This window comes from Esox lucius, chromosome 9 (genome assembly GCF_011004845.1).
Source record: "Esox lucius isolate fEsoLuc1 chromosome 9, fEsoLuc1.pri, whole genome shotgun sequence".
Lineage (NCBI taxonomy): Eukaryota > Metazoa > Chordata > Actinopteri > Esociformes > Esocidae > Esox > Esox lucius.
Window position 1 is genome coordinate 24,512,009 of NC_047577.1, and position 242,275 is coordinate 24,754,283.

Sequence of the window (242,275 nt, forward strand, 5' to 3'; positions counted from 1 at the left end):
AAACAAATAATATTGTTAGTCAATTTGAAATACATTTTATGGAAACCTTTATTTTAGCCATGGGATTGATCTGAAATCTAACAGGACAAATAAAAGTTATACACTGCGGGCCAAAACTTTTAAATAATTTACAAATGTTGCTGTTTTGAAAGGACATTATTACTTTCATTCACCAACGTGGTATTCAACTAATCAAAGTATAGTCAGGACATTAATGATGCAAAAAACATTACTATTTTAGTATTTTTGATTAAATCTACACAGGCCTCATTTCCAACAAACATTACTCCAACACCTTATCCTTGAGTGATCATGCCAAATTGTTAATGTGGTATTAGAACTTAATTATATCACTTAATTATATTAAACAGCTAAAAGCTATTTTTTTTGATAAATTAAGCTTTATATGGTCTTTGAGTTTGTGTTGCCACAGTCTGCAGTAGACTGGTATGTGTTGAGGTCAATATTAGGTCAAAAAGTGCAAAAAAGAAACAGCTCACTGTAGAAACCAGCCAGTCAGTCAATCAATGTTTTGAGGAATGAAAGATGTGGAAGGAGTAAATGTACAACTAAACAAGAATAAGTACATCAGAATGTCCTATTACCTACCTTAACACATGCCAGTGCATTACACACTGTGACATCTCAATAACAAACAACGTTTAATTTAAATTAACCAAATAGTTCAGTTGGGTTTAATATAATGAAAAATAATTTTCTAATACCAAACAAGCATTTTAGAATTATTTAAGGATGAATAACGTCCCTTAGTGTCTTTCAGAATTCACCTAGCAAATGTACACACTGAAAAAGGACCCTATTGCAAAGGAAAACCCTATTGCAAAGATCATGTTAAAAATTATTTTAAAACTAGCCAAGCAACTTTGACATTTAAGTTAGTAAAATAACAGGATTGGAACTTTAGTTATTTTAAGTGAGGGTGATTTTTTTTTTGTTAATTCTCCTGAATTCTAATATTGTACACAACTGAACGTCCTGCTGAGACATGGTGCACCAAGTCATGTAGGCTGAATTACCATGACAGTGAAACATGTAAAACATCATTACAGCGTGACAGAATGTTTTAATATTAAAGAAATTGGTAGATAGCTGACAGACCCTCTGATAACTCCCCTAATATCGGTCGTCAATCTCTTAGATTATTTAATCTTTTACTGATGCTACATGAGTGATCTATAGCCGGTTTTAAAACAGCTTTGTTAGCGGTCTGTAGCTCTCCAGCACAGCACTAATCCAGCTAGCGAACTTCATGTAGCTCAATTTGTAAATTAGCTATCTACAATAACGCATACAAAATAGTTGTAAGATCAACCTTGTTTGAAACAAGAACTAGCTCGCTATATCAATGAGAGAGCGGGCAATGTATGCTATACCTGCTTATGCACAACATTGGGAGATATTAGGTTGCTAACTAGCACAATCAAATTCACCTTACTATGCGATATAATGCTTCGCTTCAGGAAAACCCACGCGCAAGCAGCTTCTGTTGCAAAGAAGTCTAGCTGCACATACCAGTACCAGAAACGATTATTAAACATAGAGGCGAGATGTCAGAGAGTTTGATACCGTCTGGCTCTTAATACCGTATTTTTTTGTTGCTTTGGCCTGCCTGCCACTCTGAAATAACTGCAGGTGCTGAAGCACGTCATCCCAATTTGGAAGAGGCGGACAATAATGCAAGTTCAAAATATGGAGGGGACAAATGGTGAAATGTCCGCCTTTGAAAGATTCCATTTTCAAAAATGCGGCTTTCCAATAGCTTGTTTAACAGTTTCCATTTCCAGTGTACAGGCTACATTAGATCACTTTTGACAGGAAATATTGCAACAATTAAGCCTATTATATCTATAAACATGTTCAAAATATACAACAATAATTTACCAAATAGGCTAATATCCCCATTACAATACCCCAGATAGCAAAAAATATCCTCACGGCTTCTTTTTGCCGCTGGCCCAAAGCTGTCGGCTATATATAGGTGCGTCCTGCTGGCAGGGATGAAACGTTTGCCGCCGAATACGTCACTCCCATTTCTTGCGAGATGCCGCCGGCAATTAGCCGGCAGTCCGACTGCTTTACGAGCTATAGTAGGTAACAAAAGCTTTACATCTAGAAAGACTAAGTTTAACTTTTAGTGTTTTCTTACTAAAATAACAATGTATATATGTTGTTTAAATTATTTTGTTTGCCTGAACAAGTATGCTGCCAGTCCAGTAGCTAGAGTGGCTAGTAAGTGTTAGCTAGCACATGCTGTTTTGCCTTTGTTACACACTGGGGCTAACATGTTTTGTGCTGTGTTGCTACTGTACTGGATTTAAGGCGATTGTGCTTTCTAATTCTCTGAACTGCTGTACTTTTTATGTTTGAGGAAAATTCTGTGTTCACTTGAATTGGCTGATAATGTTTCCCCCCTCAGCATAGCTACTGTATATTCCTAACGTTAACAATTGGGCAGCATTTTAAAAAGCGGAATAAAAGATGATGATATGATGTGTAGTACCATTCATTCACATTAATAATTGCATGACAATTTGTAATATTCGTCTTATTTTATGATATTTATTATTAATGACATTTATTGTTATTTAGAAGAAGAATGTCGTTATTAATATTATTTCTATTATTATTATTTAAAAGAAGAAGAATGTCATGTCTTAATTATATTTTGGTCATTAAAAGCCTTTTATTACTGAACCCAGTCCGTGCGCAGCTGCCGAGCCTAACCCTGAAACGTCATGTAAAGCGCACAAGCTCGCATCTGAAGGAATACATATAAATCAAATGCTTTGGTAAAGTCACACAAATTAAACATTGAAGTCCATGTTGCACAAAAATAAACACTGAAGTTTGTAATTATTATCTTGTTTTTTTTTACAGTGGGCCATAATATATCATCTTTTAGTGTGTCAGTGCGTTAGGATTTTTTTTTCTGCGCATTTCCGCACTAACTCAAAACGTGCGTACACCACCTCCTGAGCTGGCGAAGGATTTGAGAGTGCCGTACGCCAACGTCCATATTGATAAATCTCAAAGTCACTGTGGTTTTGGGTGTACGCCAGGTGTATGCTGGAAATTTGGTGTATGCACTTTTGATAAATGAGGGCCATTGTGACTAACAATGCATTTAGCTTTAAAGCCAAAACGATTGTCCAACAGTAGGTCTCTTGGGTGAAGATAACCAGTTATGCTCTGGCCAAGGTATGTGCAAGAGTAGGTGAACAAAACCGGATTTTTAACCCATCTATCCATCTTCCGCTTATCCGGGGCTGGGTCGCGGGGGCAGCAGTTTAAGCAGAGATGCCCAGACTTCCCTCTCCCCAGACACTTCCTCCAGCTCTACCGGGGGGACACTGAGGCGTTCCCATGCCAGCCGGGAGACATAGTCCCTCCAGCGTGTCCTAGGTCTTCCCCGGTGGGAAGGGACTGGAACACCTTCGTTCACAATCAAGTATGGATGTGAGGAGGCTTATTCATTCATAGGGATGATTTGCTGCTGTGACACCAGTGCTACTGTCCGGTGACTGTAGGGCCAGGTCCACCATGTATAATAAATGTTTCAACCATATGCCACCAAAAGAAATAACATCCTTTATTTACTAAATCATTTAAACGAGATACAAAATCGTTCAAATGAGATATCAAGTAATTTGAACGACTTAGAAAAAATAATAATGTAATAATTATTAATTACTAAGTCGTTCAAACAAGATACTAAGTTCCTGCTTAGGCTTCAGGGTTTCCGTACCTATCTGCACATTATGTGAATAGGAAGTATTTCCACAGCATTTTATGCATTTACTGAAGGAGCTGTGATAGGAGTATGAGTGTCATCTATGCAACCAATCATCCCTGGGAACCCTAAAATATTAACTGATTTGTGCTTCAAGTCTCAAATGAATAGATTACTGCTTGGACTGATATCTGCAATTCTGTGGACTTATTTTTAGATGAGTCTTGTGGGTCTGTGACTTAGGAACTCTATTAAAGTGTACTGAACATGTTTCAGTGCAAGAGTCACATCTCTGACAGCCCGACATACAGTGGATATAAAAAGTCTACACACCCCTGTTAAAATGCCAGGTTCTTGTGATGTAAAAGAATGAGACAAAGATAAATCATGTCAGCAGTATTCCTAATGGGAATTGTGTCTTCCTTTTTGCAAGCCAGTGCTTTGTGGGTAGCTTTGCAGTATTCTGGTGAAGTTCCCAGGTTATCCAGCAATCTCAGCTGAAGCCGTGATTTCTTTTGCTGGACCACATAAGAGGAGCCGGCTAAGGAGAGCGAATGTCTCTTACTGAGTGAGGGAGTGAGTTACCGACCAAACAATCTTGTTAAATAGCGTAATGGTTCGAGAAGCTATAGGTCCCAAGTTCGTATCTCCTCACAGGCGAAGCGATGTACGTGTTATGAATTATTCCGTATAGATGAAAACTTTGCTGGCTAAAACTGTTAGTATTGTAGATGTAGTGATTGTATAAGTTAGTGAACTGTTATAAGCTGTTGTAACCAATGTAGATGTATTGATTATATAAGTTAGTGAACTGTTATAAGCTGTTGTAACCAATGAAACAAAATATTAAATGTCTGTAATATGAGCCGAAACTGAAGGAGCAAGTAGGAGAATAGGAAACCCTGTTTAAGCAGTTGCCGGGGAGAGAAAGATTTAGTATGTCTGTTTTGTGAGAAACAGGTCACAGGTCAGAGACACACACACATAGTCGGACAGACAAGACAGAAACCAGAAAGGGGGGCAAGGGGATACTTGCAGTTATCCTATAAGGAATAAAACTGGGATTGGGCCAATGGCACACACTTTGTAAGTTAACGCCTCTATCTTTTTGGGCGTAGTAGAAGTATAAAAATGATGTTTTGAATGTTGATCCTTAGACATTGTGCGGCGACACGTGTCTCCAGAAGCTTCTGTAATAAATGGACGTATAACTACGGTAATTGCCCTGACTCCCTGTGTTTTATTCTCCTTTCCAACAAACCAACTCGGGGAAGTGTTATACTTCAACAGTATCTACATTATAATATGCCTGAAATATGGCAACATGACACATCGTTCTACAGCAGTGTTGCTCAACCCTGCTCCTGCGCGCCCCCCTGCCCTGAATGTTTTAGATCTCTCCCTGCTCTGTCACACCTGATTCAAATGATCAGATCATTATCAAGTCCTTCATGAGCTACATCAGGTATGGTTGGGCAGAGTTTTAAAACATGCAGGGCAGGGAGGTGTCCAGGAGCAGGGTTGAGAAACACTCTTCTACAGTACTGCTATGATGAATTCACTGACAGAGACCCCTCCCCTATCAGCCAATCACTGTGGACATAGCTTGTTCATGGGAAACAACATCTCCCTTAGCAATGGGGTCAACCATGCCCTTTTTCTTAGTTTAAGATTTCTCCCCATTCTTTATTAAAAGTTGTTCTTAGCAGATTTGTGAATATGTTTTTAGAGGAAACTCCTAGGAGGAAAAACACAACGTCATCTTCACCAAGTGAATAGGGTATGAGAATGGTACGTCATTGTGGATCTGTCCCAGGAGTCCTGGCATTAAAATTGGTTAATTTAATTGCCAGTTCATAGTACCAGACTGGAAGGTTCTGTGTTGTTTGTGGCCCTCCTGTGTTGCGACATTACTGCATCCTGCTACTCATCTGCACCTTGTTCACCTCTGAAACGCACCCTAGGCCGACGTCACATCATCCACTCACCGTCATTGTTTGCACCTGTGTAGAGTTTATGGGGGTATTTAGTTGGTGTTCTTGTTAGTTGTCTCTTGTGAGGTATTGTTTAGCTGTAGCCTATGTACTGAGCCCTCTGTTCTGTGTTTTTGGTACCCTTCCTTGCTATTGATTGTGTGCTTCTGGTAGGACAAGGGCGCAGAGTCAAGGAAAAGGGTATAATCCATGTTTTAATTGAAAAGACTCAAACAAAACAAAAAAAAGCAACCAGTGACATGAGGTATTCCATACAAAGGCAAAACCAAAATAAACCACACGGGTGTGGCTAAACATGGAACATAAATAGGGTCCCCGATTGGAGGCAATGATCAACACCTGCCTCCAATTGGGGAGACCAAAAGGATCGGAGGTGGCTAGAGGTGCCACCTCCTGTCTTGTCCTGACTATGCCCCCAGCCCAGCGCAGAGATGGCTAGGGGCATAGCCAGGACGTGACAGTAATGCTTAAAAACTTAACCTGGTGGAATATCACAACTAATTAGGTCAATTGCCAACAGGTCAGTAACATGACTGGGTATTAAAAGATAATTCCAGTGATGATGGGGAAGGGTTCACCACTCTGTTAAAGACTGCAAAGGCAGTCTGCAACAATTGAAGAATGATGTTTCTCAACGTAAAATTGCAAAGAGTTTTGGGATCTCATCATCTACGGTACATGATATCATTAAAAGAATCAGAGAATCTGAATAAAACTCTGTATACAAGGGACAAGCCCGAAAGCCAATATTGAATGGACGTGATTTTACCAAGATGGAGCAACATCAGTTAGCTGGTCGCAATTTAAATGATCCCCCCCAATAATGTTGTTTTGTAATATTTTTATTTTGAAACAAGAAGCCAAGCAAGCCTAGTTCAGCAGGCCCACAATAGAACGTGTTGCCATCTCAAGATTTGAACCCAAGTCACCCACGTGAAAGGCTGTGTTGTAAACCACAACACCATAGAGCTGTATGTTTGCTGATTGTCAGTATAGCCTCTTGTCTTTACTGACACCCGGAATCTGTATATCCTGAAAAAATCCTCTTTTGCCACTGGCCGTTTCAATAGTTAATTGGCCATTCGTGAATGACATTACCTCCACCACAAATAGCGTCTATGTATGCCGTTTGCCACTGACAGTTTTAACAGCGTATTAGCCAATAATAAGCTTTACCGGTATCTACTAACTTACTTGAATAGTCATAAGAAATGAGCAATTGCTAGCGAGTCTGCCAAAGCTATTTCATTTCATGGCATAAGAACATATTTTTTTCTTTCAATCGTGAATTACATTTATACAGTAACTATCAATTCAGGCAACGATAACTAACTTTTTCATCAAGTGAAAAGACGAGAAAATCATGGAATCTACCAGGAATAATTAATACATTTCGTTGCTCTCAATAGATTTGAACTTAGGTTTTCCCCATGTCTTTAACCACTATGCCACAGCATTACACGTTTCTGTAGTTGGTAGACTCTATTGAGGCTTGTGTTAAACAGACTAACGTTTCTTATTAAACAATCCAACTGGTCAATTAGTGCCACGCCAAGATAGACTGTTGATCTATCATCATGTAAATCAATCAGAGTCATTGAATATATATATGCCAAATAAATAGATGAATAGCATACTCCATCCATCCATCATCTTCCGCTTATCCGGGGCCGGGTCGCGGGGGCAGCAGTCTAAGCAGGAATGCCCAGACTTCCCTCTCCCCAGACACTTCCTCTAGCTCTTCCAGGGGGACACCGAGGCGTTCCCAGGCCAGCCGGGAGACATAGTCCCTCCAGCGTGTCCTAGGTCTTCCCCGGGGTCTCCTCCCGGTGGGACGGGACCGGAACACCTTCCCAGGAAGGCGTTCCGGAGGCATCCGAAACAGATGCCCAAGCCACCTCAGCTGACCCCTCTCGATGTGGAGGAGCAGCGGCTCTACTCTGAGCTCCTCCCGGGTGACCGAGCTTCTCACCCTATCTCTAAGGGATCGCCCAGCCACCCTGCGGAGAAAGCTCATTTCGGCCGCCTGTATCCGGGATCTTGTCCTTTCGGTCATGACCCAAAGCTCATGACCATAGGTGAGAGTAGGAACGTAGATTGACTGGTAAATCGAGAGCTTCGCCTTGCGGCTCAGCTCTTTCTTCACCATGACAGACCGATACATTGACTGCATTACTGCAGAAGCTGCACCGATCCGTCTGTCAATCTCCCGTTCCATCCTTCCCTTTCTCGTGAACAAGACCCCTAGATACTTAAACTCCTCCACTTGAGGCAGGCACTCTCCACCAACCTGAAGTGGGCAAGCCACCCTTTTCCGACTGAGGACCATGGCCTCGGATTTGGAGGTACTGATTTTCATCCCCACCGCTTCACACTCGGCTGCAAACTGTCCCAGTGCATGCTGAAGGTCCTGGTTAGAAGGGGCCAACACGACAACATCATCTGCAAAGAGCAGAGACGAAATTGTGTGGTCCCCAAACCTGACACCCTCCTGCCCCTGGCTGCGTCTAGAAATTCTGTCCATAAAAATTACGAACAGAACCAGCGACAAAGGGCAGCCCTGCCGGAGTCCAACATGCACTGGGAGCAAGTCTGACTTACTGCCGGCAATGCGGACCAAGCTCCTGCTTCAGTTGTACAGGGACCTGACAGCCCTTAGCAAAGGACCCAGGACCCCATATTCCCAAAGCACCCTCCACAAGATGCCGCGAGGGACACAGTCGAATGCCTTCTCCAAATCCACAAAACACATGTGGATTGGTTGGACAAACTCCCATGAATCCTCCAACACCCCGTAGAGGGTATAGAGCTGGTCCAGTGTTCCACGGCCCGGACGAAAACCACACTGTTCCTCCTGAATCCGAGGTTCTACTATCGGCCGTATTCTCCTCTCCAGAACCCTGGCATAGACTTTACTGGGGAGGCTGAGAAGTGTGATCCCCCTATAGTTGGAAAACACCCTCCGGTCCCCCTTCTTAAAAAGAGGGACCACCACCACGGTCTGCCATCCCAGAGGCACTGTCCCCGACCGCCACGCAATGTTGCACAGGCGTGTCAACCAAGACAGCCCCACAACATCCAGAGACTTGAGGTACTCAGGGCGGATCTCATCCTCGAAGTACTCCTTCCACCGCCCGATGACATCCTCAGTTGAGGTCAACAGCTGCCCACCTCTACTGTAAACAGCGTTGGTAGGGCACTGTTTCCCTCTCCTGAGGCGCCGGATGGTTTGCCAGAATCTCTTCGAGGCCAGCCGATAGTCCTTCTCCATGGCCTCACCGAACTCCTCCCAAGCCCGAGTTTTTGCCTCCACAACCACCCGGGCTGCAGCCCGCTTGGCCTGTCGGTACCCGTCAGCTGCCTCAGGAGTCCCACAAGCCAACCAGGCCTGATAGGACTCCTTCTTCAGCTTGACGGCATCCCTTACTTCCGGTGTCCACCACCGGGTTCGGGGATTGCCGCCTCAACAGGCACCGGAGACCTTACGGCCACAGCTCAGAGCGGCCGCTTCGACAATGGCGGTGGAGAACATGGTCCACTCGGACTCAATATCTCCAGCCTCCCTCGGGATCCAGTCGAAGCTCTGCCGGAGGTGGGAGTTAAAGATCTCTCTGACAGGAGACTCGGCCAAACGTTCCCAGCAGACCCTTACAGTACGCTTGGGCCTGCCGAGTCTGTCCAGCTTCCTCCCCCGCCATCGGATCCAACTCACCACCAGGTGGTGATCAGTTGACAGCTCCACCCCTCTCTTCAACCGAGTGTCCAAGACATACGGCCGCAGGTCAGATGAGACGACAACAAAGTCGATCATCGACCTGCTGCCTAGGGTGTCCTGGTGCCACGTGCACTGATGGACACCCTTATGCATGAACATGGTGTTCGTTATGGACAAACTGTGACTAGCACAGAAGTCCAATAACTGAACACCGCTCGGGTTCATATCAGGGGGGCCGTTCCTCCCAATCACGCCCCTCCAGGTGTCACTGTCGTTGCCCACGTGGGCGTTGAAGTCCCCCAGTAGAACAATAGAGTCCCCAGTCGGAGCACTTTCCAGCACCCCTCCCAGAGACTCCAAGAAGGTCGGGTATTCTGCACTGCCGTTCGGCCCGTAGGCACAAACAACAGTGAGAGACCTATCCCCGACCCGTAGGCGCAGGGAAACGACCCTCTCGTTCACCGGGGTAGACTCCAACACATGGCGGCAGAGCTGGGGAGCTATAAGCAAACCCACACCAGCCCACCGCCTCTCACCATGGGCAACTCCAGAGTGGTGAAGAGTCCATCGTCTCTCAAGGAGTGTGGTTCCAGAGCCCAAGCCGTGCGTAGAGGTGATCCCGACTACCCCTAATCGGAACCTCTGAATAGCATACTAAATAGCCAAATATTGTGTGACCTACAGTGAGGGATTTTTTTTTTTTTTATCCCCTGCTGATTTTGTACGTTTGCCCACTGACAAATACATTTTAATGGTACGTTAAAACCGTGAGAGACAGAATAACAACCAAAAAATCCAGATAAACACATGTCAAAAATGTTATTGAGTTAAATAAGTATTTGATCCCCTCTCAATCCTGTCTTTTATACAGATAACAAGCTGAGATTAGGACCACACTCTTAAATTATTTGCAAATGGAAGAAACACAAAATAACTCTCAGCCTCCATCGGTCTGGGGCTCCATGCAAGATCTCACCTTGTGGAGTTGCAATGATTATGAGAACAATGAGGAATCAGTCCAGAACTACACGGGAGGATCTTGTCAATGATTTCAAGGCAGCTAGGACCATAGTCACCAAGAAAATTATTGGTAACACACTACGAAGGACTGAAATCCTGCAGCGCCCGCAAGGTCCCCCTGCTCAAGAAAGCACTTCCGTCTGAAGTTTGCCAATGAACATCTGAATGATTCAGAGGAGAACTAGGTGAAAGTGTTGTGGTCAGATGAGACCAAAATCGAGCTCTTTGGCATCAACTCAACTTGCTGTGTTTGGAGGAGGAGTAATGCTGCCTATGACCCAAAGAACAGCATCCCCACCGTCAAACGTGGAGGTGGAAACATTATGCTTTGGGGGTGTTTTTCTGCTAAGGGGACAGGACAACTTCACAGCATCAAAGGGACGATGGACAGGGATGGCGTGTACTGTCAAATCTTGGGTGGGGCATTGAAAATGGGTCGTGGATGGGTATTTTTTCCCTCACTGTATATGATCTGTTGCCAAGAAAACAGTGAGCCTCCGCGTTTCCACCAAAAAGTACCCGGAACTTTAAGTACCAGGAACTGCTATTCAAGGAACCGAAGGGTTCCTTCAGCCCATTGTTGTGTGCATTTCCACTGCAGTCTGAAGACCCATGAAGATTAGGCTAATTAGTCCACTGACATATGAACCATATGCCCTTTCAAAGCAACGGACAGGCATCTTTATTATTTATGCAACACTGCAACACCACAGCAACCATGGAGGAGATTGAAGTTGTGTTGATGCTGATAAAAATGTATTGGTTTGCAAATGTGGTCATTGAGTCAACGGTGGAAAAGAGACAATCAGTATCAATCAACACAATTTATTTATGAAGCCCTTTCTACATCAGGAGTTGCTTTTACAAAACACCCGGCCTTAAAACCCAAGGAGCAAACAACAGTAGTGCTGAATTTCAGTGGCCGAAATATAGGAAGAAACCTAGAGAGGAACCAGGCTCAGAGGGGTGACCAGTCCTCTTCTGGCTATGCCGGGTGAACATTTTAAGAGTACAAATTGTAATAAGTAATAAATGCATGTGGTCTATTTAACGTAGTCCAGGTCGGAAGCATAATCAGATGGACAGGGACAACACGGGTAGGCAGACTTGTTCAAAAGTCTGCCTACCCTTAGTTCTAAATACCAGAGATGGGGACAAGTCACACATGGTCAAGTCCAAGCAAGTCTCAAGTCTTAACCATCAAGTCTCGAGTCAAGTCTCAAGTCACAGTTCAGATAAATCAAGCAAGTCAAGTCAAGTCAAGGGTTCACCCTAAGCAAGTCAAGTCGAGTCAAGTCCTTATAAGTTTCAAGTCAAGTCACAGTACTAAAGAGATGAACACACACACACTGTCCTCTGTTTCTGACGTGCGCTTGGTGCGAAGCTCGATTTCAAAATCAAATATTTTTCTCCTCCGCGGTACAATTTTTTGGGAGGACGAAGCGGAGGGATCTTGAATCAGCCTGAAGGGGTTGTATTCGCTATAACAACCGCCTCGCTGTACCTTATCCCGCTTATTACATGGCTACCTACCAAATAAATCTATAATTTGACACAAAATATTGATTTCAAAAGGAATTTATTGATTTAAAAACGATTGTATTGCTTCCTCTAAAGAAAATAGTCTGTTCCGTCTCTGGTTAGAATCCTGCTGCGTCCATAGCAACGCGCTGTTTTTCATGGCAACGGTCTGTTATCAAGAAATAACACGCATTCTGCACTGGAATTCAGCCAATCCATGTAATAAGGGCTAATAATAACAACCTTATAAACTAATTATTGTGACTGAAAAACTGCCTAATATAATTACGCTGTAATTATTCTTGTCTGTATGAGTAAAAAAAAAAAAAAACTCTTCGAAATGTTTAGGTGCTATTAATCACATCGGTGCCTCCATGTTAGCCTTTCATGCAGTAAAGTTAACTGTTATGGTGTTAGCACAATGCTTTTTAGTTTCCACACGCAATCCACAAACACTTGAAAATGCGCACATTTAATACAGACATTATAGCCTACGTCTAATAATATACATGCCTGCTCATTTTAAAATTTTAAAATTTTTTTTAAAAAAAAATGCTCATTTTAAAATTCAGGCTATGCCACTGTTATAGTCAAATTCCCTTACATCTATTTACCAGACGTATTCAGTAATGATAATGGTCACATTTCTAACAAGAAAAAAACAAAAAACATAATATGCAACCGCAAGGCCAAATTCTGACAAACAAAAGATTAATTAATTACATTAGTAACTTAATCGTTATAGATCTTAGTGAAACTGAATATAAAGAGATTACTTTCTTACCTTTCCTTGTGGTTCTTAAAATAACAAATTAAATTTGACGTTGTTGCTTATTTTGCATCTGGCAAATCTTTTTTTATTCACATGGTGTCACACCCTGATGTGTTTCACCTGTTGTTTTGTCCCCGCCCCTCACCAGGTGTTCCCGGTTCCCTATTAGCCCCGTGTATTTAAACCCTGTTCTCTGTTTGGCAGTTGCCAGATCGTCTTGTCCTGTACAGTCGTTTCCAGCGTTCTATGTGTTCATCAGCCAGTCTACCCGTCCTTCTATTCCCCGGTTACGACCCTTGCCTGTTTTCCGGATTACGAGCCTGCCTGCCCACTCCTGTACCTTCGACCATCCGAACGCCCGAGAACGAACACTGCCTGTCCCCCACCACGAGCCTGCCTGCCCTATCCTGTACCTTCGACCATCTGACCGCCCAACAACAAACCCTGCCTGTCCCCTACCACGAGCCTGCCTGCCCACTCCTGTACCTTCGACCATCTGAACGCCCGATAACGAACCCTGCCTGTCCACCACTACGAGCCTGCCCACTGCCTGGTTGTTCAATAAATACTTTGGACCGCCCTCCTCTGCCTCTGTGTCCGCATTTGGGTCCCCACCCGTTCATCGGTGTGATAGAACGATCTGGCCATGTCGGACCCAGCGGAGTTGGAACATCTACACAACGCAGTGGCCTGCCAAGGGGTCGTCGTGGGTCGACACGAGGAGGCACTCCACGGCATCGCTGAGGAACTCCGTGAGCAGAGAGTGCGCCAACAGGAGGCCAACGAATGCCTGCTGCGAAGGCTAGAGAGAATAACCCTGGCCCTGCCCGCACAGGTAGCTCCCCACCTGCCTCCGGCAGGGAAGCGGCACGCCGGCTCCTACGACTCCGGCAGGGCAACAGTAGCGTGCCGGATTACGCCATCAGATTCCGTACCCTGGCAGCGGAGTGTTCGTGGGGTTCTGAGGCGCTACTCGACACATTCTACAGCGGCTTGTGTGACCCCATCAAGGACGAGCTTGCTGCCCGAGATGTGCCCACGTGTTTGGATGGTCTCGTGTCCATGGCCACTCGAATAGGTAGCCGACTGCGGGAACGGGACCGGGAGAGAGGACACCGTCAACCAGCCCAGGCACTTCCGCATCCCGGCGGGCTGGACGGTGGAGCGTCACTGGGTCTGACGACACCACCCGAGTCCTTCCGAGACTCACCGAGGTTAACCGAAGCCCCTACACCTGAGCCCATGCAGTTGGGCAGGGCGCGTCTGACTCCGGAGGAGCGTCAACACCGAATGCTCAGTCACAGCTGTCTCTACTGCGGAGGGCAAGGACATTATGCCGCCAGCTGTCCGTTAAAAGGGACGGGCTCACCCGTAACAGCAGGGATACGGGTGAGTCAGACCAAGACACGGTGGGCACCCACTGCGCGCTTTCCTTTTCCTGCCACTGTTATCTGGGGTTCCCAAACCCTGAGTGTCAATGTTCTTGTTGATTCAGGGGCTGATGACTGTTTTATTGACACCTCCCTTCTTGCGCAGTTTGGCATCCCCTCAAGCCCCTTACCCCCACACATAGAGGCCACAGCCCTATTGGGCGGGTGTCTGAGATATCAGTTCCTGTTACCCTGACCCTATCTGGTAACCACAGTGAGGAGATCCAGTTCCTGCCCTTACGTTCCCCTAATGTTCCCATAGTGTTAGGCCACTCATGGCTCGTGAAACACAACCCCCACATTGACTGGACTACTGGCTCTGTTACAGGTTGGAGCCCCTTTTGTCTGGCACACTGTCTGAAGGCCGCTCCACAGGCTCTGACCAGGGCCGCCCCCCTGTCCACGGACATCGATCTGTCATCTGTCCCTGCTGACTACTGGGACTTAAAGGAGGTTTTTGACAAAGCCCGGGCCACCTCCCTACCACCACACCGGCCATATGACTGCGCCATAAACCTCCACCCAGGCACGTCGCCCCCCCGTGGACGCCTGTACTCCCTGTCCGGACCTGAAACAAAGGCCATGGAGGAGTATGTGGGGACTTCTCTCAGGGCCGGGATCATCCGACCATCTTCCTCTTCTGCTGGTGCTGGGTTTTTCTTTGTGGCCAAGAAGGATAAGACCCTGCGTCCCTGCATAGATTATCGGGGCCTGAATGACATCACGGTGAAGAACCGTTATCCACTCCCTCTGCTTGCCTCCGCGTTCGAGATGCTCCAGGGCGCCACCATCTTCTCGACGCTTGACCTCCGCAATGCCTACCACCTGGTACGGATCAGAGAGGGAGATGAGTGGAAGACGGCGTTCAACACCACTAGTGGCCACTATGAATACCTGGTAATGCCGTTTGGGCTGACCAACGCTCCGGCTGTCTTTCAGGCCCTGGTGAACGACGTGCTCCGGGACATGATTAACCGCTTTGTTTTCGTGTATCTGGATGACATTTTGATTTACTCCCGCTCTGCCCAGGAACACACCTCCCACGTCCGACAGGTCCTTCAGCGGTTATTGGAAAACCGCCTCTTCGTAAAAGCTGAGAAGTGCAAGTTCCACCGCTCCGTCATTCCTTTCCTGGGCTACATAGTGGCTGCGGGTAGCATCCGGATGGACCCCGGCAAGGTCCAAGCCGTCACCGATTGGCCACAGCCCTCTTCACGCCTGGACCTACAGCGCTTCCTTGGCTTTGCCAATTTCTATCGGAGGTTCATCCGGGGTTACAGTGAGTTGGCTGCCCCGCTCACCGCCTTGACCTCCACTAAAGTGGCCTTCCAATGGTCTCCCGCGGCATCCCGTGCCTTCGCGGCCCTCAAGCAGCGCTTCACCTCGGCCCCCATCCTGATTCACCCGGACCCGGCCCGGCAGTTTGTAGTGGAGGTGGACGCCTCCAGCGTCGGTGTAGGGGCCGTCCTGTCACAGAGATCGGACCAGGACCAGAAACTGCACCCCTGTGCTTACCTCTCCCGCCGCCTGACACCTGCTGAGGCCAACTACGACGTGGACAACAGGGAATTGCTTGCGGTCAAGGCTGCATTGGAGGAGTGGAGACATTGGCTGGAGGGGGCGGAACAGCCCTTTCTCGTTTGGACTGACCACAAGAACCTTGAGTATCTGCGCTCGGCCCGGAGGCTCAATTCCCGCCAAGCCAGATGGGCCCTGTTCTTTGCTCGCTTCCAATTCAACCTCTCCTATCGGCCTGGCTCAAAGAACACCAAACCGGACGCGCTCTCCCGCATGTTCGGACCTGCTGCGGACCACCAAGAGCCTGAGCGTATCCTTCCTGCCTCCTGTCTGGCTACGTCGTTGGTTTGGGGGGTGGAAGAGGCAGTACGGAACGCGCAACGGCTTAATCCGGATCCTGGGGGGGGGCCGCCGGGCCGCTTGTTTGTGCCTGACCATGTCCGGTCCAAAGTCCTGGAATGGGGCCACTCCTCGACACTTACCTGCCACCCCGGCGCCCGACGGACCTTGGCCTTCCTCCGTCAACGGTTCTGGTGGCCCACCATGGGGGTGGACGTCCCCGCTTTCGTATCCGCCTGCACGGTGTGTGCCCAAAACAAGACGTCACGCCAAGCCCCAGCCGGTCTCTTGCAACCGCTTCCGGTCCCTCGTCGCCCATGGTCACACATCTCCCTGGACTTCGTCACGGGCCTGCCTCTTTCCGACGGCAACACCGCTATCCTCACGGTGGTGGACCGGTTCACCAAAACGGCACACTTCATCCCCCTGCCCAAGCTGCCATCGGCCAAGGAGACGGCCCAACTGATGGTGCAACACGTCTTCCGAATCCACGGTCTGCCGGTTGACGTCGTCTCCGATCGGGGTCCTCAGTTCACTTCCCAGTTCTGGAGGGCTTTCTGCACCCTCATTGGTTCTTCCCTCAGTCTGTCCTCCGGTTTTCACCCCGAGTCAAACGGCCAATCGGAAAGGGCCAATCAGGACCTGGAGACGGTGCTGCGGTGTCTGGTTTCACACAACCCCGCCACATGGAGCCGGCAACTGGTATGGGTTGAGTATGCCCACAACACCCTACCCTCCTCCGCTACTGGGCTCTCCCCCTTCGAGTGCTCTCTGGGCTACCAGCCTCCGTTGTTCCCAGAGCAGGAGGAGGAGGTCGGGGTTCCATCCGCCCAGTTCTTCGTTCGGCGCTGTCGCCGGACATGGAAGCGGGCCCGTGCGGCCCTTCTGCGCACCAACGCCAGGTACCGTCGACAGGCCGACCGCCGCAGGACCCCAGCACCCCGCTACCGTGTTGGCCAGAGGGTGTGGTTGTCCGCCCGGGACCTGCCCCTTCGTGTGGAGAGCCGCAAGCTGTCTCCCCGCTTCATCGGGCCCTTTCAGATCTCTCGGGTCATCAGCCGTTCGGCTGTTCGCTTAGTGTTGCCCCGCTCCCTCCGTGTCCACCCGACCTTTCACGTGTCTCGTATCAAACCCGTCACTGACTGTCCTTTGTCTCCTCTCCCTAGGCCTGCTCCTCTCCCCCGTCTCGTGGACGGCCACCCAACCTTTTCTGTTCGGCGTCTCCTGGGGGTTCGGGCCCGGGGCCGGGGCTTCCAATACCTGGTTGACTGGGACGGCTACGGGCCGGAGGAGCGCTCCTGGGTGCCGGCTAGGGACATCCTCGACCCGGGCCTCATCGCTGACTTCCGTCGTCGGTGTCCCGGTCAGCCGGGTGTGCGCCCGGGTCGGCCGCCAGGTGGCGTCCGTAGGGGGGGGGGTTCTGTCACACCCTGATGTGTTTCACCTGTTGTTTTGTCCCCGCCCCTCACCAGGTGTTCCCGGTTCCCTATTAGCCCCGTGTATTTAAACCCTGTTCTCTGTTTGGCAGTTGCCAGATCGTCTTGTCCTGTACAGTCGTTTCCAGCATTCTATGTGTTCATCAGCCAGTCTACCCGTCCTTCTATTCCCCGGTTACGACCCTTGCCTGTTTTCCGGATTACGAGCCTGCCTGCCCACTCCTGTACCTTCGACCATCCGAACGCCCGAGAACGAACACTGCCTGTCCCCCACCACGAGCCTGCCTGCCCTATCCTGTACCTTCGACCATCTGACCGCCCGACAACAAACCCTGCCTGTCCCCTACCACGAGCCTGCCTGCCCACTCCTGTACCTTCGACCATCTGAACGCCCGATAACGAACCCTGCCTGTCCACCACTACGAGCCTGCCCACTGCCTGGTTGTTCAATAAATACTTTGGACCGCCCTCCTCTGCCTCTGTGTCCGCATTTGGGTCCCCACCCGTTCATCGGTGTGATACACGGTCCAGTTCAAAGTCCTTGTATCCAAACGATACTTTTTGTGGAGCTCGACTAACGTTACTGTCTGCCATGTTTGGCGCGGTTTGAAATGTGCAGCGTTAAAGGCGCATACGCTGATTAGTGCTGCTGATGTCACAACATATAAAATAACTTTATTGCTGTTTGTTTATTATAAGTTCAAGTCATTGTAGAGTCTTCCACTTCAAGTCAGGTCAAGTCTCAAGTAACTTGTTCTCAAGTCAAAGTCAAGTCAAGTCATTTTCATACTTTAATCAAGCAAGTCACAAGTCCTGAAAATTGTGACTTGAGTAAGACTGGAGTCAAGTCATGTGACTCGAGTCCCCCACCTCTGCTAAATACTGTGTATTGCCCCCTTCAGCATTAATGACAGTATGCAGTATTTTGTAAAAGTTGTCTGTGAAGCTGCCCATTCGACTTGGCAAAATTCCTCCAGTACATGCATAGTCTTTGGTCGTCTTGCATGAACCATACGTTTGAGATCTCCCCAGACTGGCTCGTTGATATTAAGGTCAGGAGACTTTGATGGCCACTCCAAGAACCTTCACTTTTTTCTGCTGTAACCACTGGAGGGTCAACTTGGCCTTGTGCTTAGGGTCATTGTTGTGCTGGAAAGTTCAAGAGCGTCCCATGCGCAGCTTTCCTGCAGAAGTATACAAATTGTCTGCCAGAAATTTCTGATAACATGCTGCATTCATCTTGCCATCAATTTTCTCAATATTCTCCATGCCTTTAGATGTCATACACAACCAAAACATATGTAAGCCACCACCATGCTTCACACCATGAAAAGGCACAGGTGTGGGAAATTAACTTTTAATTGCCATTTTCAATTGTGTGTCATCTTGTGTGTCTGTAACAATGCCAAACATTCAAGGGTATGTAAACTTTTGCTCAGGGCCATTTGGGTGATTTCTGTTTATTTAAAAGGAGCCAAACATCTGTGTGATAATACAGTTTTTTTCAATCGCTAACAAGCGCTTGCCCATACTTTAGATAATTTTTCTAAACTCTTAACACAGACTCACACCTACAAAACACAATTGGCCAAATTGTTCATTTTCTTCTCAAAAACACATTTTGTTAAATATATACTAACTCTTAATTTCAAAACAGAACATGTTTTTCTCTACACACACTAACTTTACCAAAACACTGGAAATCTGACTCAAAATGAAATAATTCTGTCAAAGAGTAACATTTGTTTTCACTTCACAAGGTACATGCAGTCAAACGAAGTACACCAGGTTTCAAAATTCTGGCTATTGTTAAAATTATAAAAACTGCATAGATTTTTATGTTTCAGGTAACATGCAATCCACCGTTTACACTAAATTTATTGGTTTGGAACTGTATGTGCACATGTACAGTAATGTTCACATTCAAACGCATTCCAGTAAAAAGCAAATCAGTTATTTCTTACAGTAACTGTTTACCAAAGAAGGTACAGTAGAACAGACAAGGTTTATTTTATTTTCAAGGTTTATTTACAAAATATCCATGAAACACAAGAGCATTCTGACCAAAAAAAAACAGCAAAAAGCCCAAATAAAAAGGGGGGGAACTAAAAATGGCACAAAATGTATGTATCTAATCCCTGCGATCTTCAGGGTTAGGCCACATGTTTTCGTCAACATCACATCTGATATCATCTAAGGCGATGCACCTGGGATAAAACCGCTTGGTATGTCGGATCCACCCTTGGCAATCTTGAACTGTGATATCCCTGCATCCAGCATCCATGGCTTCAAGTAGGGACATCTGGTCATGTGGCTGATGGTCATAAACCTTCCACCTCCATGCAGAAAAGAACTCCTCTATGGGGTTGAGGAAAGGTGAATAGGGTGGAAGGAAGAGACTCACCAGTACTGGGTGGACTTCAAACCATGCTGTTATTGCTTGTGAATGATGGAAAGCAACATTGTCCCAGGTAATTACAAAGGTCCTCATGTTTTCACCCTCCTGACCCTGCTCTGGTACCAGGCGCTGGTGGAGATCATTACAGTTTTTTACAATCGCTATGACAGTTTTTTCAATACATTTAACAAGTTTCCTAAACTCTTAACGCACCAACACACCTAAAACACACAATTGGCAAAACGGTTAATTTCATGCTCAAAATCACACATTGTAAACTAAACTCCAAAACTAATTTACAAAATACAATAATACACTAACACAATACACTATGTCTAACAAAACAGTTCAAACATGTTTCAAAATCAAATAATTATTCAAAACACTAACACATGTTCTCTTCCAACAGGAACATTTAGTCAATCATAACACAATGACAAAAAAAACACTATCATCAGCTGAAATTACAGAAACTGCATTATTTTATTTATCAGGTCTGCCCTTATACAATAGACAGTATATTGTATTGATCATAGATTGTGTTTTGCACTGCAGTTTCTTTTGATGCCTCTCTACATTTTTGTTTTGTTGGGTTTAGTAAATGCATGCATTTTGTTTCTTTTGCTGCAGAAATTCAATACAAAAAATGAATGACCATCTTAGGGTAGCTTTATAGAATGTACAGTTTATGAAAAAAAAAAGACAGAGACAGAATTGCTGCAGTAAAGACTTTATTTGTAAAAGGACATTGCTGCAAGATATACAAACAGAAAAAGCACTGGAATAATAATAACAAAAACAAAGTAATCTTCTAATCTGCATTTGGCCACATGTTCTCATCCTCTACCTTGCCCCACTCCTCTCCCTTGTCCTTGCCCCACTCCTCTCCCTTGTCCTTGCCCCACTCCTCTCCCTTGTCCTTGCCCCACTCCTCTCCCTTGTCCTTGCCCCACTCCTCTCCCTTGTCCTTGCCCCACTCCTCTCCCTTGTCCTTGCCCCACTCCTCTCCCTTGTCCTTGCCCCACTCCTCTCCCTTGTCCTTGCCCCACTCCTCTCCCTTGTCCTTGTCCCACTCCTCTCCCTTGTCCTTGTCCCACTCCTCTCCCTTGTCCTTGTCCCACTCCTCTCCCTTGTCCTTGTCCTTGTCCCACTCCTCTCCCTTGTCCTGGTACTTGTCTTCCTCTCCGTCGTGCAGGCATTTTTTTCTTTCTTTCTTTCTTTCTTTCTTTCTTTGTGTTGATCCATATTGTTCCTTTTCCACACAATATCAGCCCAAAGAGTACTCTTTTAGAACATATGATCATGCGATTGAAAGAACCTCAACACCTGAGTGTGCTTCCTAGATGGGAATCAGCTGTGATTTATATATTTGCATAACTTCAATAAGCTGTTTCTCATTAGCAATGGAATAAGATACAGGGAATATATTTGTGTTTCAATTCACAATATAAACAGCTGTTTACCTTGACTTTAGCCTGTAAGGTTAGGTTTAGAACATGGTGTTATCTGTTCTGACATACAGTGTGAAAGCATTTGTAGATTTGACTGTAAAATTACATTGTTTTGGTCTTGGTTGAGCTTGTGTGTAAAAGAAGTTCAAGCATTTTAAATTTGTGTTAACTGTATGCATTTTGTGTCAAAGCAACAAGAAATGTGTTAATTGTATAGCCTACAAAGATGGATGTTGTGCTAGCCGTGTTAAGAGTTTAGGAAACTTGTTAAATGTATTGAAAAAACTGTCATGGCGATTGTAAAAAACTGTAAGAAACGCAAGGAGGCGCTCAGTATTATAAGGTCCAACCTGGCATCCTGTGTTTGCCCCTCTCTGTCCTGGCACATCAACTGTGGCCCTTTTTCCAATTATATTTCGTCCACGGCGACGCCTTTTGGACAGATTGAATCCTGCCTCATCGATGTAAATGAATTCATGAGGGGCCTGGTTGGCTTCCAATTCCATAACTCTCTGAAACAAAGTTTAAGTCATGTCATTACTGTGTCTACCATAGTGTATTGTAACCTATTACTGTGTAGGTAACCTACTTGCAAAGTGCAAAGGTTATATAACTGGACATTGAATTGAATATACACTATACCTGGACATATTGTCGTCGTAGCTCCTTGACTCTCTCACTGTTCCTTTCAAAGGGAACAGTGTAGAGCTGCTTCATCCGCACTCGGTGTTTGGACAATGTCCGCGTAATGGTTGTGAGACTGATGCTTTCTATATTGGCAAATATCTCATGGTCCTCCACAATTCTAGTTTTGATTTCATGCAGTTTAATTGCATTATTTGCAACAACCATTTCTACAATGGCAAGCTCTTGATCATTATTGAGGAGCTTTCCTCTTCCCCCAGAGGGTGGAAGACGTTGCATTCTGTAGAGAAAAATAAAAATATCAACATATGCATTACTGTATGACCTTATTGACATGTCAAATGAGAATAGAAACAAACCATGTAAAATGCAATACTTACCTGTTGGTTTGTTGAAAGATGCGAATAATGGAGGCAACCGTTGACCGACTCAAATTGGGTTGGACTCTTTTACCAGCCTCTCTTAGTGAGAGACCGTGGTTGATTACATGGTCAATGATAGTGGCACGAATTTCATCACTGACTACTGTTCTTGCAGCCCTTGGAATGCCACCACCACGCATTCTTACACCTCTACCTTGCCCTCTCCTTGGGCCTGCACCTGCACCTCTCACTGCTCCTCTCACTGCTCCTCTCACTGCACCTCCACCTCTCACTGCACCTCTTACTGCCCCTCTCACTGCACCTCTTACTGCTCCTCTCACTGCACCTCTTACTGCTCCTCTCACTGCACCTCTTACTGCACCTCCACCTCTCACTGCACCTCCTTCTGCATCTCTCACTGGACCTGGTCTTCTCCCTGGGCCCCTTGCTCTTCCTCTTCCTCGTCCAGACATTACAATGTTTGTCTTTTTCTGTTACTGTTTCCAAAAACATCACTCCTTAAAGTCCTCCTTTTATAGTAATAGAAAAAATAAGCCCCTGCCACTGAGTCTAAGCCAGACTGGAATCAGCTGTGGTTGGCCCAATTCACCAAACATAAATCAGCTGTGTCAATTATTCAATTGTTTGTTTATTATCAGCTGAGATATATTTTTGATATATTTTGTTTTTGAACTGATATCATTTCAGAAGCAGAGGTTTTTATACTGTATTTAAGGTTTGGAATATTGTTTTTGCTATTGTGGGATGTTGTGTGTTAACATTTGTAAATACTACAAAAACAATCCATAATTTTGTTGGGAGGTATAGCTTGTCTGTTAAGAAAATGTAAGCATTGTGGAAATGTGTTCACTGACTGCATATTGTGTGAAAACGACATTAAATGTGTGAATGGTATGGCCACAAAAGACCGATGCTGTGCTAATTGTGTTTAGAGTTTTGAAAATGTGACTACTGTTTGGACAAACGCTTGTTAGCGACTGAAAAAAACTGTAAATATCCTTAAATAAAAGACAGGTTTTTTGCATGATCATTTATATTTTCAAAATCAATGCCATAATTTCACAATTTCCAGGGTATGAAAACTTATGAGCACAACTGTATTAGCTCTAAATCAATGTATACTTTGGTCACTGACCTTCCTTATATATTTGCTATTTTTCCTTCTTCTTTATTTTCTCATTTTAAACTGCAGTTTTCCAATAGCTCAAAAACTATATGGGCTAGAGATGTACAGAAAAGTTTGCTATGTTCCTTTACCTGTCCTTACAAAAGTACACCTCTCATCCCATTATTTATCTTATTTTTTGTAAAAATTATTAAACGTTATTACAATTCTTAACATAGAGATGCGTTTTACAATAAGTTCCTATCCAGCTGACATGTACCTCTAAAAGCAGTTGTATATCCATCTATGCAATACTTTATTAAAATCTCTTAATCCATATGGGATGGAGATCTACAAACAAGTGCGGTGTGTTCCTGTACTTATGCTCTCAAAGGTACACATATTTTTTTAAAGACAATTCTCTGTATTTTATATAAAAGATATATGTATCATCCATCCATCCATCTTCTTCCGCTTATCCGGGGTCGGGTCGCGGGGGCAGCAGTCTAAGCAGGGATGCCCAGACTTCCCTCTCCCCAGACACTTCCTCTAGCTCTTCCGGGGGGACACCGAGGCGTTCCCAGGCCAGCCGGGAGACATATATATATATATATCCATATAGATATATGTATCAATACAAATCTATTACCAAACATGACTTACCAGCATTTTTACTTTTTTAATAACTTCCTATATGAAGAAGTACCTCTGAAACCACATTTATTTTGGTCACTGACCTTCCTTCTCCAGAGTACAATCCGTGGATTTGCCTTTTTTTATTTTGGTTATTTTCACAGCTTTTGTCCTTCTTTACAGCTATTTTTTAATAGCTATCTATCCATATGAGCTTGAGATCTACAAACAAGTGTTGGGTCTTCCGGTAACTCTCTTCTGAAAGATACACCTATTCTTACTTCTTACTTGTATATGATTTTTTAAATAATAGCATTATTATATCTCTATTACCTAATTAACATAAACTTTTTTTAATAGTGTCCTGTCCGGATAACATGTACCTCTAAAACCAGTTGCATTTTGGTCATTGACTTTCCTTTTCACGAGTACACTGATTTTTTTCAATGTTGGTGAATTAACAAGAATCTATCTTTCTATACAGCTCTTTTTTAATAGCTCACGACCCATATGAGCTAGAGATCTACGAATAAGTGTGGGAAGTTCCTTTATATCTGTTCTGAAATGTCCACCTCTTAATGTTTCAAAATGTATTATCATGATTTTTTTATTTCATGTATTATTACTCCATTATTACTCCATTACCTTATTTACAAACTTTTTTAATAGCTTCTAATCCAGATCACCTGTACCTCTAAAACCACTTGCATTTTGTTGACTGACCATCCTTGTCAAGAGTACACCTTTTAGATTTTCCATTTTCAATCTCAGTGAATTTACTGAAATGTTTCTTTCTAAACAACTCTTTTTTTAATAGCTCACTCTCCATATGAGCTGGAGATCTACAAACAAGTGTGGCGTGTTCTTTTCCCTCTACTCTCAAAGGTACATCTTTTAATTTTTATACTTATGTTTGTGCATTGTTTACATAACACATCTATATTTTTTATTTTGAACTGTGGCCATTTTTACATGTAATGAACACTCGGACCAAGGAATGAGGTTCCAATCGCGGAACGCAACCGTCGTTTTATTATACGGCACAAAAGGACTGAGGCAAAAATCACACAGAGAAGGACGGACAGGAGTTCGGTAACAGGTTGACAATCCGAGAGGGCGACGGTACAGGTACGGGCAGGCTTGACAGAATAATCCACGAGGCAGGCAGGTCAGAAGGCAGGCTACTAGACACGGAAAACAGACGGGAGCAGGGCAAGGGGAAAGGATAACAACAGGTAGGAACAAACTTAGTTGGCTAGTCACTATGCAAAGGCTTGGCACATCCACAACAAACAATACCCCACAACCGAGTAGCGCTGGAGGACTGGCTTATGTAGGAGGAGATAATGAGAAGCAGGTGTCAGTATTCAGGTGTGACCTTGACTGGGAGCTGCGTTCAGGTCCACTATGCCGTGAGGGCGCAGTGGTGCTGGGGCGTTGCGGGGACCTAACATACAATAGCAATAAATGATTGACTTAACTGTAATGTTGTTATTTATGTTTAAATGTTCTTGTTCTATTTTACATAAAAAGAAGAAGATTTGGATGATGAGTGAGGCATTTGACAGGTCCTGGCTGGGGGCCTCTGGGCATCTCTATGTGCCTAGCGACTACAGCCAGGGCCTTTAGGCACCCACGTTGAATCTAATTGGGGACCCCATTTAAGTTTCCCTTTTTGCTCTTCGTGTTGTGGATCATTGTTTGTGCTAGTTGTGTTGTGCCTCAGTTCGCGGTTTGCCTCTCCTTTTATTGTTTTGTTGTTACAATTAAAAGGATGTTACCCTACTATGCCTCTGTTCCTCGTGTCCTGCCTTCCTTCAACGGTGACAGCATGTTCCCATTCCCATTAAAAAAAAAAAATTATGTTATTGTGTAGACAACATAATAATAGAATCCACCAAAGGTAGCTGTAGTGTCAACATTTATTGAATAGAAAAGCAATTGGAGAATTAGGTATGTATCCCTACTGCAGTCAGAATAACTTGGAATTAAACATAGACAAAATAGTGGAGGTGGATATTGACATCAGAAAATTTCACAAATCCCCCTCTTCAGATTGATGGGTCATTTCTTACAGCTAAATTAGATAAAGTTCCTGTGAGAGGACAACATTGCAAGAGATGTGGCATCTGAAAACAAAATTGGAATGTTAGCTATTAAAAATGTCAGTCAATACCGACTTGACTCTATACATCAATCACAGAGTCCATTCTCATTTTCCTCCATAAACATCTGGATTGGGTCTGTATCTGCCCACTGCAGAGGTAAACTGCAACACTTTGTAGTGTCCACAGTAAGGGTCCTCAGATTCCACCTGCCTTCCATCAAGGCCTCTTGATAAAATCAACAAAATTGCAAATGGAATAATATCATCATCAATAAAATGATTTAGGCTTAGCCTATTTGTGTTTTATATTTTTTTAGTATAGACAATTTTAGATATTTTTTTTGTTGTAAATGTGGAGAAATAAAATGAAATTTGACACGAAGAAAATGTCTAAACAATGATTTCTGCCGAATGCACTTTTTAGACGGTCCCTTAGCCTCATCTACGTAATATTCCTACATGAAAGTAACTTAAAATCGTTTTTTTAAAACGGAACGAACTCGACAAAACTGCACCGTCCAAAATTCATTGTAATATAAACGTGGGACATTTCCTTCGTGGTAACATTTCCTTCATGAAAGCTAAAGGAGTCTCTATTCTCGAAAGCTATTACGTGGAGAAGAGGATCCTGCGTAACTACGTCACAGAGTCGTTTATTCCAAGGATATCCACCGACAATAAACGATTCCGTGCGTGCCATTCCTCGTCTTCATTTGTGGGTTTTCTCTAAATGGACCGTTTGTTCATTTGCCTCAAGTGTTGCTCACCGAGTGCTGACCACCTTTTGGGATGTAAATACAGAACAGGACGCCCGGATAGCATTGGAGCTGTAACAATTATTCTAAATTACATGGGAAGCGACGGCATGTAAATCGGCGTTGTAATACATTGCATTCAGCTGGAATAAGCACTTTTGGGCAAATGCTTTACGATCTCAAGGTTTGCCATGGTTTTATGATTGATAAAAACAAATACTATTTTGCCATACCTGATAATTCAGTCGACCTTTCAGGGCAGTGCTGTGTTGACATATCCAAATATTGAGCTGTTAGGGAAATCAGGTGACATGATTTGTGTATGCTATCTTAAATGCCATGAATTCGAAAAAAGGTATTTTTTGTAACCCTAACCCTATATCCTTTATATATTTAATGTTCAGTACAGTTTTATGAATATCAGAAGGCATTTGAATAAGGCAACACAATTTCATTGATAGTGCTGAATCATATGAGTCCATCTGAATGTAGCAAATATAAATCCATCATACTGGAATGTAGAGTTAACGCAAAATTGCGCCATAAATGCTGCTTGTCAAAGGCGATTGGCAACAAAAAAGAAATATCTATTGTGGCATTATATGGTTGATCTGTCTGTGGAACCTTTATTCCACAGTGGCCATACTCACTTGACCATCCTCTGTAGGATTTTACTCAGCGTTCATGTTGCAAATTCTTTGGAATAGAGGAGATCTGAGTTTGAGGTTCAGTTACAGTTCAGTCAAACACAACTGTCTAGCAGTCTGACAAAGAATGGCTGACAAGACTGCTCCACGTTGTCAACTGAGGTTGGAATGGATTCATGGATACCGGGGTCATCAGTGCCGTAACAACTTGTATTACACTGCCGGGAAGGAAATTGTTTATTTTGTTGCTGGAGTTGGTGTGGTTTACAACACCAGAGAACACACTCAGAAATTCTTTTTGGGACACAATGATGACATTATCAGGTAAGTCGTCAATCCCAACCCTGATGTGAACCATAACATCTGCACAGTAAAGTTTAACACGTGATTCAACTTGAACAGTTGTCTTGTTGAATCATCTGTGCCAGTTCATGCTAAAACAAATATGTGAAACGTTTGGGGGATATTAATTAACATAACATTTTATTTGTGAAATGCTTTGTCCAACCGAGTTCAGGTAGGTTTGCTGAACAGATTAAATGAGATAAGAAAATGCTTAGCCTCTCTCAGGGGCACCACTTTTGGAGGGGAGAGCAATAAGATGGACAAATAAGAAAAACAATGTCTTGGTTACTACTTTTTCATTTCTGACACTACTTCCCTGTAAATTTCATAACATGGCATACGTTATCGTGTTTTTTAATTCTTGGGACATGCCATTGTGTCCATTTTGCTAATTGTCAATTACATTTCTCTACTATGACTGAATGTTTGCATACCAGGAGTGTGTAGATAGAGTGTAAAACAAAGTTTGGTAATTTTCTGCCACTTATAATACCTTGGCTGGATGTACTAATGTTCAACCTGTAGCTAGTCTCACCCAATTAACTACTTCAAAATGGTGAAAGCCATGTCCATGCTATTTTTCTCAACGCCAGATTTCATTTATGTTCACCAAGTCCATGCATTTGAAAATATCATTCAGCAAGTTATTTTATTTTTTGCATTGTACATCTTTTCCCCATACCATTGCATATGCATACAATATTTTCAACTTTTGCATTGCGTTTGTCATGTATTGACTATACAGAAGTAATTGTTATATACACAAATGTGTTCATTATGACTTATGAAATAAAACAACTCTAGACAGAGGAAGATTGGAAAAAAGGGTTATGGACAGACAAATTTAAGGATGAGGTGTTTGTATGACAAAGAAGAAACTTTGTGAGATGCAGACCAAATGAAAAGATGCTGGGAGTGCTTGATGCCATCTGTCAAGCATGGTGGAGGCCAATGTCATGGTTTGGGGGTTATTTGGTGGTTGTAAAGTGGAAGATTTATACAGGGTAAAAGAGATCTTGAAGTGGGCTATCACTCGATTTTGCAAAGCCACTGTATTGGAGCCCATTTCCTCCTATAACAATGACCCAAAGCACAGCTCCAAACGGCAGAACTATTTAGGGAAGCAGTCAGCACAGTGGCCAGCACAGTTACCTTATCTCAACCCTATGGAGCTGTTCTGGGAGCAGCTTGACTGTATGGTATGTAAGAGGTGCCCATTAAGCCAATCCAACTTGTGGGAGGTGCTTGAGGAAGCATGGGGTGGACTCTTTTCAGATTAACTCAACCACTAGAATGCCAAAGATCTGCAAGGCTCTAATTACTGCAAATGGAGGATTTTTTGATGAAAGCAAAGTTTGAAGGATACAGTTATTTCAATGAATTCATTTTGCTGTATTTCCTATTCCAACTAATTTCATGTATGTTTTCCTGGAAAACGAGGACATTTCTAAGTGACTCCAAACGTTTGAACGGTTGTGTAGGTCAAATGCTATGATATTGATGGCAAGGCATGTGTAGTACAGTTGTGCTCAAAAGTTTGAATACCCTTGGAGAATTGGTAATATATGTACCATTTGTGAAGAAAACATGAGTGAGCAGGTGAAACATGTCTTTTATTTCTTATGGGATTCACATTCAACTGTACATCATAACAGAATGGCACAATAATAAAACAAAATATGGCAACAATGAATTTTTTTTACTGACCCCTGTTCAAATGTCTGCATACCCTTAGTTTTTAATACTGTGTATTGCCCCCTTTAGCATCAATGACAGTGTGCAGTCTTTTGTAATAGTTGTCTATGAGGTAACGAATTCTTGCAGGTGGTATAGTTGCCCATTCGTCTTGGCAAAATGCCTCCAGGTCATGCAAAGTCTTTGGTCGTCTTGCATGAACCGCACGTTTGAGATCTCCCCAGAGTGGCTTGATGATATTAAGGTCAGGAGACTTTTCTGCTGTAACCACTAGAGTGTCAACTTGGCCTTGTGCTTAGGGTCATTGTCGTACTGGAAAGTCCAAGAGTGTCCCATGCGCACCTTTTGTGCAGAAGAATGCAAATTGTCTGCCAGTATTTTCTGATGACATGCTGCATTCATCTTGCCATCAATTTTCACCAGATTCACCATGCCTTTAGAGCTCACACACCCGCAAAACATCAGTGAGCCAACACCATGCTTCACATTGGGGATGGTATTCTGTTCACTATAGGCCTTGTTGACCCCTCTCCAAACATAGCGCTTATTTTACCTGTTGGTCTTTCTTTATATCCCGAACAATTCTTCTGGCAGTTTTGGCTGAAATCTTTCTTGGCTTGGTATCAAGAGATCCCCAAATATTCCACTTCTTAATAAGTGATTGAACAGTATTGACTGGCATTTGCAAGGCTTTGGATAACTTTTTATATCCTTTAGCATATTTTTTAGGTCTTTTGACAGTTATTTTCTGCTCCCCATGGCTCAGTATCTAGCCTGCCCAGTGCATCCACGCGAGAGCTAACAAACTCATTGACTATTTATACACAGACATTAATTGCATTTAAAAAGCCACAGGTGTGGGAAATTCACCTTTAATTGCCATTTTCACCTGTGTGTGTCACTATGTGTCTGTAACGAGGCCAAACAATCAAGGGTATGTAAACTTTTGATAATGGCCATTTGGGTGATTTCTGTTATCATTATGATTTCAAAGGAGCCAAACAACTATGTGACAATAAATGGCTTCATATGATCACGATCCTTAAATAAAAGACCGTTTTTTTTGCATGATCAGTTGTATTTTCAAAATCAATGCCAACATGTCATAATTTCTGCCTGGGTATGCAAACGTTTGAGCACAACTGTATATCTGAAGTGCCAACCAATCATCTCCCACAAAACATTTCTTGACCTTTTAATTGACTAAATAGATAAATTATCCAATCTATAGATGGAACAGCTTAAAAAATTGCCAATTAGTAAAAGAGCAACACATATGCACCAGAACTCATCCAGTTCTCATTAGGTTGCCATTTTCAGTGGCTTAGATAGTGGCGGTAGCCTTAACACTATGCTGATCATGCCTTTGTTGCCTCTGTTTATGGCGCCACCCATAGCAGATGTTTGATTAGCTAAAATATTATTAATGATAAATAGTTTACTCAGTAACATCGTCCTCACTTCAAAGGATTATTCTTACTAAAGCCAATATATAATGGTAGAGATCACAGGTTCAGAAGCACTGTGTGTAGTACCCTGGAGACTAGTTTAGTTGGAGCTAATCAGGTGGTATCTTTCTGGGCCAGAATCATAGGCCATTTCAATAACTTTTGATTTTCCTTTAATGGTTACACACTTTAAAACAATTTCATACAGTGTCTTGGGTGTAATAGAAGGATTGCTGCACACTCAAGATCAATGCAATTTAAATGTATTGTAAACATTAGGTCATCCAACCTTTATCATAGTTTACGAACGCAAAATAGTATAGACCATGTATATACTTCATAGCCGACATGTTGATGCAGTCAGACATGACTGACACCAGTAAGAACGTACCACAGAAAATGCATGAATCATCAAACAGCCCTCTATCAAACAGGGTATTTGAATGAATCAGTTTGTCAGTTTTAAATATTTTTGGGTGTTTTAAAAAATATTTTTCAGTGCATCCATTTTTAAATGTGAAACTAAAGATAATTAGACATTACAAAGAAAAATGTTTTAGTTAAGAATACACCTCCCCTACTTTATATGTGGTAGACTAGTTTTCAGTTGCATTCTAGGACACTTGCTTTCTTGTTTTTAAACAAATCCAGTATAGCCTTAGCTGTGTGTTTAGGAAGATTGCCTTGCTTGCATTCACGCCCTGCGGTACATTTTGGACTCAGATGACCAGAAAACATATTACCACATCGTTGCTGTTTCTTACCTATACTTCATTTAAAAAATCAAAATGTGATCGAATGTGGCAGATTTTTAACATTGGCTTTCTCATGCCAGTCTTTCATATAGCCCAGGTTTATGGAGCACCCTCATAATAGTTAACATTTTCCACTGCTGGCCACAAATACTTACAAGTAAAATTAATCGGCCTAAGCATGGGGCTGGTTGCAAAATGTTCCTTTAAGCAGAGTGATGATTGTTTTACTAAAAGTTCTTTGTCATATAGAAATAGGTCTTATCCCTCTAGAACTCACCTACTGTAGGGAGTTCAACACTGAATAACAGAATATTTCCTCTGCTCTTCTAAAATGCAGTCTATTCAGACTGATCCAAAAATCTACATTAATAACAAAATTGACAATAGATTTTAGTAGCTTAGCGATAATTTAATACATACAATTTTTATTGTAACCTTACACCTGCAACAAACTATAATATAAATATTCCAGTGTGTAAGCATTACCAAAAGTAAATGTTATTTTTCAATCTTCAAATGGTCTCTATCTGCTGGTGATTTGCTGGATATGTAACGATGTAGAAAGAGAGGGCTGTGAGTGGATAAGTTGCCCTTCCATGCCAATTCGTGATTATAAATTGGGACATTTCTTTTATAACTAACCAAGATACTATTCAGCGATGTTAACATGCCTTTGGAGTAAATGTCCCAATTTATAATCACGAATTGGCATGTTAATCAATACTTTTTTTTTTTTTTTTAAATGTGTAAGATCTTTTGATAAAAAAGCAATGGGCCAGATTCCAACCCATGCTGAAAGACGATAAAGAAGTACAAAATAGGTTTTGACTGAGATATGTAGGGAATACGGGTTAATAAAAAAATTATAATGAGATGATGTTCAAAGCAGTGAAATGGTGGTGAGGATGACATATAGCCTCAGGACTTGCTGTAGGGAGTATAATTGGAAGAAGCATGTGCCAATCAGAAAGGCAGATGTGTGAGTCATTACAATGTGCTACTTCAGCGCTATCGAGGATGTAGATGTGGAGATTGCTGATAATGTTAACATTGTGTAAAAAAGTGCTAGTTTTTCATTTGGTTTGCAGAGACTTCATTTGGTTTGCAACATTATCTGCAGTTCCAATTATTTCCAAATATCCTTAGAAATGGATGATATTTGTGTGTGAGTGTGTGAGAGTGTTTGTGTGTCAGCTACCACATTGGCAGTTTACTCATGCGTTCCTAGGCACAGTGCTTGACCAATGTGAGTCACTGATTTGCCTCAGGGATCAGCCCACTCCCCACCATCCTTCAGCTGTACACCAGCCTGCGGTAAAGGGGATTTAGAAGGGCACTGTAATACACATTAGTTCTGTTTCTTTGTACAGGAGCTAACACATGAAACAGGGAACATTAATGTACAGTACACTGATAATGATGCAACCTCCAAAATTTCACAAGGTGTCTTAACAACAAATGTGGTTTGCTGGGATGCTGCATATAATGGTGATTTATTTCTTGTTCACACAGTCTTGCTATGCATCCTGACAAGGTTCAAGTGGCCACAGGACAAGTTGGGAAGGATCCTTACATCTGTGTTTGGGACACTTACGCCTTGCAGACTGTGTCCATCTTGAGAGACATACATACACATGGGGTGGCTTGTCTTGCATTTGATTCAGATGGACAGGTGAGGAACATCTTTGTGCTGGTCTCCTTGGATTTTATTTACTTTTTATTTTTCCGTTTTAAAAAGAAATGACAAACTATTGCAGATATGCACTGTTTACAAAAAACAATTCAGTACAACAACATGAAAAGAAAAACAGTGAAACTAATTGAAAAAAATCTGATACAAATGCAACTTATTTCTAAAACCAGGTTCCAAAAACCTCTCTAGCAACCCAAGAGAATCAACTTCAAGACTGACCAAAATTGTGGTGCATTAAAATTGAAAAAAGATTCAACCAGATAGGCTAGCCTGATGTCAAGTGCATTCAATACCTGTGAATGTGTTTGGGGCCTTCTTCTCCTTCTTTCTTATTTTGCAGTATGAGGAAAGGAAACCATGGTTTTAGAGACAACTACCAGCATGTAGATTCCCTAGTGTAATTTATAATTTTTTGGACAGGGACATGTTTAGTTGCTTTTGATCTCTATTACCACACATTGGATTTGAAATTAAACAATGACTAAGTGCAAACTGTTAGCTTACATTTTAAGTATTTACACACGTAACCTGTAAACCATACAGGAATTACAGCCCTGTTTACACAAAAATCTTAAATTATCATCATATTTAGAATTTGGTTGTAAATCGTTTTTATTTGATGACTGCCTGAAGTCTGCAACCTATAGACATCACCAGACACTGGGTTTCTTCCTGGTGATACTTTGAAAAGCCTCTGCTGCAGCCATCTTCAGTCCCTATTTGTTTCTGTGCATTTTTGCCTTTTAGAACTGTTTTTCTATTTCCCCTTGGTAGCGATTAGCTTCGGTTGGGCTGGATGCAAAAAACACAGTGTGTGTCTGGGACTGGAGAAAGGGCAGGGTCCTGGCTACAGCAACTGGACATTCAGACAGGGTATGTTTTTTTGGTTTTTACAATTGTAAAATTTCAAAGAGAAGGGGTGGTATGGGTGTGGAATAGTGTGGTATTTCATTGCAATACAGAGAGTTGCAGGTGAATGCCACTTGTTGGATATCCAAAATGTGCACATCACTTTGCAAGGGAGCAAAATGTAACCTTTAAGCCAATCAATCAATCAAATGTATTTATAAAGCCCTTTTTACAATAGCAGATATCATAAAGTGTTTTTACAGAGACACCCGGCCTTAAACCCCAAGGAGCAAACAAGATTAGTATTAAGCCTGGTGGACTGTAAATGAAGAGTACTAATATTGCTCTATTAGAATATAAAGAGGCCCTCAGTGAAGGCATTATGATATGGTATTGTCAAAATATTGTAATTTTAAATAAGACTTCTTGGTAAAACTCCTAATTGAACTATGGTTCCCCTATGGGGGCCAACAGAAGAACCCAATATGGTTCAGATATTTCCAAAATTATAATGTCACTGGTCATGAAAATAGTTTGTTCCTCCTTTTCAGATCTTTGATATTGTCTGGGATCCGTTCCAACTTCACAGGCTGGTAAGCTGTGGGGTAAAACACATCAAGGTAAGGGCCTATCATAGTGCTTTAATTTTATGCTTTATTTTACAGCAATTTGCTACTTATCTAGCATTTACAAGCCTTACCTTTTATGAACGTTACATACTACTGATACGATTTGCCCTGCTGATAAATTTTTTAATAAAGTGTCTATGTTACAAACAGGTCATTGCCCGGAAGAAAAAATAATAAAACTCAAAATCACGCATATCTGAATAAAATTGAAAATTAAAATAGTTTTTATATCACTTTAAATACACGCAAAATACAGCACATCACACAGAGGTGAGCCCAACCCTCCTATCAGGCATCACTCCAACTATATACACACCAGTCTCTAAAAAAAGTGTATGCTAAAATCATTAAATGGATTTTCGTGTCCGATCAGAACACGTTAAACTTCTTCAATATCTGTATCTGTGACCATGGCAACAGTGACGTCGATGCAACCTGTGAATAACATTTTATTATTCTGTTTAAATGTACACATTTAGTCTACTTTATACAATTCTTAAACTTCTCTCCACACATTGCATTGGAAAGCAGTGCATGCAAAGGCTATGATTTTCACCTTATAATGGTGTGATTCATTGCTAATCGGGTGCGAGAATTCAATGCCCAGATAAAGCCTCACCACCACACCAATAGAGGCTCCAACCTTTGAGAAAACATGATTCAAATGAAGGTGGGAAGAAATTGTAATCGTAAGAAGCGAACATGGACAAAACTTGTTTGAACGAAAAGAGTTTATAATCGGATGCGAAAATCTATTTAATGATTTTAGCATACTTCTGCAATCTCTCAATTCCCCACTTCATTGCTAGGCACTCCTTCTCAATGACTGAGTACCGAGACTCATGAGGCTTTAGCTTGCGGCTAAATAAACTGGAACCAAACGGTAGTACCACCTGACAAGACATAGGTCTGTCTGATGGCCCAATGACCCCCATTAGATGCATTATTCCAATCTCCCCTTTTAACTTAATCAGAAGCCACTCTGGGATGTGATACATTTGCTGCGAATTGGAATGGTTTTCTCTGTTTGATATATGGTGCGTTCTGCCATCAATGTACGGTCAGGCATCTTTGTGAATAGCCCTGGTCTGTCTACCACCTTTCCCACCTGTGCATTCCTCTCCTTGGACAGATGGCTGATCTCCGGCATTGTCTTTGTGCTGTCCTCACAGGGAAAACAACCCTCAACAACCTCCTTATCTTCCACTTGCCTTATCAAGGCTACGGTCCACTTCTTTCCATTCCTTTTGCAGATTAACATGGAACCTCTTTCATGTCAATCTCATAAGTGACGGGACCCGTCCTTTGGACAATGTCAAACTGTCCCTGCCACTTGTGCAATAGCACCTAATGGCCTGGTACATACTCCCTTTGTCAGCTATGGCGGTCAAACCAGCACTTTCGCGCCTTCTGAGCCTCTACCATCCATTCCTTCACTAGGAGGGTGTACTGGTCGGTACAGCTGCTGCTGGCTCCTCCCATGTTTCCTTCAACACATCTAAGGGGCCCCATACAGTTCTGCCATATAAAAGCTCAATGGTGTGAAACCTGTAGTGGGTTGTGGCACCTCCTGGTATGCAAACAGCAGGTAGGGGAACCAGGCATCCCAGTCCTTCCCAGTCTTATCGACAAATCTTCGGAGCATTATTTTTAACGTCTGTTTAAAACGTTCCACCAAACCATCGGTTTTAGGATGATAAGGAGTACTGTGGATGGACTTGATTCCAAGGAACTTGTACATGTGCTTCAGTATGGTTGGCATAATATTTGTGCCCTGATCTGTGAGTTTTTCTTTGGGTAAACCCACACGTGTTATAAGATGACACAGAGCTTTGCCTACCCCCTTAGCTGTAATATTCCTCAGGGGAGAAGCCTCTGGGTACCGTGTGGCATAGTCACATATGAATAATATGTACATATTACTGGAGCTACTTGGTACTAAAGGCCCCACAATATCCATGGCAATACAGGAGAATGGCTCCTCAATCGCTTAGGGCTCCCGACCGCCAAGGGGCCCCGGACTGCTAGTGAGCCCCGGACCACTAGGGGAGAATTTTGCTTAGGGCCCCCGAAGGCTAGGGCTGGCACTGCAAATAATACAAATGCACATTCGCTCTACGCCCCATACACTGAGTTGATTTATGTCTTGTTTTGCCACATGAAAAACACCTACGATCCCTTTGTTCAGCAAAGAAAGTGTGCCTGTTATTTTTCACTAGGTCTCCCAAAATATATTTTGGCTGTACTTCTGACCCACTGGATTTAGCAGCTTGAAAGGACTCTTATTTCCGGTGCAATCATTTCAGGCACCATAATATCCAGTACGGTTACCATGGATCATGCGTCCTATCTTGAAGTTCAACCGTAGCCCTCCCCACTTGCCTCTCCTCCCACTGTTCACTCATTTAAGTAATTCTGTAAGTTCCAACATTGCACATACAGTGGGGAGAAAAAGTATTTGATACACTGCCGATTATGCAGGTTGTCCCACTTACAAAGCAGGTAGAAGTAAAAAATCCAGAAAATCACATTGTATGATTTTTTTGTAATTTTTGCATTTTATTGCATGACATGAGTATTTGATACTACCTTCCCCCATGGGGCCCGGCCGGGCTCAGCCCGAACGGGCGACGTGGGGCCGCCCTCCCGTGGGCTCACCACCCACAGGAGGGACCATAAGGGGCCGGTGCGAAGAGGATCGGGCGGCAGTCGAAGGCAGGGGCCTAGACAACCCGATCTCTGGACACGGAAACTAGCTCTAGGGACGTGGAATGTCACCTCGCTGGCGGGGAAGGAGCCTGAGTTAGTGCGTGAGGTTGAGAGGTTCCGATTAGAGGTAGTCGGGATCACCTCTACGCACGGCTTGGGCTCTGGAACCACACTCCTTGAGAGAGGATGGACTCTTCACCACTCTGGAGTTGCCCATGGTGAGAGGCGGCGAGCTGGTGTGGGTTTGCTTATAGCTCCCCAGCTCTGCCGCCATGTGTTGGAGTTTACCCCTGTGAATGAGAGGGTCGTTTCCCTGCGCCTACGGGTCGGGGATAGGTCTCTCACTGTTGTTTGTGCCTACGGGCCGAACGGCAGTGCAGAGTACCCGACCTTCTTGGAGTCTCTGGGAGGGGTGGTGGAAAGTGCTCCGACTGGGGACTCTATTGTTCTACTGGGGGACTTCAACGCCCACGTGGGCAACGACAGTGACACCTGGAGGGGCGTGATTGGGAGGAACGGCCCCCCTGATCTGAACCCGAGTGGTGTTCAGTTATTGGACTTCTGTGCTAGTCACCATGTTCAAGCATAAGGGTGTCCATCAGTGAACGTGGCACCAGGACACCCTAGGCCGCAGGTCGATGATCGACTTTGTTGTCGTCTCATCTGACCTGCGGTCGTATGTCTTGGACACTCGGGTGAAGAGAGGGGCGGAGCTGTCAACTGATCACCACCTGGTGGTGAGTTGGATCCGATGGCGGGGGAGGAAGCTGGACAGACTCGGCAGGCCCAAGCGTACTGTAAGGGTCTGCTGGGAACGTCTGGCCGAGTCTCCTGTCAGAGAGATCTTTAACTCCCACCTCCGGCAGAGCTTCGACTGGATCCCGAGGGAGGCTGGAGATATTGAGTCCGAGTGGACCATGTTCTCCACCGCCATTGTCGAAGCGGCCGCTCGGAGCTGTGGCCGTAAGGTCTCCGGTGCCTGTCGAGGCGGCAATCCCCGAACCCAGTGGTGGACGCCGGAAGTAAGGGATGCCGTCAAGCTGAAGAAGGAGTCCTATCAGGCCTGGTTGGCTTGTGGGACTCCTGACGCAGCTGACGGGTACCGACAGGCCAAGCGGGCTGCAGCCCGGGTGGTTGTGGAAGCAAAAACTCGGGCCTGGGAGGAGTTCGGTGAGGCCATGGAGAAGGACTATCGGCTGGCCTCGAAGAGATTCTGGCAAACCATCCGGCGCCTCAGGAGAGGGAAACAGTGCCCTACCAACGCTGTTTACAGTAGAGGTGGGAAGCTGTTAACCTCAACTGAGGATGTCGTCGGGCGGTGGAAGGAGTACTTCGAGGATCTCCTCAATCCCGCTGTCACTTCTTCCATTGAGGAAGCAGAGGATGAGGGCTCAGAGGTGGACTCGTCCATCACCCGGGCTGAAGTCACTGAGGTGGTCAAGAAACTCCTCGGTGGCAAGGCACCGGGGGTGGATGAGATCCGCCCTGAGTACCTCAAGTCTCTGGATGTTGTGGGGCTGTCTTGGCTGACACGCCTGTGCAACATCGCGTGGCGGTCGGGGACAGTGCCTCTGGGATGGCAGACCGGGGTGGTGGTCCCTCTTTTTAAGAAGGGGGACCGGAGGGTGTGTTCCAACTATAGGGGGATCACACTTCTCAGCCTCCCCGGGAAAGTCTATGCCAGGGTTCTGGAGAGGAGAATACGGCCGATAGTAGAACCTCGGATTCAGGAGGAACAGTGTGGTTTTCGTCCGGGCCGTGGAACACTGGACCAGCTCTATACCCTCTACAGGGTGTTGGAGGGTTCATGGGAGTTTGCCCAACCAATCCACATGTGTTTTGTGGATTTGGAGAAGGCATTCGACTGTGTCCCTCGCGGCATCTTGTGGAGGGTGCTTGGGGAATATGGGGTCCTGGGTCCTTTGCTAAGGGCTGTCAGGTCCCTGTACAACCGAAGCAGGAGCTTGGTCCGCATTGCCGGCAGTAAGTCAGACTTGCTCCCAGTGCATGTTGGACTCCGGCAGGGCTGCCCTTTGTCACCGGTTCTGTTCGTTATTTTTATGGACAGAATTTCTAGGCGCAGCCAGGGGCCGGAGGGTGTCAGGTTTGGGGACCACACAATTTCGTCTTTGCTCTTTGCAGATGATGTTGTCGTGTTGGCCCCTTCTAACCAGGACCTTCAGCATGCGCTGGGACGGTTTGCAGCCGAGTGTGAAGCGGTGGGGATGAGAATCAGTACCTCCAAATCCGAGGCCATGGTCCTCAGTCGGAAAAGGGTGGCTTGCCCACTTCAGGTTGGTGGAGAGTGCCTGCCTCAAGTGGAGGAGTTTAAGTATCTAGGGGTCTTGTTCACGAGTGAGGGAAGGATGGAACGGGAGATTGACAGACGGATCGGTGCAGCTTCTGCAGTAATGCAGTCAATGTATCGGTCTGTCGTGGTGAAGAAAGAGCTGAGCCGCAAGGCGAAGCTCTCGATTTACCAGTCAATCTACGTTCCTACTCTCACCTATGGTCATGAGCTTTGGGTCATGACCGAAAGGACAAGATCCCAGATACAGGTGGCCGAAATGAGCTTTCTCCGCAGGGTGGCCGGGCGATCCCTTAGAGATAGAGTGAGAAGCTCAGAGTAGAGCCGCTGCTCCTCCACATCGAGAGGGGTCAGCTGAGGTGGCTTGGGCATCTTTTTCGGATGCCTCCGGAACGCCTTCCTGGGAAGGTGTTCCGGTCCCGTCCCACCGGGAGGAGACCCCGGGTAAGGCCTAGGACACGCTGGAGGGACTATGTCTCCCGGCTGGCCTGGGAACGCCTCGGTGTCCCCCCGGAAGAGCTAGAGGAAGTGTCTGGGGAGAGGGAAGACTGGGCATCCCTGCTTAGACTGCCGCCCCTGCGACCTGGCCCCGGATAAGCGGAAGAAGATGGTATGGTATGGTACGGAGTATTTGATACATCAGAAAAGCAGAACTTAATATTTGGTAGAAAAACCTTTGTTTGCAATTACAGAGATCATATATTTCCTGTAGTTCTAGACCAGTTTTGCACACACTGAAGCAGGGATTTTGGCCCACTCCTCCATACAGAACTTCTCCAGATCCTTCAGGTTTCGGGGCTGTTGCTGGGCAATAGAGACTTTCAGCTCCCTCCAAAGATATTCTATTGGGTTCAGGTCTGGAGACCGGCTAGGCCACTCCAGGACCTTGAGATGCTTCTTACTGAGCCAGTCCTTAGTTGCCATAGTTGTGTGTTTCGAGTCGTTGTCATGCTGGAAGACCCAGACACGACCCATCTTCAATGCTCTTACTGAGGGAAGGAGGTTGTTGGCCAAGATCTCCCCATACATGGCCCAATCCATCCTCCCCTCAATATGGTGCAGTCGTCTTGTCCCCTTTGCAGAAAAGCATCCCCAAAGAATGTTTCCACCTCCATGCTTCATGGTTGGGATGATGTTCTTGGGGTCGTACTCATCGTTCTTCTTCCTCCAAACACGGTGAGTGGAGTTTAGACCAAAAAGCTTTATTTTTGTCAAATCAGACCACATGACCTTTTCCCATTCTTCCTCTGGATCATCCAGATGGTCATTGGCAAACTTCAGACGGGCCTGGACATGCACTAGCTTGATCAGGGGTACCTTGCGTGCGCTGCAGGATTTTAATCCATGACGGCATAATGTGTTACTAATGGTTTTCTTTGAGACTGTGGTCCCAGCGCTCTTCAGGTCATTGACCAGGTCCTGCCGTGTAGTTCTGGGCTGATCCCTCACCTTCCTCATGATCATTGATGCCCCACGAGGTGAGATCTTGCATGGAGCCCCAGACCCAGGGAGATTGACCATCATCTTGAACTTCTTCCATTTTCTAATAATTGAGCCAACAGTTGTTGCCTTCTCACCAAGCTGCTTGCCTATTGTCCTGTAGCCCATCCCAGCCTTGTGCAGGTCTACAATTTTATCCCTGATGTCCTTACACAGCTCTCTGGTCTTGGCCATTGTGGAGAGGTTGGAGTCTGTTTGATTCAGTGTGTGGACAGGTGTCTTTTATACAGTTATTTGAGTTCAAACAGGTGCAGTTAATACAGGTAATGAGTGGAGAACAGGAGGGCTTCTTAAAGAAAAACTAACAGGTCTGAGAGAGCCGGAATTCTTACTGGTTGGTAATGATCAAATATTTATATCATGCAATAAAATGCAACATAATTATTTAAAAATCATGCAATGTGATTTTCTGGATTTTTGTTTTACATTCCGTGATGGGGTGGATTGCTGTGACAGAGGAAGAATGGATATTTTTTTACACTGTACAAGCTTGCTTTTACCTTTCAACTAACATTTGAAACCTTAGTTAATTATTTAAATTAATTAATGAATCATAAAACATAATTACAAATGTATATCCTAATATGTTTTTATTAATCCTATATCAGTTATTAGGAGTGGAAAGGTGAAACACAAAATGTGACTTAAACATTTCAATAGTGGTATTTAATAATCCATGTGGCTAAAGAACTATTGGCTTTTTTAACTGACTTGGTGTATTAACTGATTGGCTTATTAACTGGTTGTTTAATTTACTGGTTGTGTGTAGTCGGTTCCCCACATCATTTTGTATTCCCGCATTGTTATGTCACAGTTTTTGTGCTTAATAAATCATTTGAAGCACATAATCATAGAGGTACCACAAGACATCCTCTCGTGTGGGCCAGAATAATTTATTTTCTCCCACGCAATGCAAACACTTCACCTGGACATGCATTTCATCCATGTTCAGGATGATCCCTGGATAAAGTCTGCCATCGTATATTAGCGCACACCACTTCCCAATAAAATTATTATTCCAGGGATTGATTCTGTCTGCGTCTTTTGTTGTGAATTGGTAAAGGTGATGTGTTGCGTTTTGATAGCTCAGTTGGTTTGTGTGGAACACATGCAGCTCACTTCCCTATACTGTATCTCTCCTGAGGAAAATTAGCTGATGTCTTCATTGTGGATGGCACTGGCGGTATTTGGCCTGGCATCCTCTCTACTGCCTTTTTCAATTCTTCACTTCCTATTTAAAACAAATTCAGTTGTAGAGGTTTCTGTCAGGGCATTGTATAACTCATGGGCATCTGGTCTGTCACAGCCACTGCTCACCAGTTTGTCAGCTGTTCTCTTCAAGGTCCCCCCAATGCCATCCAGGGCCCCCTTACCATGACTTGCTTCAGATAAGTTCCAGATGCCACCTTTGAGAGCATTTTTGGCCAACTCTGTGCTGAAAAGGTAGAAGTTGCCCTTCTGTTTGTATTGTGTACAGGGGCTGTCACTGAAGAAGTGTAGAGTTGACACTTGTGTGGATTGAAGATAATCCTGTACGTGTTTCAAGTGTCCCCATATCGCTGGGGGGCTTTTGTGTTTAGATGACACTTTGCTAAAGCAAACATGCTCTTTTGTCCCACCTATATACAGAACGCTGGCGAGCAAAATTGCCTGTTTGTGAGATGAGCCAAAATGGATGGATCGGATCACAGAGTTATACAGCTCTGGAAGAAATTAAGAGACCACTGCAAAATTATCAGTTTCTCTGGTTTTACTATTCATAGATATGTTTGAGTAAAATGAACGGTAACACTTTATTTGAAGGGGTGTACATAAGAGTGACATGACATTTTCATTATATTGTCATAGCCATAACATGAAGCGTAAGAATCATTATGAGCGTTTATGAATATGTCATTTTTTATGCAAAGTTGACATTGTTTGGGATGTCTTTGTTATGACAGCTTGACATTAACTAAGACAAAATATCCTGTCAATGTCTTTATGACAACTTGACATAAACCACAATAACATTAGATTAGATTCAACTTTATTGTAATTGAACAAGTACAGTGCAATGAAACTGAAGAAGTAGGATAGCATGAGCAACTCAAATGCAGGGATAGCAGCAATGAGGTTCCCCGAAGTAGACGTACCTGTAACAACTGAAAACTTCAGACTTTGCAAGGCAGTGTCAGAGTCCAGTAGAACAAAGGGTGGATATGATTTCTGATGGGTCACAGCAGATGGAAAGAAAGTGTTCCTTAGCCTGCTGGTGCAAAAATTAAGAGGACTGTACCACCTGTACGATGGAAGGAGGGCAGTTTGTGGCATGGATGTGAAGGGTCCCTGATGATGCCACACACCCTGTGCAGACATCACTTGGGCTGGAGGTCTACGATGGCCAGGAGCTGGGTACCAGTGATGTGCTGGGCGGTTTCCACCACCCGTTGCAGGGCCTTCCAGTCGGCTATGGAGCAAATGACAAACCATGCTGTGGCACAGTTAGTCATAAACATTACCTGTCATAAACATGTTATAGCAGGCCTGATTATCAAATTTGAAGAAACTATTTAGCTTTATGTGTTAGCATTAAATACAACTGTCATATGTGGTTGGTTTTGACACTGGTTGTCATGAGACTATTATAATTGTGTCATGAATATTTGTATTGACCTCAAGTACAGTGGTACAATTTGTTCATAAAGATGTCATTACGTTTGTCAAATACTGTCAAAAAGATGTAATCAAGTCTGTCAAATGCTGTCAAATTGTTTTTGCACAACACATGTTTCCTAAAAATAATAATAATAATTCAACAATCCTACCTTGGTAACACATTCTGATAAGGGTACACGAACAACCATTAAAAATGCAGTAGTTATCTTGAATGAACATTGATGAACAAGAAATGAACAAACGGTTAACAATGATAAACCTTACTTTATTAATGGTTTACAAATGCATTCACAAACAGAGTGTAGTGTCAATTGTTCATGTTGACACAGGTCGTTTTTTGCAAGAACACAGTACTGTAATTTGTTAAGATTGATACAGGACATCCATTCATGTACAGTACCTCGTTCTTTGCATGAACAATAGCCTAAGTAATATAAACTATTCATAATATAACCACATTGAAAACATTATTCATAAAGTAGGGTAGACAGTGATAGTTTAACAAATGACCTTCATGTTAACACAAATAGAACATGGCTGAGTAAGTTAGCAAAGTGCTACCCGGAACTGACAAACACTTGACTGGAGATAGCATACAGCTAACTGGAGTCTGCTAATAACCAACCGAAGCCATCTGACAGCAAGGAACAATGAACTAGCTAATCGCTAACACTTACAGTGCAACGATTTCAAAGTTCCTCAACAATACAGTTACTAAATGTAATTATATTAATCGTAGGGATATTGTCAGGAGTGTTGTTTTGTAAGAAATCAGTTTTTTCCAAAGGAATGCACCATGGGTCTCTGTCATAGTTACACAATTACCACGCTTTTCCAACCCTCTACATACACTTTAACAGGCAATTAATCAAACTGTATCGAAAGGTCCAGGGTACTTTTGTACTTTACCGACCAGGAAAACAGGATAAATGGTGAGAAAGACATGGCTTTTCCTTGAAGGGTTATGAGAACGCGCAGGTGTTTTGATCATTAACAGTCCCAACGCAACACGACCACGTCAAACTGCCCCCTATAAACTACTGACAACATTACTACCAAATAAAAATATTGTCATTTAGAGTATTTATTTGTTGAAAATAACAACTGGTCAAACTAACCAATGATACATTATTTTCAGACCTCAAATAATGCAAAGAAAAAATATTCATATTCAACATACTATTGTTTTAACTTAGGAAGAAAATCAATATTTGGTGGAATAACCCTGATTTTTAATCACAGCTTTCATGCGTCTTGGCATGCTCTCCACCTGGGTGACTTTATACCACTCCTGTCACAAAAATTCAAGTAGCTCGGCTTTATTTGATGGCTTGTGACCATCCATCTTCCTCTTGATCAACTTCCAGAGGGTTTCAGTGGGGTTCAGGTCTGGAGATTGGGCTGGTGGATTGATTTCCTGCCTGTTGGGCCCTGTCCGGGGCCTCCCCCGGGTAGGGCCACAGTGTCACCGGACCCCCCCGTCTCAGTTTCCAAGGTGTTACGCTGCTATATTATTGTGCTGGGGGACATGAGGGATGTACTACTAACTTTTCTCAGTTTCCTCCAATTTTAAATTTTAGAAGGAGATGAGGTCCTGGTCCACACCTGCGGATTACCTGGTTTGGGGGGACCGTTGCTGTTCCTGTCCTTGTCCACCTGGTCATACTTCTGACCTAGTCTAAAATCAAATATACTCTGGATTTAGCCAAGAGAAATTTATTTATTATTCCAATTGGACTCTTAATATCTCACCCGGCACAGCCAGAAGAGGACTGGTCACCCCTCTGAGCCTGGGTCCTCTCTAGGTTTCTTCCTAAAATTCGACCTTCTTAGGGAGTTTTTCCTAGCCACTGAAATTCAACACTACTGTTGTTTGCTCCTTGGGGTTTAAGGCCGGGTGTCTCTGTAAAGCACTTTGTGACAACTGCTGTTGTAAAAAGCACTTTATAAATAAATTTTGATTGATTTGATTGATTGATTGTGTTACGCATGCAGGTACCCTGTATGTGCGTTTGAGTTTTTCCCCTCCTGCCGTTTCCCCAGGTGTCCCTTATGTTCCTGATTGGTGTTTTCCACCTGTTGTTTAGTCCTTGTTCAACCTGTCTGTTTTGTTTGTCCCTGGGAAAATATTTATGTTTATGCATATTTATTTTCCATGCAATACCGTTTTCATAATTTAACTTATTTTACTTTAAAAATGTTTTTATTATTTTCTGTTAACAACAGTTCTTATGACAGGCAAAGGCCTAAAAAAAATCAATTTTACTCAAAGCAAATGTTGGTATAATTGCCGTTATCTAACTTCATCTGCAAATAAATATTTTCCTGTCAGTAGTTTTTCAAATACACTGCTTTCGTTATTAACTTCTCTTAGGCTCATTTCCAGAGATCGCTAGCCATCAATTGCGTATGTACGTACAAATGATAACTTCCGCGCGTGGATTGTGGTGCTGTTCCCTACGTATCATAGCAACGCAAATGCCTTGTTTCAACTTAATGGTATTTTAAACAGACAGTATAATACTGATGGACTTATTACTGGGAGTGCCACGGGACTTTTAATTTGAAAATAAATAAATATGCAACAGTAAATAAAGTAACGTAATCTGCAGAACTTGTAAGGTATTTTTTATTTTGTATTACCTTAAACGTTTTGGATGTATCGCGGGCCGGATAGAATGACTCAAGGGGCCGGATCCAGCCCGGGGGCATTTATCTTGCCCAGGTCTGCCCTAGGGCATACACAACCCGTAGGAAAATTTAGTCTAAAAACACTAGTTACAACTGAGCGGACCACCCACTGTATTTTTGTATTGGTTAGTAGTCTGCTAAGTGGTTCTTGAGGCAGGCAAGTTCAATTTAGGGTTAGAAATCCAACATAATTCTGTTGACTTCCATTATAACTGTCATGGATGCCATGGTTGCCCTTTGTAAGTCAGCATGTCCAGCCCCGTCATTATCTCAGCGAATACAGGAATAGTTTTGTATTTTCAGCTAGTTAAACAAGGATTTCAGTACACTTCGCATACTAGTAATTAAATCACATTCAAGTTCAAAACTTCAAGGCATTTCTGCAAAAAAGACAATGTCCCAGAACACATTTTTCGTCTTACAAACGGCTCTCCTGAAAAGTAGTGACATGCAACTTAAGCCCTGTTTGCTGAATTCTGTCACATTCCTGAAAATAAAAAGGTTTGGATTTAAATGACATTTTTGTTAATATTTTGGATGCAGAGGCCATAATGGTCAGTTTGAAAATGTCTGTATATCAATGTAAAAAAGTGAACAAATATTATTTTACTCCTTTTAAATCAAATGTTCTTGTATATATTGTTAATGGGGAACTTGAGTTATTATATGTTAGCTTTTGGAAACATGTTGGCACATACAGTGTACCTAATACACTTTTTTAAATGTTGTGGATAGAAATAGCACCCGCTATATTCAGATGTATACTAGGCTTGTCTAGAGCCCCTCTCCGTGGCGTCTCCAGCCCGCTCCACAATATATCCTGTTCTATTTCTCGTTGTTCCACTGCCGATACCTTATTGTTCAACAGCTCCAATTCGTGTTCCATCGTTTATCACCTCTGGGTCCTTGCACTTTCTGTTTAGCGCATACTAATATCCTGGATCCCATTTCTAACACCAAATGTTACGAACAGGTCGTTGCCCGGAAACAAACATTAAAACTCTGAATCACGAATATCTAAAAAAAAAAGTATGTCACTTTACACGCAAAATACATCAAATCACAAAGAGGTGAGCCCAACCCTCCAAATGTTTGATTATACCTTTTCATGCGACAACACCGAAGAAATGACACTTTGCCACAATTTAAAGTAGTGAGTGTACAGCTTGTAAAACTGTAAATTTGCTGTCCCCTCAAAATAACTCAACACACAGCCATTAATGTCTAAACCGCTGGCAACAAAAGTTAGTACACCCCTAAGTGAAAATGTCCAAATTGGGCGCAAAGTGTGAATATTTTGTGTGGCCACCATTATTTTCTTAACCCTCTTGGGCATGGAGTTCACCAGAGCTTCACAAGTTGCCACTGGAGTCCTCTTCCATTCTTCCATGACGACATCACGGATCTGTTGGATGTTAGAGACTTCAGTTTGAGGATGCCCCACAGATGCTCAGTAGGGTTTACGTCTGGAGACATGCTTTGCCAGTCCATCACCTTTACCCTCAACTTCTTTAGCAAGTCAGTGGTCGTCTTGGAGGTGTGTTTGGGGTTGTTATCATGTTGGAATACTGCCCTGCGGCCCAGTCTCAGAAGGGAGAGGATCATGCTCTGCTTCAGTATGTCACAGTACATGTTGGCATTCATGGTTCCCTGAATGAACTGTAGCTCCCCAATGCCGGCAGCACTCATTCAGCCCCAGACCATGACACTCCCTTCACCATGCTTGACTGTAGGCAAGACACACTTGTCTTTGTACTCCTCATCTGGTTGCCGCCACACACGCTTGACACCATCTGAACCAAATCAGTTTATCTTGGTCTCATCAGACCACAGGACATGGTTCCAGTAATCCATGTCCTTAGTCTGCTTGTCTTCAGCAAACTGTTTGCAGGCTTTCTTGTGCATCAACTTTAGAAGAGGCTTCCTTCTGGGACGACAGCCATGCAGACCAAGTGTGCGGTGTATGGTCTGAGCACTGACCCCCCACCCCTTCAACCTCTGGAGCAATGCTGGCTGCACATAACCTCTGGATATGACGCTGAGCACGTGCATCAACTTCTTTGGTCGACCATGGCGAGGCCTGTTCTGAGTGGAACCTGTCCGATTAAACCGCTGTATGGTCTTGGCCACTGTGCTGCAGCTCAGTTTCAGGGTCTTGGCAATCTTCTTATAGCCTAGGCCATCTTTATGTAGAGCAACAATTCTTTTTTTCAGATCCTCAGAGAGTTCTTTGCCATGAGGTGCCATGTTGAACTTCCAGTGACCAGTATGAGGGAGTGTGAGAGCAGTAACAACACATTTAACACACCTACTCCCCTTTGACACCTGGGACCTTGTAACACTAACAAGTCACTTGACACCAGGGAGGGAAAATTTGGCTCAATTTGGAAATGTTCACATATGGGTGCACTTACTTTTGTTGCCAGCGGTTTAGACATTAATGGCTGTGTGTTGATTTATTTTGAGGGGACAGCAAATGTACACTGTTATACAAACTGTACACTCACTCCTTTACATTGTAGCAAAATGTAATTCCTTCAGTGTTTTGTCACGTGAAAAGATATAATCAAATATTTGCAAAAATGTGAGGGGATTATTCATTTTTGTGAGGTACTGTACATACATGATCACATAAGACATAGACATCACCTATACATACACGCATACAAGCACTCAAAATAACGGACTTAATGAAATGATGGCATTATGCAAATAACTAAGTTGAGGAAATAAAAAACATATCATACTGGCCATTAGAATAACAACATTCATACATTCATGCTCACATAATTACTCCCTCCTTCTTTAAAGGGACCTAGAAGGTTGACTATGAAGGCCTCCCTTCACAGGTGAATATAGAAATATTGATGTTTCCATAGACTCTCATGGAACTCCTAAACCTCTGTAAGCCTCAATGAATATATACAACTGTCAGAGTTCTGCTGTAACATTAAAATTAACAGGAATTACATTTGTTGTAATGGGTGGCCTATGAATAAAATATTACAAAGCCACAGCCCTACTTAGCCTTTATTCAAGTCTAGGGAACTTGCTGGAAACCTGCTCATTGAAATACTTTATGTTCCATTACAATCCAAAAATGCAGAAAACTGTGTAAACAGTGACCTGCCTCTTTTAACAGAAGGAAATAGCCACACACAATACATTTATGTTTCACCACATTTAGTAACAAATAAAACTCAACCTAAGCCTTTTCACAATACCCACAATTCTAGATGGGTTTTAAATGTGAGAAAGGTTACAGTGTATGCTTTGTGTTTGTTTCTTTGACCTGGATCTTGACCTGGACCAAATTTTCCATCTCATTGGTTAATATTCCAGATGTTCTTCTCAAACAGCTCTTACACAAATGGACACAATTAAGTATAGATGCCCAGCTAAAGTAGTATACATTTGACAAATAATTGTACAACCCCATTTCCAAAAACATTGTTATGCTGCCTAAAATTCTAAATAAAAACAGAATGCAATGATGTGCAAATCATTTATCCCTTTATTTATTTGAAAGTAGTACAAAGACAACATATGTTGAAATAGAGAAAGGTTATTGTTTTTGGAAAAATACACACCCATTTTGAATTTGATGCCAGCAAAACATTTAAAAACACTTGAGACGGGCATGTTGCATCACAATGGTGTTGCATCACCTCTTCTTTTAACAATACCCTGTAAGCGATTTGGATGAGACCAGTCACTTTAGTTTTGAAAGTGACATGTTTTCCCATTCTTGCTTGATATAGTTTGCAGCTTCTCAACAGCTCGGGGTGTCCTTTGACATAATTTTTTTCATAATGTGCCAAATGTCACGGTCATAGGGATGCAGGACACAATGCACAGAGCGAATGTAGGGAAACATCCTTTTAATTGTAAAAGCACAACAACAAAAGGCGAGGCAAACTGCGAACTGAAGCACAACTGTCACAAACAGTTATCCATAAAAACTCAGGAAAACAAGGGCAACTTAAATAGGGTCCCCAATTAGAAGCAACGTGGAGCAGCTGCCTCCAATTGGGGTCAACCAAAACAGCAGCGCAAAGATGCCAAGAGGCACCTCTGTGGTCAGGTCCTGACCTTGGCCCCTAGGCACATAGAAACGCCTAGAGGCCCCCAGCCAGGATCTGACAAAAATGTGTCAAAGGGTGACAGGTCTGGACTGCAGGAAGGCCAGTATAGCATCTGGACTCTTTTACTACAGAGCCATGCTGTTGGTTAGATGCTAACTGCATTTCGTTGTACTGTACTTGTACTGTTCAATTAAAATAAAGTTGAATCTGATAAAAAAATCTAATCTAATTTGTGCAGAATGTAGTTTGGCATTGTCTTGCTGAAATTAGCAAGGCCTTCCCTGAAGTCTGGTGTCTTCCTCTTTAGTCTGGAGGACGTGGCATCCATGATTCCCAAAAATTATTAAAAGAATTGATTTGTCAGACCTCAGGACAGTTTTCCACTTCACCTCAGTCCATCTTAAATGAACTGGGATCCAGTTTCTGGACCTTGTTCATATATGTATTTTTATTTTTTTTTACATGGTAGAGTTTTAACTTGCATTTCAGGATGCTGCAATGTACTGTCTTCACAGAAAATGGTTTTCGGGGGTTTTCCTGAGCGCACGTAGTGATGTTGACTACAGAATCATGTCTGTTTTTAATGCATTGCCGCCCGAAGATCATGGCCATCCAATATTAGTTTCCGACCTTGTCCCTTGTGATTTCTCCGGATTATGTGAATCTTTTAATGATATTATGCACCATTGATGAGATCCACAAACACTTTACAATTTTATTTGTTGCACTATTTGCCTGTGCAGTCTTTCACAAAGTGGTGAACCCCTCCCCATCTTTACTTCTGAAAGAATCTGGGATGCTTTTTTAAATACCCAATCATGTTACTGACCAGATGCCAATTGACTTATTTAGTTGTTCCCCTAGTTTGTTTTTTTGAATTACACAACTTTTAGTCTTTTGTTGCCCCTTTCCCTGCTTTTTTTAAACAGCAAATTCAAAGTGGGCATATATTTTTCAAGAAACAATAACATTTCTCAGTTTCAACATTTGATATGTTGTCTTTATACTATTTTCTATAAAATATAGAGTTGAAATGATTTGCACATCATTGCAATCTGTTTTTCTTTACATTTTACACAGCGTACCAACTTCTTTAGAAATGGGGTTGTATGTGTACCTCATACTTTGTTGAGGTGAAAATGTGAGTTAGATTTTTTTATGGATATCAACCCCAAAATAGATTCATGTTATCTTCAAGAATACACTGCATTGTTGCTAAAAATTACTTACTACAATCACACATTTTCTTTATGCTAGCTACCAGCTGATACAATTGATGTGTAGCCATTAACAGTCACTTCTTCCCAACCTGAAAAGGACAAATACTTAATGTTAAGCAGCATGAATACTATATGAAATTCAAACATGCTCAAAAGTTTGCATACCCTTGGAGAATTGATAATAGATCTACCATTTGTAAAGAGAACATGAATGAGCAGGCAAAACACGTCTTTTATGTCTTATGGGATTCACATTCAACTGTAGGTCATAACATAATGGCACAATCATAAAAGATAACATGGCAACAATAAAAACATAAACTGACCCCTGTTCAAATGTCTGCATACTCTTAATTCTTAATACTGTGTATTGCCCCCTTAAGCATCAATGACAGCATGCATTATTTTTGCAATAGTTGTCAATGAGGCCCCAGATTCTTGCAGGTGGCATAGTTGCCCATTCATCTTGGCAAAAGGCCTCCAGGTCATGCAAAGTCTTTGGTTGGCTTGCATGTACCGCATGTTTGAGATCTCCCCAGAGTGGCTCGATGATATTACGGTCAGGAGAGTGTGATGGCCACTCCAGAACCTTCAGCCTTTTTCCACTGTAACCACTAGAGGGTCAACTTGGCCATGTGCTTAGGTTCATTGTCGTGCGCTGCTTTCGTGCAGAAGAATACAAATTGTATTTTCTGATAACATGCTGCATTCATTTTGCCATCAGTTTTTACCAGATTCCCCGTACCTTTAGCAAGCAAGTTTTTTCTATAGCACAATTCATACTTGCTTTACGATGAAAAAAAATACATATAAAAATACAATAGCATGAAAACAAATACTCAAATGAAAACATCAAAACAACATAATAATAATAAAAAATTGAATAAGAAAATAGAAAAAGAATAAGAATTTGATAAAAACATTGGGAGCTATTTAAAACTGTGTACTTTGTACTGTACTGTGGTGAGGTCTGAAGCCTGACTGAAATGAGACCGCTTGAGGTAAAAAAAAATTGCTGAGTTGATTGAAGACAACCTTTTCAATGATCTTGGCTATAAAAGGAAGATTTGATACAGGTCTATAGTTGTTCATTATAGATGCATCCAGTGTTCTCTTTTTTAATAGGGGCTTAATGGCAGCTGTTTTTAGAGACGTTGGGAAAATGCCTGACTGGAGAGAGCTATTAACTGTTTGCCGTAGGTACAATTTAATAGAGTTTAAAATTTTTTTACGTCTGATGGCAATGTGTCGAGACAACATGTGGAAGCTTTAAGATGTTGAACTGTTTCTTCTGGGGGTTTTTGATCAATTGTATTAAAATGCGACATAATAACCATGTTGTCTTGGTGGTCGTGGTGACGGTACAGAGTCCTTGTTAGACTGTGTAGTTCTGATGTTTCGTCTAATACTTTAATTTTTTCACTAAAGAAACACGCAAATTCATTACATTTCACCGTGGACATGAGTTCTGATGCTATCTGCTTTATTGGGTTTGTAAGCTTGTCGACCATTGACAAATAGAGTGCGGGTATTGTTGATATTCTTGTTGATCATTCCCGATAAATGTTGCTGACTGGCCCTGAGTAACTCATTGTTGAAGCTACCAAGGCTTTGTTTATAGATGTCATAGTGAATTTGAAGTTTAGTTTTTCTCCACTTACGTTCCGCTTTCATACATTCTCTTTTCAGGGTGCTTTCTGTTTTCTGTTTGTTAATAGTCTACCTTTTCCGGTGCAACACAATCCATGACATTCAATATTTTGGCATTAAAATGATCCAGTAGTACATCAAGTGACTCAGCACTTATTGTTTGAGAGATAGCTATGGCTTCCATAAACTGAGCATTGGTACTCTCATTAATGAACCCTTTCTTAACAGAAACAGAGTTTAGAGCTCACACACCCCCAAAACATCAGTGAGCGACCACCATGCGTCACAGTGGGGATGGTATTCTGTTCACTGTAGGCCTTGTTGACCCCTCTCCTAACATAGCGCTTATGGTTGTGACCATAAAGCTCTAATTTGGTCTTTTGTTGTCAGGAATATTGTAACTAGGTTTTTTGTGGCAGTGGCACAGTAAAAGCTTCTTTCTGGCAACTCGACCATATTTTTTCATGTATCGTCGAATTGTACAGCTTGAAATAACCACACTGTCTTTTTCCAGAGCAGCTTGTACTTCTCATGAGGTTACCTGTAGGTTTTTCTTTGTATCCCAAACAATTCTTCTGGCAGTTCTGGCTGAAATCTTTCTTGGTCTACCTGACCTTGGATTTGTATCAAGAGATCCCCTGAATTTTCCACTTCTTAATTAGTGATTGAACAGTACTGACTGGCATTTGCAAGGCTTATATATCTTTTTATATCCTTTTCCATTTTTTTCCATTTCCATTACCTTGATATGCTGGTCTTTTGACAGTTCTTTTCTGCTCCCCAAGGCTCAGTATCTAGCCTGCTCAGTGCATCCATGTGAGAGCTAACAAACTCATTGACTATTTCTACACAGACACTACTAGTAATTTAAAAAGGTGTGGGAAATTCACCTTTAATTGCCATTTTCCCCTGTGTGTGTCACCTTGTTTGTAATATGGCCAAACGTTATTTTTCTTTTTCCATTGCATAAAAAGGAGCCATACAACTATGTGATAATAAATGGCTTCATATGATCACTATCCTTAAATAAAATACAATAAAATATTTTTTTTTCCTTTTTACCTCCCTCACGGTATGTGTACTATTGACATCTTTACCACCTCAATGGCAATATCATCAAACAAAAAGAGTATTCTTTGACTGCTCTAATGCTTTAAATGATGTTTTACAGTATATGGTTCTGCATTTGAAGAGTTTTTTCCTTATAAACATAGTAAAAGTAAATACATTCTGTTATTTATTTGACAGAATGCAACCAGTTGGCTGATAGTGTAATGGAATATGTGTCAAGTGTAATTAATAAACTACTGATAATGTACCTGGTAAAGAGTGAGCTGTGAAATAATGCTTTATCTCTTTTTCAGAGTTTTTTCAGTTTTTTTTTTTTTTTTTAAGAAAATGAAGGCAGCTTTGATTTTCTTAATCACTGTTTGCTTTTTTTGAACCCTCAACTTCTGTTCAGGGTTCACTCATTCAATCTGAGACTCTGCTTTGATTGGTTATTTTTTAGGAGGGTCATTACATACCATTATTTAGACTAGATTTATGTTATTGTTATTTAATTGTTATTAATAATTGTTATTCATAAATGTTCTCCCCAGTTTTTTGATATCTAGTTGACTTACGTAACACATTGTCTTATAGCGGCAACTCAATGGGGGTGGGAGGGTTGAAGATTTGCAAAATACTTCCTTTGAGACATGTCACACGAAGTCATGGGCAGGAAAATGTCCTAAAGAAATGTCATCTGGCACCAAAACATGTGTCGACTGTGAGAAGAAGTTGTATAAGAAATGTCTGTATTTGACTATCTGGGATCTGGCAGCACAATAATATATCCAAACACTTTAATAAGAACAACAAATAATTAAGGCTTTAAGTGGAAGGCTGAGAAGAAAGTAACACAGAACTAAACATTCAAACTGCAGTTAACACACAGCAGTTTATCAAATTTAATTGCATCAGACACCAAATACTGACTTGTTTGAAGTACAGTAAGAATAAATTTGGGTAAAGCTTGTGGAAAATGATGTGATTTTAAAATTGTGACGTCTCTTTGCTCAGTTCTGGACCTTGTGTGGGAATGCCTTGACACCCAAGCGGGGGATCTTTGGAAAGACTGGGGACTTGCAAACCATTCTGTGCCTGGCAACAGCAAAGGAAGGAGTGACATACTCTGGAGCGCTGAATGGGGACATCTATGTCTGGAAGGGGTTGAACCTAGCTCGCACAGTCCAAGCAGCCCATGGAGTAAGTAGAATTTAGCCCCACTAACACATTAACATTTCCATACAAATGAAATCTCAGTGTCTAGTACTGTTTTTCCTTTAAGAGATCTGCAAACAATAAACTAGAGCATGTTATTTTCTTTAGCTTTAAATGTTTATACATGTTGTGTAAATATGCATTTGTGAGGTGCACTGACAACCATGTTGGTCACGTTTATACTGTAACTACACCGATCAGCCATTACATCATGACCAGTGCTTAAATTGTAAGTCGGAAGGTCCCGGAAAACATTACGGCACGTGGGAGACATGGATCCAGTTGGCAAATTGACGCGAATAAAGCACATTAGTGGACAACAAAAAAACTTTCACATTCTTGTCAGGCAATGCTGAGGCTGCAGGAAAATGCATCTTTATGAACTCTGATTGCTTCTAGTGGAATGTTTACAGTGCACAGCGAACACAGTGATGAAAAAGTAAAAAAAGCGCCTACAATAGGCACGTGAGCATCAGAACTGGACCACCGAGCAATGGAAGAAGGTGGCCTGGTCTAATGAATCACGTTTTCTTTTACATCACGTGGATGGCCCGGTGCATGTGAGTTGCCTTGAGAACACATGGCACCAGGATGCAGTATGGGAAGAAGGCATAGGAAGAAGGAATTTCTAAACAGGCCCCTGTTTAGAAATTCTAGGTACAATTAAAAGGCCTGCATCCTGTGATCTGAGGTTACGTATAGGTATGTATGGCTGGATCATTTCAGCGAGGTAAGTAGGAGCAAGTCCATTTATTGATTTAACAATAAAACCTTAAAACAATAAATACAATAAAACCTTCATGTAGATGTTACTTTGACACGTACCACCAACCTAAGGCATTGTGCACCGTTTCAAGGTAAACGGTATTCCCTGATGGCATTGGCCTCTTCAGCATGATAATGCGCCCTGCCACAAAGCAAAGATGGTTCAGGAATGGTTTGAGGAACACAACAACAAGTTCAAGGTGTTGACTTGGCCTCCAAATTCCCCAGATCTCAATCCAATCGAGCATCTGTGGAATGTGCTGGACAAACTGGTCCAATCCCTGGAGGCCCCACCTCGCAACTTACAGGACTTAAAAGATCTGCTGCTAACGTCTCTAACATGCCAGATACCACAGCACACCTTCAGAAGTCTAGTGGAGTCCATGCCTCTATGGGTCAGGGCTGCTTTGGCTGCAAAAGGGGGACCTACACAATATTAGGCAGGTAGTCATAAATGTATGGCTGATCGGTGTATAATCATGTAGTTGATGTCTATCTGCTTACTGGGGTTGCTCCAGGGAAGAGATAACCAAAAGTTAAGTCTAGTGTTTTGGTCTTGCAAACTACACTTGTGTATTGATGAGCTCAATGTAATTAGCTTTTAGATATGTGATTTATACATTTTGATGTATCTTTCTTTGCCCATCAGTCAGTCACAGTACTTATTTTTGTTAGATGTCAGAATTAGATTTGAAAAGATTATATTTGATATTTTATCTGTACCTTTTTTACAGGCTGGGATTTTCAGCATGCATGCTTGTGAGGAAGGGTTTGCCACAGGGGGGCGGGACGGCTGCGTGAGACTGTGGGATATGGATTTCAAACCCATCACTAAGATCGACCTACGAGAGACTGAGCAAGGATATAAAAGTAAATTTATTTAGAATTCTTCTTCTAACCTATCCCTGTCTTTCCCTATCCTCTCCATACATAACCAACTGGGTCACACTGGATGATTTGCAAATACTTCTGTAGAGTTTACACCCCACAAAGCAGGTTGAGCTTTCAATCCCTTTAATCTTTTTATTAGCATTCAAGATTTTTCTATGTAGCCATTGTCTTTGCATTTCTTGCTTCCATATGCCCAGTGTAGTACAAGTGCAGTCTAGTATTAGATCTATTAATCTAGAGACAAGTTGTTAGAAACAATGTTGATTTACTATATATGTAAAGTAAATGTTGACTACTTTGTCACAACATGTTTTTGTTTTTCAGTGTAGTAAGTTGCTCTGCATAAAAGCGTCTGCTAAATTACTAAACTTTCAAATATAAAACAGTGTAATGTTACCCAAGTCAAACTTCCTCACATTTATTGTAAAGGGCAGAGCTAAAATGGGTTGTTCTTATTTGTTATTGCGATTTGCAGTAGTGGCTGTTAAAAAGAGGATTGCTCAAAGTAATTGCAGAAATTTTGTTAACTAAACCGTATCAAAGGTTTTCTTTGGTTTGTTGTGGTTTTTATGCTATTCCTTTCATTCAACCATTACTGAGAGCTTGTCCACAGATTTATAATGACACCAGCCACCACTAGTTAGTTGTTACTAAAGGGGAAACACATAGTAGGTGGAGTCAATAGGTTTAGATTAGGGGGAGGATTAGAGTCTGAGCTTTATCTAAGGCAAAGGGTAGGGAAGATCTACTATTCTAGTCAGCGGTGCCATCCTGCAAACCACTGCAGGGTTAGCTTGTGTCAGAAGCTAAGCAGGGTAAAGCCTGGTTGTTAATGCTGCTGATGGGCCAGTAATCTCTGATAGACAGACTCATGTAACATAACTTGCATTGTAACATCTGTTACAATGACTGACCTAGCAACAGACAGACCTAGCAACCTAGCCTCATTCTGTCATTAAGTATCCCTTTATAATTTTATTAATGTAATATATATGTGGTGAGATTCTTGGAGCAAAATGATGATATCACGTTTCTCAATGACATGAATGGAAGTTAGTGCAGTTTTTCCATTTGACTGCCTTTTGTTGAGAAATAGACATTCAGTATTTTTATTACTGTGTAATAAATATTGTGAAACACTATTATTCCACTTGTATATTACTGAATTACAAGCAGTACATTGATATTTCATTCTGTTTGGTTTGTTATTTGAAAACACTGAAACTCAAAATAAAATATTGTAAGTTGAAATAACTTTTATTTTGGGAAATATTTGTATTTTTTTTTTGGAAATAGCATTTATTTTCCATTGTTTTGCCTTGGAATTGTCTTTCAATTCACACAAATTAAAGAAATGGCCTTAACAAGGACAAAATTACCTTACTTCTGGCCTACACCTTTGAATGATTTGTTGCTGTCACATTGTTGCTGTCACATTGTCTGGAAAGCTGGTGGAAGCTGCAACACACCACCTAGGCATTTTTATAGACATTTTCTTATACTGCAATGCAAGAAAGTCTACGTAGTGCCCCTTTTATCTTTAATTATCAGATTAAGTTCAAAATAAACTATTGAGTGTTTTCTTTTCCCAGGCCTGTCTATCCGAAGTGTGTGCTGGAAAGCAGATCGTGTCCTGATGGGCACCCAGGACAGTGAAATCTTTGAAGTGATGGTGCGAGACCGGGACAAGCCACTGCTCCTCATGCAGGGTCACAGTGAAGGTGAACTCTGGGCCCTTGACCTCCATCCCAAGCAGCCAGTAGCTGTAACTGGTAGTGATGACCGCTCTGTAAGGTAACTGGTTTCACAAAACGGCATCCAAAATATCCTTCAGAAATGTCTTATCGCAACAACTCATAGGTCTGATTCTACAGGGGGCTAATAGAAAGAAACAACTTCAGATAGAAAGAAAATAATTCAGACACTTTGCTATGACACTCCAAATTGATTGGTGGGTGGAGCATTGTGCTATAGAGATGCTTCTGGGCGGCAGGACCTGAGAGATTCATCAGGATTGAGGGAAGGATGAGGAGAAGAAAACCTGATCCAGGATGTTGACTGTGGTGAACAAGTCTTGGTATGTCCTTTAGTGGACCAGCCAAAGCCTGGACTTGAACCCTATTGAACATCTGTGAGGAGACCTGAAAATCGCAATTCACTGATGCTCCCTATCCAATCTCACAGAGATTGAGAGGATCGGCAAGGAAGAATGGTGGCTGATAGAGGGATACCCAAGCAGATTCAAAGCTGGGATTGCAATTACATTTCTACAAAGTACAGAATAAGGGTTTGAATAATTGTCAGTTACATATTTCAGTTTTTAATATTTTCTAAAAAGTGTTATATAAACTTTTTCGCTTCGTAAATTGTAACAGGCAGAGGACAGAGAGGGTGGGCAGACGCAGGCCTTCGCTGCATTTGTTGTACAAAGGAAAATAACCCAAAACTAAGCAAAACTGAAACCAAAACAAAAAGGAACAGCGGAAGAGTTATGTGGCAGGGATGTCTCTCTTGATCAATTAGGGCCTGGTGTGTGTAGCGAAGACTGCGGTGGTCCAGAGATCCTCAGCAGTCTATGAGTGAGAGAGAGAGAGAGATGAAAAAAAATCAACTTTCCTCTCCCTTTCTATTGCTGCCTCATATCTCATGAGACAGGCAAGTGTTTCCACACCTGGCTGCCTCTTGAAGTTTCCGTGCCCCACCCCTGCAACACGCGCTCGCTCTCCAGACCGTCCTAGTCTCATTCCTCTCCCCTTGCAAGCTCTCCATGGTCTTGTACTTTCCAGTCCAGGCGTCCTTTTTTGGGGGTGTGAGATCAGTGCCTGGGCATCAGATGCGACCAGTACCCGGGCATCACACAATATTATTGATATTTGATTATATGAATTATACATTTAGCTTATAACACAACAAAATGTGGGGAAATTGAAAGGGGTCTGAATACTTTCTGAAGGGAAAGTATAAAATACATTCAAGGTTACTTAGGTAAAAACAGTATTAACATTGATCCCATATCTTCAGTAGTTTTAGTTAACATGGATTAGAAAACTTTTTCTCTTATTGTGTGGGATGGGTAATCAAATTTAGCTGGTCAGATGGACTCAACGACTATCAGGTCTCCAACTTTTTGCATGTAGACAGCTCAATCTTCAGTAGTTTTAGTTAACATGGATTATAAAACTTTTTCTCTTATTGTGTGGGATGGGTAATCAAATTTAGCTGGTCAGATGGACTCAACGACTATCAGGTCTCCAACTTTTTGCATGTAGACAGCTCAACTTTCAAATGCCAGTGCAACAAGAGAGTGATGTTCTAGTTAGAGAAGAGCCTACCAGCAACAGACTGATTGCACTACGGCCTACAAGTCAATGGAGGCAGAGGGGGCAGGGGCAGTCAAAGAGTTTGCGGGCATGATCGAAAAGGCTGCCTTACGGATCCCCTGCCCCCTCTGCCGACGCCGAAGGAACCTTTCCGACATGTCCTTTAGGGCTGAGTGCGTCAAGCTGGTGGACTCCGAGGTTTTAAGGCATTCGCTGAGGGTTCCTGGTCCTCTCCAGCTTCTGCCAGAGCTCCGGTTAAATGCTAAGCTACTTTCACCAGGGTCGAAGGTAGACAAACAACCATCAGCTCGGCCGTCCCTTGTCTGGAGCCCGAGTTGGGCTGGTCTGCCGTCATTAGGCTGGTCTGGGAAGAAGCCGCCTTACCATCCACAAGGACCACAACACGGGGCAGCTTTGTGATCCTGTGACGTCTTAGGATCACAGGCCCTGGTCGTGGCGAACAACGTTGCTCTCCTCGCGTCAGCGGCCTCCCATATTTTAGACTGTTCACCTACTCTGTTGTCACGTGACGTTGGGGAGGTTGTGGGATATCTTAAGGCTTAAATCTTAAATCTTCCACCTGGCGATCAGTGGCTACATCTGTGGCCAGACATTGACACCTTTGGCTGTCTCTGTCTTCCCTGCAAGATTCTGATTGCACACCCCTCCTCAATGCACCGTTGTCCCAGGAGGGTGTATTCGGCGACGCCATCCAACTGTCTTTTGAGAAGACCGACAAGGGACGGAAGGAGCTTTCCCGTCTCCCTCACGGCCCCCGCGTCTCTCTCACTGTTAGGCTCTGGTTTGTGACTCAGATGCTGAGAGAGACACACGGACTCTGGGAGGCGGTTGAAGTGTTTATTCACACAACCGGAATAAAACAGAGGAATTGTTCAGGGTTGAGTGGCTCCAGGAGGCGAGCGGCGAGGAGAGTTGAATGGCGAAGTGAGCAGGCAACAGGTGAGCAGGCAGCAATGGAAGCTGTGTGGCAAGGTGAGCAGGCAGCAGGTGAACAGGCAGCAATGTCAGAGCGGAATCTGGACAGAGGAGATGCAGGTTAACAAGGGCACACTGAAATAAAGCTGACTAGAACGCATAGGGACTAGGAGCAAGATGTCTGAGGGTTTGCAGAGCCAAGTTACCACGGGTAATGTTGTAACGAACTGGCGCTGAAGAGGTGAACAGCCCAGGTTTATATCTGCTGGTTGATTAATGGAAATGTGCTGCAGCTAGCTGGAAACAGAGCGGGAGAGAATGGCCACGCCCCTTGGCCAGGATCCTCTGTGAGCGCGACACTTGCACAGCAGGGGGAGACAAACACAGACAACACACACAAGGAAAAGGGGAAGAGGAAAACAGGCTGGGACAGGAAAAACAGAGCCTACCCATAACACTCATGTCCCCCACGTCTCCCTCACGGCCCCCGCGTCTCCCTCCCTCCTCAAGGTACGGGCCGAGCCTGACGGCGTCGCAGATTCGGCCCACCACACCATTTCCTTTAATAAAAAGGCTGAACAATACTTTTGTGTAAGTTGTGCTTTTGTGCAGACTCAGGTGGTGTCTGAGCCTGTTAAGCCATGGCAACGTTCATTCGCCTTTAGAGAAACGTCCGCATATGCAAATGCCGGGCTCTTTCCTGCCTTGCAGGGGCTACTGAGCATTCTGAGATTTCACAGGATGCTATAGGCTTCTCAATCCAGTTGCTAGGACATGCTCAAACACCAGGTAACGTCGTCGTCTCTTGGCCCCATCTTGCTACCTGTTCTCACTGAGTCCCCGGTCTCTGCCGGCGCTGCTCGGCATCTCTATGGCAACACGTCCCTTCCTTGGGTGCAACGTCCTTGTTAGCAAATGCCGGGTTCTCCCTCAGATTCCAATGAGTGAGTGCACTGTGCCTGATGTACAGCGGGATAGCCTAATGGTAAGTGCTCTCGGCTCTCGTTCCATGGTCCCGAGTTCGCCTCAGATCCTCCAACTACCAACTACAAGCTCTTCCTCTCTCAGAGCGTTATGAAGAGTTGCGTCATCACTGTACTATGTCAGCCTGGCCCGATCGAACAATCTAATTCATTTTCACTCGGCTCCCCCTCCCTTCTCGGGAATAGTGGAGACGGTGATGTCATCGCCCAACAGAGCTTCTGCTCTCCTGTCAGAGATAATGGAACTGTTGAACAAAGGACCGATCTCAGAGGTCCCAGAGGATCCCGATCTTGGACCTGTGCAATCTGAATGCGCTTGTAGCCAAACAGCTCACCACTACTCGCCTGTTGGAAGCCTTCCTTCCCGGTCATTTTTGTGCGAGCATAGACCTCAAGGATGCTTACCTCCATGTCCGGATCGTTCACAGGCGCAGGAAGTTTTTCAGATTTGCCTTTCAGGGCAAGGTCTACAAGGATTGCATTTGGTTACACTCTGGCACTGCGCACCTTCTCCAAATGCTTGGAGACGGCACTGGAACCCCTACGCAGGGAAGGCATCAGGATTTTAGCCTATCTAGACGATCTCCTGATTTTAGCCCCGTCCCTGCAGCTGGCCAGAGTACACACTTTACGAGTTGTGTCCCTTCTCACGCGATTAGAGCTCGCTGTGAATTGGAAAAAGGATCTACGTCCAAAATGTATTCCACTCGGTGGACTATGTTTGCAATGTGATCCGCGCAGAGGTCTTCTGACACTGTGGAGGAGATTCTGTCATTTTATAGTATCTCTTTGATATGGATAGGTCGCCATCAACTATCCGTAGATACGCACCGGCTATCTCAGCGTGCCATGAGGGTTTTGCTGGGAACACTGTTTTCAGCCACCCTCATCTCCGCCATTTCCTTTTGGGGATGCGCCGTCTGCGCCTGGTGGCCAGACTGGGCGCTCTCGCAGTGGGACTTTGCTAAGGTGCTGCGCCCTCTGTGAGCCTCCATTTGAGCCCTGTAGAAGTCTTCTCTTAAGCTGCTCTCCCTTAAGACTGCCTTGCTCCTTGCTTTATGCTCTGCTAAGCGAGTGAGCGATCTCTGTGTTTTCTCTGAGTGCCCAGGCTGTCTGACCTAACCTATCCTTCGTACCTAAGGTTATCACCAGCTCTTTTTGATCTAGAGTTATCGAATTACAGGCCTTCTTCCCTCTTCCGCATGTGCGTGAGGAGAAGGAGAGGCTCCACCGTCCATGCCCGGTATGCGTTCTCACTCTGTACGTGCAGCCCACCAGGTCTATCAGACTGACTCCCCAGCTGTTTATCTGTTAATCCAATTCCCGGGTGGGTGGTCCTCATTCTCTCTCTCCCACTGGTTTTGTGATTGCATCGCTTGGCCTATGAGACATCTGGCTCTGTTGTTCCAGAGGGTCTCCGTGCATGCTCCACGCATTGGTGTCGCAGCCTCCTCTGCCCTTTTTCAGAGGATCAGGGTAGATGACGTTTGCGTTGTGGTGTCGTGGTCATAACCTTCGGCGTTTTTCCGTTTCTATTTACTGGATGTCTCTCCCACGTCTTTTGTTAATTCGGTTCTCTACGCAGTTGCCCAAGACCTCAGAACTATCTTATGGAATCTCTATGGTGCTTTGCCTTGATTCTATCACTGCTTAAGACACTACAGAATTCTGTGGCCTGCTTGGCTCAGGGGTATTGTCGCTACCTGCTAACACTTGGCTCGGGTTTGCCCCATTCTGTATTTTTGTATATTTTTCTGTATTCTCATGCCCCTCATCTCGTGATGTGTAGTGCGTGAGTTATATGTTGTGCTTTGTGTGAAACGGATACGTTTCCTTTTCGCTTGAACTCAACATTCCTTCTTTTTCCCTCGGACGGCTTATGTGTTCATAGGCCTGCCCTTGGGGAGGATTTTCATCCTTAACGCATTCGATCATCCCTTCTCTGACTTCATCAGCTATCGGGGATGTTTAGTTTTGAGGTTTTAGGGGTCGGTTTCTTAACTGCATCTCATACAAATCATGCTGGTTGTGTCCGGCAGGGAGTACATCCTTGGTTCACTCGCTCCTCTGTAAACCACTAGGAGCTAAAGCCCCTCCAGGGGGCGGAGCTCCACGACATAAAACGTTAGTGATTGGGAATGTTACTCCGGTTATATGAGTGGAGCCTCCTAGAGGGAATATAACTCCGGTTATATGAGTGGAGCGGAGCCCCCTAGAGGGAATGTAACTCCGGTTATATGAGTGGAGCGGAGCCTCCTAGAGGGAATGTAACTCCGGTTATATGAGTGGAGTGGAGCCTCCTAGAGGGAATGTAACTCCGGTTATATGAGTGGAGCGGAGCCTCCTAGAGGGAATGTAACTGCGGTTATATGAGTGGAGCGGAGCCCCCTAGAGGGAATGTAACTGTGGTTATATGAGTGGAGCGGAGCCCCCTAGAGGGAATGTAACTCCGGGTTATATGAGTGGAGCGGAGCCCCCTAGAGGGAATGTAACTGCGGTTATATGAGTGGAGCGGAGCCCCCTTGAGGGAATGTAACTCCGGTTATATGAGTGGAGCGGAGCCCCCTAGAGGGAATGTAACTGCGGTTATATGAGTGGAGCAGAGCCCCCTAGAGGGAATGTAACTGCGGTTATATGAGTGGAGCGGAGCCCCCTAGAGGGAATGTAACTCTGGTTATATGAGTGGAGCGGAGCCCCCTAGAGGGAATGTAACTGCGGTTATATGAGTGGAGCGGAGCCCCCTAGAGGGAATGTAACTCCGGTTATATGAGTGGAGCGGAGCCCCCTAGAGGGAATGTAACTCCGGTTATATGAGTGGAGCGGAGCCCCCTAGAGGGAATGTAACTCCGGTTATATGAGTGGAGCGGAGCCCCCTAGAGGGAATGTAACTGCGGTTATATGAGTGGAGCGGAGCCCCCTAGAGGGAATGTAACTGCGGTTATGAGTGGAGCGGAGCCCCCTTGAGGGAATGTAACTGCGGTTATATGAGTGGAGCGGAGCCCCCTAGAGGGAATGTAACTCCGGTTATATGAGTGGAGCGGAGCCCCCTAGAGGGAATGTAACTCTGGTTATATGAGTGGAGCGGAGCCCCCTAGAGGGAATGTAACTCCGGTTATATGAGTGGAGCGGAGCCCCCTAGAGGGAATGTAACTCCGGTTATATGAGTGGAGCGGAGCCCCCTAGAGGGAATGTAACTCTGGTTATATGAGTGGAGCGGAGCCCCCTAGAGGGAATGTAACTCCGGTTATATGAGTGGAGTGGAGCCCCCTAGAGGGAATGTAACTCCGGTTATATGAGTGGAGCGGAGCCCCTTAGAGGGAATGTAACTCCGGTTATATGAGTGGAGCGGAGCCCCCTAGAGGGAATGTAACTGCGGTTATATGAGTGGAGCGGAGCCCCCTAGAGGGAATGTAACTGCGGTTATATGAGTGGAGCGGAGCCCCCTTGAGGGAATGTAACTGCGGTTATATGAGTGGAGCGGAGCCCCCTAGAGGGAATGTAACTGCGGTTATATGAGTGGAGCGGAGCCCCCTAGAGGGAATGTAACTCTGGTTATATGAGTGGAGCGGAGCCCCCTAGAGGGAATGTAACTCCGGTTATATGAGTGGAGCGGAGCCCCCTAGAGGGAATGTAACTCCAGTTATATGAGTGGAGCGGAGCCTCCTAGAGGGATTGTAACTGCGGTTATATGAGTGGAGCGGAGCCCCCTAGAGGGAATGTAACTCCAGTTATATGAGTGGAGCGGAGCCTCCTAGAGGGAATGTAACTCCGGTTATATGAGTGGAGCGGAGCCCCCTAGAGGGAATGTAACTGCGGTTATATGAGTGGAGCGGAGCCCCCTAGACCTGTTGCCCAAGCCTTCCCCCGGGATATGCTGAATAAAAAGTGTTCTCTGGGCTCACGCTTCCTATATAGAGGCAGGCATGCCCTGATTGGCTGTTGCATCTTGCATAATGAGTTTTCAGTACGGCCGCTGACGCGGCAAGGGTAAACCACTAGGAGCTAAAGCCCCTCTAAGTGGCTCCGCTCCACTCATATAACCAGAGTTACATTCCCGTTTACTAACGTTTATTTTAGGTATGCACAGCTGATGTTTTATACCTTCTGACTGGCAGTTCAATCAAGACTGTAGCATGTTCTGTAAGCAATGCATTAGTCAGTACCTATAATCATTCCCTTGCATGTTAGTATGTTCTAGTTCTTTACTAAAATAGCCCCATTTCTCAGAGTCTTATTATCTGTTCAGTCTTTTCCCTTGTTGCATTCAATCTCTGTTGCAGGCTCTGGAGTTTGTCTGACCACACTCTTATTGCCCGCTGTAACATGGAGGAAGCGGTGCGTAGCGTCTCCTTCATCAATGACGGTTCTCAGCTCGCCCTGGGCATGAAGGACGGCTCTTTCACTGTGCTCCGAGTCAGGTGGGATACCAAATGGTCCATACTCAAGGCTTTTTTTCAAACATGCCATATTTTGGTATTTTGTTTGCCATTAATCAAATTATTTATGATTTGTAATTACACAGAAAAACAATATAACATCATAATTATTGTATCATAATTGTTTATTGTGGGATTGATGAATAGTACCTACAGTACTATGACATTTTTACTTGTTTTCAGTAAGTCACCTTGTTAACAGACAATATTTTTGATTTAACAAAATAAAATGAATAGTTGTTAAATAAACAGGACTGTAAAATAATCCTCAGAGATATGACGGAGGTGGTCCACATTAAAGACAGAAAAGAAGTCATCCATGAGCTGAAGTTTTCGCCGGATGGTTCTTACCTGGCAGTGGGCTCTAACGATGGCCTGGTGGACATCTATGCCGTCGCCCAGCGTTACAAGAAAGTGGGAGAGTGCAACCGCTCAACTAGTTTCATCACCCATTTGGACTGGTCGGTGGACAGCCGTTTCCTGCAGACCAATGACGGAGCAGGGGAGAGGCTCTTTTACAGGATGCCAGGTAAAACACTTGGCAAACAATTGATTGAGATGCTCTTCAAAACAGAATGTGAAATTAATACAAACAAAAACAGTGACTCAAGATATTTTACGGTTGTAATATTCCAAACGATTATGACAATCAACAACAGTTTTTATTGTGAGGTTGTAGAAAAATGAAGTGCGTGGGTGTAGACGTGTTGAGGTGTTGAGTAATGGGTAATCACATCAGACACTAGACATGAGTAGCAGATGCTGCAGCACAGAAGCATGTCTGCTTCTACAAATGAGCCACTGAAGGATGCTGATACATGTGTCTGTGTCTAGGGAATGAGTAATCAACACCTGCCTGAGTGAAATTGACCAATCTGGAGATATTCTATACTGAAAAGGAAATCCATACATTTACAGTAAATGTCTGCCTGAGTGGTTTCCAATGAAAAACTGTCAAACAGAAAAATATACTTAAATAATCAGTACATAATAAAATGAACATAAATAATCAGAAAAAAACAATACTTTCCCTCCAATAAATTACATTATTCTCAAGAGAAATACTCTCTCTAAGGTATTTGTAGTCCATGTCCATGTAATGGTTAACAAGTGGCAGTCCAGATGAGCCAAATTGTAAAAAATGAAGGGACCTCCTTACCCCCAAATGACTATGGACCTATATCAACAGTAAAAAAAGACCAAGGCAAACTTACTGGTACCATCCTTATCGATTTTGACACAAAATCACTAAATTGGTTCCATGCATATCTCTATGGAGTTACTTTTGTTTCAATAAAAACAAACAAGTATTGGTACTGCTAACAAAATAATTAATATTTAAACTAAAAAGTGTTGAGATCAAAAATATATATATTGCAAGAATCTTTTGAAATACAAAAACAAATTGATTGAAAATGAATGCAAATATTTATTTGAGAGGGAATATTTGTTCTTGATAATGTGATAATGTGTCTTTGGCTGCAGTTTTTTTCTATTTTTGGTTACGTTACCCTGGATTTTGCTCTCGATTTCTTTTTTGCGGTTGCGAGTTTTTTACACAAATTTCACGGAGGAGGGTTTAAGAGAGGAAATGCATCTCCATTGGTCAACCAGACAGGGCAACATCAACAGTTACAGTCTGTTTACATTCTAGGCTTGTTACATTAATAGGTAGACAGGCTATTGTGTATGGAACGCACGTGAAATAACCGCAACAGTATGTTGACTAAACAACCTACCCTGTATATTTGCCTAATCATTGTTTATATATGAGCATTTTTTCATTTTAGATAAGAAAAGATTCAGTAGTTATTTGGTAGCCAACCAGCCCACTGGCACTAGCCTAGCTAGCTACCTTTATAACAAGGAGGACACCTGGAAAAAGCTACAGTAAATAGTTTTGTGCCTTGTTTGAACTGTTAAATAACTAGCTAGTTAGGGTTCTATTATTCTGTTTAGGAGGTCCAGGTGACCTAAACAGGTGGCTGGAGTGGAGGAGAGTGGTGACAGGCAGCAGTGGAAGTAATGTTCACATACTACGTATCTCCTCCTTACAGAGTTTATCTATAACAGATGATACAAGTGGCCTAGATATTCCTTATTAGTTAAGCCTCCTAATACTTGGATAGGTAGGAAGTAGAGGTGCAAGCATAATTGTGGCTTGTGTTTAGTTTATCATAGGCAGCATTATATTAAGTAAAATTAATGTTAGTTGTGTCTCAATTGTTCACCCTTCTTCCAAAACAAACAGCACTTGTACACTTCCTTGCATTCATTTTGCAATATAATAGGAAGTCCTTCTTGTCACCGCTTAAACACGTATTTGTATACATTAGGAGGATGCAGGAACACACTGTAGAAGAAAGGGCTAAATTGGATGTGTGTTCTCTCAACCAACTCTATGTCTAGCCCAGTAGTTATGTTTAAAAGCAGCAGTGATATAAAAGCAGCATGATGGAGTTAACATCTATTACATTTATATTTATTCCTTTCCTTCCCCAGTGACACAAGTTCCTTTAAGGGGTTTGGTGATCTACAGTATGGACTGGAATAACTATATTTTGGGAGGGGAAAAACACCACTTCTGTATTTTATTATTTACTCAATACCAGGCATAGTGCATCTATTTGTTTTTCAGACTCTTTTATATTCAGACGTGAATGGGACGGCTAAATAACGCCATTTCTATGTGCAGGCAACCCCAGAGAATTCTCCATCAGATGGCACCTTCTTGTATTTCAGATGCTTCTGGACAAGCTGCCCTTGGCTAGGTATGCAAAAAAAGTGGCCAAAACTAATATGTGTTTCCCTGAGCCCCCTTTTTCAAATGGTCTGTATTACTACCTTCAGAGAGGGATTGTATGAATGCATACTTTGGTTTAGGATTAATGAGATTAATGGTGTGTCCTCATTCATCACCCCCTCAAATGGAAATCTGTCCCTGTGTTATGACAAGTCATTCAACTACTCAAAATGACTACAAATTGCAGAATACTGTTCATGTGAACAGTGAAACAGAGCCCCCTCTGTGTTCTCAGAATGTGTCCCCTCCTTCTGTGCAGAGCCTTTCATTTCTGACATGATCCTGCTCTTGATGTCCTCAACTTTTTCACTGCTGATGTAGGTGACCTTGAACCTGGGGTCCATGAAGGATGCGATGTCCAGAAGTTCTTGTGTTCCTGGGTCATCATACTTTGTATTCATGTAATCCAGGATTTTCACTTTAATGGACTTGGTTAAATCTGTGTCATCTTCCTTTTCTACAAGGACCGATGTCTTTAAAAGATGAAGGACGGGTTTCACATATGAAACACTGACATAGATTTCCCCGGAAAGAGCATCAGTAAATTCCTGCAAAGGGCGTAATGCCAGGTTTACAGACTCTAGTACATCCAGGTCCTGCCAGGAGGGAACCAGATGCCGTGTTTTACGGTCTGCTGATAGGACATCAGAAATGGCCCGCCGCTGCTCCAAGACCCTCTCAATCATCTTTTGTCTTGAGCCCCACCTAGTTGGACATTCTGTGATGAGTGAGTGCTCAGGGAGGTTGTGCTCCTGTTGTGCTTTTTTTAGTGCCGTCTTCTGTTTCCAGCTGTGGGAAAAATGTCCCACCAATTTTTTGCACAGCCCAGCAGCACGGTCAATGCGGCTGTCATCCTTAATAGCATTTCCTGGAAAGAGGATAAGAAATAAATTGTTACAAACTACTCAAACTACCAGTAAACATTGTAGCCAATTATTTAATTATTAATAATTTAACTAAATTACATTTTATAGTAATATAATTATTTTAATAAAGTAATATTTCAAATGCTGCATAATTAACTAAAATTCTTACACAGTGATAATCCTGTTAACGTTAGATAAATGCTGACCATGCAGTGGGGAAATACAACTTACAACAAGTGCTCAGAGTTTCCTATTGTTTATAATAAAATAATACTTGCATTAGCCTAATAGTAACTTACCATTTATTACATGGCTCAGACCGTATATGAAAAACAGAGCGTTGCTATGGATACGTTTCTGTTTAGCGAAAGCAATACAATCGTTTTTAAATCAATAAACTCCTTTTTAAATCAATTATTTGTCTCGCTATACATTATCCCTTAATTATTACGTGGCGTGGTTGTACAATGCGGTCTGTTCTAAGTATAATAACCAGAGACACCGTTGCCATGAAAAATAGCGTTGCTATAGACACACATGATTCTAACCATTAAGACGGAGCGTACTATTTTCTCTAGCGGAAGCAATACACTTATTTTTAAATCAATAAACTTCTTTTTAAATTAATATTTTGTGTCAAATTATTTATTTGAAAGGTAGCCATGTAATAAACGGGATAATGTAGAGCGAGTCTGTTTGTTATGCAGCGAATACAATGCCTTCATGCTGATTAGGACTAACGTTAACTTTAGCTGCTATTATAACAACCGCCTCGCTCTATCCCTTACGTAACTTAAAGAAAATATTATCATTACACTTACCAATAGCAAGATGCAGCCTATGGCCAAAGCACTGAAGTCTGACCCAGTGGTTGAGTTCTATTGCTTTCACAACGTTCGCCCCGTTGTCGGTAGTAATGCAAACCAGCTGCTCTTCCCGCAAATGCCAGCTGGCCAAAGCATCACTTAATCCACAGGCAATGTTTTCTGCGGTGTGCTGTCCGGGGAAATAGGATGTCTGTAGACATCGCGTTTTCAGTTCAAAGTCTTGATCCAAAAAGTGCACAGTAAGGCTGATGTAGGGCTCTGTCGTTCGACTGGACCAAAGATCTGTGGTACACGCGTAGTGTTCAACTTGACTCAGTTCCGATTCCACAGTCTCCCTGCATGCGTCATACATTTTTGGAATGGCGATTTGCGAAAAATAGGTCCGTGATGGAATCTGGTATATTCGGTCCAAATTAGTTACCAGGCTCACAAAACCACCTTTGGTTACTGTGTTTATCGGCATCATGTCCTTCGCCAAATAACACGTTATTGCCGCTGTGATTTCTCTGTGGCGTTTAGATGTTGTTTCATAAGGAGTCACACTCGCAAAACTTTGAGAAATTGACTGCTGTTGTAACGTTAGTGATGGCAAAGTTTTAGATTTGCTACTCGGATTTTTTTGTTTTGTTGTTTGGCTAGTTTTAAATTGTTCGTCTTTATGGTTGTATTGCAGGTGGTGATGGAAGTTGGTCGTGTTTCCTCTTGAAGTTGCCACAACTGTTTGGCATGTTCGGCACAGTACCTGTGTTTGTAGCACGTCATCCCTCCTAAATCCAAAATATTTCCAGATATCTGAAGTGCTGTTCTTTTTCACTATCAATTCTTCGTCAACCACCGCCTCACTCTCTCCTTCCTCCGCCATTGTATAACACACTGTGCAGACTCGCAACTAAATTGACAGCTGTCGGCCACTTTCCCGGGGCTTCAGCTGATTGGCCAAATAGCATGCACGCGCCAACCATGTCTTCAGATCTAAACGTGATAGGTCAAACGTTTATTACATGCGCTTAGGGCATGTAATAAACTGTTTTCCCTTATTCATCGTGTCAGGCTGTCTGCTGCAATGTGTTCATCGCGCAAGTTCATATCGCGATGACGATGAAAATTCGATGTATCGTTCAGCCCTAATAACACTGATAATCTCGTTATCATGGCACCTGTCAGTGAGTGGGATATATTTGGCAGCAAGTGAACATTCTGTCTTCAAAGTGTTAGAAGCAGTAAAAATGGGAAAGTATAAGGATCTGAGTGACTTTGACAAGGGCCAGATTTTGATGGCTAGATGACTGGGTCAGAGCATCTTTAAGACTGTCCCAGTCTGCAGTGGTCAATACCTATCAAAAGTGGTCCAAGGAAGAAAAAGCGGTGAACCGACGACAGGGTCATAGGTGGCCAAGGCTCATTGATGCACGTGGGGAGCGAAGGCTGGCCCGTGTGGTCCGATCCAACAGATGAGCTGCTGTAGCTCAAATTGTTGAAAAAGTGAATGCTGGTAATGATAGAAAGGTGTCAGAACACACAGTGCACCGTAGTTTGTTGCGTACGGGGCTGCGTAGCCGCAGACCCGTCAAAGTACCCACGGTGACGGTTGTCCACTGCCGAAAGTGCCTACAATGGGCATGTGAGCATCAGAACTGGACCACAGAGCAATAAAAGAAGGTAGCCTGGTCTGATCACGTTTTCTTTTACATCACGTGGATGGCCGGGTGTGTGTGCGTTGCTTACCTGGAGAACACATGGCACCAGAATGCACTATGGCAAGAAGACAAGCTGGCGGAGGCAGTGAGATGCTTTAGGCAATGTTCTGCTGGGAAACCTTGGGTTGTGCAATTTATGTGGATGTTACTTTGACACATACCACCTACCTGAGCATTGTCGCAGACCATGTGCCCCCTTTCATGGCAACAGTATACCCTGATGGAATTGGCCTCTTTCTGCAGGATAATGCACCCTGCTACAAAGCAAAAATGGTTCCGGAATGATTTGAGGAACACAACTATGAGTTCAAAGGCGAAAATCTGATATCAACTTTGGAGGGGACAATTACATTACATTTTCTCAAGCAATTCTTGAGGAGGACACAAAGTAGTGCTATAATACTGTTTTAGTTTGGACCATCGGTTTGCACGCTACTGTAGCTCCGCAAATTCAGCTATTGTGTGTGAACCCTACCAACATAAAACAAACTTACTGGATTTACCTCACGTTTGCTACGTGCATTGAGGGCCTTTCAGACGGTAGACACGAACACTTGCCAGCTAAGGAACACTACATACATTGCATTTCAAGCTTCTCCCATTGACTCATATTCAAACAGCTGCAAACCGTGGTTGATGTTGCTGTAGCTTGCTAGTAGATGTCAGCTAACCGCTAGCTAATAAAATAAATTGTGACCTAAATTGTGACCTGTAAAGGTAATAAATTGTGACCTGTAATTCAGTGGAGCGAGAATGAAGGCTGGTGATGGTTAAAAAGGTGTTTCATTGAATTGAGTGGTAGAAGTAAAGAATGTACTATGTAAGAACATATTCTGATGGTGCGAGTATAACGAGTGAGTAAAAGAGAGTCAATATAAGTTATATTCTTTTTGTCAATGTAATCAAGTTCATCAGCACGGTCTCAAACAGACAAACACTAATCGGTTAGGTGCGGTGGGTGAACAACAGAATATATACACAACTAAATATTGAGTGGAAACAGGTGTGGTTTATACACCAGCGATGTGGAGCGCCAGAGAGGAAGGGGAGCCTCAGTGCTATGCAGGGCAAACAAATGCACATATTGGGCTATTAAGTGTCTATAATCAGCATAAGTGCTTTTGTATTGTATTATTAATATTATTGAAATTACGTATTTTTGTAAATAGTTATATACAGTGGATATAAAAAGTCTACAGATCCCTGTTAAAATGCCAGGTTCTTGTGATGTAAAAGAATGAGACCCTACCCGATAGCCCATTCATATGAGGAATACAGGAGATTGTTGTCACAAGTAACACAAAGCCAGTACTTGCCAGAATTTCCTGCAGTTCCTTTAATGTTGCTGTAGGCCTCTTGGAAGCCTCACTGACCAGTTTTTTTCTCATCTTTTCATACATTTTGGAGGGAAGTCCAGTTCTTGGTAATGTCTCTGTTGTACCATATTTACTCCACTTGATGATGACTGTTTTCACTGTGTTCCATGGTATATCTGATGCTTTGGAATTATTTTGTACCCTTCTCCTGACTGATATCTTTCAAAAATGAAATCCCTCTGATGCTTTGGAATCTCTCTGCGGACCATGGCTTTTGCGCTGAGATGCAACTAAGAAATTGTCAGGAAAATCCTAATGAACAGCTGAACTTTATTTGTGATTAATCAGAGTCACATTAAATGATGGCAGGTGTGTAATGACTTCTATTTATCATGAGTTGGAAAGTGATTGGTTAATTCTGAACACAGCCACATCCCCAGTTATAAGAGGGTGTGCACTCTTATGCAACCCGGTTACTGTAAGGTTTTTATTTTTCATTTTCCCGCCTCAAATATTTCAGTTTGTTTTTCAATTGAAATGTTCCCATTATAGGTCACATTTAAAGTGGAAAAGTTCTGACATGATTTCTTTTTATCTCATTCTTTTACATCACAAAAACCTGGCATTTTCACAGGGGTGTGTAGATTTTTTATATCCACTATATTGGGTTGGCAAATCATAGTTTCCCCAAGGATGGGGGGTCGTGTCCCGACCCCCCCCCCCACACACACACAACTTACAGGACTTATAGGATCTGCTACTAACGTCTTGTAGCCATATACCACAGCACACCTTCAGAGGTGTAGTGGAGTCCATGCCTCGAAAGGTCAGGGCTGTTTTCGGGGCAAAAGAGGGACCTACACATTAATAGGCAGGTGGTCATAATGTTATGACTGTCACAGCTGGGGAGGCACGACACAGGCACAGAGTAGAGGGAAGGCATCCTTTTAATGTTTCTCTTCCAAATACACGAACAGAAAAACAATCAAAGGAAAGAACGACTGTTAATTTAATTGTAGCAAACAAAACGCTAACTACAAACAATGACCAACAACCAAAGGACAAACAGGGCAACTTAAACAGGGTCCCCAACCAAAGGACAAACAGGGCAACTTAAACAGGGTCCCCAATTAGAGATAACGAGACGCACCACAGAGATGCCTAGAGGCCCCCAGCCAGGACCTGACAACGGCTGATCGGTGTATGAATACTTATACTGTTGTGCTCAAAAGTTTGCGTATCCTTGAAGAATTTGTAATATGTACCATTTATAAAGAAGACATGAGTGAGCAGGCAAAACTAGTGAAGGCTTCAGTAGTGTTATTTTAGCAGCAGGATATTATGGTGGCATCACTCAGATTTTCGTTATCACAATAAATGTATAAGGTATATAGTTATAGTCAGTAAAAACGAACAGACAAGAACAACATTGGAACGGACATTAAACATAAAATGACAGACTAAATTCACAGACTCGACTTTTAACTGTATTGCCTTATATATTCCAATGATTGTGTCATGGTGCGGTGAGCAGCAGCGCCACCGTGCCATATTTCCACAAGTTCCCATATTCTCACGAACACATCCCGGACTGTCACATGTTTCCCATCTTCCACACCAGGTCCCAATCTAGCTCGTTTGTATGTGTATATATGTTTCCCCTCTGCTCCCCACATTGTGGATCATTGTTGCTGTTGCTTGTCATTGTTGCTGTCTGTTAGTATACTGGTGAGTGTTGTTAAATTACTGTTGAATGTTGATTGTTAAGACGCGTTGTCGCGCACTTTATTTTCATCAGTAGTTAGTTTCGTTTTCCGTTCGTGTTTGGTTTGTTTGTTGTTTTAATAAAAACCCACGAACGAGAGTACTGCCTGCGCCTGGTTCCTCCAACACTACACCGCGACGAGTTGTTACAGATTGCTTTCATTTTGAAAAAGAAAATCTGAGTTAGCGCTGCAAGCCTAATATCCTGCTATTAGAATGATAATGAAGCCTCAAATGGCCATCATGTCTTTTATTTCTTATTTCTTATTTACTCACTATGTTGGAGTTTACCCCAGTGGATGAGAGGGTCGCCTCCCTACGCCAACGGGTTGTGGGGGGGGAATCTCTGACTGTTGTTTGTGCATATGCCCCGAACAGCAGTTCAGAATATTTGGCCTTCTTGTAGACCCTGAATAGGGTCCTGTATCGGGCTCCAGTAGGGGAATCCATATTTCTGCTGGGGGACTTCAACGCATACGTGGGCAATGATGGAGACACCTGGAGAGGCGTGATAGGCAGGAACGGCCTCCCTGATCTGAACTTGAGTGATCGTTTGTTGTTAGAGTTCTGTGTCATGTTAGTCATGGATTATCTATAACGAACAACATGTTCGAACATAAGGATGCTTATAAGTGTATGTGGTACCAGAGCACCCTAGGCCGAAGGTCGATGATTGATTTTGTGATCGTGTCATCGGATCTGAGACCGCATGTTTTGGACACTTGGGTAAAGAGAGGGGCGGAGCTGTCAACCGATCACCATCTGGTGGTGAGTTGGGTCAGGGGGTGGGGGAAGACTCTGGACAGACCGGGAAAGCCGAAACCGGTAGTGTGGGTGAACTGGGAACGTCTGGAGGAGGCCTCCGTCCGAAAGATCTTCAACTCACTCCTCCGGCTGAGCTTTTTTGGCATCCCTGTGGAGGTGGGGGGCATTGAACCTGAGTGGTCGATGTTCAAAGCCTCCAATGCTGAAGCTGTGGCGGGGAGCTGTAGTCTAAAGGTCTTAGGTGCATCAAGGGGCGGTAACCCTCGAACACCCTGGTGGACAACGGTGGTCAGGGAAGCCGTCCAACTGAAGAAGGAGGCCTTCCGGGATATGTTATCACGGAGGACTCCGGAGGCGATTGCAGTGTACCGACAGACCCGAAGGGCTGTGACCTCTGCGGTGAAAGAGTCAAAACAGAGGGTGTGGGAGGAGTTTGGGGAAGCCACAGAGAAGGACTTTCTGTCGGCACCCAGGTGCTTCTGGAAAACCGTCCGCCCACCTCTATCCAAGCTGAACTATCCAAGCTGTGTACAGTAAGGATGGGACACTGTTGAACTCAACTGAGGAGGTAATTGGGCGATGAAGGCTGATTGGGATGCATCGTCAATCTCCATGGCAGAAGTCACTGAGGTAGTCAAACAACTCCACAGTGGCAAAGCTCCGGGGATTGACGAGATCCGTCCAGAAATGTTGAAAGCTTTGGGTGTGGAGGGGATGTCTTGGATGACATCCCCTCTTCAACATTGCGTGGGAGTCGGGGAAAGGGCCTAAGGAGTGGCAGACCGGGGTGGTGGTTCCCCTGTTCAAGAAGGGGGACCAGAGGGTGTGTGCCAATTACAGGGGTATCACACTTCTCAGCCTCCCTGGGAAAGTCTACTCAAAGGTACTGGAAAGGAGGGTTCGGCAGATAGTCGAACCTCACAATGTGGATTCCGTCCTATTCGCGGAACAACCGACCAGCTCTTTACTCTTACACGGATCCTGGAGGGGGCCTGGGAATATGCCCATTCAGTTTACCTGTCTTTTGTGGATCTGGAGAAGGCGTATGACCGGGTCCCACGGGAGATACTGTGGGAGGTGCTGCGGGAGTATGGGGTGAGGAGGTCCCTTATGAGGGCCAATCCCTGTACGTCCAAAGTGAGAGCTGTGTTCGGGTTCTCGGTAGTAAGTCGGACTCGTTCCAGGTGGGGGTTGGCCTCCGCCAGGACTGCGCTTTGTCACCAATCCTGTTTGCAACTTTTATGGACAGGATATTGAGGCATAGTCGGGGTGGGGAGGGGTTGCAGTTCAGTGGGCTGGGGATCTCATCGCTGCTTTTTGCCGATGATGTGGTCGTTATGGCATCATCGGTCTGACCGAAAGAACAAGATCGCGAGTACAAGCGGCTGAAATGGGTTTTCTCAGAAGGGTGGCTGGCTTTTCCCTTAGAGATAGGGTGAGATGCTCAGTCATCCGTGAGGAACTCGGAGTAGAGCCACTGCTCCTTGGCATCGAAAGGAGCCAGTTGAGGTGGTTCAGGCATCTGGTAAGGATGCCCCCAGGACATCTCCCTAGGGAGGTGTTCCAGGCACGTCCAGCTAGGAGGAGACCTCGGGGTAGGCCCAGGACTAGGTGGAGAGATTATATTTCAACACTGGCCTGGGAACAGAGCTGGCAAATGTGGCTCGGGAAAGGGAAGTTTGGGGTGCCCTGCTGGAGCTGCTGTCCCCACGACCTGATACCGGATAAGCGTATGAAGATGGGATGATGAGATGATATGAAGTAGCTAAATTTGAATACAATGTCATTTGTATGTCTCAACTTCCTAGCAGGCTTCATCTTAGCCTGTTAGATATCTAACATAGGTGCATGAGATGTTTCTTAAGTGAATACAATCGACACATCTTATTCATGGAATTTGATTACTTCATGCAGTAACAAATAAATGACTATCGATTTGTATCAGAAAGCACATTTGGGTTTATATTTTTTAATTGCAGAAACCCAAATTAAGTTCCATACACGATAGTCTGTCTTACCTATTAATGTAACAAGCCTATAATGTAAACAACTATTGATGTTGACCTGCCTGGTTGACCAATGGAGATGCATTTCCTCTTTTAAACTCGCTCACTGTGAAATGTGTAAAAAACTCACAACCGCAAAAAAGAAATCGAGAGCAAAACCCAGGGTAATGTAACCAAAGATAGAACAAAACTGCAGTCAAAGACAGTGCGTTATCAAGCAAAAGATATTCCCTTTCAAAGAAATGTTTGCAATAATTTTCAATTTATTTGTTTGCATTCATTTTCAATCTATTTCAAAAGATTTTATTTGCAATAATATAGTTTTGATCTCAATACTTTACAGTTGATGTTTTGCCTTCAATATTAATTATTCTGTTTGCAATACTAATACTTTTGTATTAGGGTATGTAAAATGTGCATAGAAATAATGATACAGTCAGAATACTCACTTACCTAATAATTGAGCACTTAGTGTATGCTTGTGTGCTACTGATTCAGACTAGCAGCTACTGTACCTTTAAGGTATTAAAGCCTTAAGACAATGTCAATAATTTTCCAGATGACAGCAAACGCAGTAATGTCCATTTTCAACATTTTCACCATTTGTCATCAAGTCATTCCCATTTGTTAATGCAAACGTTTGCGGCAGTACTTAGCAATACTGCTGGACATCACAGTCCTTGTCAACTGGCAGGACACTATGCTGCAGAAATGCTCTTTCGATTTAGTAATGCAGTAGACTTCAGTACAATCAATCACAAAAAACTGTATTGCTATTGTTTTGGTAAAATGTTACATCATTTTGGAGAAATGTTATCCTGCACTTGACAGTAACATATCTGTCGGCTTGTCTTCCTAAACTCTTCAGCTGGAAAACTCCTTACCAAAGAGGAGACCAAGGTAATTCATTGGATGACCTGGACAGGCATCCTTGGGACTGAAGTCAATGGAATCTGGCCCAAATATGCCAACGTTACTGATATAAATTCTGTGGATGCCAACTACAGCAGTGCCGTGCTGGTGACAGGGGATGACTTTGGTCTCGTCAAGCTCTTCAGATTCCCTTGTCTTAAGAAAGGTCTGAGCTAAATGTGTTTTGCCACTCATGTTTATTTTCGTTATGCTTATATAATGATGTTCTTTAATAATTGTTGGCCATTATATTATCATAACAGGCAACATTATGGCCATAAGGCATATCTTAGAAAATGTTTTAGTTATGTACAATAAAATAATATTTTCCCCAGCTCAGCTTCTAATATATTTTATGTCTTGCAGTGTGTATGTTTATTTACAAACCATTTGGTTAACTGAACTGCATTATTTTGTGGTGTTTGTGAAACAGCGGCCAAATTCAAGAAGTACATTGGCCATTCTCCCCATGTGACCAACGTACGCTGGTCCCATGATCTCCAGTGGGTGCTGAGCACTGGAGGGGCGGACCATGCCTTATTCCAGTGGAGATTTCTTCCTGAAGGTGTGATGAATGGTGTCCTGGAACCTCTCCTTCAAGGTGACCATTGCAACATTTCAAATTAAGATTCTATCCTTTAAATGTACACTCACCTAATGGATTATTAGGAACACCATACTAATACTGTGTTTAACCCCCTTTCGCCTTCAGAACTGCCTAATTCTACGTGGCATTGATTCAACAAGGTGCTGAAAGCATTCTTTAGAAATGTTGGCCCATATTGATAGGATAGCATCTTGCAGTTGATGGAGATTTGTGGGATGCACATCCAGGGCACGAAGCTCCCGTTCCACCACATCCCAAAGATGCTCTATTGGGTTGAGATCTGGTGACTGTGGGGGCCATTTCAGTACAGTGAACTCATTGTCATGTTCAAGAAACCAATTTGAACGATGCCCAATTGGCACTAAGGGGCCTAAAGTGTGCCAGGAAAACACCCCCCACACCATTACACCACCACCACCAGCCTGCACAGTGGTAACAAGGCATGATGGATCCATGTTCTCATTCTGTTTACGGCAAATTCTGACTCTACCATCTGAATGTCTCAACAAAAATCGAGACTCATCAGACCAGGCAACCTTTCTTTCCCATTCTGACATTCAGTTTGGAGTTCAGGAGATACTAAATGCATTGAAGCAACTGCCATATGATTGGTTGATTAGATGATTGTATTCATGAGAAATTGAACAGGTGTTCCTAATAATCCTTTAGGTGAGTGTGCATGTAGTCAGGAATTAAATACTTACAGTATGTTACCTGATGAAAGCTGTTGCTTGCCTCTCTCTGTTCATATACACCATAAATAATATGGAAGAATGTAACTGTAATGAATTATTGGTAATGAGTGTTAATATTTGTTTATATATTTATCAATAATTTTTTGTTTATTCCAGTATGCAGTATAAATTAAATCAATAAATGCAAACAGTGCCAACAGAACTCTGAAGTCTTACGGGATTGTAAATCAAGTTGTTCCACTGCTTGCATTTTGGATGGTCAGCCAAAGAAATATTGCTTGGCTTGATAAAATGGCATCTAAGCCCTAATTCAAACCCTGATTGAATTGTTAGTTTCTTAAGGACAGTATAGATTGAGCTGCGGTCTCTGCAGAATCTCTTTCCCGGGCCCTTTTCCGTTTACCATCACCCAGATCAGGGTTTGGGTAGATCTTTGGTGGGGAGCCAGAAGCTCCCTGGCCTCCAAGCCTTTATCAGGCACCCCCAGAAGATTTGTTAATCCGAATGCTTTTTGTAGAGGGATAATATCTAAAAATCATCATTTCGGTCTACCTTAACAGTTACTCTGAGCAGTCTATACGATAACCCCAGCTCACGTGGTTGCTTTGTTATTTTTGTTTAAACCTCTTTTTAGAAGTCTAATAAAAGCCAACAGACATTTAAATGCTTTCCTGAAGATCTGACTGGTAGCACGCTTAAAGCTGAAGTATGTAAGTGTTTGTATTACCACATCTCTATTCTATTAATCTGTATCGTGAATTAATTCCTACCATATCAAATGGTCCCAGGCCTGGACCTGAAAAACCTCTGTATACCGTGTACTGCTGCTAAGGATAAAAGTGGTTGGCTCACACTGATGGGAAAATGTTTACCAGTGCACAGGAAGTTATGATGTATCAAAAAAGCTGTGCCTGACAAAAATAAGGAAGTGACTTCTCTCATTTTCTGGATCAAGCAGCAGGACTCACTAGCGAGACAATTTTATAAAAAATTTAAGCAGTTCCGAATTTAACGGTACCTAAGAAAATACATTTTAGATCAAAAGAAAGTAAATCTGCTAAAGGAGAGGCAGATAGAGGCCGTTCAAAAACACATCACGAGTGAACATTAGTGCAGCTGCCTATCCACGATGGATGGAACTCAAGGAGCAAAATGCATTACACTGCGATGCTGATGTGACATTTCTTCTGTTATATAAGTAATACGTTTTTTTATATAATTAAAAGAATGGTATGTCAACTCGCCTAGTCGGATGAAGACGTTTATTTAAGATGAGCTGAATAAAGTGAACAGATAACTTGTGAGGCTTTATGAGTGAACTGATGTTACATCAGCGACAGGTGACATTTCTGGGAAAATTATGTGGAAATACTTCCTGTTCTTGAAAAAAATACATACTTCAGCTTTAAGACCACTTTGATTATTTTTGAAAAGGTCAGTTATGAAAGTGAACTATCATTTACATTTACTCCTGAGGAGTAGGTCTTTTTGACCCACTGGACATCTAGTCAAGACTTTATGTAGCGACATCAAATGTGGTCATCAAGTATTGTCACAAAGTAGTGCATGTGCACACATGATCTTTTCACACTGTTACAGCATGGTAGCCCCAATGCTTATAGTTGTTGTAGAAATTCACTCAAAATGCTTTTTACTTTCTGCGTCTACCTCTGAATATGATGGTCTTAAAGTTTTCATCATAGTCATTCAATAATCTTGTCTAACTGGGCTAAAACATGGACCTCACTTGTATATACAGTTGCTCATAAATGTACATACACTGGCAGAAAGTATGACATTTTGGCATTGATTTTAAAAAATATGACTGATTATTCAAAGAAATTGTCTTTTATTTAAGGATAGTGATCATATGAAGACATTTAGTATCACATAGTTGTTTGGCTCCTTTTTTAATCATAATGATAACAGAAATCACCCAAATGGCCCTGATCAAAAGTTTACATACTTTTGATTGTTTGGCCTAACAGACACACAATGTGATAGTATATACTCAATAGTCAATTCGTTTTTTTTAGCTCTAACGTGAATGCACTGAGCAGACTAGAGGCTGAGCCATGGGGAGCAGAAAAGATCTGTCAAACAATTCGATGATACTTAAAAAAAAAAATTGCTACATGGTGGGGTTGTCAGAAAGAAGCCTTTACTATGCCAATGTCACAAAAAAGCATGGTTACAATATGCTCGAAAACACTTTGACACGCCTCACAGCTTCTGGCACACTGTCATTTGGAGTGACGAGATCAAATTAGAGCTTTATGGTCACAACCATAAGGGCTATGTTTGGAGGGGAGTCAACAAGGCCTATAGTGAACAGAATACCATCCACACTGTGAACTGATGTTTTGGGTGTGTGTGAGCTCTAAAGGCATGGGGAATCTTGTGAAAACGTATGGCAAGATGAATGCAGCATGTTATCAGAAAATACTGTCAGACAATTTGCATTCTTTTGCATGAATTCTCTTGGACTTTCTAGCACGACAATGACCCTAAGCACAAGGCCAAGTTGGTTACAGCAGAAAAAGGTGAAGGTTCTGGAGTGGCCATCATAGTCTCCTGACCATGCTGTGGAAGCTGCCAGAGTACATAAATGAAAGAAAATGCCCTTTCAAGTTAACAGTTTCCTTAATATTTGCCTCCTACAACATTAAGGTTGCTGTCACATTTTAAAAACCCTATTGTTGAAGGATTATTGGTCTGTGAATCCGGAGGGAAATTAGGACCAAAGGTCATTCGACAGAAGTTAGAGATAAAGTACTAAATTAATTGACTAAGAACCGTGTATAAATAATTACTGTCCAAGTGTTTGCATATACCACTGAGCACAGTTGTACCAACAATCAGGAAGTGGGAGCTACATCACACCAACATGGCACTGCCAAGAAAAGGCAATCGGCCAAAACTGAGAAGAAAGGGTAACAATCACTTTGAAGGAGCTACAGAGTTAAGTGGCTGGGAGTGGAGTGATGTTGCACTGATCAATCATACTAAGAGCTCGGTATAAAACTGTATTGGAGGTTTGCAAGAATCAAGCTGTTACTCAAAAACTGAATTCATAAGTGTGACTCAGTTTTTATGTGGGAAATGGTTTTGTGGTCGGGTGTGACTAAGATGGAGCTTCTTGACCAAAACTCAAAGTGACACATGGTGCAAAACTAATGCAGCATCTTGCGTTGGGAAGGCTTCTTCTCAGCTGCAAGAGGACCGGCTTCAGTTTGATAAAAAAATTACGTTTGGCAAATGGCCTACAGTAGCCCACTCAAACACCTGATATCTAACCCATTGAGAGTCTGTGGCACTACTTAAAAATGCAATTTCAAAAACATGGTCCAACCAACCTAAACAATCTGGGGCAAATCTACCAAGGAGAACAGGACCATAAAGTCTGCCACACTGTGCAAAGCTGATACATACTTCATTTAAAAGACTTGAAGCTGTCATTGAAGCAAAAGGTGGCTCTATCAAATATTGACGTTTCATTGTACCATTTGTAATTCAGATCAAGAAAACTGATCACGGGTTTCAATGTTTCCAAGGCACAGTATGTACTGTATATTGCTCTATGGAATGCTTTTTGTAAAGGTCAAGGGCCATGTAAAGTGTATTTCTGTTGTTTACAGAGGGGTACGCTGATTCAAACAGTGGAGAGTCCGACTCTGATGTGTCTGATGTTCCGGAGCTTGACTCTGACATTGAACAAGAGGCTCAGATCAGCTATGAACGACAGGTGGAGTAAAAAAATATTTGCAATTAATCCAATACACAAATCCTACCCACACATATTGCTCTTTTCTGGTTTTATGTGTTGCTTCCTGAACTAATGTATTAATTAATTCAACAATTATATAATGGAGAAGAGAATTCTAATGGGGTCATAACTGTGGAAAGGACAAGACATACAGTGGGGAGAACACGTTTTTGATTCACTGCCGATTTTGCAGGTTTTCCCACTTACAAAGCATGTAGAGGTCTGTAATTTTTATCATAGGTACACTTCAACTGTACCAACCAGTAAGAATTCCGGCTCTCACAGACCTGTTAGTTTTTCTTTAAGAAGCCCTCCTGTTCTCCACTCATTACCTGTATTAACTCCACCTGTTTGAACTTGTTACCTGTTTAAAAGACAACTGTCCACACACTCAATCAAACAGACTCCAACCTCAACCAATGGCCAAGACCAGAGAGCTGTGTAAGGACATCAGGGATAAAATTGTAGACCTGCACAAGGCTGGGATGGACAATAGGCAAGCAGCTTGGTGAGAAGGCAACAACTGTTGGCTCAATTATTAGAAAATGGAAGAAGTTCAAGATGACGGTCAATCTCCCTGGGTCTGAGGCTCCATGCAAGATCTCACCTCGTGGGGCATCAATGATAATGAGGAAGGTGAACTACTACATCAGCCCAGAACTACACGGCAGGACCTGGTAAATGACCTGAAGAGAGCTGGGACCACAGTCTCAAAGAAAACCATTAGTAACACATTACGCCGTCATGGATTAAAATCCTGCAGCGCACGCAAGGTACCCCTGATCAAGCTAGTGCATGTCCAGGCCCGTCTGAAGTTTGCCAATGACCATCTGGATGATCCAGAGGAGGAATGGGAGAAGGTCATGTGGTCTGATTTGACAAAAATAGAGCTTTTTGGTCTAAACTCCACTCGCCATGTTTGAAGGAAGAAGAAGGATGAGTACAACCCCAAGAACACCATCCCAACCATGAAGCATGGAGGTGGATACATCATTCTTTGGGGATGCTTTTCTGCAAAGGGGACAGGACAACTGCACCATATTGAGGGGAGGATGGATGGGGCCATGTATTGCGAGATCTTGGCCAACAATTTCCTTCCCTCAGTAAGAGCATTGAAGATGGGTCGTGGCTGGGTCTTCCAGTATGACAACGACCCGAAACACACAGCCAGGGCAACTAAGGAGTGGCTCCGTAAGACGCATCTCAAGGTCCTGGAGTGGCCTAGCCAGTCTCCAGACCTGAACCTAATAGATAATCTTTGGAGGGAGCTGAAAGTCTGTATTGCACAGCGACAGCCCCGAAACCTGAAGGATCTGGAGATGGTCTGTGTGGAGAAGTGGGCCAAAATTCCTGCTGCAGTGTGTGCAAACCTGGTCAAGAACTACAGGAAACGTATGATCTTTGTAATTGCAAACAAAGGTTTCTGTACCAAATATTAAGTTCTGCTTTTCTGATGTATCAAAATGCAAATTAATTACCTAATAATCATGCAATGTGATTTTCTGGATTTTTGTTTTAGATTCCATCACTCACAGTTGAAGAGTACCTATGATAAAAATTACATGCTTTGTAAGTGGGAAACCCTGCAAAATCAGCAGTGTATCAAATACTTGTTCTCCCCACTGTAGGTGGACAATTGAAGTAAAGAGATATTTGTAAAAATGGGGTGGAGAGCAAATCTGATAAGAGGAATAAGCCTAACTTGGTTAGATCAGATAAACATGTATTGATGTCAGTTATTTTGTGAGATGTTATCACATCTTACCTATACAAAAATATATATTTGTTACCTGTACTGCAGACAGATTTTCAATGATCTTGTGTTAGTTTCTTTCTTTCTCTATTTGCAAACATAATATAACTGTTAATAAAGTGTTCAAGAGTATTTTGATCTCTGTATTTCCTACCATGAAAGAGTTCTAATTTCTACCACATTTTATATAACACAAAACCCTTACCTACAAAAGCAAACAATTACATCAGTCTTTTATACCATCTACTAGGTTTACAAAGAGGACCTTCCACAGCTGAGGAAGAAGCTAGTAGGTTCTCTGAAACGACAAAAGGCTCCAGACGAGGGCTTGCATTTGCAGTTTGTTCACGGGTAAGGCTCCTCAAGAGTGATGGAAATGTATGTGGTGTCCGATCACTTCAAATACTTAATTCAAGGGTTTATTTCAAGACATCTGTTTAATTAAATTATATCACAATATTGTTGCACTTATCTTTATTTACCTGTAACTATTAAATCATTCTGAAATCATAGCTTTTTCCTGTTATTTCAGTTACAGAGGTTGTGACTGCAGGAACAACCTGTTTTACACCCAGGCAGGCGAGGTGGTATATCATGTTGCAGCCGTTGCTGTCATTTATAACCGTCAACAGCATGCACAGCGTTTCTACCTCGGTCATGATGATGACATCCTCAGTCTTACTGTCCATCCACTGAAGGACTATGTTGCCACTGGACAGGTAGATTCTCAAGAAGAATATTGTATCTGTTTATTTATTTAACTTTGGTCTCTATCACACAGTTCTGAGCCAGTTCTGCCCATTGCAGGGGTTATATGATATGAACCTGGGTTTGCATTACACATCTGCTCTACAGTGTAGTTAACAACCTCCTGTGCTGTCAGCTAATTAAAAATGTGCTCGAAAAACTGTAGTTTTTGAACAAATTCTTTAGGTTCACAGAACCATATGTTTGGAAGGATTAGATTAGATTCAGTACAGTACAATGAAATGCAGTTAGCATCTAAGCATATTGTTACTTAAGTAATTACTACATAGTTATATTGTTATATGGGCAACTGAACTTTGTTTCACAATTTCTTAGTTATTCCTTCTTAAATTATGATTGGATCATTTAAGAAAGTATATTCTTTTAAATAAAGCATAATTTTTTTTAAAGATCAGTACAAACTCATTCTATGTTACTATGCACAAATGACAGGTACAGGTTTCAGATCCCAGTATACATTTGAAAGTTGCATTTTTCCCGATGATCAGGTTGGCAGGGACCCAGTCATCCATGTGTGGGACATCCAAACACTGAAATGCTTGTCCTTGCTGAAGGGCTATCATCAACAAGGAGTGTGCGCACTGGATTTCACACGTAAGCCTGTTTTTATGCACATTTTGTCTTAGGTTAGTTTACTTTAGTACGCTTCTAGATGGTGGTTATGACACAACTGGAAGACAGCAGATTCAAAGTTGACAGATGTTTAATACATATATAGTTTGTCGGTGCTAGAATCTGACGTAGCATTATATGCTCTGGATCACAAATACCCCTGGTGTACCTCCAGAAAGTTGAGCCCCAGCATGACCTGTGCCCTGTCTCCCTCTTCATTATGTCTTCCATTCTGCAACACTTCTGTTTTTGCCCCCATTTATCATGAGTTGAATTCTAGAGATGTAAGACTTTCTTTATGTACACAAAAGGCCTATTTCTCTCAAATATTGTTCACAAATCTGTCAACATCTGAGTTAGTGAGCACTTCTCCTTTGCTGAGATAATCCATCTAACTCACAGGTGTGGCATATCAAGATGCTGATTAGACAGCATGATTATTGCACAGGTATGCCTTAGGCTGGCCACAATAAAAGGCCACTCTAAAATGTGCAGTTCCATCACACAGCACAATGCCACACATGTCGCAAGTTTTGAAGGAGCGTGCAATTGGCATGCCGACTGCTAGAATGTCCACCAGAGCTGTTGCCTGTGAATTTAATGTTCATTTCTCTACCATAAGCTATCTCCAAAGGCGTTTCAGAGAATTTGGCAGTACATTCAACCGGCCTCACAACCACAGACCATGTGTAACCACACCAGCCCAGGACCTCCACATCCAGCATCTTCACCTCCAAGATAATTTGAGACCAGCCACCCGGACAGTTGCTGCAACAATCAGTTTGCATAACCAAAGAATTTCTACACAAACTGTCAGAAAACGTCTCAAGGAAGATCATCTGCATCCTCGTCGTCTTCATCGGGGTCTCGAACTGCCTGCTGTTCGTCATCGTAATCGAATTGAGTGGGCAAATGCTAACATTCATAACCCAGTTCTTGCATGGCCAGCATACTCACCGGACAAGTCACCCGTTGAGCATGTTTTGGATGCTCTGGATCGGCGTATACGACAGCGTGTTCCAGGTCCTTCCAATACCCAGCAACTTCGCAATGCCATTGAAGAGGAGTGGACCAACATTCTACAGGCCACAATCAACAACTTGATCAACTCTATGCGAAGGAGATATGTTGCACTGCGTGAGTGTTCACCCCAGACACTGACTGGTTTTCGGGACCCCACCGGATCCCGCCAGTAGAGTGACACTGCAATTTAGAGTGGCCTTTTATTGTGGCCAGCCTAAGGCACACCTGTGAAATAATCATGCTGTCTAATCAGCATCTTGATATGACACACCTTTGAGGTGGATGGATTATCTCGGCAAAGGAGAAGTGCTCACTAACACAGATTTAGACAGATTTGTGAACAATATTTGAACCGCAACACCTTTTGTAAACGCAACACCTTTTGTGGACATAGAGAAAGTCTTAGATCTTTGAGTTCAGCTCATGATAAATGGGGGCAAAAACAAATGTGTTGCGTTTATAATTTTGTTCAGTATATATATATATATATATATATTTTATTTTAAATTTTTTATGTATTATGTTTAATACTTATGCAGGGAAATCAAGTTTTGCTAATGATAATGTGAAAGTTTCTGTCTTGTATACAGACATTAACCATGTCTGGCTCTTCTGGATGTCAGGGAGTCCTAGCTAACTGAAGTTTATAAAACTTTGCACCAGTAATAAAACTTAATGCTTCATGATGAACTGCATTGAGAGATTTCAATAAAGACTCTGATGCATGCATATATTGCACATCACATCAAGTACTGAAATTGAAGTGGCCTAAACATTTTATTTTGCTGTGCTGAGATAAAACACATATTGCACATTTTCTTGTAGAAACTGAAGAATCAGCAATATGTGTTTTATAAAATACATGATCCAACCAAATCCCAAGGTATTTATAGGTAAAAGCAGATTCTGTAACATCATATACTTAGTTTTTCTTTATTTAGCACCAGCCTAGTTGGAAATTGGACTGCAGCAGTGCAAATGCTTGTGCAGGAGATGGAACTGGAATGTGCACTACAGTGTCATCTGCATAAAACATTTAAATGACAGTTTTTCACACAGTCACATATAATTTATATACAGAGTGAATAATAAGGACCCAAAATCGAACCTTTTGGGACTTTGTGAATAGCAACAAATTTAAATGAAATATCCTCTATAATTATTGCTAGTGATCTATCGCTTAGATAATTCTGAAAGAGTAAACAAAGTTTTGTGTGTGCGTATATAATATTTGAAGACTTTTAGGAGAAGTAATTAAACATGGGAGGATGTGAATAAGATGTCATAACACTGTAAATACCTTTTCTATTTGCCCGCAGTGGATGGGAAGATTCTTGTATCAGTGGGCATTGACGAAGGTCATTCAATTGTGTTGTGGGACTGGAAGAAAGGTGACAAGTTGGCAAAAGCAAGGTACAGTACGCATTTAATAAACACGAACATATACAGTACTTCATTAAGAATAGTAGAATATAAAGAATATTACTGACAGAATATTACTGAACAAAGTGTTGCATATACAGTACTTCATAAAGAATAGTAGAATATAAAGAATATTACTGACAGAATATTACTGAAAAAAGTGGGGAGACAAGGAAACACTGACGGAGGGTAAAAAAGATAATGATGTTTGTGGGTTCGGCTTTTTATTTTCCAGGGGACACAAAGATAAACTGTTTGTGGTGAAATGCAACCCTTTCCGTATGGACAAGCTTGCCACTGTGGGAATAAAGCATATAAAATTCTGGCAACACACAGGTATTCACCGGGAGTAATTCCATCCTCATTGTCATCATTATTTTCCCCTGTATATCAATGGTTTAAATGAAATAGTACTTGTTTTGTTCCCATGTATCTTAATCTAAATGAACATCACATTATCTATTAGAAGTGTAGCAGTTCTCTTTGAAAACAGCCAAATAAATCACACTTATTAATCAAACTTCTACCCTGAGATCTTTTAGAAAAAGCTTTGTATGAAAGATTGCTTGTGTTGATCCAAGGTGGAGGCCTTACATTCAAAAGGGGTATCTTTGGAAACCTTGGGAAGCTGGAGACCATGATGTCCATCTGCTACGGGCGATCAGAGGAACTGGTTTTCTCAGGCGCCACCACTGGAGATGTATACATCTGGAGAGAGACCACCCTTATGAAGACCATCAAGGCCCATGATGGACCAGTATTTGCCATGTGCTCTCTTGACAAGGTACCCATTCTCACAAACTGTCATGTAAACCAGTGGCGTCGTTAGGCCTGGGAGTCCAGGGCAATAGCCCCAGTTATTTTACGTATAGCCCCCAATCTCAGATTGACCCTAAAAAATTATTATAAAAAAATAGCCCTTGATCTTTTCATCTATAATTCCGATCGCGCATTATGATAATGTAGACGTGTCATCCACTAGCATGTATATCGAAATTTCCCCCTGCAAAACCCTGTACTTTCTGTCCGGGGGGTGCGGCTGCGCCCTGAATATATTGTGATCCTAGCTACACCTTTTCTAACTTTATGGACTGATTTCCCTGGCCTAGATTAAGTGGGAGGGGGGATAGAGAAGAGGTTTACATAGAATTTGGAGGAAGACACTTTACATTTAGAATGTTACACAGTGGCTTTAGGGGCCTCAGAGTAGAGGAGTAGTCTATATTGTTGTCTCACAATTGAACTGCATAATTACGGTCAGGTTTTCAAATCCCGGTGTTCGATTCTTGATTGCACCATACTGTTCGATTCATGATCGCGCCATACTGTTAATGCGGTTCTAGCATAGGGCTCCTCGCTGCCTTGTGCCACTTATGCAGCCACAAGTAACTACAACAGATCTCACGGGTAAACAGAACAGTTGCGTTTATCCTGCTAATACCATGCCAATTTGTTTTACATTAAAACATATACAGTTGAAAAAAACTTATTCCAATGATAATTTCCTTTTGACAGGTATATTCATGCTCTTTCAAAATTACATACATACAATTCTGCTTGAAAGTCTGTGAACCCTACAGGGATGTTAATTAATTATGTATAAAATACATAAATACATTTAAAATAAACTAATAAAATCATTATCTTAAATTCAATTTGTATTAAAGACATTCCTGCCCCTCCAGAAAAAAAAATTCACACCATTAATCAATATGACATGACAACAACAGCTGCGACTACACAAAAATGGACTGGGATTGGTATTGCACTCCATTGTACTGTACTTGTACTTGTTCAATGACAATAACGTTGAATCTAATCTAATCTGAATCTAAACATGCAGGTTTTGTGAAATGAAACAAAACATGATTACATTTATTTTTCGGATCTCGCAGTTCAATCCACACTGTGACATACTAGTCTGTGTTTTTCGGCTCACCAAACACATTCCATGCTACTTGTAGACAATTATATGTGAAACAAACATCAATGACCTAAAAACACTTGGCTGAAATGCCCCTTAAAGTAAATGGTTCTTGCTTGTAGGATCCAATACATTATACAAACCTGTTTCCAAAAAAGTTGGGACGCTCTGGAAAGAGTAATGAACAGAATGCAATGATGTGAAAATCATTAGAACCATATATTAAATAGAATATAGTACAAAGACAGTATATCAAATGTTGGAATTAATAAATATTATTGTTTCTTGAAAAATATATGACCACTTTGAATTTGGTGCCAACAACATGTTTAAAAAAATCTGAGACAGTGGCAACAAAAGACTGGAAAAGTTGTGTAATGCTAAAAAAAGCCTGGTGGAACATCTCACAACTCATTTGGTGAATTGGCAACAGGTCAGTAACATGATTGGGTATGAAAAAAGCATCCAAGAGAAGATCAGTCTTTCAGAAGTTAAGATGTGAGGGGTTCTCCACTGCACCAAATAGTGCAACAATTGTGTGTCGTTGACAATTACGTTTGTCAACATAAAATTGCTAAGTGTTTGTGGATATCATCATCTATAGTCCATAATATCATTAAAAGATTCAAAGAATCAGGAGAAATCTCTGTACGGATGGGACAAGAGTAGACATTTTGGGTGGCTTCTGTCACTTTGGTGATTTATAACTTTCAGTGGGTAGGGCTTTCAGTTTGATTTGACAGGTGGGCGGGACTTTTGGTTTGTTAGGTGGGACTTCCAGTTGGGTGGGACTTCCTGTATGACGTATGGACTTCCTGTATGACGTGTGTTAGTGCGGGTCTTCTGGAATGGCGTATGCATGTCCGATGACTTTGTAATTTATGAGTGCATTGTGTTCATGTTTGATGTTTAGCAACGATTGATAGACACCCCAGACAAGTGTTATAACAGTAGAAAGATGTTTGATGTTTAACAATGGGTCTTAGAGTTCCGGAATGTGAAATTCCCAGGCAATTTATAAGCGTTATATCAGTGGCAAGATGTTTGATGTTTAACAAAAGGACGCCATGGTTCAGGAATTCTAAATTCCCTCGGCAACAGATTAGTGTTACAACAGATGTCTTATAACCAGTGGGTGTTAACATTTCATGTTTTATGAGGCGATAAGTGATTGGCCTGGTCTGTGTATTGAAACGACGCAGACCATGTTGATGGTCATTCAGTCTTGACTGAGTAAACATACGTACATATTACAAACTGGATTGTGCAGCGATCAACGTTTTGGGTGAAACACTGTTGAAAGCTACCAGCTTAACTGTTCCTCAGCAAGTCGGCAAGAGATTACAAATGGACTCAATCAACATGCCAGCCCCGAAGAAACCGATGCAGAGTTTACCCCGAATTTATCAACAAAATCAAGGATATGTTAGCACAGGAGTGGAAGTTGGAAGACACCGGATCGGTGGATTACCAGAGGGTGCATTTTATGAAGTGTCCGAATGCCAAGTGCTTAAGGCTGGTGTGACTGATCTAATGGTCTTTAATGCCCGTTTATGGACCATCAATCAATCAATAAAATGTATTCATGAAGCCCAAGGAGCAAACAATAGTACTGTTGAATTTCAGTGGGTAGGAAAAACTTCCTTAGAAAGTAAAAATTTAGGAAGAAACCTAGAGAGGAACCAGGCTCAGAGGGGTGACCAGTCCTCTTCTGGCTGTGCCGGGTGAACATATCAAGAGTACAAATTGTAATAATTAATAAATGCAATAAATAATAAATGCTATTTAAACCTAGTCCAGGTTGGACCAGATGGACAAGGACAGGGACAACATGGGGAGGTCAGCAGAGTGGCAGCTGAAATCATCAGGTATCGTCTTGATCTGCAACACAACCAGGAGGACTTTGGACAAGGACAGCAACGAGTCTTTCAAGCCTGGTACTCCAGAGGTGTGGGCCAGGACCTCATGTCCTCCTAAGTTTAAAACAAGGCAGGAGACAGGGAACATTTTGAAAATACATTCCTTAGATCTACAAGGATTTATAGTGGAGAAGGAGAACTGACCCTACTCTCCCAGCACAGTAATATAGCAGCGGGGCCCAATAGGCAGGAAAGGACCACCTTTTGAAAAGTGTTTTATTTTGGCCAAAAACAGGGCACACGCAATATGGTAGATGTACTGTTTAACGTTATTGATGAAATTAAACAGTTTGACTCTGTTAGATTGGAACTATTTCCTGACACTGTTGGTCCAAGGTCAACTGCAACTGTGCACTGTTCAACTGACGTAAGACCCTGAAGCCCCGCCTTAAGCTAACATATGTAACAAATGTCTGTGTGAAAATGTTTTAATTTTAAAAGTTTAAGCCTGTTGACATTTGTGAAGAAAATTTTAGACTAGTTCTCAAGAACCTGTATGGTACAACAATGATGTAAAATGGTAATCAAAGTTACAATTTCCAAGTGGGAGATACTGTGAGACTCAAAGTTGAAGGGGGTGTTTACCAAAGGCTATGAAAAACGGTACACGGATGATTATTTTATAATAACAGAATGCATTCCGTGGTTACCTCCTGTATATTGAATAAAATAATTGGACATTTTATGAACAGGAATAACAGAAAATATTTGTGGCTAAGGATAAAACTTCTAAAGTGGAAGCTGTGATGGTAATTCCATTGATAGGAGTACAGAGACAAAATTCTCTTGGCATAATTAGCAGTTTATTTGCAAATAGAGAGATGCAAGCTTACAAAATAACCCTCTGAGGAAAATACGTGAACAGTCCGTATTTATTACAGTTAAAAGGGGTGTGGTAAGTTACTGCCCTGCTGTCTTATGTCACATAGATTTTACCTAAAGGGCAGGCTGTCCCTCCACCTTATCCTTTCTGCCCTAGGTGTTTACCGTCAAGGGGGTAGGGGAACATCATAAAAGGCAGTCACCCACATTCCTGAAGAACAAAGGACAGATACCCTTATTGGTTTGAGCAGATTAACAGATGGTCAGAGGTCATAATGATCCACTGCAGACATGTCAGAAACAAAGTTCAGAGTTACACACCTGGTAATAGTAAAGCAGAAATTTCTCAAATGTATATTACAAGAAGAATTTCCATAACAATGTTGGCATGCAACTTTTAACCAATATTACTCACAGATCATTAAACATCAACTCATTAGGCTTTAGACTACTACTAACAATGCTCTTAAACAACATTATCGTTTATGATATCATCACCCTAATAATTATAGATCTGAACAAGTCTGAAAATGTCTAGGTCCTTGTTGGCATGAGTTGGGAACATTACCTCTTATAACTTTAAAATCACATGTTTTCATTACACTATTATAAAATAGTACAGCAAAGGGTTTTATGTTAAAATCACTGGTCAATGGAAGTAATTTCAGGTGACAGATATATACGGACAGTATGGGGTATGTAACATCGACACGTGGGTGTGTAAACACCAATCACTGAATACATCCTTCAATTTGTTACTGGTACAAAGTCCTCTAATGCCAATTGCTTGATTCACAGAAAAGTCCTCTCGGGGTTCCAATAAGATGTACTTCTAAAGTCATCTCAAATGTTCAGCTCCTCCAAACGTCGGACAGTCAGTTATGAACCATTTCTTGGCAGGCCGGTGTAACAGACCATAAAAGTCAGATGTATATTCAAAGGTGTTGTCTTTCAATAGTGCAAATGCAGGTTAAGGTGACAGCTCTAGTTGTCTCCATTCTAGCTGCTTTATCAGCCAGGACCGGAGAATCTGTGTGCTGATTCGTGAATGCCAAGACGACCAGTTTTATCTAAAGGCTCTATAGCTGCATGATGGTTACTAGCACAAAAAAAACATACATGTGTGTGTGAACCATCTCATCATAGCCCACCTCACAGTTGTCCTTTTAAGCCAAAATCAGTCTCTGGGCTTCAACCAGTCTTATTGCTGAATCGCTTTCAATTGTCCTGTACCTGTTTGTGAATTCTCCTTGAGAAGATGAGTTGCAAGTGCAGAGTACACAAGCAGAAATATGGCCATTACATTAGCTTGTTGCTTCTTGTTAATGCTTTAGAACACAGTCCTTCCAAACACTTAAACTTCCAATATCTTTCTGTTTCCTTTGTCTGAATAGATTAGAACAGTTGTAAACAGTAACAGTATAGTTAAAACACTAAAATGTCTGGTGCTTCTGTTCTGCTAGTGTAGAAAAATAACAATTCCAGAACACAATTTGCTATTACTGTTCCAGTTACTCATCATCAGTTAACACCCTGGAGTTGGGGGGGGGGTCCCAATTAGAAGTGAGCGACCCAATCTTGATCTATAAACATGTTACACTTTTACAAAAGGAAATAAAGAATCCAGATACAGGTGCTGGTCATACAATTTGAATGTCATCAAAAAGTTTATTTATTTCAGTAATTCCATTCAAAAAGTGAAACTTGTATATTATATTCATTCATTACACACAGACTGATATATTTCAAATGTTTATTTATTTTAATTGTGATGATTATAACTGACAACTAATGAAAATCCCAAATTCAGTATCTCAGAAAATTGGAATAATACCTAAGACCATTACAAAAAAATTATTTTTAGAAATGTTGGCCAACTGAAAAGTATGAACATGGAACGTATAAGCATGTACAGCACTCAATACTTAGTTGGGGATCCTTTTGCCTGCATTACTGCAGCAATGCGGCGTGGCATGGAGTCGATCAGTCTGTGGCACTGCTCAGGTGTTATGAGAGCCCAAGTTGCTCTGATAGTGGCCTTCAGCTCTTCTGCATTGTTGGGTCTGGCATATCGCATCTTCCTCTTAACAATATCCCATAGATTTTCTATAGGTTTAAGGTCAGGCGAGTTCGCTGGCCAATTAAGAACAGGGATACCACAGTCAGTGATGGTTTGGATCTTAAACCAGGTACTGGTAGCTTTGGCACTGTGTGCAGCTGCCAAGTCCTGTTGGTAAATGAAATCTGCATCTCCATAAAGTTGATCAGCAGTAGGAAGCATGAAGGGCTCTAAAACTTCCTGGTAGACGGCTGCGTTGACCTTGGACCTCAGAAAACAGTGGACCAACACCAGCAGATGACCAAACCATCACTGACTGTGGAAACTTTACACTGGACTTCAAGCAACGTGGATTCTGTACCTCTCCTCCAGACTCTGGGACCTTGATTTCCAAAGGAAATGCAAAATGTACTTTCATCAGAGAACATGACTCAGCAGCAGTCCAGTCCTTTTTGTCTTTTGCCCAGGCGAGACGCTTCTGACACTGTGTCTTGTTCAAGAGTGGATTGACACAAGGAATGAGACAGCTGAAACCCATGTCTTGCATACGTCTGTGCATGGTGGTTCTTGAAGCACTGACTCCAGCTGCAGTCCACTCTTTGTGAATCTCCCCCACATTTATGAATGGGTTTTGTTTCACATCCACTCCAGGGTGCGGTTATCCTTATTGCTTGTACACTTTTTTCTACCACATCTTTTCCTTCCCTTCGCCTCTCTATTAATGTGCTTGGACACAGAGCTCTGTGAACAACTAGCCTCTTTTGCTATGACCTTTTGTGTCTTGCCCTCCTTGTGCAAGGTGTCAATGGTCGTCTTTTGGACAGCTGTCAAGTCAGCTGTCTTCCCCATGATTGTGTTGCCGACAGAACTAGACTGAGAGACCATTTAAAGGCCTTTGCAGGTGTTTTGGGTTAATTAGCTGATTAGAGTGTGGCACCAGGTGTCTTCAATATTGAACTTTTCACAATATTCTAATTTTCTGAGATACTGAATTTGGGGTTTTCATTAGTTTTCAGTTATAATCATCAAAATTAAAAGAAATAAACACTTGAAATATATCAGTCTTTGTGGAATAAATGTATACATTATACAAGTTTCACTTTTTGAATGGAATTACTGAAATACATCTACTTTTTGATGATATTCGAATTTTATGACCAGCACCTGTACAAATCCCATATTTTTGTACTCTTCAACTCCTGTCTGTACTTGATAAAATCTCAAAGTAACAATTACAATTTTCTCTTACAAACATATCTATTTTGAAGAAAGTCTCAACCCCGTGTGTCAATTTGGCTTTCAACCTATTTGATATTTGAGAGCTAACTGATGGTTGTAACCAGTCTAAAGGAACTGGATTTTGATCCTTTTAAGATTGATTCCAAATAGTAAATTAATTAATTTAACCATCGAATTAAATATATAAAGAGAGATTTACAATTACAGTACAAGAGAGAGCTTTTCCAAACTCCACTCTAGGTTATAAGTTGTGGGGGATGGTTTACTGACCTAAGGATAACAAAACCTAGTCTTGAAGAATAGACCCCTTATCAATTAGGGACACATTCCTATTTGTTCAGTCAGTCAGTCAGTCCGTCCTCGCGCTTGTGTTCCAGCTAAGCCAGAGTTCTTTAGTTGTTTTACAGGTGTGGGTGATTTTAAACTATAACTGGGTACGCTAGTTGCTTATTGATGCTAGCCTCACACTATGCATTAGCAAAGAAACTAAACAATGTTTAATCCAGTGAACCCAGTTTAATTCGATTGTTGAAGGACTTTGTCTCTGAGGATTTACAAGGAAGACGAGGACCAGTTGGCAATTTGGGTGACCGGAAACGCCCAAATTTCCACTGGCAACATTGGATTAAACAGTTATCATAGAGCTGATAATAGCCTATTACCTGTGGTTGTTCTTTTATCAACAAAGACAATCAGGGACCCGAGTGCCTATTCCCTGAGATAATGAATGTGAGTCTTGCTAGGAACACTGTGGCATGAAAGACTGAGGACTTGTCTGCAAGCATCAAAAGTCAAGTAATTTGACTTATTTTCAATTGCGTGCGATGAGACCAATGACATAACAGACACTGCACAGTTGTTAATCTTTTTGCGAAGAATAGATTATTTTTTGGTAACAGAGGAGCTACTTGACCTTCAAAACATGACACGAACTACAATAGGGGTGGATATTTCTGAGTCGGTATCCAAGGCCATTAGACAAGCTGAACTACCACGGCAAAATGTGGAGTGACAACAGACAGGGCTCCAGCTATGACAGGTGCTCAGAACGGACTAGCAAACTTTGTGTGCAAGGAAGTGAGCGAGGCGGGGGGCATCCAGTCCAACTTCACTGCATAGTATACCATGAGGCCCTGTGCACAAGAGTCATTAAAATTGAGAATATTATGGGCACAGAAATTGTGAACTGTATTCGCTCAAAAGTGCTCAAATGCAGGCAGTTTTGTGCATTTTGCTCAGAAATTGAGGCAGAGTATGGAGATGTAGTAAACCATTGCGAGTTGGCTCTGTCGTGGTACCATACAAAAGTGGGTTTTCTCGCTAAGAAAATAGATTTATCAGTTTCTACGGGACAAGAAACAACCAAGAGACGAACTCTCAGACACAGAATGGGTCGCAGACCTTGGATTCATGGCTGATTTAACAGGGCATTTAAGTACACTCAACACCAGCTTACAAGGCAAACATACTATTGTGTCGCAAATGCATGTAAGCATTAAAGCTTTTGTGATGAAGCTTTGTTTGTTACAGAAACAATTGACCGGAAAAATACCACACACTTTCTGTCCCTGTGCAAGGTAATGGACACTTATATCAACGCAAACATTTCTGACAAAATGGGTAAATCCATGGATGTAATTGCAGCACAATAATTTGACTATGATTTCAGACATATAGAGGTTGACATGGACATTTATCATGCCCTTTCACAGTTGATGTAAATAATGCACTTGCCGACCAACAATTGGAACTGATAGAAATGTAGTGTGAAGACATGCTGCGCTGTCGTCATCAGCAGCTTCCTCTGTTGGAGTTCTATCACAGTCTAGAAGAGACCAGATTCCTTCATACAAGGACCCATGCTAAGCACACGCTCAGTTTATTTGTGTCAACATATATGTGTGATCAGACCTTTTCTCTCTTGACATTGATAAAAAATCGCCTGAGCAGTTTGACTGACTCCCATATATGTGACATTCTGAGAATGACAACCACCAGCCTTTCACCGGACTACAACCAAATACTTGTAGCCAAATTACAGCTTCACTGCTCACATTAATTAGAATTGGTAAGGGAAGTCTACCAAGCTTAATGTTTTCATTTGAAATAATGATGTCCTGGTCTAGTAAAAACATATGTTATGAATTAGCGGTCTTCTAAGGTCGACATTTCTGTATTAAGAATGTTTTATTCTAATATTTTGAGACACTGGATTTTTTATTTCCATGAGCTGTAAGCCATAATCATCAAGATTGAAACAAAAAAGGCTTGAAATATTTCACGTCGTGTAATGAATCTAGAAAATATGAAGGTATTAATTTTTATTTGAATTACAGAAAAACTTTTTCATGATATTCACATTTTTTGAGATGCACCTGTATGGGTGTGGTTAATACTTGGGTTTGTGTACATACAAAGTTGTAAAATATATGCTGTGGTTTATATGGTGGGGCTTATAAACGAGGAATTACGGTACAGCCAAACAGATTAATAAGGAGATTGCACTTCAATTTACTAACTTAGAAGTAAGTACAGATAAAGGCAAGTGTTATCTAATGACAACATGAATTTGTTGCCTGTATACAGGTTACTCACTTAAAGAAGAGAAGTTAATGTAGCAGTAGCTAACAATCTCTAACTTTGTTATGTAAGTATAAATGCTACAATGTCAACAAACTTGAGACACAAAAGTCCTCTTACAATAATAGTTGTTCTACTTGTGGATGATGAATGATGAAGAGCCTTAAGGATGACAAAGTATTGAAATCTAGAAACCCATGTGTTTTACTGGAGAGCAACTAGTGAACAATGATGCTTCCTGTTTGCAACGTCCTGTTTGAAAAAAAAGGGAAAACAAAACTAGATACGCTAGATATAAATCATATTGAAGAAAATATATGGTCCGGCGCAGTGTGGGTAAAATTATTTCAAATGAATGTTTTGCTTCCTGGGTAAATATTTGGATAATTTAATAAAAAATCTAAAAGTAATTCCTTTATTTTGTAATTATCTACTGCCATTTACTATGCAAACCTGTACTGTAGGTAGAACATCAAAGAACAATAAACCTAGTGGTTACTTTGGATTACGCCGCAGAACAAAACCGGGAACTTAATGTAAACAAAAAGTGATGAAATGCTTTGGGTAATTTGTCCTTCCCCTTGATGTCCCCTCTTTTTCTCACTAGGGGTTTGTAACTGGGGGCAAGGATGGAGTGGTCGAACTATGGGATGACATGTTTGAGAGGTGTCTGAAGACATACGCCATCAAAAGGTCTTCACTGACTGCAGCATCTAAAGGTGTTCTTCACTTCATCTCTATCCAGCATTTCATTGCAACCAAAAGCAGGCATTTGAGTATGCAGGTTGCAGAAAACTTAAGTGTTTATCGTTTTAATAACCCCCCCTGGCTTGTAGGGTTAATGACCTGTCATCTGGCCTGTGGCAGTAAACAACTTCTGCATCACATTCATTTTGAAATCATGTTTTATTATCTATGCATACATGAATAAAGATTTATTCATTGGTATGTAGAACCTCTCTCCTTTGTTGATTAGTTGAATAAATATTAATGCCAGCTATAATCAGCAGAAATTGTTTATTCTTTTAGTTTCATTTGCTTGCAGCTAATTTTGGAAAGTATGTTTGCATCACCTTCTGCTTGCGTTTCATAGGATTGCTGCTGGAAGACAATCCTTCCATCCGTGCCATCACTCTTGGACATGGACACATCCTTGTGGGGACCAAAAATGGAGAGATTTTGGAAATTGATAAGAGCGGCCCAATGACCTTGTTGGTTCAGGTACACAGAGGGGGTGGGAGCCATTAGCTATATATAGATTTCAAGATCAGTATTTCCATAGATGTTTACTCTGTTTCTGTGCATGTATGTGTTAGGGTCACATGGAGGGTGAAGTATGGGGTCTGGCTGCCCACCCTCTGCTTCCGATATGTGCCACTGTGAGTGATGATAAAACACTCAGAATCTGGGAGCTCTCAACCAACCACCGCATGGTGGCTGTTCGCAAACTTAAAAAAGGTAGCTGCTTTTACTCTGTTCATTTAATGTTGTTTCTTTAATAACTTTAAAGACATCCACAGCTTCACCAAAAATAACTACTTGAAGACATTTCTATTTATTAGCAAACATCCTAAAAGTGGTCCACTCAAAACGAAGTATTACAACAAAAGGAATTCTTCAATTTTACCAAAATATAGTATTTTTGATTTGCTAAAAGAATGACAATGCATCATATCTAAGGTTGCTTTTTATTAAAGGCGGCAGATGCTGTGCCTTTTCTCCTGATGGGAAAGCCTTAGCAGTGGGCTTGAATGACGGTAGTTTCCTCGTGGTGAACGCTGACACCTTGGAGGATATGGTGTCCTTCCACCACCGCAAAGAAATCATCTCAGATATCAGGTTCTGCCAAGGTAATTCCATGAAGTGGTCATCTGTTATGTATTGCAATTGCAAAGTATATGCAGAGCCGAGGTTGAATGTAAACTCCCAGAAATGTTACACTTGCTTGGGACCCCTCTGGTTTTCCTACTGTCTGAGTATACATTTTTGTGATAGTCTAGAAATATTTATTGACAAAATATTGTTACTTTTTTGTGCTTTTTACAGCATTTAGACATGTATGTATGTTACAGTTTTTTCCAGTACCACATCTTTATCCCCATTCCAGATGCTGGAAAATACCTTGCTGTGGCTTCACATGACACTTTTGTTGACATTTACAATGTGCTGACCAGCAAGAGAGTGGGCATTTGTAAAGGAGCTTCCAGTTACATCACCCACATTGACTGGGATACCCGTGGTAAGTGAAAGGAATAAAATACCCAGACAGATGTTTTTTATGGTCTAGTGTTTCATTCCACTGCGCACATTGCAGATGTATTCCCATGGCAGTGGGAGTGGTAAATCTGCCCTATACTTGACTTTCTTCATTTCTATACCAGTAATGGTTATACAACTTTTTTTAATAATAATTTTACAAGGTAAATATTATTTAGAGCCATGACTTTGGAACAATGTGGATTAAATGTCTTGCTCAGGGACAAATTTACAAGGTTTCAGGTATTAGATGCTGCATCCTTTTGTTTACTAGCCCAACACTCTTGACTACTAGGTTACCCTTGACGCCCTAATTGTTTTGTCTCATATGGTTGGATGTGGTCTTGTATAGTTTAAGGTGATTTTCTTTTTCTGTCTGAAAATATGTAACATTTGTAAGTTTGCTATACATTTTTAAGCTTACTATGCCCCCTTTTCACTTACATGCAAACTGCTCTAACAATTCAGTGCTAAAATATATTTTGTTTAATTCTAAATTCAGGGAAATTGCTACAAGTCAACACTGGTACCAAAGAACAACTCTTTTTCGAAGCCCCAAGAGGAAAGAAACAAAATATCAATACTGTGGAGGTTGGAATATAGAAAAAATATTTATTGAAATGTCTAGTGATTACGATGTTGAGCACAAATATGTAAACATTTGTCTCTGTTTCCAGTTTGAAAAGGTGGAGTGGGCCACCTGGACCTCAGTCTTGGGACCCACCTGCGAAGGTATCTGGCCCACACTTAGTTTTGTCAATGCTGCTTCTCTCACCAAAGACCGGAAACTGCTGGCCACTGGGGATGACTTTGGTTTCTTAAAGCTCTTTGGTTATCCTTCCAAGGTAAGTAAATACAAGTTGGAAGTTGAATTAAAAAAACCATTATATTGTGTTTATTTCCCAAAATCTTAATTTGCTTTGTTAGTGCTCCCTGTTGTAACAAGTTTTGCCAAGAAGAACAAAAACAATGCATGCAGCATTCTGTTGCCTACCTTGTTTTCAGGGACAGTTTGCCAAGTTTAAGAAGTATGTGGGGCACAGTGCCAATGTAACCAATGTACGATGGTCCAACGATGACACCATGCTGCTCTCAGTGGGGGGAGCTGACACAGCGCTCATGATTTGGGCCCGGGAGCTGTCGGGACACAAGGAGTGCAAAGCAGTGGACAGCGAAGAATCAGATGACGATGCAGAGGAGGACGGAGGTATGCTTGGAATGTACCGTAGCTGGTTAAATTATTTCTCCTTATAGTTGTCTTTTTTGTGGTTGTATTTATTAATAATTTAAATGTGTTAGACCCAGAGATACTTTTGTTTCTCTGTAGGGTATGACAGTGATGTTGCTCGAGAAAAAGTGATTGACTACATCACCAAGGTTTATGCCGTCAGCATCAGGACCATGGCTGGAATAAAGCCTCACCAACGAGAGAAAGAAGTTCCCGTGGAGGAAAGGTACCATATGGTCATCAGAAATATTTCATATTGTGGTGCTAGAGATCTGATAATGCTATTTTTTGGTGTAACTCTCGCTGCTCTCTTTCTGTTCTCGTTTAGTTCGAGGAATCAGAGAGAAAACACATATTTCGAATTTCGCACAATTTCAGACTAGGCTGGTTTTTAGTATATCAAATAAGTAAACATGTTTTTTTCATACTCACTTTAGACACTTAGACACGCATTACTATACCCCTACCCTAATCCACGCTGGATTAGCTAATACCATTCTGGTCCCGCCGGTAATGGAAAAGCAGAAGGAAACAAATTGTGTTATTGTAAAGGCGCCCTTCTCAGACATCTGTTGTATGTTGCTCTTCTCTTTTTTCCCCCTAATTAATTACATCAAGTAGGCTGAATGTTTGTTAAGTAATTTAATTAAGCAGTTTCTACACAAAGTAATGACATTTAGTTTAAACCCAATCTCTTTATGTTAATACAACACTAAGCATTTACGTTCAGAGAGAAAATCTATGTATTTGCATTGGATTGACATAATTTTCTTATGTAAAATGAACAGCCATTGAGTGTAGCTACATTATAATAAGCCTAAAAGAAAACTGTTTACGGTTATATTGCGCCTATTTCTGGTGGATTTTCAAAGTACACATGCTTTTTTGGGTTATATAGATCACAATCACTTGCACAGTAAAAGAGGATGGGTTTTCACGATTCTCTTGTCTTTTTCCTTGACGAGAAAGTCAGTTATTGTCACCTAAATTGATAGTTATTGTATCAATGTCATTCACAAATAAAAGAATAATGAACCTTGTTGTGCCATGTAATGAAATTGCTTTGGCAGTGTAAAGTTCATCTTGAGTTTCGCTAGAAATGGTTCAGTTCTTATGACTATTCCAAGTAGTAAATAGTGTGATGGCAATTTCATCGATCAGAAAGGAGGAAGTCCAGAGACAAAATTCTCTTGGCACATTTAATAGTTTATTTGCAAATAGAGAGACGAGTCAAACGAGGAGTCTCTGAAGTAGATACATGAACAGTCCGTATTTATTACAGTTAAAAGGGGTGTGGTAAGATGCTGCCCAGCTGTGCTATGTCAATAAAACACATTACCTTTGTTCTGTCAATACCAAGGTTTCACACAAGGGGCAAGCTGTCCTTCCCCACATGGGTAACCTCTTCAACTCTAAGAGGTCTAACAGAATCCGGATAGACAAAAGATGCCCTGATGAGTTATACAGACGGGCAGATTAATGAGTAACCTTATAATCTGCCGATACCAGTCAATGATGCCCCCTAGGCAAATACCAGATCCCACTCTCCTACATTCCTAAGGAGCAAAGGACAGATACCCTTCTTGGTCTAGGCAGAGGAACATGGTCAGAGTACCTAGTGATGTTATGATATTTATACAGACATGTGTCTTACAATCAAAGAAAATAATAACATACCAGGCAATAGAAAAGCAATAATTTCTCAAATACACCTTAGTTCAAAATTTCCATAACAGTAGATACTAGTAGGCCTATCACTGGCTAATAAGCTTTTAAAACGGCCAGTGGCAAAAGCTTTACAGTTCATAGATGCTACTTGTGATGGAAATAAACTTAATAAGAAACGTTAGACAGTTTAACACAATGCTTAATGGTGTCAAGCTAAATATTAAAACTTGGCGTGATGTTAATCTGTTTACAAAATTATTTTATGTCGAGATGCTATACCAACACTCGGGAAACGTATAACTCGGTGGTGTAGTGGTTAAAGACAGCTTCACACCTGGGGGCCAGCCAAATGTAGGAGTAGAGGAAAGTTTGACCCGAAGTAACCCCTGTCTGTCGCTTGTAAACAAAAAGGTGCCCTGAAATGACCCCTCTTCCAGACATCGGATCAAATCCTACCTCAGTAAAATTTTTAAGTGATCTAATTCTGAGTCCACTGTCTTTCCAAAAGATCAGTGTGTGTGTGTATGCATGAATGTGAATGTGAGTATGTAAAAATGTCTGTGTATATATAAACAGTTTGTATGCACTGTCGAAGGTGAGTTGATTAAAATATGTAAATATTACATTATAATGCATTGATTCTGAATGCAGAGATCCTTCCCTTCATGACAAATTGTGATTTTTACAACATGAGATCTCAGGACCTTTCTTTTCCTTTCATGACATGACTCCAACTATTAAGAGAGGTTTGGCGTGTTTAGTGGGTTCATGAATAATAAAAACAAGAATCTTTGCTTAAATTGTTAGTGATTAATTAAAGTAATTTGACATGTGAAAGATTGCAACAGTAGGATCAACTTTCATTAGAATTTTCAAAAGATATTTACATGAATTAGAGCATATTAATTTGCAATAACGATTTTGATCAACTGGAAGTGTACAAAATATCAACAATGGAACGATTAAAATGTATATATACATACACGAGAGCATAGTACAGTTCAAGATCTATTTTGATTGACTGAAAATTAACAAAAAATCAACAATGGAATGATTAAAATGAATGTTTACATAAACGAGTAATGTGCAACAACCATTTTGATCAACTGGATATATACAACAACAACCATTTTGATCAATTGTCTATGTAAAAGTTATCAGCAATGAAACTATTAAAAATATATATGAAACATATCATGTGCAACAACCATTTGGATAAACAGAATATCAACAACAGGGAAACTAACTTTTAACAATATGTAAAAAGAAGAAAAAAAACTAAGAGATTTTATGTCCAACAAGAACTGCCTTAATCAAGAATGCATATTACATATGTAGAATATCTACAATACATACAACAAGTCTTTGTGTGTGTGCATGTGCTAACTAGTACCATTCCGGATCCTGGCCATAGCCCCATGGCTTCTAATTCCATCTTCATCCAGATCCTCTGCTGTGGTGAGCAGTGGCTGACATCCAGGTCATGGGTAGGGAGTCAGGCTGCTGCCTAGGCAGAGGCCAAGGTTTGCATAGGGAGAGAGAGCAGTCTTTATTATTGTTTTGCAACACGCAGTAAAATAAAACCCTTACTCTATTAATGGTTTACAAATGCATTAACAAACAGAGTGTAGTGTCATTTGTTCATGTTGACATAGGACATAAACTCATGTCGTTTTTTGCAAGAACACAGTTAGTACTTGAATTTGTTCCTAGTTCTTTGCATGAACAATATCCTAAGTAATATAAACTTTTCATAATATAATCAAATTGAAAACCTTATTTATGAAGAAGGCTAGACAGTGATAGTTTAACAAATTGCCTTCATGTTAACACAAATAGAACATGGCTGAGCAAGTTAGCAAAGTGCTACCCGGAACTGACAAACACTTGACTGGAGCTAGCATACAGCTAACTTGAGCCAACTAATAACCAACCGAAGCCAGCTAACCACAAGGAACAAGCAACTAACTAATCACTAACCCTTACAGTGCAATGATTGCAAAGTTCCTAAACAATACACTTACGAAATTAAATTATATGAATCAAAATACACTAATTATAATACAGTAACAAATTTGTTTTTTCCAAAGGAATGGACCACCGTCCATTTTACATAGACATGGGTCTCTGTCATAGTTATACAATTACCACGCTTTTCCAACCCTCTACAGACACTTTAACAGGCAAGTTATCAAACTGTATCGAAAGGTCCAGTGTACTTTTGTACTTTACCGACCAGGAAAACAGGATAAATGATGAGAAAGACATGACTCAGGAGTGCGATTACCTTTATGCCTCCATATTTCCAGCTTGTATTTCTGATTATGCTGAGTATGAGCACCAGTCTCAGGATCAGCAAAGTTCCTTTTATAGCAGACAGAATACTGGCTAAATAGTTTCTTCAAGTTTGATAATTAGGCCCATGTTTATGACAGGTTATGTTGTCTTGGTTACTGTCATGTTATCATAAAAAAAGACACTGACAGGTTGTCTCAGTTAATGTCAAGTTGTCATAACAAAGACATTGACAGGATATGTTGTCTCAGTTAATGTCAAGTTGTCATAACAAAGACATTGACAGGATATTTTGTCTCAGTTAATGTCAAGTTGTCAAAATAAAGACCTCCCAAACAATGTCAACCCAAACAATGTCAAAAAAATTACAATCAACCGAATGACAACATTCATAAACGTTCAAAATGATTCCTTCATGTGTCATGTCATGGTTAAGACAGTATCATGACAGTGTCATGTCAGTACTAAGCACACCCCTTCAAATAAAGTGTTGCCAGATTTTATTTAAGAGTCACTTTCATCGAAAGTTATTAATAATTTATCTTGTGCAGGCCTCCAGTCAGTAGAGCTGCCCCCTTACCAGAGAAACTGTTGAAGAACAACGTCACCAAGAAGAAAAAACTTGTTGAGGTTTGTCAAATGGATCCAGCTTTTCAAGGGGAGGTTGAATGTTTAAAAAGTTAGGCATGGTCAAGTGGGTCAAAAGATGTGGCCAAATACATGTGTGTTAGGGTTAGTCTTTACTGTTCATATAAAAGTCTTTATTTTCATGTTTTTAACTATGAAGCCCCTTTAATATTTGACAGGCAACAACAGCTTGTCTACTATATTCAGTGTGAAATTTCTATGCTCCTGTGTATTTTTTCTCATTTGGTGTGGTTTTCAGGAACTGGCATTAGAACATGTGTTTGGATATCGTGGTTTTGATTGTCGAAACAACCTACATTACCTCAATGATGGCGCCGATATCATCTTCCACGCTGCAGCAGCAGTAGTCATCCAGAACCTCTCCACTGGTGTGTGCAGTATGAAGGGATGAACTGGCCAGATGTGCACAATCTTTAGCCCTATACAGCCTGTTTGATAGAGTTTTTTTGGGCACAAAGTACACAGTACAAGTACACAGGAACACACGGCTACTCACCTGAGCCAACCCGCATCCTTTACTACATTATTTATTCTTGATATTATGCTTTGCTAAATACAGGTCTTAAAACAAACACCATATAAATTACATTTGATATCAACTAACCTTTTATAAATGTATTTCATGCAATACTACATTATTTTACTTAACTTTAGCAGAATACCACACAATGTAATCATAACATATACACAAACTCAGTTCATGTACAACCAAGAAAATAATGGAATACTGTTGTGCTCAAAAGTTTGCATACCTTTAGAGAATTGGTAATATATGTACCATTTGTAAAGAAAACATGAGTGAGCAGGCAAAACACAGGTCTTGTATTTCTTATGGGATTCACATTCAACTGTAGGTCATAACAGAATGGCACAATCATAAAACAAAACATGGCAACAAAGAAATAAATGAACTGACCCCTGTTCAAAATTCTGCCTACCCTTAATACTGTTCTTAATACTGTGTATTGCCCCCTTTAGCATCAATGACAGCATGCAATCTTTTGTAATAGTTGTCTATGAGGCCCCAAATTCTTGCCGGTGGTATAGCTGCCCATTTGTCTTGGCAAAATGTCTCCAGGTCATACAAAGTATTTGGTCGTCTTGCATGAACCGCATGTTTGAGATCTCCCCAGTTGCTCGATGATATTAAAGTCAGTGGACTGAGATATGAAAGTCAGGGGACTCCAAAACCTTCACCTTTTTCTGCTGTAACTATCGGAGGGTCACCTTGGTCTTGTGCTTAGGATCATTGTCATGTTGGAAAGTCCAAGAGCATCCCATGCGCAGCCTTTGTGCAAAAAAATTCTAATTGTCTGCCAGTATTTTCTGATAACATGCTGCATTCATCTTGCCATAAATTTTCACAAGATTCCCTGTGCCTTTAGAGCTCACACCCCCCCAAAACATCTGTGAGCCACCACCATGATTCACAGTGGGGGATGGTATTCTGTTCACGAGAAGCCTTGTTGACACCTTTCCAAACATAGTGCTTGTGGTTGTGACCATAAAGCACTATTTTCTATACTCCAAATTACAGTGTGCCAGAAGCATGTCAAGGTGTTGTCGGGCATATTGCAACCAGGCTTTTTTGTGGCATTGACACAGTAAAGGCTTCTTTCTGACAAATCGACCATGCAGCTCATTTTTGTTCAAGTATCGTTGTATTGTTCTCCTTGAAACAACCACACCGTTTTTTCCGGAGCAGCCTGTATTTCTCCTGAGGTTACCTGTGGGTTTTTCTTTGTATCCCGAACAGTTTTGGCTGAAATCTTTCTTGCTCTACCTGACCTTGGCTTGGTATCAAGAGATCCCTGAATTTTCTACTTCTTAATAAGTGATTGAACAGTACTGACTGGCAATTGCAAGGCTTGGGATCTTTTTATATCCTTTTCCATCTTTATATTTCCATTACCTTGATATGCAGGTCTTTTGACAGTTCTTTTCTGCTCCCCATGTATTTAGCTCAGTATCTAGCCTGCTCAGTGCATCCATGTGAGAGCTAACAAACTCATTGACTATTTCTACACAGACACTAATTGCAGGTGTGGGAAATTCACCTTTAATTGCCATTTTCACCTGTGTGTGTAACCTTGTGTGTCTGTAACAAGGCCAATTATTCAAGGGTATATACATTTTAGATATGGGCCATTTGGGTGATTTTCTTCCATTATGATTGAAAAAGAAGCCATTTACAACTGTGATAATAAATGGCTTCATCTGATCACTGTCCTTAAATAAAAAGATTTTTATGATCAGTCCTATTTTCAATATCAATGGCAAAATTTCCCAATTTCTGCCAGGGTATGCAAACTTATGAGCACGACTGTACATGATTGTCCTTTTTTGCTATGAGCAATCAAAAAAATGGATACCAGCAAAATAGTGCACTCACAGGGATACATTTTGTTTCATTCTGCAACATTCAGTTTAAACAGAAAATGAAAGATTTTACCTTGCACGTACTTTAATCTGTAAGAGAGACAGATTAATTAGAATCACGACTCTGTCTTAAAAGGGTTGGTTAACAGTATGCCTGTCCTGCTATCCAGTTTATTATTATTATTTTAGGTATAGGGAGTGTCACATCTGTTAACTATAGATTTGATTATTACAGCCGTTTTAATGAAAATATTTGGGTGACGAGAGTGCAATCTATTTTCAATTTAGAGAGGATTCCCTCCATGTATCCATTATTATAAATGTAGACAATAATAATGTTTTACAACTGTAACTGTACATAAACAGAGTGAGGAAATGTGGAGAAACACCTGAAATGAGCTGGGAATTATATTATACTGTATATCTTCTCTTAGGTACTCAAAGTTTTTACCTTGAGCACACAGATGATATTCTCTGCCTTACTGTCAATCAACACCCAAAGTATCAAAACATAATTGCGACAGGACAGATAGGTAAGTGTAAAGACATTCTATTCACTTAACCTTCACTAAACCCATACTCATTTATTTTCAACTGTGATTTGCTTTGTCATGGGCACTGATGTTTTTGTGTGGAACCTTTGTAAGGGTTCTCATATTTGCTGAATAATATTACACATTTTAGCCACCCAGAGCATTAAAATTAATCTGTTTTAGGTCCATAACTGTGTCACCTTCATGCCAAATATCACCCTTACCCATTGCACTTGTTTCTTTTGATGCTTCCTTATTTCGCCATTGTCCAATCCATAACAGGTGATATTACAGACCAGCCAGGTAAGATGGTGCCATTTATTCTTCATGTCTTATTTACTTTGGTTTCAACTCTGGGTTTTGTTCATTCGGCACCAAACAGTGTTAATGTTGCATAAAATTGGAGAAAACAAATTCAGTGTTTCATTTCTAAACCTTTTTGTGTCGCATACATTAATGAACATGGTCCTTTAACTTCAGAGTAACTATCTGCTCCATTGAAAGCATAACCCACCCCTCAAAAATGGATTAATGGTTAGCTATATGTATTGCTTACAGAAGATAAGTAAATGTAAAAATAAATTAAACTCTGTGTTGTAATTGATTGCTGTTGTCCTTTTTGTGTAGAGTCGGAAATTGGTGGTGAGTATTGACTTGTAAGGAGCCCTTCAGATTTTGCTTTGTCCTGTTGTAGTTTGTATTTAAGCCTGCAAGTGTATATAAAGTGATGAATGAAGTCTTACTATGTTGCTTAGCCCTTACTATGTGCATGCCAAAGTAGTTCAGCAAAACTGTTATGGTTCTTGTACTGTATAGGGTAAGTTGCCACTACTAGTACCAGGTTATGCATGTAGATGCCAGCCTGTGACCGACCCTTAGTGAATTTGATGTGACCAATTTTAAAGTTTGTCTCAAAATGACCACCTTTCCTATCCTATGCTTTGCCCCATGATACTCTGTGTTGTTTAGTGGGATTTGCCCTCCTGTGGTATGATATTTTGTCAAGGTAATTTTCAAACTAAAGGACAGAATTTTTCCCCTGAAGGCCTTGCCCCCTCTATACATGTGTGGGACGCGGTGAGCAAACAGACGCTGTCAGTCCTACGGTGTTCACATGCCAAGGGTGTGGGCTACGTTAACTTCAGTGCCACAGGCAAGCTGCTGCTGTCGGTAGGGGTGGAGCCTGAACACACCATAACCGTCTGGCGCTGGCAGGAAGGTAAACAACAACAATTATTATTATTTTGTACCCCAGGTTGCCATAACATCAGCTAATAGGGAACCAAATATAGAAATACAGTGCCTTCGGAAAGTATTCAGACTACTTCACTTTGTCTGCATATTGTTGTATTATGTATTTTGCCACAATCTAACCTGTGTGCTCTGAATCTGATTTTCTTTAGGGACCTTTTTATTTTCTGAACTGTTCATCCTTATCTTAATTTTGATCATTCCCTGCCACTGAGAAACATCCTCATAGCATGATGCTCCCCCCACATGCATCACCATATTAGCCAAGTGATTCACAGTACCTTGATTTTCCTAGCTATAGCGCTTGGCGTTCATGACTAATAGTAAAATCTTGGTCTCATCATACCAAAATATATTTTTCCTCATGCTCTCAGATTCTTTCAAGCAGCATGTTATATGTCATTTACTCTACCATAAATGCCTGATTGATGGAGTATTGCAGAGATGGTTGTCCTTCTGACATGTTCTCCCATCTCTACAGAGATACTCTGAAGCTCTGTTAGAGTGGCCATTGGCTTTTGGGTAGAGCCCTGCGCGGGACTGTTTTCTTAATCCTGCTCCCGCTGAATTTCGTACCATTTCGGACCGCCTGCATCCACAAACATCATGTCACAGCTTGTAGAAATAGTGTAGAATTTACACATTAGGGCTCTGCTAAACATTCAGAATAACAGAAAATAAAACATGCCTTTACACAAAATTCTTTGAAAAAAATCTTTGCACGTTCCGGTGTCGGAATCCTACAGCCACACTTTAGAACGTTTCACATTAGATGTTTTAAACATGTTTAAGGTAGCTAGCTAATGGTGGACTATCAGAGCAAGTGAAATATGTTAACTAGCAACCACGTGCGGTGAATGGGGAATATGCTTTTTACGTTCTATTCGGAGCACCAGAGGGAAAATATTTCAATCCACACATTTAAGTGGCACCGAAATTAGGTACTGAAATTTGCCTTCTAATTCAGTCTGGTAGATCCTGGTCATATAGGAACCTGTTCCATATTGGTATTTTTATCTGTAACAATTGAGAAATTAGTAAAAATATCAGACTTTCCTTGCTTTATTTTTGTAAAGTAAAAACCCGCTTTAATCTTTTTTTTCTACTTCATTTGATGACTCCATCCTTGTTGTTAGCTAGCTAAATCCCGGGACCCGCAGTATATTTTTTGACAGCCCAATCCCACTCCCAGCAAAGTTTAAACTGCCCGCTCCCGCGAGATTTGTGTTGGGACCCGCGGGATTGCAATCCCAATGCAGTCTTCTAGTTCTGGGCCACATTGGGGGGTTTTCTAGGAGGAGTATTGGTGGACCCAAACTTCCATTTCTCAGTGATGGAGCCCAATGTGTGCCTGTGAACTTTCAATGCTTTAGCAATTTTTTCGTAACCTTACCCAAATCTACACTACCATGTAACAAAAAGGCCTGGACGTCCATGGAAGACAACAGTGGTGGATGATCGTAGGATCCTTTCCATGGTAAACCCTTCACAACATCCAGCCAAGTGAAGAACACTCTCCAGGAAGTAGGCATACCATTATCCAAGTCTACCATAAAGAGAAGACTTCACAAGAGAATACAGAGGGTTCACCACAAGGTGCAAACCATTCATAAGCCTCAAGAATAGAAAGGCCAGATTAGACTTTGCCAAAAAAAACATCTAAAAAAGCCAACCCAGTTCTGGAACAAAGAAGTGGAATATTTTGCAATGGCCAAAATAATCAACTGATCTCAACCCGATAGAGCGTGCATTTCACTTGCTGAAGACAAAATTTCAGGCAGAAAGATCCACCAACAAACAACAACCGAAGATAGCTGCAGTAAAGGCCTGGCAAAGCACTAAGGAGGAAACTCAGTGTTTGGTGATGTCCATGTGTTCCAGACTTCAAGCAGTCATAATTTTTTTTACATTTTATTTACGATTATGTTAATTTGTCCAATTACATTTGCTGATCCTCCAGATACTCACCTAGTCTAAAGAAGGTCTGGAACAGAATGGTTAAATTAAGAGACCACTGCAAACTGATCGCTTCTGTTCCTAACTCAAAACCTTCCTTTTAAAAATGTTTGGAAAGAAAGAAAAAGGTGCAGTGGTCTCTTAATTAATGCTGCCTTCTTGGCAAGGTCTTTTTCAGGGTAGGGCGTGTTTATTTCTGCAAGACATTGCCAAACCACATTCTGCAAGTATTAGAACTGCTTGGCTGCGTAGTAAAAGAGTCTGGGAGCTAAATTGGCCTGCCTGCAGTCCAGATCCCCAGCAAGCAACACGCCAGCGGCCCACTAGCTTTTTGCGACCAGCGGCAGCCGTTTTTTTTTTATATAGCGCACATCGCAGTCGGGCCGCCGGTGGGCCACTTTCATGACAATACCTTCTAACAATACCCTGATCAGTGGCTCACCAGCGAGCCGATGACTGCTAGCCACTTTTATGCAATAAACCCAGCGGGATGCCTCACGCCCCAATATTATTTATTTTTTTATAATAATCCTTTCTAATAATTTTGGTCATATCACAAATGACAATGAACTGAATAAAATCTAAACAATCTATTTCAAATAATGCAAGATGCATACAAAAAAAATGTGCAAATGAATTGAAAATCAAATAGTGCAAGAAAACGTGTCCCGCAACAGATAGTAAAATTACAGTATTTGAATGTGAAAGTACAAAATAAACATAATACAATAAAAAATAAACAAGGGCTAGAAAGGCAGTAATATACATAAGTATGACCTAGCAGCAATCAATAGTTATTGAATATCATAGATACATCAGTGCAATAAGCTTATGAATGGTGGAATAACACTACAACTACAGTCAGAATTAAGAACATTCACACAGAGCTATAAATATATTAAGAGGATAATACAATCATATATACAGTATAGTGCAATAGTCAAAGTCTATTTTATTTATAAACTATCAATGTTGACCAAAATTCTGTAAATTCTGTACATCTCAGGCTTTCCACCAGCGGCCCGACTGCGTTATGCTGGTGGCTACCCGCCGAAAAGAGGAAAAGCCTGAGATGCTGGTGGTGGAAAGCCTGAGATGCAAATTAGCTTATGCAAATTGAGATCAGGAGAAAAGCGGCAAAAGCTGGTGGCCCGCTGGCTGTATGACATTATAGCTGTCGGCGACCCACCAGCATCAAAACGCCGGCGACGCGCCAGCGATTGCACACTGGGCAGGCACCTAAATTGTATTATACTTATATATTAACAACATGTAACACCCGGAATATGTTCACCCTGTTAAGGACATAGACATAATTGTTTAAATGTGTTTTCAGTGCATGATTGCTGTTAAAATAACTTTTTTATAGGAATCATATGTCCCTCAGTTTAATCAGATATAATTTTTTTTACAATAATCTTTTTTTTAACATCATAAAATGAAAAAAACAAGTGCGCATTATGAGAATGGGACAAATTCTTCCACAATTTTTCTTAAGAAAAGTTAATTATGATAAAAATTACTCAATGTTTCTAGCATGTATAACCAACCCCATCCATATGTTTGTGTAAATACAAATATACATGGGATATTTGGTAATTTCATTGAACAATGATGAAAAATACCAACATAACAGGGGGGTCAGAAGAATAGAGTACAGTGCCTTGCGAAAGTATTCAGCCCCCTTGAACTTTTTGACCTTTTGCCACATTTCAGGCCTCAAACATAAAGATATAAAACTGTCATTTTTTGTGAAAAATCAACAACAAGTGGGACACAATTATGAAGTGGAACGAAATTCATTGGATATTTCAAACCTTTTTAACAAATAAAAAACTGAAAAAATGGGCGTGCAAAATTATTCAGCCCCTTTACTTTCAGTTCAGCAAACTCTCTCCAGAAGTTCAGTGAGGATCTCTGAATGATCCAATGTTGACCTAAATGACTAATAATGATGAATATAATCCACCTGTGTGTAATCAAGTCTCCGTATAAATGCACCTGCTCTGTGATAGTCTCAGAGGTCCGTTTAAAGCGCTGGGAGCATCATGAAGAACAGGGAACACACCAGGCAGGTCCGAGATACTGTTGTTGAGAAGTTTAAAGCCGGATTTGGATACAAAAAGATTTCCCAAGCCTTAAACATCCCAAGGAGCACTGTGCAAGCGATAATATTGAAATGAGTATCAGACCACTGCAAATCTACGAAGACCCGGCCGCCCTCTAAACTTTCAGCTCATACAAGGAGTAGACTGATCAGAGATGCAGCCAAGAGGCCCATGATCACTCTGGATGAACTGCAGAGATCTACAGCTAAGGTGGGAGACTCTGTCCATAGGACAACAATCAGTCGTATACTGCACAAATCTGGCCTTCATGGAAGAGTGGCAAGAAGAAAGCCATTTCTTAAAGATATCCATAAAAAGTGTTGTTTAAAGTTTGCCACAAGCCACCTGGGAGACACACCAAACATGTGGAAGAAGGTGCTCTGGTCAGATGAAACCAAAATCGAACTTTTTGGCAACAATGCAAAACGTTATGTTTGGCGTAAAAGAAACACAGCTCATTACCCTGAACACACTATCCCCACTGTCAAACATGGTGGTGGCAGCATCCTGGTTTGGGCCTGCTTTTCTTCAGCAGGGACAGGGAAGATGGTTAAAATTGATGGGAAGATGGATGGGGCCAAATACAGGACCATTCTGGAAGAAAACCTGATGGAGTCTGCAAAAGACCTGAGACTGGGACGGAGATTTGTCTTCCAACAAGACAATGATCCAAAACATAAAGCAAAATCTACAATGGAATGGTTCACAAATAAACATATCCAGGTGTTAGAATGGCCAAGTCAAAGTCCAGACCTGAATCCAATCGAGAATCTGTGGAAAGAACTGAAAACTGCTGTTCACAAACACTCTCCATCCAACCTCACTGAGCTCGAGCTGTTTTGCAAGGAGGAATGGGCAAAGACTTCAGTCTCTCGATGTGCAAAACTGATAGAGACATAACCCAAGCGACTTACAGCTGTAATCGCAGCAAAGGGTGGCGCTACAAAGTGTTAACTTAAGGGGGCTGAATAATTTTGCACGCCCAATTTTTCAGTTTTTTATTTGTTAAAAAGGTTTGAAATATCCAATACATTTCGTTCCACTTCATGATTGTGTCCCACTTGTTGTTGATTTTTCACAAAAAAAAAAAAAAAACTTTTGTTTTTGCACCCATTTATCATGAGCTGAGCTCAAATATCTAAGAATTTCTCTATGTACACAAAAGGCCTATTTCAGCATGATTATTGCACAGGTGTGCCTTAGGCTGGCCACAATTAAAAGACACTCTAAAATGTGCAGTTTCACTTTATTGGGGGGTTCTGGGGGGGGTCAGAAAACCAGTCAGTAACTGGTGTGACCACCATTTGCCTCACGCAGTGCAACATATCTCCTTCGCATAGAGTTGATCAGGTTTTGATTGTGGCCTGTGAAATGTTGGTCCACTCCTCTTCAATGGTGATTTGTTTCAAGATATGTATAGCGTAGGATTTTAAAGTGAGTGAATAGTGAGAGCAACAATGGTTTCGGTATTGAGTGATACACCTGTGGTAGACCTGACTTATGAAATTGGTTGCAGAATGGAGGATAGAAATGGGGGAGAATATGAACCAGACATCTATCATGCTCCAAAGAAGCATTTCCTCAATTTGTATAGAACTCAAGTGCCGTCCTCAAGTTGTTAACGGATCAACATGACTTGCCAAATGTGTGTATGTTGTGTATGTTGAGGTTTGTGTTTGATTACCCTGCTTCTAAAGTGAAATTGTACAGTTTAGCCATAGGAACTGAATATACAAATGCAACAGTTGGGGTTGAATACCATATCAACAAAGTATTTCGTCATGCAGTGTGTCCTGAAATGAAGAAAAGTATGAAAGGCTACACTTGCTACACAAGTATGGAGATCAAATGGGAAGGTCTGTCAAGTTCCTCAGAGAGAATGCATCACAGATTAAACATCCAGATCATTTTTTTTATTACAACAGGATTTGTTGATGTTGTTTCTTTCACTGAGACTAAGTGATGGACAGAAGCGTAACTAGCTAAGTGTGCTCTTAACGTTTGGTGATCTGGAAAACAATGTTTCAGAGAATTTATGATCTTTTTGTACAGAGTCAACAATGGCAGAGCGTTGTAAAACTAAAGACATGTATTATAGTAGACAATGCTGATCCTGAAGAACCTCCAACTAAAAAACCTTATGAAGAGAGTTTGTATGATGAGCCAGCAATGTCAATTTATTGATGTTATAGTTGGTAACCACGCCCCTCTGCCAAAGGAGCAACATACCAAGAAAAGGACAGGCCAAAAGTAGGCCAGACACCATTTCAGCCTAGTATCATGGCTTCCATTGCATCAGAGGACTCCAAAGGTGAACCTATTCCAGTCAGCATATCGCAGCCTCTCCTATTTGCCTATCATGAACATTCCAAAGGCAACTGTGAAGCCATCGTATCATAATATCGTTGAAGATGACCAGGATAAGGATTGGGATGCAAGTCCCTTGTGCGTGAACGTTTCCCCTAGCAGTCCTCCGACCTACTCGCCTATTACACCCCTCCACTTGATCTGCAGTCTTTGGATGTTTTTGATGGTGGTCTGTTTTTTGTAAATGCCATAAAATCCTACATTTTAACACTTTTAGGGATTGTCGACGAGCACAAAAAAAACTGCAACGGTTGTTTTACAGACCATGGAAGTCAGTGACAGTGATGAGTGCCTCTATGATTGTCCCAAATATCACTTTAGCTGCAATTTTGAAGAGGTGGTAAAGTGACTGTGGTCTGATCGACTCATACCTGCATTGGCCAGAGCCCTGAAATCCTTGGGATTTCAAGTTCAACATCCTTGGATTTGTGGAATTTCAGAGGTTCTTCTAAACAAGTTGAAAGAATCAAACTCCATCATAAAGACCCTAAATAAGATCTCAGAGTTGCTGCTGGGTGACAAAAAAGACCGACAAGCTCTGGTAAATAAAGTTGTGACTCTCTGGCGAAACAGACCCGTAGATAAAGAAAATCTGTCTCCGATAGACAGTCTAAAATCTGTCTCCTGAGACCATTAAGGCTTAACTGATATAAATATTGTAGTATTTAATTGATAATGGGTAACTGTTTATGTTGGTTATTTGAGAGAACAGACCAATATTTTCTTTTGAGAAGTGTTAGAGATCTTATGATGCAAATTATTGAAAGAAAAGTAAATGACACATACAAAACCTTTGTTTATGTTAAACGTGTGCAAAGAATGGAGGAAATCTTGCATTGCGTAACTGTGATATGACTCAAAAATGGGTACAATTGATAAAGCAAGCTGTAGATGAGCCTGTAGAAATATGTGTCTAAAGTTTAATGTTTTTTCTTTGAACCGCCAATAACATAGATAAATGTTATTGGCGGTTCATGGATAAAAAATACCAGCAGGGCTTCAGCGATGAATTATTTACCATGACAGAATGTCTGCCCTGTATACCACCAGTTGATTAAATAAATGACTATGATGAGGGTACTTTTTATGACAAAGAACAAAGATGAAGGTAACTAAAGACAAAGTGTTTCACGTAGATGAAATTCTGTAACGAAAGCAAATACATGGAGAAACGCACGTATTTGTTGGCTGGAAAAACTGGCCTGAAAACGCTTACAAACATAATCATCCGAGGAGTCTCTAACTTAATACATGAACAGTCATCAGTACTTATAGTGGAAAAAGGGGTGTGGTAAGATGCTGCCCATCTGTCTTGTTGTCACGTAGGTTTTACCCAAAGGGTATCCTTCCTGCCATAATGTTGTGTTTACCTAAAGGGGCCAACTGACCTTACTTCCTCCCAAGGACCACATTCCTAAGAAACAAAGAACTTCAAACAGAGCATTAATAAAGCGTTCTGGGTACTCTAGAAATTCACAACATTTTAAACTTTTGGGCCCAATACATCAGGACATTTTCTTTCAAGAGTGTTGACTCTTAAATGCCATTGATTTAAGAGTCAAATTAACAAAAGGAAATGTTGTCTGATGGCCGCAGCTGAAAAGTGTTTTAATCTAAAACTGCTGAGTACATCGCTTTTTGTGAAGAAAGTCTCTGTATCTCATTTGTTTAGAACATTCCAAGGCCATAATGAAAATAAATGCCTTGTATCCACTTTAGAGAATAACAATGAAAATATTCAGCATACCCAGAGGATCTAGAATTTGCAGTCAAGACAATGTTTTTGGGTGCACTCCCCCGCTACATTGTTATCGGATTGGTTGACCATGAGGCCAGCACTGATTCTCTCGATAAAAAACCCTCTTATTTCCATAATTTCAGTGCAGGGTAGGTAGCCCTCTGTCAGGATGGACTTCAAATTCCTGCTAAGGCCTTCCAGACAAATTTCAACAACGGTATATGCGTTAGAGAATTATATAATCTGTACCTGGCTATGGGAAGACATTTAAAATATCTGGCCTTGCCTGTTGAGAGAAAGGATTACGCAGTGGGATACAACCTGTATGTTTTCAACCTAGCTCCAGATGAAGACACTACAGGAAGTATTTCATTGGTCTCCACCGGTAGCCTAAGATTGGAAATGAGATTCAGAGACCCTTTAGACTGCACAGCCACTTTGATTGTATATGCCTGTTCCGATTCCATCTTAGAAGTAAACTCCCGAAGACAAGTCATAGTGTATTACTATTAATACCCAAGAGATAGAGATTTTGATGCAGCAATGGTTGGAAAGCAGTTCTGCAGAGTATGCGTGTGTGATGAATTACCTACAGATATTTTTAGGGATCACCTGGCCATGTTCATTGTCAGTACCCATCCGAGTGTACAGTACCTGCCCGGGGAGTGCTGGCTGTGTCTATAAAAGATGAGAAAATCACAACTTTTTTGATTCCTATGGATTTCCCCTTAGATTTTCACATTTTTTTGTTGTGATATAACAATAAGAAAGTACAGGATTCATTTTCTATTTATTTTCGACAGCCTGTGGTCATCCCTGCATTTTCTATCTCTGTCAAAGAGCCAGGGGACTTTCCTGTGAAGATGTTATCTCTCAGTATAGTGAGAATTGAATGAGAAATTATGTCTTGGTAGATTGTTTTGTTAGAAAATATCAATAGTGCTTAAATGTATGTCCTTTAAAATTATATACTCAGTGTGCATGTTCAAGACAAATGTTTAAAGAAAACCATAAATGTTAAGTTTTGTAAAAAAAAATATTTGATGAAATATAATATCATTACATTGCAATTGGTGAGTGTACATTTATTTAGATATTTACTAAAACTTTAACCAGTCTTCGGTATTGCCCCGTTCAAATGAGTGGTGGGCATCTTTAACAGGAGTGTATCTTTTGGAAGGATTTTGAAAACTTTGTATTCACTGACGCACCTGATAACTCTGCGTTCCAAGGAGCGGTACATTATGGTTGCTATGGCATTAAGAAAAGGTTGCCAGCTTACAGGTCTCGAGATCCTCTGATGACCTTTCCGTTAAGGATGAACTCAACCTTGTCATTCTAGCCAGCTCTTCCTTTTGATGCTTTTATTTTATTCATTATGTATATTACATCTTTTGATTTAGTGAAGGAATATGTTCCAACATGTCTGTCATAACATCATCTTCATCGCTGCCTGGAGGGGTTCTGGAACAAGTTGCTTTGTGTCCTCTATCCTATTATTTTCAGGCAGGGAGAGGGTCAGATATTCTGTTTTATTTTCATCTTGTTTCAACAGAGACAAGTACCTTTGTAAGAGTTGTGAGTATTTCTTTGCCTTGTCATAAGGGTAAATTCCGTTCATGTTTAGTACTTCCTTCATACTCATAACCAAATCCCTTTCAGCCATTTGTCGAATATTTTGAGGGCTTTGTTGTTTAAGTTTATCCATCTGATGTTGAGGCACTAAATACATTTTATTATACATCATAAAATCACCCCCCATTCCTGGATGCTATAAGACAACTTAATGGAACCGCCACACTCAACAAAGGTAATAGGAATCCATCTATTTACTGTATAGCACAACTTTTCCTTTTATCGGCAAATAGCTTGATGGCAGCCTTTTGCCTCTTTCATTTTTGTAATTGTTCCTGGTTGAGTGGGATGCACCCCTTGAGAAGGTTCAGAGCAATTTCACAGTGTTAAAATATGGTCAGAAGAGCAATGCCCCAAGACAAACTTTCATTCTTTAGGGTTGGCTACGAATAAGGATCTCAAGAAGGGAAAATGTATTTTTAAACATGCAGACATGTTTACTATTTCTTTGGGACGTGAACTGTTGGCCACTCCCAAGGAAACAAGCCTGCTCTGAGTCTTGAATGTTCTGGTGTAGAAGCTTTAAGCTCCACCAATAAATAGGAAAATGGCTCTTTAATAGCATCTTCATAACTTTCCATGAAATAGGATTTCGGTCCGTGATACATTTGCTGAGCTAGAGAATTCATCTAGTTTGTCTCTGGGATTTTTGAACAAAACCATCTAATTGGAGTTCAAGCTAATAGTACAGCTATTTTTACCTTGGTGAAACACATTTTGTACCAAATAAAAAACAGATAAGTTTCTGTGATGAGTATATTGAGTAAAACTCTGGCAATTTCACGATGTTCACTACCTGCAAAGAGCATGTCATCTAAAACTTGAAGATAATTTCTGTCTGGAGGAAAGAGCTGATCATTATTCAGTGATGCAGGGATCCCTTCAACAAAGTTTATTTTTATTTTCTTCAACATTTCATCATACATTGGCTGATAGCAACTGTAACACCATACAGTTCTAGCAATTTCTGAGTTAATACATGTTCAGAAAAATAAATACAAAGCAAGTTTTTACACTACTGGAACATCCAGCAACCAGAGCAGAAAACTGACATTTCAGACATGGTTCAACATCTTCTACAGATTTCATCCTGTCTATTCAAAAACCAAATGGCAATGTGGTACCGGCTACTTGCAGTACTATCTTGTCATACACTACCCGGAATGTTTTTGTGAGAATTATTTAGATGGAACTCATTTTTATCCCTCACAATTCTTTTGTAGGAGGTAAAGATTTCCTCACTAGTTCTGTCTTTTATGAAACCCTCAACCAAACGTGTGATTGATTCAAGGTTTACTTTTGGAGCGTTTTCATAGTTTTGTGTAATGCCTTTGGCCTTCAAGACTACATGGTTGTTTTTATTGCTAAAACCATAACTCTTGGGACCACAGGATGCCCATTCTGTGATATGATCACCATCTTCAAGCTCTTTTCCTAAACCAGCCAATTAATTGCTCAGAGGGGGTTTCCATTCCCCTGCCTTGCTAACACAGACCACCAAGTCTGTGTCATGGTATAAAAGGCGCCTCTGCAGCTGGTCCATCAGGTTCTACAATTCAAGTCATCCGTACGCTGTCGTAAAGGCAGCAATTAATACGTTCACGTTGCCGGGAGATTTGTGTAAAGAACATTATTTATTTTTTTAGACATTTCTAATCGGTTTGAAAAAATGAACTGTGAATTATTGGGCATATCTAACAAAGGATGTTGTCAGCATATTGCTTCTCTGAGCATACTTTCCCCTAAGAATTGTCAGAAAAAGCTTTGAAACAGTTCTCTTAGCCGGATTCACTATTTTTTCAGGATCCAAACGTATGCCCTCTTTGTCGTAATAATCCTGAATGTACCTGTCTTTGCTCTCTTGATCAGTGGCTGTTGCAGGATTACCCAAAGCCATCTGCATGCCTCTCAAGAAAGTGTTGATATGCTCTTTAAAAATAGTATCAGATTTTCTGACAGAATTCCACACTTCATTGATTTTAGCTACAGTGTAGCCTTTAGCAAGGGCCATATTTAATTATTCTGTGACCCATAATCCTGTCAGAGCTATCCTTTAGAATGATCAAAGGGCAGTTGTTGATTATTGTCATCATTGCATGTGCAACAAAGACTGAAGAAAAGCTTCCTATTAGTACCCCTTGACGGTAACACTGGAAGAAACAAACCCAGAGGAGGGTAGACTGTTGCCTTTGTCACACTAAAATTGTTTTGGGGCAAGTCAAAAATCACGATGAATGATTTCAGGATGAACCAAAGGAAAGGTAAAGGGATGTAAAGTCACTATACTCTGTTGTTTTATTCTCTTGGATAAAATGCTTTCAAACCAAAGCATTGGTGATACCACCAAATAAGGCCTCTCTGGGCTCCAGGGGTTCTGGCATGCCATAATTGTCCAGAAAAGCTTGAACTTGTGGATCTGATCTTTTCAAGCGATCCAACTCTTGCTCCTATACTACCACCACTTTCAGGCCATAATCAGCCTGTAAGGATGTGAGCTTGTCTTGGAACTCTAGATACATGTCCCCAAAGCTCTTTTGGGTTAAAGGACACTTTTCCTGTGGCAAAAAGCAAGATGTACAACTGTGAAAAAGGATCTGTTGTACTCAAAAACTGTCTCAACTCCATCAATGATTGCATGGCCATCTGCATGATATGCTCCAAACTTTTTTTTACATCTCCCATCAAAGCCTGCTGAATAAAGATGTTTTTAGTCTCAGCCACTGGATGGACCCACAAGAGTAGGCTTTGTACTTCCCCCTGTAGTTATCAGGCGAGAGAATGGCTATAGATTCCTCCATCATAAAATGAGTACGATAGGCCTTCATGCATACTTATGCGATTGTAATACAACTCAGGGGGTCAAGGCCAGCATCATTGATTACTTCCTCTCAGAACTTGAGATATCCTTCATGCAAAATAGACACATAATTGTCACAATACATTTGCATCTCCTTATGAAAGTCAAAACTCTTATGACGGATTTTCTCATACCATGCCATAAACTTTTCTCTGTCACGGATTTACATTTGAGCCCCATACATTTCAGGACCGGGATAAAGACCAATGTACAGGTGCTGGTCATAAAATTAGAATATCATCAAAAACTTGTATAATGTATACATTCATTCCACACAGTCTGATATATTTCAAGTGTTTATTTCTTTTAATTTTGATGATTATAACTGACAACTAATGAAAACCCCAAATTCAGTATCTCAGAAAATTAGAATATTGTGAAAAGGTTCAATATTGAAGACACCTGTTGCCACACTCTAATCAGCTAATTAACCCAAAACACCTGCAAAGGCCTTTAAATGGTCTCTCAGTCTAGTTCTGTAGGCAACACAATCATGGGGAAGACTGCTGACTTGACAGCTGTCCAAAACACGACCACTGACACCTTGCACAAGGATGGCAAGACACAAAAGGTAATTGCTAAAAAGGCTGGCTGTTCACAGAACTGTGTCCAAGCACATTAATAGAGAGGCGAAGGGAAGGAAAAGATATGGTAGAAAAAAGTGTACAAGCAATAGGGATAACCGCACCCTGGAGAGGATTGTGAAACAAAACCCATTCAAAAATGTGGGGGAGATTCACAAAGAGTGGACTGGAGCTGGAGTCAGTGCTTCAAGAACCACCATGCACAGACGTATGCAAGACATGGGTTTCAGTTGTCGCATTCCTTGTGTCAAGCCACTCTTGAACAAGACACAGTGTCAGAAGCGTCTCGCCTGGGCAAAAGACAAAAAGGACTGGACTGCTGCTGAGTTATGTTCTCTGATGAAAGTAAATTTTGCAAATCAAGGTCCCAGAGTCTGGAGGAAGAGAGGAGAGGCACAGAATCCACGTTGCTTGAAGTCCAGTGTAAAGTTTCCCCAGTCAGTGATGGTTTGGGGTGCCATGTCATCTGCTTGTGTTGGTCCACTGTGTTTCCTGAGGTCCAAGGTCAACGCAGCCGTCTACCAGGAAATTTTAGAGCACTTCATGCTTCCTGCTGCTGACCAACTTTATGGAGATGCAGATTTCATTTTCCAACAGGACTTGGCACCTGCACACAGTGCCAAAGCTACCAGTACACAAAAAACAACACTTTGCTACCTTGGGTAATAAGAGTTGGAGTTCTGCCCTGCGTGACTTCTTCTGAAAGTGTTTTTAAAAGAGAAAGGCACAATTGGGCCCCTTAGCCGACCTTTTTTCCCTTTTTCCCCATGTTAGACACATATACAGGCAGGTGTAAGCCTGAAGGGTCATTTTGTCTAGTCTCAAAGTCATAACATACATTTTTTTCTGATGGCTTCTCTGCTAACAATGATTGAATTAAACATTGATGGGGCTTCTCAAATAGGCCTGGGTCATCCAAAAGCCCTTTACATATTGGGCAACGCTTTCTGGTACATTTGTGTGGTTTGGGATTTTACATTTTTAAGTTATAATTGGCATGATATAATGGACATTTCATGTTGATGTCACACCAGCTGGCAAAATTAGCTGCCACTAGATACCATGAGACAAGCTTATGTTTTTCTTAGCAGTAAGCTGAGCGCCATGTACAGTTACAATCATGACACTTTGTGAGCTGCAGGGGCTGATATGAACAGTCTGCATCAATACCTATGGAACCGTTGTACAAACATGAATGCCTGCCTAATCTGGTATATCCTATGTGACATGTGTTACAAATGTAGGGCGTACCCATGAAACCCTTTTAATGTTGATAATACCGTAATAATGATTGTTTTGTACTAACAAATACAGCCTATGTGGATGAGGGGTCGGTGTGTTCTGGAATTTCAAGATGGCTGAATCATGCCTACTGTGATACAGAACCACAATTTTGATACCTAGTAAGCTTTCAAATTTGATTATATTAGAGAAAGTGATATCAACTAAGATCGATTAATTGGATTGTACGCTCTATCATAGCCAGAAACTGGTCTACGTTCGCATCTCCATTAACCATAGCATGAGAAATATTGTCTTGAATAGTATCCCCTCAAATTTGTAGCTGTAGTATATCTCTAGGCTCAGCATAAGAGAGTAGCTCTTTCTAACAGTTCTGTAAGCGTACCTAATTCATTGACATAGATACCAGAATAATCATACATTTGATTAATGTGAGTAAAATTTAAAAGCTGTCGGATTTCAGTGTTGTTGAATTTATTACGATAAACAATATTAACATTTCTATCAACACCATTGCCCTGTTGTCTAATATCTGAACCTCAATGGGAAGCCTGTGGCTCTAAAGGAGATGGCTCTGGATTTGGCTGTATAGAAGATACGTGAGGAGCTGGTTGCATAGAAGACGTGAGGAACTGGATCAGGATTTAATTCCTTAATTTGATCTTTGTGTGATGGACTTGAACTATGTGATGGTTGTATATGTAAAGAAACAGTTTTTGGTTCTGGGTTTAACTTATTTTCATCACCCACCGTCCCATACATTATGGGTGAAGGACTCGACGCTGGTGATTCTAAATAATGTGTTCAGTTGATCAATCCGCAATTCAGTGTAGATTCTTCATCAGTGGATATATCAATATCAGAATGGTTGTGTGCCCTCTGTATCAATCACATTATCAAAGCTTTTAAAAGAATATTCATAATAGATAACAATTGACCATAAATGAAAAATGTAATGAGATAAGTATTTGTCCAAACATAGACCAAATACAACATGATTCTTACCAAGGGTGCAAAAGGCACCACACATATAAAGCCAGAAATATAATTATTAATGCATTATACTGTGTCCACGTCTGATTTAACATTCCACTCTAATCCAGAACCTGAACCTACTAGTCCATAAGAGATTGTAGTTCTCAACACAAATGTATCCAAATAGGTGCTACACTACACTGCATTTCTGATCAATTTGGTGTTATTTTAACAGACAAAAATGTGCTCTTTTTTTTAAACGATATAATGTGTAAGTGACTGAAAATATATGAAGAGTAGTGTATATCTTGACACAATTCATTCTTTGAGGTCTACAGAGAGTTCCCTGGACTTGATGGCTTAGTTTTTGCTCTGACATGAACTGTGTATTGTGAGACCTCTTTCTTGGCCATTCATTCATCATTCATTCATCTTCTTCCGCTTCATCCGGGGCCAGGTCGCAGGGGCAGCAGTCTAAGCAGAGATGCCCAGACTTCCCTCTCCCCAGACACTTCCTCCAGCTCTTCCGGGGGGACACCGAGGCGTTCCCAGGCCAGCCGGGAGACATAGTCCCTCCAGCGTGTCCTAGGTCTTCCCCGGGGTCTCCTCCCGGTGGGACGGGACCGAAACACCTTCCCAGGAAGGCGTTCCGGAGGCATCCGAAACAGATGCCCAAGCCACCTCAGCTGACCCCTCTCGATGTGGAGGAGCAGCAGCTCTACTCCAAGCTTCTCACCCTATCTCTAAGGGATCGCCCAGCCAACATGCGGAGAAAGCTGATTTCGGCCGCCTGTATCCGGGATCTTGTCCTTTCGGTCATGACCCAAAGCTCATGACCATAGGTGAGAGTAGGAACGTAGATTGACCGGTAAATCAAGAGCTTCGCCTTGAGGCTCAGCTCTTTCTTCATCACGACAGACCGATACATCAACCGCATTACTGCAGAAGCTGCACCGATCCGTTTGTCAATCTCCCCGTTCCATCCTTCCCTCACTCGTGAACAAGATCCCTAGATACTTAAACTCATCCACTTGAGGCAAGCACTCTCCACCAACCTGAAGTGGGCAAGCCACCCTTTTCTGACTGAGGACCATGGCCTCGGATTTGGAGATACTGATTCTCATCCCCACCGCTTCACACTCGGCTGCAAACCGTCCCAGCGCATGCTGAAGGTCCTGGTTTGAAGGGGCCAACACGACAACATCATCCGCAAAGAGCAAAGACGAAATCGTGTGACACCCTCCGGGCCCTGGCTGCGCCTAGAAATTCTGTCCATAAAAATTATGAACAGAACCGGTGACAAAGGGCAGCCCTGCCGGAGTCCAACATGCACTGGGAACAAGTCTGACTTACTGCCTGCAATGCGGACCAAGCTCCTGCTTCGGTCGTATAGGGACCTGACAGCCCTTAGCAAAGGACCCAGGACCCCATATTCCCGAAGCACCCTCCACAGGATGCCGCGAGGGACACAGTCGAATGCCTTCTCCAAATCCACAAAACACATGTGGACTGGTTGGGCAAACTCCCATGAACCCTCCAACACCCTGTAGAGGGTATAGAGCTGGTCCTGTGTTCCACGGCCCGGACGAAAACCACACTGTTCCTCCTGAATCCGAGGTTCTACTATCGGCCGTATTCTCCTCTCCAGAACCCTGGCATAGACTTTCCCGGGGAGGCTGAGAAGTGTGATCCCCCTATAGTTGGAACACACCCTCCGGTCCCCCTTCTTAAAAAGAGGGACCACCATCCCGGTCTGCCATCCCAAAGGCACTGTCCCCGACCGCCACGCGATGTTGCACAGGCGTGTCAACTAAGACAGCCCCACAACATCCAGAGACTTGAGGTACTCAGGGCGGATCTCATCCACCCCCGGTGCCTTGCCCCCGAGGACTTTCTTGACCACCTCTGTGACTTCAGCCCGGGTGATGGACGAGTCCATCTCTGAGCCATCATCCTCTGCTTCCTCAATGGAAGACGTGACTGCAGGATTGAGGAGATCCTCGAAGTACTCCTTCCACCGCCCGACGACATCCCCAGTTGAGGTCAACAGCTGCCCACCTCTACTGTAAACAGCGTTGGTAGGGTACTGTTTCCCTCTCCTGAGGCGCCGGACGGTTTGCCAGAATCTCTTCGAGGCCAGCCGATAGTCCTTCTCCATGGCCTCACCGAACTCCTCCCAGGCCCGAGTTTTTGCCTCCACAACCACCCGGGCTGCAGTCCGGTTGGCCTGTCGGTACCCGTCAGCCGCCTCAGGAGTCCCACAAGCCAACCAGTTCTGATAGGACTCCTTCTTCAGCTTGACGGCATCCCTTACTTCCGGTGTCCACCACCGGGTTCGGGGATTGCCGCCTCGACAGGCACCGGAGACCTTGCGGCCACAGCTCCGAGCGGCCGCTTCGACAATGGCGGTGGAGAACATGGTCCACTCGGACTCAATATCTCCAGCCTCCCTCGGGATCCAGTTGAAGCTCTGCCGGAGGTGGGAGTTAAAGATCTCTCTGACAGGAGACTCGGCCAGACGTTCCCAGCAGACCCTTACAGTACGCTTGGGCCTGCCGAGTCTGTCCAGCTTCCTCCCCCGCCATCGGATCCAACTCACCACCAGGTGGTGATCAGTTGACAGCTCCGCCCCTCTCTTCACCCGAGTGTCCAAGACATACGGCCGCAGGTCAGATGAAACGACAACAAAGTCGATCATCGACCTGCGGCCTAGGCTGTCCTGGTGCCATGTGCACTGATGGACACCCTTATGCTTGAACATGGTGTTCGTTATGGACAAACTGTGACTAGCACAGAAGTCCAATAACTGAACACTGCTCGGGTTCAGATCAGGGGGGCCGTTCCTCCCAATCACACCCCTCCAGGTGTCACTGTCGTTGCCCACGTGGGCGTTGAAGTCCCGCAGTAGAACGATAGAGTCCCCAGTCGGAGCACTTTCCAGCACCCCTCCCAGAGACTCCAAGAAGGTCGGGTACTCTACACTGCGGTTCGGCCCGTAGGCACAAACAACAGTGAGAGACCTATCCCCGACCTGTAGGCGCAGGGAAACGACCCTCTCGTTCACCGGGGTAAACTCCAACACATGGCGGCAGCTGGGGAGCTATAAGCAAACCCACACCAGCTTGCCGCCTCTCACCATGGGCGGTGAAGAGTCCATCCTCTCTCAAGGAGTGTGGTTCCAGAGCCCAAGCCGTGCGTTGAGGTGATCCCGACTACCTCTAATCGGAACCTCTCAACCTCACGCACAATCTCAGGCTCCTTCCCCGCCAGCGAGGTGAGGTTCCACGTCCCTAGAGCTAGTTTCCGTGTCCATGGATCGGGTCGTCTAGGCACCCGCCTTCGACTGCCGCCTGATCCTCTCTGCACCGACCCCTTATGGTCCCTCCTGTGGGTGGTGAGCCCACAGGAAGGAGGCCCCACGTCGCTCGTTCGGGCTGAGCCCGGCCGGGCCCCATGGGGAAAGGCCCGGCCACCAGGCGCTCGCGTACGAGCCCCATCCCCGGGCCTGGCTCCAGGGTGGGGCCCTGGCTGCGCCATACCGGGCGACGTCACGGAACTCAAGAACATTTTCATCATTAAGGGGTGTTTCGAACTGCTCTTAGTCTGACCAGTCGCCTAGGACCTGTTTGCCCTGGGAGACCCTACCAGGGGCATATAGCCCCAGACAACATAGCTCCTAGGGTCACTTGGGTACTCAAACCACTCCACCACATTAAGGTGGCAGTTCAAGGGAGGGGCTTTCTTGGCCATGTCCAATCAATTTAATTTGCCACAGGTGAACTCCAAATTGTACAGACATCTCAACTATAATCAAAGGACACATTGTGCATTTGAGCTAGCTCAATTAGGGGGTCATGGTAAAGGTTTTTAATACTTATGCACATAAGCTTTTGTTTTACTTTCAATAAATTGGTACAAAAATCTAAAAACATGTTTTCACTTTGTCATTATGGGACTTTGGGTGTAGATTGATTGCATTATTTTGTTATCAATTATAAATTAATTGTATTACACAACAAAAAGTGTAGGAAGTTCAGGTATCTGATACATTTTTGGAAGCACTGTGTAGTTTATTACTCTTTGTAATTTTATTAGTCTAATATAGCACTGTGACCACTATCATGTGTATAAACTAACATATGACTTCATTTATTTCACCTTTATTTTACCAGGTAAGCTGATTTAAATTTGCAATGAGGACCAATTGTAATTTGTAATGATGACCTGGCCAAAGGCCAAAAATTACTGATTTTGCATTAAAACATTATTTACTAGAATAGCAATTTTGGTAACCAACCAAATGTGTTTGAATATCACTATCAACTATAAATACACCTTGAAAACTTAATTGATAAGGTCAACCTTCCAAACCTAGCTAACAGTCCAGAAACAAGCTACGTAATTCCCCCCCCAAATTTTTTTTTGAAAGCTGGTGAAATTCTAACAAATTTATGGTATCCACATAAACAAAATACTATGAATAATTAAAAAAATCGTAACTTATTCCATAAAGATATCCAAAAATTTCCAGACAGTAATATTGGCACTTTCTAGAAGTATTTAGAAATAATTAGATTTCAAGCAGGTGAGTCTCCTTTATTATGGAATATTACAAATTTGTGGTTGCGCAGTTTGAATAGAGAAATTGAACTGAACCCTGTTCAAAAGTCTGCATACACTTAGTTCTTAATACTGTGTATTGCACCCTTTAGCATCAATAACAACGTGCATTATTTTGTAATAGTCAAATTCTTGCAGGTGGTATAGCTGCCCATTCATCTTGGCAAAATGCCTCCAGGTCCTGCAAAGTCTTTGGTCATCTTCCATGAACCTCACGTTTGAGATTACCCCAGAGTGGCTCAATGATATTATGGTGTTGGAAAGTCTAAGAGCGTCCCACACGCAGCTTTCGTGCAGAAGAATGCAAGTATCTTCTGATAACATGATGCATTCATCTTGCCATCAATATTCACACGGTTCCCTGTGCCTTAAGAGCTCACACAACCCCAAAACATCAGTGTGCCACCACCGTGCTTCACAGTGGGGATGGTATTCTGTTCACTGTAGGCCTTTTTGACCCCTCCAAACCCTTTTGTCACCCCAAATTACAGTGTGCCAGAAGCTGTGAGGCGTGTCAAGGTGTTGTCGGGCATATTGTAACCAGGCTTTTTTGTGGCATTTGCACAGTAAAGGCTTCTTTCTGGCAACTCTGCCATGCAGCTCATTTTTGTTCAAGTATCGTCGCATTGTGTTCCTTGAAACAATCACACCGTCTTTTTCCAGAGCAGCCTGTATTTCCCCTGAGGTTACCTGTGGGTTTTTCTTTGTATCCCGAACCATTCTTCTGGCAGTTTTGGCTGAAATCTTTCTTGGTCTGCCTGACCTTGGCTTGGTATCAAGAGGTCCCCAAATGTTCCACTTCTTAAGTGATTGAACAATACTGACCGGCATTTGCAAGGCTGTAGATATATTTTTATATAATTTTCCATCTTTATAAAGTTCCATTACCTTGTAATGCATGTCTTTTAACAGTTATTTTCTGCTCCCCATTGCTCAGTATCTAGCCTGCTCAGTGCATCTACTTGAGAGCTAACAAACTCATTGACTATTTCTACACAGACACTACTTGCAATTTAAAAAGCTACAGGTGTGGGAAATTCACCTTTAATTGCCATTTTCACCTGTGTGTGTCACATTGTGTGTCTGTAACAAGGCCAAACATTCAAGGTTATGTAAACTTTTGATAATGGCCATTTGGGTGATTTCTGTTATCATTATGATTTAAAAAGGAGCCAAACAACTATGTGATGATAAATGGCTTCAAATAATCACTATCCTTCAATAAAATACCGTTTTTTTTCCAAGATCAGTCATATTTTCAAAACCAATGCAAAAATGTCACAATTTCTGCCAGGGTATGCAAACGTTTGAGCACAACTGTACATCACCAGTAGGCCTCTTACCTGAACAGGCAGACTTTTGTTGTTTTTGCGTTCAAATTCCAAAACAGTTATTGACATAATTTTCACATATTAAGAGTGTTATTTTGACCTCATAGGGTGTAAGCTAGCTTTAAATTCTGATTCCCTTAAGGGTGTATGATTCTATACCTTGAGTTTGATGCTCAGACTACTTATTAAAATGGTAAAAATGCATGGCAAACTCTATGGGTCCTGACTTGCTCATCTGGTTCAGTTTCTTCATGTTAATGTCCAGCTAAACTTCCAGTTAGTCAGGCTAAACATATAACATAATAATCAACAATGCTAGAAAGAAACATGATTTAAAAAAAACAACTTTAGCATACAACAGCTGTAGCAGTCTGCCTGAAAGAGAATCTCACTGCTGGACAGTTACATTGCAGTCAAGTTGATAATATTGACTTATGTGGTGAAGATGTTTTGAGTGTCAAACCCAAGTTATAAGGAAACAGCAAATTCACATATTTGATCTCATTAAGTCTTTAAAGAAATATAGAAGAATGTTTGGGGAAGCAGATGTTTCTTAATATTTATTTCATAGTTATGTACCAGTTCAGGACTTTTTAATCACCTATATCTTATGTAGCTAGTAGCAAGGACAGTTACATCAGTGACATGATTCTATTTGGTCTAACCCCTTTTATTCAGGCACCAAAGTCACCAGCAAGGGCAGCCATGCTGATAGGATCTTTGTGGTCGAATTCAGGCCTGACTCAGACACCCAGTTTGTGTCAGTGGGAATCCAGCATATCAAGTTCTGGACCCTAGTGGGAGGCTCTCTCATGTACAAGAAAGGCGTTATTGGAGCAGTGGAAGATGGCAGAATGCAGACCATGTTATCTGTGGCTTTCGGTGCAGTGAGTAACAGTTTCCATTTTTATATGGCTAACATTTTGACTGTCTTTTGATGATTATGGATACAATTAACCCTTTACAGAAATGTGTTTAATCTGAGTCACACAGCATTTTTCGATGATCTTAAACAGATCTAGTTTAAAGACAATTCATGTGACTCACACGTGATTACAGGCTTAAAATAATTTGAAATGTATATATTTAATATTGAAATGTAATAAAATGTCTATTTAGTTTGCGTTGACAACAAGATGTCGGGGAATTACAAGATGGGAATATTACGGTAGCCTGGAAGTACAAAACCCAATCACTAATACAATTACACCACCCCAATAAAAATACTCCCCACAATAGTGCAAAACACAACCACAAATACAATTACACACCCCCACACAACTCAAAAAAGTTGGGACAAGGCCATGTTTACCACTGTGTGGCATCCCCTCTTCTTTTTATAACAGACTGCAAATGTCTTGGGACTGAGGAGACAAGTTGCTCAAGTTTATGAATAGGAATGTTGTCCCATTCTTGTCTAAAACAGGCTTCTAGTTGCTCAACTGTCTTAAGTCTTCTTTGTCGCACCTTCCTCTTTATGATGCGCCAAATGTTTTCTATGGGTGAAAGATCTGGACTGCAGGCTGGCCATTTCAGTATCCGGATCCTTCTTCTATGCAGCCATGACATTGTAATTGATGCAGTATGTGGTCTGGCATTGTCATGTTGGAAAATGCAAGGTCTTCCCTGAAAGAGACGACGTCTGGATGGGAGCATATGTTGTTCTAGTACTTGGATATAACGGTCAGCATTGATGGTGCCTTTCCAGATGTGTAGGCTGCCCATGCCACACGCACTCATGCAACCCCATACCATCAGAGATGCAGGCTTCTGAACTGAGCGCTGATAACAACTTGGGTTGTCCTTGTCCTCTTTAGTCCGGATGACATGGCGTCCCAGTTTTCCAAACCACAGAACACTTTTCCACTTTGCCACAGTCCATTTTAAATGATCCTTGGCCCAGAGAAAACGCCTGCGCTTCTGGATCCTGTTTAGATACGGCTTCTTTTTTGACCTATAGAGTTTTAGCCGGCAACGGCGAATGGCACGGTGGATTGTGTTCACCGACAATGTTTTCTGGAAGTATTCCTGAGCCCATGTTGTGATTTCCATTACAGTATCATTCCTGTATGTGATGCAGTGCCATCTGAGGGCCCGAAGATCACGGGCATCCAGTATGGTTTTCCGGCCTTGACCCTTGCGCACAGCGATTGTTCCAGATTCTCTGAATCTTTGGATGATATTATGCAATGTAGATCATGATAACTTCAAACTCTTCGCAATTTTTCTCTGAGAAACTCCTTTCTGATATTACTCCACAATTTTTCGCCGAAGCATTGGGGGAATTGATGATCCTCTGCCCATCTTGACTTCTGAGAGACACTGCCACTCTGAGAGGCTCTTTTTATAACCAATCATGTTGCCAATTGACATAATAAGTTGCAAATTGGTCCTCCAGCTGTTCCTTATCTGTAAATTTAACTTTTCCGGCCTCTTATTGCTACCTGTCCCAACTTTTTTGGAATGTGTAGCTCTCATGAAATCCAAAATGAGCCACTATTTGGCATGACATTACAAAATGTCTCACTTTCAACATTTAATATGTTATCTATATTCTATTGTGACTTAAGTATAAGTTTATGAGATTTGTAAAGTGTCCCAACTTTTTTGGAATCAGGTTTGTACATACATCCTTGAGTTTGCCACACACCCTCTTCTATTGGGGCAGACAAAGTGTTGATTGAGTTACATAATGAATAAAGGCAAGTGAGGCAGTTCCAGTAAGAGACATACATGCCCATACCTTCAAAATCTTAAACAGATTTTTCTTCTTAACAACTTCCTCTTGCCATCACTATGATACTGTTAATTTAACAGTACAATATATATGATTATTGTCTAAGTGCTAAGTACCGCTCCCTCTACTGTTTTCGGTTGATACTGGTTTCAACAGTGTTTCTCTATCATTATTATACACTCACCTAAAGGATTATTAGGAACACCTGTTCAATTTCTCATTAATGCAATTATCTAATCAACCAATCACATGGCAGTTGCTTCAATGCATTTAAGGGTGTGGTCCTGGTCAAGAAAATCTCCTGAACTCCAAACTGAATGTCAGAATGGGAAAGAAAGGTGATTTAAGCAATTTTGAGCATGGCATGGTTGTTGGTACCAGACAGGCCGGTCTGAGTATTTCACAATCTGCTCAGTTACTGGGATTTTCACGCACAACCATTTCTAGGGTTTACCAAGTATGGTGTGAAAAGGGAAAAACATCCAGTATGTGGCAGTCCTGTGGGCGAAAATGCCTTGTTGATGCTAGAGGTCAGAGGAGAATGGGCCGACTGATTCAAGCTGATAGAAGAGCAACTTTGATTGAAATAACCACTCGTTACAACCGAGGTATGCAGCAAAGCATTTGTGAAGCCACAACACACACAACCTTGAGGCGGATGGGCTACAACAGCAGGAGACCCCACCGGTTACCACTCATCTCCACTACAAATAGGAAAAAGAGGCTACAATTTGCAGGAGCTCACCAAAATTGGACAGTTGAAGACTGGAAGAATGTTGCCTGGTCTGATGAGTCTCGATTTCTGTTGAGACATTCAGATGGTAGAGTCAGAATTTGGCGTAAACAGAATGAGAACAAGGATCCATCATGCCTTGTTACCACTGTGCAGGCTGGTGGTGGTGGTGTAATGGTGTGGGGGATGTTTTCTTGGCACACTTTAGGCCCCTTAGTGCCAATTGGACATCGTTTAAATGCCACGGCCTACCTGAGCATTGTTTCTGACCATGTCCATCCCTTTATGACCACCATGTACTCCTCCTTTGATGGCTACTTCCAGCAGGATAATGCACCATGTCACAAAGCTCGAATCATTTCAAATTGGTTTCTTGAACATGACAATGAGTTCATATCTAAGACATATCTAAGAATATCTCAGAATTGAGGTTATCTAACTCTGTCTGGTGCTGTTCATGCATTGCTGATGTGTATGTCGTGGAGAAATATATCTTCTCGCCAAAAAGGATGCAATAACTCAAAGAGATGCAATAACTCAGGAGTTTGTGGATTCAAATCAGACTTTTAATGAACAATCATAAAAGCCGAGTTGACCTGCAAGAACAACTGTCTTGTCAACTCGGGACACACATCTTTATACAGTGATATCTTGCAAAACCTTCCTGGCCATCCCCTAATGCTAATTCTTGGGCGGATCTCTCTCTCCATCCGCTACCATTGTTTCGCAACCGTCCAAGATCTGTTCCCTGTTAAATATTGGTGGCGCAGGTTTGTAGAATGTGTGTAAAAATAATGGAGCCATTAGGGCCCTCCGTGTTACTTGTCCACTATACTTGATTTTCCCATGTATTTATCATTACACTTGGATACCTTTCATGATTCGGTGATGGTTATATTGATACATATACATTCATAAAGTGTGAGCTCAGGGTTTCACAAACATCCTATGATAGACCTCTTATCTCTTTTATGTAGAATGTTAAATATTCTATATGTACAGGGTGAGAGCGTTGGTAGTGTTCACAAATGAATGATTCCCATGGTATATACAAAAAATGTAGCATTTGATGGCTGATTTATTTTTATTTGACTATTTATTTTAAATAACTGGACATGTAGACAGCAAGCTGGTGAAGATTTACATCTCTGGATATTATCTAATTCGACTTGTTAATGATTAATAGCCGACCCAGTAAGCTGCTGTCACAGTTAAGTCATTCCATTAGATATACGTGCAAAGCGGACCTCGCAATGTTATATGGTAACGTGGGGTGAGAAGCCCCCTGGGGTAATGCCCACTTTGATGTAACTCACACATAAACCATAAAATGTCACCATCCTGTATAAAAGACACCTTGGAGCCAGAAATATTTTTGATTGAGAGGGGATTAAATACTTATTTCACTCATTAAATTGCAAATCAATTTATAACATTTTTCTGGAGTTTTTTGTTGTTATTCTGTCTCTCACTGTTCAAATAAACCTACCATAACAATTATAGACGAATAATTTCTTTGTCAGTGGGCAAACATACAAAATCAGCAGGGGATCAGTTTTGTATTTGGGGGGAATGCATTTATGTTTGGGGACGGTGTGTGGTATTGGGGGTGTGAAATAATTTTTGTGGTTGTGTTTTACGCTATTGGGGCGAGTATTTTTATTGGGGGTGTGTAATTGTATTAGTGGTTGTGTTTTGCACTTTCGGGCCACCGTAGAATATTGACCCACTGTGCATTTCTTTAATGACAGGGTGTAGCTTAATAATTAAATAATGCATTTTGTTATATTTTCACTGCAGTGATCTATATATAGTATACTATTTTGATTTAAATGTAAATTTTACCTACTTTCTGACATGACATAGCTGTCTTTATTATTTTAATACCATATTGCTTTAAAATTGGTACATTCTTTGACTTTCATGTGATTTCTTTAGACCTCTGAATTTAGCAACAATGTCACAACAAGTATTGTTAAGTTGCTGTATGATGTGATCTTTTTTCCTTCGTAGTACATTACATAAACCTGTTTCTGATTAGGAACTGCTTTTGAAACCTTTCATGGCAAGGCCAGACATTTTTATTTTATTAAGAACTTTTTTTTTACGTCTTTGGAGGGATTACACCGAACTCAGTTTACCAGGCACTGGAATGTAGCGTAAGGCGTAACTTGACTTACTGCAAGGTCAGTTAACTTCCACCCTGGCTTATGATATGCGTCCTAAGTCTGGAACGCTCCTATCGATCAAACCTCAGACGGAGGAACTTTTTATGTTGCAACCCGGTGGTTCCTAACACTCAACAATATTTATATTTGTGCTTATTTAGAACCAGTTCACTCATCGAGCCCGAGGTACTGAAAGCCGTACTTGCGCTGGCTTTATATAGCCCTCAGGTCCCCTTTAGGTCCGTTTAAACTATTTTCTGGTTTTCTCCTAGGTGTGGGTATTTCCCAGCTGTAACTCACCAACCCTTGTCAGACTGTTCCCCTCCTATCTGGCTCTAAGCCAACCTCCTAACACTCTGTGCAATGTGTACCCAGACGCAATGCCAGAGGTTGGATCTTTTAATGGCGGGGACACTTTTTTTTACCCTAACATATACTATAAAAAATATGCTTATCTTCGATTAAACTCTTTTAAAAATCGTATCTAACTAATGCTGACCTTCTGTCAGTCCAGGCGTTCTCCACCATTTTATGGCGGGGACACAAGTTTCGTATTCCTTCTCAGGAACGAATACGTGGTCAACCCACTTCTTTTGACCCTAATATATACTATAAAAAATATACTTACCTACTAATAAAGGGGGGTAGTTGTACATCATCCGTCTCATGTCCTGGTGTAGATTGTTGATCCATCGTCGGCTGCTGCTCCCGAAACCCTCGGCTCACCTCCTGTACTCTGCCCTTTTTCTCAACAGGTCTCAGTATGTTTTCTCTGTTCAAATAAATTGTAAAAAAAAAAAAAAAAGTACTCATGCTACTTTTAATAAGAGTTTTGTCTATTTTTTTTTTTACAGAATAACCTCACATTTACTGGTGCCATAAATGGAGATGTGTATGTATGGCGAGAACACTTCTTGGTACGAGTGGTGGCCAAAGCACATACAGGCCCTGTTTTTACCATGTATACCACGCTCAGGGACGGACTCATTGTGACAGGAGGGAAAGAGAGGCCGTGAGTACACAGACACAGGTTACATAATGTTAACTCTCTCAACTGAAAACCAGAACACTGAGTGAAAGCCAAATCACAAGATTTACTATGAAAGTTAACCCCACCGGTTCTGAATCAGTTCACACGTACAAAGAGGAACACACTCATAATCAATGTCATTGCCGAGTATATCAATGATTTCTAATCTTTCTACATGTAACAGAGTTAAGAACAACCCTTCAGCTCCCTAAACAGCTTGCTAGGAATGTTTCTGATTGGGCTATACAATTGGTCATTTTTGTATAACTCAAATGATTGGAGCGTAGGAAGATCATGTGTGTTTTTTACGAAGTAGAGGATCAGAGTTTGTGCCAAGTGTGGGGGGAGGTAAACTGTCAGGGCGGAAGCTATACTGTTAGCAACAGAACTTGTTGTTGGTTACATACACACATCATTACATTCCTGGTCCAGTTATTGTTAAGCAGAGGGCCAGTCAATCACTGGTGACCCAGACCATCATTGATCGATGCATACTCAAATATAAGATACATTTTATTTCCTATTCTTTTCATCATCCTAAAACATACATGTATTTTAAAGGAGATGTATGGCAATCAACAAAGCTTTCTGTGTGCACCTGCATGTTTGTTTTCATTTCAGTTCCATCCACAGGGGTCAAATCAACAACATGACAATCGTAAGAACATACCACAACATAGAACATGTATTACATAAATTGACGCAAATCAACTTATTTGTGATTATAACAGGACTAAAGAGGGCGGAGCAGTTAAGTTGTGGGATCAAGAGATGAAACGCTGTAGGGCGTTCCAACTGGAGACGGGGCAGGCAGTGGAGAATGTTCGATCTGTGTGCCGGGGGAAGGTACGGTTATGTGTTCTGCCCACTTAAACTAATGTGTGCTTTGTGATGCGTGAATGCTGGATTAGACCCAAGATTGTGATGGAGTGAACTAAAACTTAGTCATGCCATCATTTTCTACAACCCTTTTCCCAAAATGTTGGGACACTGTGTAAAATGTAGTGAAGTAAAATGAAGTAAAAACAGAATGCAGTGATGTGCAAATGATTTAAACCCTATATTCAATTGGAAATAGTACAAAGATAACATATCCAATGTTGAAACTGAGAAATGATATTGTTTCTTGAAAAATATAATGCCCCCTTTGTATTAAATACGATAATTTGATGCTAGCAAAAAAGCTGGGACAGGGACCACAAAAGACTGGAAAAGTTGTGTAATGCTAATAAAACATAATTATATTAATTGGCAACAAGTCAGTAACATGATTGGGTATACAAAGAACATCCCAGAGAGGATGAGTCTTTTGGAAGTAAAGATGGGGAGTGGTTCACCACTCTGTGAAAGACTGCCCAGGCAAATAGTTCAACAATTGAACGTGATCACTCATTATGTATTATTTACTTTTAAAAAGTTTTTTTTTAATTTTTGCTTTTCTTAATTTATTTGAATTTATTCAAATTTGATAACATGTTTTTCTGAGCAGATAAAATCTTACTGCCCGGGTGCTGCTTGAAATCATTTTTCACAGTAAGTATCTCATATTATGTTTTGTTTATTTAACCTTTTAATCCAGGGTAAAATTTTAGTGGGAACTAAAGATGGTGAGATCATTGAGGTAGGCGAAAAGAATGCAGCCTCCAATACCATGATCAACGGACACACTCAGGGCAGAATCTGGGGACTAGCTACACACCCCTCCAAAGACATGTTCATTTCTGCCAGCGATGACGGCACGATCCGCATATGGGACCTAGCAGATAAGGTGAGTGATAAGGATGGAAAACAGTTGAGTAAGATGTGCTGGTGTGTTTGGGAAAGAAACTGTAAAAATATTGGTCTTCATATTTCTTTGGTATTTGTTAGTTATTTGACAGACTGCTTAGCACATCACAACATTTCTTTTGCAAATTATTATTTTGCTGTGTCATTTCATTTGTTTGTCTAGTGTAACCTGTTACTGAAGAGAGCTAAACAACATAGTGCCCAACATCTTGTCAACGTATAGCCAATAAATGCAACAGATACACTACTGTTCAACAGTTAGGGGTCACATAGAAATGTCTTTGTTTCCCATGATAACATACATTCAGTGAGTTGGAATAGGAAACATAGCTAAATGAATAGGTAATATAGTTATTGACAAGGTTAAAAATGTATTTATGTCTTTCAAAATATATTCCTCCATTTGCAGCAATTACAGCCTTGCAGAATTGGCATTCTAGTTTTCAATTTGTTGAGCTAATCTGAAGAGATTTCACCCCATGCTTCCTGAAGCACTTCCCACAGATGGTGTCAAGCACTCCTCCAGCATCTTTTCACTTGGTCTACATCTCACAAATATTCTTTGTGAGCCGAACACCTCAAACTTAAGTCCATAACACTTTTTACCAATATTCATCTGTACAGTGACTTTGTTCTTTTGCCCATCTTAATCTTTTATCCCGCAGTTGCCTCTTCACTGTTGACGTTGAGACTAGTGTTTTGCTGGTACTATTTAATTAAGCTACCAGTTGAGGACCTGTGAGGTGTCTGTTTCTCAAACTAAACACTAATGTATTTGTCCTCTTGCTCAGTTGTGCACTGGGGCCCACCACTCCTCTTTCTATTCTGGTTAGAGCCAGTGTGCACTGTTCTGTAAAGGGAGTGGTACGCAGAGTTGCACGAGATCTTCAGTTTCTTGGCAATTTTTTGCATGGAATCGACTTTCTCAGAACATGATTAGACTGATGAGTTAAAAAAAAGAAGCTCTTTGGTACTGGCCATTTTGAGCCTGTAATCGAACCCACAATTTCTGATGCTCGAGATACTCTACTAGTCTAAAGAAGGCAAGTTGTATTGCTTCTTTAATAAGCACAACTGTTTTTAGCTCTGCTAGTATAATTGCAAAATGGTTTTGTAATGATCAATTAGCCTTTTAAAATCATAAACAAACACTGTGTGATTGGAACACAGGAGTGATGGTTGCTGATAATGGACCTCTGAACACTAATGTTGATATTCTATAAAAATCTTCCGTTTCTCACTACAATAGTCATTTTAAACATTAACAATGTCTAGACTGTATTCCTGATCATTTTGATGTAATTTTAATGGACTAATGGACAGATTTGCTTTCCTATTGAAAACCAGGACATTTCGAGGTGACCCCAAACCTTTGAACAGTACTGTAGTACTGTAGTATATTGCATCATGTTCGTTATGAGAAATTTTACATTTGTAATAAAACCAGGCAGCGTTTTTTGTCACCAAAAACAGATTACTGTACGATAACTGCTCCATTTCTTCTAGTCAGCTACTTTTTGACAACGTTTTGGGCAATCACTAGACTGGACTATAGACCCACTGTTAATTTCTTAGTAGTCAGAAAAACAATGACTTTACTGGCTCACTGTAGTAGGTTAATGGTTAATGATAACTATAGTCTAAAGATTATCATCTGGGGGGTCAATTCACATCTTACTTACACAGACATTTTCTACTCACTTCTACTTAGGTATTCACTTAGGTAATTTGTCTTTTAGTATGCAGGTGGGTAAAAGCTCTTCCAAGCATAGGTCCTTTCATATACAGTGGGGAGAACAAGTATTTGATACACTGCCGATTTTGCAGGTTTTCACACTTACAAAGCATGTAGAAGTCTGTAATTCTTATCATAGGTAATATTTAACTGTGAGTGACTGAATCTAAAACAAAAATCCAGAAAATCACATTGTATGAATTTTAAGTAATTAATTTGCATTTTATTGCATGACATAAGTATTTGATACATCAGAAAAGCAGAACTTAATATTTCGTACAGAAACCTTTGTTACAGAGATCATACGTTTCCTGTAGTGCTTGACCAGGTTTGCACAAACTGCAGCAGGGATTTTCACCCACTCCTCCATACAGACCTTCTCCCCTTCCTTCAGGTTTGGGGCTGTCACTGGGCAATAAGGACTTTCAGCTCCCTCCAAAGATGTTCTATTGGTTTCAGGTCTGGAGACTGGCTAGGCCACTCCAGGACCTTGAGATGCTTCTTACAGAGCCACTCCTTAGTTGCCCTGACTATTTTTTTTGGGTTATTGTCATGCTGGAAGACCCAGCCACGACCCATCTTCAATGCTGTTACTGAGGGAAGAAGGTTGTTCGCTAAGATCTCGCGATACATGGCTCCATCCATTCTCCCCTCAATACGGTGCAGTCATCCTGTCCCCTTTGCAGAAAAACATCCCCATCATCATCATCATCATCATCATCATCTTCTTCCGCTTCATCCGGGGCCGGGTCGCGGGGGCAGCAGTCTAAGCAGGGATGCCCAGACTTCCCTCTCCCCAGACACTTCCTCCAGCTCTTCCGGGGGGACACCGAGGCGTTCCCAGGCCAGCCGGGAGACATAGTCCCTCCAGCGTGTCCTAGGTCTTCCCCGGGGTCTCCTCCCGGTGGGACGGGACCGGAACACCTTCCCTGGAAAAACATCCCCAAATAATGATTTTTCCACCTCCATGCTTCATGGTTGGGATGGTGTTTTTGGGGTTCTACTCATCCTTCTTCTTCCTCCAAACACGGTGAGTGGAGTTTAGACCAAAAGGCTCTATTTTTGTCTCATCAGACCACATGACCTTCTCCCATTCCTCCTCTGGATCATCCAGATGGTCATTGGCAAACTTCAGACAGGCCTGGACATGCGCTGACTTGAGCTTGCATGCGCTGCAGGATTTTAATCCATGACGGCATAGTGTGTTACTTATGGTTTTCTTTGAGACTGTTGTCCCAGCTCTCTTTAGGTCACTGACCATGTCCTGCCATGTGGTTCTGGGCGGTTCCCTCACCTTCCTCATGATCATTGATGCCCCACGAGGTGAGATCTTACATGGAGCCCCAGACCGAGGGAGAATGACCGTCATATTGAACTTCTTCCATTTTCTAATAATTGCGCCAACAGTTATTGCCTTTTCACCAAGCTGCTTGCCTATTGTCCTGTAGCCCATCCCAGCCTTGTGCAGGTCTACAATTTCATCCCTGATGTTCTTACACAGCTCTCTGGTCTTGGCCCTTGTGGAGAGGTTGGCGTTTGTTTGATTAAGTGTGTGGACAGGTGTCTTTTATACAGGTAACAAGTTCAAACAGGTTGCAGTTAATACAGGTAATGAGTGAAGAACTGGAGGGCTTCTTAAAGAAAAACTAACAGGTCTGTGAGAGTCGGAATTCTAACTGGTTGGTAGGTGATCAAATACTTATGTCATGCAATAAAATGAAAATTTATTATTTAAAAATCATACAATGTGATTTTCTGTTTGTTTTTTTGATTCTGTCTCTTACAGTTGAAGTGTACCTATGATGAAAATTACAGACCTCTACATTTTTGTAAGTAGGAAAACCTGCAAAATCGGCAGTGTATCAAATACTTGTTCTCCCCACTGTAGCCACCCCCACCCCCACCCACAATATAAGGATCAGGTATACAATATAATTGGTCTTTGTGTACCAACAGCCCCAGATATAAATTCAACCAGTTTGCGAGACACTTAGAAATAATCTGGTACTGTGGACATGATGCCAAAGGGTACCAAATCCCCCTTCTTAGGCAACAATGAAAGCACAGCACGTTGACACGAAACAGGAAGAAACCCCCTCACGAAATGATCCCCCTCTATCCCCAAAAATGCTTATAAAAATCTGACGGTAAACCATCACTACCAGGGGCGTGACCTGAGGAGAGCTGCGTAACAGCAGTGGACAGTTCTTGCATTGTAATATTTGAATCCAAAGCAGCTGTCTGCTCAGGATCCAGTTGGGGAAGTCCATCAAACAGCTGTTTAGAATAAAAGGCCTCTACTTTATAAAGTGCAGAGTAGAAATCCACAGAATGTCAGCACATCTAAACATCATCCGTAGTCACTTTCCCATCAGGGAGACAAAGGCAGACCATTTGTTTCTGTGGCGATATTGACTGGCCCAGGTTAAAGAAAAAAGTACTTGGAGATTCCATATCTTTGAGGGTGGCAAAGCAAGACCTGATCAAGGCACCCTACACTCTTTCATGCAAAAAGATCTTAATTCATGTTTCTTATCTTGTAAAGTCATGGCCAACCCAGGGTCTGCCTGAGTGACTAGTTTCAGCTCAGACAGAGCAGTATACTGTTGACAAAACACAGGTATTTGGGCCTTCCTAACCTCCCAGCATTTTCTCAAGGACTCAAAATTCAGTTTCAATGACTTCCACTGTCCCCAAAACAAAAACCTTTCACAAAACATGATATCCTGTAACAACTTAATATTAAAATACCAATGTGACATTGACCGTCGTGGACAGAACAATTTAAAATCAACAGTAATAAAATGAAGATCCGAAAATATGGAGTTAGATGTGTCTCAGTATTCGTAAATACACTCACCTAAAGGATTATTAGGAACACCTGTTCAATTTCTCATTAATGCAATTATCTAATCAACCAGTCACATGGCAGTTGCTTCAATGCATTTATGGGTGTGGTCCTGGTCAAGAAAATCTCCTGAACTCTGAAGTGAATGTCAGAATGGGAAAGAAAGGTGATTTAAGCAATTTTGAGCATGGCATGGTTGTTGGTACCAGACAGGCCGGTCTGAGTATTTCACAATCTGCTCAGTTACTGGGATTTTCACGCACAACCATTTGTGAAGCCACAACACGCACAACCTTGAGGCGGATGGGCTACAACAGCAGAAGACCCCACCGGGTACCACTCATCTCCACTACAAAGAGGAAAAAGAGGCTACAATTTGCACGAGCTCACCAAAATTGAACAGTTGAAGACTGGAAGAATGTTGCCTGGTCTGATGAGTCTCGATTTCTGTTGAGACATTCAGATGGTAGAGTCAGAATTTGGCGTAAACAGAATGAGAACAAGGATCCATCATGCCTTGTTACCACTGTGCAGGCTGGTGGTGGTGGTGTAATGGTGTGGGGGATGTTTTCTTGGCACACTTTAGGCCCCTTAGTGCCAATTGGGCATCGTTTAAATGCCACGGCCTACCTGAGCATTGTTTCTGACCATGTCCATCCCTTTATGACCACCATGTACCCATCCTCTGATGGCTACTTCCAGCAGGATAATGCACCATGTCACAAAGCTCGAATCATTTCAAATTGGTTTCTTGAACATGACAATGAGTTCACTGTACTGAAATGGCCCCCACAGTCACCAGATCTCAACCCAACAGAGCATCTTTGGGATGTGGTGGAACGGGAGCTTCGTGCCCTGGATGTGCATCCCACAAATCTCCATCAACTGCAAGATGCTATCCTATCAATATGGGCCAACATTTCTAAAGAATGCTTTCAGCACCTTGTTGAATCAATGCCACTTAGAGTTAATGCAGTTCTGAAGGCGAAAGTGGGTCAAACACAGTATTTGTATGGAGTTCCTAATAATCCTTTAGGCGAGTGTATATCTAGAAAATCTGTGTTTTTATTTCACAAATAAAACACAAATCTGTAAAACATTTACAACTGTTGCTTAACATTTACAAGTGTTGACTTACATTTACAAATCTTAAGTTTATTTACGTATCAGAATTTTATACACATTTTCCTTTGGTCAACAAGTTCTTGTGTGCGTGTTTTCAGTCTGAGGGCTCGCTTGGTAGGAATTATGGAATATCCGGACTGGAGCCTGGTAGATTGGAGTCTATAGCGTAGGTATCTAGGACACGTTTTCACGGGTATCATCCCGTATTGAAAAATATAATGCACTGTCCTTTACAGAATCAATATGGGACGCGATTTGATCAAATTCGCGAACAATGATCAATCAAATTTATTTAGAAAGCCCTTTTTACATCAGCAGTTAGGGTTAGGGTTAGCCTGGCCTTAAACCCCAAGGAACAAACAACGGTAGTGTTGTTTAATTTGTGCACACCCTACTTTAAGCATGGATTGACACGAAAAATAATAAAACCAAAAGAGTTTCATGAAACAATGCGGAGAAGTATTTAATCAGAATTACAGGCGAATTCTGTCATTGAACACCATCGTTGCCCTGGTTACGGAGACTCAGACGCACGGTAACATCAGCGGTGCGGGTCTCCCAGATACAGTTGACAATTCTGTAAGCAGAATTTAACCAATATCCCACTTGGTGGAAAGTCAAGTCACTTTTATTTAAAACAATAGGAGTTGACTCAAAGTGATTTATAGTCGAGGCAGGTTTGCATGCAGGCGCTAGAACAAAAGTTGTTGTTGCCATGGACGGGCACATTTGTCCTACTCATCATCATAGAATAGTAGCTAAAGCACGACCGACAGAAAGCAAATAATCTTTGCATGCATGGCTTGCTGAGGCTATATACAAGCAAAATACACAGCTGTTAATCAAATTTGAAAGCTTTAGTAACTGCAGTAGTTACACATTCTTTGTAGCTTAGTGATCACATCACTGAAAGAACATCTTCGATCGCATTTGCAGATGAAGGCAAGAGAGCTAGCCTAGATTCCCAACAGTAATTAGTGAAGTACAGTATTGGGAAGTATCTTATCCGAACTATTTTTGGGGGTCAAATAATTCTTGCTGGGAGGCAATGCCCATGTGTCACCGGGTCTGTATACATGATTAAGGGAATAATACATAAAAGGCAACAATTCGTAATACTGTATATTGTTTTGTGAAGGCTGAAAAGTACAAAGTGGATATACATTTCTGAAATACAAAATTTGGAACATCTCAGAGGGAAATCGAACCAGGGTCAGAATATTGAAGAACAAGGATGTCTTAACTACACCACATGGGCTACTGGTTGTCCCTACAGCTCTCTATCCTCTCCAAATGTAAATTTCACCCCAGCCATTACAATTTTGCTGAGATAAAGTGGGCAACAAAATGTTTGTTAACGGAACTAAAGTGTACTGTTGTACAAAGATTACAATAGATGGCAAGCTAATAGCTATACAGGCTACTTATAACAAAATCAATGACTCCAATCACTCCATGGCTGGTTCCTTTCTTTGGAAAACAATAACAGTATAAAAGGGTCCATCTATCTTCTTCCGCTTATCCGGGGCCGGGTCGCGGGGGCAGCAGTCTAAGCAGATATGCCCAGACTTCCCTCTCCCTAGACACTTCCTCTAGCTCTTCCGGGGGGACACCGAGGCGTTCCCAGGCCAGCCGGGAGACATAGTCTCTCCAGCGTGTCCTAGGTCTTCCCCGGGGTCTCCTCCCGGTGGGACGGGCCCTGAACACCTTCCCAGGATGGCGTTCAGGAGGCATCCGGAACAGATGCCCAAGCCACCTCAGCTGACCCTTCTCGATGTGGAGGAGCAGCGGCTCTACTCTGAGCTCCTCCCGGGTGACCGAGCTTTTCACCCTATCTCGCCCAGCCACCCTGCGGAGAAAGCTCATTTCGGCCACCTGTATCCGGGATCTTGTCCTTTCGGTCATGACCCAAAGCTCATGACCATAGGTGAGAGTAGGAACGTAGATTGACCGGTAAATCGAGAGCTTCGCCTTGCGGCTCAGCTCTTTCTTCACCATGACAGACCGATCCATCGACCGCATTACTACAGAAGCTGCACCGATCCGTCTGTCAATCTCCCGTTCCATCCTCCCCTCACTCGTGAACAAGACCCCTAGATACTTAAACTCCTCCACTTGAAGCAGGCACTCTCCACCAACCTGAAGTGGGCAAGCCACCCTTTTCCGACTGAGGACCATGGCCTCGGATTTGGATGTACTGATTCTCATCCCAACCGCTTCACACTCGGCTGCAAACTGTCCCAGTGCTTGCTGAAGGTCCTGGTTTGAGCCAACACGACAACATAATCCGCAAAGAGCAGAGACGGAATCTAGACGTAATACAATTATTCTCTCAAATATATGAAAATCATGGTATTACAGATATGTATTGTTGTGTGATGGCTGAAAAGCACCTAGTGGATAAACATTTATGAGATACAGAATTTGGAATGTCTGAGAAGGGAATTGAACTGGGGTCACAATATTGAAGGACCAGGATGTTCCCACTACACCACAGGGCCTGCTGGCAGTCCAAATAGTCTGAATGGGTTGTGATCTACAATACCCCAAATAGCATACACAGACGCATATTTTGAAAATCCACCAAAAACATTTACAATATAACTGGAAACAGTTTCATTTTAGGCATACTATAACACAGCTACTGAAGGTTGCAGCCAGCAAAGTTTTTGTCTATTCTGAACAAATCCTAATATGTAATTTGTTTTGTCAGCAGCAAGGCTGGAACAGCGGTCGGCTGCATAGCAGTCTGTGTCTCTAACCACTATGCTATTTAACAAGGAATAGCCTAGCACTCCCTCACTTACTCAGTTTTGGTCTGGCAAAAACCATGTGTGTATTAAGTGGAGTTATGTGTTATTTGTAGAAATATGGGACATTGTGCTTGTAGGGGAGGAGTTGGGTTTCTTGGATGAAAATAGGAATGTCTGTATGCTGAGTGACAGGAGAATGTGTGTGTCATTTTATATGGAGATATAAGAGTGTGTGTAAAGAGAGACAGGAGAAAGAGTATTTGGAAGGAGGGAGTAGAGGGTAGGGTAGGAATGTGTGTGTGGAGCAAAGAATGTGTCTTGGTGAGGAGTGGGGGGAGGAGAGTGTGGATTGTGTGCGAAGAGAGAATACAATGTGTGTGTGATAGTGTGGAGGGAGTAGTGCATATATTAGCCATCTTGTGTTAGCCACCCTCCGTTAGCCACTCTGCGTTAGCCACACAGCTGAGTGACAGCCAAAATCCTCTTCCTCTAACGTCACATGCACACGCAGTGGCCAAAATGATATGTCACCCTTGTTGAATTCCTAATACCATTGACTTTGAATGGAAAAAGGTTTAGCTTGTTAAGCTGAAGAAATGTAGGCTCAGTTACCTAATTTATTGATTAACATCTCCAGAAAGTTATGTCTCTGACATATTTGGCAGATTTTTGGTGAATGTCTTAAAATCTGTGAGGTTTGTAGCAACACCATAAGAGCTAGCTGTTCATACCTTAATTTCAGGGTTCATTCCTGGCCTTGGTGTTTATCTGTAAAGCAAGTAGCATCTTTCTTGGATAATCCTTTTAGGATTTATAGCCTTATATAAGAGTTGCCACAACTATGTTCAATTCAACGTTTGAGTTGTCAACTTTCTTACAGACTTTTAGAGATAATGGTCCACAGATCCTTCACAGCAAACAGCATTCCAATCCATTCAACGGTCTCAGAGATGTCATTTAAGATGGCAAAATAATGCAAAACACTGGTGAGGTTTATAGTGCCCCCATAAGGTCATTCTATACTTGAATTATGTTGTCCATTTGTGGCAGAGATGTTAATGGGCATGATTAGTTTGGTAGCTGTCGGATATTCCCATGTGGATTTATGGCCACATCAATTTCAGTCGCTGATTTCAGCCATATTGTTTGAGATATCAACTTTCCTTAAATAACATTTAAAGATAATGGTTCAAAGGTCCATCACACCCAACAGCATGCAAATCTGTTCAGCAGTCTCAGAGGAGATGTCGTTAATGAGTTTTTCACAGATGTCAAAATGGAGGCAATATTGCTTGAGATCAACTTTTCTTATATAACTTTTAAAGACAATAGTCCAGTGGTCCTTCACACCGATTGTAATCCAAATCCATTCAGCTGTTTCGGAGGAGTTGTCATTTATGTGTGTTTTTATCAACGGCAAAATTGTGAGAAACATCGGTGATGTTTATAGCGCCTCCAAGCAGTATTTTTGTATGGGACTTTTCCTGTCCATTCCTAGCAGACACATTTACGAGAATGTTTCGTTTGGTAGCTGTTTGGTGTTCCATTTGGGATTAATGGACTTCTAAAGTACATTTCAGGAAAAACCTGTCATGGCTACCTATAGACTCCAATCTACCAGGCTCCTGTCCAGATATTCCATAAGTCCCACCAAACGAGCCCTCTGACTGAATCTACAAACACGAGAGAAAAGTTCTGACATGATTTGTCTTTGTCTCATTCTTTTACATCACAAGAACCTGGCATTTTAACAGGGGTGTGTAGACTTTTTATTTCCACTGTAACTCCATACGAAAACCCCACGGAAACAATTCACACCACACCACTGCCAGAGTAGCGTTCTGAAACATATAAACTGTCTAACCTTGCTGCACTAATTCTCACTCTCCATACATCAGAAAGCTCAAACTCAGTCAACACACCAGACAGACAGGATACAGACTTCAGATGAGGTTCCAAACCTGTGCTATCAAAAACGACATTGCATTTTTGTGTGTAATTTTGTGTGTAATCACCTCCAATACACAAGCCCTCTTATTCCTATTCCTCCCTCCATTAATATTAAGAAAATCAACTTTTAATAATTCCATAAAGAACAAGAAACCAGGCAAGCCTAATTCATCCGACCCTGGACTCGAACCCTGGTCTCCTATGTAAGAGGCTGTGTCTTTAACCACTACAGTTGGTATAGTGTTTCAACATTAGATCATTTTGTGATGCATTAACATCACGCCGAATTTGAATATGTTGCTAGATACCATTAAACAGTGTGTTAAACTGACGTTTCTTATTAAGTTTACCTCCACCACAATAGCATCTATGAACTGTATGTTTTTTGCCAATGGCTGTTTTAAGTAGGGCTGCAACAACGATTTGATAAAATCGATAACATTTCATTATTAAAAGAGTTGGCAACAAATGTCATTATCGATTTGTTGTGTCGCGCGACTATTACGCCCCTCAATAAGTCGCAGAGATGTTTGCGTACTCAAAAAGAAAAGTTGAGCGTGGAGCAAAGCGAAAAAACAAAAAAAAAAGAGCAGAGCAGAGTAGAGGAAAGGCCATCGGAGAGACCCGTAACGTGTTCTGAAACACATGGCGGAGGTAGAGGAAAGACCATCGGAGGAGACCCGTAACGTTGTTCTGAAACCACATGGCGGAGGCAGAGAAATCAGTATGACCTAAGTCATCCAAGGTGTGGGAGCATTTCACACTAAATACATCGAAAAAGTGTGCTAATTGCAAGATATGCAAAAGCGACATGGCATGGCACGGGAGCACCACGGTGATGATTCAGCACCTAAAACGTAAACATTTTGGAGTCCTTGATGAGGAGGAAAGGAGTTCAACAGCAGGGTAAGTCACTACAGAATGCTACTTTTGTTCCGTTTTGAAGTGAGGAACGTAACGTCCCTCCTGTAGTTCTTCTGGTGCTGGTGTTTACTCGTTATCCAGCTTGACAAGCATGACAAGTTAGCTTGTTAATAACAACAATAAAGCATGGGTGATATAGTTTGCAAGAAATTTTTTCACTCGCCTTTTTTGGCCCATTAATTTTTCAATCTGTTGTCATTTATATATTCTGTGCTTTGTCCCATATCAGTTATTGTTGACAAATATATCTGTGTGTTGTGCTTTTTAATTTAATTTAATTATTTTTTTTATAGCACTTAAGCTGGGTTTAAATGTGGTGTATAAATGAACTTGCCTTTACTACAATGATGGTAATAATTTTATGAAAAAGCTTCAAGTGATCGTGTGTGTGTGTGTGTGTGTGTGTGTGTGTGTGTGTGTGTGTGTGTGTGTGTGTGTGTCTGTGTGTGTGTGTGTGTGATCTGTGTGTGTGTGTGTGTGTGTGTGTGTGTGTGTGTCTTGTCTGTATCTTCTCTTTGGGTTACTTACCTTTACACAACTAGTAACTAAAACAACAAGTATGTATGAAAGTATGTATTGAGTTGATGTAAATTGCTTTTTTACACATACTCATACTATCTTTTTGATTCCAGAAAAAAACAGCACACCATGAGAGGCTTCTTGATGGGAAATGCATCATGTACACCACAACAACCCGCTGTCTTGACGAATAGTATTCTCAACATGCTAGTCACTGACATGAGGCCTCTGACGATGGATGAAAATGACGGCTTCACTAAAATCATCCAGACCTTGAGCCCTGGTTACACTCTGCCCTCCAGGTCCCACTTCACAAAGCTCATGGAGAGAAAATATGAAGAAGACATTCAAGGAAGTGAAGACTACAATAAACACCAACAATAGCAAACTTGCTCTCACCACTGATGTATGGACAAATGTAGCAACTGAAGCCTACCTTGGCGTTACATGCCACAACATCACAGATGACTGGGACATGCAGTCAATCTGCCTCACCACCATGCCACTGCAGGACAGACATACTGCATCTAACATTGCAGAGTGGTTGGAGCAGGTAGTAGCCAGATTTCAAATTCCTCCTAACAGAATCATTGCCATAGTCCATGACAATGGTGCTAATATTGTGGCTGCGGCAAATATCCTGGAGGAGAAGCATGGGTGGTCCTCTATCCGTTGCACTGGCCATACCTTGCAACTTGTGATCAATGCTGCGTTGAAGCATCCAAGCATTGAAAAAACTGCTGGGGCTGCAAGATGTCTGGTAGAATATTTTAAGAAAAGCGAGCAGTAAGCTCAGGGAGAAACAACAACAAATGGCCACACCTAAGCACAGCCTTGTTCAAGACATAAGCATGAGGTGGAATAGCACATTCTATATGATAAGCCAACTGCTTGAGCAAAGGTGGCCTGTAACAGCAACACTGTCCGACAGCTCTGTCACACAGAGAGGCAAAAGGTACCTGGATCTGAAACCAGACCAGTGGAGCCTTCTGGAAGAGCTTTCAACAGTCCTCAAGCATTTTGAATGTGTCACTGTGTTCATGAGTGGACAGAAAAATGCAACAATATCTGCAATACCTCTATTTGTTAAGGGGCTCTTGAAGTCCACCCAGAGTACTGCCTACGAGTCAGCCCTGCTGCAGGCCTTCCAACTCACTGCTGGGAAGCAGTTGCAGGACAGATAGAAAAGGGAGACAGCTTTCTCAGATAGAGCCCCAAACACAGTGATTCTTGCGATTGTCCTTGACTCAAGGTTTAGGAAATTGAAGTGTCTTTCAACTGATGAAGTCCTACATGTTCAAACTAATGGCCACTCTACTTGACTCACTCCTTGGTTCTGATGGTGAAGAAGAGGATAGAGCAGGCTAAGCTGAGGATGTCCACACCCAAGTGAGGAACGAAGTCCTCACATACTTTGGAGAAAAGAGGAAGAAAACTCATTACTGTGGTGGAAGTCTAACAATGACAGATATCTCATGTTGGCCAGGCTAGCCAAGTCTTACCTATGTATCCCTGCCACCTCAACACCATTTGAGCGGCTGTTTTCTGCAGCAGGAAACATAGCCTCCAAGAAAAGAGTGAGCCTGAGCCAGGAGCCTGTGGAGATGCTCACATTTTTGCATTGCAATGCAAAGTGTCTGAACAAAGGGAGTGAGAGAGGGTGAGTGTCTGTGTGTCTTGAGTGTCTGAGTGTGAGCATCTGTGAGTGTGAGAGTTTGTGAGTGTGTGCAGTTCTAACGTTCAAAAAAATCCTGTTAAGTTTTCTGATTTGTAATTCTCTTTGTTTTTTATAAATTATTTGTTGTTCTGACATCTCAGGTCCCTTTAAACAAAAATATACATATTTTTGTGCACTTTATTTAAAAAAAGCCTAAATGTTTCGTAGATGTAAAGTATGTGTATGTTTTTTGTGTTAGTCTATTTATTTATTTTTATTCTTACTTTAACAGCTCAGGGATGTTCAAGGGGCAACCTGTTTGTGCACTTTCTGAAGATGTTTTGCAGATGTTTTCTGTTTTTGTATAAAGGGTTGGAAATGAATGGTTTTTAGTTTTTTTTTATCAGATTCATCGATTAATAACAAAAAATAATCGACAGATTCATCAATTATTAAAATAATCATTAGTTGCAGCCCTAGTTTTAAGCTTATTAGCCATTCGTGAATGACATTGCTACAATAAATATCAATATAGGTGACTATAACTGACTTTTTCAACAGGTGAAAAGATGAGAAAATAATTTAGCCAGCAAGGTTTTTGTCTATCCTGAACAAATATTATAATACATAATTTGAATATCCACCAGAAATAGTTGCAATACATTTTATGTGTAGCTACTGAAGGTTGTAGCCAGCTAAGTTTTTGTTTAGTTTAGGCTTCCTGTTACATAGTTACTGAAGGTTATAGCCAGCGAAGTCTTTGTCTATCCGGAACAAATCCCAGGCATAATGTGTTTTAACTGTTACAGGAGTTGAATGCAGGACCTCTTGTTCTGTAGTATGCATCTCTAACCACTAAGCTATTCAACAAGGGGTAGTCAGCCACTCAGACAGGCACTCAGTCAGTAAGAGACATTTGCTCTTCTAGGCCGGCTCCGCTTATGCAGGCCAGCAAAAAAGAGAGCAAACAGAAGACAAACAGAAGACCAGGGAAAGCAGAAAATGAGAAAAAGACACCCTGTAATGCATGATATCCATTATTGTTTAGATTTTTTTTTTACACTCAACCCTTCCACACCCAGGGTCTTATGTAGAACTACAGCTGACCTCACAAACTTAACCTCAATAATCTGACAATGTAAATTTTTTCCAAAAGTCTGATCCTGGAACTGTTTACTTGATCCAAAGTATAGAGTGAATTGTTCCCATCTACTATCCTTTCATCAGGCACATCAGAAGCGACCTCCTCCTCCCCATCAATAAAGGCTTCAACCTCCTTCAGTCACCTCTACAACACTTCTCTGCAGTCCACAACTGGAACTAGGCAACACAGCAGCTTGGGGGAAGCTCCGCATAGTCAACCTCACCAGCAAAAACAATCTGTGTCTGTTGCACATCAGGCGCTACACTCACTTCCGTGACAGCGCACAATTCAGTGCACACAACTAAAATTGCCTGTTCATCAGAGGCAGTCACCTCTGACTGCCCAAACCACCATTTAAGGTGATATCCCCACATCAGCTCGCCTTTCCCTACAGCAGAAGGCCCAGGCGATACAACGACAACTCCAGACCCACCCTCACCCGTCTCCCTGCAGGGGCAAGCATGCCACTTATGGCCTACATCCCCACACTCAAAACACAGCTGACTACCAGTAGTTGCACATGCTTGACTTTAAATGACATGTCCAAAAACAAACACTTTTCACCGGAATGACATCACTTGCATCAGCACTGGGTGTATGCAACCACGCGGTACAACTCGCAAACTTTCCAAAGCACAGCACCTCATGCTCCATGAGCTCATTAGGAATTACAGAGACACATTCAAAATAGTCACCTGCGTCGATGGAGAAAAAAGTTGTGTAATTTGAACAAAACATTTTTGTAACCTACCTTCTCACCCACAGCTACCAAAACTTTCTCCACAGTAACAGTAGGTGATATTGTATGAAATTATACAGCTCGAGAAAAAATTAAGAGACCACTGCACCTTTTTCTTTTCTTTCCAAAAAAGTCAAAAAAGGTTTGGAGTTTGAACCAGAAGGGTTAAAATTAAGAGACCACTGCAAATTGACCACTTCTGTTACTCCCTCAAAAATTTCCTTTTAAACTTTTTTGAAAAGAACGAAAAAGGTGCAGTGGTCTCTTAATTTTTTATAGAGCTGTATATTATAGAATATTGTAGTGTATTATTTACACCAGCGGCCCGACGGTGGCTAGCCGCTTTTATGCACTAAACCCAGCTTTTATGCTACACTTGTCCATGCCTCACACCCCAATATTAGGTTTTATTTATAATAATCCTTTCTAATAATTTTGGTCATATCACAAATGACAAGGAACTGAATTAAATCTAACCAATTTATTTCAAATAGTGCAAGATGCATACAAAAACCGTGCATTATACAGCAAACATACAAAATAAACATGAGCAAATGAATTGAAATAATTTTTTTTTTAAATCATATAGTGCAAGAAAACGTGTCCAGTAACAGATATAGTAAAATTACAGTATTTGAATGTGAAAAAGTACAAAATAAACATAATACAATACAAAATAAACATGGGCTAGAATGGCAGTAATGTACATAAGTATGACCTAGCAACAGTGCAATAAGCGTATGAATGGTAGAATAACACTACAACTACAGTCAGAATTAAGAACATTAATTCTAAAAAAAAAATTGAGTACTGTAGTTTAGCAGCAATATTGTTTGTGCTGGAGATGCCAATCATATAGGTCCCTTGTACTGTCGCTACTTCTTCTCCCACCTGCACGGTCAGCTGCCCCTTTCTGGTACCTGGGGACCTGGTTCTGGACAGCCTCGTCAGTGGCATCCCGGTTGGAAGGATTCTTCCTTTAGGCTCCTGTAATACTGTAATGAGATATTGTACTTAAATAGTTTGACATGATTTTGAGAATTGCATAACATTCAAGACAAATTAAATGTTTCATGAAGACAACATGCTAGCTCAACTATAGTCTTGTTTTTACCTGGTTGTAGAGCCAGCTGTGCCCTCAGCTTGACATTCTCTTCAGTCAGACGTTTATCAAAAGCTAAAAAGCACAGTAATAGTGAAAAAAATAAAACTGCCATATACATGTAATTTCAGATAAGCTGTAAAGTATTGCATTTTAGTAAAGGGCACATGTTCAGACAAATACAGTTTCATGAAGACAAGATGCTAGCCTAACTATAGTCTTGTCTTTACCTGATTGTAGATCCAGCTGTGCCCTCAGCTCGACGTTCTTTTCAGTCAGCCACTTGATCTTCTCCAAATGTTCTGAAAGTGAAGACAGACAGTTAATAATTCAGTCCTAAATATCTGGTTATTTTACAATCAGAACTCAAATCGCAGTATTCCGCCAAAATGCGCAGAGTTAAAACCTCCCCCTACCTCTGCCTTCTTGCCCTTAAAAATTAATTGAAATTGACAAATAAAATCGGAAGCAACATGCTTTAATAACAAGTTAAGCATCTGGGTTAAGTGAATAAACCCACACTTACCTATGAAGCAATCCTCTACATGGTGGCTTGGAGTACCTCTCTGGTGCCTTGGAGTACTGTGCTTGCTCCATCCTTAAAATAAGCATAAAAGTTGGTGAACAGGTAAATATGGTGAAACCAAGTAAACATTGCAGCAATTACGAGATTCACATACCTCCAGGGCTGCAATCCACAGGGTGTTGTGGTGAAGATGTGTGTCCTTGGGGTGGTTGGGGCCCACGCTGGAACGATTTTCGCTCCTCTGGCGATATACACATCCTTTCTCTCACGTGTCTAGGAAAAGTTAAGGTTTTGTAAGCATTGCAAAACATATTTTCATTCCAAGTTTCAAATTTGTATTACATTTTCAAATTCACCTTCATGCTTGATTAGCTTATAAGCGACAGACTTCCAGGTGTCTTCAGGTGGTGAACAAGTTCTGGCAAACTTGGTGATGCTGCGTGGTGGCCCGTAGCAAAGTCCCCCTTTGAGCCACAGGCGTGCAACTACTGCCACACAGTCATCCTCCTCCAGGAACAAAACTACAGAAAACGTCATCACCTGAAAGCAATGTTTAGAAAAGAGGTTAAAAAACCGGCAGCATAAGGCACACACAGGCTAGCTAAGAACAATGTGGATACACAAAGACACCTCAGTAACGAAATTGTAACAAGTGCAGGTTTAGCTAGTCTATCTAAATTTACTGCCACGAGTAACGTTATCCACATGACTTTGACACATTTTTTTGAATGTTAATATAATATTGCAAACATGTTTGATATAAAACAGTCATTACGTTATTACTCAGTAACCTAACAACACTTAACGCTAGTAATTTATAATAGAGCAGAACAGTACTCACCAGAACTATGTAGGTGACTCTGCGTTCAATAATTTTCAGTCAGATGTCCAAAAAAATCTTGATCTTCGTTTGTTTCGAGAGTTCATCAAATTGTAGTAAACTAATGTCCTAATCCACATGTTGTATTGTTCAATTCAGAGGATATTGCTTATACCTTACACACTCTGAACAAGAATTGTTCCTGTTCCTGAACAAAAGAACCAAGTCACTGAAATGTTCCTACTAGTTTTCACGGTACTACAGCGTGGGATTCCCGGCTTTCAAAATGTCGCTTGTCTTGCCTTACGTGCAATTCACATTTGCTATAACGCCATCTACGGACACGGCAGTGTTTAAACACAGTAAAGAACTGTCCCCCATGAAGCATTAAAGTTGAGGCTATAGGCGAGTAGTTGAGCCGGTACCATGCAGTGGAAAATGGCCTTTAGTTCGGGAAAATATTATGGTAAGCAATGGCGAGAGATGGCTGTTTCTATGTGACGGCTGTTTTTTACTGTACATTTCTACACAAAGGTCTTTTACTCAAGCAATAGTGCAAAAGTCAAAGTCTATTTTATTTATAAACTACCAATGTTGACCAAAATTCTGTACATTAAGTTTAACAATATTAAAATAAAGTTAATTCAAATAATCAGTACAAGAACAAAAGGGGTACAATAGCATCTCTGCTGAAAGGAAATGGCAACACAAGCAGATCACAGCGGACGCCCTCTCTTCGGCGGCTAGCCGCCAGTGTAACGCAGTCGGGCCGCTGGTGGAAAGCCGCCTGAGATGCAAATTAGCTTATGCAAATTGAGATCAGGAGAAAAGCGGCAAAAGCTGGTGGACCACTGGCTGTAGGACATTATAGCCTCCTGCAGCCTGATAGCAACAAAATACAGGTGGACCGCCATCGATCGTTCACTGGGATGGTTTGAGTAAGCCATTTAATTTAGACTACCAATTACATAATAATGCTAGATGTACATTGCTGAAACGTGTCCACTGAAAACAGCAGAGGAAGCGTCTTAACACTTAGACAATCTGTTATATATGTTTTGCTCTTAAATAACACTGATTAACAGTCACTGTGATGTTCTTTTAAATAAACCCCTAACCCTAATGGGGCAATATCATTATTAGTGATTGCAGAGAATTCAGCTACATTTTCAATTAGCGTTTCTGTTCTGTCATGAGCATCTGACCAGGAAATCTAATTGCTTTCAGTACGTTCTGCGAAATCAACATTAATGGCACTAGCTCTGCACCCATTCATCTACAGTTGTAGCCTACCTATTTCCGGTTGGCACGTTAAACAGTGTCTCGCCTTCTGAGAATGACTGACAGACCGGTAGAACATGACAATGAAAATGCAATCGCATTGCATTTTCATTAAGTTAGGAAAACAGCGGTAGAGTGTGGAAATTCAATTGCAAAGGATGGCGCTGTTTCTCACTTTTCACATTTGAATTTTGTTAACCCCAAAGCAGGGCATGACTTGCATACCATGTGCGTACATGAAAATTCAAAGTGCCCCTGCTGACAGTGCCCGTCTGCAGCCAACCCTTCTCAAGAGTGCACACACACTTGCAGCATGCACAGAGAGAGAGCGAGAGAGAGAGAGAGAGAGAGCGCGCAAGCTCATTGTTGTGCGTGAGATAGTGATTTTTTGCTTGCGTGAGTGTGTGTGGTTGTATGAGAGTGTGTGTTTGCGTGTGTGTATATGTGTGCATTCCTGCGTAATAGTGTGTGCGCATGAGAAAGAGTGTGTTTAAGCTTGAGTGTATGCTTGTGCGTGAGTGAGATTTTGTGCTTCCATGAGAGCTTGTGCTTACATGAGAGTTTGTGCATGTGCAATGCTTGAGAAAGTGTGTGTGCATGCATGAGAGTGCGTTTGTGAGTGAAAGTGCCTTTGTGCTTGAGAAAGAGTTTGTTTGTACATGTGAGTGCATTTGTGTTTGAGATTATGTTTGTGTGTGAAAGCAAATGTGTTTGGGCTTGAGAGTATATTTGTGTGTGAAAGAGAGAGTGTTTGTGCGTGAGAGAGAGTTTGTGCTTACATGAGAGAGTATGTGCGTGCATGCATGCGTTAGAGAGTTTGTGTGTGCGTGCGTGCCTGCATGAGAGTGAGTGTGTTTGTGAGTGACTGAGTGAGCGAGCGAGTGAGTTTGTGAGTGAGTGAATGAACAAGCGAGTGTGTTTGTGATTGAGTGAGCGAGCGGGTTTGTGAGTGTGAGATGAATATGTGCACAATTATTGCCTTATTGTTAAACTCCGGTTTGGTGGGTTTGTTACAAATTATTGTGAACATTTTACATTACTAAACTCTTGCAATAATAATAATAATAACTTTATTTGTATAGCAGGTTTCTTGTACAATTACACAAAGTGTTTTACACACAATAAAAATAGAAATACATTAAAATAAAAAGATGCATTGAGGTTGCATCTCTGACATTCTGTGGTAGGCCGTTCCGGAGTGTAGGGGCCGTATAGCAAAGACCTGGTTCCCTTTCAGTTTTCAGTCTAGACTCCAGAACAGCCAGAAGTCCTTTTTTAGCTGATCTTAGAGGCCTAACATTGCAGTATAGGTTGAGCATGTCACTAATGTTATCAGGTACCAGACCATGTAGTGCCTTAAAAGTGGTAAGTAGAGTTTTCAAATCTACTCTGAAATTTACCGGTAACCAATGTAGAGCTGCCAAAACTGGGGTTTTATGAGACCTTGATTTAGTCCTTGTAAGACGTCTGGAAGCTGAATTCTGGAGTTTGCCTAAGGACTTATTGTTGAGGCATGTAAACAAAGCATTACAGTAGTCTAGACAATATGAAATGAAAGCATGTATAATTTTCTCAGTGTCCTCAAAAGATATAACCAATCTTATTTTGGCAATGTTTATAAGATGATAAAAGCATGACTGCCATAGTTTTCTTAATGAGAAATTCTAATTGTAAGTCTGGATCAAAGAAAACTCCAAAATGTCTGTCCACAGGCAAGTTTTATCAGTGTTTAACTGAAGAACTTGCTTAAATAATTTGGCTTAACCAACAAATACAACTGCGTATCATCTGCATAACAAGGAAAATAAATGTAATGCTGCCGAATTATTCTACCTAATGGAAGCATATACAGAGAAAACAGGATTGGCCCCAGGATGGAACCCTGCAGAACACCACATATGACAGAGGAAGACATACAATTGTTAATGGGTACAACAAATGCTTTATATGACAGATATGACTTGAACCAATCTTGTGCAATCCCTGAGATCCCAACACAATTTCTAACAACAGAATTGAACATTCTCCAGAGTCAGCATTCAACAACAAGTCACTTGTAACCTTAACAAGAGCAGTTTCAAAGTTTAAAATTCCACCACCTGTAACGGCCCAGGGGCTAGACCCAAAAGCAGACACGGACAAGGCCTTTTCTCGGTGTTGACGCGTTTAATCGGGGATAGACTAGAGAAGGTCTGGGACAAGCAAGTTTCGGTACACAGAGCGGGAGTAACGTAGTGCAGGCGAGTAGCAGGTTCTAGGTCAGGGACAGGCAGTAGGTTGGTGACCATTGTCTCAGTGGATCTGGCTGGCAGAAGGCAGGCTAGGATCGTAGTCAGGGGGAGGGCAGGAGATCAGGACACGAGTAGGCGAGCAGAAACAGGGAACTCTTAGAGAGAAGACGCAGGAACACTTGGCATAGGAAAACAAGACAAACTGAAACAAAACAAACAGAGGACTTGGGTTAAATACACAGAGGGCAATCAAGAGAACCATGAACACCTGGGAGTGAGGCAGACGAGAACAAACAGGTGACAGGGCATGACACCACCTGCAAAAGTTGCTTTGCTACAACTTTTTCAAACAGTTTGGATAAGAAGGGCAGCTTGGAAATTGTCCTGTAGTTATTAAAAACATGTGTCAAGATTAGGTTTTAAGAAGAGGCTGAACACATGCTGAGTCAAAATAGTTAGGGAAACAACCTGTGCAGAGAGAACTGTTTATTATGGAGAGTTGTTCAGGGCCTACTGTTCCTATAATTTCTTTAAGCAGTGTGGGTGGTATAAGCAGTCGGGGTGGTGTTTTATGAACTGTGATCTTAAAGGTGTTCTAAAACAATTGGAGTAAAAGAGTTAAATACGTTTAGACAGGGGTAAGGAACTAAAATACAGGCCAGAGAATGGTTTATCATTGATCTAATATTAGTGATTAAAAAAGGTTAAGAACTTTTCACAGTCTACAGCAGTTGAGGCCATGGCCCCAACTGGTGTTGGATGAACAACACAGTGAGTAGTTCTAAATAAGAACTTTGGGTTGTGACAGTTTGCTGCGATTAGGTCAGAAAATACCTAGCCTTCACATCCTTAATTGCTTTATGGTAAGATAAAAGCAGCTCCTTCAAATAGATGTAATGGACATGTAGTTTAGTTATTTTCCATTTTTGTTCTGCTTTTCTGGGTGTCTTCTTAAGGTTTTGTATGTTCTAACCAAGGGTCAAGTTTTGTTTCAGTAATTTTATCAAGAGTGCTTTGACATAGTTTGTTGAATCTATTTAGTGATACATCAGTACTACATGTGGCATACAGGTTTTCACTTTGACTAGGAAAAATAGCTGAATATTCTAAAGTCATTTGTGAATTCATGATGCGAGACCAACTATTATAATTATATGATGATATACACCCTTATGATTATATTATGATATACACCTTTATGATCACATTCTACAACTGGTTGATCAGAACCATGTCTAAATGTTACATGCCAGCCAATCCAGCATAACACATCTTTGTCAAACAGACTAAGACCTTTCACTCTAACACATCCTCTTTTATTATTTTACTTTCTACCGGTTCATTCACTCCTAGAAACTTCTAAACAAAGTCAACTTAGGCCACCCAGCCAAATGCACAGCCTACAGCCCCAATGGAGAGATGGTGTCCATAGGAATGGAGAACGGAGAGTTTATCGTCCTCCTGGTCAACTCCTTAACAGTTTGGGGCAAGAAGAGAGATCGGAGTGTAGCCATACAAGACATTCGGTGAGGAACATTATTTTTCAATGTGGTTGTGGGGTAAGGTTGTATTTTATTTTCATTTGTCATGACAACTAATGTTGTTTAAATATTTTTTGGTATGGGTTTAGGAAGAATGCATGTTAAGATGAAGCTATTGATTGCTTTCAGGTTCATTAAAAGTCTGATGGGAAGATTGGTGAGTGTGCAAAGCTGTCATCAAGGCAAAGGGTAGCTATTTTGAAGAATCTAATATAGTATATGAAATGTTTTCATCTCATCTTCATCCGCTTATCCGGTATCGTGTTGCGGGGGCAGCAGCTCCAGCAGGGGACCCCAAACTTCCCTTTCCCGAGCCACATTTGCCAGCTCTGACTGGGGGATCCCAAGGCATTCCCAGGCCAGTGTTGAAATATCATAGTCCTGGGCCTACCTCGTGGTCTCCTCCCAGCTGGACGTGCCTGGAACACCTCCCTAGGGAGACGTCCTGGGGGCATCCTTACCAGATGCCCGAACCACCTCAACTGGTTACTTTCGACGCAAAGGAGCAGCGGCTCTACTCCGAGTTCTTCACGGATGGCTGAGCTTCTCACCCTATCCCAAAGGGAGAAGCCAGCCACCCTTCTGAGAAAACCCATTTCAGCCACTTGTACTCGCAATCTTGTTCTTTCGGTCATGCCCCAGCCTTCATGACCATAGGTGAGGGTAGGAACGAAAATTGACCAGTATATTAAGAGTTTTGCCTTCCGGCTCAGCTCTCTTTTCGTCACAACGGTGCGGTAAAGCGAATGCCAATCTCCCGCTCCATTGTCCCCTCACTCGCGAACAAGACCCCGAGATACTTGAACTCCTTTACTTGGGGTGACGCCTCATGAAATGTTTTTTCATCTGTTAAACACTTTTTAAGTGTATAAATGATTCCATACAAAATGTGTTATTTCATAGTTTTGTTGTCTTCACTGTTATTCTACAACATAGAAAATACTGTAACTGAAGAGTTATTTTTGAAATAGTACGTTTATTCAGACATTTTACTGGTACTTTATATTAAGTGGGTAGATAGGTAGATATAACTATATGATATGATTTTTAATCTCATTATAAATTCTGTTTGGTTATAGACTTAAGCACTGAGAAAAATGTACAGTTGTGGTCTGACGTTTACATAGACTTATCATGGACATGAATGTCATGGCAACATTGGCCTTTCATTGATTTCTTTGATCTGTTCTTTTTCTGGTGGAAAATGATTGTACAGTATACTGTACATCTTTAATAGAAAAAAAATGTTTGGTGCACAAGTTTTAATTGATTTGGGGGTTTCTGTAATCAAGGTCAAAATTATACATACAGGGTCAAGAATATACATACAGCACGCCTAATATTTGGTTGAATGTCCCTTAGCATGTTTGACCTTGGGCAGAAGCTTTTAGTAGCCCTCAACAAGCTTCTGGCAGAATTCTAGTTGGATATTTGACCACTCTTTTTGGCAGAATTGGTAGAGTTCAAATACATTTGTTGGGTTCCTGGCACAGACTTGAATTTTAAGCACGGTCCACACATTTTCAAAAGCGTTGAGTTTAGGACTTTGGGAAGGCTATTCCAAAAGCTAAATGTTAGCTAGTTTTATCCATTCCAGAACCAGCACTGATGTGTGTTCGGGGTCATTGTCCTATTGGAACACCCAATAGTGTCCAAGTTTCAACCGGTGTTCAACTGTCTGGCTAATAGTTTGAGGTATTCCTCCATTATTCCATCCACTTTGTGCAATGCACCAGTTCCACTGGCAGCAAAACAGCCGCAGAGCATGAGGCTACAGTACCATCACCATGCTTGGTACAGTGTTCTTGGCGAACACCTCATATTTACTCCTCCAAACATACCTCTTGTCATTTTGTCCAGGCAATGCATTCTTTGTCTTATCTGACCATAAAATGTTCTTTCAGAAGGCTTTTTCTTTGTCCATGTGGTTAGCTGCAAACTTTAGTCGAGCTTGAAGGTGTCAATTTTGAAGCAGGGGCTCTTTTCTTGGACAGCAGCCATTCAGTCCATGGTGATGTCAAGCACCAGCAGCTTTAGGTCCATGGCAGACCTTTGCCTTGGTGGTTCCTGGGTTGTTCCTGACCATTCAAATCAATTTCCTCTCTGCTGTGAGTGCCAGTTTGGGTCTTCTGCCAGACCGCAGCAAAATGGCTACACCTCCCAAGAACTTGTACTTATGTACAGTTGTTTGAACAGATGATCTTGGAGTCTGCATTTCTTTAGAAATGTCTCTAAGAGATATTCTTCCCCTTCTCAGACCATCCCCTTCTCAGATCTGCATTGAGCTCTTTGGAATTTCCCATTGTACTGTGTAAAAAGAAGCTTTTTATTTTGGCAAAGAAAAGCTACCAGTTGTAGTCAATCAATCAAATTTAAACAGCCCTTTTTATATCAGCAGTTGTCACTTTTAAAAAACACCCAGCATGAAACCCAAAGGAGCAAGCAACCATAGTGTTGAAGCACAGTGGCTAAAAAAAACTCCTTAAGAGGGGCTGAAATTTAGGAAGAAACCTAGAGAGGATCCAGGCTCGGTGGGGTGACCAGTCCTCTTCTGGCTGTGCCGGGTGAACATTTTAAGAGTACAAGTTGTAATAATTAATGAATGCATGTGGGCTGTGTCTATAAAATCTTATCCAGATCAGAAGCTTGACCAGATGGACAAGGACAGGGGCAACCCGGGGGGGGTAACTTTTTTTCACATGCACTTGATAGATCTGGTATAAACAGTACTGAAAGGTAAAGTGGCTTAGCAGCAGGATTAATAATACACAGTAGCAGCAATGTAAGTGCAGATAGTTTGACTGCAGGTGGACAGCAACTGAGCCATTTAGCAGTCTAACTGTACAGATGGACTGGGTTGTCCACATCACCTATCAGAATCAGAAGGACAATGTAAACATAATAGCCTGCCATAATCACACACATCTGGATGAATGACCAGTTAATCAGGTAGCTTATTATCAAACTAAGTGACTTGCTCACATCTGTGAAGACAATGTAAACATAATAGCTAGGCATAATCTCACGCACCTGGAAGAATGACCGGCCAATCAGGTAGCTTATTAACAAACTATGTAACTTGCTCACTTTTGTAAAGAAAAGCTAGCTACCCAACAAACAAGCTAGGATCCAGGAAATGTTAGCTAGCTGGAAAGTTAACGTTGTCACCTAGCTAGTAAATGTTAACAGTAACGTCGGTAGCTACAGCTAAATAACTAGCAATGCAAACAACTGACAACATTTTGAAAAGGAATTATCTGTAGCTAGTTAGCTAACGTTCGACTTACCCGTATACATTTAGGAATGTTTCGTGGCAGTCTGAATATCAGTTGGCCTATCAACAAAGTCCTTTGTTGTTTGCGTTTAGTCTGTTGACCTTGTTTACAATGATGTGTCTATCCGCTACCGTTCACACTCAAGGTGTACAATACTCCAAGAATCTGTGCATCTTTCATTGTCGCTATCATAACTGCCATGGTTGTCATTTGCTTTTAAATGTAATCTGTGGACAGTTGTTTTATACAAGACGAGCCAACATTTACTTTCGACAGTTGGCACTGCAATGAAATGGCTACATTTTGCCTGAACATTTTGAAGCGTAGTCAGTAGTATCTACCAACTTAAGATTTGTTGGTAACGCCAGCAATGTGGTTCACAGCTGTAGCAATACAATTGCAGTTGTTAGTTTTTGAAAAACCTGGGGTTGCAATTCTACTAAACTAGTATGGGTGTTATGACAGAAGCTTGTGTCTTGGCCAACCAATCAGAAATCAGTATGTCAGCATGTGCAGCCCCTTCACTATCTCAGCCAATCATGTCTAGCAGGAAAAATCCTGTTTTTTATGCTGGTTAAACTTGGGATTGAGTTTTAAATTATATTCATATTTACACTTTGCATACTAGTTTGTTATTAATTTCACATCTTCAAGATGGCATTTCTGCGTCATAAGCCCCTGTTTCTGAATGCTGTCACATATAATACAGTATACAAAAATTGTAATACATACTTTTATATAATAATAAGGAAGGATAGGCCAACTGATAGAGGTGTGTCTTAAGGCCTGCTTTAAAAGCCATGAATGTCTGTGCAGCCCTGAGGCTGTCAGGAAGGGAGATCCAGAATTGAGGTCCAATGAAAGAAATGGCACGGTCTCCCATTTTTTGGAGCCAGGTTCTTAGTTAATGGAGCAGATTAATGGGCTGTCAGACCAAGAGAAACATACTGCTTGCGGTTTGAGAGGTAAGAGGTGAACCAGTTTAGATTAGATTCAACTTTATTGTCATTGAACTGTACATGTACAGTACAACGAAATGCATTTAGCATTTAACCAGAAGTGCAAATAGAGGAGGGCAGAACATTTAAAAGTATTTAAAAGTGTTAAGTATACAGTATCTCACAAAAGTGAGTACACCACTGACATTTTTGTAAATATTTGATTATATCATTTCATGTGACAACACTGAAGAAATGACATTTTGCTACAATGTAAAGTAGTGAGTGTACAGCTTGTATAACAGTGTAAATTTGCTGTCCCCTCAAAATAACTCAACACACAGCCATTAATGTCTAAACCGCTGGCAATAAAGTGAGTACACCCCTAAGTGAAAATGTCCAAATTGGGTCCAATTAGCCATCTTCTGTGGGTGAGTGCCACTGGTCGGGAGTCATTCAGGCTAGACGCAGTCGACTGCTTTGGCACTGGCACAATCGTTGCGGTCTTGGGACAACCGCTTGGGCGGTTTAGATGTCGGTAAAGACATTGGCCAGCTGCCCACCACATGCTCTTAGCCAGTAGCGTAGGTTTAATTTCAAATGTGAGGGGGACAAACACTGGCATAGCGTGGTGACGCTGGTCCGGGGTGCAAGCTGTCCTTAACATGGACCCCCAGGATGAAAAATTATGAAGCGGTATATATCCATGGAAAGACGATCCTGACGTCTGACTGTGATAACCACATAGAAACACCCGATAAAAAATGAAATTACAAAAAAATAAATATATATTGAGGTCAAGCACCAGCCCCCACCCACTGCGGGCCCTGGTGTAGCCGCACCCCAGATAGCTATGCTAGAAAGAACAAATATGTTTCTTCTAATGCCATTGTTTTGGAATGGGATGGCCAACAAGTTCATATAGGTGTGATGGTCGGGTGTCCACATACTTTTGGTCATATGTTGTATGTGCACTGATGGACACAACATCTCATTGATTCTGCTACAACAAACACAATACAACCTTCAGCCATTTCATTTAATATTACTTAGTTATCATATTGTCTATGATGTGTGCTCTTAATGAAGAGCTACTACATAAGAGCTACTCTATATTCAGTGTGTGTGGCTGATATGTGATCTACATGTACATTTTGCCTATATAGTACTTGAATTTCCCAACCTCTGTCCAAGTACATATGAGCCCCTGAAATAAGGGGACTGTGTATGAAAATGCTTTTGTTCAACAGCTTGAATTAAAGCTGAAAGTCTGCACTTTGTTTAATTTCAAATCCATTGTGGTGGCGTAGAGGGACAAAATGATGAACATGGTGTCAGTGGAGGATTTGAGGATTGTGGTATGGCGAACAAACACTACATCTTGCCTTGCAATTGATCATCCAAGAACCTTCTCTCTTTTTCACTTTCTTTGAATGCAAAAGGTTTTGCATATAACTCTTTGCCTATGAGAGAACACTTGTTTTCCAAGTTTTTCACATGAAAAAGTTTCTTTGAAGAACCTTATCCATTTGCACTATTTTGATGTTTTTAAGAATTTAGTGAGTCAAGACTCCTTTGAATTACTGTGGTCAAGTTGATAAGCTCTGTAAGGCTGGACCACCAGAGTTGGTTCTGTTCCACAGACACAGATTAATACAAAACCTCTAATAAGATGCAATTGCATGCTTTTTTTGTTCAGAACTTATTTATAGTACTAATGGAAAATGTCATATAAATTGTTGTATTAATCTTCGCTTTTTTGTTTTAAAGATTCAGCCCAGACAACCGTCTGCTAGCTGTGGGCTCATTCGACAGTGCAGTGGACTTCTATGACCTAACTCTGGGTCCCTCACTTAACCGCATTGGGTACTGCAAGGACATTGCTGGATTTGTCATTCAGATGGACTTTTCCGCTGACAGCAAATACATTGAGGTAAGAACTTTTAATAACGAAATAATTTCCACCTTAAAATATTTATTTATAGAACGGAAATAGCGCTCCTCAATATTTTTGTGCATTAGGACCGTCACATTAATTGAAAGCAGAACAATAGAAATGTCAAACTTTAGTCTACATTTAACTATTGCTGTCTACCTAGTGCAGCCTGTGGTATGCAGCAAGGTAAGGCATGTTAGAATGAGTGAAGTCTTACAATTTGACTCTGTCATTCTTTATGTTAAAGCAGGTACAAAACACCATATAGGGCCTATTTAGTTTTCCACATAATCATTGTCAGTACCGAATGACAGAGCAATGCGCATATCAGGTCTAAGAATCACTATATTTCTGAGCTTTGTTTTCATTTTATCACAGTGTAAATTCCCACTAAAATGAATAATTTAATGTTTTTTCCACCTGGATAATGTGGATTACTATGTGTAAATAAACCTGGAAAAAGTCTTATTTTATCAGTTTTTAATACAGGCTGGAAGGCAAGGTTAAACTTTTTGAAAGCGGGTGGTGACTTTCTTTACCCACTCTTAAGCAAAAGAAAACATCCCATCAGCACAAAACTAAATATTCATTGTGTAGCTGTGATCACTGATTTGACTTTGGTTGGTATCATATCACATGAAAATAGAGAAATGTGTAATGCTTTGCTGACTGATAATCGTCAAGGTGGACCTGAAGAGATGTGCTGCTTCTCTTGCTTTATTTTTTTTCATACTGTGCACAGTTTTGCACAGTTAAATCAAAAGGTTTCACATGGCAACCTTCCTAACTTCATTTGTAATCTTTACAAGTTCTACTTTAGGTAGGTTGCAATTCCTTCCTACTTATCCATCCTTATCCTTATTTTCAAGTGCATCTAGCTAGCATCCACAACTTACACTGTACATACTACACATATACTTGTTTTTATAATGCGTGAAATTTTGTATGCTACTTTACTTTACAGTCAGCTGCCGGAGAGAAAGAATAATTATTCTATGTTTATTTTTATTCTATGTTTTAATTTTACTTTCTGCATAGTTGCAGTGTAATGGCCAGGCACTGTCTCTGCATACTCAAGCAAAGTTTTTTCCTCCTATTTCCAAGCAACTGACCAGTACTTTTATTCTGCATAGAAATATATCCGTACCATAAAACAAACACGCTGCAGTGGAGATGACTCCAAATGCATTTAGGTGCAACTTTTGTTGAAGCAAAACAACATTTTATTTAGAAATGTAGGGTGAACACTTGTTGTAATGTACTTAAAATGTTTAATCAATACATGCATTTTGTAGTTGCATATGAAACAAACAACACACAAAGACAAATGCAACAAATCAACTTTCCATAATGCCTTAACAAAGACACTATTTCCTTCCCTTCTTGCTCTTCTTTTTGCATCTCCTTTTCTCCATCAATCTGATTCCAACCACTTGGATGACCAATGCCTTTCAGCTAGAAAAGACATAGAAGAGGCTTATGTGAATACTTTCTCCACTACATTTTGACATGTAGGTACCACTAAGCAAACATTAATATAATATATACATGAAAGTGTGATTAGTACTGGAATAGTCATTTGTAATCTAGTAATCATTAAACCATAAACCCACTATGCCAATTCATTTTATAAAATAGACCAGTACTTTAAAAGTTGAGGAGTTAAATTCTCTCAATATTGCTTTTGGTAAACACTTTTTTTTTTTAATAACAACCCCTACAAATAACCCACAATGACAAATTATATAAAATACATAGAGTTCTGTGAAAATCATTGTGGGCAATTACATTTAATTGCAAAACGAATGCATTACAATTTTTATCCTGAGATGATTTAGTTTCACAAACGGCAGAAGGGCCCAATAATAGGGATGGCCGAAGTTAGGGGGCTACAGTAGCTAGCTACACGAATCATAACTGTATGGTGTACAACGGAATTAAACTTTATTAAACATTCATGAATCATTTTTGCAACTGCATGTAGCTAGCTACAGTTTTGCTCATAAGTTTGCATACCCTGGCAGAAACTGCGAAATTCTGACATTGATTTTGAAAGTATGATTGATCATACAAAAAAATGATATTTAAGGATAGTGATCATATGAAGCCATTCATTATCACATTTTTAAATCATAATGATAATAGAAATCACCCAAATGGCCCTGACACACACAGGTGAAAATTAGTGTCTGTGAATAAATAAATGAGTTTGTTAGCTCTCACGTGGATGCACTGAGCAGGCTAGATACTAAGCCAGTGGTTCTCAACTGGTGGGGCCCGCCCCCCTGGGGGGGCGCAGACACTTTCCCAGGGGGGCACGAGTAGGCTAAAGGATGGGAGAAAAAATAAAATCTGAACATTTTATTCAATGAAAATTCCCCTCATGTTGAAATGAAAGTGGTTGGACTATTATAACACACAAATCATCCTCCTGGTGACTTTTGTGTCAAAAACGACTAGCGACAAATCTAGTGACATGTTTATAGCATATTTGTTATGATTTAAACAAGTCTCCCGAAGAGAAACGGTATCTCTCTCTCCCCCGACTCTGCCTGTGAGACAGCCCGGTCAGCGAGGTTGTCAAGCCCGCAGGGCACTCTTTTGGAGTTTAACTCTGAAAAGACCAGTTAACCAAAGTTAACCACAGGTTCCCGTTGATCTTATGATGGACATGTGTTGTGATAAACAAACAAACCGTCAACAGCGAAATAAAAGCCTCTTATTAACGAGAGCGGTCTGAGAGACCTCCAGCTTACAGTGAGGTCTCTGCGCAGGACTCTCCGACCGACGAGCTAGCGGCCGGGGCATGCACTAGCTGGCTGTCGCATCACTTCATGGCGTGTCTCAACTCTGAAAACTTTGAAGCAAATTGTGAATTCCTAAAACGTTGTCAGAAGTGAATTTAGTGATTAATAAGATGGCAAAAAAAAAATTGTGGTGTTTGGAAACTCAACAGCACGTATCACTCTGCAGTTACCGTGCTCAACGAGCAGCGGGTGCTGCAGTGAGCCACTTCCCCTTCCAAAAGAACTCAGGCGGTCAGTCTCTCAGTAGCCTCGAGCAGCAGTGAGGACACTCACACCACTCCGCGTCCAGGCTGCAAATGAATCGCGCATGGCCGCCGCCGTTCCCGCCCTGGTTTACAGAGCGGGGTGTAAATGTTTCTTCACTCACTCTCACACAAAAATAAATCACTGCATTTGACTCACATAGTTGCATTCACTCCAGTCTAGTCTCTTGCCAAGTTTGCTTGTGCCATCTCTCGCTAGTCTAGTTGTTATCCATCAATATCAATTTACTTCAAAACCCAAACAGTCTTTTTAAAGACTAATCCCACAAACAGTCTTTTTAAAGATTATCCCCATCTCGGCCATAGCCAGTAATTGTTTCTTAGCTCTTAGCTAACTACCCCTCTGCCTTTTTCACCGTGTTGCAACACCCACGCGAGACACACACACACTCACTCACTCACTGACAAAGAACTACAATCGTTAAGTCTTAAAATAAAATTAGCATTGCCCATAAAATCATTATTTTGTTCGTTGTATTAAAGATCGTGCCTTAGTCCCGACTGATTAGCCGCCGATACTAGTCTCTCAACATAGCCACACACACGCACACATCTTTAAATCATAGCCTAAACTTTATTGAAAACACAACCAAGCCATATCCAAATTATTTCAAAACCAAACAAAAATGGGTTTATGGTCACGGCTGATCTGAGACCTCAGTGTGTCGTGTGTGCCGAGGTGCTGGCAAACGACAGCATGAAGCCCTGCAAACTAAAAAGGCACCTCGAAACAAAGCATGCTGGCATTAAGGATAAACCGGCTGAATATTTTAAAAGAAAGCTTGATGGCCTCCATCAGCAACAGGCAACAATTTCAGTTCACAGCACTGTGTCTAAACAGTGTTTGGAGGCATCATATGTAGTGGCCAAAAGAATAGCTAAACTGGGTAAACCGCACACAATTGCAGAGACTCTCATTTTGCCGGCCGTGCAAGACGTGCAGAATAATGATAGGAGATAGTGCAGCAGCCAGGCTCGGTGCAGTACCACTGTCCAATGACACAGTCGCTAGGAGAATTTCAGACATGATATCAGAGAGCAACTGATAGAGTTCATAAAAAAAGAGTCCTTACTACGCGCTGCAGCTGGACGAATCCACTGATATTGCTGGGCAGGCACAGCTCCTCACCTATGTCAGGTATCTGCGGGACAAGGCGATTGAGGAGGATGTCCTGTTTTGCCAGCCTCTTCAGTCGCACACTCCAGGAGAAGCCATCTTCAATGTCCTTGATATTTTTCTCAGTGAAAATGGTTGGACTTGGGACCGATGCGTTGGCTTATGCACGGATGGTGCACGGGCAATGACGGGCCATGAGCGTGGCCTAGCTGCTCGAGTTCAGCAAGTAGCTCCACTTGTGAAATGGACACATTGCATGATCCATTGCGAAGCACTAGCTGCAAAAAAAATGCCAGTTCTCTTTGACTAAGTGCTGAACCAATCCATGAAATCACGGCCGCTAAACTCTCGCTTGTTTGTGGTCCTCTGCCAGGAGATGGGGTCAGGGCACGAACAGCTGCTTCTGCACACTGAAGTTCGCTGGCTCTCCAGGGGGCGGGTGTTACAGCGGTTGTATGAAGTGTTTTTTGACAGAAATCAAATCAGATCTGGATGACACTATGTGGCTTGCGTCTCTGTCCTATTTGGATGGCCTCAACCGGTCTTTGCAAGGCCGCGAAACTGCAGACAGAGTGGACACCTTCACACAAAAACTTGACCTCTAGCATGGCTGCATCAGTCGAGGGAACTGCGACATGTTCCCCAGCCTTGCAGACTTTATCACTGATGTAGGCACGTCACACGATTTCTCCTCTCTATTTCAGTCAGCGTCTGAGCACCTGTCAGCAATGAGAGAACAATTTGTGACATACTTTAAAGAGGATTATCGCTCTTTTGCGTGGGTTCGAGATCCATTTGTGTGCACACCAAACGAGCTGTCAATTGATATGCAGGAACAGCTTATTCAGCTGAAGAGTGACAGTAGGCTGAAGGAACTCTTTACCTCCTGCCCTCTTTCGTCATTCTGGGCAGCATTGATGCAGGAATACCTCTGTGACACAGATTCTCTTCCCTTTCGCGTTGACATATTTGTGTGAGGCAGGATTCTCAAAAATGACTGCACTCAAAACAAAATACCGCAATCGGGCACAAATTGAGGATGATTTGAGGCTATGTTTATCAGAAATTGCGCCAAGAATTGAGGATCTTTGCAAGGCAAAGCAGGCTCAGGTCTCACAATCACATCGCCTACCTGCAAGCTTCTGTAAAAAATGCAGATGATATGCCTACTATTAGGCCTAGTAATAATAACAATAATAGAGCATACATTCATATCAGAGGTCTGGTGCCAATTCCCAATTATAGCAATAGCCTAGTAATGATAATAGGCCTACTGATGTTGATGATAATAATACCAACAATAAAGCATGTAACCTCATAATTATATAGCAATAGCCTAGTAATGATAATAGGCCTACTACTACTCATAATAATAATAATAATAATGCCTGCAAGCTCACATTAGCAGTCTGGTGCTAGTGCCAATTATAACAATAGCCTAGTAATGATAATAGGTCTACCTACCGCTACTGATGATAATAATAATAATAATAATAATAATAATAATAATAATGTGTGGGCCTAAAAATAATAGCCTAGGGGGCTATTTATCTATCTATCTATCTATCTATCTATCTATCTATGCAAGGTGGTGTAGTGGGTGTGGCTCTGGGAAGGTGGGCCCCAATTGCAATGAACCAGCTTTGGTGGGGCCCAGCTTACAAAAGGTTGAGAACCATGTGGAGCAGTCAAAAGACCTGCTTAACAAAGTAATAGAAATGTATAAAGATGGAAAATTATATAAAAAAGAAATCCAAAGCCTTGCAAAATCCAGTCAGTACTGTTCAATCAATTATTCAGAAGTGGACAATTTGGGGATCTCTTGACACCAAGCCAAGGTCAGATAGACCAAGAAAGATTTCAGCCAAAACTGCCAGAAGAATTGTTCGGGATACAAAGAAAAACCCACAGGTAACCTCAGGAGAAATACAGGCTGCTCTGGAAAAAGACCCTGTGATTGATTCAAGGAGCACAATACGACAATTCTTAAAAATAAGCTGCATGGTCAAGGTGCCAGAAAGAAGCCTTTACTGTGCCAATGCCACAAAAAAGCCTGGTTACAATATGCCTGACAACACCTTGACATACCTCACAGCTTCTGGCACACTGTAATTTGGAGTGATGAGACCAAAATAGAGCTTTATGGTAACAACCATAAGCACTATTTTGGAGAGGGATCAACAAGGTTGATAGTGAACAGAACCATCCCTGTTATGAAGCATGGTGGTGGTTCACTGGTGTTTTGAGGTTGTGTGAGCTCTAAAGGTAAAGGGGATCTTGTGAAAATTGATGGTAAGATGAATGCAGCATGTTGTCAGAAATTACTGGTAGACAATTTGCATTCTTCTGCACGAAAGCTGCGCATGGGACGCTCTTGGACTTTCCAACACGAGAATGAGCCTAAGCACAAGGACACGTTGACCCTCCAGTGGTCACATAAGAAACAGGGGAAGGTTCTGGAGTGGCCATCACAGTCTCCTGACCATAATAACATCGAGCCACTCTGAGGAGACCTCAAACATGCGGTTCATGCAAGACAACCAAAGACTTTGTATCTGGAGGCATTTTTTCAAGACGAATGTGCAGCTATACCACTTGCAACTATTAAAAAAAGACTGCAAGCTGTCATTGATGCTCAATACACAGTATTAAGAACAAAGGGTATGCAGACATTTGAACAGGGGTCAGTTAATGTTTTTCTTTGTTGCCATGTTTTGTTTTATGATTGTGCCATTCTGTTATGACCCACAAATGAATGTTAATCCCATAAGAAATAAAAGACATGTGTTTTGCCTGCTCACTCAAGTTCTCTCTATGGTACACATACAGTATTACCAATTCTCCAAGGGTATGCAAACTTTTGAGCACAACTGTGTATACTTTCAGACTTTCTTCAACAATATAAGCCAAATAAACAAAACTGCACATCGATCCTTTTCGGCAAACTGTCACGAAAAGTTAAAAACGAGGTGCTACTAGCTAGCTAGATATTAGATACACTACCAACCAGAACATACACCAATGAGCCATAACATTATGACCACTGACAGGTGAAATGAATAACACTGATAACCCTCGCCATCATGGCACCTGTCAGTGGATGGGATATATTAAGCATCAGCTGAATATTCTGTCCTCAAAGCTGATGTGTTAGAAGCAGGACAAATGGGCAAGTGTAAGGATCTGAGCGGCTAAATTGTGATGGCTAGACAACTGGGTCAGAGCATCTCCAAAACTGCAGCCCTTGTGGGGTGTTCTGGGTCTGCAGTGGTCAGACCGGGAACCACTTCTTTGACCACTATCAAAAGTGGTCCAATGAAGGAAAAGCAGTGAACCAGCGGCAGGATCATGAGGACCCATTAATGCATGTGGGGACGAAGGTTGGCCCATGTTGTCCAATCCAACAGATGAGCTACTCTAGCTCAAATTGCAGAAAAAATGATTGCTGGTACTGATAGAAAGGTGTCCGAACACACAGTGCATCACAGTTTGTTGCGTTTGGGGCTGCATAGCTGCAGACCAGTCAGGGTCCCCATGCTGACCCCTGTCCACTGCCGAAATCACCTACAATGGGTATGTGAGCATCAGAACTGGACCACGGAGCAATGGAAAAGGTGGTCTGGTCTGATGAAGCACGTTATCTTTTATATCACATGTATTGGCCGGGGGTGTGTGCGTCGCTTACCTGGAGAACACACAGCACCAGGATGCACTATGGGTTGATGGTTACAAAGTAGATTTGCAAGTATGGTAGATACAAACTCCACAGAAATAGAATGTAACCTACAAGACAAAAGAAGGTTTTTGATACACACCAAATACAGGAGTCATGAAAAATAAAGCATGTACATTAAGCACATTTGTTTATCCCTTAATGACCACACTGAACCACAATATTGCATGCATGTCAAGAGAGAAATAAGCTCCGTTTTCTGATAACAATCGATCTCAACAGTTAGGAGTGGTTTACGTGCATTTCTATTAGAGGTTGACCGATTGTGGATTTGTAAGGCCGATATAATAATGATAGTTTGGAGCAGGAAAAAGCCCATAGCCGATTAATCAGCCGATACCACCCCCCACACTGTTGGAAATGAACAATCTTTGACTTTATAAGGAACAGGATAACTGTTTAACTGAAAATATAAGTCGAAGTATAAGGAACAGGATAACGGATAACGGAAACTGCACATCAAACTGACTGATTCTAGTATGCAAAATAACACTGTGGGTGAGAGCTATTTCAGAGTTTATGTTAGCCTTTTTTTTTCACTGCCAATATGGCTGTTAAAATTCCAGGAAATCTGACCATATAGAACAGCTATTTTTTATTGCTGTTTTAAATAGCCATATATTAGCCTACATTTAAAACAGCAATAAAAAAACTATGATTCAACCAATGTTTATTTAAATTAGTCAGCAGAATTTTTTGCAAAATGAGCATATAGGCTACAACCAGGGCTGTTGCAAATATAACATGATTGCCAGATCACAATTGTTTTATAGAAAACTATCTTTCTGCACAAAATATTTTCAATTGGAATAAGGTATTTTGAAGCCAATGTTAGAAACATCTCAACAAATACCATGCGAGTTATGTCAGTTTCTGTAGGATGATTAAGCCAAGAGCCTTTCACAGCTCTGCATAAAGTTACAGGCGCAGATCATTTACTGAAACTCGTTTGTTTCTAAATGTCAGGATGTTTAAACCTAGTTTAGAACTGTTTTGCAATGCACCATAATGTAGCCTAATTTCTCATTATTATTTAATAGAAAAAGCATTTCACTCGCTTGTCAGATCAACACTGATTGACAAAAGAAAAAAACAATCAAGCGTGTGTAAAATATTTTACCTAATATTCGAATTGTCATATTAAAATGTATAAATATAAATATGTTGTCCCTTTGCATATTATTAAACAATAATATTTAATAATGTACACAGCTATGTATTGTGTATTTTAGCTACTTTTCCCCCCATAAAGTTAGTTATTCCAGTTGAGAAGCCTGATATTATAAATGGAGGAAACAGCATGTCTGCATTCTCAAGAAAAGCGGCTCTTCTTGTATAGGCCTACGTTGGTAACAGAACATCCTGAAATGTGATTTTGTGGATTACATCGTTGGATGGGCGATGCTATGGAGTTTATAAGGACATTAAAAAGTTGGATCGTACTCCACCTGATCAAGAACCTATACTTTTCGTTGTCCTAAATTAGTTGGTTTTGACGGTGCAAATATGAATGTCCATTATAAAACTAACTTTACCTCGCTTACAATCAGCTGTTCCACCATTTATGCTGGGACCTCTAGGATTATCCCACATTTTCTAACCCTATCGCTGGAGAATGCGCTGAAGGTTTTTTCATGGAGTGGAGAATTGTTTTCTAAGAAAAATCTCTCTGATTTAGTCAACATTGAAAAACGTAATTTAAAGTCTGTTGTGCATTTTTGGAAGCCCCTCTCCAGAGTGCCTCCGCTGGTGTCTCATAAAATAAAGGATGAGTGCCATTCTATGGGGTTTTTAACAATTGTTTAGATTACTATCAGGAGTTTGTCACACGCACATATTTTCTGCAAAAGTGGCCCCCAAATGATCAGATATGGCCATTGGCCCATAGTTGTTCTAGGCCTGCACTTACGGCTAGCCAAATTCTAACAACCATGCTTGCTAGCAAAACAGAGAATGCATGCTTTCGGCAGAGCAGCAGGTATCTTCAGTCTAATACATTAATAATGTCAGTCTATAACGAATAACCTTATCATGCTCATAAAAAACGAATAACACTGTCTTAAAGTCAGCTTTCATTTAAATATAAATTATCTCAGGTACCGTACATAGTGACATTACCTTGACTTCACGTATGGAGCCTCTGGCTCATCGCAAGGTGATGTAAGTCGCAAATGACCAGTAGAGTGGGTTTCATGGACGTGGTCCGACCTTGGCTCTAGGATTATGGCCCAAATGTAGGCTAATATCCTATAATGTCCATATGTTTTGTCAGGTAGCTAGCGAGTTTGAGTGCAGCAGCACCGATGCAAAATATAAGACTTGGATTTGGTTCAACACAATCGATCAGATTTTAAATGTGCCCTACCAATATTTTTCTGAACACCAGTCGCTACTGCATGTTAGTTTGCGTTTCCTCTACTCCTCTCCATTTCACTGCGAGCAGGGCTCAGCCCCACACACACACACACATGTGGAGAGTTGACTACAAGTGCAGTACAAGCGCACAAAAGCAATGTGAGTAAAAAGCCAATAAGAGTAATTTATGAATAAAATTTGAGCAAAATATGGACAGACTCCAAATGACAAAAAATATTGCAGTAAAGAGTGTGATTTGCATCACAACGATAGCGCATAATATGAAACAATAGAAGTTTTTCTATGGTCATACGATATATCGTCATATCGCACAGCCCTAGCAGGTAAAAAGGATTACCATCTTTGCATTTCTGGGGAAACGGGCCCTGAACTGTTAATCACACTGATGCGTTTACCAACCCTTCTTGATGATATGCCTTTTCAAGGTCACCATACGGCTTGATTCAGCCACATAATCGGACAAAGGATAGATGTCAGTGAGGGTACTGAGTGCCATAAGCTTTGTCTTGACGGTGACAAGCTTAGTTCAAAGGCTTTGTATTGTTCACTGTACCAAGCACATAGCACTTTTATAATGAGGAACAACTTCTCATTTATGACACACATCTGAATGACTTCAGCAAACTCTGGTAATCCACCTGCTGATCCATGGGCAACTATCATACCTTTGTAAGAGGCTATACCACTACTTGATGCATTCTTGGCAAGATGCACTTCAGATGTGTTCGGGTATTTTGACCAAATAGCTTGAGCAACTTCCTTTTACAGAACATCAACTGGTGCACACATTCGATACATCTCGGCTGGTTTTACCATAGGACGGCGAGTTTGTGAAAAGCGATAATCAGCTGATGTTTTGAAGCCAACGCCAGCAGTATGTTCCTAAACCAACTGGTGTGTTTCACAATCTGATTAAAGAAACTATGCTTGGCTTCAAATTGCATTGTCCGGACTGCCACTAAAGGGCCAAAACACCTTAGTGCACCGTAGTGCTCAAGATAGTGGTGCTTGAGTCAAAGTCTGACACCAAGGAACAGCTCCTGATACCTCTGTCTGAGCTCAAAGATTTTGCTTTCAAGGTATGAGATGGATTAATTAGTATGCTCTGGAGCAACAACTAGCTCAATAATATCTTTTAAATCAATCAACTCAAGCCATGCTGGCTATTTCTCTGGGACTCAAGGTCCAATAAAAAAACAAGAGAAACCTTAATAAACTCACATTTTCATGGGCACTGCCTCCGATAGTTTTTTGACCCAAGAAACTCTATGTTACAACATGTGGCTTATTTGTTTTGTCTGACCACTTATAAGGGAATGCCAATATATCCTTATTCAGCTTATCTAATGTAAATAACATCTTTGATATCATTGGCCCAAAGCAGTAAGCCAGCTCAACTGGCACAATACCCTCAAATACATCATGAGCGAAGTCTGAAGGAAAACCAGAGACAACATGAAAATGAGAGAGATATTTTGTATAAACATACTCTCATATGAATCCAAAGTAATGGGTGTTGTTTTCAAGAGCTGCTTTTACATGGCCTGCATGGACCTCTTCAGTTCTATGGCTGAAAGCACCAGATGCAAAACAGTAACTACTAATGTCACACTTTTTTGCAGTACAAAATTACCTGAAATGTTTTCAGTGAAGCCAGCAATACTGTGCGCTCCTACATTATCAGCCACAACAAACGGCACCGTACCTTTAAGGGTTGTACCTAATTTAGGGACATACACACCATGGTCCTCCAGTGTTTTAAGCTCTTGCAGTCCAGCAATGTTTCTCAACCCTGCTCCTGGGCGCCCCCCTCCCTGCATGTTTTAAATCTCTCCCTGCTCTGTCACACCTGATTGAAATGATCAACTCATTATCAAGTCCTTCATGAGCTGCATCAGGTGTGTTAGGGCAGGGAGAGATCTAAAACATGCAGGGCAGGGGGGCGTCCAGGAGCAGGGTTGAGAAACACTGCAGTAGAGATTCCAAGACTTTGTCATAACCATAGGTTTTTACATGACTTCTTTTGCAAATTATTGCAAGATAAATACATTATAAACACGAGTGGGAGCCTGTTGGCAAGTAACTTAGTATCCAGTTAACACCACAAAGCTTGTGTTTCTTCCAGTGCCTAGGGCACAGGTGTCGAACCGGTTCCACAAAGGGCCGAGTGTCTGCAGGTTTTTGGTTTTTCCTATAAATTGGTTCCTAGTTCATACCTACACAACCAGGTGAGGGTAGAAACTAACCAATCAGTGACCTAATTAACCAATCAAGTACAAGGAGAGAGCAAAAACCTGCAGACACTCGGCCCTCCGTGGAACCGGTTTGACACCTCTGGCCTAGGGGATTGCAAGTCTCAAAGTCATCCAGATGCAGTGTAATTCTTAACTCACCATTTAAGAAGCTTTAAAAAACAAACCATCATCAGGGGACCCGAATTCATAAAATGGGTCAATTTCAGTGTCCCCTGGGCCTCTATAATTTTCAACAATCTTATCAAGAATGACTTGAAATAAAAAATTTGGTGCATGGACTTCAAAAGTGGGAAGTCCTTTGTGTTTTTTTTTATAATCAAGTATGTAGATAATAGGTTCCACAACACTGAACATTTCCTAATATTGTTTATGTTGATATGAAGTGCTAAGAGGCCCGCCTTTTTCAATTGGGTTAGATTATAAAAATGCTGTTATAATTTCTTTAAATACAGAGTCATCAACTTGGAGGTTGTGATGCTGAAGGATATTAATTACAAAACATCTAGATAATGGGACGGATGCAGAGCTGTAGTTTAGTTCTTGTAAAAATCATCAATAGCTGTACCAGGCACATTGACTAAATATTCTGATTTAAATAAGGCTGTTGCAAGCTGCTGCTCAATTATTATTGGCAGTGCCTCGTGATGACCTTCCAAATCTACAGTTTTCCCAGATACATCCTCTTGTACACACTCCTCATCCTGGTCATCATCAAGTTAATCATCTAATGATGGCAATGCTACTGTAGTTATCACAATACCTGATGTAAAATCAGTTAGGGTGTGAGGTGCGTGTCAACGTGTCTTGTGAGACTGTGACTGCCACATTTACCTGGGGGGTGAGAGAGAAATAGGTAAGCCAACTTTAACACCCCACAGAGCTTTCCTGACAGAATAGATAAACATTGCTACACCATTAAACTCCATCACTGAAATGAATAAAGTCAACTACAGTGTATATAAAAAGTCTACACACCCCTGTTAAAATGCCAGGTTCTTGTGATGTAAAAGAATGAGACAAAGATAAATCGTGTTAGAACTTTTTTCTCCTTTAATGTGACCTATAAAGTGAACAATTCAATTGAAAAACAAACTAAAATGTTTGACGGGGGAACATAAAAAACTCACAATAACCTGGTTGCTTAAGTGTGCACATCCTTAAACTTCTACTTTGTTTAAGCACCTTTTGATTTTATTATAGCACTCAGTCTTTTTGGGTAGGAGTCTATTAGCATGGCACATCTTGACATGGCAATATTTGCCCACTCTTCTTTGCAAAAGCGCTCCAAATCTGTCAGATTGCGAGGACATCATCTGTGCACAGCCCTCTTCAGATCACCCCACAGATGTTCAATTGGATTCAGTTCTGGGCTCTGGCTGGTCCATTCCAAAACGTTAATCTTCTTCGGGTGAAGCCATGCTTTTGTGGATTTGGATGTGTGCTTTGGGTTGTTGTCGTGCTGAAAGGTGAACTTCATCTTCAGCTTTCTAACGGACGCCTGAAGGTTTGGTGCCAAAATTACCTGGTATTTGGAACTGTTCATAATTCCCTCCACCCTTACTAAGGCCCCGATTCCAGCTGAACAAAAACAGCCCCAAAGCATGATGCTGCCACCACCAATGCTTCACTTTGGGTATGGTGTTCTTTGGGTGATGTGCAGTGTTGTTTTTACGCCAAACATACCTTTTGGAATTATGGCCAAAAAGTTAAACCTTGGTTTCATCAGACCGTAACATTTTCCCACATACTTTTTGGGGATTTGATGTTTGTTTTTGCAAACTTCGGCTGGGCTTGGATGTTTTTCTTTGTAAGAAAAGGCTTCCATCTTGCCACCCTACCCCATAGCCCATTCATATGAAGAATACGAGAGATTTTTGTCACATGTAGCACACAGCCAGTACTTGCCAGAAATTCCTGCAGTTCCTTTAATGTTGCTGTAGGCCTCTTGGAAGCCTCCCTGACCAGTTTTCTTGTCTTTTCATCAATTTTGAAGGGACGTCCAGTTCTTGATAATGTCTCTGTTGTGACATATTTTCTCCACTTGATGATGACTGTCTTCACTGTGTTCCATGGTATATCTAATGCTTTGGAAATTATTTGGTACCCTTCTCCTGACTGATATCTTTCAACAACCATGGCTTTTGTCCCTCGAGGATTTCAGTTTGTCTATCAATTGAATCTTTCACATTATAGGTCACATTAAAAGTTGAAAAAGTTCTGACATGATTTATATTTGTCTCGTTCTTTTACATCACAAAAACCTGGCATTTTCACAGGGGTGTGTAGACTTTTTATATCCACCGTAGGTACACCTATCAAAAAAGCATGCAGTCTAACTAAAGGTATAGTCAGTGATTCTGGTGAAAGCTTTTTATTTAAAACACCTCTCCCTTCAATGCCATAGGGCAGGGGTATTCAAATCTGACCCTCGAAGCCAGTTCCACTCAATTTCTCCATTGCAACCCTCTAATCAGGGACTTAAGACACCATGTGATCCAATTAATGATGAAGTAGAACAGAAAACCAGGCTCCGGCCCTCGTAGGGTAAGATTTGAATACCCCTGCCCTAGGGCAATATTAACACAGCCATAGGGCAATATTATCCGCATTACCACACAATATGCAAAATGTTGTGGATTAATATTTTTGAAAATGATAGCATAGACAAAAACAGAGAAATATAATGTCAAGTAAACCAACAAAAGCATTTCAATACTCACCACTATAGAGCCTTTGAAAGCATGTTTCAGTTTTTTTTTAGCAGAAGAACGTGATGTTTCGTGCGCCAAGATGTATTTGTCTTGTCAGCCAAAAACGAATTGACAAATGCATTAGTGCATTTTATAGGTTGTATTCCCGCTCTAAATATAGTTAAACTGGTAAAAAAACAAAAACAGGATGGGTTATAATTTAGGACACAAAACCGATAAAATAAAGCAGAGTCATAGGCATAATTGCAAAAGAGAGTCATTCTTTATTTCATTAATGGGGCAAAACGACACTTCTGTTGCCATAATGCATGCATCCTAACAAGGCATGTAATAATGGTGAGCATACGTTGCAAAAAGTGTGACACAATATGGAAAACAGAAATTAGGCTAAAACTCTCCGTGGCAATTAACATTTACTAACATTACAGAAGGAAAGAAAACACACACGTAAATTATTTACATTATGTAGGTACATTATGTAGGTCTCTAAAGACATCCACACAGTTTGTGAGCTAACTAATGATGTGTACTGACAACTAATGTTGTTTTATTTACATTTCCATGAAAATATAAAAGAAAATTGCTCACAAGGCAACAACAGCAAGCGTGCGGATAAAACAGACCTGTTTGGTCGCAATATACCTTGTACAACTTACGTTGTTTCTGACTGATGGCTATGCAAAGTCAATGTTCACGTCCAGTGTGCACAGTGTGTTACTTAAACTTCTTGCCGCTGAATAGCCTAAATACATTTAAATCACTAGGCTATATAGAAACATTATTAATTTTTAAACTTTAAGAACAGGCGGTATGAATATTGACATTAATTCTGAGTAATGTTAATATTGAAGTAGCCTATTTTCTACTTTCCCTATATTAGGTTGATTTCTGAAAACAAAAGCTAGCTCACACAACATAGGCCTAAATATACTTGTTGGCAACTACAGTTGAATTTTTCCTCATTAACATTACCTAACTGACATTTTACAAGTTCAAATTAACTTGACCTTAATCATGGAGAAAGCTCCGATCCAACGAAATATCCAAAGATGGCGGACCTGTGATTAATGTATTTACCCTCCAAAAACGTGATTCCAGTTTGGGGGAGAACTTTTTCATGTTTTTATATATCTGACACTTGTAGGTTTTACATACTCCAAGATTAAAATGTTTCTACAAGAGGTTCTGAAGAGGAACCTGAATACAGTGTGTAGTATATGCGAACGGCATATGTGTAAATGGAAAAATCCCCCTCTCTCCCTTATTTCAGTGTGCAGGGGTGCCAATAATCATGGCACACAAGGTTTTGTTAGAAATAATTATTTCTTGATGACCGAATTTTTCTCAGAATACATTCAATTCAGTTAGATGTTGGATTTTTCCCAAATTTTCCCAGTGTGACATTAAGATAATTCCCTAAATGGTCTATTTTTTTATTAAAAAGTTTATAACCCTTTTACTCGTCTTTACTAGGGATGCCAATAATTGTGGAGGGCAATGTAAAGAAAGAAAGATGAGCTCTCAGGCTATATGTTCTATCAAAAAAAAGGAGGAACATTTCAAACATAACTAATCGGTTTTTGTAAGCAAATCACCCCAGATGAGAATGTGTGTTCTACTCTTGATGTTCTGCATCACCCGAGCAAAAAAGAAGACTCCTTTGCCCAGTCTGTAATCTTCCTGTTTGCTTTTTGCATGGTGAGAAAGTTGTATGAAGATGGGTATGAGCGACTCCAGTACGGCTTTCTGAAGGAGAAGAAATTATGCTTTGGAGAAGATGAGGCCCAGGCCACTTTCCCTCGGGGGAAACAACTTTGCTCACTTTCAGGTTTGATATCACCCATAATTCAGTGCTAACTGTAGTCATTTGTCTAACACTGGTGGTCAGTAGGTGTCAAATTGAATAAAAAAAACAAACATGGCTAGATTGTTTTGTCAGCCTTTTAATATCATTCATCAAACTTTGTTAGGTGCTGAGAAGTTAGTGAAATCCGCTGTGAATTAGCTGACTCTGATCATGCCTCTCCCTTGCTTGGGCTACTGCTCTTAATAGTACACTCAGATGTGACTATGTCAAGGGCTGAGGGCAGAGATCTGGACACATGGACAGTTGCTCACTGGCCAATGATATTGCGCTGACATTGTCAGGTTTTGGCCAGGTGGATGCCTGCTTTATCAACAGATGTACTTGCTTTCTACCAAGCTCTATTTTGAAAGACATAGCCAGTGTTCACATGGTTTATATGGTTATATGGTTACCAGTTGTGGTTACTACTATGGGTGGCAATCATGTCCTGTATTTGACAGTATTGCATTGTACATAGGCAATGCTGTGGTCTTTTGTAGCTCAAACTTTCAACAGCAAGGTTGTGGGTTTGAATCCCATTGAGGTCACATACAAATCTATGGCCTTAGGGTGGTGATTCTGTACTTTTCATGCTGAGAGGGTGCCCCGAGGGAAGTCCTGACGGCACCCCCTCTACGTCCGGTGCCTGCGACAAGGCGCCGACTGTTCCCTGCTGCCCGGGAGGCGCAGCCAGCGCCCCCTGCTGCCCGGGAGCCTCAGCAAGCGCCCCCCTCCTACCCGCCAGCAGCGGTTGACAGCGCCTCCTACCCGCCAGCAGCGGTTGACAGCGCCTCCTACCCGCCAGCAGCGGTTGACAGCGCCTCCTACCCGCCAGCAGCGGCAGTCAGCGCCTCCTACCCGCCAGCAGCTGCAGCCAGCGCCCCCTGCTGCCTTGGGGCGGCAGCCAGCGCCTCCTACCTGCCAGCAGCGGCAGCCAGTGCCCCCTGCTGCCTTGGAGCGGCAGCCAGCGCCTCCGACCCGCCAGCAGCGGCAGCCAGCGCCTCCTACCCGCCACCGACCCTCGGTCGGTTCTCCCTGCTCCTGACCCTCCGCCGGCTACCGACCCTCTTCCGGCTACCGACCCTCCGTCGGCTCTTCCGGCTACCGAACCTCCGTCGGCTCTTCCGGTGTTTAAATGTCTCCCCTCTGCTCCCCACATTGTGGATCATTGATATTGTCATGTTTGCTGTCGTGTACGTTGCTGTTAACTGTGAGTACATTATACCCGTTGCCTACCTACGTTTTGCTGCTTTAGACAGCCCTTTTCTTTTGTTGTTTTGTTTGCTCTGTGTTTGTTTATTCAATTAAAATATCCACACCGACTATCTCTGCCTGCACCTGGTTCCTTGCTCCCGCAACACTACACCCATTCGTTTCAACTATATATATATTCACCAAATGGTTGAGTTGAAGATCAATTAAGAACAATGAGCATACATAAAAGGTATTCAAACAATAGAGAAAATCCTATCAAAAGTTAATCATGTACTTTGACACATATTTCAATGTGAAACATCTTTCTAGATGTTTGTTGCACACAGTCAATGTCCGATGTGCTTCGTGGTTTGAAATAATGCCTTTTTAAATGATCCGTTGTGTTTTTTGTTCTAAGAGTGATTCAATTGTGTGGTAAAAATACAGTAACATTGGTTAGTAAATTTTTTTTTAAAGTTAAAGCCGTCGATTGTATACCATTCAACCCTGATTCAGAATGTATTTTTTTTATAAACATTGCAAAGTTTTGTAGGAGCTATTGAATTTTCACATTTTGAATCACATTTTGAAATTGTATAATAGCAAAACTAAAAGCTATGGATTATAGTCCATCCTCCCCTACTTTAGAATACAATTTTTTTTTTGCCATGGCACATTTCTTCGAAGAGTTATTTAATTTTTTAAATAGTAAATGTAACATTTTGACAAAGTTAAAGCCGTGGATTGTAGTCCGATCCGATTCAAAATGTTTTTTTTTATAGTCATGGGCACACTTTTGGTAGGAGCTATTGATGATTGAAAACATAATTTACAAAAAAGGAAATGTGGATTGTAGTCCTTTCTCTTCTGATTTAGAATCTGTAATTGTTATAGTCATGGAACACGTCACCTAATAATGACAAGAGAAATCGAATATCCACTGAATGTTCATTACAAAACTAGCTTTACCTCACTGGTGCAATCAATTTCGGGAACTCGATTTACGTTTTATGTTTTCCTTGCATATTTAGCATTTGTGCCATTCATCTTTGTAATGCTTTGAAACACAGGTGACATTTTTGGATTCAAATAATCAACTAGGTATACAACTACCTGAAAAGTTATTGTAGCACATCTTAGTGCATTGTTATTTAGTGTGTAGTTTCAATGTTAAAAATGCATGTGCTTTGAATTTATGGCGACTTAGTGAATATGGTCTTTAACACTGCACACAGCATTGAAAATTGATGAACAATTATACAGGTAGAGCAGCAGAAATGGCAATTGGGAAGAAATTTAGATTTAGCATTCAACAGTTCTTATATATAGCTCAATGACTCAAAATTACTTTTTTAGCAATCATATTTTCATGGGACAGGGGCCATCCAGAAATAAGAGTAGTTGTATACGTTTTACTTCTCTCTTTTCCCCTTGTCACAGGGACAAATTAAGTAAAAATTGTCTCATCTTACCCCTAAATCATTTATTATAATTTACCGGTTTCTCAAGAGTTTCTGTAAAGGGAAAATGGAGTGAGTTTAGGGAGTATGGGTAATTCTTGGCATCCCGGTTTCCCCCGCTAAACCCTAATGGTAACCCTAATGGGTAAAAAAAAAATCATTAGTGTTTGTACAAAACGTATTTTCCTTACAGTGGCTGAATTGTGGTATCATTACAGGTATCCACCGGTACATACAGTCGACAGGTCCATGAAGTTCCATCAGGGAAATTGTTAGTTGAGCAATCTGTAACTGAAAGGATCACTTGGGCCACCTGGACAAGGTAAGATGCTTCAAGAACTAAAATGTGTTGGTGCGTGTAAGGCCTTTCAGTCTAATGATCTAATTTATTTCATTAAATATATTTCATTTTTATATTAGATTTAATCTAAAAAATAATTTGATTTATTCCATAATTTTCTTGTCAAAGAATATACAATTTGGATTCAATGTTGTGATTTTTGTTTAATTGTCAGAATTGTTTTTATTGCATTATTAGTCACATTGTTTTTTGACAGATGACAATAAAAACCTGTCATGTCTTAAGAGCACAATACTTGCACCATGGAAGAAAGTGATTGACCATCAGAATGCACACCTGACGAATCCCCATTTTCTATTTATTTGAAAGAAAAAGAAATGTAATCTTATTTTCTATGTCAAGAAGTAGATTAGATCATCAGAGTGATAAGTGTTACATGCACCCATGTCAGTCACAACTGTGACGTGTTCCTGTTAATGTTCTAAAACAGCTATCACATAATATTCCAGTACATTTCCCTAAAGGGTCTGCTTCAATTTGTTTGAAAAATTGCTTTCCTACAACAAGCTGAAGTTGAACAAGCGGAGTTGTCCCAAGCTTTTCAAAACAGAGAAACTACTCTAGATATCAACTGTTCAGCAACATTCCTCTAAGATTTTGTTTATTCAGCTTGCAAACACTGGCCCTCATTCAAGAAAACTTCTCAGAAAATATCTCAGATTCAAACATTGGGAGAGAATTGCAATCATCTTGAAGTGTGATTCACGAAACTGTCGCACCTGGTTGAAATGAGCATAGATGTCATTGCAGATTGATTAATCGAATAAAGCCTTGGACGCGAGAATGCACTGGCCCTTTCCTTATTTACATATGACACACCCGTAATTTATGTGGGTATGGCGATCAGCAACCTATGAATTGACAGATATCAAGATAATTTATAGCCTGAAATGGCTGATTAACCATTCGTCATTTTACGTGATAAAATCTGCACAGATACGGAACACTTTCGCGTCTCAGCCCAGAGCCGAAGTCCTTTAAAAAAGAAAGCTCTGCCATCATTAGGGTAACTGCATGACCCAGAACCACTGGTTTATTTATCCTCTCACTACTCAATCACTAGTCAATTTGAGACATGTTACTTGTCATTTTCCTCCAGATTAGAAACTGCAACACCTGGAGGTCGTATTCAAGGCACAGTCATGTCTCCATGTCACAATCTCATGAGATGTAAGGCCTGTTCCTCTGTTTACTGAGGATCTCATGTTCATCAGAGCTAGTTTCCTGTTTCCTCAAATGCTTTAGCCAGCGCCCCCTTCAGGGTTCTATTGGCACATTCGACAATTCCTGTGCTTGGAGGGTGGTTAATACAAAAACATTTCTGTTTAATGCCTAAACTTTTACATCTCTAATGAGTTCTTCTGTGAAATGTGTACTATTGCCTGATGACAGTGTGTTACAAACACCAAATAGTGGAAAGATTTTGCCAGCCAGATATTTCGCTACGGATTTGGCATTACAGTGGGTGGTGGGAAACGCCTCCACCCATCGTGAGAATCTATCAATCACAACGAGGCAGTATTGTTTCATCGCACATCGTTCAATCATATCAGTGTTGTCGATAACCAAATGCATGTATGGACCCATTGGAGGTGGCATTGCTCCGGGAATCGTATGGATTCCTTTCTTTATGTTGTGTTCCTGACACGATCGACATCAGTTAATGAAATTTTGGCAATGTTCTGCACAATTTGGGATAAACCATTCTGCTGACAAACGTCTGACCATCACCCCCCTTGGAGAGTGGCACACTCTGTGGGCCGCTCTACACAATGAGGTGATTAAGCCTGTGGGAGCTACCACTTTCTCTGAGTTCAACTGACGCCAAAGGCCAGAGTCAGGGTTTTGTGCACAACCTCTAGAGGCCCAGAAGAGGTGCTCAATAGCACTCCTTTTGGAGTGTCAACACATTGGCCAATGAGCAGTCGCTCATGTCAAGTAGGGATAACTGATGAAAGTCACCAGATGGTTGTAACCCTGCAGCTTGATCTGAAGCATGATTCCCTCAAGACACATTACCTTTCCCCCGTGTGCACAGCGCCCTTGATTATGGCCGGGGCAGAAGGCAATTTCATTGCATCCAACATTTTTAACAATTCACAGTTTTTAACAGGGGATCCTGCTGCAGTCAGGTAACCCCTAGAAGCCCACATCCCTGCCCAACCTCATACAACCCCTACAGCATAAGCAGAATCACTTTACACCTTCAGACATTTTCCTGCACCGATTTGACAAGCGTGGGTCAGTGCCAGTAGTTCGGCTACTTGTGCTGAAAGATTGGATGGTAGTTTTTTGGGTTTTTTCACCAATGTTTCAAATTGCCCTTGTGCCATCATTTCAATGACCACATAGGCTGACACGCAGTCACCATCTGGACCAGTTGTGGTGGTGAACAAGGTTTATCATGGAGGCCAGTTTCATAATATTAACTTACATTCAATCTGTTTGCTGTAGGGCTTTTTTCACCCTGGCTCTTCCTATCATTTCTATTGAGCGCTGTGGCACCGACTCTACTTCAGAACACGTTCCAAACATTCTAATTCTTCGTCACAATGCCGTACTCACCCATAGGGTCAATGAGATTCCAAAGCACAGTAGGTTTGCCTCACAACATTTCCTTGAACGGGCTACTAAATATCTTATTCGCCTGTGCTTTATGCCACATACTCATCAAAAGCAAAACCTTTCCCACTCATGGTAAAAAAAAAGAAAAAGTGTAAAACCTTATTAAATCCTATTTCAGTATTATTTGTCTAATATTGTCAATTTAAAGCCTTCACCATAACATTTTAGTAATATTATTTTTTTTTTTGCCTTTTGCCTAATGGATGACAGGTAATTTACGTTGTCATGTTTGTTTGTAGGTTTGAAATCGAGCATATGATGCGCACATTCTTGTACTTACAAAACTGAATGGTCAGTCATTGCTTAGCTGCTGGCTCTCATTTTTAGATCTGAAGCAGTTGCTGCCGTAGATCAGTGTTTTTTAACCCTACTCATGGAGGCACACCGCCCTGTATGTTTTAGATCTCACTCTGCCCTCCCATACCTGATGTAGCTCATCAATGACTTGATAATGAGCTGATCATTTGAATCAGGTGTGAACTGCCACCTTAACGTGGTGGAGGGGTTTGAGTACCCGAGTGACCCTAGGAGCTATGTTGTCTGGGGCTATATGCCCCTGGTAGGGTCTCCCAAGGCAAACAGGTCCTAGGCGACGGGTCAGACTAAGAGCGGTTCAAAACACCCCTTAATGATGAAAAATTATTTGAGTTCCGTGACGTCGCCCGGTATGGCGCAGCCGGGGCCCCACCCTGGAGCCAGGCCCGGGGTTGGGGCTCGCACGCGAGCGCCTGGTGGCCGGGCCTTTCCCCATGGGGCCCGGCCGGGCATAGCCCGAAGGAGCGACGTGGGGCCGCCTTCCCGTGGGCTCACCACCCACAGGAGGGACCATAAGGGGTCGGTGCGTAGAGGATCGGGCGGCAGTCGAAGGCAGGGGCCTAGGCAACCCGATCCCTGGACACGGAAACTAGCTCTAGGGACGTGGAACGTCACCTCGCTGGCGGGGAAGGAGCCTGAGATAGTGCGTGAGGTCGAGAGGTTCCGACTGGAGGTAGTCGGAATCACCTCTACGCACGGCTTGGGCTCTGGAACCACACTCCTTGAGAGAGGATGGACTCTTCACCACTCTGGAGTTGCCCATGGTGAGAGGCGGCGGGCTGGTGTGGGTTTGCTTATAGCTCCCCAGCTCTGCCGCCATGTGTTGGAGTTTACCCCGGTGAACGAGAGGGTCGTTTCCCTGTGCCTTCGGGTCGGGGATAGGGCTCTCACTGTTGTTTGTGCCTATGGGCCGAACGGCAGTGCAGAGTACCCGACCTTCTTGGAGTCTCTGGGAGGGGTGCTGGAAAGTGCTCCAACTGGGGACTCTATCGTTCTACTGGGGGACTTCAACGCCCACGTGGGCAACGACAGTGACACCTGGAGGGGTGTGATTGGGAGGAACGGCCCCCCTGATCTGAACCCGAGTGGTGTTCAGTTATTGGACTTCTGTGCTAGTCACAGTTTGTCCATAACGAACACCATGTTCAAGCATAAGGGTGTCCATCAGTGCACATGGCACCAGGACACCCTAGGCCGCAGGTCGATGATCGACTTTGTTGTCGTTTCTTCTGACCTGCGGCCGTATGTCTTGGACACTCGGGTGAAGAGAGGGGCGGAGCTGTCAACTGATCACCACCTGGTGGTGAGTTGGATCCGATGGCGGGGGAGGAAGCTGGACAGACTCGGCAGGCCCAAGCGTACTGTAAGGGTCTGCTGGGAACGTCTGGCCGAGTCTCCTGTCAGAGAGATCTTTAACTCCCACCTCCGACAGAGCTTCGACTGGATCCCGAGGGAGGCTGGAGATATTGAGTCCGAGTGGACCATGTTCTCCACCGCCATTGTCGAAGCGGCCGTTCGGAGCTGTGGACGTAAGGTCTCCGGTGCCTGTCGAGGCGGCAATCCCCGAACCCGGTGGTGGACACCGGAAGTAAGGGATGCCGTCAAGCTGAAGAAGGAGTCCTATCAGGCCTGGTTGGCTTGTGGGACTCCTGAGGCAGCTGACGGGTACCGACTGGCCAAGCGGACTGCAGCCCGGGTGGTTGTGGAGGCAAAAACTCGGGCCTGGGAGGAGTTCGGTGAGGCCATGGAGAAGGACTATCGGCTGGCCTCGAAGAGATTCTGGCAAACCGTCCGGCGCCTCAGGAGAGGGAAACAGTGCCCTACCAACGCTGTTTACAGTAGAGGTGGGCAGCTGTTGACCTCAACTGGGGATGTCGTCGGGCGGTGGAAGGAGTACTTCGAGGATCTCCTCAATCCCGCCCTCACATCTTCCATTGAGGAAGCAGAGGATGAGGGCTCAGAGGTGGACTCGTCCATCACCCGGGCTGAAGTCACTGAGGTGGTCAAGAAACTCCTCGGTGGCAAGGCACCGGGGGTGGATGAGATCCGCCCTGAGTACCTCAAGTCTCTGGATGTTGTGGGGCTGTCTTGGTTGACACGCCTGTGCAACATCGCGTGGCGGTCGGGGACAGTGCCTTTGGGATGGCAGACTGGGGTGGTGGTCCCTCTTTTTAAGAAGGGGGACCGGAGGGTGTGTTCCAACTACAGGGGGATCACACTTCTCAGCCTCCCCGGGAAAGTCTATGCCAGGGTTCTGGAGAGGAGAATACGGCCGATAGTAGAACCTCGGATTCAGGAGGAACAGTCTGGTTTTCGTCCGGGCCGTGGAACACTGGACCAGCTCTATACCCTCTACGGGGTGTTGGAGGGTTCATGGGAGTTTGCCCAACCAATCCACATGTGTTTTGTGGATTTGGAGAAGGCATTCGACTGTGTCCCTCGCGGCATCCTGTGGAGAGTGCTTCGGGAATATGGGGTCCTGGGTCCTTTGCTAAGGGCTGTCAGGTCCCTGTACGACCGAAGCAGGAGCTTGGTCCGCATTGCCGGCAGTAAGTCAGACTTGTTCCCAGTGCATGTTGGACTCCGGCAGGGCTGCCCTTTGTCACCGGTTCTGTTCATAATTTTTATGGACAGAATTTCTAGGCGCAGCCAGGGGCCGGAGGGTGTCAGGTTCGGGGACCACACGATTTCGTCTCTGCTCTTTGCGGATGATGTTGTCGTGTTGGCTTCTTCAAACCAGGACCTTCAGCATGCGCTGGGACGGTTTGCAGCCGAGTGTGAAGCGGTGGGGATGAGAATCAGTACCTCCAAATCCGAGGCCATGGTCCTCAGTCGGAAAAGGGTGGCCTGCTCACTTCAGGTTGGTGGAGAGTGCCTGCCTCAAGTGGAGGAGTTTAAGTATCTAGGGGTCTTGTTCACGAGTGAGGGAAGGATGGAACGGGAGATTGACAGACGGATCGGTGCAGCTTCTGCAGTAATGCGGTCGATGTATCGGTCTGTCGTGGTGAAGAAAGAGCTGAGCCGCAAGGCGAAGCTCTCGATTTACCGGTCAATCTACGTTCCTACTCTCACCTATGGTCATGAGCTTTGGGTCATGACCGAAAGGACAAGATCCCGGATACAGGCGGCCGAAATGAGCTTTCTCCGCAGGGTGGCTGGGCGTTCCCTTAGAGATAGGGTGAGAAGCTCGGTCACCCGGGAGGAGCTCAGAGTTGAGCCGCTGCTCCTCCACATCGAGAGGGGTCAGCTGAGGTGGCTTGGGTATCTGTTTCGGATGCCTCCGGAACGCCTTCCTGGGAAGGCGTTCCGGTCCCGTCCCACCGGGAGGAGATCCCGGGGAAGACCTAGGACACGCTGGAGGGACTATGTCTCCCGGCTGGCCTGGGAACGCCTCGGTGTCCCCCTGGAAGAGCTGGAGGAAGTGTCTGGGGAGAGGGAAGTCTGGGCATCCCTGCTTAGACTGCTGCCCCTGCGACCCGGCCCCGGATAAAGCGGAATATGATGATGATGATTTACTGTTTCTTTTTATTCCGTTTTTACAATAACACAACATTTCCACTTGCTTTCACAGTGTACTAGGAGATGAGGTGCTGGGGGTGTGGCCACGAAATGCTGAAAAGGCTGATGTCATTTGTGCATGCGTTTCTCATGCTGGCCTCAATGTGGTTACCGGGGATGACTTTGGCCTGATCAAGCTTTTCGACTTTCCTTGCACCGAAAAATTTGTAAGCATTTCTTCATTATTACCATTATGATTTTTACCTATTTTATTTTAAACTAATTATTTCTGTTTCAATTTGTGTTTGTATATAAGCTCTGTCAGATTGAATGGGAAGATTCATCTGCACTGTCATCTTCAGGTCTCCCTACAGATGGTTCCATGAACCCAAAGCCACAGTCAACACAACTCTGGAGTAGCTTCAGGACATGTCTGTGAATGTCAGTTAGTGGCCCAGCCAAAGCTCATTCTTGAACCTCATTGTGTTTAGCAAAACAAAATGTTGAGAAAGTGAAGGAGTCTGAATTAGTGGTATGCCGATCTCGTCATGCTCGTATTCATAATCATGTAACCGTCAAAAGTTTGGACACACCTGCTCATTAAAGTTTTTTTTCTTTCTATTTTCCACATGGTGGAATAATACAAAGACATCAAAACTATTAAATAACATATGGAATCGTGTACAGTTTTAACCAAAATGTTTAACCAAAATTTCCTATGCCAGTCCTTATGAGAGCCAGTTTCATCATAGGGCTTGATGGTTTTGGTGACTGCCTTTTTTTAGTGACTGCACTGAACCTTTCTGTATTGACTGACCTTCTTGCCTTAAAATTATAATGGACTGTCATTTCTCTTTGCTTATTTGAGCTGTTCTTGTAATAATATGGACTACTGCAGTACAGACACAATGATGGTCTTCTGTGTACCTACCCTAACTTGATACAACACAGCTGATTGTCTCAAACATATTAAGAAGGAAAGACATTTCACAAACTAAATTAACCATAAATATGGCACACCAATTAATTGAAATACATTCCAGGTCACTACATCATGAAGCTGGTTGTGAGAATGCAAAGAGTGTGACAAAGTAACTCCAGCCATCTAATTAAGACCTTAAAAGGACTGTCCCGGAGAGTCCTACCCATTTCCCCAGCCTGTCTAGAAGTGTTCTATGATCTACAGTGTCAAATGCTGCTCTGCAATCTAACAGAACCACAACTGTTATTTTATCCAAATCAGTATTTAGCCGTATATCATTTAAAACTTATATCAAAGCTGTTTCAGTACTGTGGTGAGGTCGCAAGCCTGACTGAAATTTGTCTAAGAGACCGCTTGAGTTAAAAAAAATCGCTGAGTTGATTGAAGATAACCTTCTCAATGATCATGGCCTAAAAGGGGAGATTAGATGTTCAGACAAATCTAAGTTTGAGGTCTTCAGAGTACAAAGAGCATTCGTGAGACGCAGACCAAATGAAAAGATGCTGGAGGAGTGCCTGACCCCATTTGTAAAAAATGGTTTCCGAATTACTCCACCAACAGCCCACGCCACATAGCGTTGGTACCCAAATTGTACCCAGGCGCTAATCACCCCTCATTGAATGCATGAAGTCAATGGATGAATGTGCCATACTCCCAGCTGAATGATCAGACCTTGTTTGAATTTGAATGAACTTACAATAGAAATACAAGATTTCCATGACCATTCAAAAACTTAATTTGGCTGTTATTGAAACATAATAAAAATGATATAGGCTACCTATAAAATATTAACATTTTTCAATAGGAGATTTATTTTATTGTGTAGGCTAATTCATCAATCAAACATATCTTATATGCCAGTAATCTAGGAGACTATATCTATCCATTGGTGTTTTCATCATGATAGCCCCACTACAACCTCCGGGAGAGACCTGCAAAGACTCGCCGTTCACAGCTAATTCATCTTTTTTTTGTAGTTTTTTTTCATATGATGAGACCTTCAATACAAACACATTCTTGTATTTTTCAAATTCATTAACCATTTAAAACAAATTCTGTAATTCCAAATTTTTTAGACGTACATAGTTTGATGATGCTGATGCTCTGGCTGGATGGTGATGCTGCGTAGGAGAATGTCCATGCTAATAGGGTCGATTCTTATGCTAATTACACCAAACGGCGTTTGGCTCTGGCGGATTCTGGGGGTCAAAAAGGCCTGGCGGTTCTAGTGTTAAGCCAATCCAGCTTGTGGGACATGCTTGTGGAAGCATAGGGTGAAATCTCTTTAGATTATCTCAACAAATGAGAATGCAAAAGTTCTACAAGGCTGTAATTGCTGCAAATGGTGGATTCTATGACAAAAGCAAAATTTGAAGGACACAAATATAATTTAATTTAAAAATCTGACCTTGTCAATGACTATATTACAGTTGTGCTTGTTGCATACCCTTTGGAGAATTGGTAATATATGTACCATTTGTAAAGAAAACATGAGTCTTATTTCTTATAACTGTAGGTCATAATAGAATGGCACAATCATAAAACAAAACATGGCAGCAAAGATTAAAATGAACTGACCCCTGTTCAAAAGTCTGCATACCCTTAGTTCTTAATACTGTGTATTACCCCCTTTAGCATCAGTGACAGCGTGCAGTCTTTTTTAATATCTGCTGCAATAATTCCTATATTTAAGAAACCTCTGTTCTATTTCTAACCTGCCTTTTCTATCTGAAATCATTGAAAAAACATTTGCATCTCAGGTTCATGCACACTTGTCTGACAATAACCTCAATTCCTTGTTTGACAGTAACAATTCCAATCTGGTTTCTGCCCAAGCCATAGCATTAAAAAAATCACTGATGATATTCTCAAGGCAGGTGACTCTGGACAATTAACCATTCTCATCCTCCTTGATCTGAGTGCGGCCTTTGATACCATCTGTCATAACATCCTCCTTGACAGACTAGTCTCTATTGGTATAACCGATACACCCTTGGACTGTTTTTCATCCTATCTCTCTGGCCGCACTCAGTTCATCCAACTCAGAACTTTCAAATCCCAACCATCTCCTGTCACTAACGGTGTTCCCCAGGGCTCTGTCCTGGGGCCCCTTTTGTTTATCATCTTCTTCCTCTTGGCCTTCCATAAATTTAATATCCATTTCCACTGCTATGCGGAAGACACCCAGCTATACCAAACATACCTCCAACCTCCCACCCACCTCCCTCTATTGTCTAAAGGAAATCAAATCCTGGTTTTCCTACAACCCCCTCAAACTTAACAATGACAAAAACATTGGCATCAAATCCACTCTGGCAAAACATGATAGTTTCTCTCTTATCATTGATAAACCCTCAGTCTGAGTGTCATCCTCGACAGCACACTTTCATTTCAAGCTCACATTAATAAAGTCACTCGGTCTGCATACTTCCATTTACGTAACATCAATCGTCTCCGTCCGTCTCTCACACCCAGTAGTACAGCCATTCTCGTTCTCACCCTAGTTACATCCCTTATTGATTACTGTAATTGTCTTCTCTTTGCTCTTCCTCTCAAACCTATACATAAACTTCAACTGGTTCAGAACTCTGCCGCTCGTATCATCACCAGAACATCTTCTATTAATCAAATCACTCCTGTTCTTCAGCAGCTGCATTGGATCCCAGTAAAATACTGCATTGATTTTAAGATTCTGCTCCTCACCTTCAAGACCATTCACAACCTCGCTCTTCTGTACCTCTTTCATATCAACATACCCATCCGTACTCTCAGGTCTTCTTCTATTCACCTCACTGCACCTCCTGCCCGTTTGACCACTATGGGGTTTTGAGCCTTCAGCCGCTTTGCCCCTCACCTCTGGAATTCTCTTCCACCAGACATCCGTAACATCAACTCGCTTTCCATTTTCAAAACCCACCTGAAAACACATCTTTTCACATATCTAATATGATCACTATTCATCTGATTTTAGCAATGTTTTGTCTGTTTTTATTATCATAGTTTAGAAAGGCGCGTAGAAATAATATGTAATATTATTAACAAGGCCAAACATTCAAGGGTATGTAAACTTTTGATCAGAGCCATTTGGGTGATTTCTGTTATCATTATGATTTACAATGGGGCCAAACAACTATGTAATAATAAATGGCATCATATGATCCCTGTCCTTAAATAAGAGACAATTCTTATGCATCAGTCATATTTTCAAAATCAATGCCAAAATGTCACTATTTCTGCCAGGGTATATAAACTTATGAGCACAACTGTACCTATCCATTTTGCTATATTTCCTATTCAAACTTATTTCAAGTATGTTTTCATGGAAAACAATGTCAGTGACCCCAAACTTTTTGACGGTAATGGATGTTTGCCTTTGGAGGCTGATGTTGGTGTCTGTCAAAATCAGGACCAAATATGTATGAAAATAAAATAAGCCATTAGGAGTCTGAAAGAAATATAGTAGAAACATAGCCTAAACCTTAGGCTTATCAGCAGTCATTTGGAAAATCTTGAATTTATTTAAAAAAGCCTTGGTGAGCTCTGCAGACACAAATGAGCAGGAAGACCACAGACAATTTAGGAACAAAAACTGTATGAATAGCAAAATTGAAAATCATTAGAATTTTTTTTTTTTAAATGCAAACCCTCTTGATCAATAAAGCAAGCAGTGTTATGATGTAAAATATTTAGAGGCTGAACTATGTTTCATTGGAGCATTAGTGCATTAAGTTTAATCCACAGTTGTCAATATGACAATGAAACACACATGCAGTACTAAATGTTATTTGTCAATACTCCCATTCAACAGGGTGTTATTCCCATAATAATGGGAGCTGAGATGTATAGTTATACTCCCTTTTTAATGGTCAAATAACCTGCATTGATCATGTTTTCCTTTGGCCTGTGTTTGATTTGTGATCTTAAACTTGGTGAGCAGTCTTTAGTGAAACATGAAACAATGTAAAATAATACATTTATGTTGCCATTTTCATTCTAGCAGCTGCTTTTAGTGGGGATTGTTTCAGAACTAATAATTCATTAATAATCATAATAATTTTTCTAAATGGCACAAACTACGGTATATGCCTAGCAATTTGCAAACCAACCCTAAAAGTAAACACAACGGTGCACATTATTATTCCAAAACTGCAGCTCATGGTTGGAGAATATTCTCAACTGTAGTCAAACATTCCATTTTGTGTAGTGTATAGAGGAATCAGGCGATAAACGCAACCTGTAGCAATCCATGAACAGGATTATAGTAAATAATATTCCTCTGATTTGAATGTTTTATTCTGGCCATATAATTACAAACGCATGCTTGAATAACAGCAGTTTCAGGCAGGTATCGATGTTCTCACAGATGCCCCCTGGTGGCCATTTTTATTTAATGTTTTTGTCCATGCTGCAAGGCACTGCAACTTGCCGCGGTATACAACAGTATAACGAGCCATGCCTCGTCACGGGCCACCCTCCTGGCGCTGGATTTAGATGAGCGACATCTGTACTTAACCTCATTGACTCTCCTCATGACTTTGAACAGCCCCACTAACTCCAGACCCAGCTTCTGGCAGGACAGGCGGAAGGGCAGGTTCCAGGTCGAGAGCCAGACATGATCACCCGGTTTGAAGACCGGGGCCGCACAGTGGTGGCGATCAGCAGTAGCTTTCTGGAGACGCATGGAAAGCTGGAGGTGAATGTGGGCGGCATTCCACGTCTCCTCCACGCTCTGGAAACAATCATCCACTGCAGGAGCTTCGGTCTGGCTCTGATGCCACGGTGCCAGGAACGGCTGATACCCTAAAACACACTGAGAGGGTGACAAAATTCTGGACATATTCGGCCCATGGCAGAATCACCGTCCACTTCTCCTGGCTGATACTGGCAGTGGGACCGCAGGAACCTCCCCACATTCTGATTCACCCATTCCACCTACCCGTTGGATTTGTGTTGAAACACAGAGGTCAGGTTGACCGAAACCCCCAGACGTTCCATGATTGGCTTCCAGTCCCTCGATGTAAACTGGGGTCCCCAGTCAGACAAAATGTCCTCTGGCACCACATGCCGGAAGACACAGGAAGGTGTCTAGGAGCGTCTAGTTAGCATCCACAACCCATACCACTAGGCCCAACAATGCAGGAGGCCGGGAGTATGGGATGGGCATCTACAGGCCTCTCCTCTCAGTTGTACGATTGCGACAGTTCGTCTACCATCACGTTTTTAGAGCCTGGGGTATAGGACAGCATGAACTCAAACCAGGTGAAGAACAAGGCCCATCTGGCCTGGTGTTAGAAATTGGCGGTTTCGTATAGTGGTCAAATAATGTAGAACCCGTATCAAATCGAGGGAGAAGTTTGCTCACGTTTATTGGAAAATTGTAGCACAGATGTCATTCGGTGAACGTTCTATCTTCTTCTCACTGTAATGTTGGTTGCCAGCTAGCCTACACATTAAGGGCGTTTCTGCATAGCAAAGATCAGGTTTCCAAGACAGTAACCCCCATGCCATATGGCCATCATAAAAATTCCTATGGTCATTAGAGCACAACCTACAGAGAGATAATCTAAACAGAGAGGTTTCTGTTGTTCTCATTATCTAGACACATTCACTTCCAATGAAACGTACATTCATATTGTAATTGTTAATGCTCAGATTCCACTCTGGCGAGGTACAGTCTCCTCACTGCCCGGATGTACTACGGCCACACCGTCAGGGCCTTGACAACAGCCAACAGCTCCCAATCACCAACGTCATAGTTCTGCTCCGCCGGGCTGAGCTTCTTGGAGAAGAAGGCATGGGGTAGAGGTTGGGGGGCGTGCTTAAGTTTTGAGTTAGGACAGCGCCCACCCCAACCTGGGACGAATCAACTTCCACTACGAATGGCAAGGATGGATCCGGACGGGCCAGTATCAGAGCCATGATGAACAGTGCCTTCAGGGTTCTGAAAGCCCTGTCCACCTCAGCAGACCAGCGGAGCCTGGACAGCCCACCCTTCAGCAGAAAGGTGATGGGTGCTGCCACCTTGCCAAAGCCCCGGATAAACCTCAAATGGAAATTGGCAAAGCCAATGAAGCACTGCACCTCCTTTACCATGGTTGGAGGCGGCCAATTACGCACTGCGGCAATGCGATCACTCTCCATCTCCACACCTGAGGTGGTAATGTGGTATCCAAGGAATGAAATGGATTGGTAGAAGAACAGAAAGGTTTCTGCCTTGAAATACAGGCCATACTCCAACAGTCGCCCAAGCACTCTGCGAACCAGGGACACATGCTCGGGGCATGTAGCAGAATACACCAGAATGTTATCAATGTAGATTACGAAACCGCAGCCAAGCATGTCCCTAAACACCTGATGGACTGATTGAGCATTCATCAACCCGTATGGCATGACCAGGTATAATGTCCCCTGGCGGTGCTAAATGCTGTCTTCCATTTGTCTCCCTCCCGGACACGCACCAGGTTGTACGCACTCCTGAAATCCTGGTTATGGGTATCACCTACCTGGGAAGACACAAGACTCTCCAGTTCCGGAAGAACCCCAATGACCTTGTGCAGCAGTTCACCAAACGAGCGACACTGCATGCGTTGTCCCTTGTCCTCCTGGAACACTGCCCCCACAACTCCATCAGAACAGGCACTGTATGAAGAAGGCACTGCAGCTAGGGTCTTGAATTCCAAGACAAAGTCCTGCGCGGTCCTGCGTGGTCCTCGTCCCCTGCCTCAAATGGAACAGACGCTCACCTGTAGTTGTAGTTGTCCAGCGCATCCCCTCCGGAACTCCAGATGGCGTTGGCCCACTCGGGAGATTTCCCTGAGAAGCAGGAGATGAGAACGAAAACACCTTCTCCCGATCCAGTGGAGCTGGGCTGACCTCACATCTCACAAAAGTTAGTACACCCCTCACATTTTGGGAAATATTTGATTATATCTTTTCATGTGACAACACGGAAGAAATGACACTTTGCTACAATGTAGTGAGTGTACAGCTTGTATAACAGGATACATTTGCTGTCCCCTCAAAATAACTCAACACACAGCCATTTAGTGTCTAAACTACTGACAACAAAGGTGAGTACAATCTTAAATGAAAATGTCTAAATTGGGCCCAAAGTGTCAATATTTTGTGTGGCCGCCATTATTTGCCAGCACTGGCTTAAACCTTTTGGGCATGGAGTTCACCAGAGCTTCACAGGTTGCCACTGGAGTCCTCTTCCACAATTCCATGACAACATCATGGAACTTGTGGATGTTAGAGACCTTGCGCTCCTCCACCTTCCGTTTGATGATGCCCCAAAGATGCTCAATAGGGTTTAGGTCTGCTGACGTGCTTGGCCAGTCCATCACCTTTACCCTCAGCTTCTTTAGCAAGTCAGTGTTCGTCTTGGAGGTGTGTTTGGGGTCGTTATCATGTTGGAATATTGCCCAACCACTGTATGGTCTTGGCCACCGTGCTGCAGTTCAGTTTCAGGGTCTTGGCAATCTTCTTATAGCCTAGCCCATCTTTATGTAGAGCAGCAATTCTTTTTTTCAGCTCCTCAGAGAGTTCTTTGCCATGAGGTGCCATGTTGAACTTCCAGTGACCAGTATGAGGGAGTGTGAGAGCAATAACACCAAATTTAACACACCTGCTCCCCATTCACACCTGAGACCTTGTAACACTAACAAGTCACATGACACCGGGGATTGAAAATGGCTTATTAAGCCCAATTTGGACATTTTCACTTATGGGTGTAATTTTGTTGCCAGCGGTTTAGACATTAATGGCTGTGTGTTGTGTTATTCTGAGGGGACAGCAAATGTACACTGTTATACAAGCTGTACACTCACTACTTTACATTGTAGCAAAGTGTAATTTCTTCAATGTTGTCACATGATATAGATATAGTCCAATATTTGCAAAAATTTACTCACTTTTGTGAGGTACTGTGGGTCCAGCTAAAGGAGGAATCCTTGGGCTGCTGCTCCGTCATACCCACTTGACAGCGCTAGATGGATACCGCTGGGCGCTGGGTCCGGTCGCATGGCTGGTTCCACTTGTTCAGTGCCTTGAAGGTGTCTGGGTACGGTCGCACTGCTGGTTCCACGGGATCAGGTGTTTAACGACCTGGAGAGCACGATCCATCGCTTTGCCCAAGCTGGCTAACATGGTGGAATGTTCCAGGACCCGCTCAATGACTCCGGACATGCTTCCTGGTCCTGCTGACTCCGTAGCAGGTGTGTAATTCTGTGGCCTGTATAGAGGAAGGAGCCAGGCACAGGATGATGTGAATCAAATGTAATAGTTTAATAGGATGAAGCAATGGGGTATGAATAAACCACAGCAATAGGCTGAACCAATGCAATTAATAAACCACGGCAAAGTGTAATCCAAGACAGTCCACTCATGCGTAAAGCAATAGTAACAACACACAGGGATTATGCCTAGAGGTAATAATTCATAAGGCTCAACGAGCCAGCGACACAAACCACGTAAAACAAAAACACACGGAAGACATGTGGAAGCAGAGGGAATATACACAGCGACCAATGGGGGGATAAGAACCAGGTGTGTGTGATAACAAGACAAGACTAATGGAATGATGAGTGGAGAGATGGGGGCTAGAAGGCTGGTGACGATGAACGGCGAAGCCCGTCTGAACAAGAGGAGGAGGCAGCTTCAGATGGAGTTGTGACAGATTTTGAATTTGTGATGAAGTGTTGTGGCGCTCAATGTCCTTTTTTCCCAATCTACTTTTGTGATTATGCAGGCTACCATTTGGTTTTCAATTAGGCTATACAAGAAACTCTCAATATTAAGTGTTTGAATCAGAAAGAATCAGAATTAGAAAGAGTATTATTGCCAAGTAAGTTTCACAAAAAACAATAATTTGTTCTGGCCCATTGGTGCAACAATTTATACAAAAGGGATAAGAGGAAATAAAAACAAATAAGAACAATGGACTGAGCATAAAAACATACTGAGCATTAATAAATACAAATAAATAAATAAGGTGCAAGATTTGTCCAGTTATGTGTGTATGTAGGAAGTGGTTATAGATTTGTCCAGTTCAGGGTCCAGTGTGTATGTGGGGAGCGGGCTATAGTCAGTTTGGTTCTTGTGGAATGTTCATGAGGCCTACATCTATAGGAAAGAAACTGTTCTTGTGGCAAGAGGTTTTGGTCCTGATAGACCTCAACCTTCTGCCAGGGGGGAGAGTTCTGAATAGTCCATTTCCAGGGTGAGAGGAATCAGCCCCAATCATTGCCACTCGCATCCGCGTCCTGGAGGTGTGTAGGTCATGTCGAGATGGTAGATTACAGCCAGTCACCCTTTCTGCAGAGGGGATGATGCGCTGCAGCCTGCCCTTTCTTTGGCAGTGGCTGCAGTGTACCAGACTGTGATGGAGGAGGTCAGAATGGACTCTGATGGCAGTGTCGAAGTGCACATCATATTCTTTGGCAGGTTGGACTTTTTCAGCTGCTGCAGAAAGTAGATTCTCTGCTGAGCTTTCCTTGTGAGAGAGGTGATGATCAGCTCCCATTTGAGCGATGGCGGTGCCCAGAAAGTGAAAGGACTCCACAGATTTGACTGGAGAGCCACCCAGGGTAATGAGGGGAAGGGCAGATGCACTTCTCCTGAACAGCTTAATATAGACATACATTTAATGAAGGGTCATGAAGGAAACAAAAAATGCCCTGAACTTTCAGCTAAGCGCTACAGGACCAAACCTAGACCGGGATAGCCGCCACTCAAGTGTTGTAAGCCTGCTCTGTGCTCGCGCTTCACTTCTTCCTCCATTCCATCTCTACTCCGCACACATACTCAGCCAGTTTCATAACTGTACACGCTAACATATATTTATGCTTTCCTTTAAAGATCTAAATTAATCTTGCTATATAATAATATCAAAACTGCTGCTCTACCTGGGTATGTTTGTGGTCAGCCAGGACCACCCGTCCGCAAGAACTGGTTAATGACTAGAACTTCAGTTCTGGGCATGAATGAAATATGTAAATTATTATACAGTTCTGTGTGAGCTTTTTTAAATGTATTATAGTATAACAAATATATATGAATACATATGTTAATTGTCTCAGAGTTGTGGCAGGACATGGATGACCTGGCTAAAATGTTGACAGATTTGTAGTGCTGACTATTTGTAACTATGCAAACTATGTAGTTGGCTTACTATCAATATTTCATATCTGATTACCATCATAATTTGACCAATGTAGGTCTACATTAAATTTATATTTATTTATATTCCAAAAATCACAAGCAGGCTCGACTTGGCACACCGGCCTCCTGTTACTGAACACTGGATTACAGCCTGCATTAGGTTGATTTAATCAGCTGGTTGACCAGTCTAGGCAAGCGCAAAATAATGAACTGTCCTGGTATGAATATTCGGCAACACTTAAGTACAGTATAATTTATCATGGCCCTGTAGACTTGAGAAGGTGGATGTGTAGCTTTCTGCATTAATATTTCTTATTCTGTTTCTAACAATACAACTATTATCCCTTCTTCTTATAGGCCAAACACAAGCGGTACTTCGGCCACTCTGCTCATGTGACAAATATACGTTACTCCTTTGATGACAAATATGTGATCAGTGCTGGTGGCAATGACTGCAGGTAAGAAAAACATTTGTAACCATGGTTCCTTTAGGAAAGTAAGTCAGACATGTAGGGGTCAATACAATAGAGAGTTTTGAAGATTAGTGCTGCAGCTCAATTAAAATGTACAGTGGATATTACTGAAGGTTGATCGGTATACATTTTATTGAAAATGATTTGTTGTGATTTGTTTTCTCAAACTTCCACCAAAATTCTCTAATGTAAAAGTGGAAGAAAAACATAAAAATTTAAAACTGATTATTTAGAAAATATACACACTCCTGAGTTAATGCATGGAAGAAAATACAGTGTCTGCTATTTAAATCAAATTAACTGTTACATTTTAATATCTTTGGCCCTTCAAAGCATATTGGATGCATATTTTGCAATGATTTTACTTGTCATTCATGTCTCCTGGGAGGAGTTCGGTGAGGCCATGGAGAAGGACTATCGGCTGGCCTCGAAGAGATTCTGGCAAACCATCCGGCGCCTCAGGAGAGGGAAACAGTGCCCTACCAACGCTGTTTACAGTAGAGGTGGGCAGCTGTTGACCTCAACTGGGGATGTCGTCGGGCGGTGGAAGGAGTACTTCAAGGATCTCCTCAATCCCGCCGTCACTTCTTCCATTGAGGAAGCAGAGGAGGAGGGCTCAGAGGTGGACTCGTCCATCACCCGGGCTGAAGTCACAGAGGTGGTTAAGAAACTCCTCGGTGGCAAGGCACCGGGGTGGATGAGATCCGCCCTGAGTACCTCAAGTCTCTGGATGTTGTGGGGCTGTCTTGGCTGACACGCCTGTGCAACATCGCGTGGCAGTCGGGGACAGTGCCTCTGGGATGGCAGACCGGGGTGGTGGTCCCTCTTTTTAAGAAGGGGGACCGGAGGGTGTGTTCCAACTATAGGGGGATCACACTTCTCAGCCTCCCCGGGAAAGTCTATGCCAGGGTTCTGGAGAGAAGAATACGGCCGATAGTAGAACCTCGGATTCAGGAGGAACAGTGTGGTTTTCGTCCAGGCCGTGGAACACTGGACCAGCTCTATACCCTCTACAGGGTGTTGGAGGGTTCATGGGAGTTTGCCCAACCAATCCACATGTGTTTTGTAGATTTGGAGAAGGCATTCGACTGTGTCCCTCGCGGCATCCTGTGGAGGGTGCTTCGGGAATATGGGGTCCTGGGTCTCTTGCTAAGGGCTATACCAAGCAGGAGCTTGGTCCGCATTGCCGGCAGTAAGTCAGACTTGTTCCCTGTGCATGTTGGACTCCGGCAGGGCTGCCCTTTGTCACCGGTTCTGTTCGTAATTTTTATGGACAGAATTTCTAGGCGCAGCCAGGGGCCGGAGGGTGTCAGGTTTGGGGACCACACGATTTCGTCTCTGCTCTTTGCGGATGATGTTGTCGTGTTGGCCCCTTCAAGCCAGGACCTTCAGCATGCACTTGGACGGTTTGCAGCCGAGTGTGAAGCGGTGGGGATGAAAATCAGTTCCTCCAAATCCGAGGCCATGGTCCTCAGTCGGAAAAGGGTGGCTTGCCCACTTCAGGTTGGTGGAGAGTGCCTGCCTCAAGTGGAGGAGTTTAAGTATCTAGGGGTCCTGTTCACAAGTGAGGGAAGGATGGAACGGGAGATTGACAGACGGATCGGTGCAGCTTCTGCAGTAATGCGGTTGATGTATCGGTCTGTCGTGGTGAAGAAAGAGCTGAGCCGCAAGGCGAAGCTCTCGATTTACCGGTCAATCTATGTTCCTACTCTCACCTATGGTCATGAGCTTTGGGTCATGACCGAAAGGACAAGATCCCAGATACAGGCGGACAAAATGAGCTTTCTCCGCAGGGTGGCTGGGCGATCCCTTAGAGATAGGGTGAGAAGCTCGGTCACCCGGGAGGAGCTCAGAGTAGAGCCGCTGCTCCTCCACATCGAGAGGGGTCAGCTGAGGTGGCTTGGGCATCTGTTTCGGATGCCTCCGGAACGCCTTCCTGGGAAGGTGTTCCGGTCCCGTCCCACCGGGAGGAGACCCCGGGGAAGACCTAGGACACGCTGGAGGGACTATGTCTCCCGGCTGGCCTGGGAACGCCTCGGTGTCCCCCCGGAAGAGCTGGAGGAAGTGTCTGGGGAGAGGGAAGTCTGGGCATCCCTGCTTAGACTGCTGCCCCCGCGACCCGGCCCCGGATAAGCGGAAGAAGATGATGATGATGATTCATTTCGTTTCGGTCAATATTGTAGTCTCAACAATGTGGTTGATTCATCCTTAGTTTTGACCTTTCACAATAATTGACATTTTCCTGCAGATTTAAAGTCTGCAATGGCCTAATGGTAACTTCCCTGAATAGTTTCCTTCCTGCAGCTCAGTTCAGACTAACAATTGTATCACTGACACTGAGTGGCTTATTTCATAATAAACCTAATTCATAATAGTTTCATTTATATTTGAAATCCAATACTTAACTAAGGGACCATACATATGTAGTCTTCATGTGGACAGAGTAAGGGGTTGTAAGCCAAAATGTATTGACACAGTGGCCCTCATTCATGAAACCTTCTCAGAAAGAATCTCAGATTCAAGCGAGGAGAGAGACATATGATCATCTCCTAATGTGATTTATGAAACTGTCGCACCTCTTCGATTTGAGCATAGATGTCATCGCAGATAGATATATCAGATTAAGTCGTGGACGCAAGAGAGTGCTGCACCTGATCATATTTGCATGATATGACATATCCATCATTAATGCAGGTGTGGTGATCATCAACCTAAACCGATCAGCCAAAATATTATGACCACCTGCCTAATATTGTGTAGGTCCCCCTTTTTGCCCCACATGGGCTGCAGTTTTGGAGATACTCTGTCCCAGTCATCTAGCCATCACAATTTGGCCCCTTGTCAAAGTCACTCAGATCCTTACCCTTGTCCATTTTTTCTGGTTCTAACACATCAACTTTGAGGACAGAATGTTCACTTGCTGTATAATATATCACACCCACTGACAGGTGCCATGATAACAACATTGTCAGTGTTATTCACTTCACCTGTCAGTGGTCATAGTGTTATGGCTGATTGGTGGATAAATTGACAGCGTCCAGCATAAATTATAACCTAAAACCAGTAATTAACCACACGTCATTTTCCATGAAAAAATCAACGCAGTCACGGAATAGGCTACTGTTTCGTGTCTCAGCCCAGAGCCAATAAGAGCAAACTCTGCCATTAGGGTAACTGTCTCCCACAACCACTGTTTGATTTATACTCTCTAGTCACTTTTAGACCCGTTAGCTAATCATGATGCCAGCCCCCGAAATTATAATGACCGTTTATGATCTCCAAGTATGTCAGTACTATAGGCATGGCACTTAGGAAAATCTAGGCAAAGCAAGTTTATAAGTCTAACAAAGTGTTTCTTAATGAGCGTTCAGGAAACGATGGGGGGTGCTGGAAGCAATATTTTGGAAAGGGGGGTGTTGAGGTGGCATCTGTTTCAAGGCGTGTTTACACTGAAGATTCACAACAAGAAATGTTTAAAGTTTCTTGCAAAAAACTGTGGTCTGCAACATTAATACCTGCCAGTTTACGCCACTGCGTCTGGACGAGAAGATGTATCGTAACTCTTCTTCTCTTCAGTGTTTCTGACAGCTTCTTGTGTCACAGCTCTGTGCTGTCTTCACGGGAACAGGACGTCAGAATATCATAGATAAAACTTCACCCACATGGCATTTACTGTGTAAACTCTGTAAAATGGATGCTCTCTTTCTTGGTATTACCCATGGAATAATTTATTTCTCTTAAAAGCATTCATTTCTCGAAGGGATACACCTTGAACGCCTTGTCATCGCAGTGGTTACACATGTACAAGAGGGATATTCTGCTGTCAAACATTCCCTGAAAGCAACTTAGGGCTTTGTTGAGATGACTGCAACAAACGCTGCCAAAGCAAAAGAATACAAACTAGCCTATACAATAAAACATAAACTACACAGGTGCTGGTCATATATTTAGAATATAATCAAAAAGTTGATTTTTTTCAGTAATTCCATTCAAAAAGTAAAACTTGTATATTATATTCATTCATTACAAACAGACTAATATATTTCTTTTAATTGTGATGATTATAACTGACAACTAATGAAAATCCCAAATTTTAGAAATGTTGGCTAAATGAAAAGTATGAGCATATACAGCACTCAATACTTAGTTGGGGCTCCTTTTGCCTGAATTACTGCAGCAATGCGGCGTGGCATGGAGTCGATCAGTCTGTGGCACTGCTCCTCTTCCTCTTCACAATACCCCATAGATTTTCTATAGGGTTAAGGTCAGGCGAGTATGCTGGCCAATTAAGAACAGGGATACCATGGTCCTTAAACCAGGTACTGGTAGCTTTGGCACTGTGTGCAGTTGCCAAATCCTGTTGGAAAATGAAATCTGTATCTCCATAAAGTTGGTCAGCAGCAGGAAGCATGAAGTGCTCTAAAACTTCCTGGTTGATGGCTGCGTTGACCTTGGACCTCAGAAAACACAGTGGACCAACACCAGCAGATGACATGGCACCCTAAACCATCACTGACTGTGGAAACCTTACACTGGACTTCAAGCAATGTGCCTCTCCTCTCTTCCTCCAGCCTCTGGGACCTTGATTTCCAAAGGTAATGCAAAATGTACTTTCATCAGAGAACATAACTCAGCAGCAGTCCAGTCCTTTTTGTCTTTAGCCCAGGCAAGACACTTCTGACGCTGTGTCTTGTTCAGGAGTGGCTTGACACAAGGAATGCGACAGCTGAAATCCATGTCTTGCATACGTCTGTGCGTGGTGGTTCTTGAAGCACTGACTCCAGCTGCAGTCCACTCTTTGTGAATCTCCCCCACATTTTTGAATGGGTTTTGTTTCACAATCCTCTCCAGGGTGCAGTTATCCCTATTGCTTGTACACTTTTTTCTACCACATCTTTTCCTTCCCTTCGCCTCTCTATTAATGTGCTTGGACACAGAGCTCTGTGAACAGCCAGCCTCTTTAGCAATGACCTTTTGTCTTGCCCTCCTTGTGCAAGTTGTCAATGGTCGTCTTTTCAAGTCAGCAGTCTTCCCCATGATTGTGTAGCCTACAGAACTGGACTGAGAGACCATTTAAAGGCCTTTGCAGGTGTTTTGAGTTAATTAGCTGATTAGAGTGTGGCACCAGGTGTCTTCAATATTGAACATTTTCACAATATTCAAATTTTCTGAGATACTGAATTTGGGGTTTTCATTAGTTGTCAGTTATAATCATCAAAATTAAAAGAAATAAACACTTGAAATATATCAGTCTGTGGGGAATGAATGTATACATTATACAAGTTTCACTTTTTGAATGGAATTACTGAAATAAATCAACTTTTTGAAGATATTCTAATTATATGACCAGCACCTGTATTCTTCTACCAGACACCTGCCACCTTACAAGCGGATCACAGCAACGCCATCAGCCGGCTTGATTTCAGCTGAGACATCGCCGCAACTTTTCTCTGCAGCATTATAAATTGGTCTTATTTTGAACTTTAAAGTCTTCATTAAACATTAACATCATTCATCTTTAATTAGTCTTTGAATAAAGAAAATGTGAAAGCACAAAACATGGAATATGAAAAAGGTTTATTTTGTATAGAATGCCACAAAACTATTTCAAACCAAACTCCATTCAAACATCTGCTAGATTAATTCTGCCATAATGTCAAAGACAGACGTGGTTGACTGCGAGCTTGCCATCTAGGAGCATCTTGTAAAAATCCAGTGCCACGTTGAGGCCCAGGCTACTTTTCGCACATCTGACTGGGGCAGCATGTGTGCCAAATATGCCACACGTTCCCTGGCTGTCTGGGAGAAGACCACTTATCTAGTTGAGCAAGGATTCAGCCAGGTCCTATAAATGGAGTTTAAGTACTGCAATTGCATGGACTTAATGGCTTCAGGTGCACTATGGCTGAAACATTCTTCTCTGCAGCCTGCAGTGACAAAACTGGCAGAGACACACCAGGCGCAGGGCTCTAACTGATTTTGAAAGGTTTTTAACTTATTTCCTTTGAAAGTTAAACCTTCTGCTTTTACTCCTTTATAAGTTCCAGCTTGTTTTCCATTGGAACAATTCATAAGAATGATTATTGTTCGGCATTTCTGCATGGCTGCTGTTAGTTTCCTTGGGAAGGGACCTGGATAATGGATAAGGGGGCGCTCAACCTAAAAAGGTTGAGAACCACTAATACATTACATCCACAAAGACAATTCTTTAACATTTTATATTAAGGTGCCCTTTGTAAAGGGTTTATAAAAGCTTTATAATGAAACTATTAATGGTTATTTAAGCATTTGTTAATGTATTATACACTATTTATAAACCATTATAACACATTGCTCAAAATAGTGCGATAGCTGGTCAGTTCTTGCCATATAGTGAGCCAATATTTTATCTCAGCTATTAAGCGTTTATAAACAGTTTACATCTGCTTCTATGGTGAATCTTTATGTACCTGGTTGTGAATGTTTGCAGTTGGACAATGCAGGTCTTTGCTGTTATTTCCCCACTTTTGGGACGTGCCGGTGCTGTCCCATGAACAGTGGTGGGTTTTTCAATTAATGGTGTCTAATGATATGTCTTTGCCCAAATTCACAACAGACATTATGTAATCATATTCTTTATGTTACCCTTCACTATTGTTAGAAACCAGCCATTCGTTTAGTGGTGAAATAATGATTGCGTACCCAGTCGTCAAAGGAGAACACTGTTTTAATCATCTCTCAACATGCTTTTATTCCAAAATCCATATTTAGTGTGTGCACTAATGTGAATCATATCTCTACATAACTTTGGTCTTCAGTTTTCTTATTTGTTGTTCCATCCTCATCTTCTCTCATTTTTTTATTTATTGTAAAGTCTTTATTTATTAAATGTACCGAAGAACATAGCATCATTCTGAACAATGAAATTCTTGTGACATGACACATGACAGCTACACAAATCATTAAGAAATATATGAAGCAAAAATATACATGATGTAAGCTAGCAGCAATTCCAAAGCATGTAGAATGGGGTATATCGAAAATATGAATAGAAATATTGGTAACACTTAACTTGAAGTGTAGTGTCATAACATGGTCATAAGGTGTCACGTTAGCTGACATATGACACTAATGACATATATTTTGAAATATTATAATGTATTGCATTTGTAAATGGTTTTAGGTGTCCTACTTTCAAATATTATGTCCTTGAAGCAGTTATAAGGAATTGTAAATTGTTTCCAGATGGCCATCTCCCATCCATGCCAGGCATCAACCATACACAATGCCTTAGGAAAGCACGGAACATCATAAAAGACTACAGCCACCCAGGCTATGGTTTGTTCACGCTGCTGCCGTCTGGTAGACGCTACCGGAGCATCAGGGCACACACTTCCAGACTCACAAACAGTTTTTGCCTCTTGGCAATATTTACCATTTCAGTAACACTTTACTTGTAGTGTCATAACATGGTCATAACTCTGTCATAACCATGTCATAAGGTGTATCCTGTCATAACATGGTCACGACACTCTAATGACTAATAACTTATTTTGAAATATGACATGTTTTGCAATGTTTTATAACTGGTTATGACACTTACTCAAGTTTGTCAAAACATAACAAACAATTCTGTAATAAATGCTACATATAGCAATATAATTATGCATGAAGTGATGTCAGATATTTACCCTCCATGACTAGGACGCCAGCAGTAGATTTCAGGAGCAGGACATGAGATTCTCTTAGTGACTAATGATCAACATAATGGCATATACAGCTAGGTGATAGACCTATCTGGATCCAATGATTATGGTCATAATGCTTCTTTTGTATTGTCAAATATTGTATTGTGTCAGTTCAAGTACAGTGACACAGGATGGTTGTAATGCTACAGTATCATGACATGTTCCTAAAACTGTATTTTGTCATTTCAAATAGTGACACAGGATGGTCATAATGCTATCATGACATTTTCATAACAGTGGCGAACCGTGACTATTAGAGCTAGGATTGAAAAAAGTGTTATGGACAGACAAATCTTGGTTTGAGGTCACAAAGAATATTCATGAGACACAGACCAAATGAAAAGATGCTGGAGGAGTGCTTGACACCAACTGTCAAGCATGGTGGAGGCAATGTGATGGTCTGGGGTGTTTTGATGTTGGTGAAGTGGGAGATTTGTACAGGGTAAAAGGGATCTTGAAGAAATAAGGCTATCACTCCATTTTGCAATGCCATGCCATACCCTGTGGACGGCACTTGATTGGAAACAATTTCCTTCTGCAACAGGACACTGACCAAAAGCACAGCTCCAATCTATGCAAAAACTGTTTAGGGAAGTAGCAGTCAGCTTGTTTTCTGCCAACCATCATTACAAGTTCATCGATAAGTTATGCATGTACATCAAACTAACAAACAAAGCCCACCTTTGACCCTCCACCTGGATAGCTACCTAACAAGAATGTACACTGTTCGATAACTTATTTTTTCGAAGCTGATAGCTGGCTAACACGTCTTTTATTGAATTTACATTCAACTGTAGGTCATAACAGAATGGCACAATCATAAAACAAAACATGGCAACAAAGAAAAAAATTAACTTTCCCCAGTTCATACCCTTAGTTCTTAATACTGTGTATTGCCCCCTTTAGCATCAATGACAGCGTGCAGTCTTTTGTAGTAGTTGTCTGTGAGGCCCCGAATTCTTGCAAGTTGTATAGCTGCCCATTCATCTTGGCAAAATGCCTCAAGGTCATGCAAAGTCTTTGGTCGTCTTTCATGAACCACACGTTTGAGATCTCCCTAGAGTGGCTTGATGATATTAAAGTCAGGAGACTGTGATGGCCACAGTACCTCACATTTAGTTCTGCTGTAACCACTAGAGGGTCAACTTGGCCTTGTGCTTAGGGTCATTGTCATGCTGGAAAGTCCAAGAGCGTCCCATGCGCAGCTTTCATGTAGAAGAATGAAAATTGTCTGCCAGTATTTTATGATAACTTGCTGCATTCATCTTGCCATCAGTATCGTCGTATTGTGCTCCTTGAAACAACCACACCTTTTTCCAGAGCAGCCTGTATTTCTCCTGAGGTTACCTGTTGGTTTTTCTTTGTATCCCGAACAATTCTTCTGGCACTTTTGGCTGAAATCTTTCTTGGTCTACCTGACCTTGGCTTGGTATCAAGAGATCCCCAAATGTTCCACTTCTTAATAAGTGATTGAACTGTACTGACTGGCATTTGCAAGGTTTTGGATATCTTTTTATATCCTTTTCCATCTTTATAAAGTTCCATTACCTTGTTACACATTTTTTTTTACAGTTATTTTCTGCTCCCCATGACTCAATATCTAGCCTGCTCAGTGCATCCACCTGAGAGCTATTAGATCACATTGACTATTTCTACACAGACACTACAATTTAAAAAGACACAGATGTGGGAAATTAACCTTTAATTGTCATTTTCACCTGTGTGTGTCACAGGCCAAACATTCAAGGGTATGTAAACTTTTAATCAGAGCCATTTGGGTGATTTCTGTTATCATTATGTTTTAAAAAGGAGTCAAACAACTATGTGATAATAAATGGCTTCATATGATCACTATCCTTAGTCATATTTTCAAAATCAATGGCAAAACTTCACAATTTCTGCCTGGGTATGCAAACTTATGAACACAACTGTATGTTTGCCAGCACTGTACATTTGTTACACTATGTATTTAGCTGGCTATACTGTATGTTAATGTTTATGAATATCCAGAAAATCCTAAAAGGGCAATACTGCTAACTACAGGTAAGCTAGATAATCGTTTTGGGGGAAAATACCACAAGCTTAATTGCTTACCTTCAATTACTCACTGCCAGCCAGAAAAAAAAACAGGCGAACAGATTTTTTTGACTGGACGCACCATTGATGGTTAGTACAAATTGACATAGGCTACAGGTCTCTACAAACTCAGAGTTTGTGATTGGCCAATAAACCCGTCCTTTGATTGCCAGTTGAAATGAAATTGACTTCACCCCAAAATACTTGGACAAAGTTTACTTTGTTAAGGACTGGTCAATAAAACAGCTTTGAAAATAACCCATCTGCATTTCTTCCCACAAATGCAAGTCAGAGTATTCCGGTTCTATGAAGACATTTCTATTTAAAATTTTAATCTGATAAAAATTGTACCCTACTTACACATTTGACTAACAAAAAAAAAATGGTAATCAGAAACAAATAACAGGCAACCCTCTGAGTCACCAGGACGAGGATTGGGTTCCTAAAACCATTTTAGAATTTAAAGGTTTATCAATCTGCATTAACCTCTTTGAGATCAGGAGCATGGTCATTGCACATGAACCAATGTTTTGAAATCACCCAGTTTTCTTTACCTAGTAGGCCGAGATCCCTGTTTCCCATAAAAAGGGTAAGCCTACATTATATAAAAAGTATAAAAAATTGAATTGTATTATATTAATGAGATTATATATTATTATTCTATTTTTATGATTGAAAGTATATATATATATTTTTTCAACCCTCATATCCGGAAATCTAGAACTGTGAAAGGTGTTCACTGTTTTGCTGATTGATTCCGGGTTTTGATGGGTAAAGACCAGATTTTGCAAATGAAGATGTCTGAATTTTGTTAGCCATGTTAGCCATTTGTCACAGGAGAAGAATCATTACTATAGTCGTACAAACTAGATAGCCTTACCATTTAGCTGAACATGGCCTTATGTTGGTCATTAGTCACAAAGAGGATGTCATGTCCTGCTCCTAAAATGTAATAGTGCTGGAATCCTATTCATGAGAAACCAAGCATTGTGACAAACTACACTTTATGAAAATGTAATGATGGCATTATGACCATCCTGTGTCACTTTACTTGACCAACTGCCAAAATACAGTTAATGACAATATAAAAGAAGCATTGTGACTATAATCATTGTAACCAGATAGGCCTATCACCTTGCTGTACATGCCCTTATGTTGGTCATTAGTCATTATGTCCTGCTCCTGAAATCTACTACTGGCATCCTAATCATGAGAAACATTGCATTGAGGAAGGTAAACATTATTTCACTGACATTACTTCATGCACAATTATATTGATAAGTAGCATTTATAATGGAATGTAATATAAAAAATATTGTTTATAAGAAGACTGGTGTTACAGAATGGTTTGTTGTGTTTTGATAGACTTGCGTAGGTGTCATAAAAAAAAAATGCAATACATGTTATAATATTTCTAAATACATGTTATTACAGTGTCATGACCATGTATTGACAGGATATAACATCTTATATATTTCTTAATGCTTACTGCATAGATGTCATGTGCCATTACACAATAACTTTATTGTTAAGAATGACGCTATGTTATTCAGTACGTTTGATAAATAGGGTGGAACAACAAATGAGAAGATTGAAGACCAAAGGTATGTACAATTATGATTCACATTAGTGCACACAGTAAATATGGATTTTTGGATAAAAGCTTGTTGAGAGATTAATAATATAGCCAAGGGTAACATAAAAAAAAAAGATTACATAATGTCTGTTGTAAATTTGGGCAAAGACATATCATTAGACACCATTAGTTGAAAACCCCCCACTGTTCATGGGACAGCACCAGCACGTCCCAAACGTGGGAAAATAACAGCAAAGACCTGCATTGTCCAACTGCATAACCAGGTACATAATGATTCACCATAGAAGCAGATGTAAATGCTTTATAAATGCTTAATAACTGAGATTAAATATTATCTCACTATTTGGCAAGAACTGACTAGCTTATTGCACTATTTTGAGCAATGAGTTGTAATGGCTTATACATGGTGTGTAATACATTAACAAATGCTTAAATAACCATTAATAGTGTCATTATAAAGGGCACCTTAATATAAAGTGTTACTTGAAATTCAAACCTTACAAATGCATGAACAACAGTAATAAGAGATAGACATCGCAGAATAAAGTGAAATAAATAAATAATACATTAATAAGGTAGTGATACAATCTTCAATATTTCAGTATGTTTGTATGTTTTATATTCCTTGTAATTTTATTTTATATTACCTATTATAATTAATGTATTTGTGCTTGTTGTTATTGAAGCTGTAATAATGATGGTATTATTGGGAATCAAGCAGTATCATATTAAATTTTTTGATCGTAAGGATACGATCAAACCAGCTCTGTAGGTGAAATTATCATATGATCATTTTAAGATCAAATTTGATCTTACTGCACATTTCATGAATGAGGGCCATTGTCTCCAACAATATACAGTACTACAGTGAGAAAAATGTGTAAAGCTATTTATTTGGGCAGTTAGTGTTTATTTGCTGTCAAGAAGTATATAACACTATAACAAATTAGCATGAACACAATAAAACATAGTAATAAATCCATATGTTATCCAAACGGTATTTATATCTTATAAGATATCGAGCCATCTCACAAGAATATTTGATACTTTTTCCTTCTGAAATATCTATGCCTTAGTTTGTGGAAAGATTATTGTTGTATTATTATTGTATTGATGTTTATTTGTACTTATTCTAATGTGTGTGTGTGTGTTTGTGTGTGTATGTATATATATATATATATATACTGTATATATATATATATATATATACTGTATATATATATATATACTGTATATATATATATATATATATATACTGTATGTATATATATAAACTGTATATATAGTGTTGTTATGAGCAAATACAGATGTATTGCCCAGATAAATGATTTTGAACAATGTTGTCATGTGGTCTAAGACTTTTGCACAGTACTGTATATGATATTATTTTATTACTGACATTATAGAATATTTTTTGTAGATCAACTTAAAAACAAGTATTTAATCAATGTAAAACCCAATTTGTGATTCAACAAAAAGTGATATTTGAAGACCATGTACTTGTGGAATCCAATCTAAATGTAATTTTACAATTGAGCTAAGATACAGTGTTTAATGTGCCATCTGATTTGACCAGGGGAACATTGCCTATAAATGTCTATTGTGCTGAATGTCAAGTCCTGAGCGCTACGGTTTTAAACAACCCCTTACTATTTGATGTACAATACAGTTGAATGTGACAGACGTTCTGTTTCCCAAGGTTTATAAGAACAGGGACCCTTTCAGTTTAGACTCTCCATAATGATGAGTGAGGATGACGAGTTATAGTGTTTCTTTTGCAAAAGCTCCCTAAAAAGAAAATGATATTCTAGTCAGGGAACAAATATTACTCCTTTTTCTTCATGGAATAACCCATATTTGGCGTTATGAAGATTGAAACAAAAAGGAATGAAATAAAACCTGAGACTCAAATGTAATTATTACTAATATATAACTAATTTATATTTGTTTCTTTCTCATATACAGTTTGTTTGTATGGAAATGCCTGTGAATAAGGGTCACACCATCTCACTGGAGCTCTTCAAATGTGGAGGAATTATCTGGAAGCTAAAATCTAAGCTGCTGCACGCCTGACATGCTGCATTTATACATATGTGGACTGATGTTTACCTTAACTAATTTAAATTGGTTAGATCTAGATTTAGATTTATTTATAATATTTAATTATATATTTATTATTTTATTTTGTATATTATGGTAGCACACTACATAGACACACTACAAGACACACTACATAGAGCTAGCTCCACCCTCATGCATACTTACTCTGTGTCCATGACATAACCGATATTGTCTATATGACACTGATAAATATTGTCCCAGACGTGCTGGTGGTCCAAGCCACTCAACCTTCCAATCAGACCCAATAAACATTTATATACAATAATGAACATTAGTTTGATTAGACCACCCACCCAGCCCAAGCCGCACACACCTTGGACACAAGCCAATGTTGTAGTCGTTCCAACCTTGCAAACAAACTTAATAGACCACAAAGCTTCATCTTTGAATGAAGTGAACATCAATAAATATCTTAATAAGTTAAATTCTTGTAATTGCACTGTCCCATGGGATACAATAATGATTATATTATGAATATAATTCAGTTTGTGAGTTTATGTATGACCCTAGAAGAAGCTTTGGAAATTATGCATTGGGATTGATTTTATTTTGCAAATAAGTATGTGATATCGAAAATTTTAATGATATTTGTTAGATAACAAAATCTCAATTTTATTATCATCAACTGCAAGTTTAAATAATTGGATGGCAATCTACATTTCATTGTGTTATTCTTTGAAAGTGAAAATATAGTTATATGCAATATACTGGAAAACAAAGGCATATTGACTGACTGTAACATGAGGCACAATTTTCCAGAAGAAATATCAAAAAGGTAAAATTTAGTTTTACCACATTAATCGTTGTTAAACTTCTTTCTCATGCTCCACACAAAATGGCAAAAACCAACGTCAAGTCAATTTAATATACATACTTCCTTCAGCCATCAATGCATGAGGTTTAAGTGCCTTTAAGGAATTACTTTCAAATAATATTTTCATTTTTTATACAGTTCTGGTGCTATAAAACATGTAGTCATAAGGGCTTTTTTAAAAGTTGGTGGGATTGATATTATTTTTTTTCTTATTATTGTTATACATTAACAGAAACATATATTTCTTTTTTCTGCTATTTGTCTAAAAAAAATATCTAAATCCTTGGAACTCAGGAGCCATACAAGGCATTTAAAGGGAACTTTAACTGAAACACTGAATTGATATTGTGCCCCCTTATCTGGCCAAAAAGTTGTTATAAAATAACCATTCATTTGTTAAAGTATTTAATGGTAATAAGCTAGCGCAGTTTACATTTGCATTAACATTTTGTGGCAGAGTCAAAAGTAAGCTAAATCATGTAATGCAGGCATCATAAGCATCAGCCCAAAGTTGTTCTGCTTTTTATCTACTTTCTAAAAAGTTTCAATATTATATGAAAATGTTTTGCACTTCACACATCAAATGGACAAAGGATTTCAGCTAATTTGTTCCTCTGGCTTGAATGATTATCCTTGACTTTGTCAAAGGTTTTGGGACACAATATCAAATTATTATACAGCTCCGGAAAAATATAAGAGACCACAGCACCTTTTTCTTTCCTTTCCAAAAAAGTTGAAAAGGAAGGTTTTGAGTGAGGATCAGAAGGGTTACAATTAAGAGACAACAGCAAATTGAATGCTTCTGTTCCTCACTCAAAACCTTCCTTTTCAACTGTTTTGGAAAGGAAAGAAAAAGGTGCAATGGTCTCTTAATTTTTCCCGGAGATGTTTGTTGAAATACCCCTTTTAATACTGTGATACATTTTACTGTGTAATTTTCAATGTATGATGTTTTTATTATTGAACAGTGAAACTTCCATCAAAGATTAATTCTGGAATCTAAAGCACACAAAATGTGTGTGATATGTTATGAATTTGATAATATAATATATAATATATCATACCAATTGCAACGTTGTTTGTAACATCATACAAAATGGGTGATGTACAAAGTAAAATTGGATTTGGATTGGATATTTTGGCTCTTAAGCACCACTTTGGTGGATGAAATTATACAAAAACTCTGGAGTGCATCTTTGATAGACAGAGTGTTTATTTGCTTTAATGACTTAATACTAAGGACCCTTATTGGAGACAGCCTTGAAAAATTAGGCCAACTACTGATAATGACTGGATCATACTTCTTCCATTCTGTCTACCTTGATTTATGTCCATGATATTCCTGTTGACATACATGCTGGCCTGGCACAAATTTGAGCCATCACCTCCACCTTTTTGTAACCACGACCTATCCAAGATAAACAAATCTACCTTTCTTATTTCTTATCCTTTACAGTTTGGCTGTTTGGTCCATTTGGTGCTGTCTATTTGGTGCTGAATGAGCACAACACAAGTGTGTTCTACAACTGTCAGTTTTGTTGGCTAGATTGAGTTGCAAATTATTTGTCTATTAATGTGATATTGTCTTGAGTTTGTGTGAGATGACCTTTGGTAAACTTGTCTGCAACGTACTGTAGAGCATTGTTTTGTAATGTGTGTAGGTTATATATTACTAGTTTAAAAAGCATGAATATATTTAGACATTCAAATCTACACCTCCGGAAAAAATTAAGAGACCACTGCACCTTTTTCTTTCCTTTCCAAAACAGTTGAAAAGGAAGTTTTTGAGTGAGGAACAGAAGCGTTCAATTTGCAGTGGTCCCTTAATTTTAGCCCTTCTGTTCCTCAATCAAAACCTTCCTTTTCAACTTTTTTGGAAAGGAAAGAAAAAGGTGCAGTGGTCCCTTAATTTTTTCCGGAGCTATATGATATACAGTGATGTATAACAAAAGTGCTAAATATGTTTTTAAAATGAAATAAATAATACATGGGATACGTGGGATGTAGTGTGCCAAGATGTCCCCACAAATGTATTTATTTTCATAGAACTACAAAGACAAAAACTCTGTTCTGTTTATACTGTATCTATACGGTGGTATATATCCTTGTAGTAAAATTAGATTGAGTCAATAGCCAAAACAGACAAATGGTTTAAAAAGTGTATGAACTATTGTGTATTAGGCAATGATTATTTGTCTTTCTACTTCTTTCTGTTTTCTAATTAATTACAATCAAATGTGTCTACAAACTTTAACTATACATCTTATTCATTACTGCATTCCAAATAAGAAATAGAAAGTTCTCTGGAAATTCAACAGCCCTCTGGAACTGATTGTGTAATTCACATGTATAGGAATTCCTCTTAGGAAACCTCAGAGTAATAAGTAATAAGACCACACAGACAGGACAATTATGTTGTTCCTTCATAGTCTCTCCCCCATAGCACATATTCAAAAACAAAAATGCATGTGCTAAAGCAATGCGGTTTGTGTCCTTTAAAGACTAAACTGTATGCTGTCCATGTATGTCAAGCTTTCCGCTGGCCTTTCAATGAAGAACACTGGTAAATAGGCAATTTGCTTTTATTCCATGACATACATGGCTGAATTATTTTTCTCATCCTGAAATGACCACACATATACTGTACAGACATGCTCAAATCTGTTGGTACCCTTAAAGGTCACTGACACAATACTTAATTCCTCCTGATATTAAAAGCTTTTTTATCATATAAAATAGACTTGCTTGTCTTTGGTATGTCATAGAATAAAGCAGAGAAGCTGTGAAAAGAGATTAATTATTGCTTATTCTACAAAGATGAGGTATTTTAAAATGGCCTGGACACATTTGTTGGTACCCCAAAAGAAAAATAATTGGTTTATAGTTAGAGTGGGGAGAACAAGTATTTGATACACTGCCAATTTTGCAGGTTTTCCTACTTATAAAGCATGTAGAGGTCTGTCATTTTTATCATAGGTACATTTGAACTGTTAGAGTCGGATTCTAAACAATTAATTTGCATTCTATTGCATGACATAAGTATTTGATCACCTACCAACCAGTATGACAGATTCCAACCTATCCACAATGGCCAAGACCAGAGAGCTTTGTATGGACATCAGGGATAAAATTGTAGACCTGCACAAGGCTGGGATGGGCTACAGGACAATAGGCAAGCAGCTTGGAGAGAAGGCAACAACTGTTGGCACAATTATTAGAAAATGGAAGAAGTTCAAGATGACGGTCAAACTCCCTCGGTCTGGGGCTCCATGCAAGATCTCACCTCATGGGGCATCAATGATCATGAAGAAGGTGAGGGATCAGCCCAGAACCACATGGCAGAACCTGGTCAATGACCTGAAGGGAGCTGGGACTACAGTCTCAAAGAAAACCATTAGTTACACACTACGCCGTCATGGATTAAAATCCTGCAACGCACGCAAGGTCCCCCTGCTCAAGCAAGGGCATGTCCAGGCCCGTCGGAAGTTTGCCAATGACCATCTGGATGATCCAGAGGAGGAATTGGAGATGATGTGGTCTGATGAGACAAAAAAGAGCTTTTTGGACTAAACTCCACTCGCCGTGTTTGGAGGAAGAAGAAGTATGAGTACAACCCCAAGAACACCATCCCAACCGTGAAGCATGGAGGTGGAAACATCATTCTTAGGGGATGCTTTTCTGCTAAGGGGACAGGACGACCGCACCGTATTCAGGGGAGGATGGATGGAGCCATGTATTGCGAGATCTTGGCCAACAACCTCCTTCCCTCAGTAAGAGCATTGAAGAGGGGTCGTGTCTGGGTCTTCCAGCATGACAACGACCCAAAACACACAGCCAGGGCAACTAAGGAGTGGCTCCGTAAGAAGCATCTCATGGTCCTGAAGTGGCCTAGCCAGTCTCCAGACTTGAATCCAATAGAAAATCTTTGGAAGGAGCTGAAAGGCCTTATTGCCCAGCGACAGCCCCAAAACCTGAAGGATCTGGAGAAGGTCTGTATGGAGGAGTGGGCCAAAATCTCTGCTGCAGTGTGTGCAAACCTGGTCAAGAACTACAGGAAACATATGATCTCTGTAATTGCAAACAAAGGTTTCTGTACCAAATATTAAGTTCTGCTTTTCTAATGTATCAAATACTTATGTCATGCAATAAAATACAAATTAATTACTTAAAAATCATACAATGTGATTTTCTGGATTTTTGTTTTACATTCCGTCACTCACAGTTGAATAGTACCTATGACAAAAATTACAGACTTCTACATGCTTTGTAAGTGTGAAAACCTGCAAAATGGGCAATTTATCAAAATCTTGTTCTTTCCACTGTATATTTTTAACTCATTTGTTTCTTTAATTAGTATCACACGTCTCCAATCTTGTAATCAGTCATTCAGCCTATTTAAATGGACAGTCACTGTGCTGTTTGGTATCATTATGTGCACCACACTGAACATGGACCAGAGAAAGCAAAAGAGAGAGTGGTCTGAGAAGATCAGAAGACAAACATGGTAAAGGCTATAAGACCATCTCCAAGCAGCTTGATTTGCTAAAATGCATATTGATAAGCCACAATCCTTAATGGAGAATGTCCTTTTGACAGATGAGTCAAAACTGAAGCTTTTTGGCAAGTCATGTCAGCTCTAAGTTCACAGACTGAAAAATTGAACTTTCAAAAGAAAGGAATACCATACATACAGAGAAACATGGAGGAGGATCAGTTATGTTTTGGGGCTTTGCTTTGTCTTGCCAGGGTGCTTTTAATCTGTGCAGAGCACAATGACATCTCAAGTCTATCAAGGCATTCTGGTGCGAAACGTACTGCCCAGTGTCAGAAAGCTGTCTCAGTCACAGCACAACAGTCACAACATTGGACTATTCTGAAGTGGCCTTCTATGAGTCCAGATATTAATCCTATCGAACATCTACGGAAAGAGCTGAAACTTGCAGTCTGGAGTAGGCACCCATCAACCCTGAGACAGCTGTAGCAGTTTGCTTGGGATGAGTGGGCCAAAATGAGGGACCATAGAAGCCATAATTCAAACTTACCTCTCATACACACTACTGAAAATCATACCTTTCTCACACACTACTGAATACCTTTCACACAAACTACTGAAAATTATAACTCTCACATACATTACTGAAACTCTCTCACATACACTACTGAAACTCTCTCACATACACTACTAAAACTCTCTCACACATACTACTGAAACTCTCACATACAGGTGCTGGCCATAAAATTAGAATATCATCAAAAAGTTTATTTATTTCAGTAATTCCATTCAAAAAGTGAAACTTGTATATTATATTCATTCATTACACACAGACTGATATATTGTTTATTTTTTTATTTTTTCAAATGTTTATTTTTTTTAAGTGGGATGATAATAACTGACAATTAATGAAAATCCCAAATTCAGTATCTCAGAAAATTTGAATATTACTTAAGACCAATACAAAAAAAAGATTTTTAGAAATGTTGGCCAACTTTAAAGTATGAACATGAAAAGTATGAGCATGTACAGCACTCAATACTTAGTTGGGGCTCCTTTTGCCTGAATTGCCGCAGCAATGCGGCGTGGCATGGAGTCGATCAGTCTGTGGCACTGCTCAGGTGTTATGAGAGCCCAGGTTGCTCTGATAGAGGCCTTCAGCTCTTCTGCATTGTTGGGTCTGGCATATCGCATCTTCCTCTTCACAATACCCCACAGATGTTCTATAGGGTTAAGGTCAGGCGAGTTTGCTGGCCAATTAAGAACAGGGACACCATGGTCCTTAAACCAGGTACTGGTAGCTTTGGCACTGTGTGCAGGTGCCAAGTCCTGTTGGAAAATGAAATCTGTATCTCCATAAAGTCAGCAGCAGGAAGCATGAAGTGCTCTAAAACTTCCTGGTAGACGGCTGCGTTGACCTTGGACCTCAGGATACACAGTGGACCAACACCAGCAGATGACATGGCACCCCAAACCATCACTGACTGTGGAAACTTTACACTGGACTTCAAGCAACGTGGATTATGTGCCCCTCCTCTCTTCCTCCAGACTCTGGGACCTTGATTTCCAGAGGAAATGCAAAATGTACTTTCATCAGAGAACATAACTCAGCAGCAGTCCAGTCCTTTTTGTCTTTAGCCCAGGCGAGACACTTCTGACGCTGTGTCTTGTTCAGGAGTGGCTTGACACAAGGAATGCGACAGCTGAAACCCATGTCTTGCATACGTCTGTGCGTGGTGGTTCTTGAAGCACTGACTCCAGCTGCAGTCCACTCTTTGTGAATCTTCCCCACATATTTGAATGGGTTTTGTTTCACAATCCTCTCCAGGGTGCAGTTATCCCTATTGCTTGTACACTTTTTTCTATCACATCTTTTCCTTCCCTTCGCCTCTCTATTAATGTGCTTGGACACAGAGCTCTGTGAACAGCCTGCCTCTTTAGCTATGACCTTTTGTGTCTTGCCCTCCTTGTGCAAGGTGTCAATTGTCGTCTTTTGGACAGCTGTCAAGTTAGCAGTCTTCCCCATGATTGTGTTGCCTACAGAACTAGACTGAGAGACCATTTAAAGACCTTTGCAGGTGTTTTGAGTTAATTAGCTGATTTGAGTGTGGCACCAGGTGTTTTCAATATTGGACCTTTTCACAATATTCTAATTTTCTGAGATACTGAATTTGGGTTTTTCATTAGTTGTCATTTATAATCATCAAAATTAAAAGAAATAAACACTTGAAATATATCAGTCTGTGTGGAATAAATGTATACATTATACAAGTTTCACTTTTTGAATGGAATTACTGAAATAAATGATGATATTCTAATTTTATGACCAGCACCTGTACAGTGTTTTTTTTAATTGAATTGTTCACATTATAGGTCACATTAAAAGTGGAAAATGTTCTGACATGATTTATCTTTGTCTCATTCTTTTACATCACAAAAACCTAGAATTGGGGTGAGTAGACTTTTCATATCCACTGTATACTTCTGAAACTCTCACATATACCACTCAAACTCCTTCACATACACTCCTGATATACTCTCAAACACACTACTGAAATTTGGAGATCGGTCCGGCAGCAGGCCTCAGGATTGCATGCTTGTTTGAAAATATTCATTTAATGTTTCGGTAAATTATTTATTGAATGCCTTAATGGTTTTATTTTTATTAATTATAATTCCTAATGATTTAGATTGGCTTATTATTCTGAATGACTAAATAAACAAATAGAAAAATAATTATTGTTGTTGTTGTTATCAATGGTTTGATATTTTCTGTTATAATGAAATACTATTCCTTATGATTTGAATGGCTATTTTAAAAAAACAAAGTTTAAAAATATATAATTTACAGTTGCATGAAAAGGTCTGTGAGCCCTTCTGAATTATCTGCATAAATTCCTACCACAGAGGAATCCACTACTCTCCAAACAAACATTGCTGCCCATCTCAAGTTTACTAAAGCTTCCTCCGAGGTAGCCTTCCACTCTTGTTAAGTGTCTTTCTTATTATGGACATATGGATACAGATGTTGGAAAGTGTTAGACATTCCTGAAGCTGCTTATCTGTTACTCATGGGTTGCAGTGATCTTTGCTAGACACTCAGTCCAAGGGAGAGTAGGAGTGGTGCTACAGGCGCTGAATGTTCTCCATCTGTCTACAGTCTGTCTGACTGTAGACTGATGGAGGCCCAAGTCTTTGGAAATGCTTTTATAACCTTATAACCATCAACTCTTCTCCTGAGCTCCTCTGTAGCTTCTTTTGATCAGGGCAAATTCCACAGAACTCTGTTTTGAGGATCAGACTTTGTTGGTAACCCAACCCTCTGGATTACTATATGACAGGGCACCTCTAACTCACACAGAATGTTGTCTCATGTCATTGGAACGTCTGACTCCAATTCCCCTGCATTGAAAAACATTTTTTTTTATTGAGGTTCACATACCTTTTCCATGTTTTATATGTTTGAAAAATATATTGAACAAAGACATGTAAAAGTAACATGTTATGTGTTCTATTTGTTAAATACACTGTGTGGATATACTGTTAGGACTTTTATATAAGATCAGACTATATTTTAGGAGCCATTTATGCAGAAATGTAGATCATTCAGAAGGGTTCATAACCATCTTTTCCAACTGTATGTATCAGTACATGTATATTATTTTAATAAACACAGATCAGCCATAACATTATGACCACTGAGAGGTGAAGTGAATAACACTGATAATCTCGTTATCATGGCTCCTGTCAGTGGGTGGGATACATTTGGTAGCAAGTGAACATTTTGACCTCAAAGTTGATGTGTTAGAAGCAGGAAAAATGGGTAAGTGTAATGAACTGAGCGACTTTGACAAGGGCGAAATTGTGATGGCTAGACGACTGGGTCAGAGCATCTCCAAAACTACAGCTCCTGTGGGGTGTTCCCGTTCTGCAGTGGTCAGTACCTATCAAAAGTGGTCCAAGGAAGGAAAAGCGGTGAACCATCGACAGGGTCATGGACAGCCAAGACTCACTGATGCACGTGGGGAGTGATAGGAAATGGGCATGAGAAACTTAACACAACACAGATGTGCTGACTAACTCTGAAAGAAGGACCATAGATAGGACGTGTTGCCTGTTACTGATGGGCCCCACACATCCTGTCTATACATTCTGTCCATACTTCCTGCTAGGAGTTGCCCATGTGACTGACATAGGCTATATGGATAGGTCCATTGACCATAGGTTGGAACATACCATACAAGGGTCTGTTGTAGGATAAACCTTTCTTATTGGAGGGTATTGGAATGTGTAATGGTTGGTTATGACCACTAGCCACCGCCTATGTATCCTGGCATAAAAGACTGTGTTGCCTCTGTAATAATGGAAGAGATAGAAATGAGAAATGGAAGGTCAACATCATAGACTCATGCTGAATGAAGATGGCTCTCCCCTGACTTCTGGTTGCATTTATTTTGTTCATGGCTCAAACTTGGACAGAATGTAACAGCAGCGAAGGCTGGCCCATGTGATCCGATCCAACGGACGAGTTACTGTAGCTAAATTGCGGAAAAATGTAATGCTGGTTCTCATTGAAAGATGTCAGAACACACAGTGCATCGCAGTTTGTGGCCTATGGGGCTGCGTAGCCGCAGACCAGTCAGGTTGCCCCTGTCCACTGCCACAAGTGCTTACAAATGGCGCATGAGCATCAGAACTGCACCACGGAGCAAAGGAAGAAGGTGGCCTGGTCTGAAGGATCACATTTTCTTTTACAACCCATGGATGGCTAGGTGCATGTTAATTTCTTTGCTTTACTATGGTGTTTTATTTTGTAGCAGAGCATGACCGATCATGAACAAGACAAAGACAGCAGATGATATCCGAAACTTTGCAAAAAAAGAAGTTGCTGAAAACGTTAGGCATTATTAACACCTGTGCACGTTCATTCTTCTCTGCATGCTATGGATCATGTCTGTGAAATCAGCTATTATCTTTTATTTATTGCTGATATGACTGGTCAAAAGACCCGGAAAAAAACTACCTGATTCATTTTTTCTATAAAAATGCAGTGAAAGTAGCTTGATTTTAAATTAGTGGTAAGGCTCAATTCGTTTTTTCCACAATTTAAACTCCCCCTGCTGCCAATTCAGTATTCATGGGAAATATACCATACTTCCATAATATGAATACAGGTCATATTATGGTGATGATCTGATACATCTAGAATCACAGTTTTGAATTGGACTTGTGTTGTTCTGGTATTGGTTTTGACTCATACTCAACCCTTTCACTGCTGTTCCGTTCTCGGTCTCGTCTTGGTCTCGCCTCCCTTTGGTCTTGGTCTTGACTCTGACTTGATTTGCTTTTGTCTGGGTCTTGACTTGGTCTTGCTTTAGGTGGTCTTGAACACAGCTCTGGGATCTGCTGCTAACTTCTTGGTGCCAGATACAACAGCACACCTTCAGAGGTCTGGTGGAGTCCATACCTCAACAGGTCAAGACTGTTTTGGCGGCACAATAGGCAGGTGGTCATAATGTTATGGCTGATCAGTGTGTGTATATACACTGAACAGAATTATAAACGCAACACTTTTGATTTCGCCCCCATTTATCATGAGCTGAACTCAAATATCTAAGACTTTCTCTATGTACATAGAAGGCCTATTTCTCTCAAATATTGTTCACAAATCTGTCTAAATCTGTGTTAGTGAGCACTTCTCCTTTGCCGAGATAATCCATCCACCTCACAAGTGTGGCATATCACTAGGCTGATTAGACATCATGATTATTGCACAGGTGTGCCTTAGGCTGGCCACAATAAAAGGCCACTCTAAAATGTGCAGTTCCATCACACAGCGCAATTCCACAGATGTTTGCATGAACAATAGGCTAAGTATTCAAGGGATAATATACATAATCATATGTGTTAATATGATTACAGTGCAGTAACCATTATTAGAAGGTAGACTGGCTACTTGCGTCTTCAAATAGGTGTGACACATACAAAATGTATGGTTGCATTTGGGGTTCATATAGAATTTTGAAGGACACTTTTATATTGAAGGACACTTACTACAGTTGGCTTACAGGGTGCATTTTGACTTGGTCGTGTTGCTTTGGGACTGTTAACGATCAAAACACCTGCGCGTTCTTGTAACTCTTCAAGGAAAAGCCATGACTTTCTCATCATTTATCCTGTTTTCCTGGTCGGTAAAGTACAAAAGTACCCTGGACCTTTCGATACAGTTTGATTACTTGCCTGTTAAAGTGTCTGTAGAGGGTGTGGTAAGTTAATAACTATGACAGAGAGACCCATGTCTAAGTAAAATGCCATGACGGTGGTGCATTCCTGTGAAAAAGTTAATTTGTTACTGTACTGTACTGAATTTTTCTTTGAGAAAACAACACTCCTGACAATATCCCTAGGATTAATATAATTGAATTTCGTAACTGTATTGTTTAGGAACTTTGCAATCGCTGCTCTGTAAGGGTTAGCGATTAGCTAGTTCCTTGTTTGTTAGCTGGTTTCGGTTGGTTATTAGCTGGCTCCAGTTAGCTGTATGCTAGCTCCAGTCAAGTGTTTGTCAGTTCCGGGTAGCCCTTTGCTAACTTGCTCAGCCATGTTCTATTTGTGTTAACATGAAGGTAATTTGATAAACTATCACTATCTAGCATACTTTATAAATAATGTTTTCAAAGTGAATATGAATGAATAGTTTATTTTACTTAGGCTATTGTTCATACAAAGAACTAGGAACTGTACATGAATGGATGTCCTGAATCAACCTTAACAAATTACCGTACTAATTGTGTTCTTGCAAAAAACTACATGAGTTTATGTCCTGTGTCAACATGAACAAATGACACTACACTCTGTTTGTTAATGCTTTTGTAAACCATTAATAAAGTAAGGGTTATCATTGTCAACCGTTTCTTCAATGTTCATCATTGTTCATCAATGTTCGTTCAAGGTAACTACTGCATTTTTTAATGGTTGTTCATGTACCCTTATCGGAAAGTGTTACCAAAGTAGGATTGTTGAAAGTATTATTATTATTTTTTTAGGAAACATTTGTTGTGCAAAAACAATAAAGGAAATATATTGCTTTTGTTAAGGTATTTAAAAGCATTTGACAGACTTAATTACATCTTTTTGACAGTATTTGACAAACTTAATGACATGTTTATGACAAGTCCAAATTGTACCAATGTACTTGAGATCAAGAAAAATATTCATGACACTTTTATGAATGTATTTGACAGCGTTATAACGCGTCATGATATCTTTATGACAAGTCCAAATTGTGGCAATGTACTTGAGGTCAAGAAAAATATTCATGACACAATTATAATCGTCTCATGATAACCAATGTCAAAACCAACCACATTTGACAGTTGTATTTAATGCTAACACATAAAGCTAAAGTTTAATAATTAGGCCTGCTATGACATGTTTATGACTAACTGCGCCACAGCATAGTTTGGCATTTGCTCGGTAGCCAACTGGAAGGCCCTGCAACGGGTGGTGGAAACCACTGGTACCCAGCTCCCGGCCATCGTAGACCTCCAGCACAAGCAGTGTCTGCGCAGGGTTTGTGTTGCATCATCAGGGACCCTTCACATCCATACCACAAACTGCTCTCCTTCCATCAGGCAGGTGGTACAGGTCTCTTTGTTCCCGTACCAGCAGGCTGAGGAACACTTTCTTCCCATCTGCTGTAACCCACTATGTGACCAATCACTAACCATATCCACCCTTTGTACTACTGGACTCTGACACTGCCTTGCAAAGTCTGAAGTTTTCAGTTTTTACAGGTACATGTCCACCTTGGGAACATCATTGCTGCTATCCCTGCATTTCAGTTGCACTAGCTACCCTACTCTCTCAATTTCATTGTACTGTACTTGTTCAATTACAATAAAGTTGAATCTAATGTAATGTTTGCGTGGTTAATATCAAGTTGTCATAACAAAGGCTTTGACAGGATATTTGGTCAAGTTGTCATAAAGACATAGACAGGTTGTGTTGACTCAGTTAATGTCAAGTTGTCATAACAAAGACATCCCTAACAATGTCAACCTTGCATAAAAAATGACATAATCAACTGAATGACAACATTCATAAACATTCATAATGATTCTTACATGTGTCATGTCATGACTATGACAGTATCATGACAATGTTATGTCACTCTTATGCAAACCCCTTCAAATAAAGTGTTAACTATTTGATTTTATCTTTTCATGTGACAACACTGAAGAAATGAAACTTTGTGTGTACAGCTTTTATAACAGTGTAAATGTGCTGTCCCCTCAAAATAACACAACACAGAGCCATTAATGTCTAAACCGTTGGCAACAAAAGTGAGTACACCCCTCAGGGTAGAACAAGGCAGTTACTTTTTCATTACAATTGTATTTTTACCATGTACATATGGTATAATAGATTATAATATGTAGCAACAAACTGGGAGAAAATAGGGTTAACTCTCTTGCTCCAGCATCCTTTTGTTCACACTACCTATCTGACCCCGGCAACCTGGTTTTCCAAACTGTTTGTCAATTCAGAAGTACACAAGCTACCCAATGTTGTTGTTGTTTTGTAACAGAAATGGAAAACATATGCCAATTTTTTTTTACATACGTTCTATGAAAAAATAACTGCATTTGCCTTCCCATTTCAGAATGTTCAACTTTTTATGATCTGCTTTAACCGGGCATTTGACTTATTCCAGGACTTGGTTTACCATGACAACAACACTTTTGATCTTGGTTTCTTCCTCATTGTTGTCAGGACATGTTTTAGGCTACCCTGTTTTCTGATTAATATTTGGAGAATGTAACACGCCATGATATTCATACTTTTACGCTACAATAGTTTTGTGCTTGGGGACTAAGGTTAGTCTTGTTTCCATCCCCATTTTATATGTTGCATTAGTTCATGTCATGATCATGGTCAGTCAGAAAAAGATGAATCCAAGGAATGATATCTCAATTTTTTCTGGTGTCCTGTTGGATCTGGTTTTCTTGTAAAGCAGGAATGCTTGTGGATGAGAGGATGATGATTGGAGGATTAAAGTTAACAGTGGGCGCAATATTTCAAAACAATACCTGTGTGTTGTAATGACAGTAATGTTAGGATAGTTAAACTTGTCTCCAAAAGTCCTGTTGTCGGTTATTGAACTTCTATTATTGCCCAAGTTCTGTCAGCAGAGTTTGGATTATTGAACTGTTGCTGCCCACATTGTCTGAAGTGACAGACAGATGAGTTAGTCTGCTATGAAAGGTAGGCCTTAAACATGGTTTGGATTAACCTACTAAGGCATCCCTAAATAGTTAAGAGGTTTAAACAGTAATATGATACAGTTGTGCCCATATGTTTGCAAACCCTGACAGAAATTGTGAAATTGTGGCATTGATTTAGAAAATATGACTATTTAAGGATAGTGATCATGTGAAGCCATTTACTATCACAGTTGTTTGACTCCTTTATAAATCATAATGATAACAGATCAGGTTGCTCTTGAAAAAGACGGTGTGGTTGTTTCAAGGAGCACAATACGACGACAATGCATGGTCGAGTTGCCAGAAAGAAGCCTTTACTGCGCCGATGCAACAAAAAAGCCTGGTTACAATATGCCTGACAACACCTTGACACGCCTCACAGCCTCTGTCACACTGTAATTAAGAATGACAAAACCATAAGCGGTTCAAACCCCCCTTAATGATGAATAAAATTATGAGTACCGTGATGTCGCCCGGTATGGCGCAGCCGGGGCCCCACCATGGAGCCAGGCCCGGGGTTGGGGCTCGTATGCGAGCGCCTGGTGGCCGGGCCTTCCCCCATGGGGCCCGGCCGGGCTCAGCCCGAACGGGCGACATGGGGCCGCCCTCCCGTGGGCTCACCACCCACAGGAGGGACCATAAGGGGCCGGTGCGAAGAGGATCGGGCGGCAGTCGAAGGCAGGGGCCTAGACAACCCGATCTTTGGACACGGAAACTAGCTCTAGGGACGTGGAATGTCACCTCGCTGGCGGGGAAGGAGCCTGAGTTAGTGCGTGAGGTTGAGAGGTTCCGATTAGAGGTAGTCGGGATCACCTCTACGCACGGCTTGGGCTCTGGAACCACACTCCTTGAGAGAGGATGGACTCTTCACCACTCTGGAGTTGTCCATGGTGAGAGGTGGCGGGCTAGTGTGGGTTTGCTTATAGCTCCCCAGCTCTGCCGCCATGTGTTGGAGTTTACCCCGGTGAACGAGAGGGTCGTTTCCCTGCGCCTACAGGTCGGGCATAGGTCTCTCACTGTTGTTTGTGCCTACGGGCCGAACGGCAGTGCAGAGTACCCGACCTTCTTGGAGTCTCTGGGAAGGGTGCTGGAAAGTGCTCCGACTGGGGACTCTATTGTTCTACTGGGGGACTTCAACGCCCACGTGGGCAACGACAGTGACACCTGGAGGGGCGTGATTGGGAGGAACGGCCCCCCCTGATCTGAACCCGAGTGGTGTTCAGTTATTGGACTTCTGTGCTAGTCACAGTTTGTCCATAACGAACACCATGTTCAAGCATAAGGGTGTCCATCAGTGCACGTAGCACCAGGACACCCTAGGCCGCAGGTGGATGATCGACTTTGTTGTCGTCTCATCTGACCTGCGGTCGTATGTCTTGGACACTCGGGTGAAGAGAGGGGTGGAGCTGTCAACTGATCACCACCTGGTGGTGAGTTGGATCCGATGGCGGGGGAGGAAGCTGGACAGACTCGGCAGGCCCAAGCGTACTGTAAGTGTCTGCTGGGAACGTCTGGCCGAGTCTCCTGTCAGAGAGATCTTTAACTCCCACCTCCGGCAGAGCTTCGACTGGATCCCGAGGGAGGCTGGAGATATTGAGTCCGAGTGGACCATGTTCTCCACCGCCATTGTCGAAGCGGCCGCTCGGAGCTGTGGCCGTAAGGTCTCCGGTGCCTGTCGAGGCGGCAATCCCCGAACCCGGTGGTGGACACCGGAAGTAAGGGATGCCGTCAAGCTGAAGAAGGAGTCCTATCAGGCCTGGTTGGCTTGTGGGACTCCTGACGCAGCTGACGGGTACCGACAGGCCAAGCAGGCTGCAGCCCGGGTGGTTGTGGAGGCAAAAACTCGGGCCTGGGAGGAGTTCGGTGAGGCCATGGAGAAGGACTATCGGCTGGCCTCGAAGAGATTCTGGCAAACCATCCGGCGCCTCAGGAGAGGGAAACAGTGCCCTACAAACGCTGTTTACAGTAGAGGTGGGCAGCTGTTGACCTCAACTGAGGATGTCGTCGGGCGGTGGAAGGAGTACTTCGAGGATCTCCTCAATCCCGCTGTCACTTCTTCCATTGAGGAAGCAGAGGATGAGGGCTCAGAGGTGGACTCGTCCATCACCCGGGCTGAAGTCACTGAGGTGGTCAAGAAACTCCTCGGTGGCAAGGCACCGGGGGTGGATGAGATCCGCCCTGAGTACCTCAAGTCTCTGGATGTTGTGGGGCTGTCTTGGTTGACACGCCTGTGCAACATCACGTGGTGGTCGGGGACAGTGCCTCTGGGATGGCAGACCGGGGTGGTGGTCCCTCTTTTTAAGAAGGGGGACCGGAGGGTGTGTTCCAACTATAGGGGGATCACACTTCTCAGCCTCCCCGGGAAAGTCTATGCCAGGGTTCTGGAGAGGAGAATACGGCCGATAGTAGAACCTCGGATTCAGGAGGAACAGTGTGGTTTTCATCCGGGCCGTGGAACACTGGACCAGCTCTATACCCTCTACGGGGTGTTGGAGGGTTCATGGGAGTTTGCCCAACCTATCCACATGTGTTTTGTGGATTTGGAGAAGGCATTCAACTGTGTCCCTCGCGGCATCTTGTGGAGGGTGCTTGGGGAATATGGGGTCCTGGGTCCTTTGCTAAGGGCTGTCAGGTCCCTGTACAACCGAAGCAGGAGCTTGGTCCGCATTGCCGGCAGTAAGTCAGACTTGTTCCCAGTGCATGTTGGACTCCGGCAGGGCTGCCCTTTGTCACCGGTTCTGTTCGTAATTTTTATGGACAGAATTTCTAGGCGCAGCCAGGGGCCGGAGGGTGTCAGGTTTGGGGACCACACAATTTCGTCTCTGCTCTTTGCAGATGATGTTGTCGTGTTGGCCCCTTCTAACCAGGACCTTCAGCATGCGCTGGGACGGTTTGCAGCCGAGTGTGAAGCGGTGGGGATGAAAATCAGTACCTCCAAATCCGAGGCCATGGTCCTCAGTCGGAAAAGGGTGGCTTGCCCACTTCAGGTTGGTGGAGAGTGCCTGCTTCAAGTGGAGGAGTTTAAGTATCTAGGGGTCTTGTTTACGAGTGAGGGAAGGATGGAACGGGAGATTGACAGATGGATCGGTGCAGCTTCTGCAGTAATGCAGTCGATGTATCGGTCTCTCGTGGTGAAGAAAGAGCTGAGCCGCAAGGCGAAGCTCTCGATTTACCGGTCAATCTACGTTCCTACTCTCACCTATGGACAAGATCCCGGATACAGGCGGCCGAAATGAGC

The 242,275-nt window shown here is 41.6% G+C and overlaps 1 protein-coding gene and 2 long non-coding RNA genes across 13 annotated transcripts; 1 reads left to right on the forward strand and 2 right to left on the reverse strand.

Moving 5' to 3' along the window:
• The first annotated feature begins 26,892 nt into the window (after window positions 1-26,892).
• On the forward strand, window positions 26,893-226,995 carry LOC105030787 (echinoderm microtubule-associated protein-like 6). Of its 10 annotated transcripts, none has more exons than XR_004576135.1 (43): window positions 26,893-27,944; window positions 33,376-33,535; window positions 34,331-34,429; window positions 34,957-35,025; window positions 55,920-56,105; window positions 57,620-57,755; window positions 59,369-59,570; window positions 67,296-67,433; window positions 67,724-67,980; window positions 80,364-80,573; window positions 80,841-81,008; window positions 85,348-85,454; window positions 87,479-87,579; window positions 87,761-87,947; window positions 88,485-88,590; window positions 90,951-91,044; window positions 91,289-91,389; window positions 91,635-91,837; window positions 102,204-102,315; window positions 102,690-102,817; window positions 102,913-103,054; window positions 103,294-103,446; window positions 103,704-103,835; window positions 104,355-104,443; window positions 104,530-104,697; window positions 104,858-105,059; window positions 105,180-105,306; window positions 109,595-109,673; window positions 109,930-110,059; window positions 112,505-112,603; window positions 112,886-112,906; window positions 113,231-113,245; window positions 113,649-113,822; window positions 135,946-136,154; window positions 141,760-141,917; window positions 142,667-142,781; window positions 143,515-143,703; window positions 166,431-166,603; window positions 172,602-172,764; window positions 192,748-192,851; window positions 199,402-199,555; window positions 199,691-199,769; window positions 210,829-210,916. XR_004576135.1 is itself a non-coding variant. In XM_034294192.1 (43 exons), exons 1-43 carry the CDS (start codon window positions 27,748-27,750, stop codon window positions 226,779-226,781), a joined length of 5,904 nt encoding a protein of 1,967 aa, XP_034150083.1. In that variant the 5' UTR covers window positions 26,893-27,747; the 3' UTR covers window positions 226,782-226,995. The 10 variants fall into 10 exon arrangements, 7 of the variants coding, with proteins under 7 accessions (XP_034150083.1, XP_034150084.1, XP_034150082.1 ...); XM_034294192.1 differs by lacking the exon at window positions 199,691-199,769 and adding an exon at window positions 226,736-226,995 and having other exon boundaries at window positions 210,829-210,929; XM_034294193.1 differs by lacking the exon at window positions 199,691-199,769 and adding an exon at window positions 224,310-225,996 and having other exon boundaries at window positions 210,829-210,929.
• Window positions 59,880-72,231, reverse strand: LOC114839827. 2 transcript variants are annotated; one of them, XR_004576139.1, is made up of 3 exons: window positions 71,942-72,231; window positions 67,803-71,122; window positions 59,880-60,349 (listed from the first exon to the last, which is right to left on the reverse strand). It is a non-coding gene; the product is annotated as an uncharacterized LOC114839827 (long non-coding RNA). The 2 variants fall into 2 exon arrangements; XR_004576138.1 differs by lacking the exon at window positions 59,880-60,349 and having other exon boundaries at window positions 67,559-71,122.
• Window positions 173,982-184,891, reverse strand: LOC105030786. The gene is made up of 3 exons (XR_829637.3): window positions 184,805-184,891; window positions 180,640-180,737; window positions 173,982-174,222 (listed from the first exon to the last, which is right to left on the reverse strand). It is a non-coding gene; the product is annotated as an uncharacterized LOC105030786 (long non-coding RNA).
• Window positions 226,996-242,275: the final 15,280 nt, after the last annotated feature.

What these genes read in the sequence shown, in the direction of transcription:
- LOC105030787 (XM_034294191.1), top strand. Translation starts at nt 27,748, where the DNA reads ATGGCTGACAAGACTGCTCCACGTTGTCAACTGAGGTTGGAATGGATT. An exon ending in CATTTGCAGTTTGTTCACGG is followed by an intron (nt 87,580 to 87,760) that starts GTAAGGCTCCTC and finishes CTGTTATTTCAG; the next exon opens with TTACAGAGGTTGTGACTGCA. An exon ending in AGATATCAGGTTCTGCCAAG is followed by an intron (nt 103,447 to 103,703) that starts GTAATTCCATGA and finishes TCCCCATTCCAG; the next exon opens with ATGCTGGAAAATACCTTGCT.